The sequence below is a fragment of the Microcaecilia unicolor genome, chromosome 4, assembly GCF_901765095.1.
Source record: "Microcaecilia unicolor chromosome 4, aMicUni1.1, whole genome shotgun sequence".
Classification (NCBI taxonomy): Eukaryota; Metazoa; Chordata; class Amphibia; order Gymnophiona; family Siphonopidae; genus Microcaecilia; species Microcaecilia unicolor.
The window spans coordinates 72,370,899-72,659,256 of record NC_044034.1 but is presented as its reverse complement, the minus strand read 5'-3'; the positions used below and the strand labels follow the sequence as shown (position 1 = coordinate 72,659,256).

Genomic DNA, 288,358 nt, shown 5'->3' with positions numbered 1-288,358 from the left:
GGCGGGGTTGATGACGGCGGGGGCGGGCGTGATGACGCGGGGGTGGGGGTGTCAGGGGCGGGGTTTGTGTTTGGGCGGGTTTTGGGCTGTTTTTTGGGCTCGATCGGGCTGGAAAAAAATTTTCCACCTGGCAACCTTGGTTGCTGACTGTTGCTTCAGTTTCAGCCTGAGAGAAGAGAGAGAGAGCACTTTGCTGAAGCCCTGTGGAAAAACAGTTATATTTGATAACTAGTGAACAGCTATATATGTCCTGATCTCCCCAGGTATTTTTAAGGAAGTAACCAAATGTTTAGTTAGTATTATAATTGATCCATATTTCATTTACCTGTTATTGTTTGCTGATTGCACTTTTTTTTGTTCATTATTCAAGTGTGACAATAAATTTGTTTAGTTTGTTGACTCTGCCTGTCTGAACTGATAAAGAATCCTGGTGGTTTGTGTGTTGGGTCTGTGAGTGCTTTCTGGGAACACTGGGAGTGTGGACCAGTAATCTAGAAATCACTGGGGGATAATTTGAGAGTGGAAGACTCGCCCAGAGGCGGTTGTGACCTAGTCAGTGGGAGGAAGGTGTTAGTGTAGAGCACAAGTGGTAGATGCAGGCAGACCTGAAGTATGCTGGGGATAGACCCTCTAAGTGGCCATGGGGTAACCCCAGGGGGGTGGCTAGGTGTTTCATGACAACAAATATTATTGTGCATCTAATGCTCAAGAGGTTTTGTTGCTGCTTTTACCATTCACAAAAAGAAGTGGCAGAAAACTAGATACAAATGTATTAAAATGAGCTCATTGGTATTAAATCATGCATTCCGTGCAATGTACAAATGTTTCTATGCACTGCACCAAAGGGAGTACCTAGCTGTAACATTCAAAATTTTCCAGCAGGTCCAAGGTGGCGTTCCATGTGAAAGGCCAGCATTTTTTAATAGTATCTGTACTTTTCATGTGCATGTATCATATGCATGTGTGTTCTGCACAACATGGCAAAGCATTTTTTTAAAAACACCCTGAAAGGGTGAAATCATATTTAGATACTTATTGAAAAATAGAAAATAAAGTAAAAAAAAACAACAACAAAAGTCTATGGAGCAAACTTCAAGGAAGTACTGTTGTCTGCATGGACAAAAGAATCCCAGCACACTGGCACAAAAGCTAGCACAGCTGATGTGAACAGGAAAAGAGGCCAGTATAAATAGATGCCTATGAGGCATGCCTTTATGGCAGGGTGCAAAGAGCAGTTGTTGCCATTTTTCAAGTCAGGTTCTTTTTTTATTTTGTCTTGTTTTTTATTTCAGCTTTTTTCCTGTGTAATTTATTTTATTAGATTTTGTTCACACCTTTTTCAGTAGTAGCTCAAGGGGAGTTACACTCACGTACACTGAATATTTCTGTCCCAGGAGGGCTCACAATCTAAGTTTGTACCTGAGGCAATGGAGGGTTAAGTGATTTGCCCAAGATCACAAGGAGCAGCAGTGGGATTTGAGCCGGCCACTTCTGGGTTGCAAGACCGGTGCTCTAACCACTAGGCCACTCCTCCACACCTGGAGCACATCTACTCCATTTCATTTGCTCCCTCGCCTCTGCTTCCCATTCCTGTGTCCTGGGCATGCGCAGAACATCGACGCTTATCACAAGACCATTTTGGGCATGTGCTGGGTGTTTTTCCAACTCCTTTTAGATAGATTGCTATTTCTTGTTCAGTAAGTTCAGCTGTGGCTATAAACACACGCGGCTATTAACATAGCATTGCCCCCTGAGAATCAATGGACGTCAGTGCAGAAAGAGTTCTATAAACATTGCTGAGAGCAGATTTTCTAAATAAAAAAAAAAGTTGCTGCTTGCTTGAACATTTGAAGCACATTAGATAAAACACCTGAGGAATCCAGAAAGCATGGTGAAATGGTGGCCTTTGTTGGCTTTGAAACAAGATAAGTGCCTAGCCAGCTCACAGCTCATTCTTCGGTGATTTTTACAAATTTGAAATTCATTCATTCATTCTTATATCCCACATTATCCAAAAAGTAAGTTTTGGAATGAGATTCCACCATTTGGCTCCTAGACAACTAAATCCAGCTGTGTGAACAGAACTGTAATTAACATTTTTACAACTAGGTAGACGCAGAACTAAGGGGTCCTTTTACAAAGGCGCACTGAAAAATGGCTTGCGGTAGTGTAGGCGCGGGTTTTGGGCATGCGCCGATCCAATTTTTTAGCACGCCTGTAAAAAAGGCCTTTTTTATTTTGCCGGAAATGGACATGTGGCAAAATGAACCGAAATTTGTTTTTGGATAATAGTGGGATACAAAAATGCATACATACGAGGCGCTCTAGGTGTCTGCCTAGGGTGGCAAAATCCTGGGAGTAAAAAATAGGGGAAAAGCAGTACTTCCACAGCAATCAAACAGAGCAATAATGAGTGGAAGACCTAAAAAAAAAAACAGGTTCCAAGAAGACCAAAAGTCCAAATACTTCTAAAAAGTTTATTCTCCACAATTATAAAACAAAGTTCATACACAATCTTGACCCAACACAGGCCGGGTTTCAGCGATAAACCTTCCTCAGGGATCTTGACTGTAAAAAGCACAATCCTGGGCGTGGCACTGGTACTGGTGTGGCATGGCAGAACACCAGTGGCACAAATGCCGGCAGGCAGCATGAGATCTTTGTGCACACGCAAGCGCTCCATCCCGCCACATCCCACCCCTTTCAAAACAGGAAGTTTAGATTGGGCAGGATGGGGCAGGCCTTGGGCATATGCATGTGCTCAAAGGCTCCACACAAAACTGACTGACAATTTGGCCTGGGCAGCAGTAGTATGGCAGCAGCAGCAACACCAACAGTGATGAGGGAAGGGATAGGTCCTGCAAAAGGAAGGCAGGAGGGGGGAGATGCTGGTCATGGAGAGGAGGATTGAAGGGGAGATGTTGGATGGGGACATAGGAAAGGGAAGAGAAGAGAAAGGGAGATGCTGGATATGGGGCGGGGTAGGGAAGGGGAGATGCTGGACTCAGGGGAGGGGCAAATGAAAGGGGCTGCTGAAAACAAATGGGGCCTTGAGCCACCCAAGGGGTTCGTGTGGCTGAAGATTGGCCTAGGACATCAGATACCCTTGGGCCAGCCCTGGAAATAATCATAGAGCACATTTCTCCTTCTACCAGACTGTTAGGTAGAGCAGCATAACAAACCTTGCAATCTTGTAAAGTAGCTCTGTTTTATCAACAAATAACTTAATTTCTGTTTGGTCCCAGTATGCAGTCTTTGTGGTGAAATGAACAACCTTTGTAGCACTATCCACACCTTCCCAGAACAGTGACCACCCTCAAGTATACACCATTCAGGAAGATAGGATGCCCTTAAAATTATAAAAGGATATTCCCTATACCTTCAGGAGGCAGTGGACTAATCCTGTCAAGTTTTGAGGTGGCAAGGTTCTCCTAAGCAAAATATGGAAGAGCAGCAAGCTTTATTCACCAATGCCTGGTGACACCCAGTGGTTGGAAGTGATAATTACAGATAGTATCTTCACTTAGCCACAGTGTCAAATAATCAATATCACTAGAGGAAGACAGGCTTGATAAGAACTTTACAAACCAGAATAAACACTGACCTCTTCCAGGTGTAAAACACACAATACACATTTCAAGACCTGTTCCCCTAGCTCTATCAACATTTTTGTTTCAAAGGAATGCAGTCCTGCCTGAAAATCAGAGATACTTCAGGAGCTGTCAGAAATTAATGCAAGGATAGATTTCATGTCCTTTTAAGAGATAAGCCCTATAAAAAAAAGTCAGTCTGGAAATGACTGAGTTAAAATAAACATGTGTCTGTCCAGGGGACAGCTAAGATGTAGGTTTTCAACAAGTATTCTGTCCTGTAACCTCAGCTGTACTTCTTATTTTTCATCACTTAGGGGCGGGGCTTATCACAAAGGGTGTAAGTGAGGAGGAATGTTTTTGGTATATGTAATGATTCTGATTATAGGTTTTAAATGATAGACACCCTAATTTAATAAAATACAACAGGTATTGAATAAACATTGGAACACCGCTCCACCTAATACTCTTAAATGCCCTCCCCTGGCTTGTCTTGTATCGTCTACGTTTTGCCTCTTCTATGTGGATGATTCCTAAGTAACACAGATATATTTGGTTGATTCCACTGGAAAAAGAACACAGTAATAGCACCTGTTGAGCAAAAACACTGAAAAACACAGTTTTTGCATCATCAAAGACCTCCTCATTTTTCTTGAAAATAAGCACCTAAATTTTCAATTTATAAACACCTAAGGATAGAGGCTCTAAGTATATGAAAAGGCCAGGTATGCTGAGCCCACAGCTGGCTGACTGCTATTTGTGTGACATGCAGGACACTTAAGTCTGTATCCACTGAAGACATCGGAGTTCAGACACACTGTGCAGGTGAAACTCTCCAGCTCTGGCAAAATGGGATCTCAATTTGACCAGCAATATCATCAAGGGAGGTAGCCAGTGGGGTCATGGGAGCAAATTGTGACCAACTCTGCACACACAAAGTCTGCTGGTGCAAAAAAAAAAATGTTCTCCTATATGTTTTATGACACTATATGGATGCATTAGGTATAAGGGATCTTTTTTCTCCTAATCTAGGAGCTAACATGGGATTTGCTGCATGGCAGACAGTAGTGCAGACCCATACAACTGTCTCTGCATTAACAAGGAGGCATATGTTTATTTTTGTTACATTTGTATCCCATGCTTTCCCACTCATAGCAGGTTCAATGCAGCTTGCATATTATATACAGGTACTTATTTGTACCTGGGGCAATGGAGGATTAAGTGACTTGCCCAGAGTCTCAAGGAGCTACCTGTGCCTGCAGTGGGAATCAAACCCAGTTCCCCAGGACCAAAGTCCACCACGCTAACCACTAGGCCACTCCTCCACACCACATAAAGGGAAGGATTACCCCTAGTGGCAGTCCTGCAAGACTACCAGTAGGAGTCAGGCACCATTTTGCACGAGGCACTGACTTGAGCAGTAGCAGAGAGGGACTGCTGCATCCATGGCTACACTTTGGGAGTTGAAGACCTCCCAGGTGGACCCATTAGAGGGGTCAGTGGTGGAAGGGGTAAGGCACGGGGCAGGCCTTCTGTGATAGGCAGAGATGTCAAGGTGGCCCAATTTTTGAGATGGTGATTTTAATACATGCCCCAGCCCTGTCCACTCTGCCTTGACCTCGCACATTCTACCTCATGGATCCATCCCCTACTGTGCTTTATGAGCAGTGCAGAAGTCAGCGACCATGGCTATAGAAACACAACCCAACCTTAGACTGGGAAACAGGAGAAATCACCGCCTGGAGTGATACCTGCCTCCAATGATATTTAGGCCCCGGGACACTTTGGACCCTGGGACACCTGCTGTTACCCTGGCCACTACTGGTATTCCTGATGAATTGCCCCAGGCCAGTGAGATTCAGTCCAAGGTATGCCTCAAGCAACAAGCAGAGACATGTTCTGTGCAAACTTGCACTTTGAAGCAGTCAGTAAACGTCACTACAGAGTTATGCCTTACCCCGTCCCTTGATCGGAAAGAAGTAACCTTAGACCCGGACTTCTGACTTCCCATAACATGGCACTACCATTTAGTCTAACTTTGGCCAAATCTTTGGTTTGAAAATGTCTCCAGCCCTCTATCCTTACCCCATCCTCCTATCCTGCTGACTAGGATTATTTAGCCTGAGCAATGACATCATTTATCCAGAATTTGGGGTATTCTGGGGACACAGGGTATCAGCACTATAAAAGCAACTAGGCACCTGCATTTATGCACTGCTTCCATGTGTAAGTGAACAGAATGCCAGCACTTTCATGGGAAAGTGTTCACTTATACACCAGGGGCGTAGCTGCTATGGGGCCACCGGGGCCTGGGCCCCCATAGATTTGGCCCTGGACCCCGCTGCCAATGACCCTGTCAACCCCCCCCCCTCCCGCCGCCAACCCGCCGTTGTCGTCTGCTACCTTTGCTGGTGGGGGACCCCAACCCCCACCACCTGAAGTCTTCTTTCTTTGTTTTGTTTCTGAGTCTGACGTCCTGCACGAAGAAAGAAAACTTCGGGTGGTGGGGGTTGGGGTCCCCCACCAGCAAAGATAGCAGACGGCAACGGCGGGTTGGCGGTGGGAGGGGGGGTTGAGAGGGTCGTCTGCAGGGGGGGTTGGCAATGGCGGGGCAGGGCGGGGTGGGGGTGTCGGCAGTGGCGGTGGGGGGGTCGGCGGCTCTGGGGGGGGCTAAAATGTGCCCCCTCACCTCGGCTCTGGACCCCCCTCCCGCCCGAATCTGGCTACGCCCCTGTTATACACATAAGCGGAGCAAAGTGACTAAGTGCTATTCTACAAGGCCATGCAAAAGTGGCATAGCACATACATGCACGGAGACATTCTCACAGGTGGAACAAGTGACGAACATGGATGTGGCTGCATCTTGCACACTCAACTTATAGAATACTATTAGTTATGAATGTTATTGCTGCATTTATGCGGCCACAGTTATGCAACATCTTTGCCTGGTGTAAGTGTGGGCACATAAATGTTAGGTGATGGTTACGCTAGTATTCTATAACAGAATCTGGGCACCCAGAAGTCATTTTAGAATAGGCTTTCACTACACAATGCAACAAGGTGGTGGACATGGCCAGGAGGATGCTAGGCTACATAGAAAGGGGTATAACCATCAGAAGAAAGGAGGTGTTGATGCCCCTGTGCAAGTGGTTGGTGAGGCCCCACCTGCAGTATTGTGTTCAGTTTTGGAGGCTGTATCTTCCTAAGAACATAAAAAGACTTGAAGTGGTTCATAGAAAGGCAACCAAAATGGTATGAGGTTTGCGTAGTAAGACATATGAGGAGAGACTTGAGGGCCTGAACATGTATACATGTTTCTTGTAAAACATCCAAAATCTGACTTAGATGGGTTTTTTTTAAATGCTCTCCCACATCTCTTCAGCACTTTCCTCACTGTCCTTTCCACTTCTTCATTCAAGTCGAACAGATCCCCCAAAGGCATTCCTTCAATTGTTCTTTCAAAGTTTTCAGTGTAACATTTTGAGAGATCCTCCAGATGTCCTTTATGAGTTTATTTCTTGTGTGAGACTTGTCCGTTGCTATCACAGATCATCCATTTAATTTTTGATCCCACAAATCAGCCCTTCCCGGTCCATAATCTGTGCATTTTTTGGCCCTATGATGCACAGTACTCACATCAACACAGTCATCACCTTAAACAGCCTGCATGCAATGGTTAATATCAATTGGAGGGACTCCAGAAATTGTATCACAGCACATTGCTTAAATTGCAGTATGTGCTTACTGTATGCTTCCATTTCACAAGCAATAGCAATACAGCCTCTTCACACGTCACAGAACAAGTGTATTACATCAGTGCTGCCATCTGTTGATGAATTATGGAGGTATTACTTTTCATTTAACCTTAGTATTAATTATATTGTGAGCATTGTAATACTTACAGCATAAACCCAACAAATTTTGTCTCCTAGATTTCTTGTACTTCTAATAAAATGGAAAAGTATAATTTAAAAATGTGTTACACTTTGATTACATTCCTCTTAGTGCTCATGTCAATCTTTCCTTCATCCAATAACTGATTAAAAATATTTGGAGAAATTAGGAAGCTATTTTGGTTTTAACATTTAACATGTAAACTGTGGATTCCAAGAATACAACAAACTCCTAGAGTAGATTTCTAGATTAACAATACTTTATCAACTACATTTCCAATCTAGACAGTATTTTACTGCTATAAAATAGGCATTTATTATTTTTTTTAATTGTGCTATCTTTGATGATCCTTCACATCTAAAAAGTGGCTTACAGCCCATTTACTTTGAATGGGCTGTGTTGGCATTACCGCACTGGCAGCTGCTAGCACAGCTTTGTAAAAGGGGGGGGGGGGGATAAGAGTGGTGTGTCTCAAAGGTCATAAATATACTGTTTAATCTATTCCTGTGTCCCTTGGATAGGATGTTATGTCATTAGAGATTTATGAGATTTGTATATTCAGATGACATATATGATCTTGGTTCCTCTTCCTGAAGCAGTGTCAAATGAAACAAGACCCTTGATGAGGATGAGGATTACAAAACTGTGGAGTATATATTTGATCCCCAATGAGATCCTATAGAGATACATATAAAAACAGTAGGTTTTGAGCAACTGAGGAATTTGCAGCAGTGGTTGTGCTATATCGATGCAACTTTTGGAGGTGCATGGAAATCATTCTGAGATAAGTACTCCTGTTATTGTTTTCCTGCTGAGCTAAAGGAAAGTGGATCTTGCTTATAGGAGTCTTCACAGTTTTTTGTTAGTATTTATAAATTTGTTTTTGGGTAATCTTTGGTTTAAATGTTTGACTGTGCAGTACTTATATTTGAACTGAAATTAATAAATCTTTAAGCACCGAGAGGTTTTTTTGAGTCAGTGAGTTTTTCCTCGTAATATATTTTGAGGTTTTGTCCCCACTTTCTGGGTTTCCTTCTGGTAAGAGTAATAGTGTTTAACTTGCTTTGCTTCCTCTAATAATAAAATATGCTAATTTACGTGCATGTTTTATTAAAGGTGTGGACATTTATACCTACTCCAGGACAGGTGTAAATATCCGCATTTTTAATGTAGGCATACTTACTGCCACTTATGCTAGTACTGGATAAAGACAAGAGGTGCCTACTTGTCCTTATAAAAGAGCACCTACTTATCAGTCCTTTTACTACAGTGAGCTAATGGATTTAGCGCACACTAACCCCCTAATTCTATAAAAGTCACCAAAAATTGCTCATGCAAATTTGGGTGCACACTCAATTTGCATGTGCAATTTAATTGAATAACGAGCTTTTTAATAAGCTTTTAATAAGCAATTATTGGCACTAATTAGATTTAATTGACATTTGGGTGCATAAATTTAGGTATGGGATCCAAGTTTAAAATTTACCCATGATCTGAAAAAGGGGGCATGGAAATAGGAGGGTCATAAGCATAATGGGGGCATTCTTAAAATTAATGAACATTGTTATAGAATAATAGGGATACACACCTATTGTAGGTAAATACATTTGCAGCACATTTCAGTTAGTACAAATGGCTGTGCCTAAAGTTAGGTGTGATTCCCAGGTATAAGAACTATTTTATAAACCGTGCCTAACTTTAAGCATGGCTTGTAGAATAGCACATTTTTCAGTGCTAGTTTTTTTTTTGTGCAATATATAGAATCTAGCCCTAAATGCTGTGCAGCCCATTGTATGCCTATGAGCTGCATGGCACTTAATGCACACTAATTGATTAGTGCACGCTAAATCCAATAGCACACCTTAGTAAAAGGACATGTCTCACATTTAAAGAACACCTAGCACTGTAGATGAGGTCATGTCAATGAATAACATATGGATACTGTGAAGAAACTGAACAAGACAAGATACTCAAAATTCAACGATGTTGACGTGTCTTTATGTAATGTCTTCATAAAAGGAATAGTTTTCAAAAAAACAGTTCTTTCAAACAAAATCACTTGATTTCAACTACATCAACCTTATTGGGCCAATACCTGTAACATTTCTGAATAGCACACACTTTATTTTCACCCCAGTGGGTGGCTACACATACAAGGTTTTCACTTGTCTCCTGCAGCAACTCAAGAATTTCACTGAAAGATCAGAACTGAGTAAAAACTAAAGGACGTTCAAAATAACAGCAATTTCTACAAATGGAAGTAAACATATTGCTAGGGATGTGTATTTGTTAGAATCCATTAATTTTATTAGCATCTAGCATCTCCTAAATATATACTGCACTCTAGCTCAGTTTAATGCACATAACCAATGAATTAATAAGCATTGTCGCTTGACAAATTATAAAGTTCTAATGTATGTTAATTTTTTTTTATTAAAACAAATGTGTGAAATGAATGGTAAAAAAAAAACATTGGGCAAAAGCCCCAAATAAAACAAAAATGTTTGCCCTGTGCACATCCCTAGAAATTGCCAAAGCAAACTTCTTTAAACATCACTTATATCAGTGAAAAGTGCAAACAAGCAAGCTTGAGAACTCCTTTGATACTTAGACCTCAAAAGGAACTTACAAATATAAGATGCATAGAAGCCAACTCTGGGAGTGCAGTGGGTGATGATACATTGATGTGTCAGAGGCGTTAGGGAGCTCATGGGGGGATCAATGGTGAGTGCCGCAGCACCAGTAGCGCAGATGCCCTTACTTCCTCCTCTTGAGGTGGCGGTAAACTTAGCTGCGCTATCAACACTTGTGGTAGGTAGTGCATGGTACCAACCCATACATTGGCTGTCACAGCCGGTCACACCTCCACCCACCCATGTCACGCCCAGATCCTACCCACTCCTGTGTTAGGCAGCTAACGTGAGATTTTTTATCACAAGTAGAGTGGGCCTGTGCTACTGTCTACTGCACTGAAAATCCCACATTAGCTGATTAATACACAGGGCCAGCTTAACCTTTGACCAGGTGAGGCTCTGGCCCAGGTCGCCAGCAATTAAGGATGCCAAAATACCCAGCCTCTGACCTCAACTGGTCTACAGGTTAAACCTTTTCTTCTGCCCCCCCCCCCCCCCAGTCCATTGTCTTCCTTTCTCTCTCCCCCCATCCCCACTCCCAGCCCCTCAAGTGTCTGGCACTGCTCCCTCATCTCTTTCACTCCCCTGTGGTCCTGTTCGGTTGCTGGTGGGAGTGGCAGCAGTAATAGCATGACAGGCTGCCTTTGGCCAGCCCCTGGGTCTTTCCTCTGCTGCCTCCTGCCTCCTCTGATGCAATTTCCTGTGGTCAGGAGGTGGCAAAGGGAAGATTTTGGGGCTGGCCAATGGTTGCCTGTCATGCTGCCGCTGCTGCCGCTGCTGGCAGCCACAATAAATTTTCCAGCACTGCAGGGGAGAAAGAGAGATGAGGGGGTAGTGGTGGACCTACAGGGAGGGGGACAGAGGAGGGGGAAAGAGAGACTGGATGGGGGTGGAAGATGCCAGCTCAAGCAAGGGAGAGATGTTGAGCCTGCGGGGAGGGAGGGGGTGCTGGAAGCGATGCGATGAAAGGGCACCTCCAAAGCAAGTTGACTCAAGCAAGGTGCCACTACCACTTGAGCCGGCCCTGTTAATGCAGCGTAGTAGAAGGACCCTTAAATAATTACAGTAGTATAAACTGAATTAAATACATTTTTTAAAAATGAGTGATTTTATTGTCAGAGCTCATGTTCTGTGCAGTTCCTTCACCTCCTTTCATCTGTTTTCTTTAAACAGTATTTTTTTTAAAGTATGCTATTTAGATAAAATTGCCCTATTATTTACAGAGATACAAAGACTAAAGATTTTTACTTAGCTCTTCGGTCAAACATCTCTTTTGAGCCCTGTGTCCGCTCAACTGACACTTTTGGCTAGCTGAGAGTTGCTGCTCAGCCATACCAGTGATAAAAATGTCTGTGCAGTTACCCTTTCAGCTGTGAGGAGCTGCAGACAGAGGGGCTTTGCATAGAATTCTTCCCATTAACCATTTAACATAAACAACAAATCTTTCTTTGAAAGAACTATTTGCAGTTGGTTTTTTTTTTTTTTTACCTCTTCTTTGGTAGCTGCTGCTTCTCAGTTTTGTAACTTTGGAAATCAAAGAACAGACTTTTTCCATGTTAGGAAGACTCTAACCAAAACAAGATTTCTCCCATTGTTTTGATTCCTGTGTTATTTATGAGATTAAAACTTTTTTTTTCTTATCCGAACAGTTCAATAAAGTAAAAAAGGCAGGGTCATTATAAAAAACAGAGCAATATCTATTGGCAGCTTCCTCTGAACTTCGCGCGCACAAAAGTACCTCATAGTCCATAAGGGATTTTGTTCAGTTTGGCTTTTCAGTGTATCGTTTCCACTAAATTTGCTGCTAGAAGGCTCATAGGATATTGAGCCGTTTGATCCACAAGGGATTAGTTCATAGATATGGACCACCTAATCTTAAACCATTTTTTCCTAATCTGGTGTCTTATGTGCTATTGATACTGGGTTTCCCATCAGTTCTTGCATGCTTTCCTACATTTAAGAATTACCACTTGCAGATAACATGAAAACGTAACTTACTTTATTATCCTTCAGCATGTCTAAAAAGTGCTGCTTTAATGTGAAACCTTAAGTTTCTTGACAGAAGTGCCCACAGCTACATAGCATGCGAAAAAAAATATGTTTTGTAAAATAATTTCACTTTTCTTGCTCTAGATCTTACCTTCTTTCAAAATTTTTGTCAAGCTGTTGTTTAGTTTGCTCATAATGTTCAGAAACGTACAAAAATGTAAATCCGGTAGTAAATTCCCCCCCTCCCCCCAGCATTGATATAGTGAAGCAGTCCTCCGCTGGTCCAATATCGTTTTTGGAAGCAGGAGAAAAATCCAGTTATTCATCCATTTGCACAGCTTGTGAATTTTAAAGAACTGAGGTCTAAAGATTACTGTAATTGTATCTTGTCACATGTGTTAAGAGAAACGTAAATGAGTTCAAGTTTTTTTTACTGCTTATGTGATAGGAAATTCCTATCGAAATCATATTCAAGCAACATAATCTTTAGAATGAAAGCCCTTATTTTAACAATAATGTTCAATGTTTTATCAAAGGAAAAATAAAAAAGGTGGGAAAAAAAGGTCAGGCTATCCAAAGGATGGAACCAAATGTTTTTTATAAAAAAACAAAGTTTATTAATCCTTAAACGAATGAATGATATAATAATAGCACATTAAAATTGACTCACTGTATGTGGATTCTCTTTAGTCTATAGCAATGTTTTATCAAATCAGGCAATTTAAGGTACAGCAGGGAATATTAGGAATTTAATCTTAAATTACACACATAGGATTTTTATGGAACTATCTAACTTAAAAAAAAAAAATCCTGGAAATGAAAGATATCTATTTTTTTATTCTAAATAATTCCCTGGGAATCTGTGCATATAATTAAATTGATAAACCATAGAATTAATGTCAGCATTATATATGAAATCGTGGACTGTGCGCTGGAGTCATCATTAACCCTTTTAGCACAATATTTTATTCCTCTTTTTCTGCATTTGATACAAATCTATGCTGCACTTATTCTCTAAGGTGAAACATTTCTTCCTTTAAGGCTGATCACAAAAACAGGCTGATCTGCTTCAACAGCCATTTCTCAAGGTTTCCAATGGCCCTGCGATGTCCTTTTTTTTTTTTCCTGCTATCTAGTTCAAGGAGGCAGAAAATACGAAGGAGAAGATCCCGTATGGGAACTTTAACTTCCCATTTCATTCGACTTTTGGTCTTTAAAATACAGGTCAAATCAATGAATTTAATGAAGGCAGTTAAACACAATAGCCTTGCTTTGCATTTTGACCTAGATAAAGGGGAGTCAGTCCAGGTCACAAAGCTTCAGTGGAACTTTAAGTGGTTAGTACACAAATGTGACAGAACGCTTAGAATCTTAGAGTCTTGCAAGACCTATTGACAAGCAGTTAAAAGTATTTGAAATAGATGCATGAGCGAACTTTGATAAGGTAGCACTATTGTCTTCTTATGTCTCTTTCTCTTCATACTAAAACTCCCTCGAAAGGACAAGAGTTAATGAATGTGAAATGTAGTGTCAGTTTTGCTGGACTGTGGTCTTCTTTCAACGCTGGACTTTTTGTGGACCATTCATTGCCATTGAATGTTTCTTACCCTCTGATCAAATTATACTTTTCAGGACATCACAAGGAAGGTAGTAAATTCTTTCCAAGCCTCACTACACCTTCAATAAGTGTGACCACTACCTTTAATCATTATGACAATCGGGCAAGAAGGTGGGCACATCTTTGATTTATGGAAAAGCTAAGACCGGCGTCATTACTTTTCATCTTAATAATTTTTCCTATTCTCACAATGTCATAAGTACATAAGTATTGCCATACTGGGAAAGACCAAAGGTCCATTGAGCCCAGCATCCTGTTTCCAACAGTGGCCAGCCAATCCAAGTCACAAATACCCGGCAAGATCCCAAAAATGTACAAAACATTTTATACTGCTTATCCCAGAAATAGTGGATTTTCCCCAAGTCCATTTAATAACAGTCTATGGACTTTTCCTTTAGGAAGCCATCCAAACCTTTTTTAAACTCCGCTAAGCTAACCGCCTTTACCACATTCTCTGGCAACGAATTCCAGAGTTTAATTACACGTTGAGTGAAGAAACATTTTCTCCGATCGTTTTAAATTTACTACATGTCCTTGTCATCTTTTCTAGTTAAGCGTTCTCCTCCCACCTTGTTCACTTCTTCAGGTACCACAACACCTTAGGATCTCCCTCTGAGAATAATATCGCTGTTTATAAGTAGAGTATCCCATATGTTGAGCAATGGAGGTATGGAAATATAGTCTACCTACATTTTGGAATCTCCATTTGTACCCTAACGTAGTAAATGACAACTGATAAAGATTAAAAAAAAAAAAAAGATCCATCCAGTCTGCCCAGTAAAATGGTTTTAACTGCCAGTTCATACAGTCTATGGTTTATTAATTTATATTCCTCTTAAACCTAAGCAGATCGCATACATAATCATATAATACAGTTTATAAAAACAGAGCTAGGTTAAAAAATCACAGCATAACATAAAATCAATAAATTAAAATAAAAACAAACTACCTGAACGTTATTTCATGTGCCTCTGCTCATGGTATTTACATCCGCCACTATATTATTCGCTCAAACACTTTTCTGAATAAGTATTCCTTCAAAGGTTTATGAAATCTGGTAGGACCTACTGTCAATCTGAAGGAAGTTGGTTCCAAGCTATAGAAGCTGCAATAGAAAAAGCACTTTTCCTAGTTTCATCAAAATGTATTTTCCTTAAAGCTGGAATATGCAACAATTGTGTACCTTCATTCTAAGTGTGTGATTTAGAGTAAATATTTTAAACACCATTAAAAGATAATGATCGGAGCCCTGTTTTAAAGCTTTATATATCATCGATAAAAAGTTTAAAGGTAATTCAGTCCTTGACCAGTGTAATTGTTTTAAGACTGGCGTGATGGACTGGAAACTTAGGCATCCAGATATAAGCCTAGGTGCAGCATTTTGTATAATCTGCAGCGCTTTTAACCCTATTGTAGGCAATCCTAAATATAATGCATTACAATAACCTTAGCCACAAACTATAAGACTGTATTACTGATCTAAAATCATCAGAAGGAATAGAGCTTTTCACTTTACCCAATATTCGCAACTTGAAAAAAAAATCTTCACTATATTATAAATATGTAATTTAAAGGAAAGTTGAGTCTAAAATGACACCCAAATTAGGAACCTGTTGTGCAACCTTAGGGCTCCTTTTACTAAGGGGCAGTAATGGATTTAGCACATACTAATAATTAACGTGTTAAATGCTAAGAAGCCCATAGGGATAAAATGGGCTTCTTAGCATTTAGCGTGCACTAAATTTGTTAACACACCTTAGTAAAAGGGCCCCTTAATTTATTTCCAATTTTATTGGAATGCTTTCTTCATATATCTCTCTTACTAGCATCACTTCTCTCTTATCAACATTTAAGTTCAGTTTTATATCTTGTCATCCAAACTGCAACAACCATGATCGTTGATTGAAGATGTCACACATCACAATTGATAAAATTGTCAAATGACAAGAAAAATTGTATATTTGTTTGTGTACACTCTATAGTGCATGTTCAGAGATTTCAATTTCTGACACAATAGAATCAGAGAGATGTTGAACAATGTAGCCAATAGGGAAGAGCCCTGAGGTAACCTTATTACTAAACGGTCCTTTTACTAACCTGTGGCAAAAAGGGGCCTGTGCTGGTGTCAGCACCAGGGGCATAGCCAGACCTCGAGGTGAGAGGGGCCAGAGCCCAAGGTGGGGGACACATTTTGGTCTGCCGCCCCACCACCACCTCCTCCATCACCTCGCTGCCCCCCCTGCCACCTCACCACCCTGCCACTCCCCACCCACTGCCGCTGCTGTACATCTTGGCTGATGGGTGTCCTCAACACCCACCAGTTCAAGCACCATCGCCGCTGTACATCTCTGCTGGTGGGGGTCTTAAACCCCCTTCAGCTGAAGCACCGCCACCCCAAGTACCTTGGCTGGCAGGGGTCCCCAACCCCCACCAGCTAAAGCCTTCATCCAGCGCTGGTCTCTGGCGCCGCGCCGCCACTGCATTGCCTGCCCTGGTCTTCTCATGTCCAGCACGCTCCTTTTAGTGAAACTTTCAAGTTCACTAAAAGAAGCGTGCCGGATATGAGGGGAAGAGTGAGCAGGGCAGGCAATGTGGTGAGTGCTGGACAAATGCTTCAGCTGACAGGGGTTGGGGTTCCCCGCCAGCTAAACCAGAGACCCAGAACAAATTTGGTCAGTACATGTTTCTGATACGCACTGAGTCCCCCTTTTACCACTTGCAGCGTGGCCATTTCGGAGGAGCACTTACTGCCACCCATTGAGGTGACGGTAAGGGCTCCCATGGCACTGCCCGATTAGCACCAGAAATGGCGTGCACTGGAGGTGGGAACTAGCACCAGGCTGCTACAGTAGCCCGGTGGTACTTCTTGTTTAGCAAGTGGTAAGCCCACATTGGACTTACCGCCACTTAGTAAAAGACCCCCCTAGATCTCTCACACCTGATATATGGAGGGGCATAATCGAACGGGGGCGCCCATCTCTAAGGACGGCACCACGAAGGGGTGGGGAAACCCGTATTATCGAAACAAGATGGGCGTCCATCTTTCATTTCGATAATACGGTCGGGGACGCCCAAATCTCAACATTTGGACCGACCTTAGAGATGGCCGCCCTTAGAGATGGCCGGCCTTGGTTTTTGCCGATAATGGAATCCAAAGACGCCCATCTCAAAAACAGCCAAATCCAAGCCATTTGGTCATGGGAGGAGCCAGCATTTGTAGTGCACTGGTCCCCCTCACATGCCAGGCCACCAACCGGGCACCCTAGGGGGCACTGCAGTGGACTTCAGAAATTGCTCCCAGGTACATAGCTCCCTTACCTTGGGTGCTGAACCCCCCCAACCCCCCAACCCCAGGTCTGCCTGACTGAAGTACACTGCACCCACTACAACTGCTCCAGGGACCTGTATACTGCTGCGATGGACCTGAGTATGGTATTTGAGGCTGGCATAGAGGCTGGCAAAAAAGTATTTTTAACCTGTTATTTATGGTTAGTGACAACTGGGGGAGTAAGGGGAGGTCATCCCCGATTCCCTCCGGTGGTCCTCTGCTCAGTTCGGGCATCTTTTCACGGCTTTGTCATGAAAAAAAATGGACCAAGTAAAGTCGGCCAAGTGCTCGTCAGGGCCGCCCTTCTTTTCTCCATTATCGGCCAAGGACGCCCATCTCCTAATCAAGCCTCAGTCCCACCCCAGTCCCGCCTTCGCTACCCTGCCAACACACTCCCGTGAACTTTGGTCGTCCCCTTGACAGAAAGCCGTCGAGGATGTCAAAAAATCGGCTTTCAATTATGCCGATTTGGGCGGCCTTGCAAGAAGGGCGCCCATCTCCCGATTTGTGTCGAAAGATGGGCACCCTTCTCTTTCGAAAATAAGCTGGATGGTCACCTACATGTGCTTCTTCTTTTCTCCCCTTTAGAATGAAAACCAATCCAGTAGAACTCCAGAAAAAAAAACACAGGATCTTAAATGACCTAACAGTACTGTATCAAATGGAGCTTGAAAATACCCCCCCCCCCCCCCCCCACACACACACACACCATGATTTTGTTTGGTATTGCTTTCTATGATCCCTGCTTCATTTCCTTGACATAAACTCCAAGATCACAACTGCTTTATGAATGTAGGAAACAGCTTTAATACCATTCTTAAACTAACCAGCTCTGTCAGAAAGTTTCTTCCCAGGTCCTACAGGTAGGAGCTCCCAGCCCCAGCTGACCCTACCCTGGAAACAGGAGCAGAAAGGGGAAAAGGAATGGGTCTTATATACAGCCTTTCTGTGGGTTTTGCAACTACATTCAAGGCAGTTTATGTAGTATATACAAGTACTTACCTGTACCTGGGGCAATGGTTACAAGTAGCTACGGTGAGAATCATACCCAGCTCCCCAGGGTCAAAGTGCACTGCACTAACCACTATGTTACTCCTCCACTCCAAAGCCAAGTGTAGGTTGTAAACCAGCAACTTTTAAAGCTCTCACTGAACATTTAGAGTGTCCCCTGTTTTACCCATCGTTTTGCTGGAATGTAAGGAAACTGAGGGGTGTAGAAGGGAATAGGAAGAAAACTTTGCATGTGAAATTCCTGACAGCACAAGAAATTACAGGAATTTGGATTTAGTTTTGGAAAAATCAGTGAGGGAAACAATCTGAATATGTGCTTAAGAAGCAGCCCAATGACTCAAAAAAAGTGCTCTGTGCCAGAAGCGGAGCCAGGGGGGAGCAGAGAGCGGACTTCTGCCAGCACCGGAGTGCATTTTCAATGCAACACATTGTGTAAAAAATAGGCACCGGCAGAAGTCTGTTTGGGGGAGCAGCCACTCCCCTAGTGCCCCCTCCTTGCTATACCTCTGCTCTGTGCTGTCTTCTAGGTTCAATTCACAAGCTTGCTGTGTCTGGGGATGATGCAGAGGCAGTGCTCACAGCCCCAGGGCTACAGGCAAAGGAAGCTTAGCCATTTCACCATTGAGACACCTAGAAGCAAAATTCTGGATATACATGGGAGCTGCAGCCTAGAATTCTCTCGCTTAAGCGTATATGGGCATCAGCTGAATATCACCAGCACACGCATAAGCCGCAGCTCCTCCTCATCACGCCCCCTGGCCTACCCCTGACCAGTCTACTTTTTTTGGGGGGGGGGGGGCTGGTCAGAGGTTATATTCAGTGTCACTGCCTGGTTTAGTGCTGCTGAATATCGGCAGGGACAGATGATTTAAGAGGGCCAGAGCTTCTCCAGCCCGCTTAAATCGCTCTGAATATCGGCCTCATAAATTTTAGGAGCGTAAATTTAGGAGCATAACCTTTATAGAATAAGGCCCATAACACCAATTGCTATCAATTAAGTGCTTGTTAACACTAATAATTAATTGTTATCACCTAATTAGATAATTAGTTTGTACACCCAACTTTGGGTGACTTATACTGAATCCAGCGGTGACGGTTCTATACGGAACTGCCATTATCAAATACCAGCGTAAATCCACATTTACACACCTAACTCTAGGCACAAGCACTTATGCCAGATCCAAGGCCAGTGTAAGCGCTTGTAGCTAACTGTAGGCAGTTAGGCATTTAATTGCATGTATTCTATAACATTTGTGCACCTGCCCATGCCCCTCCCTAATCCACACCCCCTTGCAGTTGTGCACTGTTGATCTTGCACACACATTTTATAGAATACCAGCTAAGGTCGGTTGCATGCATAACTGTTATTTACTGCTAGTTAATTCCAAGTAACACTAATTAGAGCCAATTATTGCTAGTTAACATCAATTATCAGTTCATTATTATATTAAGTTATTCTACAAATTGTGCATGCAACTTTGTATGCTAAGTGTAAAGTTAGGCACTTGACTTTACAGAATTCGGCGACGTATGCACATTATCAGCTGATATGGTATATCTATTTTAAAAAAGAAGCAAGCTGAAAGAGAGAGAAATGCTAAAGGCTAAAGTGGCTGGGGATCTTCAGCTTGGAGAAAAGACGGCTGAGGGGAGATATGATAGAGGTCTATAAAATAATGAGTGGAGTGGAATGGGTAGACTCTTGCCAAAAATACTAGGACTAGGGGGCATGCATTGAAGCTACAAAGCAATAAATTTAAAATGAATCGTAGAAAATATTTCTTCACTCAACGTGTAATTAAACTCTGGAATTCGTTGCCAGTGAATGTGGTAAAGGTGCTTAGCTTAGCAGAGTTTTAAAAAGGTTTGGATGGCTTCCTAAAGGAAAAGTCCATAGACCATTATTAAATTGGACTTGGGGAAATCCACTATTTCAAGGATAAGCAACATGAAATGTTTTGCACTTTTTTGGGATCTTGCCGGGTATTTGTGACCTGAATTGGCCACTGTTGTAAACAGGATGCTGGGCTTGATAGACCTTTGGTCTGTCCCAGTATAGCAATACTTATGTACTTATGCTACCCCCAGGGCAACTGTGGTGTTTGCTTACTTTTGTCTTTGTACCAACAATTAAGAAAGGGATGGTAAATAAGACCAAGAATATTACAATGCTTCTGTGTTGCTCCATGGTGCGACCTCACCTTGAGAATTGTGTTCAGTTCTGGTCTCCGTATCTCAAAAATGATATAACGGAATTAGAAAAGATTCAAAGAAGAGTAACCAAAATGATAAAGAGGATGAAACTCCTCTCTTATAAGGAAAGGCTAAAGAGGTTAGGGCTCTTCAGCTTCGAAAAAAGAAAGCTGAGAGGGGATATGATTGAGGTCTACAAAATCCTGAATGGTGTGGGACAAGTAGAAGTGAAACAATTTTTTACTCTTTCAAAAACGTGCAAAACGTTTCACTCCTGTAATCTTGCTCTTCTGTCCGCAGTGAAACAGTGGCACGGACCACGGACCCTGAAGCAGGACCCGAAACCTTGGACATTGTCGGCCGTGGAAAGAAAAAGCAGCTGTGCCACCGCAAAGATAAGTTTTTATTTATTAAGATATTAAAAAAACTCTAAAAAATATTTTCAAGAAGTGTAAAGCATCACGATAAAAGAGACTGTATGAATCTATGGAGGTTTTTATGCCAATGATGAGACTGAGTACTGTGTACAATTGAAGTCTGTAAAGCTTTGCATAACAGAACAAACCAAAGCCACTTGAGGCTTTTCCTCCATTTTTTAAGACAGTTTCATGTAGTAAGCAACACCACGCTAGGAGGTAATAAAAGAATAAAAGGATTTTTGTATTTGATAGACTTTAGGAGTATTTATATCCTTTTTTGGCTCTAGTATTGGATCATATGAGCTGCTATTGAGATAGACATGGGGAAGCCACTGCTTGCCCCGGGGTCAGTAGCATGGAATGTTACAACTATTTGGGTTTCTGCCAGATACTTGTGACCTGGATTGGCCACTGTTGGAAGCAGGATACTGAACTAGATGGACCATCGGTCTGACCCAGTATGGCTATTCTTATGTTCTTATGTAAATCCAGCTCCTGTGGAGAACTAGCCAGTTCTGATGGGGCTGGAAGTATAAAGGAGCAGGAGGAAATTGCCAAGTCAAAAGAGAAGTCATCAAGTTTAACAGACCATATATCAAAACATAATACATGATACCAGTTCTAGAACATGGATACACCATCCTTTTTATGCAAGTAGCTGTTTCAAACTGAATACACTGGTTTTAAATAATTCCTGATTAGGTAACCTAAATGGACCTCAGTGGTGATGTTGCTCAGCTATCACTCTTCTACATCATGGTCTAATATAGCACAATTATAATTGGTCCCACTGAATTTAATTATACATTGCTATGTCTCTTTTAAGATATTCTTTTTATTCATAATGCAATTTATCTTATCAAGTACTCATCTTTAGAGTCTTATGAATGAATCAGCTAGGGGATCAGTTTCCAACATAGACTATGCTTTGCTATCATTGTATCAAGGAATTTCCCTTAGTCAGCCATCCCCATCATTTTGTCTTCACCCCTAAGGATACTGGTGGTGGTGGGATGACCAGAGAGGGGGCTAAAGGTGCCACATGGGGATGGGGGTGGGGGTGGAGGGGAGAAGGATGTCAGAATGTATTGACAGACAAGGCAACGACAGTTGTGGAGGTTGTTGTGATTTAAATGTATCTGTCTTACTGAGGGTTGAGATTGGTCATCAGGGCTAGAGGTTTACAGGAGTGACCAGTAGGATTAAAGATGGTGGTTTTCATAATAGCCAGCTGTTGTTTCTTGGCTGTGGGGGTGGTTTGTGCCACTTTCATGGTGTGATTGAGTTTTGGGGGATTCTGGATTGCATGCCTCATAGGGTTGCCGGAGCCAATTGATTGTTGGTGTAGTGACGGAAGAAGTTACTGCTGTTTCAAGGGGCAGTCAATGGGGTAATACAAAATGTGGGTTATTCCCACATATACTTTCTGGGGAACTGCAGGATATCAAGCCCTGTAGTTGCAGTCTTCAGCTAATAATATGGCGGGAACTATGGCTGCAGATCCGGAGCTCTATACAGCCAGGCCAAGTGTGTATATCAGACTACCTAACTAGTAATATGGTGTTTGGCTGGTCTGTTCAGTATATTAACTGTTTTTATTTCTATGCTATCCATTAGCTCATGCTGAAGGTAGAAGTTGCTCTGTTTCATACCTAATAAAGCTGTGGTGAACTATTTTACCAATGTGAGCTTGTCTGTGCAGTTATTGTCTCAGAGGTAAAAAGAAATGATGAGGTTAGTGGGTAAGAGTCATACAGTGGTTTATTAAGGGAGGGCACAGTGGATGCCCAATGCCAGTTACCACTTAAGTATGGAAGATAACAGCAGTTACGTGGAGGGGCATATTCAAACAGGGGTGCCCATCTATAAGGGCAACCATCTCTAGGGACGACCCCGGAAAGCGCTGTACCCGACTGTATTATCGAAACAAGATGGCCAGCCATCTTTCCTTTCGATAATACGGTTGGGGCCGGCCAAATCTCAACATTTGAGCTGCCCTTGGTTTTCGCTGATAATGGAAACTAATGGCGGCCATCTCAAACCCAGCCAAATCCAAGCCATTTGGTCGTGGGAGGAGCCAGCATTTGTAGTGCACTGGTTGCCCTCACATGCCAGGACACCAACCGGGCACCCTAGGGGGCACTGCAGTGGACTTCACAAATTGATCCCAGGTGCATAGCTCCCTTACCTTGGGTGCTGAGCCCCCCAAAACCCACTACCCACAACTGTACAACACTACCATAGCCCTTAAAAGGTAATGGGGGGCACCTAGATGTCGGTACAGTGGGTTTTGGGTGGGTTTTGGAGGGCTCCCATTTACCACCACAAGTGTAACAGGTGGGGGGGGGGGTGGGCCTGGGTCCGCCTGCCTGAAGTGCACTGCAGTACCCACTAAAAACTGCTCCAGGGACCTGCATAGTGCTGTGATGGAGCTGGGTATGACATTTGAGGCTGGCATAGAGGCTGGCAAAAAATGTGTTTTAATTTATTTTGGGTGGGAAGGGGTTGGTGACCACTGGGGGAGTAAGGGGAGGTGAGCCCGATTCCCTCCGGTGGTCATCTGGTCAGTTCGGGCACCTTTTCAAGGCTTGGTCATGAACAAAAAGGGACCAAGTAAAGTCGGCCAAATGTTCGTCAGGGTCGGCCTCTTTTTTCCATTATCGGCCAAGGACGGCCATCTCTTAACCATGCCCCCGTCCCACCTTCGGTACACTGCCGACACACCCCCTTGAACTTTAGCCGGCCCTGCGACGGAAAGCAGTTGAAGCCGGCCAAAATCGGCTTTCGATTATACCGATTTGGCTGGCCGTAGGAGAAGGTCGGCCATCTCCTGATTTGTGTCGGAAGATGACCGGCCTTCTCTTTTGAAAATAAGCAGGATAGTAACATAGTAGATGACAGCAGAGAAAGACCTGTACAGTCCATCCAGTCTGCCCAACAAGATAAACTCATATGTGCTGCTTTATGTGTATACCTGACTTTGATTTGTATCTGCCATTTTCAGGGCACAGACCGTAGAAGTCTGCCCAGCACTAGCCTCACCTCCCAACCACTAGCCCCACCTCCCCCACCGGCTCTGAAGTTAACACACCTGAAAAGGTGTAACTAACTTCATAACGTTATCTGCCATTCATTAAGAATTTTTTTCTCCATTAGCTGAACAGCAAAATGTTGAGAACAGGGGCGTAGCCACGGGTGGGCCTGGGTGGGCCAGGGCCCACCCATTTTGGGCTCAGGCCCACCCAGCAATGGTGCACCTCATAGACGCCAAACCAAAACTTCTGCTTTCCCTCCTCCATCCTCCCAGCCGCCCGCCGGTGCTCCGCAGGCTTTGTTCCCTCCCTGCTCCCTCCGCTGTCATCTCCGTCAAGCAGTGCGGCGCCGGGGCCGTCCGCATGCTGAGTGCTTGCGCTGGCCCCACCTCTTCAGGAAGATTATCGGAGGTGAGGCTGGCCGGAAGGAAGCGTGCTGACAGACATGCAGAGCTGGACTGTGGCGCCGCCCGGCGGGGATGGAAGTGGGGGAGGGCCTGCGCTGGCGTGTGGCTGGGAGGTGGGAGAGAGCAAAAACCACAGCGGGCGGGCGGGTAGCTGGCGGAGGGGGGGAAGGTACAGCATGTCAGCGGGTGGCGGGGAAGGTGCAGCATGTCAGCGCGGGGGGGGGGGGAGACAGGAGCACTGTTGGGATCAGGGAGTGAGGGTAGTGCTAGGTGGGGTGGAGGAATAATTGTTCGATGTGGGGGGAGGGATGGACAGATGCTGGTCAAGGGGAAAGAGAGGGAGAATTGTTGGATATGGGTGGAGTTGGATGGGGAGAGGGAGGGAAAGGCTGCATGGATGGTAGAGAAGAGAAAGGGGAAAATGCTGAACAATGGGGGAGGGGAGAGAGATGGGACAGGAATATGCTGGTGGTAGGCAGTAAAAGGGATAGGGAGATAGGTTAGAGGGTGAGGATGGGAGAAAGAGGGAACAGATGCTGGGCTGGAAGGGGGGAGGGAGGGAGACAGACACTGGGAATGGTGGAAAGCATGGGGGAGAGGCCCAGGGAGTGGAGATGGCAAGGAAATAAATGAGAGAACAGTGATTACAGGCGTAGAAATATGGTAATGGTGCGTAGATTGAAGATGGAAAGGAATGATAGGCTGGGAAGGAGAGAGATGGGGAATGGGAGAGCTAGTGGGTGAAAGGAAATGGAAATGTGATAGATATCTGAAAAGTAAAAACAAGGAAAAGATTTAGAAAGAGGATGAAATTTGAATGTACAGAGGCAAAAAAGAAAAAAGAAAGAAAGGAAAGAGCTAAAATGGAAAGATCAATATTTCAGAGGCAGGTGTAATGAGGAAATGAAATGGCAGGAGAAAAAAGAAAAATGGACAGCCGCTTGAAGAATTAGCAGAAGACAGACAGGAAAGCGGGAAAGAGAAATTGGAACCAACATGATGGAAAAATAAAATGTCCAAAGGTAGAAAAATCATTTTATTTTGAATGTTTTAAATGGAATATGTTAGCTTTGGGAAATGTGCATAGTGGATGTCTTTTTATTGTGTTAAGTAGAAAAGGAAATGCACTTTTGTTTTTCTCCAGTGTTGCAGTGCATGCTGAGGTTCCCAGTTCAATTTTGTCTACATATTTTTATTTCTAATTTGTGATCCCTTGTTCTGTAATTTGGGAGGGTCTGTCTGTGTGACTGTAATGGCAGATGAAGAGAGTGGAGGGGAGGGGCTTCTTTATTTTCTGCCCTGGTCACCAGCATGGTTAACAGCAGCCCTGACCCTTGCTGTGGCTAGTGGGGATCCCCAAGCCCTGCTAGCTGGGGATCTGTTCCGGGGCTGGCCGGAGCTGCCTTCCACCGAGTTTGGCAGATGGGGGCAGTATCCTGGAGCCTCTGGTGGAGGTCCCCAGATGACGGAGATTGGGGATCCTCATCAGCTAAAGTATTTATATTTTGAGTTGGGAAGTGCTAGGGGGGAGAGAGAAAATTTTGTGCCCACCCACCTTGTGCTCAGGCCCACCCAAAATTGGTTGTCTGGCTACGCCACTGGTTGAGAACACTCTCAACAGTTAATGTCGGCCATTAACCCTCAAGTAATGCAAAATCTTTTTGCACTTTAGTAGAGTCATACATAAATATATACAACTATGTAAGTTGTAGTGAATAGTATAGAGATCTCTTTAAAATGGCCTCAAATTCAAATTCAAAGACCATTTTTTCATTGATATAAAGGAGTTCATTATTCTGTTTGGTTGAAAAATGGTGCAGGTCAATCAAGTTCGACTTTCAAACTTGCTATGACTGAACAAGTTTTTGAAAAAAGAAACCCAGCCCTATTGAAAGACTGTATCAACACATTGCTAGAAATGCTCCATAATAATATTTATTCCTTTGTTATTTGGAACAAATTACTGCACAGTAGAATAATATTTCCAAGAAAAGAATCTCAGGGACCTTTTACCAAGCTGTGGCAAAAGGGTGCCTGTGCTGGCATCGGCGTGTGTTTTTCACATGCACCGAGGCCCTCTTTTACCACAGTGGGTAAAAGGGAAGTCTCTCTTTCCTGCAGGAAATGGCCATGTGGCAAGTAAAGCACTTTCCATGCAGTCATTTCAGGGGGGAGCCCTTACCTCCACCCATTGAGGTGGCAGTAAGGGCTCCTGTGTGGCACTGCCCGATTACCACTGGGCACACGCCAGCGCTACAAAAATAAATATAAATATATTTTTGTAGCACGCTAGGGGTGGGACGTACCGCCAGGCTGCTGCGGTAGGTCAGTGATACTTCCTGTTTAGCGAACGGTAAGCCCACTTTGGGCTTACCACTGCTTAGTAAAAGGGACCCTCAGTGACTAAGGGACCTTTTTACAAAACGGCACTAAGGGGTCCTTTTGCTAAGATGAGCTGAAAAATGGCTTGTGGTAGTGTAGGTGCAGGTTTTGGATGCATGCCAATCCATTTTTCAGCACACCCATAAAAAAGCCCTTTTTTTTAATTTTTGCCGAAAATGGACGTACAGCAAAATGAAAATTGCTGCGCGCCCATTTTGGGTCTGAGACCTTACCGCCAGCCATTGACCTAGCGGTAAAGTCTCATGCGGTAACCAGGTGGTAATGACCTACGCTCACCAAATGCCACTTGGCACACATAGCTAATGTATGCCAGTAAATAAAAAATATTTTTCGGGTGCACGTAGCAGACAGACGCCAAAAAGGAAATTACCACAAGGGCCATGCAGTAGCCATGTGGTAACTCCATTTTGGCGTGCGTTGGGTGCATGTAGATGCTTATGCGGCTTAGTAAAGGGTCCCTAAGGCCTTAACATGGCATTCGCACAGGAAAACAGGCTAGTGCGAAAAACGTTAAAGTGTTTTGTGTTATTTTGCCTGTTTTTGTTCATTAAATATGCATTAACTATTTTTTTTTTATATATTTTTTAGGGGGGCGTGTCATGGGTGGAGTCTGGGTATTCCTGCACTATCTGGCTAGCTCGTTCTGGATAGCAGACGCTAACCAGATAACACAGACAACGCAGGAGCACTTAGCATCTCCAAAATAGAAGGCAGTTAAGTGCTCCTGTGATAATGTTTTGCAGATTTCGTATGTTCAAAGCAACATGGTCTGCAAATTAAAAAAAAAAAATCAAAAAAGCCGTAAAAAATGCCACATTAAATCTGGCCTTAGTGCGCAAGAAAGTCCTGCGTTTGAACATGTTAAGCCCAGATTTTACCACACTAAAAAGGGCCCTAAATTAAAGAAGGGCTTTCTTGGTATTCTCATGGTGTTTCCAGAGGATATTAAAGGCAGACATTCATCTTTTTGTCTAGAATATTTTCACAGACAAGTGCATTAATGTGTAACTGACAACGCCAAAGAGCTGCTTGTTGACTTCCTGTGGCTTGATAGTTATAAGATTTTGATAAATATGCTTTAATTTTTTTCTTCCTAATTCTATTGATTTTATTGTATTTTTGATCTATTGTGTGGGGGGGTTTTTTCTTTTTTTTTTGGTGCTGAAAATCTTCCCCTTGTTCATTGACCAGTAGTTCTCTGTCACCCATCTTTGACTTTTCTGCTTACATCTGCATTAAAGCTGTCATTTGCTGCTGCTTTTTCCCCTCTTCTCAATATTTGACAGCAAAAGCCTCCATCCGCTTTTATCCCTTTTTGTTCACATTATGACATAACCTGGGCAAAGTGGCACAGCTCCCCAATTCTTGCATGTAAAATTTGCAACATTTTTTTGAGACGGGTCAGTGCTCATTTTTCGGATCCCTTTCTTTATCTGAGTACCGTGTTAAAACTTTTTTTTTGTTTTTTTGCAGATGCAGGCTATTGAGGAGCAGCCTGAGGCTGCATGCAGAGATGGGGAAAGAAGAAAAGACCTTCCTATTTTGTGATTGCCATAGTAACTCAAACATTGCCAATGTGTTTGTCAGATTGGTAGGCCACAGCCAGCGATTTTGGTTTCCTGTGCAATCAAGCCCTCTACTGGAGATCCCGGCTTGTATGACACAGGGTTACAGAGAGGACAGTGTGCTTGTGAGGCCTGAAATTAAGCATTTCACTTTAAAATAATACCCATTTGTATCCATTTTGTTCAACATAACAACAGCTGCTGTCCCATGGATGACAGGCTTGTCTCTTTAACCAAAGCTTCATATGACATTTATGAATGAGGCAGACTCCATTCAAAGTCCCTATTTTTGCAGTCTGATTTCAGTTAGCATGTGTGTGATATTCCTTATTTGTCATATAATTATAAGCACAGTTGAAACTAAACAGAAAGGACAGTCTTGGTAAGAACATCAGATGATCTTTTCAGTTTGTTTTAGGTAGCAAAAAAGGGGAAATAGCTTTTGTGAATTTATTAATTAATATAAGTTGACAATGGAATGCAAAACTCTGCAAGACTGATAGTGACTGCCAATTTTCTATCTGGTTATTGTAAAACAAAAACAGCTGTATTATTATTATTATTAATTATCATACATGGCACATAGCACAAACAAGATTTATCTAGTATCTGTGGAGAATTCGAGCTTCATCCAGAAGATTAAGAATTATTCACGTCTGTTCGAAAAATGTACCTTGAACTCAGCAACACTGTTTTCTGTTAAGCCCACTGTTGTCCAATATGAAATTTCAATGTTTTGTAGACATTTGTCCAGCTTTGGTGTAATGTTGCCTAAAGCTCCTACAACAATAGTGAAAACCCAACATGGCTTATTTCAGAGTTTTCAAATGTGTAAATAATCAAAACCACTGAAAATGAGGAGGTTATAGGGCTCATTTTCAAAACACTTAGACTTACACAGTTATGTGGAGGGGCATTTTTGATATGACATCTAAGTCCAATGTGGGACGTTTTGCACAAAACATCCAAAATCTGAATAGGAAAGAAGATCATTTTTGAAAAATAAAAATGTCTATCTTTTTTTTTTTTTTTCAAAAATACTGTTCTGAACAAAGTTTTGTAATTTGGACGTTTTGTTTTTTGGTCCATTTTTGAGAAACAAAAAACCAGAATAAGTGCAAAATGTAGAGATTCATGCCATTGGGATGCAGGAGGAGCCAGCATTTTTAATAGACTGATCCCTCAGACATCCCAGGAGAGCAATGGGGCACCCTAGAGGGCACTTCTGTGCACTTCATAAAAATGATCCCAGGTACACATCTCACCTTTGCTCCCTTGTCTTGTCCACTGAGCCCTCCAAAACCCACCCAAAATCCACTATCCCCACTGTACACCACTACAATAGCCCATAGAGGTGAAGAGGGTACCTATATTTATTTGCTGCATTTGTATCCCACATTTTCCCACCTCTTTGCAGGCCCAATGTGGCTTACATTATGCCGCAATGGCAATCGCCATTAACGGAATGAGAAGTACAGAGTATTATTACAACTAAGGTACATAAAATATCAAGTAAATTAGAGGTAAATATCAGGTATATGAGATCAAGGATAAGATATAACGTTCAATAATAATAATGTGATTAAAGTAACCAAATTAAAAGAGATCATTGTTGGCATGTTCTGGTACAGTTTTGATGTCAAGTCTTTTATGAAGGATTCTTTAATATTAATAATAATATTGTTCACAAATAAATCCATATATTAATGTAAAACATTCACCTCTTTCTCCACCAGGTGTTGGTAACATGACATTCCTCCAGTTTCCATCAAAGGAAAACTGTCGAGGCGTTAATTCTTCAGGAATCTTACTAATTGGATATCTATGGCAAGGCGGCAGTCCGGACACTTTCTGCTCTCCTCTCAAAGCCAGTGATGACAATGAGTATCTATTTATGAAGCATGAATTACCAATGCACCTGGAGTCTTTCTCCTGTAATTTTTGGTGAAAACTCCAAGAACTATTTAGCCTCCTCACGTCAGAACCGCCACCGCCAGACGTGCACAGTTCAGGGAGCAGCCTCAGAGCCGTCACGCTGCCCGCCCCGGAGCTCGTCATAGCTTGTTAGTACCGGCAGCAGCCATGGGGCGACTCCCATCCCTGCCGCCGCTGCCACATTGGTCACTGCGACTGCCCTCCGGCTCCCATGCCAGCCTGCTGCAGACCAAGCGGCGCGCAAGCGCACTAGCCACCAGCCCTACTGTGGGTACAGTAGGGTTTTGGTGACTTTGGGAGGGGTCACAGTTTCCACCACAAATGTGACAGGTAGAGGGAGATAGGGACCTGAGTCCCCCACTCCGTAGTGCACTACATTGACCACTACAATACTCCAGGGACCTTTATGCTGCTGTAATAGACCTGACTTTAACATCTGAGGCTGTTGTAGAGGCCGGTAAGTCATATTTTTATTTACATTTTTTGGAGGGGTGGGACGGAGTCAGTATTTGATGATCCATCACAGTTGAAGAGTTTCTTACAGGGTAAATGAGATTGATTATTATTTATAATTTCTTTTACTTTTTTTCTAGGGAATAAATCTACCACATGAGTAGCATCTGCCAAATCGGCCCTACCACTGGGGTAGCGTGAGAGCCTCATGGTAGTGCTGAAGTTGGTGTCTGCAGTTTCCCGTGGTAGAAAATTATTTTATATTTTCTACCATGGAGGGGGGGGGGGGGGGGCGTTCCTGGCAGTAATTGGCAGCACAGCCATATTGTCACGCACTGTCCGATTACCACAAGGTTAGTGTATGAGCCCTTACTGCCTTCTAAATAGGTGACAGTAAGGGCTCAGGCAGTAAATAGCCTTGTACTAATTTTAATATTAGTGTATGGCCATTTAGTGCCCTGTTTTTAAAAAAAGGCCCTTTTCCCACCTTGGTAAAACGTAGCCCAGCAAGTGCCAGTTTCATATGCCAAAACTAGCACAGGCCACTTTTTACCATGGCTTAGTAAAAGGGCCCCTTAAATATTTGGGCAATTAGTAAGAGAATTTTTGGGCTCAGTAATCGTTTAAGATTGTTTATTGTTTTGATAGTCTTTCTCTCTCTGTTCTTGATGTGAACTAAGTTATATTTTCTTCTTATGTTTCTTATATTTTTTTATTTTTGAAATTAAAGAATTTGAATTACTTTGAGGGGCATAATCGAACGCGAATGCCTATCTCCATGGGCGTCTATGTCCGAAAATGGGTACGTGAAGAGGTGGGACAGACTGTATTTTCGAAAAAAATGGACATTTTTCAGCTGGGCGTTTGTTTGTTTTAGTGATAATGGAAACTAAAAACGCCCAGCTCAAAAACGCCCTAATCCGAGCCATTTGGTTATGGGAGGGGCCAGGATTCATAGTACACTCACCCCCCTGACATGCCAGGACACCAACTGGGCACCCTAGAGGTCAGTGCGGTGGACTTCAGACAACGCTTCCACATGCATAGCTCCCTTACCATGGGTGCTGAGCACCCAACCCCCCTCCCCCAAAACCCAGTACCCACAAATGTACAACACTACCATAGCTCTTAGGGGTGAAGGGGGCACCTACATGTGGGTACAGTGGGTTTTGGAGACCTCCCATTTACCAGCACAAGTGTTACAGGTAGGGGGGATGGGCCTGGGTCCACCTGGCTGAAGTGCACTGTGGTACCCACTAAAAGTGCTCCAGGGACCTGCATACACGCAGGCCTCTAGGACTTGTTGCTGCTATATAACATTGGCACACCAGTTGACACCTGAAGACTAATCTCTCCGAAAACGTCCTTTATTGGAATGAGCACGTTTACTCACAGTTAACTGCAGATCAGAGGTTGTGCCCCACTGGCAACGAGTCTCCCTGGTACTGAGATGAGCAGTAGGTCAGAGCTGGCAGAATGGTGTACAATGCCCTCTTTCAGCCACATTGAAGGTAAGAACTAAGTTCTGTAACGTGGCTAACACGTGAAAGGGATCTAAAACTGGCTTAAAAAAATGGCCACTACCTCATGGACTACCGGAAACAAAACAGGGCACACTCTGACCCAGTAAGCATGGGGAAAAGCACCATGGGAGTAGAGCCTACCACCTACCAATATCGTGAGCATTTGCCACAAGCTAGTGGAATCACGAAGCCCAATACCCTACACCCACCACAATGCATTGCTGATGTGACTCTGCAGTGCGCATAACAGAAAAGGTGTCACACTCACCCGAGAGCCACATCAGAACCAGGGAAAGGCTGTCACAGGATAGAACACATTCTGCTGTCATGGAGGTAGGTACGGCATTTGAGGCTGGCATAGAGGCTGGGATAAAAGTTTGTAAAGTGTTTTTTTTTTTTTGTGAGAGGGGGTTAGTGACCACTGGGGAAGTCCGGGGAGGTCATCCCCGATTCCCTCCAGTGGTCATCTGGTCAGTTGGGGCACTTTTTTGGGACTTCGTGAAAAAAAGGGTCCACAAAAAGTGACCCAAAATCGTGGTAAAAACACCTTTTTTTCGATTATCAGCTAAAGATGCCCATCTCTCCTCGGCCGATAACCACGCCCCAGTTCCGCCTTCACCACGCCCTGACATGCCCCCTGTCAACTTTACCCGTTTCTGCGATGGATTGCAGTTTGAAACGCCCAAAATCAGCTTTCGATTATACCGATTTGGGCGCCCACGGGAGAAAGACGCCCATCTCCCGATTTGGGTCACAATATAGGAGTTTTTCTCTTTCGATTATAAGCAGGTTTGTAATTGTAATTATAATAAGTATGAAATTTAAAAAAATGACTTTAAAGGGCAATTGTATAATAGAGGGAGCCCATTCTATAAAGGAACATAAGTACCTACTTTCCCTTATAGAATACTAGTTTAAAGGTGAAATAGATACCTCAAATTTCAGCAGGGAACACTTATGCCAGTCACAGAGAAGGTGCAAGTGTGTACTGCTACATGTCAGAGAAACATGCATAACTTACAGTATTCTATAAGTTACACACATACGTGGGATTTCAACCCAGGTTCCACCCATGTAGATGCTCCCTTCCAAATATGCACTACCTAAAATACAGAACTTAAATAGAATTTAAGTGTATGTGCACATATATATAAATAAATGCAATAGATATGCCTATATTATACAGTTGCTCCTTTACTACACATGTACTAGTTAACACAAATTAAGCTCATCTGTAAAAAATTTAAGGTCCCCTTTTTACCAAGCTACAGTAAATGAGGCCCTGCAGTAGCATATGCGCGTGGATTCGCCGCACGCTGAAGACCCCTTTTACGGCAGCAGGTATAAGGCTTTATCTAAAAGTAAGTAAGTGAACACCCACAGAAGGTGATCTCTCCACAGGAGAAATGAAAGCCAAAACACACAAACTGTGGATCCAAAAGAGTCCTCTCACAAATGGTGTTTTCTTAAACAAGGTCTTTATTTCAAATCAATAAAAGCAACCCGACACAAATCGTGTTTCGGACGTATTTTGGCATACCCGGTTGGACAGAGAAGGTTGTGCAGCAGCACTCTGTATGTGATTTCTCAGTTAGCACAAAGTTAACTGTTTGTCAGTTTGATCTGCAAGTTTATTTTCTGTATTGGAAATCAATAGACCCCTGACGCAGGCCTTTACGGCCGAAACACGATTCGTGTCGGGTTGCTTTTATTGATTTGAAATAAAGACCTTGTTTAAGAAAACACCACTTGTGAGAGGACCCTTCAGTAAGTGAACCACTTGCCACATGGCCATTTTCTGGGGGACTCCTTACCGTCACCCATTGAGGAGGCGGTAAAGGCTCCTGCACTAACCTGGCGGTAATCAGGCAGTGCGTGAGGCTGCCTGATTACCACCGGGTAAGCCTCCAGTGGTACTTTCTAGCACTGGAGTTGGTGCATGGTAGAGGCCAGAACTGCAGTAGCCCGGCGGTAGGCCCGATTTGCCACATGCCAATGCGGCAGAAGCCCTACCGCCATTTAGTGTAAAGGTGTCCTGTTCTGTTTCTGTTGGTGAGCTCTCAGGTTCCCTAAGGCCCCGCAAGGCCCCAGAGGACAGCCGAGCACCCCGAATCTTCACCCGTGGCGACCGCCGTTCACCGAGGGTTGAGCCCTCAGCTGCAGGCGGCCAGCAGGACTGCTGGAACCGCGGGGTGACGGCTGACCTGGATGGTAGTCAGATCGCAGTCTTTACGGGAGGACTAGCAGAGGGGGCTAGCTCTCCGAGAGGGAACAGTCACTGGAGGATAGCTGGCAAGGAGGCCAGCACGTAGCACAGACTATGGAAGAGGGCTAGCCGGACGGCTAGCAAAAGTCGCAGTCTCTGAGGGTGGCTAGCAGGGACAGCTAGCTGACGAAGACGCAGTCTCTGAAGGGAGCTAGCAGGACGGCTAGCAGGAGATACAACACTGTCTCTGGAGGTGGCTAGCAGGACGGCTAGCAGAAGTCACTGTCTCCGCAGGAGGGCTAGCAGGACGGCTAGCAGAAGTCACTGTCTCCGCAGGAGGGCTAGCAGGACGGCTAGCAGGAGATACAACACTGTCTCTGGAGGTGGCTAGCAGGACGGCTAGCAGAAGTCACTGTCTCCGCAGGAGGGCTAGCAGGACGACTAGCAGGAGATACTGTCTCCGCAGGAGGGCTAGCAGGACGGCTAGCAGGAGATACAACACTGAAGAAAAGGCTAGCAGGACGGCTAGCAGACGAGGAACACAGTCTCTGGAAGTGGCAACACTCCGGGATCACTGTGTCGGCTTCTGACGAACGAAACGGAAGCACTGGACCTCTTCCGTTTCGTTGTTTAAATCCCCCGCCCGTCCTTCCCCTCACAACAGCTGGAGCCAATCCCCTTGGCCCAGGCAGGCAGAGGAGGCCTGGATTGGCCCACCTGCCCGGCGGGCGGGGTCTCCTGGGTGATGCGCCAATCCGGCGCGAGTAGGCGGGGCTGGTTCGCTGGTCCTCTCCAACGAGGAAGACGACGATGCCGGCGCCGCCATCTTGGCCGGCGTATCTCCTTCTCCGAGGCCGGCGCTTGCTCCCACGGATCGCCGGCCTCGGAGCGGCCCGCGGCAGCGCCGGCCCTGTCGGCGGCTCCTCCTCGCTGCCCCGGATCCTGCGGCCTCCGCGGGTCCTCACCCCCTAGTGCGGGCCGCCAGGTAAGAGCCCGGGACGGGACAAAAGGTCCCTAAATGAGCTGATAAGCATGTGTTAATATCTACTTAGCTGACTTACAACACTTTTGACCATGGTCTATATTAAGTCCATGTAACTTAAAGTGCATTAACATTCACATGCATGAGCGTCCAGTCGATATTCAGTTCTATGTAATCAGCCAGGAATGGCTCCTGGGCATTTAAATAGCACTTGACTGGCTAAGCACTAATATTTAGCCCAAGATAGCCAGTGATCTCCAGTGAATATTAGAACATAGCGAATAACCAGCTATATCGCATGATATATCCAACTAGCTGTGAATATTCAGCACTTCACCGGCTAAGTTTAGCGGCCAAATCAGAATGCCTAAATAGCAGTCCTATATTTGGGAGCTATAAACTTAATGGGTCAGTGCTGAATATTAACTTTGCCAGTTAAGTTTAAGTCAGCCCCCCAAAAATCCCGGATATTCAATGCCGGTCACTGGAAATGGCCTGGCATTGAATATCCGGGCTAAGCGCCACAGGCTGAATATATCTGGCAGGAGCTTAGCCAGACTTCGGTGGGAGGGAGGTCCAGAGCCCGAGGTGAGGGGGCACATTTTAGCCCCCCCAGGCGCCGCCGACCCCCCCTGCCATTGCCAACCCACCACCACTTTTCACAACCTCCCGCCCTCTCGACCCCCCCGCGACCCCTCCCCCACCATCGCCTACCTTCGGTTTTGCTGGCGGGGGACCCCGCCAGCCGACGTCCTCTTTGTCCTGCAGTCAAAAAAGTCTTCGTTCTGTTGCATGCTGACGGACGTCAGACTCAGAGAACAGACGTTCTGTTCTCTGAGTCTGACGTCCTGCACGTACAACATGCAGGACGTCAGCATGCAACAGAACGAAGATTTTTTTGACTGCAGGACGAAGAGGACGTCAGCTGGCAAGGATTGGGGTCCCCCGCCAGCAAAATCGAAGGTAGGCGACGGCGGGGGAGGGTTTGCGGGGGGGGGGGTAGAGAGGGTCGTTGGGAGGGGGGTCCAGGAGGAAATCTACAGGGGCCCAGGCCCCCTCAGGCCTCACGTAGCTACGCCACTGATATCCGGGCTAAGCGCCACAGGCTGAATATTGTCTAGTGTATCTTTAACATGTGTTGAAGCTAATACACTTTAGCACAATGATCTCTTAATCATGAAAGTGGACTTGATGGGCTCCTCTTAATCCATCCAGCAAACGTAGATGCAGTACATTTTTTTAAGTTCCTATACACACTGCCTTGGGTAAATTTCTTCATAAAGGTGGATAATAAATCCCAATAAATAAATAAATTTATACTTACCACTTTGAAACAATTATAATTTAAAGTTGTATGAAAGCCCTGCAGTGTATCCTAAATTAAAAAGTAATCCACCAGCGTACAACAGTAGTAGTACACATGCAATTGAATTTCTAATAAAACTTACAATGATTTGTAACCCGCACTAGGTTACTAACAGTTCTAGGCAGTTAACAATAAAAACATACAGAGTACATATACAAACTCTTCATAAAATAAAATAAGACAAAATAGATAAGAAGCACATTTAACTCAGATGTTTACATGTTTTTTAAAAAGACTTAGGGACCCTTTTACTAAGCAGCGGTTACCGTGTGGGAAGTGCACGCCAAATTGACCCTACTGCCAGGGTAGTGCAGGTGCCCAGTGGTAGTTCTGAAGTTGGCACATGCAGTTTCCTGTGGTAGAAAATAATTTTCTATTTTCTACTGCGGAGGGTGTTCCCGGTGGTAATCAGCAACACATCCACACTGCCTGCCCCATTTTTAAAAAATGATAAAAAAATGGCCCAGCGCATGCCAATTTCATGCGCCAAAACTAACACAGGCCACTTTTTACCATGGCTTAGGAAAAGGGCCCCTTATTGCAGTATCTTAATCACTGAATTTTTATTTATTCTTAATCACTGAATTTTTATTTATTTGTTTATTGGGATTTATTAACCATCTTTATGAAGAAATTCACCCAAGGCAGTGTGCAGCAGGTTCAGTTTAACATAAAACTTATAATTTTGTTAACAACATAACAACACTAAAATGACCAAGTATAACCATAAATGCAATAAGGAGTCCTTTTACAGTAGTGTAGGCGTGGGTTTTTGGCGCGCGCCAATTCATTTTTCAGCGCGCCTGTAAAAAAGGCCTTTTTAAAAAAATTTTACCGAAAATGGATGTGCGGCAAAATCAAAATTGCCACACTTCCATTTTGGGTCTGCGACCTTACCACCAGCCATTGACCTAGCAATAACGTCTCACATGATAACTGGGCATTAATGACCTACGTGCGCCAAATGCCACTTGGCGCACGGCCAATATGTGAGGCCAAAAATAAAAATTATTTTTCAGCCGCTTGTATCAGACGTGCGCCAAAAATGAAATTACCACAAGAGCCACTCGGTAGCATGCGGCAACTCTATTTTGGCATGCATTGGGTGCGCGTAGACGTTTACGTAGCTTAGTAAAAGGGCCCCTCAATGAAGTAAAGTTCAAAACATAAGAATAGCCATACTGGTCAGACCAATGGTCCATCTAGCTTCCAACAGTGGCCAATTCAGGCAACTAGTACCTGGCAGAAACCCAGCAAATTGAAACCTAATAATAGACTGTTGTGATGACAACTGAAATGAAAATGTTATAGACAGTGAAAGAAGTTCACAGTAGTACAAACAGAATTAAAAGCCTGGACAAATAGGAGCACTTTCAGTTGTTTTCTGAACTGAGCTTTAGAGACAGTTTTACCTAATTCAGTGGGCCTTTTACAAAGGTGTGCTAGCATTTTTAGCATGCGCTAAACACTAGCGATGCCCATATATTCCTGTGGGCATCTCTAGTATTTAACGTGCACTAAAAATGCTACCGCACATTTGTAAAAGACCCCCTCAGTTGGTAGTGCCGTCCACAACATAGTGCTCTCAATGTAGAATACAGAAGAACGATATTCATTTAGGGGTCCTTTTAACTAAGCTGCAGTAAAAGAGGCCCTGCAGTACTGGCAATGCCCAGATTTGCCACACACTGAGTCCTCTTTTACCACAGCGGGTAAAAGTGAAGAAAAATGAAATGGCTGTGTGGTATGTATGCACGTGCCACATGCCGATTTCAGGGGGATCCCTTACCGCCACCCACTGAGGGTAAAAGTAATCAAAATTACCAGTCGTGCCAGAAATGGTGTATGCTGGGATGGAACTACCGCCAGCGGCTGCATTAAGCCAACGGTAGTTCCGATTTATTGTATGACAACCCTTTACTAAAAGGGCCCCTTAATCTTATAGGATGGAAAAAGGGCTTATCAAACAGGAATTGATCTGTGGAGCATTTTGTGTGGGATATAAAGTCAGCTTTATTTCAGTTTTCCTCATTCATTCTTTTTAAAGTGTGTGTCCTAAGCTTGTTATATAAAGTGCTCTATAACAGGGGCGTAGCCAGACAACAGATTTTGGGTGGGCCTAGGCAAGAATTGGGTGGGCACCAAGTGTTCTCCCCCCCCCCCCCCCCCCAAAAAAAAAAAAAAATCTCAGCTGGTGGGAAAACGCTTCTTTCCACCTTGGCAGCAGGAATGCACTGAAAACTGAGCATGCGCAGGTGCTGATGTCATGGAGAGTAGCGTTTTCATTACCGTCAGGGGGAAATCTTCAGCTGGCAGAGCTTGGGATTCCCACCAGTTACCACTAAACATGTGCACTGTTGGGTGGGCCTGAGCCATAAATGGGTGGGCCCTGGCCCACCCAAGCCCACCTGTGGTTACGCCACTGCTCTATAAGCTGCACAAATTTTATTTTGGAGAACCATGAATACCCCTGAGCCACCACATTCCTCAGTGGCTAGAGATTGAGAAATGAATGCATTTCAAAGCATAACTAAAAACTTACATTCATTCAGTGCACACGCTGCTGGCTAAAAGTCATAATCTGCACGGCTTTCCAAGTTGTGAATAAGACTTTGTCTATTTCTGGTGGTTTATAACATTTTTCTCCAGCAGAAGACAGTATAGCATCATTATGATTTGTGTAAACTTGGCGATCTATTATACAATCCAAAATGCTTTCTCCTACTATTTTGTGAATTATTTTTTATCAAAAACAAATACTAATAATACTGTCCACAAACTATTTTTACTTGTGCAAAATGTACATCACAGGGCAGTCTATGTAGATAAGTTAAGTTCTGAATGTCACATCACGTGAAAACAAACATCTAGCCTTTTATTTAACACTACTTGTTTCAAAGGCCGTAAGCTAGGGGCAAGTGATTTACAAAAGGTCATCAACTGTCTGTGATTGCTGGATTTTGTGAAGGGAAGACAAGTACTAAGAAGGATCATCCTCTAGGGAGCTATCAGGATCATGGTGAAGGCAGGCTAGAGAACAGTGTAAGTGTCTCACTCAGGTGTCAAAGTACAAAGGCCAGAGGTCAGTGAAGGAGTAAGGGGGCCTGCTGAGTCCACACACAGAGAACCCCAATGTACTGTTATTTCCATTAGGTACAGTAGCAGCTACTTTTGTCCATGGGAAAAAATCATAGTGATTCCTTTCTGTAACAACTCATACTTTATGAATTTGATGCTGTTTAACACGATTCCTGCTGGCAGGCTGTTCTGTCCAGTGAGTAAATACATGTAAAAGAACCTATGAAGTATATTGTTCTTTAATTAAGCAGCCACTTAGGCATGTGCGAGCAATAACCGTGCATTAATTTTTTCCTAATGTTTTTTAGATCCCTTTCAGTTAATAACCATTTTAAACAAAATATGCACAATATAGTATCTTTTTTTCTATACAACAAACCCCCTATAAAATTACTAGCTTCAAATACTAAGTGCTGGGCTAAATACTTACTACAAATACAGCTTAGATTTCCCCCATTTCTGATAAGCAATTAATAACATTGCCTACTATATTTGTGTGCAACCAATCAAAAAACAAAAGGTTTACAACAGTCATCAGTATTCAATGAGTGTATTCGTCTTGTTCATACTATTTTCAAATATCCACTGTAGACTCAAATGTCAAATAGTTCACCGAAACCGTACTCAATGCTGAGGCTGCATGAGATTTTCCAGTGCAACGGAAATGTTTTTCAATTAAACATGGAATCCAAGATATATTCTTCTCGATTCATTAATTATAACTTTTTTTTAGGAGGCGTATCAGGGCAGAGAGTGGGTGTTCCTGCGCTAACCAGTTATTCCATCTACATTAGCGCATCATAAATAGGCAGTGGTATGTGCTTATGTGGTAATTGTTTTTACTACTACTACTAATAGCATTTATATAGCGCTACCAGACGCACGCAGCGCTGAACACCTGACACAGAGAGACAGTCCCTGCTCAAAGAGCTTACAATCTAGGTAAAACAGACAGACAAGACATTACGGGCAAGGGAATTACAGGGTAAAGAGGAACAGGGGAGGAGGAGGGCAAATGAGTAGCAGTTAGGAACCAAAGGCAGAAGTGAAAAGGTGAGCTTTCAGCATAGATTTAAAAACAGGTAGAGATGGAGCCAGATGTAATTTTTTTAATGGTCTCGCATTAATGGTAACTTTAGCACATGGTCATTAATGAAAATAATAGAAAAAAAATGTTATGACTGTGGCAAAAATGGCCTTAGCATACTGGAAAGACTAGAATAAGAGCAAAAGCCATTTTTTTACTGCAGCTAAACTAAAAGGACTCCTAAGTTACTGAGCGGAAAGTAAAGCAAGAGAAGAAACGTACCTACAATTAAGAGCTTTATTTGAATGAGCTTTGCAGCATTCCCAAATGTATACCTATATGTTATTTTAGAAGAATATCAAGTGCTGTAAACTTGCAAAACTGTGACATCCAGTGTTTTTGTTTTCATACGTAAACCCACGTCAATAAGGCACTGAGGGCTCCTTTTACTAAGATGTGCTGAAAAATGGCCTGCAACCCTGCTGCTGCTTGCAACTGAGTGTGGCCAAAGTGGATATAAAAATACACATAAAAAGGTGTGCAAATAAAACAGCCTTTATTTTAAAAAAAAAACAAATCGGTCTAAAAAGAATTTATTTAAAATTGCGCAGCACTGATCCAGGAAGACCTGGGCCCAGATGCATCAACCATACGTAAAAAAAACTAAAATGTTAAAGTCCTTAACGAATTTTAAAAAACGAAGCATGCACCAAAAAAACAAGTCGCACATGTTCGGTGCGGTATTGAAAAGTACAATGTATCAAAGATTCGTAATCCCCGTTGGTAATCAGCCCCTAAAGCATGCGCAGAGCAGCCAAGCATTATGCTGGCTGCTCTGCGCATGCCACAAACGTCCAAAACAGCAACAACAAAAAAACACAAACACGTGGCTCCCCGCTTCCCCCTGCATCAATACAAAAATAAACATACATCAAAAAAGGATCTGGAGGAGGCAAAGGCGCTCGTCAGAAGCATCCAGTATGGACGGCCTCCCCCCCCCCCCCCCCCGAGGTCGCCGCTGCTCCCCGCTTCCGCTCGTATAAAATAAAAAATTAAAACAAAACTAAAAGGTTTAGCAGCCCCGGTCCCCCTCCCTTCCTGTCTCTCTCTCTGCACTCCTTCTCCCATAGCTCCGCCTCCCGGCATCCTCCGCCCCCGTGCCCCGCCTCCCTGAGCTCGTCGCCGCCACTCCCCCCTCTACCGGACCCCCCTCCGCCTTACCGGCCCGCGCAGCGCCTCTCACCTCTGTTAGAAGGAAGAGGCTGTCCTACCCTGGTTCGGCCCCTAGAGGGCGCTGTTCCCCTAAAATGTCCAGGGAGAAGGGCTGGGTGAGTCACTAAAGGGAGCCAGTAAGGGGTGTACAGCAGGAGGTCGCTAGGACTGAGGAAAGTCCTGGAGGAGGAAACAGGTGCAGCAGGTTGTGGGCTGGGTCCTGGTTGGTCATTAACCACTTAATACCCCACCTGAGTGTGAGGGAGAGAGGAGAGCTAGCAGCTGAAGAAGAGAGCTGGTAACTGAAGCAGGAGGATCCCCATGAGAAGTACTGGCTGAGCCCTTTGGACTGGTGGTGAACTGTGTGCAAAGCAAGGGAGCTGGCTGGGGTAAGAAGGCCCTAGATTGTCAGGTATAAGAACTGTGTGTTACAAGTAAGGACTGTGTGTCCAGGTTACAAGGAAGGACTGGGTGTCCATGTTACAAGGAAGGACTGTGTGTCCAGGTGCTTAAGCTGGAAGATTGAACTGACTAGGAAGAAATGTTTAAGCTGGAAGGACTGTTTAAGCTTGTAAAAGTGTTTTAAGCTGGAAGAAGTGTGCCCCAGGAAGGGGGAATAAAAGATTTGTATGAGAAATATCCTGTTGGTGAGACCTGACTGTGTTTGCCTTTTGAGAAGCAGGTCACCCTGAGCAGAAAGGGGTAGTTGAATAATTTGCATAAAATCTGCATACTGTGAACCAGCTCACCCTGAGTGAAAGAGGGACCTGGGATCCTGAGGTGGGAGCTTAATCTTCACCATAGCCTCATCTTCACAGTAGGTAACTTATGTCAGAGGAGGGCAGGCCCAGGAAGAACAGAGAGACAGCGGAGGAGTGATCGCCGATCAGCTGTTCCATCCTGTGCAGCGCCTTCACACAGAGGTGAGAGGCGCTGTGCGGCCGGTAAAGTGGAAGGGGGTCCGGTAGAGGGGGGTTCCATCCAGTGTTGCCAGGTGGGCGGTTTTCCGCGACCCGCCGAGGGAAATTTTTCCCCGTGGCGGGTTGCGGTTTTTTGGGCTTTTTTTTTTTTATTTTGGGCAGTTTTTTTGGCTGTGGGGGGCGGGGTTAGTGATGTTTTGGGCGGGGTTACTGACGTTCTGGGCGGGGTTGATGACGACGGGGGCGGGGTTGATGACGGCGGGGGCGGGGTGATGATGCGGGGGTGGGGGTGTCAGGGGCGGGGTTTGAGTTTGGGCTGTTTTTAGGCTGGATTGGGTGGGAAAAAAATTTTCCACCTGGCAACCCTGGTTCCATCCCATGCAGCGCCTTCACACAGAGATGAGAGGCGCTGTGCGGGCGGTAAAGTGGAAGGGGGTCCGGTAGAGGGGGGGAGCGGCGGCGACGAGCTCAGGGGAATGGGGGCGGAGGATGCCGGGAGGAAGCGGGGAGCAGCGGCGACCTCGGGGGGGGTCGGGGGCAAGGCCGTCCATACAGGACGCTTCTGACGAGCACCCTTGCCCCCTCCCAGTCCTTTTTTGATTTTGTTTTCATTTCATTTGTATTGTATGCAGAGGGAAGCGGGGAGCCACATATTTGTGTTGTTTATTTTGTTTTTCAACATGCCAGCTTGGAATTTTAGGGGGCAGCGGGGAGATGACAGCTCAGGCCTTTATGACTGCTCTGACCATACGTTTAATATGTTGCGGTAAATGATTCGGTGTAATCATCGGTATTGTTAGTGCATCCCGAATCGCCTACATTACAATGATAGTTACTCTTTTGTATTCCGTTTTCGTTAGCTGCTTGCTTCATCGGAAAAAGGCCTTTAATGCATGCAACGGTTAGGAATTTCCTTCGTTAAAGGGTTGTTAGAGGGTCGTTATGATTTAGTGCATCTGGCCCCTGATCATCAAGAAACAGACATGGCTCTTTCAGAATCCTTAGTCCCCTCGGTATTCTTTTGGTCTGGCAATACTGGAGGATTGCTGAATTGTGACGTTTGTTCCGTACTATGTTTTTCTTAAGATTGACCACATGAGACTACTTGTCCATTAGAGTTTCAGGGTTTGTCTCATCCTCATCAAATGGTGAGGGGTCCTCTAGCAATCGTTGCAAACCGGTCTTCAGTAAAACTGAGGATGTTATCCCAGGGCTGAAAGGCCATGCTGTTATTTCAAAAAGCACTTACATATATATTTTACAAAAGGCTCCACATGCAGAAAAATGAAGAAAAAAAAACTATAAATGAAAAATGAAGGAAACACATGAAAGACAAGGAGAAGGGTTCAAGAGAAAGGTACAAAGGAGCATAAGGAATGAAGAGGCCCTTTTACTAAGCTGTGTTAAAGGTGTTAAGTATTTAAAAATTATCAACTCTTCCTTTACTTATTTAATAGCAAGCTTTTGAAATGGAGTGCCTATGTTATTATATTTTCCGTATTATTATAAATCGTTTTGGACCCTGGTGGGAATCCAGAGGTATAGAAAAACCTGATTAGATTAGATATTTGAATAAGTATTTGACCTTTAGGAAAAATCTGAAAACTTGGTTATTCAAACAATACCTTGGTTAAGCTCTTGGGGGTCCTTTTAGTAAGGTGCCCTGAAAAATGGCCTGTGGTAGTGCAGGCGCGTGTTGCGGCCACGCTCAGAATCATTTTTCAACACACCTGTAAAAAATGCCTTTCTTTATTTTTTGGCTGAAAATGGACGTGTGGCAAAATGAAAATTGGAACGTGTCCATTTTGGGTCTGAGACCTTACCGCCAGCCATTGACTTAGCAGTAAGGTGTTACGTGTTAACCAGGTGGTGATGGTCAATGTGCATTCAAATGCCGATTACCGCCTGTGCACCAGAAAATAAAAATATTTTCTGACATATGTAGTGGACGCATATAAAAAAAATGAAATTACTGCCCGGACCATGTGGTAGCAGGGCGGTAACTCAGAATTAACGTGCATTGGTCACACATAGGCACTTATCCAGCTTATTTTCGAAGGAGAAGGGCACCCATCTTATGACACAAATCGGGAGGTGGGCGCCCTTCTTCTAATGGCGGCCAAATCGGCATAATGGAAAGCCAATTTTGGCCGGCCTCAACTGCTTTCCGGCGCAGGGCTGGCCAAAGTTTGAGGGGGCATGTCGGCAGTGTAACAAAGGCGGGACGGGGGCGGGGTTAAGAGATGGCCATCCTCGACCGATAATGGAAAAAAGAAGGGCGGCCCTGACGAGCATTTGGTCGACTTTACTTGGTCCCTTTTTGTTCACAACCAAGCCTTGAAAAGGTGCCTAAACTGACCAGATGACCACTGGAGGGAATCGGGGATCACCTCCCCTTACTCCCCCAGTGGTCACCAACCCCCTCCCACCCAAAAAAAAAATTAAAAAACATTTTTTTGCCAGCCTCTATGCCAGCCTCAAATGTCATACCCAGCTCCATCACAGCAGTATGCAGGTCCCTGGAGCAGTTTTTAGTGGGTGCAGTGCACTTCAGGCAGGCGGACCCAGGCTCATCCCCCCCTACCTGTTACACTTGTGGTGGTAAATGTGAGCCCTCCAAAACCCACCCGAAACCCACTGTACCCACATGTAGGTGCCCCCTTTACCCTTTAAGGGCTATGTTGTACAATTGTGGGGAGTGGGTTTTGGGGGGGGTTGGGGGGCTTAGCACACAAGGTAAGGGAGCTGTGCACCTGGGATCAATTTGTGAAGTCCACTGCAGTGCTCCCTAGGGTGCCCGGTTGGTGTCCTGGCATGTGAGGGGGACCAGTGCACTACAAATGCTGGCTCCTCCCACTACCAAATGGCTTGGATTTGGCTGGTTTTGAGATGGCCGTCCTTAGTTTCCATTATCAGCGAAAACCAATGGCGGCCATCTCTAAGGTGGACCCAAATGTTGAGATTTGAGCGTCCCCGACCGTATTATCAAAACGAAAGATGGCCGGCCATCTTGTTTCGATAATATGGTCGGGACGCCGCTTTACAGGGCCGTCCTTAGAGATGGCCACCCTTATAGATGGGCGCCCCTATTTGATTATGCCCCTCCATGTGGCTTAGTAAAAGGGCACCGTGGTGCTTTACTGTTGTTATGCGGGAAACACGTGCTATATTGTAACTCTTAGGGTTATCTACCTAGTATTTTCTCCAATTTTTGGTGTTTCATTGCTGTTAGGCTGCAAGTTTACACTATATTGTAATTCTGGGCTATTCCCAGTTTTCTTTATAATGTAATCCATGCTGAACTTAATAGGTATATGCGGAATATAAGTAATTATATAATTTAATGTAATGAAATGCAACATAAAATGGAGCATCGTAGGGCGCGCTCAGACATCCTGCAGTAATTCAGAAATTTGCACATACTAACCATGTGCTAAATCATTTTTCTAATTTTTTGAGAGGGCGTGTCATAGGCAGAGAGTGGGTGTTCCTGTTCTAACCATTTAGTGCAAATACATTACCATGCGCTAACTGGTTAGTGCACAGATACTGCGTGAATTACCACCTACAAAATGGTAATTTTAAAAAAACAGCCGTGAGCTAACAGCAACATTAGTACATGACCATTAATACACAGTAACGTGAGTAACATAGTAGATGATGGCAGAAAAAGCCTGCACGGTCCATCCAGTCTGCCCAACAAGATAAACTAATATGTGCTACTTTTTGTGCATACCTTACCTTGATTTGTATCTGCCATTTTTAGGGCACAGACCGTAGAAGCCTGCCCAGCACTAGCCCCGCCTCCCAACCACCAGCCCTACCTCCCACAACCAGCTCTGCCACCCAATCTCAGCTAAGCTTCTGAGGATCCATTCCTTCTGAACAGGATTCCTTTATGTTTATCCCACGCATGTTTGAATTCCGTTACCGTTTTCATCTCCACCACCTCCCGCGGGAGGGCATTCCAAGTATCCACCACTCTCTCCGTGAAAAAATACTTCCTGGCATTTTTTCTTGAGTCTGACCCCCCTTCAATCTCATTTCATGTCCTCTAGTTCTACCGCCTTCCCATCTCCGGAAAAGGTTCGTTTGCGGATTAAAACCTTTCAAATATTTGAACGTCTGTATCATATCACCCCTATTTCTCCTTTCCTCCAGAGTGTACATGTTCAGGTCCGCAAGTCTCTCCTCACACGTCTTGTAACGCAAATCCCATACGATTCTCGTAGCTTTTCTTTGCTACAAAAAAGTAGAGGTGTGTGGTAGCCGTGTTAGTCCACTCTTAAGGTTATCAATAGAAATCAAACAAAATAAAACATGGAAAAGAAAATAAGATGATACCTTTTTTATTGGACATAACAATACATTTCTTGATTAGCTTTCGAAGGTTGCCCTTCTTCGTCAGATCGGAAATAAGCAAATGTGCTAGCTGACAGTGTATATAAGTGAAAACCTTCAAGCATTACTATGACAGTCTGACAGGGTGGGAGGATGGGGGTGGGTCGGAGGTATGCAAGGGGACATCAAAGCATATCATTGATATTCTAACAGGATGGGTGTGGGTAGGTGAGGGGTGGGGTGGGGTGATCAACAGAGACATACAGCTTTATGGTTTATAATGGGCTAGGAACCCCAGGTCCTTGTTAAGTCCTTTCTGTTGGGTGTTAAAATATTCAATCATTCTGACTTCAAAGGTCTTACGTTCTTGTATGGTTTTAAAGTTACCTTTCAGTATTCTCACTGTGAAATCACTGGTACAGTGTCCTGGTTCTGTGAAGTGCCGATAATGGCTGCAGTAAAAATGGCCTTAGTGCATGGGAAAGACCTGTGCGATGGCACACTAAGACCACTTTTTACTGCATCTTTGTAAAAGGACCCTGAAAATATTTTACTGAAACAGAGAAAGGGGTCCTTTTACCAAGCTATGGTAAAAAAGTGACATGGAATTGCCAAGCGCCAGGCCACTGTTTACCGCGGCGGAAAAAAAGGCTATTTTTAAAATGGAAGTCATTAATGGCTGTGCGCTAATATAAAAATTGGCGAGTGGCCATGTACTGCCTGAGCCCTTGCTGCCTCCTATTTAGTAGGCGATAAGGGCTCACATGCTGCCCAGTTACCACAGGGCATGCTTACTCCCCATCTCCATGCTAGAAAATACAAAATTATTTTCCAGCGCGGGAAACGGCGCACAACAAAACCAAACTACACCAGGCACCTGGGCTGTTTTGCCACATACTACCCACATGGTAACCTTACCGCTCCTTGATAAAAGGGCTTCTAAATTTTCAGGCATACCAGGAGTAGCAAGCATTAGATGGGAGGAAGAATTATCTCACTTTATTGATTCCCTAGTGCAGGGGTAGGCAACTCCGGTCCTCGAGAACCGCAGGCAGGTCAGGTTTTCAGGATATCCACAATGAATATGCAGGAGATAGAGTTGCAAGCACTGCCTCCATGGTATGCAAATCTATCTCCTGCATATTCATTGTGGATATCCTGAAAACCTGACCTGCCAGCGGTTCTCGAGGACCGGAGTTGCCTACCCCTGCCCTAGTGTGTATTTTTTATTCCTATTTCCTAACTTTTCTAATATATCACACATGATCTGTAGTAAACTGGAATTTCATCGTTAGAGGAATAGCACTAGGTTCTAGTAGCCACGTTGGTCCTGGAGAAAACTGGAGTTTTTGTGCACTGTGTTAGATCCTTTTGTGAGATCTTTCAAAGGTATTTCAGCCTACAAAATGTCTCTTGGAACAGTGAGGGAGTTTTAATTAAAGTGGATTTTGCAATGCAGAAAATTACACCTATTTGTCATGTTTCCTTATTTTTTGCAGGGTTGATAGCCCCTATCTTTTGTTATCAAACAAAAATCTTGTGCATGAATATGAGTATTCATGTGCATCTCAAATGTTAATACTGTAAGGGGTAGGATAATTATTTAATAAGGATGGGCTGTTGTTTGCAACAACATGGGATATGTCCAAGTTGTTGCATGTTGTTACATGAAAATAAGCAGAAAAACACACATTTCCTATTTTTCATTTGCTAATAATATTGCACATTCTTTCAAAAAGAGTGTCCACTATTTAAAAGAGGATCCCCCTCTGCTCTCACCCATCTAGCTGAACCTTTCAAAATGGCCACCATGACCTCTAGCAACAGTCTCAAAGTACTAGCCCTAGGGGTCAATTTCCTTATATGGAAGGCTAAACCCTAGCAGTAGTACCATAAGACTACTGCTAGAATTCACGATGACCATTTTGAAAGGCACAACTGGACAGGCGGAAGCAGAGGGGAACCACTCCTACCCCAGCCCACTTTACCAACAACAGTTACCTCCAGGTAAGACCTGGCCATTAATGGGGGGTCCAGGGGAGCCAGGAAGGGTAGGGGTGGAATCTCATGGACACATGTGGGCAAGGATTTGGGTTGAGGGAGAAGCCTATCGAGGCCTGTTCCTGTTTAATAAATCCTTGGAGACGGGAGAGGTTCCGAGGGATTGGAGAACGGTGGAGGTGGTCCCTCTTCACAAAAGTGGTGATAGGGAAGAAGCTGGAAACTACAGGCCAGTAAGCCTCACTTCGGTTATTGGAAAAGCAATGGAAGCCATGCTGAAGGAAAGGATAGTGAATTTCCTGGAAGCCAATAAGTTGCAAGATCCGAGACAACATGGTTTCACCAAAGGGAAATCGTGCCAAACGAATCTCATTGAATTCTTTGACTGGGTGACAGGAGAATTAAATCAAGGACGTGCTATGGACGTCATCTACTTAGATTTCAGCAAGGCTTTCGTCACAGTTCCACACAGGAGGCTCTTAAATAAACTAGACGGCCTGAAGATAGGACCCGAAGTGGTGAACTGGATTAGGAACTGGTTGACGGACAGACGCCAGAGGGTGGTGGTGAATGGAGTTCGCTCGGAGGAGGGAAAGGTGAGTAGTGGAGTGCCTCAGGGATCGGTGCTGGGGCCGATTCTGTTCAATATATCTGTGAGTGACATTGCCGAAGGGTTACAAGGTAAAGTTTGCCTTTTTGCGGATGACACCAAGATTTCCAACAGAGTGGACACCCCGGAGGGTGTGGAAAACATGAAAAAAGATCTGAAGAAGCTAGAAGAATGGTCTAACGTTTGGCAATTAAAATTCAATGCAAAGAAATGCAAAGTGATGCACTTGGGGAGTAGAAATCCAAGGGAGACGTATGTGTTAGGTGGGGAGAGTCTGATAGGCACGGACGGGGAGAGGGATCTTGGGGTGATAGTATCTGAGGACCTGAAGGCGACGAAACAGTGCGACAAGGCGGTGGCAGTAGCTAGAAGATTGCTAGGCTGTATAGAGAGAGGAGTGACCAGCAGAAGAAAGGAGGTTTTAATGCCCCTGTATAAGACGTTGGTGAGGCCCCACCTGGAGTATTGTGTTCAGTTTTGGAGGCCGTATCTTGCGAAGGATGTTAAAAAAATGGAAGCGGTGCAAAGAAAAGCTACGAGGATGGTATGGGATTTACGTTCCAAGACGTATGAAAAGAGACTTGCTGACCTGAACATGTACACCCTGGAGGAAAGGAGGAACAGGGGTGATATGATACAGACGTTCAAATATTTGAAAGGTATTAATCCGCAAACGAATCTTTTCCGGAGATGGGAAGGCGGTAGAACGAGAGGACATAAAATGAGATTGAAGGGGGGCAGACTCAGGAAAGATATCAGGAAGTATTTTTTCACGGAGAGGGTGGTGGACGCTTGGAATGCCCTCCCGCGGGAGGTGGTGGAGATGAAAACGGTAACGGAGTTCAAACATGCGTGGGATATGCATAGAGGAATCCTGTGCAGAAGGAATGGATCCTCAGAAGCTTAGCTGAAATTGGGTGGCGGAGCAGTTGGGGGGGAAGAGGGAGTGGTGGTTGGGAGGCGAGGATAGGGGAGGGCAGACTTATACGGTCTGTACCAGAGCCGGTGATGGGAGGCGGGACTGGTGGTTGGGAGGCGGGAAATACTGCTGGGCAGACTTATATGGTCTGTGCCCTGAAAAGGACAGGTACAAATTCAAGGTAAGGTATACACATATGAGTTTGTCTTGGGCAGACTGGATGGGCCATGCAGGTCTTTTTCTGCCGTCATCTACTATGTTACTATGTAAGTCCCGTGTGCACCTATGTGTCTTTATAAAATAACCTCAAAATAGGTACCTACATGGCCTTCTGATCGTTAGTAAAAAAAAAAAAAAAAACTACTTTTCATGACTGTTTGTTTGGCTATACTTAAATGCAGCTTGAAAAAAACTTATGGTGTTCTGTTTGACAAGCTTATTTTTCAAGTAAGTTTAATTTCAGTTTGATGTACAAGCATAGGAAGAGGAAAATGAAAAAAAAAAAAGCACACAATTCTCCATGTATCTTGTATGCTGATTCTTTAGCTCACTAGGGATCATAAAGAGTTAATGCTTTGTGTTTAGATGAAATAAACTTTACTTAAACTCATTTCTGTGGACAGCTGATTGTTTTGACACCTGCGCTATGTGAGGGATAGCATGGCCTCTTTGTGGATTATAATGGTACATCTTCATTATTGTTCTAATACTCTCAAAAAAAAATCTAATCTTCCTCTGGTGCCAATGGCAGCTACAATGCTGGGGATGTTTTATTTTTTTCCCCCCTTAACAACTAAATGCTATTGTTGCCATAGCCACGAGGGTGCAATACTGCTGGTTTAGTGCAGTTTTCTGTACTGTACCACCCTGAGCTTGTTGTTTAAATCTGTATTATTCAACAGTTCTGAAGATTTACATTTTTAATGGCTCATTTATGTAATCCTATAAATAAAGTAATAGAAAAGCACCCCACACAAATGAGTGAATCACAGTTTCAAAAAAAAAAAAAAAAGCTGCTGAAACAGGTCAGTCAGGGTCTCAGCTGTGGGGCCTTGATTGGTATCGATGATGTAGTCACTGGGAATGGACTTAAGACCACCCAGTCAGCCCTAAACTGGTGTATTACTAAGCAATAGTGGGATGGTGCTATAGTTCAATCTCTCCTATTATCAGGCCACAGAATTCTGCCGCAGACAAACGATTTAGTCTCTAAGACTCATTTACCTTCTGGCTTCGGCAGGTGCACTTCTTCTGCAGAAGGTTTAAATGATTAACTTTCTTCCACAAGTAACTGATATTTTTTGTTTCTTAGCCAATATATTTCTGGGACTACAAAATTCCTTCTAAAGAGTGTGTGAATTCAAGCACCCGCCTGAACAAAATGAACAGTAGGAATGAGATATAGTTTAACAATATAATTCTATACTTGTGTTTTTATTCTCCCTATGCATTCCTTCTCCCAGCCTCTGTTGGCTCCCCTTCCAACCTTCCACAAACACACTAAAAACAAAATGCCTTTTAGAAACAGTGAAGTTAATATTGCAAAGATAAAAACCCAGGTTAAATCACAAAGTTTGATTAGCTTATTCACATGTTTGCAATAAATGTAACATTATTATGATATCTCATAGGATTCATCTTATTTAGCAAGAGGAGTGTAGCAAAGTGATTAGAGCCGTAAGGCAAGAGTGTGACTCATCTGCCTTGCTGTTTGCCAACACCATGCCATTGTGCACAAGTCCAGGTTGTAAGCTCTCTGGAGCAGGCACAGAGTAACTGTGTGAACTGTATTGCATGGCCTTATGTACACTCATGATGCTTAGTATTACAGACTGCCTTTAGATCCACCCAAGTTGATCCAGTCCTGGTTTTACTCAGTGGCATCCATGAACCTTCTAGTCTTGTTTCTCTTACAGTTGGGGAATCAAATCTACAAGTCCCTGCATAAATCTAAGACTGAACTGACCCTATTGGGTGAACCTGACAATTCAAATAAAATTACTTAAGAAAACACTATTAATATTTTTAAACTAGTGCCAAATAGCAGGGAGTTATGTGAGAATGATCCATGTAAAGTAGTGTTGTCAACTCATCCAAGTCAAACATGTGTGATCTGGCCCTGGTTTTGCCCCATTACATGCATGGAGGTGTAGTTCTGATTATCTAATAGAATAGAATAATCAGAGCTACAGCTCCATTCACGCAGCAGGCAAAATCAGGACCGGATCAGCTTATTTGGTCAGGTTGCTGAACCCATAATGTAAAGAGAGGCTGTGTATGTGACCCCTCTGAAAAGTGCCTCTGCTACTGGCAGAAGGTGGGAGGAGTTTCTGGGGATCACTATGACAACAGGGGATGGAGCCACTGTCCCTTTGGGTTGAGATGGAGAGTCCCAGCCCTAGATTGCAGGGTGAGGAGGAAATAAAAGGGGTTGTATTTATAGAAGTGAGGTCTTTGGTTGCCCACCTCTGCCGAGACCCTGAGCACTAAAGGGGAAGTCCTGGAGCAAAGCAGGTAAAAACCTGTAGTGGCTTGTGGATGAGATCCATTCCTTACCCAAGGATAAAGGGTGCCTTCAGCTGGTTTCCCCAGTGTGGGGAGTCTTAAGGAAAGGAGTGCCTAATGGGAGAAGACACCACAGGCTTGAGAGGAATGAAAGCGGAGGAGCCTCATTCCTGGTAGGACACTGCCAATGCTCAGAAATAACCCTGAACCGGGATGGGCTAGAAATGAATGGGCCTCTATATGCACCTGGACTGTACATATTAGACTCTGTTTTATTTTTTTCATAAACTTGTTCCGAGTTGGTTGTTCAATAAAGAAAGTTGAAGTTACTTACAAAGACTGCTGGTCATTTTTTCTGAAAGCAAACTTCTGAGTATATCAGGGGAAAAGAGCCCTTCAGCCTACTGGGATTTAGTCCTGGCCTGGCCTGCACCCAGCTCAACTGAACAGCAGTCTGTTTTGTGCACCCTGGTCCTGAGTACCTGACCCGGGGAGTTCAGTTGGCAGCCCTGCCTGGGGAGTAAGCCTTTATTACACGTATAATAGAAACCTCAAACAGGGAATGCAAGGGCAGCCCTAAAGTCCACGTTACAAGGTTTAGTGCAATCGAATCAAGGTTAAATGGTTAAATGAGGAGCCTGATGACATTCCAACTGAAAGAAAAAGGTTTGCCTTATGTGAGGGAGTCGACAGAAAGCTGCTATTCCACCTTAATGATACTCCTTCATAGTTGCAGAATCACCTTAACCCTCAGACTCCCACCCATGGGGAGGTAACACAGGAAAGGCAGAATTTGGAAGACATAGCCCAAGAAATGTAAAAGCTCAAGGCAGAGAAAGGTGGAGGAGGCCCAGAGGAAATAATCAGAGCCCTACCGCCTAAGCTTCCACCACCTACCTGTGACCTACAGACTCTTACAGATGCTACATTCGGGTAGACAAAGTTCATCTTGGAGCCTTTCAGAGTGTGAAAACCCAATCAGCATCTAGCCGATGATGACTTTATCTCTGGGTCTCACGCCCTAGACAAGCTGACTATACTGTTTGTTGAGAGAAAATAGTGCACATCCTGGTCCTGCCAAAGCAGGATACAGGAGGATGTAGTAACAGCAGTTAATGTATCTGGGTTTAAAAAAAGGTTTGAACAAGTTCCTGGAGGAAAAGTACATAGTCTGCTGTTGAGACAGACATGGAGAAGTCACTGCTTGCCCTGAGATTGGTAGCATGGAATGTTGTTACTATTTGGATTTCTGCCAGGTACTTGTGACCCTGATTGGCCACTCTTGGAAACAGGATACTGGTCTAGGGACCATTGGTCTGACCCATTATGGTTATTCTTATGTTCTTAGAAGGACAATTTGCGAGTCCAAGAACTGGCTGTTTGTGTTTATTTTCTTCATACCTGTGAAGTGAACAACCCCAGCACATCCATAGTTTATGTTCACCCAGGGGTTCTCAATCCAGTCCTCAGGACACACCTAGCCAGACAGGTTCTCAGGATACCCACAATGAATATCCTTGAAATAAGTTTGCATTCCCTACCTCCATGGTATGCAAATTTATCACATACATATTCATTGTGGGTATCCTGAAAACCTGATTAGCTAGGTGTGTCCCGAGGATTAGGTTGAGAACTCTTGCACTTTTAACCTGCATGTGGCTCCATTTATTAGGGTTCTGGACCAGGCCTCATTCATATTCCTGCACCATAGTAAAGTTTGATGCCCTAGATGTAGTATTTATAAAGAAATCAGTGGAAACAAAGTTTTTTAGCATCATTCATAACAATAGAGGATTTTTGCCATATTCCCGCACTGAAGTCACTTCAGATTAGAAGATAAATTTGAAGAACTGGCTCAACCTGTAACCCTAGTAGCGCTTTAGAAATGCTAAGTAGTAGTAGTAGTAGTAGTAGTAATAGTCAAGATAGCTTTGAGCAAATTGGTAACAAAAGTCATTAGAAATGGAATGCATATATCCAGGATTCCTAAAGAAATTTTAATATGAAATTGCTGAACTATTCCATAGCAAAGAACTGGAGGGCTGACAATGTAATAGCAATCTTTAGAAACAGTTCCAAATGTAACCAGCTACTAACCTAACTGCTATTCGTGACAAATTCAGAATCATTTATCACATAGGTAAAAGAACATGTTAAAAGAGTCAAGAAGGAAAATAATTTTCACTGATCTGTTGGTATTCTTCAATGGTATCAACAATCATGTGTGTAAGGGGGATTTTAGCTGATAAACTTGGATTATCAGAACACTTTTGATATCTTTCCTCATCAAAGATGCTTAGTAAAAGTATATTATAATGGTATCAGTTCTGTCATGGATTCAACATTGAACTGGATCGGAGGAGTAGTCTAATAGTTAAAATAGAGAGCTACAAATTAGGGGAGGAAGGATTCAAATCCCACTGAGGATCTTTGTGCTACTGAGCAAGTCAATTAACCCTCTATTGTCTCACGAACAAAATTAGATTGTAAGCTCTCTGGAGATAGGGAACTATATACTGTACCTGAATGTAACTTACCTTGTGCTAAATCAATTTAAAATATGATTGAGGGATCCTTCCCATGGCAATGCTATGCTTTGACCCCCAGTTTGATACCCAGATCAGATCTTCTACTCTTTTGGTTGGTTGAGGCAGGGATACTCCAAAGGCAGGGTTACAAGCCCTGAGGAGAGAGGGATTCATAGTCCTTACTTAAGGGTGACACCTGGTAGTGGGATTCAGGGCCCATGACTACAGTGTTCCAGAAGAAGCACTGATGTTTGGCACCCATCCTCTGAGATTTCCCATTTTAATGACTAAACTATGGTGATGAGGATATTAAATAAGGGAAATTCTTTGGGTAGTTGCAAATAGAGGCTTATAGCACTACGATCCCAGCCTGGTTCTGATACATAGTAACATAGATGACGACAGAAAAAGACCTGCACGGTCCATCCAGTCTGCCCAAGAAGATAAATTCATATGTGCTACTTTTTTATTTCTACTGTCCTCTTCAGGGCAAAGACCGTATAAGTCTGGTCAGCACTATCCTCGCCTCCCAACTACCAGTCCCGCCTCCCACCACCAGCTCTGGCACAGACCGTATAAGTCTGCCCAGCACTATCCCCGCCGCCCAACCACCAGCCCCGGCACAGACCATATAAGTCTGCCCAGCACTAGTCCCGCCTCCCAACCACCAGCCCCGGCATAGACCGTATAAGTCTGCCCAGCACTAGCCCCGCCTCCCAACCACCAGCTCTGCCACCCATTCTAGGCTAAGCTCCTGAGGATCCCTTCCTTCTGCACAGGATTCCTTTATGTTTATCCCACGCATGTTTGAATTCCATTACCATTTTCATCTCCACCACCTCCCACGGGAGGGCATTCCAAGCATCCACCACCCTGTGCTGGAGACCCACAAGAGCAGCAGAAAACTGCTGGATCACTTATAAAAAGATAGGGCTAAATAAACTATGTTCACAGGAGACACTGGAGAGCAGCATGTCGATCAGTTGTTCAATGTATTCATAAATAATCTGGAAAAGTGTAAATAGTGAGATGCAACAAGCACATATCCAATTTTTTTGGATAGTTAATGTACGGCTGGAGGAGCAATGGTATTACAATTTAAGAAAATGGTTGTTAACAAGTTGAGGCCAGTGTTAATGGTTTCCCAGTAAACTCAACACCATGCAGGGAATTTAACATTAAAATGTATTTGTTATCACACTAATAATGAAAAGTTAAGAAAATATCATTCTAATTCAGTCATACAGTTATCAATTTACATATAGTAACGTGGAGGGGCAAAATCGAACAGGGGCGCCCATCTATAAGTGCACCCATCTCTGGGGACAGCCCTGGGAAGGGGCGGATCCAACCGTATTATCGAACAAGATGGGCGTCCATCTTTCGTTTCAATAATACGGTTGGGACTGGCCAAATCTCAACATTTAGGTCAACCTAGAGATGGTCGACCTAAATGTTGAGATCGCCGGCCTCGGTTTTTCACCGATAATGGAAACTGAGGCCAGCCATCTCAAAACCAGCCAAATCCAAGCCATTTGGTAGTGGGAGGAGCCAGCATTTGTAGTGCACTGGTCCCCCTCACATGCTAGGACACCAACCGGGCACCCTAGGGGGCACTGCAGTAGACTTCATTAATTGCTACCAGGTACATACAGTGGGGGAAATAAGTATTTGATCCCTTGCTGATTTTGTAAGTTTGCCCACTGACAAAGACATGAGCAGCCCATAATTGAAGGGTAGGTTATTGGTAACAGTGAGAGATAGCACATCACAATTAAATCCGGAAAATCACATTGTGGAAAGTATATGAATTTATTTGCATTCTGCAGAGGGAAATAAGTATTTAATCCCTCTGGCAAACAAGACCTAATACTTGGTGGCAAAACCCTTGTTGGCAAGCACAGCGGTCAGACGTCTTCTGTAGTTGATGATGAGGTTTGCACACATGTCAGGAGGAATTTTGGTCCACTCCTCTTTGCAGATCATCTCTAAATCATTAAGAGTTCTGGGCTGTCGCTTGGCAACTCGCAGCTTCAGCTCCCTCCATAAGTTTTCAATGGGATTAAGGTCTGGTGACTGGCTAGGCCACTCCATGACCCTAATGTGCTTCTTCCTGAGCCACTCCTTTGTTGCCTTGGCTGTATGTTTTGGGTCATTGTCGTGCTGGAAGACCCAGCCACGACCCATTTTTAAGGCCCTGGCGGAGGGAAGGAGGTTGTCACTCAGAATTGTACGGTACATGGCCCCATCCATTCTCCCATTGATGCGGTGAAGTAGTCCTGTGCCCTTAGCAGAGAAACACCCCCAAAACATAACATTTCCACCTCCATGCTTGACAGTGGGGACGGTGTTCTTTGGGTCATAGGCAGCATTTCTCTTCCTCCAAACACGGCGAGTTGAGTTCATGCCAAGAGCTCAATTTTTGTCTCATCTGACCACAGCACCTTCTCCCAATCACTCTCGGCATCATCCAGGTGTTCACTGGCAAACTTCAGACGGGCCGTCACATGTGCCTTCCGGAGCAGGGGGACCTTGCGGGCACGCAGGATTGCAATCCGTTATGTCGTAATGTGTTACAATGGTTTTCGTGGTGACAGTGGTCCCAGCTGCCTTGAGATCATTGACAAGTTCCCCCTTGTAGTTGTAGGCTGATTTCTAACCTTCCTCATGATCAAGGATACCCCACGAGGTGAGATTTTGCGTGGAGCCCCAGATCTTTGTCGATTGACAGTCATTTTGTACTTCTTCCATTTTCTTACTATGGCACCAACAGTTGTCTCCTTCTCGCCCAGCGTCTTACTGATGGTTTTGTAGCCCATTCCAGCCTTGTGCAGGTGTATGATCTTGTCCCTGACATCCTTAGACAGCTCCTTGCTCTTGGCCATTTTGTAGAGGTTAGAGTCTGACTGATTCACTGAGTCTGTGGACAGGTGTCTTTCATACAGGTGACCATTGCCGACAGCTGTCTGTCATGCAGGTAACGAGTTGATTTGGAGCATCTACCTGGTCTGTAGGGGCCAGATCTCTTACTGGTTGGTGGGGGATCAAATACTTATTTCCCTCTGCAGAATGCAAATAAATTCATATACTTTCCACAATGTGATTTTCCGGATTTAATTTGTGATGTGCTATCTCTCACTGTTACCAATAACCTACCCTTCAATTATGGGCTGCTCATGTCTTTGTCAGTGGGCAAACTTACAAAATCAGCAAGGGATCAAATACTTATTTCCACCACTGTAGCTGGCACCAGACTGCCACTGACCTGGAATCTGTCAATACTGGGAGGGAGAGGTGCTTCAGAGCAGTGTTTCCCTAATTTCTTCAAGCCAGGGACCCCTTAAATCAAACAAATTTCAATCAAATACCAGCAGAGATTTTGGAATGGACATTTTAATATTAAACAATTAATTAACTTGCCAACATACATAATAAATACCGGTCATTAGAAATGGCATACAAAACAAGACACAGTTGGTATGATGTGTTATATTTTAGTCCCATATAAACTCTCTGGCCCCCTTGACAGGTGGGGTGTCGTTCTTACAAAGTAAGTAAAAATGAGGCTTACAGACAGAACCTATTTATAAAAGAAAGAAGACAAGAAATTCTCAACCAAAGTCAAGAACCTGCTCATAGTGACTATAAGATTCCTTGTTTCATTTTCACAGAGAATAAAAGGTGATATGTGATTGCTCACTATGGTCAGCTTCTCCACTTTTATGAAGAACTTTTTTGCTCTTTTTTTTTTTTTTTGGGGGGGGGGGGGGGGGGGGGGGGTGTTTGTTTAAAAAAATAGGCCCCAGTGAACCAGGCAGCTTTCTATGCATATATCAAATGAAAACTAAAAATAAATAGCATATAATAATGACACAGAAGTGTAAACTATCTTCAGAATATACAAGAAATGCAATCACAGCCACTTAAGTGTGGCCTGTCACCCCTTTTACTAGTCTGTACTTAGAAAATATGGAAATGAGCACAGTTGAGAATGAAATGTAACAAATCATGCTATGTCAAAAACCAGCTCCGTCAGATGTACATTCCAAAAACTGACATATTCTAATTACAGCATAGGAAATAAAATTACTTTTGCTACTGTTATTGACTGGTCATTTTTCTAATCATAAAAGGGGAAGGGACCAAGAGGGATCAGTTTTCTTTCTTCTGCATACTACTACTACTACTACTATTTAACATTTCTAGAGCGCTACAAAGTGTACGCAGCGCTGTACAAACACAGAAGAAAGACAGTCCCTGCTCAAAGAGCTTACAATCTAATAGACAAAAAGTAAAGCATTTAAATTTAAAATATTTAAGCAGTCAAGCACAAGAGAACAGTCACAGAAGGACAGAAGATGTTGAAGGGTGGTCAGTGTGATAGGTGTAACTCTGGTTGGAGTAGTGGGAGAAGGTGATAGAAGAATAGAAATGGGTGAGGTAAAGTAATGAGTGGGTTGATAGGGAGGTTATATGACATGTCACTCTAGGGGTGGGTGGGTAGAGGGGTAAGTCTAAAGCAGATGTCTCACTAAGGAGTGCCCCTCTACATATACTCCATGCAGCTGCTGTACCTGATATAAATTGAACTGCCACTGCTGAAGGACACATGAAAGGGAGAGGAAGCAAGAGGTATCAGTGTTCTTCTTTGCCGGTTGCCAAATATCCCCTGTGGCTGTCTCGTGTATCCCTTGGGGTACATGTACCACGTGTTATGAAACACTGCTTTAGAGGATGGGGGGAGGGGGAAGAGGAGGACCACAGAAGCAGACCTAGTAAGCAGGGATGTGCCCATAAGAGCTAATTCTGTGGGTGCTGAGTGCCCCTAATATTGTGTGTCACGGTGTCCAGGAAGAGGTAATTTGTATTTGGTTTTGGCACGCCAATCATTTTGAAATGTTGGCACATATGGGTGTGCCTAGGTCCATGGAGAGCAAATCAGGAGAACAATCCCATGTGGGATGGCAAATCAGAGGTGACCTGAGCTTGCCTGAGGTGAAAATGGGGGCAGCAATGAAGGTATGAGTGAGCCAAGCTAGCAGAGAGGGGGACCCTGGTTAAAGAGGAAGAACTTGCTGGGAACTGGATGGAAACAGAAGGCTGAATCAAAGGAAATGCAAGAGTAGGACAGACTCAAAGTAGGTGAACAGAATGGAGCACAGAATTATTAAAGAAAAATAAAAGGAGGATGAGGATATTAGAATATGTGAGAATAGAGGGGTTGAAAGACAAATGGTGGGGACAAGCCTGGGGGGAAAGGGGACAGACTAATAGATTGACTGACAGCTAAATGTGGAATAGATGGGCTGAGGAGAGGACAGGTAAGCACTGGCTGAGGAGGAAGTGTGGTGTGGATGGGCTAGAGCAGTGTTTCCCAAACCTAGTCCTCGAGGCACACCAGCCAGTCAGGTTTTCAGGTTATTCACAATGAATATTAATGAGAGATTTGCATGCACTGCCTCCACTGAATGCAAATCTGTGATGAATATTCATTGTGGATATCCTGTAAACCTGACTGGCTGGGGTACCTCCAGGACCAGGTTTGGGAACCACTGGGCTAGAGGATAAAAGGAGAATATGTATGGACAGACTGTATTAGGTAAGTGAAAAGAATGAATAGTGGGACTTTTCTTCCCCGATCTTTCATTTAGTCACATGCGCAGGTAACGTTTGCTAGCATAACGAAGCTGCTCCACTGTTGACATTTATATAGTATTTGTTCAGCCACAGTCATAACCCTCTGCACTTTATATAGATGACTGACTTCAGCACCCTCAATCATTTTCCAAAAGATGGCTCTTGAAGAGTTAGAGCAACAGCCTGAGAATTAGGAAAGCCAAGGTTCAAATCCTGCTGACATATTTTGTAACAATTTTCCCTACTTCCTGCGAATGCTGCCCTCTCACCAGCAATTTAAAGAAGCATAAGACCTATTTTATTTCACAAGGCCTTGAGCTTCTAGACTAAGATTTAGCCTTCATTCTCCTAAATTCTATAGGCAAACAGTGTAATGGAATGCACATCAGTTTGCTGAGCCTGTGGAAGCTACAGCAGAATGTCTCTCTTTCCTGTCAAGCTTTTTGTAATTCCATTTCCTCCTTCTGGCTTCCAAATTCTTTTCTGCCACTATTTGTATTGTGAAGTGCCCAGATGGCATGTCTGCAGGGCGTTATATCAGATAAAAACAAATTGGCATTTGTAACCTTTGGCAAGACACCTTATCATCTGTTGCCTCAGGAGCTAAATCTTCTAACATGAATTAACTTGTTAGCATATGTAAAAGTAATTTAATCTAAGCCTAATTATTTTCAATGGGTCCCAGAACTTGTGTTAATACACATTAGTAAATCTAGCCCTTAGCCAGGGGTTCTCAAGCCACACCATGCCAGTCTGGTTTCAAGTTATCCACACATGCAAATATAAGGTTACCATATGGCTCCAGAAAAAGGAGAACAGATTGAGCCAGTCTGGGTTTTACTTCCATTGTTGTCAATGGAAGCAAAACCCAGACTGGATCAATGTGTCCTCCCTTTTCTGGAGCTATATGGTAACCCTACCACTAACTGACCCTACAGCTTCCAATGTGAGGTTCCCACAAAAATATTTACTGTGGGATGCAGTAATCAATTGGCATGCAAATTATTGCTGCATTAAAATCACAACAGTAATCAGGAGCTCATTGTGAAATGTCACCCTTCCTGTCAGTGCATGTGAAGCGACTGACTCACACAGACCAGGATGGATGGCATTTAAAAAAAAAAAAAAAAACAATCCACAAGCATCTGCATTGGACCCTTTCCTGAACTGAACCCCCAATCCTTGGTGTTTAGTAGCATCCCCCCCTCCAGCCGACTCCCCTTCCTCCCAACTAAAAAAAAAAAAATCCCTGGTGTCTAGTGGTATGCTCCCCCAAACACTTGAATCCCTCCACCTCAGGTCATACCTCAAAAGAGGCACAGAGATGCCCACTTGCTCCTGTCTCCTGCTCTGCCATCTTGGAAAATGGCGATACTTGACACTGCACAGTGCATCCTGAGATGCAATATGCAAGGTCAATCTGCTATATAAGGGAATGTTTCCCTTATTTGGTAGGCTGGATGGAAACTAAGGGGAAAAAATTCTTTATTTGTCAGACTGACCCCACTCAGTGCATCCCAGGATGCACCATGTGGGTCAGGTACTGCCATTCTCCAAAATGGCAGAGCCAGAAGCAGGAGTGAGTGGGCATCACTGTCTCTTTTCAGGCACGTCCAAGTCCTTGAGACACACCATGTCAGTCTGGTTTTCAAGACATACACACAAGCAATTACATCACTAACTTAGGGGCTGATGCAGAAAGCATCATGTTAGAGCCACTGGCCACCCAGCTGGTAATGTGAAGTTCCTGCAAAATATTTTTACTGCGGGAATGAAATGGAGTTATGCTAGCTTCCTAACACAATCTCCACTCCTCCAAGTTCACCACGCTATAAGCAGAACTGATGGATCTTCCAAATAAGTGGCTCGCTCACTATGCCAGCTGGGGAACAGGAGGAAATGAGGTTACACTATAAATTGAAAAACATTTAAATTTGCTATAAAATGTTTACACATTTCTGTATTTATTCTAAGGCTTACTTAAAAGCAAAAGTTTAGAAAGAAAATAACATTCCCTTTAAACAGTTTTGTTCCATTTTATTTTATAAGAACTAAAGAAATCTGAAAATTCAGATATAAAGTCTAAAGTATAAACAGAGGCTAAAATAAAACCACAATCTTAAACTACAAAATGTTAATAAATATATTCACATATCAAACAGAGAAAAAAATTTACACAATGTTTGCTAATTTAGAAATGCATTGACTGCACAATAACTGCAAAACTTTAACATTAAATGAAAACATGAGAAGTCAGACAGTAAGGTTGTTTACTTGATGGGGTGGGTTAATTATTGGGTGGTGGGATTAGGTGCTAGGGCTAGGGCATGGGGCTTTAAAGTCATATTTTAGAGATGGAAGGGAGAGGGATGGGTACGTTACGAGGATATTTATTTGCTTGTGTAAGTCACTTTGGGTTGGCTAATAGATGTGATTAATGGAAACAAAATAAAAGGAGAGGATAAATAAAGCATGTCTCAAGTACCCTGCTGGGGTGCTTCTTCCCAGCAATTATTAGTTCAATTTAGATTGTCTTACAGAAATCTCAGATCACACAGCAATGCTTTATATCCCTTTGATTATTCTTTTTTTTTTTTTTTACCAATAGTTAAACCCTCACCAATCTCTTGGCAATTTTTAAAAACCAAACGAAGACATGCTGTGGGATATGATGGTGCCAACAGACTGTGGTCTGCATCATCTTCAGATTCTCTTTCACCGTTCTGTGCATTAAGATCAGTACTTCCACTAGCTGTGGCAACCATGAAAATAAGAACCTGTACATTCTATTGGTAAACAAAATTACAGGATTAGATGTTAAGCCCTCAACAAGAACAATTATCAAATAAGCATGCATGTTTTAAGTTCATCTATGCTAACTTCACCAAATGAATATCTATTAAAATAGCATCTGTCTCCATTTGCTCAAATTTTGCCTGTTGTCTGGAAATATTAAATATCAACCAAAGGTTAAAAAGACAGTAAGTGAAGATCAGCAGTTTTGAGGATGGCAATTAAGTCATTATTTCCTGATTCACAGTAATTTCTCCTGTTTGCTGAAACCAGTGTTCTCCGGTTGGAAATGGTTCTACACTAATCTAGATATTATACATGGTGACAGATACAGTCTACTCGGCATTAGGGCACTAAGCATTAAAATGTACTGTGTGCCAGAAATGTTCTACTAATCAAATCTCCATAAAGAAGCAGCCACTCACTTGATTAGGAAAGAAGATTTTAAAGTGCAGTTTTATTTTTACATTTTTAAAATATATATGACTAAGCTGCCTGGCTGACAGTTATGATTTATGAACAAGTCAGCTTTTAGAAGCCTCTTGCCTTCTCTATTTTTTTTTTTTAAGTAAAGTGTAATCTGACCCAAAACTTAAAGGAAAATTACAATGTAACCAGCCTGTTTTTTTTCACCAGAAAATCTAATTCAAAATCACTTACCCAAATCAGAAATAGACATTTCTTCAGTCTCTAAGAATAGCATTCCCACAAACGCTAGTGATATACTGAACTGAGACCAAAGCTGCCACTGCCCCACCATTCACTAGCTGATCGGTATTGCAAAAAGCGTGAACAAGGCCCTGCTCTCCAGAGCAGACTGCCAGCTGGTGCATGCTACTGCCCTGCCCCTATCTCCTGGAGATTTCCTTTCATAGCACTATATATATTACTCATTGCTGGCACTCCCGCACTAGCAAGCAGCACCCCACACATCTCTGGCATTGAGTTTTCTTGTGATTCTTGAGGGTTGCAATTCTTTGCTTGTACCCTTTGTGTGATTACACTGCTCATCAGAATCATTTATGTCTGTATTCACTTTATTAATAAGCCAACCTCAAATCAGGAGACATTACCGCAGCATGCATATTTCATTGGTGTTGTATAACTTGCTGTCACAAAACTCCTTTGGTCTAACTGAGGAAGGAAAAATGAAATAATTTTAATTGCTTAATAAAAGGTCTCTTCAAGCTAAAAGGTCTATTTCTGGCAAATACATTCTGTACAAACTTAGGTAGAAAGACTTCAGCATTGGGGATGTTCTCATTCCTCATCGCTTTCTATAGTTTTCTCATGCTTCTCCTTGGACTTCTTACTGCTAGAAGAAGAATGGTGATCCTACTCTCAGACCGGAGCTGTGTTTGTAAGGATGAGGTCTGTGCCTCTGTGGTGGTCATCTTTTTTGCTGTGGCTTGGCTCAGATTCTTTCCGATCCTTCTTGTGCCTTTGCTCTTGTTCCTTTTGTAAAGGTAATGTGTTTTTATAGTATTCATAAGAAATCTTTTATTAGTACCAGCCAGCGGGCACTTGATCCTGCATTAAAAACAAAAAACACAGCAAGATGTAAATGTTAACACCTGTACAGTGCCCAAAAACTATTAAAAGACTACAGTTTTAAGATACGAAGCCTTCAGCTTTCCTTGCATGCCACCTAGTGTAAGTTTAGAGTAAAGAAAAGACATCAAGTTCTTTCTACCATCTTAAAGACTTGTTCTCTTATTGCTTACGATAAGCACCTTTATAGGTGAATAAGCATACAAATCAGATAACAGTATGAAAGAATGATTAACAATGAAAGACATTACTGTACTTAGTAAGACTCAATGGAGCTTCCAAGTAAAACAAAAAATCAAATACAAATATGTATTTTCTACCCCTGTAAAATCACAATATGCAAGGCATCTTTGAAAGCAATACTGAAGGCTTATTTAAAAAAAAAAATCAAAAAATGTTTATAATCCACAGTAATCAAATGTCTCCTGAACTCAAATGAGTTTTTCCATTCAACAAAGTCTGTTGCTGTGACTGCTCAGTGAATTAACAGGAAATGAGAGCATAATATAATCTGAATGAAAAAGTTACAAGCTCAAAGCTAGCACAAACAAAAATTTTTTGACTGTTTTATTTACAACAAAGTATAATATAATTTCGCTCAGAAGTACGTATCCTTAATTAAAACAAGAGTCATGAATATAATATAATCCACATATCTCAATCCAACCTAATAAACTTCTGTAACAGCATCCTTAAATTTGCCTGTTCACCTATATCTTCCCCCTCTTTACATACAGGTAAACCTCTCTATGTTCTAGTTGCAACATTTCATATCCCTCTATAAGAGCAGGAAACGTTTTATACTTTAGTACTTGTCTCTTGTTCTCTCCAGCTAGTGCATATGTCCCTAAACTACATGCTCCAACAAGGTCTTTTCCCGGAGGAATATGGCAACATCCTACTCACCCCAATCCCAAAAGATACCAAGAAAAAAAAACAACCGAACTTACCAACTACCGCCCAGTTGCATCTATCCCACTAGCAGTCAAACTGATGGACAGAATGGTGACCAAACAGATTACTGACTACATGGATACGTTCTCACTACTACATGAATCACAATCGGGATTTCACCCCCTCCATAGTACTGAAACGGTGCTAGTCACTCTCCTGGCCAAATTCAAGAATTGAAATAGCTATAGGCAAAAGCATACTTCTCGTCCAATTCGATATGTCGAGCGCATTCGACATGGTAAACCACAACATACTACAAAGACTCTTAGATCACTTCGGGATCGGTGAAACATACTTAGCTGGATCAAGGGTTTTCTAACCACTAGAACATATCAAGTGAAATCAAACTCAAACATATCACCACCCTGGAAAGCAGACTGTGGAGTACCTCAAGGCTCACCACTATCACCTATACGTTTCAATATAATGATGATCCCACTGGCCAAATCCTTATCAATGCAAGGCCTCAACCTATTACTGGAACAATTTTCTCCTGTTGAATTATGTAATTTTCTTGTAACTTTGTTAGCCACATTGAGCCCGCATAAGCTGGGAAAATGTGGGATACAAGTGGACCAAATAAATAAATAAACCCGTTCATCTACGCAGACGATGTCACAATATATTCCCTTCAGACATGATCTAACAGAAATTACCAACGAAATCAAACTCAGTTTGAACACCATAGACTCGTGGGCAAACTCTTTTCAACTAAAACTGAACACTGAAAAAACATACCGCCTCATCCTCTCATCTCAACATAACAAGTACAAACCCACAACCTTAATCACCACGGATCACACTGTCCCTATCTCAGACAGCCTGAAAAAACTCGGAGTTACAATCGACCGCAACCCCACACTCGAGAGCCAAGTGAACTCCATGACAAAGAAAATGTTCCACTCAATGTGGAAACTCAAACGCGTAAAACCTTTGTTCCCGAGGGAAATATTTTGCAACCTAATACAATCAATGGTACTAAGTCATGCGGATTATTGCAACGGAATATATGTGGGATGCAAAGAACTCACAAAGAAACTCCACACTGCCCAAAACCCAGCAGCCAGGCTGATATTTGGTAAATCGCGATTCGAAAGTGCCAAACCCCCCTACAAGAAAAACTGCACTGGCTTCCAATCAAAGATCGTATCACCTTCAAAATCTGCACCCTGGTCCACAAAATTATCTACGGCCAAGTCCCAGGATGCATGATAAACCTCACAGACCTACCAATCAGAAACATAACCAGATCATCTCGAACATACCTAAACCTCCACTACCCAAACTGTAAAGGCCTTAAATACAAAACAACTATGCATCCAGCTTCTCCTATATAAGCACTCAACTTTGGAATACAATGCCAAAAGATGTGAAAACAACCTACGACCACCTAAACTTCAGGAAATTACTACTACTTAACATTTCTAGAGCGCTACTAGGGTTACGTAGCGCTGTACAGATTAACAAAAAGGACAGTCCCTGCTCAAAGGAGCTTACAATCTAATGGGCGAAATGTCAAGTTGGGGCAGTCTAGATTTCCTGAATAGAGGTATGGTGGTTAGTGCTGAAGGCGACACTGAAGAGGTGGGCTTTGAGCAAGGCTTTGAAGATGGGCAGGGAGGGGGCCTGGCGTATGGGCTCAGGGAGTTTATTCCAGGCATGGGGTGAGGCGAGGCAGAAAGGGCGCAGCCTGGAGCTGGCGGTGGTGGAGAAGGGTACTGAAAGGAGGAATTTGTCTTGAGAACGGAGGTTACGGGTAGGAATGTAAGGGGAGATGAGGGTGGAGAGGTAGGGAGGGGCTGTAGATCGAGTGCATTTGTAGGTTAAAAAGAGAAGCTTAAACTGTATGCGGTACCTGATCGGAAGCCAATGAAGTGACTTGAGGAGAGGGGTGATATGAGTGTAAGAGTCCAGGCGGAAGATAAGACGTGCAGCAGAGTTCTGAACGGACTGAAGGGGGGATAGATGACAAAGTGGGAGGCCAGTGAAGAGTAGGTTGCAGTAGTCAAGGCGAGAGGTAATGAGAGAGTGGATGAGAGTTCGGGTGGTGTGCTCAGAGAGGAAAGGGCGAATTTTGCTGATGTTATAGAAGAAGAAGCGACAGGTCTTGGCTATCTGCTGGATATGCGCAAAGAAGGAGGGAGGAGTCGAAGATGACTCCGAGGTTGCGGGTAGATGAGACAGGAACGATGAGGGTGTTATCAACAGAGATAGAGAATGGAGGGAGAGGAGAGGTGGGTTTGGGAGGGAAGACAATAAGCTCGGTTTTGGCCATGTTCAGTTTCAAGTGGCGGTTGGACATCAAGGCCGCAATGTCGGCTAAGCAGGCCGATACTTTAGCCTGGGTTTCTGAAGTGATGTCTGGTGTGGAGAGATAAAGCTGGGTGTTCAACTTGTTCAAAAAGGCATACCCCAACGACCCAACATAAACACCTACACCTTGCAAACAGCAAAACCAAAGCTCGTAATGGACCCCTCCTCAACCCCTATCGTACTTGAAATACATGTACCTTTATCTGACCTAAATATCACCTTGTATTTGTTTCTCTACCGGACTTGGCGAATGCCTTTTCGGTACTAGGTAAGCCACATTGAACCTGCAAATAGGTGGGAATGTGGGATACGAATGTAACAAATAATAATAATAATATTTTATGCACAAACAAAATTTAATACACAGTCAATGATGAAGCAGCTTAGAACCTCTCTCCTTGCCCCAAAATACAGGGGCTGTTCATCCACGTGGCATTGTTGCCACAGAGGACTTGGCCAGAAAAGTGTATACATATGCATCTCCAGCTAAGAGCATTCTACTTTATCTCTTGCAGGTAAAACAGTAATGCTAATCCACCAGGCCATTAGTCCACAGCATCTTTTACCAGCCTCATGTTAAAAGTAGATGCCTGGACTACGGTGAATTTTGCCCTTATGGTTTCCTTCCAGTGCATGAAGAATAGAGGGATCACAGAAAAGCGTGAGGCACAGAGGAAGCAGCAGATGAAAGCAGCAAGTTAAGAACAAGCCAAAGACGACACTATGTGTGCTGTGAGCATGCAGGAAAGGAATGAATACAAAAAATATAAAGAGCAGCAGTGATATGAAGGAGAAATGAGACTACAAAAAACTTCATTATGGTATGTGAAATATAAGAAGGGAATAAATAAGAATAGCATGAAAGCAGTAAAAAAATTTACCCTGACTCCATGTAAAGTCTTAAAATCACCAAAGGGGGGGGGAAGAAGACAAGCTGGAGGGTTAAGTGACTTGCCTAAGATCACAAGGGTAGCAGTGGGATTTGAACCGGCCAACTCTGGATTGCAAGACCAGTGCTCTAACCACTAGGCCACTCCTCCACTCATGCGGGTAGATGTCACTTGCCAAGGTAAAGGGGAAGGAAACAGAAGACACATCTTGTCTGTGGCCTCTACCTGCACGTAAGGGCACTGCTGTACAAAAGTGAAAACTTCTCATATTCTGGGGATAATTCTCTACAGATCGCCTAAACCTTAGGCACCAGGATGATGTGAGCCAAGTACGAATTCTGTACAATAAAATTACTCATCTGTAGCAGGTGCTCTCTGAGGACAGCAGGCCAAGTATTGTCACAATTGAGTGATGTCATCTGACAGCGCCTGGTGCGGACACCGACTAGCAAGAAGATTGTAGAAGTTTCTAGCAACGTCCCCATCGCACATGTGCTGGTGTCTTCCCACCCAACACACAAGCGAGGGTCCCTCAGTCATGTAATTGAGCTAAACAATTCAACTCCAAAAGGAGGTGGAAGGGTTTGTGAGAATACTTGGCCTGCTGTCCTCGGAGAACACATGCTACAGGTGAGTAACTGTGCTTTCTCTGAGGATAAGCAGGCCAGTTGTATTCTCACAATTGGGAATCTCTAGTTACCAGGCTCACCGAAAACAACAACGCTAGGATAAAAGGGACTCGAAAAGTCAAGGCCATAAAATCAACCAACCTGAAAACTATACACATTCTAGTTGTGGCGGTGCAGCTTGGAACAGAACAAAACTGGACCTAGGGGTATGGAGATGGATTCAAGACACTGAACAAATTCTGCAAAACTGTCTGACCAAACCGCCTGTCACATCGGGTATCCTGCTCAAAGAAGTAATGAAATGTGAATGTGTGGACAGAAGACCATGTTGCAGCTTTGCAGATCTCCTCTATGGAGGCTGACCTCAAGTGGGCTACAGACACTGCCATGGCTCCGACATTATGAGCTTTGATATGACCCTCTAGTCAGTCCAGCCTGGGCATAAGTAAAGGAGATGCAATCTGCTAGCCAATAAGAAATTGTGCATTTCCTGAAGGCTACCTCCATTCAGTTTGGGCCAAAAAAAAAAAAAAGCTGAGTGGACTGTCTGGGCTTTAGTCTGCTCCAGATAGAAGGCTAGGGCTCACTTTCAATCTAAGGTATGCAGTACACTTTCACCAGGATGGGAATGTGGTAGAACGATTGACTAAGATGGAACTCTGACACTACTATAGGAAGGAACTTAGGGTGCTTGAGAAGAACTACTCTATTGTGATGAAATTTAGTGTAAGGTGGATCTGTTACTGGGGCCTGAAGATCACTAACTCTGCGAACTGAAGTAACTGCCACAAAATACACAACTTTCCAGGTCAAATACTTCAGATGACAGGAAACAAGTGGCTCAAAAAGAGCTTTCATCAGCTGGGTGAAGAGAACGTTGAGATCCCATGACATGATGGGAGGCTTTGTCAACAGCAAACCTCTCATGAAGTGAATAATTAGAGGTTGTACAGAGATGGGTTTAGCTCATACATGGTGATAACCACTAGTTGCACCAAGATGAACCCTTTCCGAGTTGGTTTTCAAACTAGACTCAGAGAGGTGCAGGAGGTATTCAAGTAGTTTTTCTGCAGGGCAAGTGAGGGAATCTAAGATCTTGCTCTCACACCAGATGGCAAACCTTCTCCATTTAAAAAAGTAACATCTCTTAGTAAAGTCTTTTCTGGAAGCCAGCAAGACATGAGACACGAGACACACACACAGACAAACCTAAGGATCCAAATTCTATGTTCTCAAAATCCAAGCTGTGAGGCCAGGGATTGGAGGTTGGGATGCAGAAGAGATCCTTCATTCTACATGAGGAGGGTTGGAAAACATTTCAATCTCCTTAGATCTTTGGAGGATAACTCCAGAAGATAAGGACACCAGATCTGCCTCAGCCAATAAGGGGCGATTAGGATTCTAGTTCCTTGGTCTTGTCTGAATTTCAGCAAAGTCTTCTCTATGAGAGATATTGGAGGATATAATAAAGAAGACCCTCCCCCCCCCCCAATGTAGGAGAAAGGCATCAGACACTAGCCTGCTGTGTGATCCGAGCCTGGAACAGAACTGAAGGTCTTTGTTGTTGAGATGAGTGGCAAAAAGATCCACTGTGGGAGTGCCCCACTCTTGGAAGATCTTTCAGACTATGCCTATATTGAGAGACCACTCATGTGGTTGCAAAACCCTGGTCAGTCTGTCTGCAAGGCTGTTCTCTTTGTCTGCTAGGTACGTGGCTCGAAGGACTATTCTGTGAAGGAAGGCCCACTGCCACATCCCCACTGTCTCCTGACATATGGGGTAGGATCCTGTACCCCCCCCCCCCCCCCGCTTGGTCACATAGAACATTGCAATCTGGTTGTCCATTTGAATGAGAATAATTTTGCTTTGTAGCTTATCTCTGAAAACCTTTAGAGTGTTCCAAATGGCCCAGAGCTCGAGGAAGTTGAGATGGTAATTTTTTTTTTCCTGAGCAGACCATGATTCCTGAGTGTGAAGCCCATCTACATGAGCTCCTCACCCCAAGTTGGATGTTTCTATTGTTAACACCTTCTGAGATGGTGGAATTTGGAATGGTAGTCCCACAGTCAAATGTGTCCAAATTGTCCACCAGAGAAGAGCATGAGTCAGCTCTGGAAGAATCTGGATGATATGTACTAGCTTCCCAGCCACCTAAGATCACTGGGAAGCTAGAGTCCACTGGGCCTCTCTCAAATGGCGATGTGTCATGGGAGCAACATGTACTGTTGAGGTCATGTGGCCCATTAATTTCAACATTTGCTGAGCTGTGACCTGCTTGCTGCTTCAGACCTGCAAGGCGAAAGTTATCAACATCTCTGCTCTCAGTTGAGGAAGAAAAGCCTGAGCCTGCAATGTATCTAACAGGACTCCTATGTACTCCAATCGCTGAATTGGGAGTAGGTGAGACTTGAGGTCGTTTATCAGAAACCCCTAGCAGCTCTAAAACCCAAATAGTTAAGCACACTGACTCAGTGGCTCTCTCTTGTGATGTGTTCTTGACCAGTCAATCATCTAGATAAGAAAACACAGACTCCCAGTTGCATAAGTACACTGCTACTACCAGAGACACTTGGTGAACACACTGGGAGCTGACACAAGGCCAAATGGCAGGACGCGGTATTGAAATCCGAGATACTTCCTATGACTGGGAAGTATTGAAACGTGGGTAAAAACATCCTTTAAATCCAGAGAGCATAGCCAATCTTGTTCCTGAATCATGGGGAGAAGGGTGCCCAGGGAAATCATCCTGACCATTTTTTTTTTTACCAGGAATTTGTTTATGGCCCTTACATCTAGAATGGAATGAAATCCTCCTATTTTCTTGAGCACAAGAAGTACCTTGAATAGAATTCTTTCCCTTCTCCTGGTGGCACAGGTTCAACCACATTGGTCTGTACAAGGGCGGCAATTTCCTCTACAAGTACCTGCTTGTGCTGAGAGCTGATGTAAGATGCTCTCAGTGGGCAATTTGGTGGTCTCTCACACCAATGAAGTGAACCAAGATGGACTATTTGAAGGACCTACTGGTTGTAGGTTATATTTAAATCATTTTTATTGAAAGCATAAACACAAATCCAGTACACAAAAATCCAAGAAAGCCATAACAAGCATGCTGGAGCCAGTCAAAAGCTTGCCCCTTGCTTCAACTGGAGAGCTGCAGGCGCCTTAGGTGCACACTGTTGACATGAATGAGCACGCTGGGGTTGAGCTTGTTGAGGCGGACCAATAGAAGTCTGGAGTCCGCCTCTGCGAGAAAACCGAGCCCAATTTGCAACCACGGTGGTAAAAACTGCCCAATGTCCCGTGACCTTCAAAAAAAAAAAAAAAAAACACTTCACAGTGGGTTGCAATTCCGCGGGAAAACCGCAGAATTGGCACCTCTAATTACTGGAGCTACTACTTGATATCAGTACTGCTGTTTCAGTTTCTGTTCTTTGCAAATCTTCCATTCGATGATGTCCTGTCCTGCAAGATTCTGCTCCTGTCTCTCTGTTTTGCAGCTACTGATCCTTCTCTTCACTTTTACTCCTTGCCTTCAGCAAGTGTTATCATGCTGAGTGTGTTGGCACTGACCAATGTCAAAGAGATCATCAAGAGCCCGATGCTCAAAACTAAAATACCACCCAAACAGCGCAACAAAAGAACTCCGCAATGTTCAAAGTTAATAGCATGCAAATTTAATGCAAGCTATTAGCGTTGAGCATTGGTATGTAAGGAGGGGGAACATGTACAGCATATGTATAGTCAAACTAGGGAGCAGGGAGCCCTGCATGGCCAGTGGAGGAGGGGTACCAGAGCGGCAGCAGTCGTGGATTCTTTTAACACGTATTTCATGCATGGGTCTCCTTCCCAGGACATAACATACCGTATAAAAAAAGTTTAGAAAGCTGGGCACCCTAAGACACTTTCTCAATTTATTCTGGATACCCGCCTAGACAATCTATTCACACCGTTTGGTGATTTACTGAGTAGGAAAGAGACCCAAAGAAATGTCAGGGACACTCACGTCTGAATAAATTCAAGCAATACGTGTCACTATCTTGACAACAAAGCTGGACCTGATGAGAACAGAAACCTTATTCCAGCGTATCCCATCTGTGCGACTGACACGATGGTTCCGTTGGGAGATCAAAAGAACAGAAGAATACCTTTCCTGACACCCTAACGCCAGCTCCGAGCTGGAGTAGGGTTTACTGCAGTAAGGGCACCCTTGTGAAGTGCACTGCTGTCGAGCATTGGAGGGAATGTGAAACAACCCCATTTGCATTCTTTCGGCTACATTAGCATGCTACTTGTGATGTCTGGGGCAAGCTCGTTATTCCACGCTGTAGGGGCCTCTGAGCATTGGGTAGGTACCAGCAAACACAGGCGCTACTCCGGCGCTAATGCCCTCTGAGCATCAGGGCCCAACTTTGAAGAAAAAAACAGCCTGTGTTACAGTCTGCCGCCCTTTGTTCTTAAGTAAACACCACTCTTCAAATGTTCATACTAGTTTAATTTGGCTGTTTTATGGATCTCTTAATTGGATTCTTACTTTTTGCCAAAATTTTGTAATCTGTGTTACTGCAGCAGCTGATGACTGTTAGTTTCATTCAATACCAGATGGTAATGTAGAAAGAAACCAAGAACCATGTGCAGTGATGGGAGCTTACCACCCGTTAATTCAGTCACAGTAGAAACCAAGTAGACAGATTTGAGTTTTGGGATTTAGTTTATTTTTATTTTGTTACATTTGTACCCCGTGCTTTCCCACTCATGGCAGGCTCAATGCGGCTTACATATTGTATACAGGCACTTATTTGTACCTGGGGCAATGGAGGGTTAAGTGACTTGCCCAGAGTCACAAGGAGCTGCCTGTGCCTGAAGTGGGAATTGAACTCAGTTCCTCAGTTCCCCAGGACCAAAGTCCACCACCCTAACCACTAGGCCACTCCTCCATATCTCATTCGTGATAAATGATGATATAAGCATATTGGGCGACGTGATGGAGTTACATGTCAAATTTGTTGTGAACAAAATTAGGCTGTCAGTATTTTGTAAACAGTGGAATAACTGCCCATATTCAAGAATGCTGAATACAGTTTGCGAATTATTACTATTTGATGCCTTAAGGACATCGGTGTGGATGAGCTACCAGTAAATGTTCACCAACATAACTGATGTTGTGCTTGAAATGTTTCTTCATATATACAAAATTAATTATGGTGCAAGGTGGTCATTTTACAAACTTCAAAAATAAGCTCTACCTTAGTCACCGTCTCTGGGAAAACATGACTAAAGTCACAGATCCAAAATGTTGTGAATAGGCAATTTTTCATGTCATGGGTCCAAAACGATCTGAAAAAGTTACATGTTTGAACTTCTATAACTTTAGTATCTGTTCACATAAAAGGATGTATTACAAACTGTTTGCTCTAACAGAACAACACAAGAATAGTCCATCTAGCCCAGTATCCTGTTTCCAACAGTGGCCAATCCAGGTCACAAGTACCTGACAGAAACCAAATAAAAACATTCCATGCTACCAATCCCAGGGCAAGCAGTGGCTTCTCCATGTCTATCTCAATAGCAGACTATGGCCTTTTCCTCCAGGAACTTATCCAAACCTTTTTCAAACCCAGATACGCTAACCACTGTTGCCACATATTCCAGCAATGAGTTCCAGAGGTTAACTACTCTTTGAGTGAAAAAATATTTCCTCCTATTTGTTTTAAAAGTACTTCCATATAATTTGAATGTCCCCTGATTTTGTACTTTTTGAAAGAATGAAAATTCGATTCACTTTTACCCATTTTACACCACTCAGGATTTTGTAGACCTTAATCATATCCCCCCTCAGCCATCTCTTGTCCCAAGATGAAAAGGCCTAACCTCTTTAGCCTTTCCTCATATGAGAGGAGTTCCATCTTTATCATCTTTTCTAATTTGGCTATCTTTTTTGAGATCTGGTGACCAGAACTGGATGCAATACTCAAGATGATATCGCACCATGGAAAAATACAGAGGCATTATAATATTCTTGGTCTTATTTACCATCCCTTTCCTAATAATTCCTAGCATCCTGTATGCTTTTTTTGGCTGCTGCCGCACACTGGACAGAAGATTTCAGGAGGAAGATCTTTTTTTGGATGCTGACTCCTAAAACTTCATGTTTTGCTTCTGACAACTTTAGTCATGTTTTCTCAGAGACTGCCACTTTGGTGCTGGACGCTGTCTGTGTCACTTCTGGGTGGGGTGTGCACGAGTACACTGTTCTGGTAATGCTCCCTTGCACTCCTGAGTGCAACTCACTGAAAGAAATCTTGGTGAACATGGAAGATGTACTGAGCCAAACTGACAAATTAACGAGTAGTAAACCATCTGGACCGGATGGCATACATCCAATGGTACTCAAAGAACTAGCATGAAATTGCTGATCTGATGTTAGTAATATGTAACCTGTCATTAAAATCGTCCGTAGTACCTGAAGATTGGAGGGTGGCCAATGTGACGCCAATTTTTAAAAAGGGTTCCAGGGGTGAACCGGGAAATTACAGACCGGTAATCCTGATGTCAGTGCTGGGTAAAATAGTGGAAACCATTATAAAGAATAAAATTATGGAATACATAGAGAAGCATAGTTTAACAGGACAGAGTCAACATGGATTCAGCCAACGGAAGTCTTGCCTCACCAATTTGCTTCACTTCTTTTTAAGGCATGAATAAACATGTGGATAAAGGTAAGCCAGTTCATGTAGTGTACCTAGATTTTCAAAAGCTTTTGATAAAGTTTCTCATGAGAGACTCCTGAGAAATTAAAGTCATGGCATAGAACACAATGTTCTGGTGTTGATTAGGAATTGGTTAATGGACAGAAAAGAGGGTAGGGTTAAATGGTCATTTCTCTCAATGGAGCAGGGTGAACAGTGTAGTGCCACAGGGATCAATACTGAGTCCGGTGCTATTTAACATATAAATGATATGGAAATCGGAATGATGAGTGAGGTGATTAAATTTGCAGATGACACAAAACTATTCAAAGTATTAAAACACATGCGGACTGTGAAATATTGCATGAAGACCTTAGGAAATTAGAAGACTGGGAATCCAAAAGGCAGATGAAATTTAATATAGACAAATGCAAGGTGATGCACATTAGAAAGAATAATCCAAATATAGTTACCTGATGCTAAAGGTCCACCGAGGTGAGCAACCACGAAAAGATCTAGGTTGTTGATAATACGCTGAAATTTTCTGCTCAGTGTGCAGCGGCGGCCAAAAAAGCAAACAGGATGCTAGGAATTATTAGGAATGGAATGGTGAATAAGACCGAAAAGTCTATAATGCCCCTGTATCATTCCATAATGTGACCTCATCTTGAGTATTGTGTTCAGTTCTGGTCACCATATCTCAAAAAGATATAGCAGAATTAGAAAGGTTCAAAGAAGCGACCAAAATGAAACAGGGGATGGAACTCCTCTCATATGAGGAAACGTTAAAGAGGTTAGGGCTCTTCAGATAGGAAAGAGATGGATGAGAGGAGATATGATTGACGTCTACAAAATCCTGAGTGGTGTAGAACGAGTAGTAAATCAATTTTTTACTCTTTCCAAAAGTACAAAGACTAGGGACACTCAAGGAAGTTAAATGGAAATACTTTTAAAACAATAAGGAGGAAATATGTTTTCAATCAACAAATAGTTAAGCGGGACTCTTTTTTTTTTTTAATTTTTATTTTGCAAAATTATAATTTGATTTACAAGTAGATACTTGATAAGCAAACAGACATATATTTTCTGTATTTTAACAGCAATTAAGGAAAAAGGATAATAAAGAAAAATTATTAATCTTCTTTAGACCACAAAAATAAGGGAGGAGTTAACATATTATTCAGGAGAAAAACTTAAGAATAGGTTCATAAGTGGATATTGCTTTGCACATTTTTATTCAGACCTTATAAATCTCAATCTCAAGACGTCAAGTTGTTACTAATTTCTTAGATTCTTCAAAAGTTCTTAGATTCTTCAAAAGTTCTTAGTTGTTCTGGATAGAAAAAGATGTATTTAAGACCTAGATATTTTATTACACATTTACAAGGATAATTAAGATAAATGAAGCACCTAATGCCAAAACATCCTTCCTAATAGCAAGAAAAGCTCTTCTTCTATCCTGAGTTTGTCTGGTTACATCCATATACATCAAAATCTTTTCACCATAGAATAATGATTGAGAATTTATAAAGAATAAGCGTTTAACCGCTTCTAAAACTTGTTCAAATACGAAGAAACAATTAGAGTCATACGCTCAGAAATTTTGTTCAAATACGAGGAACATTAGAGTCATACGCTCAGAAATTCTGACATAGAAGTTCTAACATATCAGTCACATTCAAATTTTCTGGCACTTTGTATATGAGTCCACATCCAAGTCTGCATCCATTTTTTTCTTATTTGGAATATAGTATATTCGATGAATTGGAGGAATAAGTTCAGAAGAATATTTCAGAACTTCAACAAGGTATTTCTTAAATGCATCCAGGGGACTGATCCCCAAAGATTTAGGAAAATTTAAAAAAGACATAGGTTTAGTCTTCGATTATAGTTTTCCAACTGTTCTATTTTCCTATGGATCAGATTTTTTTCTTTATAGTCATAGTGGAAAATACTTGTAGTTTTTTTTACCTCTTCCTTAAGCTCAGTCATTTGGTTATTTGATTCTTTTTTAATTCCATCTAAAGATTTAGAAAATGTGTCAATAGTACTCACTAATGTGGCAATCTCTTCAGTTGAATTAGTCAGCTTGGCGTCTAGTTGTTGGAGAGCAATCCAAATGCTCTCAAGCGTTACCGTCTCCGGTTTTGATAACAAAGCTCTAGTCTGAGTTTGAAGATCAACAGGATCCAAACCTCCGCTGGCTCGATTCTCCTCAGTGCCTTCTTCCTGGGTTCCCCTTGCATCGATTTCCGATAGAGGTATTCTCACCTGAGAGAAAGGCCCAGCGGGCAGAGATGGCGGATTGAGCTCCAGGGGTGATAAAGTGATATTCAGCCCTAGGTCTCGAAGGTCTCCTCCTGACGAAACAGCAGGGCCCCTCCCAGTATTGTAGTCTGGCGTTTTCACGGTAAACCTCTTGATAGATTGTTGCGAGGGAGAGGAGGTCCTGGGGGATGAGGCTACCCCCTGACCAAACCTTTACGTTTTGTATGGGGCATTTTTGTTTTGAGGAATATAGTTTACCAGCAATTTTCCTCGAGATAGGTTAAGAGCGATAACAACGTGCCACCATCTTGAAACTCCTCCCTCAAGCTCTGGAACTCTTTGCTGGAGGATGTAGTAACAGCGGTTAGTGTATCTGGGTAGGTTTGGACAAGTCCCTGGAGGAAAAGTCCATAGTCTGTTATTGAGACAGACATGAGGAAGCAACTGCTTGCCCTGGGATTGGTAGCATGGAATGCTGCCACAATTTGGGTTTCTGGCTTGGTCACTGTTGGAAACAGGATAATGGGTTAGATGGACCATTGGTCTGACCTAATATGGCTAGTCTTATGTTCTTATCCCAATGGGATCCCCACCTCACCAGCAGAAGCAGCTATGGAAGAACCAATACAGGCAAGATGGTGGCAGAGTGAGAGCAGATAACGAGGTTGTAGTGATGAGAGGAAAGGAATGGAATAAGCTAAGAGAAGGGACCGACAATCCATTTCCCCCAGCATTCAGGCAATAGGGGAGAAGGAGGGTCATTGAGACAGTGACTGGTAGGGAGTAGGAGAGGGGTTTAACAAAGAGCATGCTAGGTTTATCAATGGGTTGAGGTAAGCAAGGGAGAAAAATGTCTAGTACAGGGATGAGTCAATCACATTGGACAGATGTGATTTAACATGGGCAAGGGGTTTAAACAGATTCCTCCAGTGAATTTCATTGATTATCAGCTGGTATCTCTTAACTTGATAAATATAAATGCTTTAGCTTTATATTAAAAAAAACAAAACAAAAGAAAAACGTGCTGAGCTATATATACAAAAATGAGCCAAACATGTTACTCCCAATCACTCTAAAATTTTCAGATATGCTATATCTCTATTCTGAATAGAAAACTCCAGTGTCACACTGGTAAGAGCCTTAGGCAGGCAGAAGATGGCATAGCCCACTATTACATAGCAGCTTCTACAGCACCGAAGGGCCTTGTATTTAAGTAATCAATAAAGATCCAGAAATTATTCTCCATTTTGGTGCTTTGTCTTTTTATTTATTTTTCTTAACATATTACTAACATGCAAATCTGCATTTTTTAAAAATAAGTTCATTTTTCCATAATTGAACTACTCACAGTCATGATTATGAACTTGTAGTAGCTATTACCGTTGAAAAGCATTTTTGCAATTCCACATGTGCAAAAGGCAAACCAAGACTGGCTTGAAACCATTCTGACCCCAGGGATCCAAACTATGGCCCACATGGGCTTCTGATGCAGCCCATACAGCAAGCCCTGATGTCCATTTTGTTCCATCCCATTTCCCTGCAACTCATCTAGCTGCTTGTGCCACTCCTTCCCTCCATTGCAGTTCACTGATCATCGCTCTGAACACCACAAGACTCCATATGTATTGAGCACCACTTGGGTTAAACAAGAGATAAGAGAACCACACAGGAAAGTGAGAAATGGCACCAGCAGCTAGATGAGATGTGCTGAAAAGATAACAAGAACATTCCATCCTATTATTGTGGTTATGATTATACTACTTTCCAAATCTGTTAAATCTAATCATAGCTCAGATTATTTTGAACAGAATACATGTAAAATCTCCAACTAATTTGCTCTAAATTGGCTGTGCAACCTAAGATAAGTTTCCTGATGATTAAGTGTGCCATCTTTGCTAAATGGATGAACTAAGAAAGGGTCTTAAATGTATTCTTTGTCCTGTACTATCGATTTTAAATCTCTACCTATAAAACTACCACCAGCAGAAACTTTAACTTACCAGCCCATTGGTCCCATAGTCTCAGCTCTGATTTTTCCACGCTTAGCCTCCTTAAGAAGTTCTTCCACTGCTTTCCTTTGACACAAAAAGAGAATGTTGAAGCATTTAGTATGAAACTCGGTTTGTTTTTTTTAATTCTCTAGAAACATTACTTATGATAAATATGAATGGGGTGAAAGGAGGGAAATTTCTAGAAATTTCAGGGAACAGTCAAAACCTTTTAAGGAAACCAGGAAATTGTTTTCCCCTCTTGGCTATTTTGTGTGGAGCGGATGGATAAACTACTGCTGCAGCAGTAGGCTGAGAACTAAGGAAGCAAGGGTTCAAATCCCACTAATACTCCTTGTGACCCTGTTAGTCTCTTTATCCTCTACCGCCTAAGGAAGTGGTTCCCAAACCTGGTCCTGGAGGCACCCCAGCCAGGTTTTCAGGATATCCACAAGATTTGCATGAACTCTCATGAATTTGATGCAACACAGAGTGTGGTGTGGTGTTTGTTATAGTGGAACCCGGGGATGTTAGTTAATGAGAGTTAGTATTTCAGCGAGCGAGATCTTATATTGGTTCCTGCAATCGCTGTTATCAGATTCAAGCACAAGTGAGAGCTGTAATCGTCTATATGGATACTGAGGGTCCACTTTTAACTACTAATATTAACATTTATATAACAGTTTTTGCTGTGCAGTACCGTCTCTGTGTTTGGAATCAAGCTATTGGAAAAGATATTAAATTGATTTTATCAAACATACACGGCAGCTAGCCAGATTCATGCCAATGACAATTTCAGCTACATCCATATTGGTGGGAATCGTTAAGTAGATGGTGTTTTCAAAATGTGAAACTTCTGCTCATGGATGAAATCAGAAACTAATTCTTGAAAAAAACTGTTACCTTTTCTACATGTCAATTGTATCATCATGATCATCACCCATGGGATCCAATATTCAGCCAGTGGTGCTCAAGTTTTACCCTAATTTCAATGCCAGGCCATGTTCATGTTTTGGCTCTGAAGTTTGAAAATTTTGCAGAGCCAGTGAGGAGTGATATTCAGCCCTTTAACTGCTATGGGGCACTGCATGAAGATAGGACTGACTTTTATGTGGCCTATTAATGCAGTGACCGTGTCCAGTAAAGTGCTAAATATTGGCACTTAATCAGTAAAGTACTGACTTCCTGCCCCGGAACCACCCCCAAAATAGCCAGTTTTGAGTTCAGCACTAACCAGTTCAGTGCCGCTGAAAAATGACCAGTTAGCCCCAAACAAGCGATTAACAAGCCAGTTAATCGCTTTGAATATCAACCCCTATGTTTTTACATAATCTGCCATTACCATTTTGTTGGAGTACATAAGTGTTGCCATACTGAAGGTCCATCAAGCCCAGTATCCTGTTTCCAACAATGGCCACCAGGTCACAATACCTGGAAAGATCCCAAAACAGTACAATACATTTTATGCTGCTTATCCAGAAATAAGAAGTGGATTTTTCCTCCAAGACCATTTTAATAATGGCTTATGGACTTTCTTTTAGGACGATGGGCTAAATATCAAAATAATATGAAATGAAAGGCACACAAGTGGCTGACATTTGACAGTACCAAGTTGAAACAACTCTGCATGCCCGGCCTTATGCCTCTTAAACTCGTTACCAGTGACAACAGCAGTTAGTGTATCTGGGTTTAAAACAGGTTTGGACGAGTTCCTGGAGGAAAGGTCACATAGTCTACTACTGAGACAGAAATAGGTAAAGCCACTACTTATCCCTGGGATCAGTAGCATGGAATCTTGCTACTATTTGGATTCTGCCAGGTACTTGTGACTTGGATTGGCCACTGCAGGAAGCAGGATACTGGGCTAGATGGACCATCAGTCTGCCCCAGGTATGGCTATTCAAAAGCTTCTTGGAAGTCATAACCACACCCTGTGGTGAAGCCACAACCAACGACGACCCCCGAACCAGACTGACCATATCATATAGAATGCTCACCCAAAAAGGCGTCCCGGACTCCAGGCAAGAAATCTCCGGGGAGTCCGGTAACAGCTGGAATCAACACATCAAGGAGCTATTTGTCTGGGGATCGGTGAGGTGGGGGTTGCTGCTAGACACTAGTTTTTACATTTTGGAAGGGATGGAGGGAGGTGTCTGGGGTGGAAGAAGGCTATCAGCTTTTCTGCCCCTGTGCAACTTAAGAATGGTGAGCTAACCCCTTCTATGCCTCTTCAGACCTGGCGTTCAGTTTCCCCTGTTATGCTCACCTTAAAATCTTCTGCAGCAGTTCTCTACATCAGGGTGGGAATAGCTAATAGCCTCATTAGCCCCATTTTAATTCGACAGGCACCGATGTATCGCACGTTTTAATTAATGCTCTAAAACCCCTTTCAGCATTGTGTGGCCAGAAAAACAAGCTCCCTATGGTAGCTTTCTGCATTGGCCAATGAGAGCTGGCAGCAGAAAGAAAAGTGGGGGGAGGGGGAAACCCCAGTGTATGAAAATCCTAAGTTTCAGAAGGAAATTTTTAGGTGCCATAGAGGCATATTCTTAAAGCACTTAGACTTACAAAGTTATGTGGAGGGGCATTTTCGATAGAATGTCTTACAAAAACATCCAAATTCTGAACAGGAAAGAAGGTCATTTTCGAAAAAGATAGACATCTATCTTTATATTCGAAAATACTATGGACGTCTTGAGATTTGTATGTCTTTTTTTTGGGTCCATTTTCAAACAAAAAACATCCAAAACAGAGGAGGAGTGGCTTAATGGTTAGTGCTGTGGGCTTTGATCCTAGCAACATGGGTTCAATTCCCACTGCTGCTCCTTGTGACTTTGGCCAAACCAAATGCACAAGGGGCATTTTTAGATATGACATCTGCGTCTGAATTTGGACTTTTTTTTGTAAAACATCTAAAATCAGAACAGGAAAGGTCATTTTCTACAAAAATAAAAGTCTATCTTTTCCTTTTGAAAATGCTGTTTGGAAAAACGTTTTGTGAGTTGGATGTTTTATTTTTTTGGTTCATTTTCAAACAAAAACATCCAAATGCAAAACGTACAAAATACACAAGAAAATCCACAATAGAGTGAAACCATTCACACGTTCTAAGTGTGGTAAAAGCTTTGGTTGTAATGTAAATCTGAAAGTGCATCAGAAAGTCCACATGGGGGAGAAACCATTTGCATGTATAGAGTCTGGTAAAAGCTTTGGTCAGAAGGTAAACCTCACAATGCACCAGAGACTACTACTACTACTACTTAGCATTTCTATAGCGCTGCCAGGGTTACGCAGCGCTGTACAAGTTTAAACATGGGGAAGGACAGTCCCTGCTCAAAATACACAGAGGAGTGAAACAATTTACATGTCCTGAGTGTGGTAAAAAACTTTGGTTGGAAAGAAAGCATCAGAGAATCCACACAGGGATGAAACCATTTATATGCATTGAGGAGATAAAAGCTTCACTTGCAATGGGACAGGTAATTAGGGAATGTACAACTCTTGCTATGAAGTATGGAAAAATAGCACTCTGGTATTTAGATATATGTAATGAGACCTCCTTTTCATCTACAGATCTGAATTCAAAGCCCAAATCTAATGATAACAAATAGACACAAGGCTCAGATGTTATTGGCATCAGGTAGAATAGTGGAAATGTGACATCCCAGGAAAGTAAGAGGGCATCCTTGGAAGGCACTGCAGTGGACTTTATAAAATGCTCCCAGATACACATCTCACCATTGCTCCCTTACCTTGTCTGCTGAGCCCCCAAAACCCACCCTCAACCCACCACCCCCAACTGTACATCACTACCATAGCCCTTACAGGTGAAGGGAGAACCAATATGTGGGTACAGTGGGTTTCTGGTGGGTTTTGGAGGGCTCACAGTTTCCTCCACAGTGTAGGGGGAGGTAGAAGCCTGGGTTCACCTGTCTGCAGTGCACGGCACAACTACTAGACTACTCCAGGGACCTGCATGCTATTATAATGTACCTGAATATAGCATCGGAGACTGGCAAGTAATGTTTTTAATCTCATTTTTTGGGGGTGGGAGTGGGATAGTGACCACTGGAGAGGTGATCCCGATTCCCTCCAGTGGTCATCTGGTCATTTTGGGGCACATCTTGTGTGGAGTAGAGGAGTAGCCTAGTGGGTTAGTGTAGCAGACTTTGATCCTGGGGAAATGGGTTCAATTCCCACTGCAGCTCTTCGTTATAAAAACAGATCTAACTCAAACATCTAAGTTTTAGTCTTGAACGTTTTGTTTTGTTCCAAGATGGCTGCAAGACGTCTAAGTCTTAGGAATGCTCAAGTCCCCCTTGAAACACGCCCCTGGCACGCCCCCTTGAGATTTAGACATCCTCTGACACACTTTTTTTTGGGGGGGGTGGGGGGTTACCTTTGTACCCTGCGCTTTCCCACTCATGGTAGGCTCAATGCGGCTTACATGGGGCAAATGGAGGGTTAAGTGACTTGCCCAGAGTCACAAGGAGCTGCCTGTGCCTGAAGTGGAATCAAACTCAGTTCCTCAGGGCCAAAGTCCACCACCCTAAACCACTAGGCCACTTAAGAGGAAAAACGTCTAAAAAGAGGTTTCAAAAATACTGATTTGGACGTTTTTGTGAGACAAGCGTCCAAATGCAGACTTTGGACGTTTTCTCTTTTGAAAATGAGCCTGACCTATGAAACTTTGTAAGTCTAAAGCCCAATGATCAATTCCCCATGCTGTTCCAAAACAGCACTCTAAAACTAGCACCAGAACAGCACGGGGAATTAACTCCTCAATGACCAACGTTAATACTTGCTAATTATGCGTGTTATTAGCGTTGAACATCGGGTGAAAACTGTGGGAGAGGCACAATCCTCCTGCACGTTTGACAGGTCCGGACTATCAAACACCTGGACCTGTCAAACACAGGAGATGGAGGTCCGTGGACCCCCCCCCCCCTAAAAGCAAGGCCACTAGTCAATGAAGATGCACTACAGCAGTGATTCCCGGAGGTATCCCAGTCAGTCAGGTTTACAGGATCTCCATTATGAATATTCATGAAATAGATTTGATGCACTGCCTCCACTGCATGCAAATCTATCTCATGCAATCTATCTCATGAATATTCACTGCGGGTATCCTGAAAACCTGACTGGCTGGTGTGCCTCCAGGACCAGGTTTGGGAAGCACTGTGACTGCACTACAGTATTATAACTAGCACTAAACCCATTAATGCGCGTTATTGGCCATTTAGCGTGTTTTAGCAAGCCTTTTAGTAAACCTAGCTATATATTCTCTAGCTGCGTTTTACTGCCATCGATGCACTATCACAACAATTAATATGCTTTATAGCATATAAGCCAATATTATGTATCCAATAGCCAAAACGGAAAAGGATGAAATGGGAGATGAGGGAAAGACATAATGGAGCTAAAAGCTTAAAGGACTCCCCTCATTCCGCGCTATAGCAGCTAAGGTCAAGTCACTATTTAAAAAAATAAATCCTAAACAAACCACCTCCCTTCGAAACCTAAACTTACTTCTCCAGTGCCTCGTCGTCTTCCATTACTCAAACGTTATGGAAAAGACCGACAGTAGATTCACTCCAAATCGGACCAATGGCTACTGGGGCTGCCGGTCGCTGTGGTGTAGACCCCACTGCACTTCCTGTATCAGCTTCAAGCCGTCCACAGAACCGCCTGATTTCCTAACTTAGCTCCAGACAGTGCCAAGTCCCTAGTAGCCATAAGCTCTTTCGTCTCTCCTTGAAAAACAGGGTGCATAAGCCTAGGAAGGAGATAAATCACCTGTGTTCTGACTGGCCCTTGCGATCGTCCGAAAAGCTGATAAACAGATAAAGCACAGCACGGGCACCTATGCTCTAAAGCTGATCTTGTGAAGACTTGCAAATCAGTGTGAGGATACAGTAGCGTTGCCAGTTGAGCTGTTTTGCCCTTTAAATTAGACTTCTTTACATCATTACCGCCGGTTGCCACTGAATCACAGGACAGGCCCCCCCCCCCTTTTTTTTTTAATATATATTTAGCTTCCACCACCACTGGGAAAAGATAATGCGGAGCGAAACGCACCCCTCCTCCACGCATGCGCATCAAACGGAAACGGCGCAGCCTGTAAAAAGCAACCGCCGCTGTTTCTGGTTCTGCAATCGTTGTTATTGTGCGCGCGCTCATTGTTGCTGTCTTTGGAAGAAAAAAAAAAAGGCGGGGAAGGTGTGCTGTGGAGGGGGAGGGGTGGCTTGCGATCTTCCACTCTGAAGAAGACGTGGGGTAGGAGGTAAGCTAAAAAAAAAAAAAAAAAAAAAAAAGGTAGGAGACTTGTTTTTCTTGAAACCGCACTTTCTGTTGTCTCTCTTCATGCCGGTGTAATTTAAACGTCCGTAGGGTGGCTGCGTGTGCACCACAGGTTCCTAAGGTCTCTTTACTTCGCAGAAAGCAAAGAGTGTTAGCCTTCAAAGGGGAGAGGGAGGAAGTAAACAGAAGAGAACGTGTTTCTGAGGGAAGTGGAGGGAACTAGGTAGGTGAGTGATTGTTTTGCACGCCGCTGTGGCTATTCTGCTATTTTCTTTTAATAGGGCCTGGGGACTTGGTGGTCCTGTCTAAGGGCAGGGCAGTTGGCCAAGCATCCCTTCAAATGCTAGTGTCTGTTACAGTACCGGATACAGTTTAATATGTGTGCTGGAGAGTGGCAATGCTGTTGTCTCTTCCCAGGCTCTCTTTGTAAATTTGATCAATCCGTAGGAACCAGCTCTGTGAGTGCTCAAGCCCCCTAATATTGAGCAAACTTTGTGTCCAGGGAGGGGTAAATTCCATCGGGTTTAGCGCCCGCAAACATTTTGAAAAGTTAGCTTCTACGATCAGAACAATGTACTGAAGTAAATTTTTTTTTTCTTTCTAGAAAAATGCCTACGGTGTTTTTTTCCCCCCCCTTATTAAAAGTAGCTGTCTTATTTATGATTAGTTATATATATATTAATTCTGATGACAGGGCTTGAGACTTCAGCTCCATTTTCCTCACTGCAACTCTCCTCTTCATGCTTTCCCTAGTCTCATTCCTTCAGTTCAGGTGTCCTAAGGTAGATCCTAAAGTCCTTGAAGTACATACATCTCAGTAGACACTTAGAATTATTTCATTCATTCTATGGTATATGTTGTACTGGTGGTAGGAATCCAAGACTGAGCTGTACAAGGTGCCTTTTGCAATACCTGTTAATATTTTGTCCTCTGAAAGAAAGGCATGTAGGAGCCTGAGGACTAATCTGATACAGATTTGTTACTAGTTGCAATTGGATATTTGTGCAGTATCTTCATAAGTGAATTTAATAAATGTATAAGAACACACAAATGTTATCTAAGGAATAAGTGTAACCCGTGAATAGTGAAATTTTGGGCTTGGGGGAAAATGAAGATTGCAGGTTTCTAGCACTTATGCTGAAACGTATTGTTTCTGCTGTCGCCATAGAAGTACCTCACATCAACCAGCTGTTCAAAACAGTGACTTAGCCAGCACTAATTTTGTGGAAGGGCCGGAAGCTAACATGGGGCCATGTGCCCAGTGCCTACCCAGCAGTGTTTAGAGAAGCAGAAGATATTTTGCTGTTCTAGTTCTCAGTCTGTGGACAGCTCCAGCAGTGGCATAGCACACCTTTTGCTGTTCACTTCTGTCAGGGTCCAGGGAAAGCATTGGCTCTTTAAAGCATTTTGCTAATATTTAAGTTTTGAACCCTTGACTAGTGGGAAAGAGAATGAAAATTGTAGTGGGTCAGAACTGTGAAATGAAAGAGAGTGGAAGGGAGTGAAGAAGAGTAGAAGGGATATGAGTATGATATATTTTTCAGTACACTCCTAGAGAAATTATGCACAAAAACATTTTAAAAATAAAATATATGGTGCCAAATGTCCCCAGAAGTAAGCATAGAAAAAACTAAGCAGACATTTGGATTCTGTAGCACCAATCTGGAAATTGCCGGTTGGGGCATGCTCATGTCAGATGACTTATGCAGAAAGGCACAATATAGAAACAAAATACTAAGGGCCCTGTTTACTAAGGTGTGCTTAGTGTGCCTATAACGCGTCTTAGTAAACAGGGCCCTAACATCTGTACTTGGAAAACACTGGGATCGTGACTGATGAATTGTGAGCATAAAGAAGTTGTGAACAGCCAGGACAGTCCCATTGACACTAATAAGCTTGAAGCAAGAAAACTGAACTTTGTAGTAAAGGAGAAATACGCAAGAATTGGATTGCTAATAAATGGACACTGTAATGCAGGATTGTACAGCGCACTAAGCCCAGATTCAATTCAGCATCATTTGGGGGTGTTACCTCTATTTTTTTGCAGGTTGTGTTGTGTTGTTTATATATTAAAAATTTATATACCATACCATCACAAAGTTCTAGTTTGTTCACAATGGAACATACATAATATAATCCAAATTCCACAATAAGACATCACAAATTCAGACAGATATCATCAGACATCAACATATATGTTCCAGAACATGTTCAACATCTTTAGATTCAAATACATCAGAATTACATGACTTTCCTACTCATACTAAAAAGGAAAATCTCCTAGACTCCCTCAAAAGCCTCCATAAACAAAAAATGTTTAAGTTCTTTTCTTTTTTTAAAATCAATTAGGCTCTGAAATCTTCTTAATTTCAAAGGCAGTGCATTCCAAAGGATAGGCCCAGCTATATAAAAAAATCATACTCCTATATTCTTCCAACCTAATGTTTTGATAAGAAGGAACATCAAGCAAAAATCATTGTAGGCATCCTGAAGACCCCACTAGCTGGATGTGGCTTGAGGATCAAATTGAAAATTAGTGTTCTTAATAAAAAAAGAGTCTCTGAACATTGTGTGTAATAAAAATAATAAATTTGAAACCACTATTGAAGAGTGGGGTTTGCGTTTCATCAGATCATGCTAATACAGCCAACACTGTGACATGCTCTTCTTGGTTTGAGTGTAAGGACTGTGGATCATTTTGATCTGGATCTCTGACCTTCATTGCCATAATTACTTGCTTGGAAACACTAAAGAAAAGATTTGCCAGCAGTGCCATGGAGAAATAACAAGGTAAAATATTAAATATTGGTAGATTTTTTTTAATAAGCTATACTGATCCCCTGAGTTTCTGCATATAAATATATAGCTGTGTACTTTGTTGCATGAAATATTAACTGTCATATTCGTGCTACATTAAATCTATTTATTTATTTTTTACAGTACTTCTGAAGTATCAACTCCTGAAACATTTGTGTATAGTGAATGGAGGATTTCCTGTTGCCTTCTAGACACAGTCAGAATTAAATGTATAGCATTGTATATTTTGCATACCTTTGTCAAAGTTTTTATCAAAGTTTTAAAAAATGCATATAAATTGCTGTATTCATTGTATTGTCTATTATAGCATTTCACATACATTTGTATTTATTTAGATTTGCTCACACCTTTTTCAGTAGTAGCTCAAGGTGAGTACATTCAGGTACACTGGCTATATATAATATCGACCTGAGAGAGAGCACTACAGTGATATAACAGGTTTTGCAGGATTTTATTTTCCATGATGTGCCTGGTAGGGGAGAGAGTTTGTTGCTGTGACTGAGTTGATACCAAAACTTAAATTATTTTGATATTGTGAGTTGTATGGGGAAATGTCCTAGTTCTGCCCTGCACCCATTGTTAGATGAGAGAAAGGCTTCTGCACCTCCAGTTCTACAAATGGAGCTGCAGAGTTTACATTGTTTTCTTACACATCCATGACAAGAATTAATCTGCCTCTTAAGCCAACTGGTGTGTGTTGAGTGTTCTTAATACTTGTATCGTGCTTAAAAAAACAACCCAAAACTCACCTTTTGTGTAGTGTGCTATAGAAAGGCAATATATTGAGGTGACTGTGGAAGTTCTTATTAAAACAGCTAGTTTGCCTAAACAATTGGTACTGTTTGTGTATTTCTGCCATAGTTTCATGGTCTTCTGTCTTGCCATACCTAATAAAGAATAGCCACTTGGTACTGAACTTTCAACTAGCAATGCTGTTCTTGTGGTTTTTCTCCTTTAGCACTGTCTGGTTGTAAAGCGAGGCAGCTGGAAAGCAAGATTCTCTGTTGGCTTGGCCCTTTCTCCTCTTATCCACAGACAGAGGTGTAACCATTAAAAAGGTGATAACGTCCCCGTACAATCATTGATGAAACCTCCTTTTGAGTACTGTGTTCAGTTTGGAAGCCATATCTTGCCAAAGACATAAAGACTCAAAGCCATTCAGGAAAGTAACCAAAAATGTGTGGAATTTGCACTAGATGTAGGAGAAGAGACTTAGACTTGAATATGTATACCCTAGAGGAGAAACTGACAAAATTAAAAAAGATGGAATACCCACAGAAGGGAGATGCCTATATGGCAAGAGCATGAAATAAAAAGTACAGAGCTTTTATACTCAAAGCAAAACTTAAATGGCTTTCACACTTTAAAAAAAGGTGTGTGGGTTGGGTGGGAACCCACACAGAGCGTCAGGTAAAAGCTTAGCCACATTTTAGGGCAGACCGGATGGGCTGTGCTGGTCCTTTATATTCCACCATTTACTATAGTCTGATATCACAAACAGATGGTCTTTGTGGAACAGGTAGTATGATTGTTTTATTGTCGGAAACTTGTCAGGTACTGGCATATATTTACAAAAACAGACAAGAAAACAGAAAACAAACTAAGCAGTAAATATACAAGAGAAAAGTGCTACATCTGTTTTTTCTTATCCATAGCGATGTGAATTTTTACCTCCTCTTGGTTTCCCCTGTTGCATATTATTTATGACATTTATAGCCTGCCCATCCAACCATCTGGGCAGAATACAGAAAAACTCTAATAAAAATAACATATTAAAAACACCCAGTACCCCATAAAAGCCCTGAGAATCCTCCCATCAGGCAAAAGCTGTACAAAACAACCAAGTTTTCAACTGCCTCTTGAACTAAGAAACAGAAGAAAATTTGAAGCATGGCACAGGGAACAGAATTCCACAAATGAGGACCTGCAACAGTAAAATCTTAGGCCTGAATTTTGCTGTACTGTAGACAGCCAGTGTTCATTACACCTTAGTTGAAGATGTTGCATCTCTCAGCTCAGACCCATAAGAAGCTGTGCTGCAGAGTTCTGTGCTCCCTGCACAGCTGTTAACGTTGAATGGGGAAGGCTGCAGAACAGAGCATTGCAATAATCAAAATGAGGCAGCACATAATTCTGCAGCACAGTGCAAAAATTCTCCAAAGAGAGAAATTCCTAAGCTGGGATGCCAAATGTAATTTTTTAAAAGATAGTCTTATCAAAGTTACCTGTTGTTTAAAGGACAACCTCGTATCCAAGAACACTCCCAAACTTTGAATCTAGGTCACCACTGAAACAAAACAGAATCCAAATGAAACCCAACAACTGGGTATGTCTTACCAGTCAGAGAGAGCCATAAAATTTGCATCTTTTCCACATTTAAAGACCGCCCATTCTCGTGTATCTACAATTGTACCGTCTGGAAATAATTACTACCAATTCAACGCTATCTTCTACCATAGGAGGAACAGCAAAATAAAATTGCAAATCCATCTGCATAAAGACGGTAGCTAACCCCTAGGTGTCCTGTAACCTTACCTTATAGACAGGACACATAAATTAAACAACAATAACAAATGAGCCCTGTGATGCATCTGAGGAAACTGGGGTCCACTGAGAAAAAGAAGCACATTGGACCACTTGGAAAGAACAATTCATCAAAAAAGACCAAAACCAAGCTAAAACATTATCTGTAATTACCAAATGAGTGAAATTGCTCAAGTAATAATTCATGACTAACTGTATTAAATGTTGCCGGTACATCTAATGAGATCAACAAGTACCTCTCTTGCCTTGTCTAAAGCCAAGGCAAATCTCATCAAGCAGCATCAGCAAGGGTCTCTATCGTGTTTAGAATGAAAACCAAATTGATTCAGATCCTACAATGACTGCTGATCAACAAAATCATTCAACTGAAACACCAGCTTCTCAAGTACCTTTGCAAATGAACCTTAAACTAGAAATAAGGTGAAAACTCTCAACCTGTTCCACACCCAACAATGATTTTATTTTATTTTATTTTTTTTAACAAAGGGGTACACAACTGCCCTTTTCAATGACTTAGGAACAACAGCTTCAACTAACAACTGATTGATAAGAAAAGCCGTAGAATCCAAGACTTCAGCTTTCAAGGCCTTCAACACTGCCATAGAGCACAAATTTAAAACACAATTAGGATTGCTAAGTGTCTGAATCACACACATCACTTGCATTGAATCAGCAGGCTGACATTCCGTCCACAACTCTATTCCCTCTGAGGACAAAGCAGGATCCACCATGCTTGACATCATAGCCTCTACACATCTTTGCCTGGAAAAAAATCAGCCAACTCTTGACTAGAGGGAAAAGATCCCTCATCAAGACAAGGAACAACCAAAGATTTTACCACTGCAAAAAGCTCTTTTGCTTGAGAAGAAGCTTTAGCAATTCTGTCATCAAAATAGGCATGTTTTGCACTCACAACATCCTATTTATAGGATTCCAATGATACCAAATACTCTGCCTGTGTGAAAGCATCAGGGTACTGCCTCCAACTATGCTCCTTTCTCCGCAACTCATTCTTCTTTCAATTTGAGAGTATACAAAGGATGACACTTTCCGTACGTAGCCTCACAAACACGAGTAGGAGCAATTTGATCCAAGACACAATCAACCAAATCAGAGAGTATACAAAGGATGACACTTTCCGCATGTAGCCTCACAAACATGAGTAGGAGCAATTTGATCCAAGACACAATCAACCAGATCAGAAGCCAACATACATCCCCTAAAATCACAGTATTTTTAGTCAGCAAACCTGAAGTACTAACAGCTTCAGTGAAAAATCCTGATACAATACCCAAGGAGGACAATAAAGCAAAAGAAAATGAACAGAAGCAGATTTTAGAAACAATGATTCAATAGAAGGACCTACAGTAAAACTATTGCATACTTGAAGTTTTACAAACTCTTTAAAAACCAGCAACACCCCACTACCCTCCTACCCTCTCGAGGGCAAGAAATAGCAATATATATGAGGGTGGAGAGAGATGACTGCTCCAGCAACCAGCATTTTATGCACAGACCAGGCATTAATTAAAACATGTAAACGCTGCACATCCCCACAATGAGCACCAAGAGTATCTACCCTTTCCAACGGTACAGATAGTAACACAGTATCCCTCCAAGCCCACCTCCTCCCAAAAGCCAACTATCCTTAACGGCCATATCCACTAACCACAGGAATAGCAACAACACACATTGCAACCCACAACCACACACACTTACACAACATACCTTTCACTAAATAACCAATCTACCCTTAAAGTTATCAGTAAGTCTCCAGTGGCTCTCCAAGGTGCGCTCATCTCTGCTCGTTCTTTGCATGAGCCACAATTGGGCTGCTTCTGGGACTTAACATCTCTCACAGTGAGGCCAGGGGTGGAGTCTCAAGCCTGAATGAGTTGAAAGGAGATCAGTTGGTGGCACAGTTCTTTGTGGGTCACTACAGCTTCTTCCAGCACACACACAGCAATATGCTACAGTGAATGATTTCTGATCTTTAAACAAAGCATAATATTAGACGTGTTTACTCAAGTTCCCTCTTAACAGTTTTCATATTGTTATGTATTTAAGGAAGCAAGCCACCCAGTACCCATGTGGAAAAAGTAATGCTCCCTTACATAAGAACATGAGTAGCCATACTGGGTCAGACCACTGTTCTGTCTAGCCTAGTATCCTGTTTCGAACAGTGGGTAAGCCAGATCACAAGTACCTGGCAAAAATCCAAATCATGGCAACATTCCATGTTACCAATCCCAGGGCAAGCAGTTGTTTCCCCTGTCTGTCTCAATGGCAGACTATGGATGTTTCTTTCAGAAACGTCCAAACCTTTTTTAAAACCAGATATGCTAACCGCTGTTACTACATCCTCCAGCAAATTTAATTGATAATTAGATTCAGCTAATTGAGCACAGCCAGGTTTGATTTCAACCAGCTCTGTTGAATCTAAACCTAACTATATGTGATCGTCTCTAGGAATACGTGATGAAAGTCTAGTGACTTTAGTCATGTTTTCCCAGAGAGGGTCACATAATTTGAGCCTTATCATGAGAGCATGAGAGAGAAGTAATCATCACAGTTTCAATAAGAACACTATGCCACAGTGAAAGGAAATTCTAGAACAGATGAGAAAAAAAGTTGTTGAAATATTAGTCTGGAAAGAGAAAGCCATTTCTAAAGCTTTAGGATGCCACTGAATCACAAAGAGAGCCATTATTTCCAAATAGAGAAGACTTGGAACAATGGCCAGCCTGCTAAAATTACCCCAAGGGCGCAGCACCATCTCTTCCAGGAGGTCAGACATCCCAGAAGAACATCCAAAGAATTGTAGGCTTCTAGAGCTAAGATCGGTGTTCATGACTCCACAATTTCAAAAATGGGATTCATGGGAGAGTGGCAAAGTGGAAATTGCTGCTATCCAAGAGTAAAGAAAACAGTGGATACAAAATGTCCTCTCTCAAGTGGTGTCTTCTTAAGCAAGTTCTTTATTTCAAAACAATTAAAACAACGACCCGACACGAATCGTGTTTCGGCCGTATAGGCCTGCGTCAGGGGTCTATTCACTTCCAATAAAGAAAGAGAACATGTAGATAAAATTAACAACCAGTCAACTTTCTGCAAATTGAAATACTCGAATCCGGGGTACTGCCGCACAAACTTCCCTGTCGAGTCAGTAATTCACAAGTAGAGAATAGAGTATCCAAGAGTAACATGAATGCTCATCTCACATTTGCCCGTATGATCCCCAAGCCTTTTGGGATAATAGTAAATTACTTAGGTCCCATTATGTCTGGTGTAAAGCAAATATAGCATTCTAAAGAAACAACATCATACCAACAGTCAAACCTGGTGGTGATTGGGGAGCAAGCCCTGGAAAACTTGCCATTATTGAAGGAAAAATGGATTCTGCACTGTACCAGAAAATTCTTAAGGAGAATGTCTGGTTCTCAAGTTGGTGTAATTGTGTTTTTGTGTCATTGTCTAGCTATATAACCCAAAAGCAAGTCTATATCTGCTTTTCCTCAGCTATTCAAAATTAAAGTTTTGGATTGGCCTAGTCAAAGTCATCACTTAAGCCCAATAGCGATGCTGTGACGGACCTGAAATAAGCAGTTCCTGCACGAAAACCTACATATGTGTCAAAATTAAAGCTGCTCTGCAAAAGGTGAACTAAGATTCCTCAAAAGTGAAGTGAACGACTGAAATCCAAATTAAGAAGTATTTGATTTCAATTACTGCTGCTAAAGATGGTGTTCCAGTTAGTTTAGTGGGCAGTTATTTTTTCATATGAGTGATGTGTGTTGGATAACTTTGGGACCCTTTTACTAAAGAGCATTAAGCTCTAATGCAATGTTACTGCACACTAAGAGGCTACTGCAGAACACATTAAAGCATTTTTGTGTTGTCTTACTTGTTTGCACATGATAACCTGTATGTTATTCCCCTTCCTAAAAATATTTGTTTTTAAAAAATAAGGTATTGAGGTCAAAGAGTGGGCGCTCCTATGTTATCTAGTTAGCGCACTATGATTAGCACATCCTAACTGGTTAATACAGGGTTAATGGGGGAGCCCTTAGTGCCTCCAAGATAGGACCTGCATTAAATGAGTCCTTAATGCAGGAGCACTTAATTGAGTTATCTGCAGCAGGGCCCATAGGAATAAAATGGGACCTGCTGCAGATAACTCGAGCTAACCTTTAGTAAAACACTCCTTAAGTTTTTTGTAGGTACCATGTACTAATGGGAACGTTGGAGTACCTCCTGTGTAAAAAAAAAAAAAAAAAAAAGTTTCACAAAAATGTGTTAAATCTGGGCTCAGTGCACTGAAGAGTCCTGTGATAGAATTGTGCAAAGTCCAATTTTACTGCACTTCAGAAAAAGGACACCTTTGTTCTTTAAATAAGTTTTAAAATTATAATTTCATATATGTGATGACTCATGTTTCCTTTGTCTAATATTACATTGTATTTAAAGATCAGAAACCATTCAGTATGACATATGCAATAGGGGAAATCAGTGTGGGGGAACGTTTACATTGCTATATACAGAATCAAATCAAACTTATGCTTCATTATTGTAAGATTCCTTACATAGTAACAAGCTAGCATGTAAGCTACACCCATATAGCCTTTGACATAACTACATTGATATGATATTGGAAACTGGTAGAATCGTCTCATAATTATTCTGTTTATGTTGCTATCAGATGCAAATCTAAAAAAAAAAAAGTATCCCATAAACTTTTGTAACTTTTTTGACCTTGAGCTACGAATCACTTTGCTGATTATCTGTCACTTTTTGCACATTGGATTGCATAGTCCCTTTTGATCTCTTACTCACATAAGGGTCCTTTTACTATGCTGTGTTAAGCAGCTAATATGGGATTTACCTTGCAGTAGACAGTAGCACAGACCTATTCTACTGTCACCTGCATTATAAAGGCTGCCGCTGTGGTAAAATCCTCCAAGTTAGCTGTTTAACACAGGAGAGGTTGGGATCTGGGTATGCCTTGAGCTAAAGGAGGTGTGGCAGGCTGTGACAGTTAGGGCACAGGTCTTTACTATGCGCTAGTTGTCAGACTGTCAGTAGTACAGTTGATTTTACCACCACCTCAAGAGGAGAGAGTAAGTGCAGCTATGATACTGGCAGTTGGGAAAGTGCTGTGCTGCCCTTCTCCCCATCCCATCCCATCCCATCCCTCAGTCCCCTGAGTCACACATGGTACAACCCAACAGCACTACCCTACCCTGCACCCCTATCACCAAATACAGAGGCCCTGCATCTACCAACACAACACTCTGACTCCTCTGCACCCTGATCACCAAGAACAGTGCCCCCTTCCACACCCTGTTCCAAACCATTGTCCCTCCCCCAACAAACCAGGATCTCCAATTTAACTCTGCCCTCTGGCGGCAAATAACACCCCCCCCCCCCCCCCCCCCCAGGGACTCAGGTAGTAGTGATCCTTCCTTTGCTGCTGCCCAGGTTGGTGCTGGGATTCCAAAATAGTACCATGAGATTGCTGCCAGGGGTCGTTGGCATCATTTTTGAATCCAGCACAGACTTCAGAATGGGATTTTGCTCCCCATTGTGCTAGTGCTCATCTGCAAAAGGGATCCAAGCAAGCTAAAGGCTGGATTAAGTAGGTTTGTTTCTCATCTGCTCTAGAAGTAAACTAAGGACTCGTGATCTATGCAGCCGTTGTGAAGTTTAACACAAGCTGCGTTATTTGTTCTGTTTGCCACCTTGCCAGCAGATGGAGACGAGGGCCACAATGTTTTTTGTGACATCACTATTTCCTGCAAATGATGCATCTGCTGGACTGGTGCAGCAGGACTGCTTAGCTCCCAGGATTTTGGGATTAGATTCTTCCCTTGGTAGAACAAGCCTTGACCTTCACTCTCAAGGCAACAGCCTGCAGGTTGTTTTCCCTGGTAGAGCGTAATCCTGGCTCTCTGAGCAGCAATGTGCAGACTGCCCATCTCAACTGATGACGGGTTTCTTTCAGGCCTTGTGGTAGGATAGGGACAATTGTCTGTGCTCCTAGGATCCTTATCAGTGGTGGCCCTTTAGTTAAGTAGGAGTGAAGATCTGCTCTGATTAGAGTCTACCAGACAGGATCTTTTCCCTGAACTGATTTTGCTTATCTGCCATTGGGCACCCCTTCTTTCTCTAATTTGAGACTGGACTGAGAAAGAAGCAGCTTTTGGGGAAATAGCAGCTTCTAATGATGCCACATGGTTAGGACTTTATTGATTGATTGATTGATTTTGAAATGTGTTGGAAATGAGGAAGAGGAAAATTTAAGGCCAGGAGTTTAGCTGCTGGTGTGACTTCAGTACAATGGACAAGCATCTCCAAATTAGCACTACTCCTGGTACAACATCGATTATGCAGACCTCTCTTCTATGAGTTCCCCATTACCTACTCCTGTGAGTTGTGCACTTTCCCCACGGGCTGTATGTCCTCATCAGTAGTTCATGTGTTCTCCAGTATTAGAGGGGATTTCAGATTCTGCAATGAGAAGTCCTAGGGGGAGAAGATCCCTCTTCCATAGATTTTTTTTTCTCCTTTACTGGGCTAATTAGATCAGCTGGTACTAGAGAATGACATGGGGATGGGGACAGAGCTTGTGGAGAGGAGGACACAGCCCACGGGGATGGGGACAGAGCCCACAAGCACGGGGGCAAACTTTTTTCCTATGTCATTTTCTACTTTGAAGCCTGTTAATGAACTGGACTGTTATTTATGTTTCAGTGATGCAGACAACGATATTTTGATGTTTTGGAAAAACAAGCAAACATGCTAGCCACAACTAGCAAAATTTGCATGGGGGATGCTGTGCATTCTGCTACCAGCACATCTTTTAAGAAGACATCTATTGAAGGAAGGATTGTGGAATTCAAGAGAGCTAGACAGTGCTTCATAGGGCATATTTCTCCTCTCTAGGGCATACAGAACGGGTTATATTTTGTACCCCTGGACATTTTAACAGGGTGGATTAGCATTCCTTGGGTAGTAGAAATCAGCTATTGTTGGGGTTGGAAGAGTAGAGGGTGGTGGTGAGGAGGGTTATTATAGCTGCTCACTCTTAATATTGTTTTCTATTTGTAATTTATACACAATAGTTTCACAGCATATTGTTCCTTTTTATACTTTAATAAAAAGATTTAAATATAAAATAATTGTTCGAGGCTTCTGCAGATGACAGAGCCCATGGGGAAGGAGCGGGGACGGACGGAGACAGAACTTGCGGGGATGGGGCGGAGAAGGAGACGGCCTGCGGGGACAGAGACAACCTGCAGGGATGGAGACAACCCACGGGGACAAACTTTGTCTCCATGTCATTCTGTAGCTGGTACTGAAACTACTAAAGTGAAGTTGATGGATGTTTATAAGATACTGTTTAGCACAGATTTGTTTCTTCATGAACTCATGGATAAGGTTTTCTTCTTTTCTCAGAGGACAGTTGCATAGTTGGGAACCATGAGGATAAAATTGAGAATGAGGTCGCCAGGTTGGAGTTGCAGTCTCATTGACAGCAATTGACTGGTACAGCTTGGTGTTACACAGACCGGTTGAGATTTTGGAGAACTCAAGATAAAAAACAAAACCCATGTTTCTTAATTTGCTCAAAATTCATTTATCATCGCCCCTGGAATTGATCAAGAAATATTTCCTTGAAATATTGAATTTTGTGGGTTTTGATGCAATCCTTATTTCTAAGCTATATTATTTACCTTCTGGATAGTGTTTGAAGAATGTGGAGGAGGAGGGCCAGGATATATTGGATACTCTGGATGTTTGTCTTTCTGGATATTCTGATGATATTCCCAAATATGGTCACACTTCTTGTTACGTTTTCTCATGGAGGTAGATAAGAGAGCTTATTTTCAGAAAGATTTACTTTTTGTAAAGAGAAAAACACCCAAAAAGTGGCATAAATCTGCATTTGGACGTTTTTCTCACAAATGTCCAAATTGGTATTTTCAAAACCAATTTTTAGATATTTTTCTATGAGTGGAGGAGTGGCCTAGTGGTTAGGGTGGTGGACTTTGGTCCTGAGGAACTGAGTTCGATTCCCGGCACAGGCAGCTCCTTGTGACTCTGGGCAAGTCACTTAACCATCCATGGCCCGTCGCATTGAGCCTGCCATGAGTGGGAAAGTGCGGGATACAAATGTAACAAAAAATCAAAATCAAGTCAGGCGTGCATTCAAATCAGAAGGGGGGGGCGTGTCAGGGGCAGGATCTGGTCGTTCCTAAAGTTTTTCAGCCATAATGGAACAAAACAAAACCGTCCAGGACTAAAACGAAGATGTTTTGAGCTAGACCCGTTTTTAAAACGAATAAGGCACAAAAAGGTCACAAAAATGACCAGATGACTACTAGAGGTAATCAGGGATAACCTCCCCTTACTCCTCCAGTGGTCACTAACTTGCCAGCCTCTATGCTAACCTCAGATTTTATACTCGGATCCATTAGAACAGTATGCAGGTCCCTGGAGTAGTCTAGTAGTGGGTACAGTGCCTTGCAGACAGGTGGACCCAGGCCCATACATCCCCCTACCTATTACACTAGTAGAGGAAAGTGTGAGCTCTCCACAACTCACCAGAAACCCACTGTACCCACATATAGGTGCCCCCTTTCTCCCATAAGGTACAATGTAAGCCACATTGAGCCTGCAATTAGGTGGGAAAATGTGGGATACAAATGTAACAAATAAATAAGGGCTATTGTAGTGGTGTATAGTTGGAGGTAGTGGGTTTTGGGGGGCTCAGCAGACAAGATAAGGGAGCAATGTACCTGGGTGCATTTTATGAAGTACACTGCAGTGCCCCCCCAAGGGTGCCCTATTGCTTTCCTGGGATGTCTGGGGAACCAGTCTACTAAAAATGCTGTCTCCTCCTACATTCCAATGGCTTGATTTTGTGCGTTTTGCACTTGGATGTTTGTTTTGTTTTCGAAAATGGACCAAAAAAATGTCAAAATCACAAAACCTTATTCAAAACATTTAAAAAAGACATTTTTCTTTTTTTGAAAATGACCTTTCCTAATCCAATTTTGGACATTTTTTGCAAAACATCCAAAGTCAGACTTAGATGTCATATCGAAAATGCCCCTCCACTGTACTTTGTATGTCTAAGTGCTTTGAAAAATGAGCCCCAACATTTACATTGGAGAAATTGTTATATTCAAATTGTTGAGCCTTGTATTTTACAGGGTATGTGATGACAGCATTACGGTGTGATAATGTGTATTATTGTTGCCTTGCTTTCAATACATTTCTGCACATCTCATTTTTGCTCTTCTTTGGGATTATTTGCTCCCACTGGTAGGTCTTTCCCATTTCAGTGGGAGAGCCAGAACTGATTTACACTGCCAGCTCTCCTCCACTTCCTTGGTTCCAGAAAAAGATGATGGATTGCTGTTCATCTTTTGTTCTGCTGGAAAATAAGAGGCCCTTTTATTAAAGGGTTACTGCGTGGCAACCCGGAACTTCTGCTGGCCCAACGCAGGTGCGGGCGGTAGTTCCACCCCCAGTACGCGCCATTTCCGACACTACTGGAAATAATTCAAAAGTATTTCTGCAGAGGGTTACCCGGTGGTAGCAGCCCAGTTACCTCCGGGTTTGTGCGGGAACCCTTACTGCCACCTTAATGTGTTGCGGTAAGTGCTCCCCATGAAATGGCCACCTGGGCATTTTCTTTTTTTGGCCTTTTTACCACAGCTTAGTAAAAGGGAAAGGGAAATGGGACTTGATATACCGCCTTTCTGAGGTTTTTGCAACTACATTCAAAGCGGTTTACATTTATTCAGGTACTTATTTTTTGTACCAGGGGCAATGGGGGGGCCCCTAAGTCCTGGGTAATGGAGAAAAAAGGATTCAAGTAGGCACAAATTTAATAACTTGTGAGTAGAAATGCTGATCACTAAGGCCAAGGTTGAAGCCTTGAAGAATTTTATTGCTGCTTACAAGTTTCAAACTTATGTCAATTCACTTCCTTTTTATGTCTGTCATTTGCCCTATAGTCTCTACTTCAGGCTCATTCCCTTTCCCTTCTTTCCAGGCTACTTGGAAGAGAAGGACTGGAGTAGAATACGGCTGCTCTGGTTCTGGGGTCTGAAAAGAAGTGGTGGAGCTGTGTCTTTAGCGATTTCCTTAGAGATTAAGCACTGTTATAACACTCAGCCTCTTGGTTTGTTTCTGTTAAAAACTTTTTCTGAGAGTTTTCATGGCCTATAACAAATGCATTTTGCTACTGGCTGGAATAATCTGTAGACATGCACATATATCCTGGATGACTAGGTTAGGACAGAAGATAAGATGGGAGAGGGTTCTCCTGCTACCTGTTAGGACAGAAGATAGGCTGGGAGAGGGTTCTCCTATTCCGCTACCTGTTAGGACAGAAGATAGGCTGGGAGAGGGTTCTCCTATTCTGCTACCTGTTAGAACCAAACAAGGCTTTCATTGACTAGAGAAACTAAAAGATACAATAGTCTCTTCGAAACACTGCTAATCCCTTCTTGCCTGACTCACAGGAGACACATGACAGGGGAAGGACAATTAGCTCCCAAATCTTTGGTAGGTAGATTAAAGGGAGTTGTGAAACTCATTAATTCTTAATGGCCATGTCATTCTTAAAACATTAATTGAAACTCTCAAAAGTATTAACAATTTAGTTTTATTTTTACTTAGCTTTGCTGTTCTCCAAACAGCAGCTTGTTAAGAAAACGTAACAAAAAATCACAACTCCTGGTTCAATCTTAAACCAACGCAGGTAAAATATGGTGTATTAGTTTCTTTCCCCCAAAGACATTCTTCTTACACCAGTCATGCTGGGTTTAATTTTCTTTTGCTGTAGTAATGGTGGTTTTCCTAGGTCGGGTTGCTAGCCCAGTGCCCAATTCTCCTTCTTTCTCATCTGAGCTTCTGATTCACAATGGCACAAATAAAATGAGATGGGCAAGGCATATTTCTCCAATATGTACTCTAGAGAAAGTAGGGAGCGCCTGCGGGGATGGGATGGGGACGGAAACAGGGCCTGCAAGGACAGGGCAGGGATGGAGACAGAACCTTTGAGGATGGGGTGGGGATGGAAACAGAACCCACGGGGGCAGGAATGGGGACAAACTTTGTCTCCGTGTCATTCTCTAGCTGGTGGTCAAGACTGTACACTAATAATCATTAACAACCTGTTGAAGGTGAAGTTGTCCACATCCATCTTTGCAGCCTTATATCCACTAACTCCTAGTGTCAATTATAGGCTTGGCAAAGGCATAAGTATTGCAGTGAATATGGGCAACAGAAACCAACACTGAAAATTAAACTCTATAGAGGTATTGATTTGTCAACTACAAATTATGCTTACAAAACATAGAAAATTACTGCAAAGGACACAAAAACTGAATGTATTCCATCAGTAGTACCTGCCAAAAAGTATTTGATTTCACCTATTATGACCATATTAGCAATGAGGAGATCTGAGAAGTGACTCATGGAGTCTACAAGATATTGTAGCTGAGCGAAGAGTCTTGCTGGCTGGACATATTCTAAGGCTGCATAATTATCATCTTCGCAAAACTGCAATGCAATGGACACTGATAAGTAGGGGAGTTGAGGGGGAACAGAGGGATACCATTTTCGAAAGGGACGTCCAAGTTTTGATTTGGACGACCTCGCAAAACATCCCGATCCAGGGGCGGGGAAACCCGTATTTTCGAAACAAGGTGGACATCCATCTTTCGTTTCGAAAATATTGTCAGGGATGTCCAAATCCTTAAATTTGGTTGTCCCTAGATTTGGTCATCCCTAGACAATGGACGTTTCTGATTTTCAGCGATAATCGAAACCAAGGACGTCCATCTCAGAAACGACCAAATGCAAGCCATTTGGTCGGGGGAGGAGACAGCATTTGTAGTGCTCTGGTCCCTCTGACATACCAGGACACCAACCGGGTACCCTAGGGGTCAGTGCAGTGGACTTCATAAATTGCTCCCAGATACATAGCTCCCTTACCTTGTGTGCTGAGCCTCCCAAAACCCACTACCCACAACTGTATACCACTACCATAGCCCTTACGGGTGAAGGGGGGCACCTACATGTGGGTACAGTGGATTTTTGGTGGGTTTTGGAGGGCTCGCTGTTTCCTCCACAAACGTAACGTGGGGGGGGGGGGGGGGGAAGGGGCTGGGTCCGCCTGTCTGAAGTGCACTGCACCCACTAAAACTGCTCCAGGGACCTGCATACTGCTGTAATGGACCTGAGTATGACATCTGAGGCTGGTATAGAGGCTAGCACGACATATTTTAAATACGTTTTTTGAGGGTGGGAGGGGGTTAGTGACCACTGGGGGAGTAGCAGGAGGTCATCCCCGATTCTCTCCGGTGGTCATCTGGTCATTTCGGTCACCTTTTTGTGCCTTAGTCGTAAGAAAAACAGGTCCAGGTGAAAACATACAAGTTCTCATCAGGGACGTCCTTTTTTCCCATTATGGGTCAAGGATGTCCAAGTGTTAGGCACGCCCAAGTCCTGCCTTCACTACGCCTCCGACACGCCCCCTTAAACTTTGCCCCCCCCCCCCAAAAAAAAAAAAAAACATTTCTGCCTACTATTATGTAAATTCTTGCATTTGCTGTCAGTTCTTTTTCTGTGCTTGCAACTGTTCTCTCACACTTCACCCTGTTCTTCTAACATTTCTCCTGCTTTTCAACAACCCCACTCTGCCCCCCCCCCCCAGACAATCACTTGTTCCACTGACTCTCTCCAAGGCCCTTTGCAAGGCTAAGCGTCTGTCGCAGCCCTTGCAGCTCAGTCCCTCTTTCCTGTGACTAGAGAAGCTTTCTCATTTCCTGGATCCTACCACAGTCTCTGCATTGAAAGGAGAGAGGATTGGAGAGTTGTAGAAGGCAAAGCTCTGAAATATATCAGACATTTTAACTATCTCAAAGCCAGAATGATGGCTAATTTATAAATTTTTTAGAATCCTAAAAAAAAATCCAGACATGGCAATCTTAGGTTCCTGACTCCTCAGCGCATCTGACAGGGTCCCCTTAGGCATGTGCCTAGGACCCAAAGGTTTAGTTTGGCTATGCATTAATCCAGTTCTAGTGAATTAATATTGAACCAGCACAGTAATTCATGCATACTCTGATTTTTAAACAATGCTCTTCTCCCAACAGACACCCTTTACTTCCAGCTCCCTGCTTTTCTTCTAGGAGGTCTTATACCAGTTGACAACAGGGGAGCACAGTTCAGAAGGCTAGTCTAATGTGTCTTTAACCTGCTCTTCTTGTTACTGGTGCCTTCCCTGCCTACATGGTTCACAACTCAGATTAGCTGTTTGACATGCCTGGTGTTCTACAGATTTCTGCTGCACACAGGCAGAGATGCAACAGGATGTATGGGATGGAAAAGCACATGGTCTGCCATGCCACAGCCTTCACTCTCCTGCCAACTAAAATTGGACAGCAGGTTGTGAGAAAGGAACTGGAGATAGAAGCAGAGATGATATTCACCTATAAATAGTACTCCAAGGTGCTTAAATAAATCGGAGCCCATTCTCATGGAACCTCCACTCAAGATTTTGTTATATTTATCATGTTCCTCTACCCCTTCCACAAATGTTCCAGTAAGAACTCATAATTGGGCTGAAATTTAATGACACTGTCATTAAAAATCTGCCATTCTTTTTTTTTTTTTAATTTATTTTTTAATATTCTGTCATTTTAAATAATTTACAAGTTCTAATCACACTTGAGTAAGAAAATCAGATTTTAGAAAAACATAATTTCAAAAACATATTCTGGTACAAGAAACATAATTATATATCTTATTTTGACCACTATTTAAGAGTTGTCCGATTTTTAAAGAAAACCCAGAGTTTGGATAGCACTATTTAAGAGGGACAGAAGCCGTTATAAACACGGGAGATATACACAAGGCAAAGCTAAGGAAAAGCTTAGCAGTTTATCCACTTTATAATTCCTCTATCTTCACTTTAGGATCAATGCTGCTATTATCCAACCTGCTTCATGACAGTTTTCTGATCTACAAATTGCTTCAAATGAACAGGATTAAAGAAAACATATTTTACACCCAAATATTTTATATTGCATTTACATGGGTAACTTAAAGGTAGCTCCCAATGCCAAAGTAGCTGGTCTTAATGCTAAAAATTCTTTTCTTCTGGCTTGTGTAGTTTTAGTAACGTCTGGGAATACCCAGATTTTCTCTCCATAAAACAGGAGTTGTAAATTTCTTAAAGCCAGTTTTCTCAACAATTCCAAATCCTGTTGGAATACAAATGAGACCAACAGCGTTTGCCTTTCTGTTATTGAGGATAAAGAGGTCTCCAAAAGTTCTAAAGCATTCAAATCTCTTTGGGGTTGTTGGGGAGTCTGCTTACTTTTTTAGTAGGTAAGTAGTAAATTTTATTCAAAGGGGGAATGTTCTCAGGGGAAAAGTTTAAGTTTTCCATCAAATATCTCTTGAATATATCTATAGGAGAATACACTGCAGTTCGAGGAAAATTTAACAACCGAAGATTTAATCTTCGGTTGTAGTTTTCAAAATATTCCAGTCTGTTATATATCTGTGCATTGTCTTGAATCAATTTCGATGTTATTTCTTTCATTTTAACGGATTCGACATTTAAAAGATTTATCTTCTCATTCGTCTCATTGCATTGTAAATGCAACATTCAAATTCTGTAAATTTCAGAAAGTGTGTCAATCTTGCCTGTTGAAGTCTTCACAGAATTGTCCAAACGCTGGAGCACCTCCCGTATTGCCTCCAGTGTCACCTTTGCAGTTGGGGCTTTAGATGTTTTCAGCCTCTCTTGCTGGGCCACAGTGCCCTTCGACTCCGTTGTCAGGGGAGATCCGGGAGGAGCTTCAACTTGCTGGCCCAGTGGTAGATCTGCTTCCCCGACTTCCGAGGACATCAATCCACCCTCAAATTCAAGCGCTACCAGTTGCAAAGGTGGGAAGAGAGTCGGGGGAGACAACAATGTGTCCCCTGGATCTCGGCGACTCCCTGCGCTGATAGATCAGCAGGGCCTCCTGATGCATGAAAAGTGGATGATCGCGCAAGGAACCGCTCCAGAGTCTGCTGGTCTGGCGTTGAAGTTAGGGAGGGCTGGGCCCCCACCCTAACGGTCCCCTTTCTCTTGGTGTGTGGCATTGAGGCAAAAAAGTTTAAGGTAAAATCCAAATGATAATATACCAAGAGAAATCACAAATTTCCAGCAGCGTGGAGCTACTCACTAGCGCGAGCAGTTGGTGCTGCCGCCATCTTGCTCCGCCCCTCTTAAATTTGTTTATAAGTGCAATGCAAAGGAACAAACAGAAACAGCATATCTAGGTCGCACAACAAAGATGAAACATAACTGCAGCAAGAGCTCTTATTATCTGAAAATGTAATGCTTGTGGGTCACATGGAACAGACCTCTGTGTTCCTGTTCTTATTATTCTTCTGGTTATTTTTTTTAAAAACCTGCCATTCTTATAGTTTATTCTGTCATTTTGGACTAGAAACAATATGAAATGAAAGGGAAATGGAAATTACAGACTTCCATTTCTGAATCAATACTCACATTTTAACTTCCAGTTGAACAGATGAGGATTGGCCCAGGCTTACAACTTACCTTCCAGATCTCTTGCATTGAGATGGCCTTGGGTCTCACTGGCTGCAACTTCCAGGGCTCATTTGGTACTGTACCACAGTAAATTCTGTTATCATCAAAATAGCAAAACTAGACTGCATTCTGTGATCCTCAACAGTACTCACAGCGACTGTTTCTGCTGCAGTTCTCTTTTTAAAACATTTTTTTAACAATAAGTCTTTATTGAAAAACCATAAAGTACAATTCGTAAACATAATACAACATTGATTTCTGTAAAAACTTTAGCATATCTCTGTGTCAGCAATCCATTTCCCAAAATACAAATCCCCTTCCTACCCAGTCCTAACTCCCCCTACCTTTTGCAAAATAGAACTCCTAGAAATGCAAATGGAATGTGCAGAATCCACTCAACTATCATTTGTCTTCTGTATATAATAAACTAACTATAATAGCTCCACTAAAGCAGCCTGCACCCCAAGTCATTCAGGAATAGGATGGTAGAGCCTGTAGCAATTAATCTAGTTGAATCCATTCTTCAGCTTTTGGATCAATCTGTCTTAGATGCTTAGCAGTCATGCATTCCATTTCCCCAATAAGTTGTAATTTTAGTCTCCAATCAAGCAGAGTGGGACCATCCGAGTGCCGCCAATATGCCACAGTGACAGACTTGGCCACAGCTAGGTACATCCGCTTCACACGGCACTGCCGTTTAAGACCTCTCCTGTTTCCGAAGCCCAAAACACAATTTGGCATCCAGAAGAAAAAACTGTCCCAATGCTGTGGAAATTGAGTTAGTAACAAGGCGCCAAAAGTCTCGTATCTGTGGACATTCTCACCAAATATGGAGAAAAGTCCCTTTTTCAATTCCACAGCACCAATATATGTCTGGAACAGTGGGTAACATTTTATGAATGTTCTTGAGTGCCGTACCATTATGTTAAAATCTTATATGCATTTTATTTCAATAGTACAAATGGAGAAGATTTCTTAACTTCCAAGCATATCACTTGCCATTCACTCATACTCAATTCTTCCTACAAATCCCACTCCCATGATTCCATAAAAGCATATTTCTGAAACTGTGTCCCCCTTAGAAAGCGGTAGAGAATCGTAATGATCCCTCTAAACTTCTCTAAGCCCAAGTATTTTCAAATATTCCATTTCATTGGGATTGTCCTGCAACCAACCCTGCTGTGCCATATAATGTTTAACTTGCAAGTAAGAAAAATAATCCTTGGGGGCTGGTGACGTCACCGCATCAAGATGGCTGCCTGAGTGAAGAGCTCCGGCGGTCCCACCATTAAAAGCAAGAAATACAGCATCTAACTCACGATTAAAACATAACGCAGGAGCGGGAACAGCGGCGGAATGACGCGGGGAACAAGCTGAATATGACCGCTTGAACGTCCAAACAATCTTTAGTGGGATTTGCTTACACGGGCCCAAACACGGCGCTAGCACAGACCGCCCCGAAGGGGAACAGCATGGTGGAGGAGCAAACATTCGAGAAGTCGACGCAGAAGACGATGCAAAGCTCGCAGCCGCTCTTCACGCCTGATGAAGCGCTAGTGGAAGAGACAGAGCCGCTGGTTGAGATACGCGAATGGCTGAAAGAAATTACAGGGGAGCTCAAAGCAATGCGAACTGACCTGAACACGCTAGGAGATTACAGCTTTGGGGCAGCGTGTGGCTGAAACGGAAGATCGCCTAGATGAACAAATGGACCTGATTCAAAATATAACGGAGCAGAAAGGGGAGGACAAGAAAACTTTTCAACAACTATGGGACAAGCTGGAAGACATCGAGAATAGGAGCCGACGGCATAACATTAGGTTCCGCGGTATCCCAGAGAGCCCACAGTATTCAAACTGTGAATTAACAGTGCAACAAGTGGCAAGTACGCTCCTGAAAGAATCACAAACTACAATAGACCCAGCAGATATTGCAATAGAACGGGCCCATAGATCCCTGGGAACAACCAGGAATAATCAGCCAAGAGACATAATAGCATGTTTTGTGGATTATAAAATCAAAGAGAAAGTCATGCAAACAGCACGGGAACACCCAGAATTCGCATGGGACACATCGCGTCCAACTCTACCAAGACCTGGCAAGCACCACTCTGCGCCGGAGGGCAGAACTGCATCCAATCACACAATACCTTCGTTCCCAAAACATCAAATATAGATGGAGCAACCCCTTCGCGTTACGGTTCTACAAAGAGGGTAAACTCCACCAGATAAGAGGAACAGAAGAAGCAGCAGCCATCTTCCCCGACCAAGAATGGAGCACCATGAACGAGAGCAGACATAAAGCAGGATCGGGACAAGTGGACAGACCCAGATGGCAAAGAACGTCAGCAGGGAAAGGCAGACTGCAGCGCCAACGATCTGAAACAACATTGAGGCATGGAGAACCGGCAGCAACTTGAGAATGGATGCAAAGACCTAGAGAAAGAGGGCATAACCTATTGGACAGAGCCAAACACTGAACAGTGAGTGAGGGTTCTCGTAACCTCACAGTTATGATTTAATGGTTGGTAAAAAGCACGAGTTCCTACAAGTAAAGTTTAAAATGTTGATTGATATACTAAAATGAATGGTTTTGAGCGATACTAGATGCAATGTTAAATTTAATGTTTGGGTAAAGTACAGAAATGTGTTGGATGATAAAAGATAGGAGGTCAGGGTGGATGCGGGGATGTTGCCAGACTCCTGAAACACCTGACCTAGTAGTTTGGTTAGGGGAAGGGATGTTGGGGGGGAAGGGGAATATATTGCGAACAATAATTTCAACAGAGATAGGATCTCCTGGTAGTCGACATAGTGGAGTGAGTAATCACAGAATGGGAATATTGTCTCTTTTTTCGTGTTTTTTTTATTTGAGAATGATGGGAACAATAGAATTAATGACTATCAATGTGAAAGGCCTTAATTCACCGGCAAAGCGGCAACTCCTCTTTAAAGAAGCATTTAGATTAAAAGCAGATATGATATTTGCCCAAGAGACACACCTATTACCTACACACGAAAACTGTGTGTACACGGAGGGTACCGGGAAATATATTTTGCATCGAACCACATTGAAAAGAAAAAAAAGGGAGTCATGATAGCCTTAGCGGGGAGGTTGCCCTGGCAAGTACAACGGATAGTGAGAGATAAGGGAGGGCGATATATTTTGCTAAACATACGATTGGGAACGGAGACTTTTACTTTGCTGAATATTTACGCTCCAAATGAGAAACAAGGCTCTTTTATGGAGAGCTGACAGAAGTATTGGCAAAATATGTTGACGGGGAACTGATAATAGGAGGAGACTTTAATCTCACTCTGCACCCCGTTATGGATAACTCAAATGTGGGGGTGCATTATGCCCGAAATAATAGAGCAAAACTGCACAAATTTATAAACTATTGGCAGATGACAGACATATGGCGACATTATAACTTGATGTCACGCAGCTATACTTACTATTCGGCGGTGGCATGCATCGTATTCACGAATTGACCTATGACTGGGAGGACAAAGTTTGATACAGAGAGTACAAGGGGTACAAATACAGAGCAGAACTTGGTCTGATCATTCGCCCCTTACACTAACATTAAGGTGCACAACAAATAGAATACCCAAATCACGCTGGCGCATGGATGATAATATGCTAGCAGACCCAAATGTGATCAAGCAATTAGAAACCGACATCCAAAAATATATCACACGTGGAGGGGCATAATTGAACGAAAACGCCTATCTCCATGGGCGTTTATCTCCAAGAACGGGTCCGTGAAGGGGTGGACCGAACCGTATTTTGGGAAAAAATAGATGCCCATGTTTTATTCAACAATGTGTGAGCTGGGTGTTTTTGTTTTTCAGCGATGATGGAAAATGAAAGCGCCCAGCTCAAAAACGAATAAATCCAAGGCATTTGTTCGTGGGAGGGGCCAGGATTCGTAGTGCACTGGTCCCCCTCACATGCCAGGACATCAACCGGGCACCCTAGGGGGCACTTTACAAACCAAAAAAAAAGGTAAAAGAGCTCCCAGGTGCATAGCACCCTTCCCTTGTGTGTTGAGCCCCCCAAATCCCCCTCAAAACCCACTGCCCACACGTCTACACCATTACTATAGCCCTAAGGGGTGAAGGGGGGCACCTACATGTGGGTACAGTGGGTTGGGGGGGTTGGACGACTAATAAGCATTAAGCAGCACAATTGTAACAGGTAGGGGGGATGGGCCTGGGTCCACCTGCCTGAAGTCCACTGCACCCCCTAACAACCTCCTCCAGTGACCTGCATACTGCTGTCAGGGAGCTGAGTATGACATTTGAGGGTGAAAATAAAAAGTTGTGAAACTTCATATTTTGTGGTGGGAGGGGGTTAGTGACCACTGGGGGAGTCAGGGGAGGTCATCCCCGATTCCCTCCAGTGGTCATCTGGTCATTTAGGGCACTTTTTGGGGCCTTCTTCGTGAAAAAAACAGGGTCCAGGAAAAGTGTCCTAAATTCTAGCTAAAAACGCATACCTTTTTCCCATTATCGGTGAAATGCGCCCATCTTTGTTCGGCAGATAACCACGCCCCAGTTCCACCTTCGCCACACCTCTGACACGCCCCCATCAACTTTGTCCGCATCCGCGACGGAGTGCAGTTGAAAATGTCCAAAAATCGGCTTTCGATTATACCGCTTTATTCGTTTTTGTGAGATAAACGTCCATCTCCCGATTTAGGTCGGAACTTGGGCGTTTTTCTCGTTCGATTATAAGGTGGATAATGACACGGGAGACGTGAGCGACGACATACTATGGGAGGACAGATTATATCATTACATACATATAGATTGAGACAAAAAACAACTTAAAACACAACAACTACATGTAGAGCTTGAACACCTACAACATAACATAGCCAACGGGACCCATACAGCAAGGGTAGCTCAACGATGTCAACAAGTACAATTAGAACTTCGTGACTTACAGTTAGCAGAGGTGGCGGAAACACTTCAAAGAACACAACAGCAATATTACGAGTTTGGTAATAAAGCCTCCCGGCTATTAGCATATAAATTAAAAAACAAAAGATGAAAAACCATATACATGCAATAGAAGATAACACAGGACAGCGACTGACTACAACTGAGGATATAAGCGAGCTTTCTATACTTTCTACAAACAATTATACACAGATGATATACATTCAGGACCACAAGCAATTCAAGACTACTTAGAAGGGATAGAGCTCCCTCAAATTGACCCAACTCAAAATGATGAACTTTCTGCACCCATTACATTGGAAGAGGTACAATGGGCAATACATAACCTACCTAACGGTAAGGCTCCAGGACCTGATGGGTTCACGAATAGATTCTATAAATGTTTTGGGAAACTATTGGCGCCTTTATTGGTTCGGGTATTAAATGAGATAGAACATCAAAAGAATTGCCTCACTCGTGGCGGTTAGCTCATATTAGTATTCTCCTAAAACCTGGGAAAAACCCGATGCAATGTGGATCATATCGACCCATATCACTTTTAGATACAGACTATAAAATATTCACGAAAATTCTGGCCAGGCGATTACAGAGGCTTATGCCGGAATTGGTGCAGAATGATCAAACGGGTTTTGTAGAAGGTAGACAAACGTTTGACAATATCAGACGGGCACTGCATTTAATACAAGAGGCAAATAGCACACAACAATCAACAATTTTGCTTTCTCTCGACGCTGAGAAAGCGTTTGATCGAGTGCACTGGCCCTATATGTTTAAGGTTCTACATAAATGGGAATGACGGGCCGATATATAAAATGGCTACAGCGTCTATACGATAAGCCACTAGCAGAATTGATTATAAATGGAGAATGCTCGGCTACTTTTAAATTAGACAGGGGGACACGGCGGGCAGCACTTTCTCCCCTGCTTTTTGCCCTCACAATGGAGCCATTAGCCCAGGTAATTAGAACAAATGAGGCCATTCATGGGATCCAAATTGGTCATAAGATACATAAAATTATGTTGTTTAATGACGATATCCTTTTGACTCTAACAGACCCTCATAGATCATTATATACTATTGAACAAATATTGGGGCGATTGGGCAAATAGCAGGATTTAAAATAAATATGACACAATCAGAGATATTGGGCTTAAATATAAATGCAGAAGATAGGGATAAGTTACAAGAACGCCACCCATTTAGATGGACAAAGCGCTCCATCTGTTATCTGGAAGTTAATTTGACACCTAGTTTAAAACTCTTTTCGAGGCAAACTTCCCAGGTAAATTGCGGGAAATACTACAGGAACTAGAGAGGTGGGAAGGGTTGGAGTTGTCCTGGATAGGCCGGATACAAGCAATAAAAATGATGTTGTTACCCAAAATTTTGTACCTCTTCATAGCATTACCAATCCAAATCCCCAAAAATTCTTTAGACAACTAAAGAAAAAAACCTTTGTGTTCATTTGGAAACATAAGCCGCCCAGAGTACAAGCAGAAATGCTATACCAACCTAAAAAAAAGGGGGGAATGGGAGTGCCGGATTTCTTTAGGTACTTTCAAGCAGCACAGCTAAGAATATTAGCAGCATGGATTACTGAGGATGACAAACCATGGTTACAAATTGAAAAACACTGGATAGCTAACTAACTAACTAACTAACATTTCTAAAGCGCTACTAGGGTTACGCAGCGCTGTACAATTTAAACATAGAAGGACAGTCCCTGCTCAAAGAGCTTACAATCTAAAAGACAAGAGAACAATCTAAAGACAAGTGAACAATCTAGAGGACGAGTGAACAGTTAATCTGATAGGGTGGATAGATTGGGGCATTCTATATTTCTCGAGCGGTTAGGCGCCGAAGGCAGCATTGAAGAGGTGAGTTTTAAGCAGAGATTTGAAGATGGGTAGGGAGAGGGCATGGCGTATGGGTAAAGGAAGATTGTTCCAGGCATAGGGTGAGGCAAGGCAGAATGATCGGAGCCTGGAGTTGGCAGTTGGTGGAGAAGAGTACTGAGAGAAGGGCTTTGTCCTGTGAGTGGAGGTTACGGGCGGGAATATAGGGGGAGATGAGGGTGGAGAGGTAGTGAGGAGCCGCAGACTGAGTGCATTTGTAGGTAAGGAGGAGGAGCTTGAATTGTATGCGATATCTGATCGGAAGCCAATGAAGTGATTTGAGGAGAGGGGTGATATGAGTATATCGGTTTTGGGCGGAATATAAGACGTGCAGCAGCGTTCTGAACGGATTGAAGGGGGGATAGATGACTGAGTGGGAGGGCCGGTGAGGAGTAAGTTGCAGTAATCAAGGCGAGAGGTAATGAGAGCGTGGACGAGAGTTCTGGTGGTGTGCTCAGAGAGGAAAGGGCGAATTTTGCTGATGTTGAAGAGGAAGAAGCGACAGGTCTTGGCAGTCTGTTGGATATGCGCAGAGAAGGAGAGGGAGGAGTCGAAGATGACTCCGAGGTTGCGGGCAGATGGGACAGGGAGGATGAGGGTGTTATCAACTGAGATAGAGAATGGAGGAAGAGGAGAAGTGGGTTTAGGAGGAAAGACGAGGAGCTCGGTCTTGGACATGTTCAGCTTCAGGTGGCGGTTGGACATCCATGCCGCAATGTCGGATAAAACAGGCCGATACCTTGGCCTGGGTCTCCACGGTGAAAATTGAAAAACACTGGATAGGACTTAATCACCCAGCAGCATTACTCTGGCTCCCCAGTAAATGGGTTAGGGCAATGGCAACATTGCTACCCCCAACAGTTGCATACCCATTAATGACATGGAATACATTACGCCAACAATTCTGTCCACAGAGAACATATTTTCGTAAAATGCATATACAAGGGGCACCGGGATTTTCATGGGAAGAGGGAGACAAAATATATAAGCAATGGAGACAGAGAGGGTTGAGACAATTGGACCAAATATGGGAAGAGGGGCAATACGTTCATATAATGAGTTGAAAGACGAATTTAATCTCCCAGCACATCACCTGTTATACTACATTAGAATTAGAGATTATATTCTTTGAAAAGCCAAAGGGGAGCTACAAAAGGAGGAAACAGAATTAGAGCGGGCCATGGGAGGGAATAGTCGTAAAAGATGTGTGTCAAGAATATACGGGGCACTACTCTCATATAAAACCCAATTCAGCAATACATACAGAAATGGGAACAAGATATAGGGGCTACACATGAACTGAAGAGTTGGGAAAAGGCGATAGGCTTTCTATTAAAGGGATCGGTGAGTAGTTCCATGATAGAAAATGGATATAAGATCCTGTACCGATGGTATTATACCCCACATAAAGTAGCGAAAATGTTCCCAGGCTCCTCGAATCAAAGCTGGAGGGGATGTCAAGTTAGGGGGGATATGAAACATATATGGTGGTCATGCCCAAAGATACAACCTTATTGGCAGGAATGTCTTAAGTTATTGCAACAGATACTGGGCAAAGAATATCCACAAACGATGGACTACTGTTTATTGCAATTTCGCCCACCTGGACTTCTGACACCTCTTCACCGTTTGGCTTCCATGTTTTTAGGAGCAGCAAAGATTACACTGGCGGCCGCCTGGAAGCAGTCGATGGCTCCCCCAATTGTCAAAGTTTTACATAAAATGAATATATATGTATCAAATGGCAAAGCTACAGGGATGAAGAACAATCAGCCTGCTCCCAGTTTACCAAAATAGGGACAAATATAAGCTCTGGAGATCCCAAGCGGGAATTGACTTAGATGCTCCGCAATTGATAGTACCAATGAGGTGAAATCATTTGGCAAACTCGGGACTTTTCTAGGCCCGAAGTTTTAATTATAAAGAAGATACACCATAGAGATCCATAGAACTATGAAGAGACTGGGGGGGGGTGGGGAGAGGGGAGGAGGGGAAGGGAAGAGGGGATACTTTTATGATGTATAAAGTGCATGTCGATGTTGTTTATCTAAGGTGTTTATATATAAAATAAAGTTTAAAAAAAAAAAAGAAAATAATCCTTTGCAGGGATAGCATATTATCTTGTAAGGCAGGGAAAGAGAGGAGTTCACCCACATCCAATAAATCTCTAAATCGGAGCAAGCCTAGGTCTGCTCTTTCTGTAAAATAGGATTGCCATGACCAACTGAAAAAACAAGGTTCAGACCCAATATAGACTGAGGAGGAGGAGCGATCTACTCCTGCTCAGCCTTGTCTTAAGAAGAAGCTCTATAAGTGTAATAGATGGGTAACCATGGATTTGTGTGAGGTTTTGGTAAACTGGCAGAGTAGGAAGGGCCTAGGCTTCTCTTAGAACTATCTCAGTGATCCCGTCTGCTCTAGCTGGCAAGCCCAATAATACCAAGTAGGTTAGGAAACTTCCCTCCTCCTCCCAACTCAACAACCTGCCATAGTATTCTGTGAAGCTGGATGGTCGACCCCCACCCCCCAAAAAAGAATGACAATATTTACTCTGTAAAACTAACAGATCAGCCTTTGGAAACATTGACTGGTAAAGTTTGAAAAAGAAACGGGGGGGGGGAGGGGGGGGGGGGGGGGGGGTAGTATATTCATCTTGATCACGCCACTATGTAAATCCCGCTGAATCTGTTGAAATATGGGTGGATAATTCAGCAAAAATATCCATGTATAATCCCAGGAATCAGAATTCCTAGGTATTTGAACGTATTCGCCGCCCAACAAAAGGGAACGCATGTTGTAACTGGGCCTCTCAGTAGGGGAGGTATTAAGACCCATCAGCTCAGATTTATCATAGTTGATCTTAAAACCTAATAGATGTTCTTCTGCTCCTTGGAGCTTACGTCTCATTAAGACAGACTGACCAAAACGTATTACAGACCAAAAAAAAAAAATAGAGACTTAAGAGTTAAAACAGGGAAAGATTGGGAAGAACTAAATCAAGAGTGTTTATAAAATGGTAATTTTCTGCCAGGTTGTTGACCTGAATTTTTTTTTTTTATCTTGCTAACCTCCTTCCCACCATAGTTGGAGTGGAACATGGAAGCCGAAGCCACTATCAGTCTTAACACACTACCTGTTTTTCAGAAAATTGCATTCACATAGTATGGAGTATTGAGAAAGATCAATTTTTCTAGTTGACATGTTATTTTAAAATATATAGCTTATAGTTATGTTGCTTTTCTACTTGTACCAATGTAAAATTTGCCATCAGTAGGAAGACAAGGAATATTTGGGTAAGAAAAAATAAGGATTGGCTTGTTGCCCTTTTTAAAATAACTTTTCTATCTCCCCTTCCTCCCAATGATTCAGCCATTGAAGCATCAAACTTTGGTCAGGGCCATAGATCTTGGTTCCTTTCAGAACTAGATACACATGCATCCTGTGCTGGGGCAGTAGGTTGTGATATTTTTTGATGGCTAGGATTGTTTCTTTCCTGTGTGATATTGCCTCTACTGACTGGCAAGCCTAAACCAGGTAGGGCTATCCAGACTCAAGCTCAGACAGCTTTTAAAGCATCTCTCGATTTAGTGAATAAAGGCTTGGTGTTCTTCAGTACATTAACTGACACCTGGGAAAATTATCTGCAAATCTAAGTTTCCTCCTTTCTCTTTTTTTCTCTCCTCTGCTATCATCTAAACCAGTAATTGAGCACTTTATGACAGAAATTATTGAAAATAGATCTGTGAATGGTGTTTCAGTTCACAGTATCTTCCCACTGGATCCTTTATTAGGAAACACCTGCCCTACATAAGGATTCATACAATCACTGCATAGCTAAATTATCTTTCTCATCCAGCACAGTTTGACAGCTCAGGACAAATGGGAGGCTATGGTTTCCCAGAGCACCTTAACAGACAGCAGCAGATGCCTTTGCATAGTAGTACTACTGCAAGGAAAGGCAGCAGAGACCTCACTTGACATCCTTAACAGGCAACCAGTAATTCTTCTGACTAGTTCCAGCCTGATAGTTTCATTCAATTTGTTCTTAAATTATTCATGTCCCTTAGCAGGTAGAAATAAGTATTTTAGGAGGCTATTAAATAGTGAGCATGAGAGACAGACAGCTTATAAATTGAGATGTATTCTCTGCCATGCTTACACAAATTGATACTGATAGCTGAGTGCAGGAGGATAAAGTCATTTTAGGTTTCTGCATGCAGAAAAGACAGCAGCTGAACACACAACATCAAGTGAAGACTAAACTAGCACAGGTTTCAGAGAGAGATGCAGAGCGATGCCTGCTTGTCCTTTCTCCGAGGACAAGCAGGCATGATATTCTTACCTGTGGGTGACATCATCCACGGAGCCAGGGCCGGTGCTAGGTTTTCTGGCGCCCACCTGCAGCCTATTAGTCGGCGCTCCCTACCCATCCAGCATCTACTCTCTCTCTTTTCTACCAACCCCTCCCTTCCCCCCGTTTAGCACCTCTCTCTCCTTCCCCTCCCCTCGATGAGAGCAACACAAACTCCTCCACTACCACACCTGCCCCAGTGCTTTTTTAGAAGGAAAAAGATACTGGTACTCATTATGGGTAACCTTAGGGGCGGGACCACTATGGCTCCGCCACTACAGTAGCCGCAACCCTTTTACCAGCCATGGCGCATATAAACTGGCATAATTGAAAATATTACACCAGTATAGGAGAAGAAAAATAACTTGTGATTTTTTTTCATTATAATAATTTCTGTAAGCTGTTGCAGCTCCAGTATAACCCAAAATGACACAAACCAAATTAGCACACAGACCAGGAATTAGAACAATCTTGCCAAATCTGAAAACAGTATGTTATCAAACTCTCAAAATCTAACAAATAGATCACTATTCAGACACTTGGCCTTGCAGTTACACATGCAGAACAGAGATAGTCCCTCTTCACATTCTTCAATAAATTAACCTGAAATCCTAAGAAACTAGACTCTGCATACAGCACAATACCAGAAAAAAAAAGAAACGCGTTTCCTCCTATACAGTGCAAAAAAGACAGCAGATATAAATTCTCAAATTGGACATATTCCAAACACTAAAATGAAATAAATGATTTTTTTCTACCTTTGTTATCTGCTGACTTTGTTTTTCTGATCATGCTTAGCTGAAATTGGGTGGCGGAGCAGGTGGCGGGAAGAGGGTGGTGTTGGGAGGCGAGGATAGGGGAGGGCAGACTTATACAGTCTGTACCAGAGCCGGTGATGGGAGGCAGACTGGTGGTTGGGAGGCGGGAAATACTGCTGGGCAGACTTATATGGTCGTGCCCTGAAAAGGACAGGTACAAATTCAAGGTAAGGTATACACATATGAGTTTGTCTTGGGCAGACTGGATGGACCTGCAGGTCTTTTTCTGCCGTCATCTACTATGTTACTATGTTGGTCTCAGTCTCTGATTCTGCTGCTCTCTGTCTGTTTTTCTTAACTCCGTTTCCAGGGCTTCCTTTCCATTTATGTCTTTACTTTCCTTGTTTCTTCATTTCATTTCTTGCCCTACTCATAAGTAAAAGCTGGGTCCCCATGAACTTAACTGGAGGAGATATAGAGTGGGTCCAGCTTTTGCCTATTTTCTCCATCTATGTGCATTTTTTCTCCTCGTTCCCTTTCCCTAATCTTCATCCATGTGCATCTCCTTCCCTCTGTCTTCCCTCCCATCCATCTATGCCCACCATTTCTCCTCTCCCCTTCCCCTCTATCCATGTGCATTTCCTTCCTTCTCTCTCACCTCCCGCTCTATCCTTGTCCAGTATTTCTCTCTCTCCCTTCCCCTCCATCCATGTGCATTTCCTTCCTCAGTCTTTCCTCCCCCTCTCCCATGTCCAGTATTTCTCTTCTCTTTCCTTCCCTCCATCCATGTCAATCTACTTCCTCTGTCTTCCCTCTCCTCCATCCATGTCCAGCAATTCTCCTCTCACCAGTGCCATCCCTTCCATCTGTGTCCAGCAATTCTCCTCTCACGCCGCCTGCCATCCCCTCTATGTGTCCAGCAATTCTCCTGTCATGCCTGCCATCCCTCCATCCGTGTCCAGCAATTCTCCTCTCTCCCCTGCCCTCCATTCATCCATGTCCAGGAATTCTCTCTCTCCTGCCCTTCTCTCTCATCCATCCATGTCCAGCAACTCTCCTCTCTCCCCTGCACTCTCCTCCATCCATCCATGTCCAGCAATTCTCCTCTCACCCCTCCATCCATGTCCATTGCAATTTTCTTCTCTCCCCTGCCCTCCACTCCATTCATCCATGTCCAGGAATTCTCTCTCTTTCTGCCCTCCTCTCCATCCATCCACGTCCAGCAACTCTCCTCTCTCCCCTGCACTTTCCTCCATCCATCCATGTCCAGCAATTCTCTCTCCCTCTCCCCTGCCCTCTCTCCATCCATCCATGTCCAGCAATTCTCCTCTCTCCCCTGGCTTCCCCTCCCATCCATTTTCAGCAATTCTCCTCTGCCCTCTCCTCCCATCCATGTCCAGCAATTCACCCCAGCCTCCACCTGCCCCCCTTTTCAGCCCCGAGTTCCAGCCTTAGCCCCCTTCTCAGCTGCTGCTAGTTCCAGTTCCAACCCCAGTCCCCCACCTGCTCGCCCTCTTCTCCCGCAACAGCCCCCTTTTTGATCCTGCCACCGTGTGTTTAAATCTTTTACCTCAAAGTCAAAGTGGCAGTGGTGGCTACAGACAGTGAAAAGCAGGCTCGCCTCGAGCCTTCCCTTCCCTCACGGTGTCCTGCCCTCGCGGAAACCTCCAAATTGGTATTTTCAAAACCAATTTTAGACATTTTTCTATGAAGTCTGTCAGAAGTGCGTTCAAATCACAAGGGGGTGTGTCAGGGGCTTGTTAAGGGCAGGATCTGGCATTCCTAACACTTGGATGTTTTTCAGCAATAATGGACAAACAAAACCGTCCAAGACTAAAACTAAGATGTTTTGAGCTAGACCTGTTTTTATAATGAATAACGTACAAAAATGTGCCCTAAATAACCAGATGACCATTGGAGGGAATCAGGGATGACCTTCCCTTACTCCCCCAGTGGTTACTAACCCCCTCCCACCTCCAGAAAATGGGATTTAAACATTACTTGCCAGCCTCAGATGTTATACTCAGGTCCATTAGAACAGCATGCAGGTCCCTGGAGTAGTCTAGTGGTGGGTGCAGTGCACTGCAGACAGGTGGACCCAGGCCCATACCTCCCCCTACTTGTTACACTTGTGGAGGAAACTGTGAGCCCTCCAAAACTCACCAAAAACCCACTGTACCCACATATAGGTGCCCCCTTCACCCATAAGGCTATTGTACTGGTGTACATTTGGCGCAGTGGGTTTTGGGTGGGTTTTTGAGGTCTCAGCAGACAAGATAAGGGAGCAATGGTGAGATGTGTACCTGGGTTCATTTATGAAGTCCACTTCAGTGCTCCCTAGGATGCCCTATTGCTTGCCTGGGATGTCTGGAGAACCAGTCTACTAAAAATGCTGGCTCCTCCTACATCCCAATTGCTTGATTTTGTGCATTTTGCATGTGGACATTTATAGACCAAAAAGACAAAACGTCGAAACACAAAACCTTATTCAAACAGTATTTTTTTTTTTTTTTTAAAGGCGTGTTTTTTTTTTGAAAATTATCTTCTTTCCTATTCAGATTTTGGACATTTTTTGCAAAACGTCCAAAGTTAGACTTAGACTTCATATCGAAAATGCCCCTCCACGTCTCATAGTTTAGGCTGTAAAACCCATTCTGATATTTTGGTGTAACCTCAGTAAGGCCAACACACAATCTTTCCACTGCAAAATGTGCAAAAAACACACTCAGAACCTTATCAGACTATAATAGCACTAACTCCTAGGACAAGAAGAGCTACAACACCTTATGTGTGAAAAGGCAGCACTGTAAATATTACACCAGGCCCTAAAACACCAATACGCTACCTAGTGTGAAAAAAAATAAACAAATAGGACTGTAACAAGATGTCTGTGCAAATACTTTATGCTAGCCTTGGTCACACATGAAAACACATGACACAGCAGATATGACACAAGGGACTGGAGTTCAATATAGGTATGAAGGCAAAAAATGAACTGGAAGCCTCAAGAAGTCATTCGGCATACAGTATTACTAGAGAAATTGAAACTGAAATGCAGAATATCACAGATGCACATTTACAAAACTGACATATTCCAATTAATAAATTCTGACTAAAGTACATTTTTCTACCTTTGTTGTCTGACTATTATGTTTTTCTTTTCAGTTTTATGCTGCTGTTTTTTTTTCTTGTCTTTGCAATTCTCTTGTCCGTTTGACATTTTTTCTTTCTCTCTGTCCACCATCCTCCTGTGTCCTTATGTGTCCTGTCCACCATCTCCCCTTTGTGGACCTGTCTCTATATCATCCCTTTTCAGCATCTGCCCTCAAAGTGTCCCGATCCACCCCTTATATTCAGCAGCTTTCCCTCTGTCTTTGTCTGGCCTTGTCCAACATTTCCCCCCTTTGTCCCTACCCCCTCCTGTGATCAGCACTGCCCTTCTGTGTCTCTAGCCCCCCCGTCCAGTGTTGCCCCTCTGCCCTTCCTTTTCTCTCTATACCTAGCTTCTCTTCTTTGTCCTCTCTCTCCTCTCTCTCCCCTTCATCCCCCATCCTGGGGCCAAGATGTCTCCCTCTCTCATCTCAATCCCCTCTCCCACAGTTCAATATGTCTTCCTCTTAGGTCTTCAGAGTCTTCCCCCTTTCTTCCCCTAGTCAGTCTTTCTCTTGCCCCTCCCCCAAGCTGGAACAGCATCTATCCCTCTCCCTCCCCCTATTCCAGTCTCCGTCCCTCATTCTTCCCTCCTGTTCCAGTAGAACAGCACTTAGTGCTCCTTCATCTCACCTTCAAGTCCATCATTTCTCCCCTTTTATCAGCTGCCCTCCCGCGCAGTTCCAACATCTCTCTCTCCCTCTCTCTGTGGTCTGATGGTGCTTGCTAACCTGTCTTAGGGCCAGATGCACTAAGGTCCTCGGAAGAGCCCTTACCGATTCCATAGTGAATCGGTAGGGAACGGCCATGCATCAAGGAATCGGAATGCAAATGAGCTGCTCGTTGTAGCTCACTTGCATTCTCTATTCCCTCGGAAGCCAGTCGGCCGGTCAAGCATGCGCAGAGCAGCCAAGCGTTATGCTGGCTGCTCTGCGCATGCCAAGGATGTCCAAAAAGGACGTCCCTGATGAGCACTGCCAGAGCCGCGGGCCAGAGCGCAAGCTGCAGCCGCCAGTACAGCCTGATCCCTGCTGCCTCACTCTCGGAAGGAAGGGAAGGATTGCGCATCGGGACGTGCGAGGATGTCCAAATCAAAAACTATTTGGACTTCCCTTTCAATTATGCCCCTCCTCCAGGTCTCTCTCAGCCAATCCACAGGGGCATAATCAAAAGGGACGTCCAAATAGTTTTTGATGTGGACGTCCTCGCACGTCCCGATGCCGGCGGTTATTTGGGGCACCTCCCAAAAAGATACAAATATAAATAATTTTTGTCTGTTTTCTTTCTGAAGGAGAGCCAGCAGGAACAATTCCTGGGTGCAATCCCGAACAGGAGGGGAACAGAGAGCAGGCAGAGCCACCGGGGAGGGGTCATTTCTCCGTCGGTGGGCATTTCGGGCACTGAAGGACACCCATAACAAAAAAATCTGGGGGGAAAAAAACGTGCAAGTGCTCGTCAGGGACTTCCTTTTTTTTAAATTTTTGTTTTAGTGAAGGACGGCAATGTTAGACACTTTAGAAGGACGGCCCTGACGAGCACTTGGATGTTTTTTTCCCGATTTTGTTTTTTGTTACATTTATAGAAGTTTTGAAAGCCTGCGCAGCCCCAACGAGAGGTACAGACCTCCCGTTAGATTTTCCACGGTTAGGCAATCGGAAAACGGTAGTGCATCTCATTACAATATGATTTCTACACATTATAATACTATTTTGCTCATCTGCATTCCGTTTTCGTTAGCTGCTACCGTGATCGGAAAATGGCTCGGAGAAGCCTTTTGTGCATGCCACGGTTTACTACTTGATCGTTAATGGCTCGTTAAGTTTAGTGCATCTGGCCCTTAATCACTGCTGGCAGGGCACTGCAGTGATTGAAAAGCACTGCCTGAGTGCTGTGATCTTCCCTGTGACGTGTTCTGCCTCTTCTGATGTAATTTCCTGTTGCGTATGGGCAGGACGCATCACAGGGAAGATTGAGGCACTGAAGTAGCACCCTTCAATCACTGCTGTGTACCCCTGTCGGCAGCGATTAAGACAGGTTAGCAAGCACCGTTGGACTGCCAGGAGCAGGAGGGAGGGAGAAAGGAAAGCTTCTGGCAGCCTGGGATAGTAGGTGGAGGTCATGGTGGAGGCACCTATGTAGAGTTCCATCCCCTTTATCATTTTAGTCACTGAACCTTTTCTAATTCTGCTATGAGATGCGGTGACTAGAATTGAACGCAAAACTCAATGTGAGATCACACCATGGAGTGATTCAGAGGCATTATAGTATTCTTGGTATTATTTACCATCCCTTTCCTAATAATTCCTAGCATCCTGTTTGATTTTTTGGCCGCTGCAGCACAGTGGGCAGAAGATTTCAGCGTGTTGTGTACAATGACACCTAGACCTTTTTCTTGGGTGCTGACCCCCAAGGTGGACCCCAGCATCAGGTTATGATTTGGATTGTTCTTCCCAACGTGCATCATTTTGCATTTGTCCACATTAAATTTCATCTGCCATTTGAATGCCCAGTCTTCCATTTTCCTACGGTCTTCCTGCAATTTTTCACAGTCATCTGCATTTTCACAGTCATCTGCAAATTTAATCATCTCACTTGTTCCGATTTCCAGATCATTTATAAATATGTTCAATAGCACCGGTCCCACTAAAGATCCCTGTAGCACTCCACTATTTGCCCTCCTCCATTGAGAGAATGGCCATTTAACCCTACCCTCTGTTTTCTGTCCAATAACCAATTCCTAATACACAACAGAACATTGCCTCCTATCCCATGACTCTAATTTTCTCAGGAGTCTCTCAGGAGGAACTTTGTCAAAAGCTTTCTGAAAATCTAGATACACTACATCAACTGGCTCACTTTTATCCACGTTTAGTCACACCTTCAAAGAAATGAAACAAATTGGTTAGGTAAGACTTCCCTTGGCTGAAACCATGCTGACTCTGTCCCATTAAACCATGTTTATCTATGTGTTATTATTTATAATAGTTTCCACTATTTTACCCGGTACTAAGGTCTGGCTCACCAGTCTGTAATTTCCCAGATCATCCCTGGAACCCTTTTTAAAAATCAGCGTTAAACTGGCCACCTGCCAATATATGGACAATTTTAACAGTAGGTTACAGATCACTAACAGCAGATCAGCAATTTCATGTTTGAGTTTTTTCAGTACCCTTTGATGCATGCCATCCAGTTCAGGTGATTTACTACTCTTTAATTTGTTGATTTGGCTCAGTACATCTTCCATGTTCACTGAGATTTCTTTCAGTTGCTCTGCATCATCATCCTTGAAAACCAGATGGTACAGGTAGATCTCTTACATCTTCGTCAGTAAAGACCAAAGCAAAGGATTCATTCAGTCTCTCTGCTATGGCCTTATCCTCCCTGAGTGCCCCTTTTGCCCCTTAATGATCTAACAGTCCCAAGGATTCCCTCACAGGCTTTCAGCTTCTTAAGTACCTGAAAAAGTTGCTACTGTGAGTTTTTGCCTCTGCTGCAAGTTTCTGTTTGTCACGGCTGTGGCTGTGTCCCCAGGTCCCAACTCACCTTTCCTTCTGGGGTTCGGCTTACACGGCTGCTCCAGACCACCTCCTTGGTACTACATCACTCTTGCATTGATACCTGTATTGCCTGCTTCCCTGTCTTCTAAGCTTCCTTCCAGAGATTATCCAAGCCTCACTCAGATGCTTCAGCATTCTAGCCTCCTTCCAGAGGCTACCAAGTTTCAGTCTGATGACCCAGTATTCTAGCTTCTCCCTGGTGTCCCTGATGTGCTGTGCTCTGCAGTGCATTCCAATCCTCATTCCAGGGCACCAAAAGATGTGACATCATTAGTGAGGGCCTTTTAAGGAACCGTGGGACTCTCATGCAATTCTTCTTGCAACAAAGTTTTCTGCCTAGTTGTGCATGCCTGGTCTTGTGTTATCTCCTATTCGCATTTGACCTGCTTTTCCTGACCTCAGCTCCAGTCCCAGCCCTGCTTGTCTTCAGCTCCAGTCTCAGCCCTACTTATCTTCAGCTCTAGTCCCAGCCCTGCTTGTCTTGAGCTCTAGTCCCAGCCCTGCTTGTCTTGAGTTCTAGTTCCAGCCTTGGTTGTCGCCAGCTCCAGTTTCAGCCTTGTTTGTTGTCAGCTCCAGTTCCATTCCAGCCTTGCTTGTCGTCAGCTCCAGTTCCGTTCTAGCCTTGCTTTCAGCTCCAGACCCAGCTCTGCTTGTCTTCAGCATTCAGTTCCAGCCCTGCTCGTCTTCTACTCCAGACCCAGCCCTGCTTGTTACAGCCCTGTCTTCTGCTCCAGTCCCAGTCCTTCTTCTTCCAGCTCTGCTCGTCTTCAGCTCCAGCTTTGCCCTTCTCCAGCCCCAGTTCTGCTTGTCTCCAGCTCCAGCCCTGACTTGCCTGGTTTTTGCCTTAATGCTTTGTCCTTTCCGGGTGGTTTTTTCCTTCTGCTAGTCTGTATTCTGCGATGGTCCAAGAGCTCAGCTTCCCTGAGATTGTAACAGTTTGCAAAGGCCATTAGCTTGGCTGAATCACCCGTCCTGCGACTCAGTCAGCAACTTCAGCTTCAACACCTATCTGGTTCTGTCCAAGACCTGATTTCATGCATGAACCGGTTCCGGTGACTTGCAGTGTTGTTCAGGATCTTGCTGACCCCCTGGACCACCACCTGATATCGGCAGCACCTCAAGCTCTGGTTCTCTCAAGTTCGGACCCAATACTGGCGATAGCTTCCGTAACTCCAGGCATTCGACTCATGGCACGACCGAGATGTGACGGAAATGCCAAAAATTGTAGAGGATTCCTCAACCAGTACTGGATAATTTTTGAACTTCAAGCCAGAGATTTTTCTTCCAACAGGACCCAGATGGCCTATATAGTCTCCTTGGAATAATGAGAGCCTTGTCACAGTCTTCTGGCAAGGGTTGGCACACCAAGTCAAGGATGAACTGGCTGGTGATTTACCAATTCCATCTGACTCCAATCATTGAACCCTTTGAATTCCATTCAAAACTGATTAACTATGGACCATCCATGTCACCTGTACAGTAGAAGTTCATAGACCAACTTACTAAGATCTTCCAACTCTGTCAGGGGTCTTCCTAGGGATATACACTTCCCCAGGCAGACCCAGAAGGATGTCATTTTATTCTATATCAGATTCTATAAACAAAAAATGGTTTGGAAAACTCAAATCAAAATAGGTGTGTCACCCCTCTCAACTTTTAAATCCCTAATCAGGATCTGTAATTACATATACCAAAAGAACCTCAGACCACCTCATGGACACCCTCGCTAATTTAGCTAGGTTTGCCATTCAAAAGAGGAGTAAAGTACTATCACTGGTTCAAGTGGGGAGAAGTGGAGAAAAAAAGCCAACCGAAAAAACTCAAATATATTTGAGAAAACCGGATGGTCTAAAAACTCCTCACCCCTCCACTTATCAAAAAAAGTTGAGATGGGTATGCCTCCCCTATTAAATACACCCCCACTAATTATCCTTCACAGCCACCTGGACTTTGCAGCCACCTGGACTTTCACTCCCTGCCTGCTATTGTAGTTCGAACCTAAAACGTTTCTCATAACTGAAAAAAAATCCAGTCTCACAACATTGAACTCATTCTCTTGTTCTCTGGTTGATTCAAACAGTTCAAAAGTCACTTATCTGATTGCTGATAGCGCAGGACTCCATGGGAACATTAAATCCAAACTGATGATAATCAAAAAGTGGAGCTGGTGCTCAACTGTTCAGTCAGATACAACACCTTCCGTGTCTTTCTCACAGTAACATTTTTCCAGTTGTTAGAAACACCCTCCGTGTCTCTCTTGGAAGAGTCACTCTTCAAGAGAGACACGGAGGGTGTTTCTAACAACTGGAAAAGTTACTGTGAGAAAGACACGGAAGGTGTTGTATCTGACTGAACGTTGAGCACCAGCTCCACTTTTTGATTATCATCAGTTTGGATTTAATGTTCCCATGGAGTCCTGCGCTATCAGCAATCAGATAAGTGACTTTGAACTGTTTGAATCAACCAGAGAACAAGAGAATGAGTTCAATGTTGTGAGACTGGATTTTTTTCAGTTATGAGAAACCGTTTTAGGTTCGAAATACAATAGCAGGCAGGGAGTGAAAGTCCAGGTGGCTGCAAAGTCCAGGTGGCTGTGAAAGGATAATTAGTGGGGGTGTATTTAATAGGGGAGGCATACCCATCTCAACTTTTTTGATAAGTGGAGGGGTGAGGAGTTTTTAGACCATCCGGTTTTCTCAATATATTTGAGTTTTTTCGGTTGGCTTTTTTTCTCCACTTCTCCCCACTTGAACCAGTGATAGTACTTTACTCCTCTTTTGGAATGGCAAACCTAGCTAAATTAGCGATGGGTGTCCCATGAGGTGGTCTGAGGTTCTTTTGGTATATGTAATTACAGATCCTGATTAGGGATTTAAAAGTTGAGAGGGGTGACACACCTATTTTGATTTGAGTTTTCCAAACCATTTTTTGTTTATAGAATTTGAATTATACGGGTTTTGGAGTTTCCCAGCATTTACTATAAGTGTATTCTATATCAGATCTCATATATTGTAACAAATTCCCCATAAGTAGAAATAAAGAGAATTAGAGACAGGTTCAATTATAGGATTATTACTTACCCAAGCCAGGTTACATATGAAGCATTGATTTATAAGAATATAATCAAATATTCGTATGGGGAGATCTTTGACAGGTGATGCAGGGCAACCTCTGGTCTCTGACTCTCCCTCCTTACATGTCAGGTGTCAGCCATATTTATATTCTCCTCATTACATTAGATTCTATGGAGTTCTAAAAAAAAAACTACTTTTGCACAGATGGCCGGATGGCATTTTTTTTCTTAACATAACCTCAGATTTTGATATTTTTACCCTTGGAAAAAATCCCCCACCTTTTTCCGGCAGATGGGCAACTATCTTTGACCACAACCTTTGTACTTCTGCTTTTTCAACACCTGGTACACTAAGTTTCTGAGCTATTTCTGTTTCACACTTCTCAACTTGACAAACTATGCCAGCTAGAAACTTTTATTAAAAGCTCTTTTGATTTCAATTAATTCTTGGCCTGTATTTCCCCAGCCCTTGGGCCAGCTCTTCCAGCAGGTCCCAAGCTGGGTAGTAGGCCTCAGGCCTGTACTATATTTATACACCAGGTGAGACCTTCCAACCAAATTAGATGACTTATTGGTCTCCGCAATATGATATTCTATTCCAGGAATGAGCCGGGGAACGGCGCTCCTAGGAGAAGATGACCTTGAAGGCACCTAGCTACCAGTTCCTTCCACATGCTCCCAGTCAGAGGGAGGGTCCAACTTTTGATCATGTGGAACCTATGTAGGTGGATCACTGTTCCCTCTCTCTATAAGAGACACAGAGGCGTCAGACCCTTACTCTGTCTGTATTGTGGTGAGAGTACTTAAGTGCTCAAATAAGTCTGAATCCTCAAACCTAGCTCTGGCTGTAGGTGCAACGCTGGGACCACTCCTGGGGGACTCTTCACACCCAATTCCTAGTTCCAGCAATGCTTGATCTAGATCAAGGAGAGAAGCATACTGAGGGTTTCCTGGATTCAGGGCAGGCAGAAACTTCATAGACGAGGCTCTGATCTGGCATTTTAAGATCCCTACCCAGATTTGTCCAAGACCATTCCATTCTTCTCAGTCTATGGTAACATTCAAGGACACCTGAAAATCCAGTCTGTTTCAGTGTGCCTTTGTATCGGTGACTAAAGGGAGGACATCACTCTATATGTCCTCCAGACATCCATGAAGTCCATTGTCTTGGGTTTACCCTGGCTACACAGACAGAACCCAATGTTAGACTGGGAGAGAGGCAAACTTCTTAGAGTAACGCCTGTGATCAATGTTGGTTGGATTCCAAGGTGTCTGCTGTCACCTTATCCACTTCTAGTTTTCCTGATGTTCCACCCCAGACCGGTAGGGTTCTGGCCAAGGTTTGCCCTCAGCAGCAAGTGGAGATGAGTTTCCCACGTCAAGAAAGAAAGGATGCTGCGGATTTTCTCCTGGGAGGGAGGCTCCTCCAGAGTAAGACCTATTTGCTTTCTGCAATCCAAGATTCAGGCCTTGGCTAGGGACTCCTCAAGCTTCAATCTCATATACTATGCCCAAAGAACTGGACCCTAGATACAGGGTCCTGGACATCCCTGATTCCTGAGGGGCCTACTGTAGTGTTGTTTTACTCCATCCTTGTTTTCAAGCTCTAGTCCTGTCTACAAGCCCCAGCCTTGCCTTCAGTCTCCAGTCCGGTGGTTTATGTTCCTTCCCTGATGCTCATCAGGAGTTCCACCATGTGATTCCTGATATGTACAAAATTGGACTGAAGGGGAGGGGTCTTTGGGGAGGAGGTACTGTCACGGCCGGACCATGTCCCCGGGTCCCATCTCGCCTGCCTTTCCACTACTACTACTACTACTACTTAACATTTCTAGAGCGCTACTAGGGTTATGCAGCGCTGTACAGTTTAACAAAGAAGGACAGTCCCTGCTCAAAGGAGCTTACAATCTAAAGGATGAAATGTCAAGTTGGGGCAGTTTAGATTTCCTGAATAGTGGTATAGTGGTTAGGTGCCGAAGGCGACATTGAAGAGGTGGGCTTTGAGCAAGGATTTGAAGATGGGCAGGGAGGGGGCCTGGCGAATGGGCTCAGGGAGTTTATTCGAAGCATGGGGTGAGGCGAGGCAGAAAGGGCGGAGCCTGGAGTTGGCGGTGGTGGAGAAGGGTACTGAAAGGAGTGATTTGTCTTGAGAGCGGAGGTTACGGGTAGGAACGTAAGGGGAGATGAGGGTAGAGAGGTAAGGAGGGGCTGCAGATTGGGTGCATTTGTAGGTTAGTAGGAGAAGCTTGAACTGTATGCAGTACCTGATCGGAAGCCAGTGAAGTGACTTGAGGAGAGGGGTGCTATGAATATATTGGTCCAGGCGGAAGATAAGACGTGCAGCAGAGTTCTGAACGGATTGAAGGGGGGATAGATGGCTAAGTGGGAGACCATGAGGAGTAGGTTGCAGTAATCAAGGCGAGAGGTAATGAGAGAGTGGATGAGAGTTTGAGTGGTGTGCTCAGAGAGGAAAGGGCGAATTTTGCTGATGTTATAGAGGAGGAAGCGACAAGTCTTGACTATCTGCTGGATATGCGCAGAGATGGAGAGGGAGGAGTCGAAGATGACTCCGAGGTTGCGGGCAGATGAGACGGGGAGGATGAGGGTGTTGTCAACAGAGATAGAGAGTGTCGGGAGAGGAGAAGTGGGTTTGGGTGGGAAGACAAGAAGCTCGTCTTGGCCATTTCAGTTTCAGGTGGCGGTTGGACATCCAGGCAGCAATATCGGATAGGCAGGCCGATACTTTGTCTGGGTTTCTGCAGTGATGTCTGGTGTGGAGAGATAAGCTGGGTGTCGTCAGCATAAAGATGATATTGGAAACCATGGGATGAGATCAGGGAGCCCAGGGAAGAGGTGTAGATTGAAAAAGAAGGGGTCCCAGGACAGATCCCTGAGGAACTCCAACAGAGAGCGGGATGGGGGTGGAGGAAGAACCATGAGAATGTACTCTGAATGTACGGTGGGAGAGATAAGAGAAGAACCAGGAGAGGACAGAGCCCTGGAACCCAAATGAGGACAGTGTGGCAAGAAGTAAATTGTGATTGACAGTGTCAAAAGCGGTGGATAGGTCGAGGAGGATGAGGATGGAATAGTGGCCTTTGGATTTGGCAAGGAAGAGATCATTGCAGACTTTAGGTAACGCCGTTTCTGTAGAGTGTAAGGGGGCGAAAGCCAGATTGAAGCGGATCGAGGATGGCATGAGAGGAGAGAAAATCAAGGCAACGGCTGTGAACGGTGCGTTCAAGTAACTTGGAGAGGAGCGTAGGAGGGAAATGGGGCGGTAGTTGGAGAGACAGGTAGGGTCAAGTGATGGTTTTTTGAGGAGTGGGTGTGACTACAGCATGCTTGAAGGTGTCAGGGACAGTTGCAGTGGAGAGAGAGAGGTTGAGGATATGACAGATGGGGGGGATGACAGTAGGAGAGATGGTGTTAAGTAAGTTGGTGGGAATGGGGTCAGAGGAACAGGTGTGTCTGTTCCAGAGGTCAGCCTCCATGGCTTCTCCAGACCACCTCCCTAGCACTGCATCCCTCTTGCATTGATACCCCTGCTGCCTGTTTCCCTGTCTTTCTAGCCTCTTTCCAGAGATTATCCAAGCTTCACTGTGATGCTCCAGCATTCAACCCTTCTTCCAGAGACTATCCAAGCCTCAGTCTGATGTCCCAATATTCTAGCCTCTTCTTGGTGCCCTTGCTGTGTTCTGCAGTGCATTCCAAGCCTCATTCAAGGGTACCAGATGTGACATCATTAATGAGGGCCTTTATAAGGAACCATGGGACTCTCATGCATTGCTTTCACAACAAAATTTCCTGCCTAGTTGTGAGTGCCTGGTCTTGTGTTATCTCCTATTCTGATTTTTCCTGCTTTTCCTGACCTCATCTCCAGTCCCAGCCCTGCTTGTCTGCCACTCGAGACCCAGCCCTGCCTGCCTCCAGCTCCAGCTTTGCTTGTCTTCAGCTCTAGTTCCAGCCTGCCTCCAGTCCTAGTTCTGCTTGTTTCCTTCTCCAGCCCTGCCTTGCCTGGTTTTTTGCCTTAGTGTCTTGTCCTGCCTAGATGGTTTGCCTGCCATTAGCTGGTATCTGGCTTACCTTCCCAGAGATTGTAACACACGTTAGCCTCCTTTATCATACTTTGCATCTAACTTGCCAGTGTTTTATGCTGCTTTTATTTTCTTCATTTAGGGTCCTTTTTTCATTCTTTGAAGGACGTTCTTTTGGCTCTTTTACTTCACCTTTTAACCATGCTAGCTGTCGTCTAAAAGACTAGGGATTCCCATCACAAAATCTACTATCTCCATTTGGCTGGTTGATTGTGAAGGGCATAATCGAAAGGGACGCCCAAGTTTTCCAGGGGACGTCCTCGCAGGACAGCTCCAGCAAGGGGCGGGGAAACCCGTATTAATCGAAACAAGATGGGCGTCCATCTTTCGTTTGATAATACGGTCAGGGACGCCCAAATCAGCAAATTTAGGTCGACCTTAGAGATGGTCGTCCCCAGGACTTGGTCGTTTCTGATTTTCAGCGATAATGGAAAGCGAGGACGCCCATCTCAGAAACGACCAAATTCAAGCCATTTGGTCGTGGGAGGAGCCAGCATTCGTAGTGCACTGGCCCCCCTGACATGCCAGGACACCAACCGGGCACCCTAGGGGCACTGCAGTGGACTTCACAAATTGCTCCCAGGTACATAGCTCTCCTACCTTCAGCCAGATGCACTAACTGAATGGAAAAAGCCCTTCCCTTACCGATCCCTTATTGATTCAGAAAGGAACGGGCATGCATGAAGGAAATCGCATGCAAATGAAGTGCTCGCTGTTGGCTTATTTGCACACAATTTCCTTCCTAAGGAGGGGAAGCCAGTGCAGAGCAACCACGCATAATGCTTGTTGGAAACGGGCCTCTTTTACTAGTTTTCCATAATTGTGTTAGGGTCATGATTCCAGTGCTTTTCCAGTACAGCAATGTTGTATTTACAAAGTTTCCAATGGATGATTATGTTAAATTTGATGTTGTCATGATCAGTTTTGCCTCTTTTACCATCATATCATGTGTTACACTAAGAATTAGATGTAGATTAGTTCTCCTCTCAGTTCCAGGACCAGCTGTTGCATGAAGTAGTCATTTATGGTTATATAGAAACTTTACCTCTCTAGCATATCCCAATGAGACATTTACCCAATAATACCAGGGTAATTGAAACCTTCCATTATTGTGTTGTTAATTCTGTTTACTTAATTTCTGCTAGTATTTCATTGGTCAAATGCATCATCTGGCCAAGTGAGCCATCATTCACTTCCTCTTGTGCCAGCTGCCTTCCTCATGCATTCACCCCTTCCTTGCCTCGTCTCCTTTCAGCGTCCATCTTATTTTCTGCACAATAAATCACTCACTGCTTGTCTTTCTGCTGTTATGGAGTGGCTCCCTCCTGTCCTCCTCCTCTGTCTCAATGGAGTTTGGAGTTCCAGGAGCAAAGAGGATTGCTGCTATCTACTCCTTCCTCCACCCATGTGCAGGGGACAGGAATGGGGAAGGTTAGAGGCAAACTTTGTTTTTTTTCCGCTCTGTGATATTCACCAGAGGGGAAGGAGGAGGGGGCAGAAAAATCAGCAACCTCCTTCCCTGTCTGTCCAGAAGCAAGCACCAGGTGCAGCAAGAGAGAAGGAGATCTAGGACATGATTTGAATAAGATGCTGCAATGTTCTTGGCTATGAAAAATGCATACAAAGCAGCTTGATAAGCAAATCGACATGGCTTACACTAAGTTTGCAAGCTATATTTCCTTGTCATCTATACCAGACCAGTCCAGACTAATGGGTTATGTCCATCTACCAGCGGAAGGAGACAGAGAAAATAGTCCCAAGTAAACCGCACCCTTAAGGGTAATCGTGCAGCATAGAATGTTCAGTATTTTCTCTGTCTCCTAGCGGGTGGTGGGTGGATCGTGCAGCTGCTCTGGATTGCTGGCTGGTAGCTCCTGTCCCAGATTCTTCTGGTGACAGTGGAGCCAGGGGTGTGCTGGTAGCCTTGTTGGGGCTAGTTTTAGATGATACTCAGTGGTCCTGAGTTCCTCATCTGCCAGCTAGGGTGATATCCAGTGACCCTGGTTTCCTCCCCTCCCCTTCCTCCCCTTGCTGTCTTTCTAGCAGGGTGATGGTTAATTGTGGCATGGAGTAACTTGTCTCCCCTGTGGGGTTCTTCTGTGGGGGTAGGTATATCTGATTCTCCGAGGACAAGCAGGCTGCTTGTTCTCACTGATGGGTTGACGTCCGTCGGCAGCCCCAGGAACGGAATTCTTCCTAGCAACAAAGCTTGCTAGCCCTCACGCACACCGCACATGCGCGACCGTCTTCCCGCCCGCAGCGCGAGCGTGCTCCTCAGTCTCTTTTTTCTGTGGCTCAGGACGGCTGTTTTCGGTTGTTCTGTGCCCCAGAGAGAGCCCTCGCAGTGTTTATTTACAAAAACCGCTTTTTCGGCTTTTTCTGTACGAGTTCGCTCGTGTTTCCTCGTGTTTAAAAAAAAAAAAAGTTTTTGAAAGTTCCTTTATTTCTTAGTTTCTCCCCGTAAGTTTCCTTTCGTTGTCGCGAGTGGCCATTTGGCTGCCCGTACGGGGTTTTTTTTCCTTTTTTGTGCCATTCTTTTGGCACCATCGTGGTTTTTGACTTCGCCGCCGCAGTTTTTTCCGTCCATGACCTCGAAGATCGCCAGCGGCTTCAAGAAGTGCACGCAGTGCAGCTGGGCAATCTCAATCACTGATTCGCACGCTTCTTGTCTTCAGTGTCTTGGGGCTGGTCATCGCCCCGACACAAAGCGGACACAAGCGTCAGGGTTGACTCAGTGGGAGCGCCTGTTCCACGCCGTGCCCACGCCGTCGACGTCGGTAGCGATACCGAGATCGCCGGAGACGGTATCGGCACCGGAGGGTGCATCGTCTTCCGGAGTTCAGGTAATGGCTGTCCAGAGACCATCTCACGCTGGCAGCAGTGAGCCCTCAAGTGGGTCTCCACCTGCCTCGAGGGCTCCTGTGGTACAGGCCCACCGGGACCGACCTCTTTCGGACCCGGCCCCGAGGAAGTGTGTGGATTCCTCGTCGGTACCGGGAGGTACCGGTGACGTGCTTTGAGCGAAGGCGAAGAAGCATCGTCATCGCTCACCTTCCCGCCACGGTACTGAGAGCTCCGGGACGCCGACAGATTCAGCACCCGTGAAGCGTCGATGCAGGGAGGACTGCTCACCCTCCATTCAGGAGGTGTTGATGCGTGTTTCTCAGGACAGCCCGGTACCGCCTCCGCGCCCCAGGCAGATTCTGACTTCGTCGCCTGTACCGGCCCCACAGCCTTGCTCGACAGACACTCTAGACGAGCGCCTCCGAGCCATCCTTCCAGGGATTCTGGAGGGGCTGCTGCGACCATCTGTTCCGGTACCGGAGGTGCTTGAGCCGTCGGTACCGTCCAGAGATGCGGCGGTTGGCTCCCCGCCCGTGGTGCGGACTGCGACACCGGTACCGCTTGCGGCATCGGCTTCGGCTGCCACCCAAGTGGATTCCCTGTCGACGTTGCTGGAGGAAGCTTCGTCGCCGGCGGCGCAGGAGTTCTCTTCTCGGCATCGCCATCATGGACATGGTCCCTTGGCGTCGAGACGGGCCGGGCTTCGGACTGAAGTCAGAGAACTCGTGTCTGATACCGAAGGGGAGGCCTCGTGGGAGACAGAGGAAGACCCAAGATATTTCTCGGATGAGGAGTCTTGTGGTCTCCCTTCTGATACCACTCCTTCACCAGAGAGAAAGCTTTCTCCTCCCGAGAGTTTGTCTTTCTCTTGTCTACGGCCACTCTCTTCCTAGTGGTCACTGAGGATGAGCCCAGGGCTGAGATGTTCGAGGTCCTGGACTATCCTTCGCCACCTAAGGAGTCATCCACGGTTCCCCTGCATAATGTCCTTATACAGACATTGATGGTGAACTGGATGAAACCACTATCTAATTCCACCATCCCTAAAAAAGTTGAGTCCCAGTACCGGATTCATGGGGACCCGGAGTTGATGAAGACCCAGTTGCCTCATGACTCTGGATTTGTGGATTCTGCTTTCAAGAGGGCCAAGAGTTCTAGGGATTACGCCTCGGCGCCCCCGGGGCAGGAGTCTAGAACTCTGGACTCTTTTGGGAGGAAGGCCTACCATTCTGCTGTACTCGTGTCCAAGATTCAGTCGTACCAGCTCTACACGAGCATCCACTTGCGCAACAATGTGCGGCAGCTGGCGGACTTGGTCAATAAGCTCCCGTCAGAGCAGGCCAAGCCTTTTCAGGAGGTGGTCAGGCAGCTGAAGGTGTGTCGCAAATTCCTGTCCAGTTTTGATGTTGCATCCAGGGCCGCTGCTCAAGGTATAGTCATGCGCAGACTCTCATGGCTGGGTGCCTCTGACCTGGAGAATAGAGTCCAGCAGCGGATAGCGGATGCTCCTTGCCAGGGGGATAATATTTTTGGTGAAAAGGTCAACAGCGTGTGCCTCAACAGGCCCCTGCAGCTCCCCAGCAAAAGCAAGGTACGGGCTTTTGACTGGCTCCAGGCGAGCATAGCCGATATAACAGTGTCCGTGCCAGACGATCTAAAAGGCGGGGGGGGGGGGGGGAGGCTAAAGTTTTTTCACCAAAGGTGGCCTTTCATAACCTCCGACAGGTGGGTTCTTCAAATAGTCCGGCTAGGATACTCCCTCAATTTGATCTCCAATCCTCCAAATTGCCCACCGGGAGCTCAGTCCTTCAGCTTCCAGCACAGGCAGGTACTTGCAGAGGAACTCTCCGCCCTTCTCAGCGCCAATGCGGTCGAGCCCGTGCCACCAGGGCAGGAAGGGCTGTGATTCTATTCCAGGTACTTTCTTGTGGAAAAGAAAACGGGGGATGCGTCCCATCCTAGACCTAAGGACCCTGAACAAATATCTGGTCCGAGAAAAGTTCAGGATGCTTTCCCTTGGCACCCCTCTTCCCATGATTCAGAAAAATGATTGGCTATGCTCTCTGGACTTGAAGGATGCTTATACTCACATCCCGATACTGCCAGCTCACAGGCAGTATCTTCGATTCCGTTTGGGAACACAGCATTTTCAGTATTGTGTGCTACCCTTTGGTCTCGCCTCTGCGCCCAGAGTGTTTACAAAATGCCTGTCTGTTGTAGCAGCGGCGCTGCGCAGATTGGGAGTGCATGTGTTCCCTTACCTCGACGATTGGCTGGTGGTGAACACCTCGGAGGCAGGAGCTCTACTGTCCATGCAGATGACTATTCTACTCCTGGAGCTACTAGGGTTTGTGATAAATTATCCAAAGTCCCACCTTCTTCCAGTTCAAAGACTAGAATTCATAGGAACTCTGCTGGACTCCCAGACAGCTCATGCCTATCTCCCCGAGGCGAAGGCAGACAATCTTTTGTCTCTTGGGTCCGAGCGTCTCAGCAGATCACAGCTCGGCAGAAGTTGAGATTGCTCGTCCACATGGCCTCCACAGTTCACATGACTCCCATGGCCCGCCTTCACATGCGATCGGCTCAATGGACCCTAGCTTCCCAGTGGTTTCAAGCTGCTGGGGATCTAGAAGACGTAATCCAGCTGTCCACGGGGTTTCTCAGCTCCCTCCTTTGGTGGACAATTCGACCCAATTTGACCTTGGGACGTCCCTTTCAAATTTGTCAGCCACAGAAAGTGTTGACTACGGATGCGTCTCTCCTGGTGTGGGGGCTTCACACACAAGGATGTTGATCCCTCCAGGAAACTGGTTTTCAGATCAATCTTCTGGAGTTGCGAGCGGTCTGGAACGCACTAAAGGCTTTCAGGGATCAGCTGTCTAATCAAATTATTCACATTCAGACAGACAATCAGGTTGCAATGTACTACATCAACAAGCAGGGGGGCACCGGATCTCGCCCCCTGTGTCAGGAAGCCGTCAGGATGTGGCTTTGGGCTCACAGGCACGGCATGTTTCTACAGGCCACGTACCTGGCAAGCGTAAACAACAGTCTGACCGACAGATTGAGCAGGATTATGCAACCTCACGAGTGGTCTCTCAACTCGAGGGTGGTACGCCAGATCTTCCAAGCGTGGGACACCCCCTTAATCAATCTCTTTGCTACTCAGACCAATCACAAGGTCCCTCAGTTCTGCTCCAGACTTCAGGCCCAAGGCAGGCTAGCGTCAGATGCCTTTCTCCTTTATTGCGGGAGGGGCCTTCTCTATGCGTATCCTCCCATACCCCTGGTGGGGAAGACTTTGCTGAAACTCAAGCAGGATCGCGGAACCATGATTCTGATCACTCCTTTCTAGCCACGTCAGATCTGGTTCCCTCTTCTTCTGGAGTTGTCCTCCGAAGAACCGTGGAGATTGGAGTGTTTTCCAGCCCTCATTACTCAGAACGAGGGGGTGCTTCTGCATCCCAACCTCCAGTCCCTGGCTCTCACGGCCTGGATGTTGAAAGCGTAGACTTTACCTCCTTGGGTCTTTCTGAGGGTGTCTCCCGAGTCTTGCTTGCTTCCAGAAAAGATTCCACGAAGAGGTGTTATTCTTTCAAATGGAAGAGGTTTGCCGTCTGGTGTGACAGCAAGGCCCTAGATCCTCGTTCTTGTCCTACACAGACCCTGCTTGAATACCATTTGCACTTGTCCGAGTCTGGTTTCAAGACCAACTCCGTAAGGGTTCACCTTAGTGCAATCAGTGCTTATCATTACCATGTAGAGGGTAAGCCTATCTCTGGACAGCCTTTAGTTGTTCGTTTCATGAGAGGTTTGCTGTTGTCAAAGCCCCCTATCAAGCCTCCTACTGTGTCATGGGATCTCAATGTCGTTCTCACCCAGCTGATGAAACCTCCTTTTGAGCCACTGAATTCCTGCCATCTGAAGTACTTGACCTGGAAGGTCATTTTCTTGGTGGCTGTTACTTCAGCTCGTAGGGTCAGTGAGCTTCAAGCCTTGGTAGCTCATGCTCCATATACTAAATTTCATCATAACAGAGTAGTCCTCCACACTCACCCTAAGTTTTTGCCAAAGGTGGTGTCGGAGTTCCATCTGAACCAGTCAATTGTCTTGCCAACATTTTTTCCCCGTCCTCATACCCGCCCTGCTGAACGTCAGTTGCACACGTTGGACTGCAAGCGAGCATTGGCCTTTTATGTGGAGCGGACAAGCCCATTCAGACAGTCCGCCCAAATGTTTGTTTCTTTTGATCCCAACAGAAGGGGAGTGGCTGTAGGGAAACGCAGTATTTCCAATTGGCTAGCAGATTGCATTTCCTTCACTTACGCCTAAGCTGGGCTGACTCTTGAGGGTCATGGCACGGCTCACAGTGTTAGAGCCATTGGCAGCGTCAGTAGCCCACTTGAAGTCAGCCACTATTGAAGAAATTTGCAAGGCTACGACGTGGTCTTCAGTCCACACATTCACAACTCATTACTGCCTTCAGCAGGATACCCGAAGCGACAGTTAGTTCGGGCAGTCGGTGCTGCAGAATCTGTTTGGGGTTTAGAATCCAACTTCACCCCCTAGGCCCATTTTTATTCTGTTACAGGCTGCACTCTCAGTTAGTTGTTCTGTTTTAGGTCAATCTCAGTTATGTCCTCGCCGTTGCGAGGCCCAATTGACCAATGTTTGTTGTTTTGAGTGAGCCTGGGGGCTAGGGATACCCCATCAGTGAGAACAGGCAGCCTGCTTGTCCTCAGAGAAAGCGAAGTTACTTACCTGTAGCAGGTATTCTCCGAGGACAGCAGGCTGATTATTCTCACCAACCCGCCCACCGCCCCTTTGGAGTTGTGTATTCCCTTGTCTTTGCTTTCTACTTGACTGAGGAGCACGCTTGCGCTGCGGGCGGGAAGACGGTCGCGCATGCGCTGTGTGCACATGTGCACGCGAGGGCTAGCAAGCTTTGTTGCTAGGAAGAATTCCGTTCCTGGGGCTGCCAACGGACATCAACTCATCAGTGAGAACAATCAGCCTGCTGTCCTTGGAGAATACCTGCTACAGATAAGTAACTTCGCTATTTCTGCCTCTGAGGTAAGCCTTTATTTATTCCTGTCAGAAGGTTGTTTATAAAAGAAAAAAAGGAAACTTTGTTTTTTCCCTCCTTTTCTCCCTCTGAGGTAAACCTTTTTTAATTCCTGTCACTAGTGAAGAAGGTTGTTAAAAAAAAAAGAAGAAGAAACTTTGTTTTTCCTTCTTTCTCTTGCTTGTTACCTGATTTATTTTCTCACCTTTGGCAATGTATTCTAGGGGGCCGCTTGCGAAGTTTCTTTGAATTTCGCTGGCCGGTGTCTGATTCTGATCTTGGACCCTTCTGAGCTGGTACCAGTTGCTTTGATTTTTTTTTTGTGGGGCACGGCTCGTGCCTGGATCATGAAACTCAGTTGTTTTTTTCCAGAGACCTAGACGGTGGCTGGTTCAGAGGGCAGCTCCGTTGCTGGAACTTGTACCTTTGCGGTTCGGAGGTCTTAGTCTGCCATTCCCTCTTTGGCAGCAGGCTCGGTCTTTGTAGTCCAGGGCTATTTTTTCATTCCTGTCAGCCACGGCTGTTGGTCAGTTCTTTTTCAGACTGTCCGGTTTCTGCTGCTTCTGGCATATTGCTTGAGACGCCCCTGCTATTTGATTCTTGTTTTGGCAGCAGTTTTTCCTCCCTTACTTAGGGAGGTTCTGGTTCTCTTGTCCCCGTGGTCCCTCCTGTCTGCTCTGGTTTGTCTGCAGGGTACTTTCCTTCTGGTGGGGGTCCGAGTTGCCCTTGGTGTGCAACTACTAGCTCAAATCCCTCTTCTGAGTACCCTTGGCAGCGCCATTCTTGCCAGTCTTTTGCTTGGACTCAGTTCATTGTCTCTTTACGGGAATGTGCCTTTTTAGGACTAGTTTGCCACAGCTCTTCCTTGCTTCCCTTGCTTTCGGGCAGGAGTTTTAGCCTGGCACAGGCGGATTTTGCCTTTTCTAGTTTCAGGCGCCTCTCTCCTGGCACATTTGGCACTCCTTCCTTTTTCTGTAAGGGACGCAGTTCTTTCCTACTGAGCAGATCTATTGCTGTGCATCTGGATTATCACCTCTTAGCTCAGCGCTTTTCTCTACTTTTCTGCAGCAAAGTGGCTCTGTTCTAGGTCTGGAGTTTGACTCTCCCTTAGCTGGTTTTTCCTCAGTTTGGTGTTAGTGGCAAGCTTCCTCTTTGTTCCTGGCCTGGCGAGAGTTGTTTCTTCCTCACTGCCTTGCGGCTGCATTTTGCTCCCTATGAGGATTCCAGCTCCGTGCTGCTCCGTATCGGTTGCCTAGGAGGGCAGTCATTGTGGCTCAGAGACTACTTGAGGGCCGAGAGTGTCTCTTGGGGCACGGGGAGTGTCTCTTGGGGCACGGGGCTTTCTCTTCTTGTAGTTTTAGTCCCTCTGGGCCAGGGGAGTGCAGCGCCAGGTCTGCATTTCCACAAGTTGTGTTCCTTTCCTGTTGACCTCCTAGCAGCACCTTCTTCTCTGGCTGTTCCCCGGGACTCCATCTATGCATTTTGCTTGTTGAGCACAGCTCCATCGCTACATTTGAGCACAGCTCCCCGGGACTCCATCTATGCATTTTGCTTGTTGAGCACAGCTCCATCCCTGCATGTTGAGCGCGGCTCCATCCCTGCATGTTGAGCGCGGCTCCATCCCTGTATGTTGAGCGTGGCTCCATCCCTGTATGTTAAGTGCAGCTCCATCACTGCATGTTGAGCGCTGCTCCATTGTTCCATGCAGTTCCACCGTTCCATGTTGGGCACGGCTCCATGGCTGCATGCTGGGCACAGTTCCACAGTTCCAGGTTGGCTTTAGTTCCATCGCTTTATGTTGAAGACAGCTCTATCATGGCATGTTTAGTGAAGTTCCTTCGCTGCTTATTCTGCAACCTTTCTTCTCTGCATGTTGAACGCAGCTCCATTGTCACATGTTGAGTGTAGTTCTTGCTCTGCAGGTCTCAGCGTGGGGCACAGTCCTGTCTCTGCCTGTGGAACGCAGCTCCTTGTCTGTGTACGGCATGCAGCTCTCTCTCTTTGCGTATGGAACACAGCTCCCTTTGAGTGTAGCTCCATCTCTGTATGTTTAGCACAACTCTTCTCTGCAAATTGGGTGAAGTGGAGCACAGCTCTGTGACTGCAGGTGCTATACAGCTTCATGTCTGCGTAGGAAGCTTAGCTCCTTGTCGGCGTGTGGAGCGCTGCTCCTTGCTGGCATCTGGAGCGCAGTTCCTTGCCGGTGTCAGGAGCACAGCTCCTTGTCTGCGTTTTATACACAGTTCCATTGCTACCGCAGCTTCAGTTCTGCAGGTACCTCTAACATCCAGCTCTTTCAGTGGGGCACTGCTCATCCTCTGTCTGTTATTCTCAGCTTCGTCTCTGCTTGTTCAGGGCATTTCTATCTTTGCCAGAGGTGTGCAACTCTTTCTCTGCCCATGGTGCTTGGCTCAGTTTGTGTGCTTTGAGTGCAACTCCGTTTGTTCTCGTTGAGCACGGATCCTTCTCTGCCTGCCTGATGAGCGCAGCTTCTTTTCTCCCTTGAGCACAATTCAGTCTCTGACTGTGGAGCATATTTTCACCTTTGCCTGTTGAGCACTGTTTCACCTTGTTGGTCAACCCCAACTTTTTTTCTGCGGGTTGGATACAGTAACTTTTCAGCAGTTGTGGCATACCGCAGTTTAGACTGCTAGACAAGGCTGTCTTGTCTCCTGTTAGCCACCATTCCTGTAGCACCTTTTCTTGCCGTAGCCTCTTGGTGGCTGGCGAGAAGCTTCTCCATTGCTGGAGTTTGAATTAGTCTCTGCTCCTTTTGTGGCTACTTGGCACCTTGGGGGTCTTTTCTTGACTCATTTTGTCTCCTTTTGTTCTCTTGGCTCTGTTCTTTCATCCCTAAGTCCAGAGCGAGCTGGTTGAGGAGTACTCTTTCTACGGTTGTACCCTGGTATGCTGCGGGTTCTTCTGGAGAGACTAGCGCTCCAGTTAGTTGGTTCTCTCGACTCTGGAGTTTCTTCTTCTTATGGAGTTTGATTCTCTCACTAGACACGGGTCTGGGTGGTTCCTGGGCCTTGCTTCCTTTCTTCTATGAAGTGTGGCGCACTGTTTGGGGTTGCTTACTCCTAGTACTTGTTAGGGTCGCTTCATCCGACCATACTGGACTCAAGATAGGGGTACATAATTTTTCTTTTGCTCAGGACGTTTGTTTTACGTCCTACGGCTTCAGTTCCTTTTCTAGTGTCTAACTCTGTCCCATTTTGGTAGCCTGGTGGTTCGGATATTTGAAACCTTTTCTGCTGATCAGGTTTTTGCTGTGTGTATAGCTTTGTTGATTTTTCAACCTTCTGCATTCTTCTTTTCTCCCCCCCCCCCCCCCCCCCCCTCTTTGGGAAACTGCTTTGCTACATCCCATTAGTCTGGACTGGTCTGGTATAGATGACAAGGAAGGAAAAATTATGTTCTTACCTGATAATTTTCTTTCCTTTAATCATACCAGACCAGTCCAGATGCCCTCCCTGGCTAAAGTCTGTCAGTGTTGTTTCCGTTAGGTATCCCTGGCTGTTCGACGCTTCAGTACGCTGGGATGTCTTACAGCACTGCCTACTTCATCTTCTCTATTTAATCTCCTGCCACTTGTTGTTATGCCAGCTCTGTATGACTCCTGTTACTTGGCATCACGGAGTTCTTTCCACGGATTCAGGGGTAGATCTCTATGTGCTTGAGCAAGCTCAGTATGGACCATTCCCTCCCATTTACTTTACTGTGAGGGGAGGTTGCAGTTGCCTTTGGCCAAGCAGGAACAGTGAGGTTCTGCATATTGGCTCCAAGAGTTTGCCTGTTTGGTATTAACTGTGTTTTCTTCTAGACTTCAGAGCACCATTGCTTGGCTATTCGAAATACTGAACATTCCAGGTTGCACGATACCCTTAAGGGGCGGTTTACTTGGAACTATTTTCTCTGTCTCCTTCCGCTGGTAGATGGACATAACCCATTAGTCTGGACTGGTCTGATATGATTAAAGGAAAGAAATTTATCAGGTAAGAACATAATTTTTCCTTGCCCTGCCTGTGCCATTTTCCAAAGCAGTGGAAATTTCCAGTGCATGGCCATCAGCCACACTTAGGGCCTCTTTTATCAAGCTATACTAGTGGCTCCTGGCAATGCAGATGGAGCCCATTCAAAGTGCTTACCATATTACTTTCACCTCCACCTTCCTCTCCACCCTTCCGGTTATTTATCTGTTGTGAGGAGGAAGGAATGCAGGAGTTTCTCGTGAATGCATTTTAGGGATTATGTATTCATCAATACGCCATAAATTAATTTTGCACACACTAATCCCTGAATTCTATAAAAGTCGCTAAAAATTGCATAGACAAGGTAATTGAATAATGAGCCAATTAGCACCAATAATTAAGATTTTAAGAAGCAGTTGGTGTTAATTGGATTTAATTAAAATTTACATGCGTAAATTTAGGCATGGGTCCAAAAAGTGGGCATGGTCAAGGGCGGATCAGGGATATTCTTTAATTTATGCCCATTGTGTTAGAATAAAGGGGATCAGGCGCAGGGATTTACATCAAGGTTTCATGGTGTAAACGATCATGCCTAAATGTAGTTGCAGTTTCCAGCACTAAGCGCTATTCAATAAACGGTGCCTAACTTTAAGCACCATTTATAGAATAGGGCTAAGCGCAATTTTTTCAGTGCTGATTTTCTTTAGGCACCATTTATAGAATTTAGTCCTAAATTTTTTAACATGCATTAAGCTATGAATAAATACATGTAGAATGAATTTGTACACATTAAAAAGTTTTAATTTGTTTTAAAATTTTTGTCATTAATATGTGATACACCAAAAAAAAAACCCCACTTGAATTCTGAAAAATTTGGAAAAACAAAAATAAACTGAAAATGTTTTGCCTGTGCACATACCTAGCACATCCCTGGTGATTACTTCACCCATCACAACATTGCAGTCCTCTTCCCCTTTTCTCTACTTGCTTTCTTTTCTGTCACCTTTTTGCACTTACTATCCTGCACTCTTCTCTACCTTTCCCAATTAACTCCCTCCTCACTCTTCTTCTTTCTCTACTACTCTGTACTTCTCTCTCCTTCTCTATCTACCCCATTTTCTTTGGCTGTGCTCTCTATAATCTCAGACTGATAAGGGCTGAAGATATGGCTGTCTCATGCTAAGCACTGGCTGTCTTTGACCTCCTCCCCCCCCCCCCCCCCCAACACACACACACAGTTGCATTGGGAGGCAGGGTTGTCTAGATAGTGGATTTCAGTTTCCTATGCAGGGGAGGTGTTTTTCTAAGGCTAACAGAATCTAGGAAATGCTGCTTCTAATGCCTTGTCTTTGACTTGGAGATAGGGGGCCTGGGACGTTTCCACCGTTTATGTTATGGAGGTGCCATGGGCATTCGCACCAACTACAGTATATCTGTCCCTGACTCCTCGTGCTGTTGTCTTTGTGCCTTTTTTAAAAACATATGTGTAATCTTATGCTGAAAAATTATAGTTCTTTGCATGTACAGAGAGTTGAAAATTCACAGACAAGTCAAGCACATAAGGTATTCATACAGTACTTACAATGCATAATAATAAAAAAGAGCAATCTTAGATTAAAATAAGATGCCATTCTCTCATATTACACTTTTTCATTGGTAGATGATGAAGGTATTTTCACAGTTGGCATACTGCATATGTTATTTAATTGTAACTCTGTAATTTTAAATTCTATTCACAGAAGCAACTACTAGGTCCTGTTAATTTACTAGAATGAACAAATCGATTCTTGCCGCCTCCTGTAGTGTTTGAGAAAAATAAGGGAGCTGTGTGATAGTTCTCATTTACAGTAATCACCCGAGGGTGTCTTCACTTATAAAAGCATGGTGACAGCCGTTTTCCCTTCCTTTTTGAGTGAGCTGTTTTTTTTGTGTGTGATATGCGCGTTTCCTTCTGGTAACATCAATTTTATCTTCTTTTGCTTAGATTGTGTAGAGCTATTAGGCGTTATCTGAATTTAAACTGAAACGGAGAGACAGAAGAAAGAGACAACAAAGAGCTTGAAAGGTAGGGGAGCTTTCTTTTTGGAAGAGATTAGTGCTGTATGTATATTTTGTGTCTGTGGAAGATAATCTACAAACAGGTTTTCAATTGACACATGAAGTGGTTTATTTGGCAGGCATTTTATTTTTTATAGTCTTTTGTTAATACATTTTAGGCTAATTTTGAAAAACTATCATTTTATGTTAAATACATATTTGCTCAGGTGAGCTTCATTGTATTGCATCAGCTTGTTTGACTCTGTGAAGGGCACAAGTTATTGGTCTGTTTATAGATTACCTCCTGATTTCAATATACTATTCAAAGGACTTGAAAATGTTCATTCAGAATCACATAAAGAATATAGCATTCAGCTATAAGGCCAGCTTTAACAATTGGGTGAAAATCGCTTTATTCACTGTTTTGTCCAGACAAAAAAAATAAAATCATTGTGTGTGTACCTATTTGGTCTGTAAAATAAATTTAAAGTTTGGGCTACATATACCAATTCTTAAAATTGCACAAATAAAATATAGCTTTTGGGTGAACACTTTAGGCAAACTTGATGTTGTATAATTATTTTAAGGTAAATCTCTATGGTAAATGGGATTTAAATTTTACAAATGAATTATTTCCCAATTTTGCAGGAAAAGGTATTTCACTAAAATTCACCATGACATGGACTGCTGATCAAACTATGGGTTCTGCTTACTAAGCCGTGCTAGCATTTTTAACGCACGCGAATGCTAGAGACATCCATATGAATATATGGGTGTCTCTAGCATTAGTACGCACTAAAAACACTAGCACGCCTTAGTAAACAGGGCCCTAGGTGTTGCTCTCTGTATTTGCAATTTCCAGATTTGCAGTATGCTCTAGATATGCAAAGTGATTGTTCATTTTGACATGCATTAAAATCTTTTTGGTGCCTCTGAAGATAGGAGATCGATACTGTTCCTTCATTATTGTAGCAGTAAAATCTAATATTACCATAGTCATACTGAGCTAAAAAATACATATATTTTCTAATTACGTCAGAATTATACTTTTGACATTGCAGAAATAAATCATTTTAAAATGCAGTCACATTTACAATGAAGCTTAATTTTAAAAAAAATCGGTAACTAGCATTAATGAAGATATAAAACTGCCAGCCATAAATGAAGGATGGGGTCACTTCAAATTCAGGCTATCCTAATCAAAAAGTTAATTTTTCATTTCCTACATTTCCTGGTGTATGACGACCTTTGCCTAGGACCAGTAGCAGCAGCTCAGTGAAGGAGGGAGTCTACCACAGAAGATATAGGAGCAGTTTTTAAGTGGGGCCCCTCTCTTCCTGGGCCCTTATGTAGTAAAGGTGCTGCCTGAGTGGAATTTGTTGCTGATAGGTACAGTTTAAGTTTGTAGGAAATCAAAGATGGTAAATATTTTTTTCAGATTTTAATTCCATAGATCTAAACCTGGCGCTCTTAAGCATCTTGTAAAGAGCTTTCAGAATCCTGACAACGTATTGCATTTCTCACAGTTACCATCACAGCCTCAAAGTGCTTCATTTAAATACATATGCCAGATTTTTTTTTCAATAGAACTGCTGGATTTCTTTTCACAATGCTTACATTTTATCTGTGCAAAAAATCAGTGTTCTATTAATTGCTAGCATCGTTATATCTTTTTCTTGCTCTAAGACCTTCTTTGAGAAATGCATCTCTTATAAATAAGGAGAAACAGTTTACTCACTGGGACGGGTGGGCAGGAGTTTATATATTTAGACTGCTACAAGCTAGCTAGCATTGTGAATATTAAATGGTATATTTAGTTAATGCTTCTTGTAGCAAACCACTGGCTGGTATATACACTATATACTACATTAATATATATATTTTTTTCTTTTATTCAGGCAACTGGTTATATCTATAAACCTGTGGTTTCCATTAGAGAGGAGGCGGAGGGGATGTTAAGGAGTGCCTTGTAGTGGCTGTTCCATTGTCTTCTGTCGCCTAGGTTACATGCTGTCGTTATACTACCCTCCATAAGCTTTTTTGATAGATGTTATAACAGACTGCTTCAGTATTTGCTCTTATGCCCAATTGTAATTTTTATTCCAAGTATATGGTCAAAGCCTACCATTTGATTTCTGTTATGCAGCATAGTACTAAACAAAAATTGTGTAGTTTTTAAGTATGTGAGCCTAGTTTGAAGGCATTCAAATGTAATAACTGTTGCATTTACATTAACAAAAAAAAATCCCTTACAGATTTAAGAGACGTGTTTACTAAACCATGTTAAAACCACTCATTAACATCATTGTTAATGTGAGCTAGCTACAACAGTATTCACTAAATTGATGGTAATTGAGTACTACAATTTAGCAAATGCTTCAGTAGGGGTGTTTCTCATGATTGGAACATGTGGACATTGCCAGTGGCAGTAACAGCTGTATTGCTGCTCACAGGGATATGCATTTCCAGTCTTCCTAAATAAAGGTCAAAGGGGCTTGTCGCTCAGAATTACAAGCCTGTTCTCAACCAAAAATATATCCCTACCTCCTCCCCCTACCAAGTGCAAAGAGGAGCTTTAAGTTAACTGGAACCATTTGGGATGATGGTACCATTGGAGAAAAGAGCCACTGGGAATTGTTCCTGCCATTTTTTTAGGGCCCTATGAGGTCGGTAGAAAGTCTCAGTAGGGAGAAGGATAGGGAACTAGAAGTCTGGGGTGAGGGGACGAGGTGGGGCTTCACGTTTGACACTTGGGGTAGGGGCAGAAAGGTGAAGTCAACAGGGTTTTTCTTATTATAAAGAAGCTAAAGAAGTTACATGGAGGATTTCTGTGACTGGGATGGTGAAATTGTAACTTAGGACTTCAAGCCCCTACAGGCTTTACTACAGAAAAGTGGGATAGAACCTGAGGGCATTGGCAGGCATGTTAACCAACTGATGCCATTTGAGTTCATTAACTACACTTCAAAAAGTATAACTAACTGGTGTTTAATGTAGATCACAACATTTATCCCGTCTTTTACATATTAAGCTGATTTGCATGCTACACATTAACAATAACCTGTTTTTTTTAAATTTTATAATTTATTAATTTTCAAAAAGAGGTTTCGATAATACTGATTGGACGTTTCTGTGAGATAAACGTCCAAATGCTGATTTATGTCACTTTTTGGACGTCTATCTCTTTTGAAAATGAGCCTGATAGGGTCTTAGAAAAAAATTAAAAAAATCTGATAGTAAGAGGTGTGAAGGGGAGGGCAGCAGAAGGGGGGTGAGGAAGGTCTGCCACATACCCCCCTACTGAGGTCTCGCCTACTCTTTGGGGTACATGTAGTTCATATTGAGAGCTGCTGTTCCTCTGACACTTTTAAGATTAACCTGTCAAAGGGAGTATTTAACAGTTCTGAATATATTTTATTCTGCCAATTTCTATTTGAAAACTGGTGTTTACTGGAATTTTTAATTATGTTTAGAAATGCTTCTCTAATAAAATGCATTGATCATGCATTTGGGCTACAAAAACTGAGGAAGTGGTACAGTTTAGGAACAAAAGAGGAGCAGGACTTGGGGGTGATTGTATTTGAAGATCTTAAGGTGACCAAACTGGTAGAAAAGGAAGCAGTAAAAGCCAGAAGGATATTTGAGTGCATAGAGAGAGGAATGGCCAGAAGGAAAAAGGAGATGATAATGCCTTTGTATAAGTCACCGCTGAGACCTTATTTAGAGTACTGTCTATAATTCTGGAGACCGCACCTTTAAGAAGATATAAACAGGATGGAGTCAATCCACAGGATGGCTACTAAAATGGTCAGTGGTCTTTGTCATAAGGAGTAGGGGGGACAGACTTAAACATCTCAATATGTATACTTCAGAAGAAAGGTGGGTGAGGAGAGATATGATAGAGACATTTAAATACATTCATGGCATAAATGCACAGAAGGCAAGTTTCAGTTGTAATGAGGGAGCATAAGATGAGGGGACAGACTCAGGAGTACCCTAAGGACATTTTCACGGAACGGTGGTGAATATGGGGAACAGCCTCTTGGTGGAGGTAGTGAAAAAGACAGATGAAATCAAGGAAGCTTGGGTCAATTACATAGGACCTCTAAGGGAGAGGAAGGAATAGTAGATGTTATGGATGGGCAGACTGGATAGGCCATATGACCTTTATCTGCCTTCATTTTATGTGTTTCTATGTAAGTTGATAAGCCACAGTAATTTGAATATTTTATATGAATGAATGCACATTTTCAAATTTATGAAAAATTCTAAAATTGCTGCTGTTATAAATTAACTACTTAATAACTGCAGCAAGGTTTTGCCCTTGATGTGTGTTAATGGCAAAATTTTATGCTGTTTTTAATGACAAAAACCTCCACATTAATGTTTCCTAGCTTTGGACGTATTCCTTGGCATGTGGAGAAAGCAGCTGTAATGTTAACTCAGTGACTGTTACTGCAGAAGCAGCTAATTACTTTTCTTGGAGGTGTAGTTAGATTTTCATGTTAACAGCCTACATTGACATTAACACACATTAATATCTGTGCCACCTCCCCCCTCCACACCCCTTAGCCCCCTTTCCTGGTGCCTGAGGCCACATGGTAGAACCAATTCTATAGTGGAACCTGGGAGCCCAGGTTTTGTTATGGGGTACTAGCTTAACTCAGTATCAGTGCACCTAACACTGCAGTTCACCACCAATAGAGCTTGTATAAATGAGAGCACCTCAATGCAGTAGGGGTGCACGTAACTTACAACAGAGTATAACCCCCCTTGCAAATACATTCAATCTAAGTTAAGCAGATATTTAGAAATAGTACTTAGGCAGACTGCCAGTACTTAATGCAGATGAATTCATACATATCTGCACAAGTGCTAGTATTGTAGACATTGATGCGCACAATTGGCATGTAATTGCAGGCACCTAAATTTTTGAAATGCTCTTTAGGGGGTCCTTTTACAAAGCCGCAGTAAAATATGGCCTACAGTAGTGTGGATGTGTCTTTTAGGCACGCGCTGGGTCATTTTGTACTGCGGCTGGGACAAAGTCTTTTTTTAATAGGCTGGGAAATGGGCCTGCACTAATATTAAAACTAGTGCGCGTCTATTTACAGCCTGAGCCCTTACTGCCACCCATTGACCTAGCAGTAAGGGCTCATGCGGTAATCATGCAGTGCGTGCTAACGTGGGCTTACCGCCAGGAACGCCCCCCACAGTAGAAAATTATTTTCTACCGTGAGATTCGGCACATACCAAACTCAGTAGTGCTGATTGGGTTGCGCGCTACCCGTGTGTTACCCTCCTGCACCTTTGTGAAAGGGCTCCTAGGTGTTTAATGGTGGATTTAGTGGACATTTATGGTATTTGCTACGTTAGTTTTTTTTAACCGGCATGAACCACTTAAGTCATGTTTAAAACCTGCATTAAACTCCTCATGTGCTTTAATCATAATGTTCAATTTCATTTTTTACTATGAATAACGCTTTTTTTCCCTCTTCAGAGCACTTGCTTAAAAGAGAATCATCATATCTTTCAGAAGTGAAACAAATGAATACATCATTAATGCAAGTCTGATTGATGAAGATCAACTAACACTGAACCATATGCTTTACTATGGGTAGCACAAATGAAGATATAGTTTCAGTAGAACAGGATTCTTCATTAAATCCTCTGTGCTTTGAGTGTGGCCAGCAACACTGGACTAGGGAAAATCACTTGTACAATTATCAGAATGAAGTGGATGATGATCTGGTCTGCCATATTTGCCTTCAGCCCTTGTTGCAGCCATTGGACACCCCATGTGGACACACATTTTGCTACAAGTGCCTGAAGAATTTCTTACAAGAGAAAGATTTCTGTCCTTTGGATAGAAAAAGACTTCAATTTAAACTCTGCAAAAAATCTAGTATTCTTGTTCATAAACTCTTAGATAAACTATTTGTTTTGTGCCCTTTTTCCACAGTATGTCATGAAATAATGCAACGATGTGACTTGGAAGCACATCTTAAAAATAGGTAAGTAATGTTAATTTTTAATATATATTTGCTGTGTCATATCACATAGATAGCTTTGTACAAATTCAGTACAAAGTTTTCTATTGAGAAGCAGCTGATCTGAGCCACACAAATGAATCATATGACCTGCATTGCACGTCAAGTACTTAAGTCATTGCAGTATGTTAATGAAGGGTTAGGAGTGCATGTATGTTTCCTTGATGGATCAAGAGTTACTGCACAGGACAGGGTAGAAAAATCTGTGCTAATAGCTAACTAGGTGTTCCAGTTAAAAGGGTTTGAGGTAAATTTAGGCAGATTGCATATCTGGGTGTTCTCTGAGGACAAGCAGACTGCATCATACTCACAAGTGGGTTGATGATCCGCATCAGCCTGGGAACCGGCATTTTCCATAGCAAAGTAAACAAATGTTTGATAGAGCCTTCTGGTGCACGTGGTGCGTCGCACTGCGCATGCAAGGAGTGCCTTCCTGCCTGTCGCATGACCTCGCTCAGTTATTCTTTTTCCGCATGAGGAGCGGCAGATGGTTCTGTGGATCCTTTTTTCGCCTTGGGAAAAAGCCTTCAGAGCCGATTTCCTTGTTTTTGTACAGTATTTTTTGTCTTTGTTCTTTTATTTTTTAGTTTTGTTTTTTTTTTAAATCCGTTTACTTTCCTAGTTGATTCGACCCACGTTCAAGTTTCCTTTCATTTTAGTCGCGTCTGTCCTTAGGTCTGCTCAGCCGGGTTTTTCTCCTTTTTGTGCTTTTCTCCCAGCACAATCACATTTTTTGATTTGGCTAGGGCACTCTTCCCTTCCATGTCATCGAAGACTCCCAGTGGCTTCAAACGCTGTACTCAATGCAACCGGACCATCTCAGGTAATGATACCCATTTGTGTTGTATTCAGTGCCTTGGGCCAAATCATAGCCCAGCTCGTTGTGCCCTTTGTCTTCGTTTGAAGAGAAGGACTCAACTTGCTCGAGAAGTCCAATGTGAGAAACTTTTTGGGGCTCGGTCTGATCCTTTGACATCGGTATTGAGGTCGGCGGCATCAACATCAGCATCGAGTGAAGCATTGACATCGGGAGTGGAGGTAGGGATAGCTGCTGAGAGACCGAGATACACTGGGAGCAGCGAGGCATCGAGTGGGTCTCCACCTGCCTTGAGGCCTCCTGCTATGCAGGCCCCCCCGGGACCATCCATCATCAAATTTGACCCCGAGGCGACGTGGGGATTCAACATCATCCTCGGCACCTAGGAGCCTCGGTGAGGTGCATCGAGCGACGGCTAAGAAGCACCGCCACCGTTCTCCATCAACTCATGGTGCTGGGAACTCCGGGGCGCTGAGAGATTCGGCACCCGAGAAGCGCCAACACCGGGAGGACCACTCTCCCTCCATTCAGAAGGTGCCGACGCATTTGTCTTTCAGCAGTCAAGTTCCTGCTTCCGAGCCCCAGACAGTTGTGCAACCTGCTGTTCCACCGGCGCCACAGCCTTTACCAGTGGCAGCTCTCGGCGAGTGGATCCGGGCCTTGCTCATAGGGTCAGTGAGCTTCGGGCCTTAGTAGTAGATGCACCTTTATACTAAGTTTCATCACAACAGAGAAGTCCTCCACGTGCACCCTAAGTTCCTGCTAAAGGTGGTGTTGGAGTTCCACATTTTTTCCCCATCCTCATGCCCACCCTGGCGAAAGCAGCTTGCACACCTTGGACTGCAAGAGACCGTTGGACTTTTACATGGAGCGGATGAAGCCCTTCAGACAAGTCCGCCCAGTTTGTCTCCTTTGATCCCAACAGGAGGGGAGTCACCATCGGTAAACACCATTTCCAATTGGCTAGCAGTTTGCATTTCCTTCGCTTATGCCCAAGCTGAGCTGACTTTAGAGGGTCATGTCATGGCTCATAATGTCAGAGCCATGGCTGCGTCGGTGGCTTACTTAAAGTCAGCCTCCATTGAAGAGATTTGCAAAGTTGTAATGTGGTCTTCAGTCCACATATTCACATCTCACTACTGCCTTGAGCAGGATATGTGACGTGATAGTCGGTTTGGGCAGTCAGTGTTGCAGAATCAGTTTGGGGTTTAGAATCCAACTCCACCCTCCTAGGCCCATTTTGTTCTGTTCCAGGCTGCACTCTCAGCTAGTTTGTTTATAGTTTTCAGGTTAATCTATGTTACGTCCTCGCCGTTGCAAGGCCCAATTGACCACTGTTTGTTGTTTTGGATGAGTCTGGATGCTAGGGATTCTCCACTTGTAAATATGCTTGTCCTTGGAGAAAGCGAAGATACTTACCTGTAGCGGGTATTCTTCGAGGACAGCAGGCTGATCATTCTCACAATCCCATCCACCTCCCCTTGGAGTTGTTTCTTTTCTTTTGTTTATGCTTTTGGATTGAACTGAGGAGCGCGGTCGTGCGACGGACGGGAAGACACTTCATGCATGCGTAGTGCAATGCAGCACATATGCCAGAAGGCTCTAGCAAAGATTTGTTTACTTTGCTATGAAAAATGCCAGTTCCTGGGCCGACGCGGATCGTCGACCCACTTGTGAGGATGATCAGCCTGCTGTCCTCGGAGAATACGTGCTACAGATAAGTATCTTCGCTTTCTAGTTAAACAGGTTTAAGGTAAATTTAGGCAGATTGCATCTCTATCAATCTTCTCATTTGGAGTTCACTTGGACTTTGCTGGACATGATTCTGGCAAGAGCCTCACTTTCTAATAAACTTGCCCAAGGCACCATATTTTTTTCTACAACAGAAATAATTGAGAGCCACCAGTGTGATTCATTTTGAGGATGCTGGATCTCATAGTCACAACCATAAATGTCGTGTATGACATACCTCATCATGAACCCTAAACCCTTTGTGGTCTGAGGCCAGTTTGAATATTCTAAAATGACATCTTTCTTAGCATCCACAGCAGATTAGTCCAGAACTTGCAGGTTGTGCCTATCTACAAGCAGATGGAGATAAGGAGTACCAAATTGAGCTCTGCCATATAGGGGGCACTGTGCAATTTCTCCAAATTAGTATTTCTCTGTCCAGTAAGTGGTAAATGGTTCTTTATGCAACGTCTGGACTCTTCTGGTAACAAAGTTGTTCCTGGTTTAATTTTATTGGATTCAGTTGAACTGGAGATAACGTTTAGCTCTTGGGCTTTTTCAGGGGGTAAACTTGGTGGTGCCAGGTTCGTTCCCCTTTCCTGCTAATTCTCTCTTGCCTCCTTAAAAAAAATAGTTTAAATGACTGTGGCTCTTTAAGGCGAAGATTTACTTATTAGAGGTTGTGGCAGTCATTTTGTAACAGCAGTCACAATGAGCAGAAGTGAGTAGGTATCATTCCTGCCATTAGGATCCCACTGAACCACCAGGTGTGTACAAGGTTGGCCCGGAAGGGTCTATGGATATGGGCAGTGGTGTGCTGGAGCCGGCTCTGTCCGGCTCGCAAGAGCCGCTTGTTAAAGTTTGACAGCTCTTGCGAGCCGGTTGTTGTTGGGGGCGAGCCGGCTCCATTAGGGGAGGTAAGCATGGCAGGAGGGCGCCATCACAGGCCATGCTTACCTCCCCTGCCGCTCCGAAACATGGTAAACGATGTCCTTCGCCCCCACCCTCCCGCTGCCGCTCCCATCTGACTTTTTAAATTACCTCCGCCGAAACCACTATTTAAAGCCCTGCTGCGTGCAGGCCGTCTCTCCAGGCTTCCCCTGCTTGCTTTGGTGACGTTCGCGCCCTTAGTCCCGCCTTCTGACGTCATTTCCTTTTTCTGCGAAGGCGGGACTAAGGGCACGAACATCACAGAAGCAAGCAGGGGAAGCCTGGAGAGACGGCCTGCACGCAGCAGGGCTTTAAATAGCGCGGGCTCTTCGACGGAGGTAATTAAAAAGACAGATGGGAGCGGGAGGGGAGGGTGGGGGCGAAGGATATTGTTCATTGGGAGCGGGAGGGAAGGGCAGGGGAGGGAGGAGAATCACTGGGTATGGATGGGGAGAGGGGTGCAGGGGAGAGATTTGCTGGGCATGGATGGGGAGAGGGGGGCAGGGGAGAGACTTGCTGGGCATGGATGGGGAGAGGGGGGCAAGGAAGAGATTTGCTGGGCATGGATGGGGAGGGGGGCAGGGGAGAGACTTGCTGGGCATGGATGGGGAGAGGGGGCAGGGGAGAGACCTGCTGGGCATGGATGGGGAGGGGGGGGCAGGGGAGAGACTTGCTGGGCATGGATGGGGAGAGGGGGCAGGGGAGAGACCTGCTGGGCATGGATGGGGAGGGGGGGCAGGGGAGAGACTTGCTGGGCATGGATGGGGAGAGGGGGCAGGGGAGAGACCTGCTGGGCATGGATGGGGAGAGGGGGGCAGGGGAGAGACTTGCTGGGCATGGATGGGGAGAGGGGGGCAGGGGAGAGAGGAGAGTTTCAGGACATGGATGGAGGGAGAGCAAGAGAAATTCTGGACATGGATGGAGGGAAGGGAGAGAGAAGAAATGCTGGACATGGAGGGAAGATAGAGGAAGGAGATTAGATGAGGGAAAAGGAATTGAGAAGAGAAACTGCACATGGATGGAGAAAATAGGAAGACGCTAGATCCACTGGACAGTCAAGTCTGCGGAGGACCAGAAATGAAGAAGAAAGGAGGAAATAAATGGAAAGGAAGGCCTGGAAACGGAGTCAAGGGAACAGATAGAGAGCAGCAGAATCAGATACTGGACCAGCATGATCAGAGAAACAAAGTCACCAGACAACAAAGGTAGAAAAAAATAATTTTATTTTCATTATAGTGTTTGGAATATGTCCACTTTGAGAATCAGGTGCTGAACGTTAAAAGTTTATATTTATTTACTTATTTATGGCATTTTATCCCATATTAAACATGAATTAGATTGGAACCTGGGATCATTTAATATTTTTCCTGGAGAGAGTAATGCATTGCCCCCTCCCCTGGCTATGGCCAGCTCTGCAATTTATTTTTTGGGGGGGGGGCGCAGAGGTGGGGGGGGGGGCGCAGCGGTGGATGGGGGGGCGCCGAGGTGGACCGTGGAGAGAGCCTGTTGTAAAAATTTACCAGCACACCACTGGATATGGGGACTCAATCGGACCTTCTTAACGCCGGGAATGAGAGGGAGGGGGAATTGGAGAAACAGAGGGCACCGACCTGATCCCTTTGTGAGTCCCAGCTGATATTCAGCTTGGACCCACATAAGATCCTACAGCCAGCTCAACTTTAATTAGCTCCAGATATTCAATACCAGTGCCCATGCCCGAACATGGCCCACATTGAATATCTGGGACTAATTCTGCCTGCGGCTGTTAGTGTTTTTAAAAAGCGCTGACTGCCACTGGTTGAATATTGACCAGATTGAGTTTAACACTAGGTGAGATCAAACTTAGGGGTTATACATAAATAAACTCTCAAAAATATGGCCCAGTAGATATCTATGGGAGAAGTTCACACACAAGCAGAGGGGTTGAAAAGCATTCCATGATCTCTGTTGTACGTATTTTCTCCACTTGTTTCAAGTTATAAGTATTTTTTCTTTTTTTCTTAGTTCTACATGTGAAAAGTATATAACTGATGTGATTTTAAGTAAGCTAAAGTAAAATGCTAATATGTATTTGTGTTGTATGATGGACTGGTGAAGTAAGCAATCTCTCTTTTTTCCCCCCTGAATTCCCAATAACCCGCAATCAGTAGTGTGCTGGGAAATGTTTTACAACGAGCTCTCTCTCCAGGCATAGCCAGCCCTGCAAAAACAGGGGGGGGGGGGTTCTACGGTGGACTTGGGGGGCAGCACATTCCTCTCTCTCCCCACCCCCCTGTGTGGGGACACTAGACATACCTTTGCTGGTAGAGATGTCGACCACCAGCCAAGTAAATAGACTACCAGCACTCCCTGCTGCTTGTTTCTGGGTCTGAGCAGCATACCAGGAATTCTCACATATACTTGTCCTGGCATGCTGCTCAGATTCAGAAACAAGCAGTGGAGAGCAGTGGCACTCCATTTATTTGGCTGGTGGGGCTCGATATCCTGCCAGCAAAGGTAAAGGAGTTCAGAAATGCCAAGGGAGGCCCTTCTCAAAGCTGGAGATTTACCACTACTATGCTGGAGATCGAAGGCCAGTGAGTGAGGTTTTTCTCATGGGCCTCAGGCAGCCATGTCTAAAACCAGTTGTGGCAGATGCATATTCCAAAAACTGACATATTCTAATAAATAAATAGTAAATAAAATTCTTTTTTCTATCTTTGTTGTCTGGTCATTTTATTTTTTCTTATTGTATGGTCCCAGTCTCTGGTTTCTGCTTTCCTCTTTCTTCTCTTAACTATTTTGCCAGAGTCTTCTTGTCCATTTGTCACTTCCTTTGTCTTCATATCCACAGTCCATCTTATCTCTGCATCCCTGTCTATCTGATCCAGCATCACCCCTGTCTTCCTGACATGTTGAGCATCTCCCATCTCTGTGTCCCTATTCTTGCCCTGTCCAACTTAACTCTTTTGTGTTCCTATGCCCCCTGCAATATGCCAGCATCTCTCCCTCTCTCTTCCCTCCCCCTACCCCCCACCCAGGGGTCCAGCAAGTGTTCCTGTCTCTTCCCTTGCTCCTGTTATGTCTCCCCTTTGCAGGGTAAGGATCTCTTTCTCCCTTCTTTCCCTTCAGGTCCTGGCACCTCTCTCCTTTCTTGTCCTTTCAATCACCACCCCCCCCCCCCCCCCCCCACAAGTCCAGCATCTCTTTCCCTCTCCTGCCCTCTCTCTCCCCCATTCCCCTTATTGAATCTCATTCTTCCCTACCTAACCTCCTTGTCCAGCACCTCTCTTCCTCCTTGCTCCCACCCTCAATACAGTTCCTCTCTCCCTCCCTGCCCTTCCTGATGCAGCACCTCTGTCCCTCCTTGCCCCCACCCCTGATGCAGCACCTCTACCCCTCCTGATACACCTCCTCTCTTCCTCCTTGCCCCCCATGCAGTACCTGTCTCCCACGTGTCATTGCCCACTCCCCCAGTGCAGCACCTCTTTCCTCCTTTTTCCCCCCATGCAGCACCTCTCTCCCTCCCTGCCTCTCTTGATGCAGCACATTTGTCCCTCCCTCCCACCTCTTCCTCCCCCCTGCAGTACCTGAATGGATGTCTGTCTCCCTTGTTGCCCCCCCCCCCCCACGATGCAGTATCTGTCTCCCTTATTGCCCCTCCCCAAAGCAGCTCCTGTCTACTCTCTCCCTCTTTGCCCCCCCCCCCCCACACCTTGCCTCTTCTATGTTCTGCTGCCACTGCAATTCATTTTTTTTAAGCAGTGTTATCACACCACAACAAGAGCAAGCTACTTCAGCCAATCCCAGAAGCCTTCCTTTAGCTTGTCCTGCCCCTGAGGTTTGAAGGAAGGCCCCTGGGATTGGCTGAAGCAGCTTGCTATTGATGACGTGTGCCAGCACTGCTTAAAAAAAATTAATTGTGGCAGCAGCAGAACTTAAAGAGGCAAGAAGATGTGGGGGAGGACAAAGGGAGAGAGACAGCGTGCAGAGGGATGCTGCATGGGAGGGTGGGGGAGCCACAGTGGGGAGAGAAGATGATGTCCACCAGGAGGGGACCCGAGTCACCTGAACAAAAATTTGGGAGCCAGTTGTTGAAGTAGCTACTTTTAACTGCTTCTAAAATTCTTAAAAAAAACAAACAAATGGCTCTTGCGAGCCAGCTCCAGCACCACTGCCTGCAGCCAGGTAATATGTATATACCGTTGTGTGCACTGTAGCAGCATTGTTCTTAGCTCAACATTTCAATGAAGCATTAGCCTTATTATTGCCTGTTTTTATGCCTGTATTTTACTATTAAATAATCTAGATGACACACTTCAAAACATGAAAACACAGCTTCCATCTAGCATCAAAGATTGAAGGATTTTACTGATCTAATAGGGTAAAGAGAGAGGTGAAACATAAATTATGATTATTTTATGAACACTCACCACTCCATTACTTTAATTGTTTACTCGTGATCTTCTTGAATTAATGGTTCAAAGGAGCCTTTAAGCTTTCCATAGTTGTTGTTGCAGGTAAAAGTCTAATAACCAGTGCTAGGTTTTAAATTATCCTAAATTATTTAGTAGAAACAAAAAAACTAAATTGCTGAGGAATATAATCAGTTTATTTATAATGGTCTTTTTCTTTCTTATACCATTATTTTTCCATAATTGATTATTTTTTGAACATGGAAAGCAAATTTGAAACCTGATAGCTAATGATATAGCTAAATGTTAATAATAAAAGGTAAGAGAGACTGAACAGCAAGCACAGTTATTTTCCCAAGCATAGACCAAGGACAAATATTGAAGGCCAGTGATGCCTTTTTAGAACTATAGGTTCCCTCCAAGTATCTGGAAATATTCTCAAATATTCCCACATTCATGTACTGTCCTCTGTGCCCTGTTACCTGAAACACATATTGGGTCTCACTGCCAATAATTTGCAATTTCTCAGTAAGGCTGAACTTACTGGTCTGTGTTCCTTGGTGCATTTTTCTGTACCCTCTAAATATCTGATCTAGTACTAAGTACGTTTCTCTTTTGTTGTTGTTGTTGTTGTTGTTGTTGTTATCTGGTCAGTAGGCCTGTCATTCTCTGAGGCTCTAACATGACCTCCAGCCATACTATCATTTGTTCTGTGAAGTTGCCTTTTCCTTTATTTTCTATTGATTTCACAGTGTTTGAAAAGAAGACAGGTGGCTTCAGGTTTCTGGGATTGCAAACAAAAAAACAATTCAGGATTGACTTTTATAATGTTTGCTATAAATATCCTAGAGAATCTCATGATGTAGGTCCCTGCTGATGTGCTTTAATACAGAGGCATAACTTATCATGGTTCACAGGATGTGACTATTGATCCACCTGGACAAGCTAAAGAAAAGCCTATGAAGATTTTGGACAAGAGAACTGTATCAATCAATGGAGGCTTATTGAAAAAAGTGTCAAGTTCTTCAGTGCTAAGATCTGATGACACGCCTAATGAATCGGGTCTCTCACACTGCATTGTGGAAACTATGCTTTTGAGCAAGGAGACAGGAGATAGTGTGTCAGAGTTTACCTAAGGAAAAGATTCATTAAGACAGGTGTCCATTGATACATGTCTGAGAAGAGGGGCATCCTTGAATGTGCTGTCAAATTCCCTAAATGACGGCACATGGAGGAAACTTCTGCTCTCTAGTCAATCTCCTGAGGTTCAACTTCCTATCTTCAATCCCCACCCCACCTCAGATTTCAATGGTGGAATGTCCACCTGCTGAACCATACCATAGTTTTAAAAGTTCAACATTTTTTAGGAGGCATATAGCAGACTATATACCATATATCTCTCAAAGGGACTGAGGGTATGGTATTAACACTATGCACATATGGAAGTACTGTGTCACCCTCCTACTTTTACCTTCTCTGAAGTGCCTTGTATTCCATGTCCATCATTGAGCTTCAGTGGACACCATGTGCTCAGAGTCAAAGCACAAAGATCCCTTAGAGGAAAGTCTTTCCAGAACAGCTTTGACGCTTTTGTTACATGGTTAAAATGTCAAATCTTCTGTGATAGACACAAGCCAATGCCTCTAAATCTGTGATAATTAATACATATCTTCCTTGTAATAAAATTTCTCCTTCTGTTCTTTGTGGTTGTTAGCTCTCCTATTGTGATTGTAGTTCTTTTTTTTTCTTTAATTTTGTTTATATTGAAAAGTGCTTTGATTGGTGCATTAGCAAAACCAGTATATCAAATACCAATAAACAAAACTAAAAGGTGCAGCTTCAGGAGCCCTCTTCCAAGTTTTCTCTGAGTCACTCTTAAAACACAGGAGTTCTCTTTTAGATATGAGAGTTAGTATCTGAAAAAGACATTGATTTCCCACTGGACTCCTCTCTCTTGAATAGAATAGGTCGACTTCAGAAGATATTTCCTTTTCCAGTTTTATAAATGATGTAGATAAGATTATTCCCTTTAATTCAGATTTTGAAGGAGAATTGGGAAGAGTTGTTTGGCCTATTCAAAGTTTCTCCATGCTCCTAAGAGTTGGTGGCAATATCTATCCACCCTCAGTACCAGGAGGCACATAAAAGGATGTGGGAGACCCTACACTCATTTATTCCAGTTGGAAAGAAAGCAGTACAGGCAACTGATTTGTTCAACCTCAGTTACCATTTCAGGTAGTAGTAGTAGTCAAATCTGTCCTATAATGAGCAAAGAAAACTAGTAAACATGCCTCTATAATAGCATGGCATGTTAAATGGGCTCTTGACTATTTTGGGAGACAATTTGAGCAGACTTATACCACAGTACTGCATAACTTCTTACCTTACCTTCATGGTCCATTTACATTTTGGAAAAGGCAAAGGAATTGTGCTTGACAACCTTCCTCCAAAGAAGCAAGGTAGATTCAGTTTATCTTTAGTATAAGGTGAGTTTCCTTCAAAACATTTTTTTTTTAAATTAGCATCCCAATAGAATCGTCCCCATTGGCACTTCTAGGAATGCATCTGCTTGTACTGCACAAAAGAGCTTAAGGACCATCTGTCATGGTTGATTATTCCATTCCACTTCATTCAATGACCCTAACCAGTGATACATCCAAGCTGGAGTCATATACTAAGAGGGGGCTAATAACATCCTTAGTTTTCTGAGTGTGGTTCTGCTTAGTGTTTACTTTTCTCTAATGAAACACTGCAGTGGTTTTGTGGATTTTTCTATAGGTGAGTTTGGCAGCACAAACCGCTGTGACATGATTAGCCCCTCTTAGTATATGACATCTAAGCAAGACCATTTAAAGATAGGAGATATTTAATCTATTTATATATTGATATAGAAATGTATAATACTGTATACATCTTTTAATGCATAGAATTTTGTTTTGTCTGTTTTTTACCCAGATGCAGACATTAAGCTGAAACATGGCCATATTGGGTTTTACATATTTGGTGTGATCACGTTTGTTTGTTTTAATCTGTTTGCATTTATTTGGATAAATTGTTTTCAGGTTATACCATATTCTATATTTGTGTTTGGTCTTTTTATTTGTTTTACAGTGCACACTTTTTTTCCCATTTTTGTTTTTACTTGTTTCACCTGTGCCACTTTTCTTTCAATACTTTTAATGCAGAATCTTTCACTAGCCAAAGAAGCCCTGCTGGACAAGGATCTAAAGCTGAAGTAAACAACAAAATTGACCTTTAAAGGGAACCAGTTTCTTCTAACCCAACCTTATTAAGTTCCATTAAAGAAATCATTTTTGTTTGAGCCTCTGAAATCAAATCCCAATCTACATTTTTCAGCTAAGCCTTCTTGAATGGCCAAAATCTTTTCATATAAAAGCAATGCCAAAACATCAGAAACTGGTTGAATATTAGATACTTTGCCAGTTTCATGAAGCAATTAACAGGCTTCTAGAGGACGTAAAGATTTTTTGTGAGTCCAATAATTTGTCTGCAAAAAGAATTTTACTTAAAAAAAAAAACTCTCCTGCTTTATACTCCTTTCTCCAAGGACAAGCAGGCTGCTTGTTCTCACTGATGGGTGACGTCCGCGGCGGCCCCTCCAATCGGAGATCTTCCCTAGCAAAGACGTTTGCTAGGCCGCGCGCACGCACACCGCGCATTCGCGACCGTCTTCCCGCCCGAACTCGCTCGTGTTCGTCAGTCTTCTGTTTTCCGCGCTCGGGACGGCTGTGTTTACCGTCGTTCTATGCCCTGAGGAGACCCTCGCGCTTTTCTTGTGTCCTTCCGTTTCGGAAGTCTTCTTTTTTTTTGTACTACTTCGCTTTCTATAGCGGCCCTGTTGGCCGCCTGTATGGGTTTTTCTCCCTTTTTATTTTTGGTGCCTTTGCCATCATCGCAAATTTTGATTTCGCCAGCGTGATTTTTCCGCCCATGTCATCGAAGCCTCGCAGCGGCTTCAAGAAGTGCACGCAGTGCAACCGGGCTATCTCGCTCACTGATAGGCACGCTTCGTGCCTTCAGTGTCTGGGGGCTGGGCACCGTCCTCAGGCCTGTACTCTCTGTTGTTTGTTAAAAAAGAGAACTCAGGCGGCGAGATTGGCCCAGTGGAACGTTCTGTTCGGGGCCTCGCCCGGTGCTTCGACGGTCTCAGTATCGAGGTCATCGGCCGTTGCGTCGGCGGTACCGAGGTCATCAACCAGTGCTCCAGCATCTACAGTACTGAGATCATCGGTACTGATGTCGTCGGAGGGTGCTTCTTCGTCCGGAGTGCAGGTGAGGGCTGTCCATTTCCCTGCTGGTGGCAGTGAGCCCTCGAGTAGGTCTCCCCCTGCCTCGAGGGCTCCTGCGGTACAGCCCCCCCCCCCTGGGATCGACCTTCTTCGGACCCGGCCCTGAGGAAGAGGCGCTTGGATTCGATGTCCTCGTCGGTACCGGGAGGTTCCGGTGACATGCTTCGTGTGAAGGCAAAGAAGCATAGGCACCGGTCGCCTTCTTGTCGTGGTACCGAGAGCTCTGGGTCGCCGAGGGAGTCGGCACCCACTAGGCATCGACGCCGGGAGGACCGCTCACCCTCTATTCAGGAGGTGTCGATGCGCTCTACCCTGGACAGCCCGGTACCGCCTCCGCACCCCGAGCAGATTCTCAGTTCGTCGCCAGCACCGGACTCCCAGCCTTCCTCGACAGCTGCTCTAAGCGAGAGCCTCAGGGTCATCCTTTCAGGGATCCTGGAGGAGCTGTTGTGCCCTTCTCTGGTACCGGGGGTGCTTGCGCCTCCAGTGCCGTCGAGTGAGGCGACGGCTGGCTCCTTGCCCGTTGTGAGGTCTCCGGTGCCGGTACTGCTTGCGGTGCCTGCGTCGGCTGCCTCCCAAGCAGACTCTCCGACGACGTCGATGGAGGGAGCTTCATTGCCGCCGATGCGGGAGTCTACGTCTCGACGTTCCCACCGTGGCCATGTGTCTACGGAGTCGAGGCGGGCACAGCTTCGGACAGAGGTTCATGAACTAGTGTCCGACACTGATGGTGAGGCCTCGTGGGAAGCAGAGGAAGACGTCAGATATTTCTCAGATGAGGAGTCTGACAGTCTTCCTTCTGATCCCACTTCCTCCCCTGAAAGACAGCTTTCTCCTCCTGAGAGTCTATCTTTCGCGGCCTTTGTCCGGGAAATGTTTACGGCTATTCCCTTCCCTGTGGTTACGGAGGATGAGCCAAGGGCGGAAATGTTTGAGCTTTTGGACTATCTGCCACCTAAGGAATCGTCCACAGTACCTATGCATCATGTCTTCAAGAAGACATTGCTGGAGAACTGGGCGAAGCCACTAACTAATCCCCACATCCCCAAGAAGATCGAGTCCCAGTATCGGATCCATGGGGACCCTGAGTTGATGCGGACTCAGTTGCCTCACGACTCTGGGGTTGTGGATCTGGCCCTTAAGAAGGTCAAGAGTTCTAGAGGGTATGCTTCGGCGCCCCCGTGCAGAGACTCTAAAACCTTGGATTTTTTTGGGAGGAAGGCCTACCATTCCTCAATGCTGTTAGCCAAAATCCAGTCTTACCAGCTCTATACGAGCATTCATATGCGGAACAATGTGCGGCAGTTGGCGGACTTGGTGGATAAGCTCCCTTCTGAGCAAGCCAAGCCTTTTCAGCAGGTGGTCAGGCAGCTGAAGGCGTGTCGTAAATTCCTAGCCAGGGGTGTTTACGATACTTTTGATGTCGCGTCCAGGGCCGCTGCTCAAGGTGTGGTGATGCGCAGACTCTCATGGCTGCGTGCCTCCAACCTGGAAAATAGGATTCAGCAGCGGATTGCGAATTCTCCTTGCTGGGGGGATAATATTTTTGGTGAAACGGTCGAACAGGTGGTAGACCAGCTCCACCAGCGGGACACCGCTTTCGACAAATTCTCTCGCTGGGCGCCTTCAGCATCTACCTCAACTGGTAGACGTTTTTATGGCAGAAGAAGGACTGTTACCTATCCTTCTAATAGGCATAGGTACAATCCTCCCTCTCGCCAGCCTGCTGCCCAGGCCAAGCCCCAGCGCGCTCATTCTCGTCAACAGCGTGCGACTCAGCAAGTCCCTGCGGCTCCCCAGCAAAAGCAAGGGATGGGCTTTTGACTGGCTCCAGCAGAGCATAGCCGAAGTCAAAGTGTCTGTGCCGGACGATCTGCCGGTCGGAGGGAGGTTAAAATATTTTCACCAAAGGTGGCCTCTCATAACCTCCAATCAGTGGGTTCTCCAAATAGTCCGGCTAGGATACTCCCTCAGTTGGGAGTGGAGGAGTGGCCTAGTGGTTAGGGTGGTGGACTTTGGTCCTGGGGAACTGAGGAACTGAGTTCGATTCCCACTTGAGACTCTGGGCAAGTCACTTAACCCTCCATTGCCCCATGTAAGCCATGAGTGGGAAAGCGCGGGGGGAAAAAAATGTAGCAAAAATAAAATAAATAAATTTGCTTTCAAAGCCTCCAAATTGCCCACCGGGAGCTCAATCCTTCAGCTTCCAGCACAAGCAGGTACTTGCAGAGGAACTCTCCACCCTTCTCAGCGCCAATGCGGTCGAGCCCGTGCCACCCGGGCAAGAAGGGCTGGGATTCTATTCCAGGTACTTCCTTGTGGAAAAGAAAACAGGGGGGATGCGTCCCATCCTAGACCTAAGGGCCCTGAACAAATATCTGGTACGAGAAAAATTCAGGATGCTTTCCCTGGGCACCCTTCTTCCCATGATTCAGGAAAACGATTGGCTATGCTCTCTGGACTTAAAGGATGCTTACACTCATATCCCGATACTGCCAGCCCACAGACAGTATCTCCGATTTCGTCTGGGAACACAGCACTTTCAGTATTGTGTGCTACCCTTTGGTCTCGCATCCGCGCCCAGGGAGTTCACAAAGTGCCTGGCTGTGGTAGCAGCATCTCTACGCAGACTGGGAGTGCACGTGTTCCCTTACCTCGACGATTGGCTGGTGAAGAACACCTCCGAAGCAGGAGCTCTACAGTCCATGCAGATAACTATTCGACTCCTGGAGCTACTAGGGTTTGTGATAAATTATCCAAAGTCCCACCTTCTTCCTGTTCAGAAACTCGAATTCATAGGGGCTCTGCTGGATTCTCAGACAGCTCATGTCTACCTTCCGGAAGCGAGGGCCGACAATCTTCTGTCCCTTGTTTCCTGGGTACGAGCGTCCCAGCAGATCACAGCTCGGCAGATGTTGAGATTGCTCGGCCACACGGCCTCCACAGTGCATATGACTCCCATGGCCCGCCTCCACATGAGATCAGCTCAATGGACCCTAGCGTCTCAGTGGTACCAAGCTGCTGGGGACCTAGAGGACGTAATCCTGCTGTCCACGAGTTTTCTTCAGTCCCTCCATTGGTGGACAATTGTGTCCAATTTAACTCTGGGACGTCCTTTCCAAATTCCTCAGCCACAAAAGGTGCTGACGACGGATGCATCTCTCCTGGGATGGAGAGCTCATGTCGATGGGCTTCACACCCAAGGGAGTTGGTCCCTCCAGGAACAAGGTCTACAGATCAACCTCCTGGAGTTACGAGCGGTCTGGAACGCTCTAAAGGCCTTCAGAGATCGGCTGTCCCATCAAATTATTCAAATTCAGACGGACAATCAGGTTGCCATGTACTACATCAACAAGCAGGGGGGCACCGGATCTCGCCTCCTGTGTCAGGAGGCCGTCAGAATGTGACTTTGGGCTCGCCGGAACGGCATGTTTCTTCAAGCCGCGTATCTGGCAGGTGTAAACAACAGTCTGGCCGACAGATTGAGCAGGATCATGCAACCTCACGAGTGGTCACTCAATTCCCGAGTGGTACACAAGATCTTTCAAGTGTGGGGCACCCCCTTGGTGGATCTCTTCGCCACTCAAGTCAATCACAAGGTCCCTCAATTCTGTTCCATACTTCAGGCCCACGGCAGACTAGCGTTGGATGCCTTCCTCCTGCATTGGGAGGAGGGCCTCCTGTATGCCTATCCTCCCATACCTTTGGTGGGGAAGACTATGCTGAAACTCAAGCAAGATCGAGGCACCATGATCCTGATTGCTCCCTTTTGGCCGCGTCAGATATGGTTCCCTCTTCTTCTGGAATTGTCTTCCGAAGAACCGTGGAGATTGGAGTGTTTTCCGACCCTCATTACTCAGAACGAGGGGGCGCTTCTGCATCCCAACCTTCGGTCCCTGGCTCTCACGGCCTGGATGTTGAGAGCGTAGATTTTGCCTCATTGGGTCTCTCAGAGGGTGTCTCCAGAGTCTTGCTTGCTTCCAGGAAAGGTTCCACTAAAAAGAGTTACTTCTTTCTATGGCGGAGGTTTGCCGTCTGGTGTGACAGCAAGGCCCTAGATCCTCGCTTTTGTCCTACACAGACCCTGCTTGAATACCTTCTGCACTTGTCCAAGTCTGGTCTTAAGACCAACTCTGTAAGAGTTCATCTTAGTGCGATTAGTGCATACCATTACCGTGTGGAAGGTAAGCTGATCTCGGGACAGCCTTTAGTTGTTCGATTCATGAGAGGTTTGCTTTTGTCAAAGCCCCCCGTCAAACCTCCTACAGTGTCATGGGATCTCAATGTCGTTCTCACCCAGCTGATGAAACCCCCTTTCGAGCCACTGGATTCCTGCCATCTGAAGTACTTGACCTGGAAGGTCATTTTCTTGGTGGCAGTCACTTCAGCTCGTAGAGTCAGTGAGCGTCAAGCCCTAGTAGCTCATGCTCCTTATACCAAATTTCATCATAATAGAGTAGTCCTCCGCACTCACCATAAGTTCTTGCCAAAGGTGGTGTCGGAGTTCCATCTGAACCAGTCAGTTGTCTTGCCAACATTCTTCCCCCGTCCGCATACCCACCCTGCTGAACGTCAACTGCACACGTTGGACTGCAAGAGAGCATTGGCCTTCTATCTGGAGCAGACACAGCCCCACCAGACAGTCCACCCAATTGTTTGTTTCTTTTGATCCCAACAGGAGGGGAGTGGCTGTCGGGAAACGCACCATTTCTAATTGGCTAGCAGATTGCATGTCCTTCGCTTATGCCCAGTCTCGGCTGACTCTTGAGGGTCATGTCACGGCTCATAGTGTTAGAGCCATGGCAGCGTAAGTGGCCCGCTTGAAGTCAGCCACTATCGAAGAGATTTGCAAGGCTGCGACGTGGTCTTCAGTCCACACATTCACATCTCATTACTGCCTTCAGCAGGATACCCGAAGCGACAGTCAGTTCGGGCAGTCGGTGCTGCAGAATCTGTTTGGGGTTTAGAATCCAACTTCACCCTCCTAGGCCCATTTTTATTCTGTTCCAGGCTGCACTCTCAGTTAGTTGAATAAGTTTAGGTCAACCTCAGTTATGTCCTCGCCGTTGCGAGGCCCAATTGACCATGTTTGTTGTTTTGAGTGAGCCTGGGGGCTAGGGATACCCCATCAGTGAGAACAAGCAGCCTGCGTGTCCTCGGAGAAAGCGAAAGCTACATACCTGTAGAAGGTATTCTCCGAGGACAGCAGGCTGATTGTTCTCACAAACCCGCCCGCCTCCCCTTTGGAGTTGTGTCTTCCCTTGTCTTTGTTTTTGCTATTTACTGGACTGACCAACATGAGCGAGTTCAGGCGGGAAGACGGTCGCGCATGCGCTGTGTGCGTGCGCGAGGCCTAGCAAACGTCTTTGCTAGGGAAGATCTCCGATTGGAGGGGCTGCCGCGGACGTCACCCATCAGTGAGAACAATCAGCCTGCTGTCCTTGGTGAATACCTTCTACAGGTATGTAGCTTTCACTTTACTGGCATAGAAACAGAGAAAAATAAAAGCAGATAAAGAACGTGTGGTCTATCTAATGTGGCCATCCATTCCATCTACCATCCTTCCTCCCTCTCCCTCTCTCTCTCTCTCATCCTATGTACTCATCCCAAGCTTTCTTGAATTCAGATATAGTTTTTCTCTCTACCACCTCCACCAAGAGGCCGATCCACGAATTCACCATCCCTCCTGTGAAGAAGTATTTCCTCAGGTTACTTCTGAGTTTGTCCCCTTTTTATCTTATGCCCCCTCATTACAGAGTTTTCTTTCAGTTGAAAGAGACTTGCTTCCTGTGCACTTATGCTATGAAATTATTTAAACATCTATCATATCTCCTGTCTCTTGCCTTTCTTTCAAAGTATGCATATTGAGATCTTTAAGTCTATCCCTATGCACTTTATGATGCGGACCACTGATCATTTTAGTAGCTGTCACCTGGATCGACTCCATCCTGTTTGTATCTTTTTGATGGTGTGGTCTCCAGAATTGTACACAATATTCTAAATGAGATCTCACCAGAATCTTATACTAGGGCATCATCACCTCCTTTTTCCTTCTGGCCATAACTCTCCCCATGCACCGAAGCATCCTAGCTTTCACCATCACCTTTCTACTTATTTGGCCACCTTAAAATCATCACATACGATCACAACCAAGTCCTGCTCCTCTTTTGTACACAAAAGTTCTTCACCCCCTAAACTGTACCATTCCCGCAGGTTTTTGCAGCCCAAATGCATGGTCCTGCATTTTTTTTAAAGCATTAAATCCTGGCAGCCAAATTCTGAACCATTCGTCAAGCTTCACTAGGTCATTCCTAATGTTGTCCACATCATCAGTGGTGTCTACCCTATTGCAGGTTTCCAGGATATCTATCTTCTGGGTCCCATGTTCTGTAGCAAAATCTCTCAGCATGACATATTGCCTTTTTGGTCCCATGTAGCTCCAGGATAAACTATGGAGCCTAGGAATGTTGTCTAAAAAGTTTTAGAATTGTCTAAAAATGGCCGCTGCCTAGAGATCACGAGAGCAGCTAGCTCCGGTGACCAGGGCTGTAAACCAGCCAAAAATGGGGGTCGTGACGGACTCACCTCAAGGGCAGAGAGGGTCAGTGAGCTTCAGGCCCTGGTAGCCCAGGCTCCTTACACCAGATTTCATCATAACAGAGTAGTCCTCCGCACTCACCCTAAGTTCTTGCCGAAGGTTGTGTTGGAGTTCCATCTGAAGCAGTCAATTGTCTTGCCAACATTCTTTCCCCGTCCTCATTCCTGCCCTGCTGAACGTCAGCTGCACACATTGGACTGCAAGAGAGCATTGGCCTTCTATCTGGAGCGGACACAGCCCAACAGACAGTCCGCCCAATTGTTTGTTTCTTTTGATCCCAACAGGAGGGGAGTGGCTGTGGGGAAACGCACCATATCCAATTGGCTAGCAGATTGCATTTCCTTCACTTACGCCCAGGCTGGGCTGGCTCTTGAGGGTCATGTCACGGCTCATAATGTTAGAGCCATGGCAGCGTCGGTAGCCCACTTGAAGTCAGCCACTATTGAAGAGATTTGCAAAGCTGCGACGTGGTCATCTGTCCACACATTCACATCTCATTACTGCCTGCAGCAGGATACCCGACGCGACAGTCGGTTCGGGCAGTCAGTGCTTCAGAATCTGTTCGGGGTTTAGAATCCAACTCCACCCCACTAGGCCCATGTTTATTCTGTTCCAGGCTGCACTCTCAGTTAGTTGGATAAATTGTTAGGTCAATCTCAGTTATGTCCTCGCCGTTGCAAGGCCCAATTGACCTTGGTTGTTGTTTTGAGTGAGCCTGGGGGCTAGGGATACCCCATCAGTGAGAACAAACAGCCTGCTTGTCCTCGGAGAAAGCGAATGCTACATACCTGTAGAAGGTATTCTCCGAGGACAGCAGGCTGATTGTTCTCACAAACCCGCCCGCCTCCCCTTTGGAGTTGTGTCTTCCCTTGTCTTTATTTTGCTACATACGGGACTGACGAACACGAGCCGGTTCGGGCGGGAAGACGGCCGCGCATGCGCGGTGCGCATGGGCGCGCGAGGACTAGCAAAGGCCTTTGCTAGTGAAGTTTCCGATTGGAGGGGCTGCCGTGGACGTCACCCATCAGTGAGAACAATCAGCCTGCTGTCCTCGGAGAATACCTTCTACAGGTATGTAGCATTCGCTGTACCGCAAGGATCACCACTATCACCGATCCTTTTCAACCTCATGATGGCACCACTAGCCAAGGCCTTATCCACCCAAGGCCTTAACCCATTTATCTACGCTGATGACATTACATTATATATCCCCTACAAACATGATTTGGCAGAAATTACCGACGACATCAAGCTCAGCTTAAACATTATGAACTCATAGGCTAATGCATTCCAACTAAAACTCAATACAGAAAAAACACACTGCCTCATCATCTCATCCCAATACAACACAACACAACACATACAAACCCACAAACATTAACACCCCAGGATACACCCTCCCTATCTCAGACAGCCTGAAAATTCTCGGAGTAACAGTCGACCATAACCTCTCACTAGAGACCCAAGCGAAATCCACCATAAAGAAAATGTTTTTCTCAATGTGGAAACTCAAACGCGTGAAACCATTCTTCCCGAGGGAAATATTTCATAACCTGATACAATCAATATAAGCACATAAGTAATGCCACACTGGGAAAAGACCAGAGGTCCATCGAGCCCAGCATCCTGTCCACGACAGCGGCCAATCCAGGCCAAGGGCACCTGGCGAGCTTCCCAAACGTACAAACATTCTATAAATTTCATTCCTGGAATTGTGGATTTTTCCCAAGTCCATTTAGTAGTGGTTTATGGACTTGTCCTTTAGGAAACCGTCTAGCCCCTTTTTAAACTCTGCTAAGCTAACCACCTTCACCACATTCTCCGGCAACAAATTCCAGAGTTTAATTATGCGTTGGGTGAAGAAAAATTTTCTCCGATTTGTTTTAAATTTACTACACTGTAGTTTCATCGCATGCCCCCTAGTCCTAGTATTTTTGGAAAGCATGAACAGACACTTCACATCCACCTGTTCCACTCCACTCAATATTTTATATACCTCTATCATGTCTCCCCTCAGCCATCTCTTCTCCAAGCTGAAAAGCCCTAGCCTCCTTAGTCTTTCTTCATAGGGAAGTCGTCCCATCCTCGCTATCATTTTAGTCACCCTTCGCTGCACCTTTTCCAATTCTACTATATCTTTCTTGAGATGCGGCGACCAGAATTGAACACAGTACTCAAGGTGCGGCCGCACCATGGAGCGATACAACGGCATTATAACATCCTCATACCTGTTTTCCATACCTTTCCTAATGATACCCAACATTCTATTCGCTTTCCTAGCCGCAGCAGCACATTGAGTAGAAGGTTTCAGTGTATTATCGACGACGACACCCAGATCCCTTTCTTGGTCCGTAACTCCTAACGTGGAACCCTGCATGACATAGCTATAATTCGGGTTCTTTTTTCCCACATGCATCACCTTGCACTTGCTCACATTAAACGTCATCTGCCATTTAGCCGCCGACTACTGTAATGGAATCTATGTGGGATGCAAATATCAAATCATAAAAAAAACTTCAGACCGCCCAAAACACAGCAGCCAGGCTTATATTTGGAAAAATGCGTTTTGACAGCGCCAAACCACTCCCAGAAAAATTGCATTGCCTACCAATCAAAGAATGTATCACCTTCAAAATCTGCATGACTGTTCATAAAATTATTTACGGTGAGGCACCTGGATACATGACAGACCTTATTGACCTGCCAACCAGAAACACCACAAAATCTGCACGATCATACCTAAACCTCCACTACCCAAGCAACAAAGGACTCAAATACAAATCCACCTATGCATCCAGCTTTTCCTACTTAAGCGCACAACTATGGAACACACTGCCAAAAATAGTAAAAACTATGCCAAACCACCTTAATTTCCGGAAAGCACTAAAAACAGACCTGTTCAAAAGAGCATACCCCAGCGACCCAAAATAAAAATACATGGACACCTGCGAAACAATCCAGCTTATTTTCGAACGAGAAGGCTGGCCATCTTCTGACACAAATCGGGAGATGGCCGGCCATCTCCTGAAGCCGGCGAAATTGGTATAATCGAAAGCCGATTTTCGCCGGCTTCAACTGCTTTCCGTCACAGGGCCAGCCAAAGTTCAAGGGGGCGTTTTGGCAGGGTATGGAAGGCGGGACGGGGGCGTGGTTACGAAATGGCCAGCTTCAGCCGATAATGGAAAAAAGAAGGCCGGTTCTAAGGAGCATTTGGCCGGCTTCATTTGGTCCATTTATTTTTAGGACCAAGTCTCAAAAAGTGCCCCAACTGAGCAGATGGTCACCGGAGGGAATCGGGGATGACCTACCCTTACTCCCCCAGTGGTCACCAGCCCCCTCCCACCCCCCAAAAAAATTGAAAATAATTTTTTTGCCAGCCTCTATGCCAGCCTGAAATGTCCTACCCAGCTCCATGACAGCAGTATGCAGGTCCCTGGAGCAGTTTTTAGTGGGTGCAGTGCACTTCAGGCAGGTGGACCCAGGTCCATCCCTCCCTACCTGTTACACTTGTGGTGGTACGAGTTGAGCCCTCCAAAACCCACTGTACCCACATGTAGGTGCCCCCCTTCACCCCTAAGGGCTATGGTAGTGGTGTACAGTTGTGGGGAGTGGGTTTTGGGGGGCTCAGCACCCAAGGTTAGGGAGCTATGCACCTGGGAGCAATTTTAGTCCACTGCAGTGCCCCCTAAGGTGCCTGGTTGGTGTCCTGGCATGTCAGGGGGACCATTGCACTACAAATGCTGGCCCCTCCCACGACCAAATGCCTTGGATTTGGCCGGGTTTGAGATGGCCGGCCTCGGTTTCCATTATCGGCGAAAACCGATGGCGGCCATCTCAAACCCGGCCATCTCTGACATTTGACCAGTCCGAACCGTATTATCAAAACGAAAGATGGCCAGCCATCTTTTTCGATAATACGGTTCGGGACCGCCGTTCGATTATGCCCCTCAATGTAACCGAAGAACGTAATGGACATTACCTGACTCCTCCTCCCTCCCCCCCTCCCTAAGTTCTCCCCAATTGTACCTACCATACATGTACCTTATCTACCACAATATCACCTTGTATTCATTCATACCATGTATTTGTTCAGACTGGAATCGGCGAACGCCGCTAACAGTAATATGTAAGCCGCATTGAGCCTGCAAAAAGGTGGGAAAATGTGGGATACAAATGCAACAAATAATAATAATAAACACTGTTTCTCAGATGATAAGCAGGATATCATTTCTCACATATGGGTGGCGTCATCCAACGAAGCCCTGGTGTAGATGCTACCCAGGTTTCTATAACTTTAAGAAGCCTTTGACAGAATCCCACCGTACATGCATGAGTGCCTTCCTACCCAGCATGAGCACATGAGACCAGCAGCCATCGTTTTTCCACAGAGCAGAGAGTTCATGATTTTGTGGACCCTCTTCAGCGTGTCTTTGTTTTCGAGGTTTGAGTGCCTTCCTTGTGTACGAGTACCATATATTCCTTCATTTTTCTTTTTTATTTTCCTTTGCCTATCCGGGTTAATTTTTTTCTGAGAGTTGTGTGGTACATGTAAGTTTCCTTTATTTTCACAGCTCACTTAGGCCTGAGCACTGACTGGGAGTTTTTTCTGAGGCAACTATTTTCCCTCATCATTGACCCGTTTGATTTTGCCGTGATTATTTTTTCCGCAATGGCCCAGGAGACTCCCATTGTCTTCAAGAAATGTGCCAAGTGTAACAAGATTGTTTCTAGCACAAACTCCCTCAATTGGTGATTGGGGTGCTTAGGCCCTGATCATCATCAAGGCCTGGACCTGATTCTGTTAGGTTGCAGCAGGTATAGACTCCGACACCCTATGATGACTGTTTTTGATAAGTCTTACAAGAACCACTCCTGGGCTTCTGAGGAGGAGCCTGATAATTACTCAGAGGAGAGGTCCTCAGATCCCTCCCCTGCACAGGAGAGAAGAAATTCCCTTCCAGACAAGTTCTCCTATTTTGGCTTTCTCAGGGAAATGGTGGATGTCATTCCATTTCAGTTGGGCATGGAGGATGAGCCCAGGGCTGATTTGTTAACTGTCCTGCACTATGATTATTGTAATTTGCATTGCTTACTAGTTACAGATTATTGTTTTTTTTTTGTATACCTTCCCTTATGTGTCTTTTGTCCATTTTTTTGTTTGTTTGTTTTAGTGTTTGTTTTTAGACCACATTTGTTATTTATTGTAAACCGCTTTGATTTGTATTTTCTTTGTGAAAGGCTGTATACCAAATTTTATGAAACATTATTTTTTGCGGAAGGCTGTGACGGTGCCTATTCACAATGTCCTGCGGGATGCACATATCGGAACTGGGAGACCCCTCTCTCTGTGCAGGTAGTACCTAAGAAGGCGGACTCCATATACAGAGACTGGAAGGCTTCCGGATTTGAGAAGGATCAGTTTTTCTACCACTCCATGGTAGTCAAATCTGCTCTCCAAAGGGCCAAGAGTTCCCAGATTCATGCCTCGGCTCCTTTGGTAGAGAGATTTGGAATCTAGTCTCCTTTGGGAGGAAGGTTTTCAGGCCTTCATGCTTATTTCCCACATCCAGACTTACCAGCTCTAAATGAGCCTATACTTGAAGTCCTCAACATTCAGTGCACTCCACTCCCACTGGAGCAGGCCGCAGAGCTTCGTCACTTAGCCAATAAGCAGAAGAAGTAAGTTACCTGGCTAACGGCACTTTTGATTTCTTTAATGTGACATCTACACCCAAGGAAGAGAGCTTAGAAATGTGTAGACTTACGGCTGCGTGTTTCTGACCTTGAACCTGTAGTTGAGGAGAGATTAGCAGACGTCCCCTGCCATAGAGACAGTTGTTTTGGGGACAAGGTGGAAGAGGTCACAGACCTCATCAAGAAATATGCTGATACATAGAAATATAGGAAAATGTAGACAGATAAATACCATATGGCCTATCCAGCCTACCCATCCATGCCATCTACACTCCCTATCACTCCCTTAGAAATACCATCAAGTCTTTGTCTCAGCCTTCTCCTTCTGCATCCTCCACATCTCTGAGGTTTTCTGAAGGACATAAAGGTTTCTACTACTCTCCAAAGCGTAGGTTTACCTCCTCTTCTCATCCTCAGCAACAGGCCCAGACCCAGTGTTCCTATCCTTTGCAGCAGTGGCCCAGAAACCTCAGCAGGCTCTCCTGTCGAAGCCAGAGACAGTTTTTTGACTGGCTCCAAGACAGCATAGCTGCAATAAAAGTGCCTGTCCATACGACCTTCTGGTGGGAGGGAGGTTGAATTTTTTCCAGGAGATGTGGCCCCTTGTAACCTCAGACCGGTGGGTTCTGAGAATAGGCTATACCACTTACACTCTCAGTTGTCAACACAAACCTCCAAATTGCTCTCCGATAGCAACATTCCTTAGCTCTCAGCACAGGGAAGTGCTCATAGAGGAACTCTCCTCTGTTCTCAAGGCCCACATGGTTAAGCCCGTTCCACCAGGGGAAGAAGGGAATGGATTCTATTCCAAGAACTTCCTTGTACCCAAGAAGACGGGATTTCATCTCCCTAAGGGCCCTGAACAAATTTTGCTCAAAGAAAAGTTCAGGATGACTTTTCTGGACACTCTTCTTCTCATGATTCAGAAAAATGATTGGCTATGCTCTCTGTATTTAAAGGATGCTTACACCTATATCCAGGTACATCCCAGTCACAGGATGTATTTCAGATTTCAAGTAAGAAAGCACCACTACCAGTATTGCATTCTGCCATTTGGACTCTCATCCGCCCATAGAGTTTCTATAAAGTGTCTTGTTGTAGTTGCATCATCGCTATGCAGACTGGGGGGGGGGGGGGGTGTATGTGTTTCCCTAGCTGGATAATTGATTGTTCAGGAGCACGTCATTTGGGTGTTGGAGCTGCTAGGGTTCATTATCAATGATCCCAAGTCCAATTGTATTCTCCTGGTACAACAATGGGAATATATAGGAGCCCTGCTAGACATGGAAGCTCAAGCCTATCTACCCCAGGCATGGGCAGATGCCCTTTTTGCAATCGCCACTCCGGTTCAGGTCAACCAGCAGGTCACAGCTAGGCAGATGCTGAGGTTGTTAGGCCACGTGGCTTCCACTGTACATGTCACTCCCATGATTCGCCTCCATTTGAGGAACATCTAGTGCACCCTTGCTTCCCAGGGATGTCAAGCCATGGGGAACCTAATGGATATCATCTCAATTACTCCAGGGTTGACCCAATCTGGCCCTGGGTCTCCCCTTTCAAATTCCATCCTCTCAATGAGTGGTGACCACGGATGTATCCAACCTGGGGTGGGGAACTCATGTAGATGAGCTTCACACTCAGGGACTTTGGTCCACTCAGGAGACCAAACTTCACATCAACCTCCTAGAGCTCCAGGCAATATGGAACACACTAAGGGCTTTCAGAGATCGGCTGCTGAACCAAATTATTCTATTTCAAATAGGCAACAAACAAGCAAGGGGCTACGGGATCCTACCCCTTGTGCCAGGAAGTGGTCAAGATGTGGCAGTGAGCCATCAGTCATGGCATGGTGCTCCAAGTTGTAGGTGCAATACAGATAATACAGCTTTGGGGTGTTATTGGGGTACCTGACACTGAGTATAGATTCTGAAAGAAATGGGTCCCAAACAGAACTAACATTAGTGAGTGAAGTGTCAGGTGTAAATGTGTTCCCTTTTATCCTTAGATCCAAGCCCACTATGCCTAAATAATATAAAGAACTAACTGCACACAAAGGGTATTATGAAAATAAAGAATATCAGGGAAATGCAAGTGTTATGAAACAGCAGTGATTCTATCATGAGAACAACATAAGGTGAACGCACATCCCCCTAAGGCTCTTAAGGCAACCTATTTCTATAAACCCCTCACGCTACACAAAGCTCCAAGGCAAAACATACGACCTTAGATGATGCGGATGTCCAGGAGATAACAGGATGTACCTCAGTCAGGTCAGCAGATGTAGGCCACACTTCAGATGAAATCCAACAGCAACCAAACCCTATCTTCCTCTCCAGCCATTTACAGTCCAAAAAAACCCAACTGCAGCTGAGTGATGACGTATACCTGCCCTTGCTGTCAATGCATAACAACATGTTTGGCTCACATGTTGTGGCTGTAAGGGCCACAATATTGTCCCACTGGCACCACACTGAAGAGCACTTTAACTACAAGGTCAGTGCTTCAGGGAAACAAAACATTACATCACATTAAAAACAGAGCCATTCTGAGCAGAGAGTGCACTATTCATAGCCATAACATCTTGTTGCACTCTACTTTTCCAGCCATTATTTATTTATTTATTTGCTGCACTTGTATCCCACATTTTCCCACCTATTTGCAGGCTCAATGTGGCTTACAAAATGTTATAGCAACATGTAACATGTACACATTATAGGATAAGAATTTCAGAATACAGATACAGATGGGTACATAGAATATCATAGCAATCATATTAATGGAATAATAATTTTACAGTTATTACAAATAAGAGTGCATATGTCTGCTCAGTTACCGAGGGACTACCAGCAGTCTTGGACATTTAATACTGCAAGGCCCTGAGCAACAGGCTTCAGCAAGGATGGAATTGGACAAACTCTGCAGTTTTAAAGTTAAGGTTTAAAAGCTGAACAGTACCATATAGTACTTCACATACTACTTCCATGTAGAGTAGTTTTCATCCTTACAAAGTCACGTACTTGGTGGGGAAACAGAATAGCCTGGCAGTCAGACTGAGCAGGGTAATGCAACCATTCAAATGGTCTCAGTATGGGCATTGCCTGCAAGATCTTCTGAGAGTGGGGCACCCCCTCAGTGGATCTTTTTCCTACTTATCTCAACAACAAGGTCCCTCAGTTCTGCTCCAGACTCTGATCACATGACAGACTAGTGGCAGATGCCTTCCACCTCAATTTGGGGAGGATAATCTTTTCCTCCAATCCCTCTAATAGGGAAGACTCTGCTGAATCTCAAGTAGTTCCGGGAAATTATGATCCTCATTGAACTTTACTGATCAAGAAAGATCTGGTTCCCTCTTCTTCTGGAGTATGGGTACTTTTTCCTTAGGTATTTCTGAAAGGGAAAGTTTTGAGAACTAGTACAAAGTCCTACAGACTTTGGAGTTATTCATGTTCAGAACATTGTTTGCTATAAATAACACAAACTATATGGACAAATATGCTGAATATGGATCTAATATTTTCTTCACTGGTGCTACTGTTTACAAAAACTTTTTTAAGGACAATTCTGTAAATCAAGCACTCACAATTACACATGCCTTATAAATGTAGATATACAGATTGACACACTTATGCATGTGTGTGTGCACATACATACACAAATGTCAATGCTATTCTGTAAATAGCTGCTTAACTTGCATAATGGATATTTGCAAGAGGACATACACAGGGGAGGAGCATGGATGGGACATAGGTGGGGCTCCCACTTATGCAGGTAACTTACAGAATATGATATGCATATCCCTGCCATACTTAGGTGCCTGAACTTACCCCAGCTCTATGGCTGTCGCAAGTGCAGGTGCCTGTATATTGGGTATGCTGATACCAGGTTATGCTTGTATTCTATAACAGAACTGAGGCGCCTAGATTTCGTTATGGAATAGGCTCCTATCATGCAGCCTCAGGGTGCCTAAATGGAGGTGCCCATTTATAGAATTCCTCCCCTTTGTGTTGAACATACACAAAAATGTTATTTTGATTCTCCATGGACAAGCAGGATGAACAACAGCCACACTTGTGGGGTGACATCACAGATGACGGCACCGACCGGCCCTTGTCAAAGAGCTCAGAAGACATTTAAATAAGACTTCTGAGCATATGCAGTAGTTCCTGCCTCGCACTCCAGATTTGAGTTCCATCAGTTATTTTTTAACCACCACAGTGGTCGGCAGCTACAACTCCCTTGTCCACATCAATTTTTTCTTCACAATTGAGTTGGATTTTGCAACCACAATTGCTTTTGGTGCGTTTTTTGTTTGTTTGTTTGTTTTCTTTGCTCTTGCTATGAGGTTTTTTTCCTCTGTTAGCACACAGAATAAGTATTACTTAGTCATCTTCATGGTGATTTTTTAAAATATATTACTGATAGTTTTATTTCCTTTTTTAGTTCTTTCTCTGTCACCACACAGAATTAATGTTACTAGGGCCCTCTTTACTAAGCCGCACTATAGGTGCGCTAACTTTTTAGGGTGTGCTAAAAATTAGCACGTGAGAATGCTAGAGACACACACACAAACCCTCCACCCTCTCCCCACTACAGTCCTGAGTCTGACCACTGCCGCCGTGCATCACCCCCTCCCCCCTCGAGGTCGCCGCTCGCCTTCCACCGTGCCTCCCACCCAGAATTTAAAAGTCATCCCTCCAAGTTCCACACCCCCCTCCCTCCGTATTCCAGACACCCCTCCCTCCGACACAGTTCCAGCCCTCCTCCCTCCCTCCTTCCTTCCGACTCATTTCCAGCCACCCCCCTCCCTCCGACTCAGTTCCAGCCAGACCTCTTCTCCCACAACAGTCCTTTGCGTGCCCCTCGGAAACGAACAGCTGTTGCTTGCTGTAGCCCTTCACATCTCTCTATAAGAACCCAGCAACAATTACCACAGTCAATGCCCCTCGCCACTCCCTCCCATTTTGCAAGCCCGGAAACTCACCAACTCCCCCCCCCCCCCCCCCCCATTTACCAAAAAAAAACAAAACAAGGGACAGCTGTTACAGATGAAGAGGAAGGAGGGGGTACCCTGGAACAGAGGGGGACGATCCTGGAACTTCGAGGGAGGGAGTACCCTCGAACTGAGAGGGGAACCCTGGAACTGGGAGGGAGAGGGGGGACGAACCTGGGAGAGAGAGAAGGGGAACCCTGGAGCTGGTAGGGCACTGGGAGGGAGGGAGGGGGACCCTGGAACTGGTAGGGCACTGGAACTGGGAGGGAGGACCCTGAAACTGGGAGGGAGGGAGGGGGCACCCTGGCACACGCTCTCATTCTCACACTCACAGACACACTCGCACACAGTCTCACTCTATCTCTGTCACACACACACACACTCGCACATTCACTCTCTCACACAGTCACTCATACACACTCTCTCAAGCATACACAATCCAAGGACAAACCTTGCTAGCGCCCGTTTCATTGATTTCAGAAACGGGCCTTCTATCTGTCTCACACACTCTCTCACAGACACACTCGCACCTACACTCTCTCTGTCACACACAGACACTCGCACATTCACTCTCTCTCTCACAGTCACTCTCACATACACTCTCAAACATACACACTCAGAGGAAAACCTTGCTAGTGCCCGTTTCATTTGTGTCAGAAACGGGCCTTTTATACTAGTATATATATATATATATATATAGATAGATAGATATTCTCTTCTCACACATATTTTCTGTATATATTTTTTCCACTTGTTTATCCATCACTTGCATACATTAAGCAGGCAGTGCACCAAGCAATCCTGTGTAGATACATCAACATTTCTTTTATTGTAATACACGTTTTTTTTTTCTAGATTGCTGCACTACACACCATTTTATACCATTGAGCTGAAGCATATACAGTTTTCTTCTTTTCAAACAAACAGGATATCTTTCTCCTGCCACAAGCACCATGACATTATACACATTACCATATTCATACATCACACACTCTTCATCAATATTCATTATTTAGACGTCATGTCCACGCTGACTTTATTATTTAACCGATACGCCTCCAGCATAACAACTTTCTGCACACTGGCATCGCTGACTTTTGCCTGTTGTACGGCCACTGCAACTCAGCACTCCCATCAAATTGTGGGTAAGCACTTGATTGGTTTCAGCCTTTATTTTTTATCCTGAGCATACTGCCCCTCTTTTTATTTAGAGCATACCCCCCCCCCCCCTTTTTAATGCCGTTATTACAGATTCAGTTTTTCATAGTGTTTTTTAATCTCCTTCTGTTATATTTGTAATACATCAATTTTTTTCAATATTTTTTAATCATTATTCGGATTTTATTACCCGCAATCATAGGTCCTTTATATGCACTTTGACATAGTTTCTTCTATACTTTTTCCATTTTCAACAATTATATTTCTTGTGCACCGTCAACACACCGGTTTGCTTTCTACACTATGCCTCCAAGCACGCCTTTATTTATAATTGCTATACTTTATGCCTCCTAGTATTCCTTTTATTATAATTGCCGTACATCGTTTTTCAGCCATACGTTATACTTTTCCTATCAGTTCATTTAAGCTATACTGTGTTTCTGATTAATATGCCTCTACATATGTTTTCACTAGGTGCTCGATATATCTGATATTACAACTGATCTGTATCTACAAGTTTTTTTAGCGCCATTTTTTCAAACAGTATGATGTAAGCACACAACACATTATCCTACCACCATACAACATCCCCCCACTTTTACTAATCACATTATGATATCACCCTTTCTTATGTGCATACATTTTCAGTTTACTTTCATTCACTCACCGGCTTTTCAGTCTTATCACATTTTCACAGTTCCCTTTGCCCGTCTGAACATGAGGCCTCTGAAATGGGACCCAGACACAAGGTGGAACCAGTATCATGATCATCTTTTGAAAAACCTTCAAATCACAGAGGTCACACATTAGGCACTTCAATGGTGGACTCATCCAAACAATCTTCTAAGAGGAAAACATTTTCATCGTCCTCACATTCTGACCACTCTTAACATTTACACCTCCCAGACCAGATTGGGAGCTCATACAACTCACCAACAAACTCAAGGTGTATGGTTGACTGTAGAACAAACATTCCTCATAAATTCTCTAGAAATGAAAGCAGTCTACAATGCACACCTAGTATTTGCATTACAGTTGGCCAATCACATTGTCCAGATCCAAACGGACAATCAAGTTATGATGTATTATCTCAACAAGCACGGAGGAACCGGATCAGCTACCCTTTGCCGAGGCGCTTTGAATCTGGCACTCTGCACAGTCTCACAACATCTTTCTAAAGACTATTTACCTCCCTTGGAAGTCAGAATATTGTAGCAGACTCTCTCAGCCAACATCGTCATCTTCACAAGTGGTCTTTGGATCCGAATATATTCGGCAAATCATGCTCAAGTTGACTTCAGCCAAAACAAAATGCAAAAAGTTCTGCTCTCATCACTCTATCAACCTCAGGAGAGCAGAAGATGCTTTTCTTCTCTCCTGGATGATGGGCCTACTTTACACTTTTCCTCCAATAATGTTGATTTCAAGAACTCTACACAAGACTTCCCAGGATAGAGCTCAGTTTATAATAATAGCCCCATATTGGCCACATCAGCCTTGGTTCTCACTACTACTACTACTACAGATCATACAGCAACCTCTGTTTCATCTACCTTTAGTTCAGCATCTCATCACTCAAGACAAAGAATCCATCTATCATTCCAGTCTCTGCTTTCTAATCTCACTAGCTCTTACTGCATGGAGGCTGAGCGGAGTTCCATTCTTTAAATCTGACACCGGACGTTGAATCAGTCCTTCAGTATAGAAAACCAGCCACTAGGAAGGCTTATGCTTTTGAATAGAGAAGTTTTTCACATTGTTGCGTTTCTTACTCCCATGATCCTTTCATATGCACTAAAGAGGTCTTTAAACTAAATTTGCTGGGGATGGGAGAGAAAACCCCAAAGTCATTAATAACTCTCAGGAAGGTAAGACATCAAATACCCTTATGGAAAGTGGAAAAAAGAATAACATCTGGAGAGCCTTGTATGCCAATGCTTGTAGTATGGGAAATAAATTTCTTGATCTAGAGGCTGCAGTGGTAGAAGCCGACTTGGATTTAGTGGCAGTCACGGAGACATGGTTCACGGAGAACCATGACTGGGATATAGTTATACCTAGCTATAATCTATGCAGGAAGGACAGGGTAGGAAAAAAGGGTGGAGGTGTGGCATTGTATGTTAAGAATAATATTAAAGTGACAGATCTGCAGGACATATGGGGTAAGGAGGAAGCACTGTGGGTCAAACTGGTAAGAGGGAAAGGAAAATGTATTTACATTGGTGTAATGTACAGGTTACCTTTGCAGTCAGAAAAAATGGACAGAGACTTAATTGAAGACATCCACAAGATAGCTAAGAAAGGGAAAGTACTACTGATAGGTGATTTTAATATGCCAGACATTGACTGGGATGTCCCTGCTATGGGGTCATCTAGAAGCAAAGGGATCTTGGATTCTCTACAGGAAGAATTGTTTCAGCAGTGGGTAACGGAACCGATGCAGGATGGAGCTATTCTAGATCAGGTGCTTACAAACGGGGAAAATGTTTCTGATATTACGATGGGAGATCATTTGGCATCTAATGATCACCAAATGGTGTGGTTCAGTATTAAAACAGAGGAGAGGGCTTACTCAAGATCCCAGATTTCAAATAAACCAACTTTGCCAAGATGGGGTAATTGCTCAAAGAAAAGTTGCTTGGATTGGAGCAGCTGAAGGAAGTAGAACAGCAGTGGGCAAAACTGAAAGGAACTATTTTAAAGACAACGAACCTTTATGTTAGAAAGTTACATAAAAGTAAGAGGGAAAAAAGGCCGCTCTGGTTCTCAAAAGTAGTAGCTGAAAAGGTAAGGGAGAGAAGGTTAGCCTTCTCACATTACAAGATGACTCAGAAAGAGGGAAACAAGCAAAAGTACCTGGAAAAGTTAAGGGTAGCTGGAAAAGTTGTTAGGAAAGTGAAGAGTCAAATGGAAGAAAAGATAGTCAATACAGTAAAATTGGGGGACAAGACCTTTTTCAGATAAGTGACAGGAGGAAGTGATACAATAGCATTATGAGTCTCAAAGCTGAGGGGGAGGAATATGTAGAAGCTGATACGGATAAAGCTGAACTTCTTAACAATTATTTCTGTTCTGTTTTCACGAATGAAAGGCCTGGGGAAGGACCGCAGAAAACAAATGCAAAAAATGCAAATGAGGATGGATGTATGGTAGATCAGGACCGATTCTCAGAAGACTGTGTTCATGATGAGCTAGCTAGACTAAAAGTAGACAAAGCAATGGGGCCTGGTGGGAAACATCTGAGGGTACTCAAGGAATTCTGAGAAATCCTGGCAGCTCCACTGTCTGACCTCTTCAGTGCTTCCTTAGAGGCTGGAGTGGTCCCAGAGGATTAGAGAAAGGCCTATGTGGTCCCTCTGCACAAGAATGGAAGTAAGCAGGAGGTTGGGAATTACAGGCCTGTCAGTCTAACCTCGTTGGTGAGTAAACTAATGGAAATGTTTCTAAACCGGAGGATTTTGAGGTTTCTCGAATCAAATGGACTGCAGGACCCGAGGCAGCATGGCTTCCAGTGGCGTAGTGAAGGGTGGGCCCAGGTGGGCCCAGGCCCACCCACTTTGGGCTCAGGCCCACCCAGTAGCAGCACACCTATGAAGTGTCTGGCAGGGATCCCCAAGCCCCACCAGCCAAAAATTCCCAACAACTGTCCTTCCTGCATACCAACCTTCCCTCTAATGTATTCCCATCTATGCGGAAACAGGAAGTTGCATCAGAGGGAAGGCTGTGGGGCCAACATGAGCAGTGTGTATTAGTTGCTGCTAGCTGCCAGTGAAAATCTGCTATTTAAAAGGTATGGGGGGAAGGGGATGTTTGAGAGACCATATGGCATGCAGGCCGAGAGAGGGAGAGGCCAAATCACTTGTGGGACAGGGCGGAGTTCTTTTGCCCACCCATCTTGGGCCCAGGCCCACCCAAAATTGGGTGTCTGGCTACGCCCCTGATGGCTTCACTAGAGGCAGGTCGTGTCAGACAAATTTGATTGATTTCTTTGATTGGGTGACCAAACAGTTGAACATGGGAGGGGCACTAGATGTGGTATACTTGGATTTTAGCAAATCCTTTGACACGATTCCGCACAGGTGGCTGATAAATAAATTGAGTGCCCTCGATATGGGACCTAAAATAACTAACTGGGTGAAAAACTGGTTAAGTAAGAGAAGACAGAGGGTAGTGATAAATGGGGCTTGCTCTGAGGAAAGGGATGTTATCAGTGGTGTGCCACAGGGATTGGTTCCTGGGCCAGCTGTCTTTAACATCTTTGTGGGTGATATTGCAGAAGGACCGTCTAGTAAGGTCCATCTCTTTGCAGATGATACCAAACTCTGTAATAGGGTGGACATCCCGGAGGGTGTGGATGGCATGAGGAAGGATCTTGCAAAGCTTGAAGAATGGTCCAAAAATTGGAAATAAAGATTTAATGCTAAGAAATGCAGGGTCATGCACTTGGGTTACAAGAATCCAAAGGAATGGTACAATATAAGGGGTGAAGCACTTAGACTGTGAGCTCTCCTGGGACAGAGAAATATCCAATGTACCTGAATGTAACTCACCTTGAGCTACTACTGAAAAAGGTGTGAGCAAAATCTAAATAAAAAATAAATAAAATATGTACGGAAGAAGAACGAGACTTGGGGGTGACTGTGTCTGACGACTTTAAAGTGGCCAAACAGGTAGAAAAAACAACCGTAAAAGCCAGAAGGATGCTTGGGTGCATAAGGAGAGTGATGACCAGCAGGAAAACGGAGGTGATAGTGCCTTTGTATAAGTCTCTGGTGAGGCCCCATTTGGAGTACTGCATGCAATTCTGGAGACCACACCTACAGAAAGATATAAACAGGATGGAGTCGGTCCAGAGGGCAGCTACTAAATTGTTAAGGGGTCTCCATCATAAAACATGTAAGGACAGTCTTACGAACCTCAACATGTATACGCTGGAAGAGAAGCGGGAGAAAGGGGATATGATAAGAGATGTTTAAATACCTTAGTGGCATTAATGTAAGGAGTAGAGCCTTTTTCAAATGAAGGAAAACTCCCGGTGAAGGTTGTGGAGACAAAGAATGTGTTAGAATTTTAAAAAGCATGGGACAGGCACATGGGATCCCTTAGGTAAAGAAGGAGTTAGTGGTTATTGAGGATGGGTAGTCTCTGCCATCATGTTTCTATTTCTGTATTATTACAATACCTGCTGCACCTTTCGAACTCTGGTCTTTCCTTTCTGTACCATCAGTGCATCAGTACCATCAGTGCATGCCATGAAGGCACTCCGGCTCCTATATTACAGCATCCAGGTTTTTTTAAAAGGATTCTTACACACCAAACCACCTATCCAACAACCTCTTCCACATTGGGACCTCAATCTTGTACTGGAAGCTCTTGCATTCCTTTTGAAAATTTTGAAATGTCAGACCTAAAATTCCTTACTTGGAAAACCTTATTCTTAATTGCTATATAATCTGTTAGTCAAATCATGGAGTTTCAAGCTCTAGTGTATTACCATCCTTATCTCCAGATTCTCCCTGACAGAGGTGTCTTATGAACTCATCCCAAATTCTTGCCAAAAGTAGTATCCCACTTTCACCTAAACCAACCTATTACTTTACCAACCTTATCTCCTCCTCCCCATTTCACAGTGGAACAGTCCACTCTACATTCTGAGTACTGTGGAAGAGCTATTTGCATCTATCTAAAGAGAACAGCAAAACCAGATTGACCACCCCTACTGTTTATCTCGATTAATCCAAATAACCCAGTTTTTTTTCCTGTTTCAAAATGAACTCTTCCAAATTGGCTAGCAAACTGCATTGTTTGTTACCAGTTGAGTTCTGTTTAAAACCCACCAAGGGTAACTGCTCATAAGCTTAGGGCAATGTCTACATTAGTGCATTTACATTCTCTTTCAATCACAGACATTTGTCAAGCAGCAACCTGATTTTCTCCTCCTACATTTGCTAAGCATTACTGTATAGACCAGCCTTCACCTTCTGATTGTTCATTCGCTAATGCTGTAATAAATTCTGTTAATGTTTGGAACTTCAACTCGCCTCATCCTCCTCTTATTGAGTTTCATTTATCTACACTACCTGCTGCAACTCTCCACTCGTGAGTCTCCATATGTGTGCTGCTGTTCATCCTGCTTGTCAATGGAGAAAGCGGTGTTCTCCATGGACAGCAGGGTACAACAGCCAGACAATCCCACCCTACCCCTAAGTTGAAGTCAGCGTAGTACCATAATTGAAGACATTCGAATGTGGAGCACAAGGCAGGAACTACTGCGTGTGCTCAGAAGCCTTATTTAAAGGTCTTCTGAGCTCTTTGATAAGGGCCAAGTGGTGCAATCAGCTGTGACATCACCCCACATGTGTGGTAGTTGTTTCCTGCTGTCTACGGAGAACACCTGTTAACAGTTGTGCAGCATCACTTTTTAGAACTGATATTGGTGAGATATAGTTCTTGTTTTGTATATGACAATAATAGAATGTGATATTTCCAGGTGTTCTGGAGCATCTCATCGGCGATTTGTACTGGACCATAGGAGATGTAGCAAACAGGCAGAGGGCGAGAGTGAAACCATATCCAATATAATAGATCATCCTGGTACTCTGTCATTGGACATAGATCAAGGTAGACCTGGAATAGTAGCATTAGAGCACAATATATCCTCCATATCTTTTCCATTGTGGACAGATGAGAATGGTCTTGACAATTCGGTTCTGGAGGAGACAACAGTAGCAAACAGTAAGACCTTTCTACCTTCCTATTTCATATTTATTGTGTTGTCAACTGTAAGTTCTCTTTTTCAGCAAGGTTTCAGTACAAAAAACCAATAGATAAAATGCTGTGAGCATCTACAGAATTTCTCTAAGTAGGATTAATTTTCTCGGTGGTCACCACTGCTTGCTGATCTGCAAAAGAGCACATGTTTGGGTAGTTCTATAACTGGGTACTCCATTGTACATACATGCATAGTGGTGATCCTGAAAACAGCAGAACAGGCCTAAAGCAATATTCAAGTCAGTGGCTAAGTTGATGTGCCAATATTACACATAGTGGTTCATGTGCTTAAATAGTATGCATTAGTGCAGTAATATAGACACACAGCTACCTGTGTAAATTTTGACATTTGCATGTAAGCCTTCTCTTTGAAGTGCCTTCTGTCCATAAGGTTGATTGTATATTCAGTGTAACTTTCCACCAATTATTTCAAAGTCATGTGACAGTTTTTTTTAAATCTTTAAGAGGTCCTTTTACTAAACTGAGATAAGCACTAATGTGTGCTTACCACAACAACAAATGACTTACTGCAGCATCCTGTAGTAAAATGTTTGGGAGAGTGGGCATGTTCTGTGCTGATTGGTTAGCACAGCTACATTGGTGTGTGCTGATTAGCTCGTTCTTGGCATGTGAGCCCTTACTGCCTACATGGTAGGGGCTCACGCATTAATGGCCACTCGCTACTGGGAAAATTAGCACATGGCCATTAATAGGGAAATAAACTCAGCCATTTTACCCTGGTGGGGAAAATGGCCTTAGCATGCAGGAATGACCCGTGTAAGGACGCGCTAAGGCAACTTTTTACCGCAGTTTGGTAAAACGATCCCTCAGATTACGGGAGAATGTGTTGGTATACTGTAGTAGAACCTAAGTAAAGGAAACAATGAGTGAAGTCTGAAAACTGTTTGGAGAATCACTGACATGCAAACCTAGTACATTAAATTATATAGGAGCCCTTTTACTAAGCAGTGGTAGGGCTAATGCGTGGGTAATGTGCCAAATCGACATTACCGCTCTGGTAGCGTGGGCACCCACCAGTAATTTTGAAGTTGGCACGCGCTGTTTCCTGCGGTAGAAAATATTTTTCTATTTTCTACTACAGGGGGCGTTCCCAACTGTAATCGACAGCACGGCCACATTGGCGCATGCTGCATGATTACCATGCAAGTAGCATGTGAGCCCTTACTGCTAGATCAATGGGTGGCAGTAAGGGCTTAGGCAGTAAATAGCCGCGCACTACTCTTAATTTTAGCACATGGCCATTTACTGCTCTATTTTGAAAAAGCCTTTTTTCCCAGCCGTGGTAAAAAAGTGGCCCAGCGTACATCAATTTCAGGCGTCCAAACTACCACAGGCCACTTTTTACCGCAGCTTAGTAAAAGGGCCCCATTGAGAGAGATTCTTACAAGAATATCAACTTTGAATAGTTTTATTTTGACTAACGAGTAAAGGTGAATCCCAGTCTGAATAACTGTTACTGTAAACAGAATCTTATTACAACAAGGATTCTATGGGGCTCATTTTCATAGTAACATAGTAGATGACAGCAGAGAAAGACCTGCACGGTCCATCCAGTCTGCCCAACAAGATAAATTCATATGTGCTACTTTTTGTGTATACCTGACTTTGATTTGTATCTGCCATTTTCAGGGCACAGACTGTAGAAGTCTGCCCAGCACTAGCCCTGCCTCCCAATCACTAGCCCCGCCTCCCACCACCCACTGGAGGGATTAAAGCATGACACTTCATTAAGCCCCCAGTGGTTGCTGTCTCTCTCCCTCTCCCCTGAAAATGAAACTGAAAAGGAATACCAGACCATATGACAGCATCAGGTATTATGGGCATTTTTTTTGTTACATTTGTACCCCATGCTTTCCCACTCATGGCAGGTTCAATGCAGCTTACATGGGGCAATGGAGGGTTAAGTGACTTGCCCAGAGTCACAAGGAGCTGCCTGTGCTGGGAATCGAACTCAGTTCCTCAGTGCCCCAGGACCAAAGTCCACCACCCTAACCACTAGGCCACTTCTCCACTCTGAACAAAGCAGAAAGCAGGTCTGAGGAGTAGCCAAGTGGTTAGTACAGTGGACTGTAAATCAGTGAACCCAGGTTCAAGTCCCACTTCAGCTCTATTTTTTCCCCTTTTAAATTGTGTGCCCTCCAGAGACATATTTACCTACTGTACCTAAATATTTATGACACATGCAAGCCTGAAGGCATTGAAGTGGTGTACACTAAGTCTAGAGGGCTTAGAATTTAAAGTAAGAGTTGTAGGGGGATATGCACCTGGGTGTCCTGGTGTACAGTCCACTGCATTAGGCTGTTCCTCTGCTCTGCAAGGATGGATGTCTGTGTGACCACTTCTATAAAAATGCTGCTGGACAGACCATCCTTGTCCCTAGATTTTTGGGGTTCATAATTTGGACGTTTCAGTTTGTAAAATGGCTGTTCATTTTGGATATTCTCACATATGGGAACCCCAGCATATTTCGTGTTCGAAAATGGCTGTGAGATGGATGTTTTTTTAGATGTTATGAGCAGGGCATCCCAATTCTGACTTGGACGTCCTTTTGAAAATGCCCTCCACATGTCGATGCCCTCTGTATCATTTGTAATTCATTTAGGGGGTCTTTTACTAAGACGTACTAGCTAGAGATGCCCATAGGAATATATCGGCACCTCTAGCGTTTAGCAAGCGCCTATTTTTAGCACACACTAAAAACGCTAGTGCACCTTAATAAAAGATCTTCTTAAAGAATATTAAGAACCTTTTTTAGTTTCAATGGTATTTACAGAAAATGTTTCATGCTTTTTAGAAGCAGAAAAAGTGAATTGGTTTTATTGTATTTATCTATGTCCCATTTCTTATACTGTGAACCTCTTTTACTAAGCCATGCTAGTGATTCTCAGAGTGACAAATGTGCTGCAGCTGAATGGGCTGCGTAGTATTTGCCACATGGGCTAGCGCAGTTTAGTAAAAGAGGCCCTGTATGTTTATTGCAAGTAAGCTCCTTTAACTGAATTGGCTATCATAATAAAGTAAGGTTTTATGTGCATTTTATTTGTTCATACAACTGGCAGATATGTTTCTAAGATAAAACTTTCCCCCCTTTGAGCAACAGGCTTCCCGTCTATGGAATTCTGTGCAGCCTGTACTAAACGACAACTGAGCAATACCTGCATTCATCTACAGCGAACTAACAGTACCACCTCCTGCAGCTTGGATATTAGACAGGAAACACCAAGCCTCCCCACAGAGAAAGGTATCCTTCCTTATCCCTTTCCTTTTTGTAACCTGGCAATACACTATTAGCATCCTTTTAATTGTTTTAGAGGTTTGTGTATGGCAGTTTGTTTGCACTTGGCATGGTGGAGGCAATCCATTCCAGTTGTTTGTAATTGTTCTATGTATCACTTTCAGCTTTTCTTTAGTATACATCCTTAAAAAAAAGAAAGAAAAACAGCATTGTCAGAGATGCCAAGTTACCCATTACAAGGATGGAGATTTGGGGGCAGTTCCAGGGTTGTTGTCCCCCTCCCTTCCTCCCTCCCTCCGAGTTTCAGGGTCCCCTCCCTCCCCTGCATTATGCTCTCTCCCCTGCATTCATCCATATGCAGGCAATGTCCTCTATGCCCTGCCCCCTCCATCCATCCATGTGCAGCATCTCTCCCCTGCCCCCTCCACCTCTCTCCGAGTTCCAGTGTCCCCCTCCCTCCCAGTTTCAGGATCCCATGGAACTGGGAGGGTGGGGGATGGAGAACGTTGGAGGAGTGACGTCAGCAGGTGGTTACAATCTCAGTGACACACATTGGAATGTTGGAGGAGAACGTTGAAGGAGTGATGTCAGCAGGTGGTTACGATCCCAGTGAGACACATTGGAATATTGGTGGAGCAAATTATTATATTAGATAAGCATTTTAAGAACATCTCCCTAGAAGCTGAATCCACTCCATTACAGTAATGTGTAATATTTCTATGTATATGTACATTTTATAGCTCAATAACTTCAGATGTTTACTTCAACTAAGCACTCCAGATATCGGATATCCTGTTAATTTATTGTTGTTGTCCTGAATGCTGCAAGTAGCATAGATTTGATCTTTGTTAGTTTAATACACTGAAATGGCATTGTGATGGAAAACAAATTGACATATTTTTTGCTTGGCAGCCACACAGCAACCACCTAGCTTACCTGAAGGAGAGATCACTGTGATTGAAATTCACCGAACTAATCCTTATATTGAGTTGGGAATTAGTGTAGTAGGAGGCAATGAAACTCCTCTGATCAACATTGTCATTCAAGAAGTTTATCGTGATGGCATTATTGCCCGAGATGGAAGACTCCTAGCCGGAGATCAGATTCTTCAAGTATGTAATCTAAGTTTCTGACTTAAGGCAGTGTTTGGTTAGATTGGAGGGGGGGGGGGGGGGGGTTGGTTGGTTTTGCTAGCAAGCCAAAAAAGAAAGAAAGAAAAAGCTGCATAATTGTTAATAGTTTTCTAGTGAAAAATTAGCAAGAGTGCAAGGATAGGCATGATTAACTGAGCATTTTTGCACTGTTTAATTTTGAATGTGCAGTGTTTCCAACAGTGTAATGGTTCTCTAACACCGAATTGTTTTACACTAGCTATTAGCAGAGTGACATTAAGCTTTACAATTCAGGTTCAGGTAGGTGACTAGAGAGAAGCTTTGTTGTGACTTGCAAAAGTTAGTACTGAAAACCTTTATTAAACTAAATACAATCAAGACAATAACATTTTAGGAATAATAACATGACCTCACTTTTTCTATTCCTTTATCAATAGGAGCATAGTATAATTTATTTTTATTACATTTGTACCCCGCACTTTCCCACTCATGGCAGGCTCAATGCGGCAGGCAATGGAGGGTTAAGTGACTTGCTCAGAGTCACAAGGAGCTGCCTGTGCTGGGAATTGAACTCAGTTTTCTCCATTCCCCAGGACTAAAGTCCACCACCCTAACCACTAGGCCACTCCTCCACAGTTGTCACCACAGTAAAGTAATCTTATCCTATATATTTATTTTTATATTATGGCAATAAAACATGATTTGAAGGAAGCATATCAGATTTTTAAACTAATTTTTCCAGCTATTTCTAGAAACTTGGTTTCTTTTTATAAAGGTCAAAATTGTTGAAAACAATCTGATTTAAAGGGAATTATGTGTAATCCTGTCCCTTGCCCCTGAGGAGGGGAAAGCACTTCAGCCCTAGAAGCTGGAATAAGAGAAACTATCAGACTTAGATATAGGTGCAACCAGCAACAATCTTTATTGGTATCTCACTAAGCCAATACAAAATAATTGTTCTCTCTAGAGCAGGTTGTCACCCAGTAGCCAGACGCACAGACCTAATAACAAAGCTGCTTCACAGCAAAACCTGTGATTTCTCCTAAACTAACTTGTGATCATATATGGATCTTCCTGTTTCCTTCCATCACACAATATAGTAATATACAAAAATGGCAATTTCCTGTATTCTACCATCCTCTCCTACTTGTGTTCACATGCACACTTTGTGGCAATTGGCTAATTCCTTATCAGTAAGGTGGGATCACAGTGTGGAAAACCAGCTAACAATTAAGTAGTATGAAACACCTGCCACTGGTGTCCTTCTTTGAACACATATTTCTGTTAGAACATCTTGGAGTCTGCTGGGTCTTCAGTCTCTCATCACCACCAATGTTATATCCATTTGTATATGGGCCACATAGCCTCAGTTTCTCCTAAGTGTCACCTTGACATGTAGCATGTACTTTCCATTTACTGAGAAAGCACTGTAGCTTACATGCAGCTGCAGAAAGAAAACAAAAATATGCTGACAACAGCAAAGCAAGGAATACTTGGGGCCATCAGAGCCATATTGCAGGCCTAGTATAGGAAGGAATATACAATTATCTTTTAGTGGCTTGTGCATTAAGACTTACTAAATTTCAAAGGTAATTACAAGATGGCCTTCCAAAATAGTACACATCTAATCTGCTATGCACTAAGGGGGTCTTTTACAAAGGCGCGGTATGGTTTTAGCTTTCACTAAATGCTAGAGACACCTATAGGAGTATATGGGCATATCTAGCGTTTAGCACATGCTTATTTTTAGCGTGCGCTAAAAATGCTATCAAGCCTTTGTAAAAGGCCCACTTAGCTAATTACACAAAGATTATGCATGTGCTCAAACCAGTTAGCACAACCGCTAAAAAATAAAATGGCTTAATGTTTAGGCATCCAAGGGTTTGATTCATTGAAAAGACAATTCTTTAACTGGATAGACGCAGTTACTGTGCTTTGTCAATGTAAGTGCACAGAAAAGCAACACTTATGCACATAAGTGCACTATGTACTATTCTATAAGATAACACATCAGTGCTATAGTGTGTAACTGCAAGGGGGCATACACATGGGTGAAGAATGGGAGGGTAATGGGTATGTCTGTCCTTTTTTATCCTCACCTCTTTATTCCCTTACCCTTAATTGTTCTGTCTGTCTGCCTGTCTTATCTAGATTGTAAGCTCTTTGAGCAGGGACTGTCTTTTTTGTGTATGGTGTGCAGCACTGCGTATGCCTTGTAGCGCTATGGAAATGATAAGTAGTAGTAGTAGTAGTCTCCAATCTACGAATGCAACTTGTAGAATACTATGTTATTTGTGTTGTATGGTGCTCTTTGGTATGCCCATCTACACTAGCCAGAGACAGAGTAAATGGTCACACCTAGATTTAGGTGTGCCAATATGCATTTAGGCTAGAATTCTATAACAAAGTCGGGGCATCCAGATGCTGTTATAAAATAGGTGCTCCCCATGCTGCATTGGGGCACCTGAATGGAGGCACCCTATAATAAAATTGCCCCTAAGACTTTTTCCCCACTTTGTCTCTACCCGTTTACTTCCAATCACTAGACACTGACTCCTAATGCCAAGTGTAATGTAAGTGTAGTGTAATGTAAGTTTAGCCAGTCCGTTCTTTGGAGTTTCTTTGAGGAATTGAACCCAGATCCATCCACCTTAGTCTAGAAAGTGGCATAAAGCAGCATTTGAATGTTTTTCTCACAAAAATGTCCAAATCAGTATTTTCAAAACCTGTTTTGCAGACGTCATCTGTGCAATCCATTTGCAGTTTGTTCAAATCACAAGGAGGCGTGTCAAGGGTATTCCTAACACTTGGACGTTTTACAACCATAATGGAACAAAACAAAAACATGTAGGGCTGAAACTTCAACATTTTGGTCTAGACCTGTTTTTAGAATGAATAAGTCACAAAAAGGTGCCATAAAAGACCAGATGACCACTGGAGGGAATCAGGGATGATCCCCCTTACTCTCCTAGTGGTCACTGACCTCCCACCCCCCCAAAAATGTGAATGAAAATATTAATTAGCAGCTTCTATGATAACTTCAGATGTAATGGTCAGGTCTATTAGAGCAGCATGCAGATCCCTGGAATAGTGTAGTGGTTGGTGCAGTGCACTGTAGACAGGTGAACCCAGGCCCATATCTCCCATTACACTTGTGTTGGAAACTGTGAGCCCTCCCAAACTCACCAGAAACCTACTGTACCCACATATAGGTGCCCCCTTCACCCATAAGGGCTATTGTAGTGGTGTACAGTTGGGGCCAGTGGATATTTGGTGGGTTTTGGAGGGATCAGCAGACAAGATAAGGGAGCAACAGTGAGAGATGTGTACCTGGGAGCATTTATATGAAGTCCATTGCAGTGCCCCTTAGGGTGCCCCACTGCTCTCCTGGGATGTTTGTGTGGCCAGTCTACTATGAATGCTGGTTCCTCCTATACCCCAATGGCTTGATTTTGTGCGTTCTTCACTTGGATGCTTTTTTTTTTTTTTTTTAAATGGACCAAAAAGATAAACGTTTTGAGCACAAAACATCTAGATAACAGCCATTTAAAAAAAAAGACATTTTTCTATTTCAAAAGTTGGACTTAGATGTCATGTCGAAAATACCCCTCATAATGGCTCCCATCGCTGTCCCTTTAGTTTGTAGGAAAAACCTTTGATTGAACATAAAGTAATTCGTGCTATGGGCCACCTTGGTAATGTTGACCAAAAACTCCACTCGAGCCTATGACAACGATAAAGCCTGAAGATGATGATGTACCACATCTACAGCAGCCTGCTGTGGTTTATTTGTGTATAGAGCCACAATATAGAGGGTGGCTAGACAGGATATCGTTGATGGTCTGAAGAAACACAGTCATACTCGTATCCTTCACGTAGGTGTGACTTTTAGATACGTCTAACTTCAGATGAAAATCTACAAACTCTGACAGCAGTTCCAAAATGGAGCCTATGCCGGATACTATCGGACACCCCGGAGGGTTCAGCACATCTTTATGTACCTTTGGAACAAAGGAATTCTTGGATGTGTTTGCCACAGGAAGTCAAACTCCTTATCCGTAATCACCTTGGACTCCAAAACTTGTAACAACAAATCAGAAATCAAATCTGATAAATCTGATGTAAGGTCCCGAGACAATTCTTCATAATAGGTGACATCTTCCAGTTGCCGAGTGTCCAAAACTACTACTCCCCCCCCCCCCCCCCCCCCTTGTCTGCTAGATGGATAACATTCGAAGGATCTTGAGCTAAAGAACTGATTGCTGCTGATTCAGCTGGTGACAGATTATTTTTTAACCTTTCTAGGGCTAGACTCTAAAGTCATAATTTTATTTATTTATTTATTTATTTATTGCATTTGTATCCCACATTTTCCCACCTATTTGCAGGCTCAATGTGGCTTACAAAGACCTGTTATGGCATCGCCATTCCAGGGTAGCAGATACAATTGGTGTTACAAAAAGATCAAGGATGAGAAATAAGATCTAAGCAGACAGTTATAGAAAGGTGTCTTTCAGAATAAGGGTGGAGTGGTGAAGTGTTACTGTTAAGCTATAGATTTTCGTTGTAGGCCTTGTTGAAGAGAGAGGTTTTCAGAGATTTGCGAAAGTTGGTTATTTCGTTAATTGTTTTCAAGTCAGTTGGTAGTGTATTCCACAGCTGCGTGCTCATATAAGAGAAGCTAGTCGCATGTGTTAGCTTGTATTTTAATTGATTCCATCGATTGTTGAAACACTTCCATCGGGCCAGGAGGATTACAGCTAGATTTTTGCATTTTGCATGGATAGCAGCAAAAACAGTCATACATGCCCACCCTTCTCCTCATAAGAAGTTGACTTGCATTTAGCTATTATATAGGATGATTCCTCAGCAGGAAATAACCATGCATGCCAGGAAAAACTTTATCAGAGCTCTCTTGGAAATGCTCTGCCTTGCCCACCATCAGATGTTACTCACTTGTTTGACTGCTAATCTGCTCTCCACAGACATCGTCTACATTTTCTTTTATCTAATGCAGAAAATGTGAAAAGGGATGTTGTACTGATGACATGAATTAAAAATTAGACGGTTTTGAAGAATGCATCTAGAAAACATAAGATGAAGTTAATTCAAAGGAAGGCCACCAAAGAGCAAAGAAAGGAGAAGACTAAATATATTCACTGAACTACTAAAGGTGCTATCAGGGTTTATGCTAACTAGTGTCTCATTCACTGTTGATGAACTCATATTAAATTGGTAATGTGCTTGTACACTAAAGCATAGCATACATATGGATGCAAAATGTTTATATAGGGTGATAAAACAGTAATGAGCTCATTAGCAGTTATTTTCTAGCAAGTGCTAAATTTAGTCAAGTTGTTATCCATCCCAGGTAAATTTAGCATATCCTCGTGGGTTGGTGTAACATGGTAACATCTCAGCAGGGCTAGCACACTAACATTTAACATGGGGGGGTGGAGGGGATCTTCCGTCCTTAGAAAATGGCCAGTTACTCAGTTACAGCAATCAAAATGGGTTTCAGATCCCATTCCTCTACTCCAACAAACTCTAGATACCTCTTCATCTCTGCTCCAGACAAAAAGAAATTACCTTTAACACCCTGACATCAGAGCAAGCCTCTGTACCCCTTCCAGACACAAACCATGCCACCCCCCCCCCCCCCCAGATATCACCAGTAAATGTATTTCTTCCTGGTCTCTTCCAAACCCTCTCCTTTAACTTTTACCTTAATTGGTGACCCTAAAAAAAAAGCTAGCTTTCCACTATTTCTCAGTTATCTAAACACCCCCCCTGTTTTATTTAAATTATTATTATTATTATTAGGAAGCAGGGTATGGTGGACATTTGAGGCAACTCTTTCACTCCAACTGAAGCCAGAGCTTTCATTAATTCTAGTGTATCCACCTCATGTATTTAAAATAATAAAGTGTATTTGAAAAAAAAAGAGTATAATATCCTTTTTCTTTTCAGTTTACAATAAAGATTATTATTATTATTATTTTATTTATTGCATTTGTATCCCACATTTTCCCACCTATTTGCAGGCTCAATGTGGCTTACAGAGATCTGTTATGGCATTGCCATTCCAGGGTATCAGATACAATTGGTGATGCAAATAGATTAAGGATGGGAAAGAAGTTCTAAGAAAATAGATATTGAAAGATGACTTTCAGACTAGGGAGGATTGGTGAGGTGGTCTAGTTAAGCTATGGGTCCTCTTTGTAGGCCTTGTTGAAGAGATACGTCTTCAGGGATTTACGAAAGTTAGATAATTCATTGATTGTTTTCAGGTCAGCTGGTAGTGCGTTCCACAACTGCGTACTCATGTAAGAGAAGGAAGTCGCATGTATAAGCTTGTATTTTAGTCCTTTACAGCTGGGGAAGTGTAAATTAAGAAATTTTCGGGATGATCATTTGGCATTTATGGGAGCTAGGTCCACAAGGTTTAACATGTAGGTCTAGGCCTGAATTTATAAGATTCTTACGGACAGGGCTCTGTTGTATTGTGCTGACTTGATATGTTGGTATGTCCCTAATAGGGACTTATGGTCCATATAGCAAGCCCGCTTTGCAGTTTCTAGCAGTGTGAGGACGACAGTGACCTTTTTCTTGCAAAGGCCCGATTGTTTGGAAATGATGTTGTCTGAAGTGTTGATTCCTCTTGAAAGCATTGTAAATCCTGAGTGTTGATGGTAGCTTATGAATGTTGATTGTCCATATTGTTAGCTGTTACTTTGATTTGATGCTTTCATAAGCACATATGCACCGCCATACTGGGAAAAGACCAAGGGTCCATCAAGCGCAGCATCCTGTTTCCGACAGCGGCCAATCTAGGCTTCAAGAACCCCCCCCCCCCCCCACACACACACACACACACACACACACACACACACACACAAAATATATATATATTTAATAATATTCAGTGGACTTGGCGAATGTTGCTGCAAACTGTTTTGTAGTCTTATTGGGAGAACTATAGGACAAATAATTAGATACTGCTGTGAATGGCTTACCGGGGTAAAATGACATATGACCATTTGAAAATGCTAAGTACATATGGAGGTGAATTCTCAAAACATTGTTGAAATGAAGGCGTTGGGATGATGTGCACTGAGCTTGAATTCTATAATGGCAGTCGTGCACGCAAATAGAGTTATAGAATACTAGTGTAAGTCTGTATTTACGTACCTAACTTTAGGCCTGATCACTTACACCAGTTCAATGGCTGCTTAACTTTGGGCAGCTAGACACATAAATGCTAGTGTTATATAACCCATGTGTGAAATGGCCTGACACGCCCTCAACCAGCCCAAGCTGCTCTCGGGTCCACGCCCCCTGGAAGTTATGCCCCTGATCTGCTCATACCCCTCCCAGGTCCACACCCTGAACCCACCCATGCCCCTCCCAGGTCCACACCCCTTTGAAGTTACACCCCTGAGCCACCCATGCCCCTCTCAGGTCCACGCACAGGCACTTTCCTGTATATGAGATGAATAACAAATTCCTAAAACATTTGTTGAATAATCATTTTTATTCTTCTTATTCATAGGTTAATAACTTTGATATCAGTAATGTGTCACATAACTATGCCAGAGCTGTTCTTTCCAAACCATGCACTGTGCTGCATCTTACTGTTCTCAGAGAGAGACGTTTTGGTAGTCGAACACATCTGCAGACCGACAGTGGCTCTCTAAGAGATGAAAGCTTTCATATCACCTTGCTTAAAAGGGATTCCAATGAACAGCTTGGCATTAAGTTAGTTCGTAGGACAGATGAGCCTGGGGTTTTTATCTTGGACCTCTTGGAAGGAGGATTGGCTGCTCAAGATGGTAGGCTCTGCAGCAATGATCGCGTCCTTTCTATAAATGGACATGACCTGAAACATGGTACACCAGAGCTTGCTGCGCAGATTATCCAGGTAAGTTGCATCACTTTATTGCAAAAGTTCAATATTAAAAAAATGTCCACATTAAGAGCTAGATTTACTAATGTATTAATGTGCAAATAACATGTTAAAACATTAAGATATGTTAATACTTTACACAGCTCATTAATACTTTCAACACATGAGCTGATATTAACTTCACACTAATACTAATATAGACTAATGCACACATGCAGCAAAGATGACACAGCTTGAATGTACATTAAACCCACCTTAACTTGTTTTTGTTTTCCATTATTTTATTTAGAAACCACCAGAACAATTACAACAATGTGCAAAAATTACAACCGTATGATATGCAACCAATAAAATCAGGAAAAATTGGAACAATATAATGAGTAGTTTCTGTTATGCTTTTGCATATTTTATCACCCCTCCCCCAGAACTCCACTTCTCCCCAACTATCAGTTCAGCACTCAAATCACTATAACACTATCCAAGAACAACAATTGATGTCACACATGATCTTTTCCATGCAACCCCCAAAATATAAACCCGCAGAGTACCGTTACCCAGGGCTGGCAGAATGCAGTAAGCATTTTTTTTAACCCTGTTGACACTTCAGATACCTCTCCTAGAATATTGTTTCCAGTTCTGTGATGACATTAGCCCTTGTATCAGAAGCATGATAGGTGGTAGCCCACATTTGGGGACTGCATTCCGGGGAGGGGAGCCCAGCACGTGGGGCAGGGGGAAGCTTGCAATCAAGTACCTGAAACTACCAACACTGGGATTGGAGCCCTGTCCAGAGAGAGCAGTGGTTTTTTTTTTTCAAAGGCACTACTACCTCTGTGTGTGGTGATGGTGGGGGAGTGGGGTATATGTCTCCACATGCAACTTTCTAAAATCGCTGCTCCTATACATGGTGGGATTTTGCATGCAGTTCTGCATCTCTTTTACAAGAGGCTATACATTGGCAGAGCCTCTTGTAAAATAGTATGGGACTTCCCTACATCATGTGAATTCTCCTGTCCACATACTATCTAGAATTTGTCTGATTTTGTAGGAATATTAGTGTGTGAGTACTTAAAAATAATCTGTCTTAAAGGAAATCTGGTACGTAAGTGCACTGGTGAAGGATAGATATCCAGGTTATATATATATTTTACGCCTAGGTCAGCAGTTAAATCCAGTGAGTCAATAGCAACTGAGTCATGTTTACCTAACAGCCAGTTATTGGCTTTTATGAAATAATAATACTAGGTGGCAGAATAGTGGTCAAGTAGTATAAAACAAACTAAACTATCCACTCTTAATGGTGGACTTCTAGACTAGTGGAAGAATGCAGGTATCTTATAATACTTCTGTCTGCATTGTTTTCAGTTTTGTATGAAAGGCAAGTCTGCCACCTTTCACAAATACTAAAGCTTGGTATCATATAGCAAAAAAAAATGCTTTGGAAAAATATGATTAACATTTAAGTTTCACAAACATATTTTAAAAAAATGTTTTGCTTATTATAGGTCACCTTTTTTTTTTGTAGGCTAGTGGAGAAAGAGTTTCTTTAACAGTCTGCCGACCAGGAAAGCTTCAAACTAACAATATTATGAGAGAAACAGGGACACATATTAGCAGCCAGTACCATTATCATTCACAACAGCTGTATCAAAGTAGACCCAGCTCACATAAGGTAAGTACTTTAGTTTATTCTTTCAGCGTGTAGGAAAAATGAAATAATTGGACTGATGTAGTTAATTATGTTTCCTTGCAGATAAACACTGATTAGTAAAGACTAGTTGTACATTAAGAGATATATTTTCAAAGCACTTAGATGTATAAAGTTCCATAGGTTACTATACTTTGAAATTTTATTTTATTTATTTTGATTCTTATATCCCACAAAATCCGAATACCAATTATTCAGGTGTATGTGGCTTACAACACAGTTAAATAAAAGCAGATAGAAATATTGATGTAAAGATCGATCCGTTAAAGCAACTTAGCTAGACTTCTTAGGATTTTACAGAAATACTAGAATTTTAATGGATAACATACTTATTCCAGGAATTAAGTTTTCAGAAAGTTTTGTAAAAATAGTTAGAAATTTCTTTAATTTCAACTGGTAAATCAGTCCACCATTTAGTGCATAATATAGACTTGAAATTGATGTTTTTATAGTTAGGATAATGAAGTATAAGGTATTTCTGGATTTACAGATGCATTTTGAGCTGGTAAATCAATTAAATCCACTGATTATAACATATCATGAAGGAAATCTCCTCTTATTTCATTCAAACCAACTGTCTAGAATACAAAGGAGATTAAAACAATTCATACTCCATTGACGTCTGTTCAAACTACACAATTAATGTATAGAGGAAACGCCTCAAGAAGCCCCCGGCTGTGTGACTCTATAGCTCTCGGGGGCTGGGCTGCTTCATCATTGGCACAAAACCTCTGAGCTATAGTCCATAAACACAATTTTTTCTAGTCTTTTTTGTCTTCCGTTTTTTTATGTGTTAACTTTTAAGTTGAATGATACTTAGCTTATTTGGACCTGGTCCTTCTCTTGTCAGAACCTTATCAACGCTGATCGCGACCACGACCTACGGTGGCCAGCGTTTCGTCACCTGCTTCAGGGTCGTGTGGTCTGCGTTGAGCTGTAAAAGAAGAATATTTTTAAACGCAGATCCAAACTATTCAATTGACATTACATCAGTTTTCAATCTTTAAATCCTTTTTTACAAGCACCTCCGTAATCAAGGATTCCAACTTCAGTGGACCGACCCAGAAAAATGACCCCTAGGTTACTTATACCCAACTACGTCAGACGCCAAGAGTGGATCTGACCAATCAGCGTGTAGTCTTCTCACTTCTTCAATCTTGATTGAAAAGCGGACTTTTCTCTCTTACAAAAGATCTACATTAGGCTTCCTGTCACGAGACATATTAGAACGACACAAGAGTATGCTTTAAGAGTGAATACTAACTGTAAATCAGATCATGTGGTATACTGCTTGGTTTGCCCCTGTGAGAAGTTGTATGTGGGTCAAACCTCACGTTCCTTATATGTTCGTCTGATCGAACACCGGAGTGTGCTGAATACGAAAAAAGTGGCTACACCACTTGCTCATCATTGTGATACAGCACAACACTCCTTCACAGAGTTAAAATGTTTTGTTTTACAACATATTGAGGCTTCTCTTGTAAGGATTGGAGGCAACAGGAAAAGAACGTTGTTTCAATGTGAGCAGAGATGGATACATCGTTTAAGCTCGTTAATCCCTGAAGGTTTGAATGGGAAAATTGAGTGGGGACATTTCTTCTAATATGTCTCATGACAGGAAACCTAACGTAGATCTTTTGTAAGAGAGAAAAGTCCGCTTTTCAATCAAAATTGTAAAGTGAAAAAACAAACAAACTGTGAGCCAATCCCAGCGCATTAGCAGAGCTAATAGCGCTGTGATTGGTCAAAAGGAAACTGAAAGGCACAATCCATAAACAGAAGCCTCTACAAGCCCCAAGGAGTTCAAAAATATTTCCTAAATAAGCTTTCAAATGTGCCCATGGAAGAGAAATCCAGAGGTAACAAAGAGATGTCTTTGCACGTAAGTTTGGTTTTGTTATTCCACATGTGTAGAAAAGTCGACATGCTTCCTTTTAGCGGATTATACATTTTTTTTCTAGGAATGCATCCCCGTCCTCAGACTGCAAACAAAACACACGTTGCTTAGAAGGAGAAAAAATAAATAAACTAACGACTACTTCACAGATCTTTTTCCAAAACTTGTAGACAGAAAAATGCACCCGTCCGTGTATAGGCAGAAATTAGATGTTTATGTGTAATTTATTGTTCTTTCTGCAGCTGATGTTTTCGGGGACGAATGGCTTGACGAAAACTGCAGCTGACATGCATTTTAAAACAATATGTCTTTTTTTTTTTTTTTCAATCCCTCTTTTCTGGCCTGAATAAGATTTTATTTTCTGCACATAAAGGCTTCATCATCTGTCTCTCGAACAGCCACAGAGAACATAAACTTAAAAGGTGGGCTGGGGCACGAGTTGAATGCCAAGACATTATTGAAGAATTCAGCTCTCCCTGAAAAAAATTGATTTTCAGGTTTTATTTTCATGGCAATCAATCCAGGGGCAGGAGGAAGAAATGGACCCCAGACTTCATGCCACTCTTTGCAAGATCTTTCAACCCTGTTTTCGCACAGCCCCGGCCCCCTCCCTTCCTCACTACTCTGTCTCCCCTCAGCTCCGCCTCCCGACATCCTCCGCCCTGTGCCCCGCCCCCTCTTGGGGTCGTCGCCGCCATTCCCCCCCTCTACTGGGCCCCCCTCCCTCTTACCGGGCCCGTGCAGCACCTCTCTCCTCTGTCCGAAGACGCTGCACGGGCAAGAAGAAAAGCTGATGCCTGTCTTCGCACAGCTTCGGTCGCGCGTCTCTCTCCTCCTGGGCCTTTGCCCCCTCCCGACCCTTTTTTTATTTTTGTTTTGATTTGGGAGCCATGTGCTTGTGTTTTGACTGTTTGTGGCATGTGCAGAGCAGCTAACATAACGCTTGGCTGCTCTGCGCATGGTTTAGGGGCCGATTACCGACGTGTATTGTGATTCTTTGATACATTGTACTTTTCAATACCGATCCGAGCATGTGTGACTTGTTGTTTTGGTGCATTCTTCGTTTTTTGAAAATCGTTAGGGACTTTAACGATTTAGATTTTTTTAACGTTTGCTTGGTGCATCTGCCTCTTAGTTTGTTGGTGTGTATATTATTTAGGTTGTCTAGATGCAAGTTTATATCACCTTGTATGATTGTGTTTGGGGCATTTAGGCATATATTAGATATGAATTCAGTGAAAGTTGATTGAACATCAGCCCAATTTCCAGGGGGTCTATAAAAGATAATAGTGATAAGATGATTGTCTAAAGCATCATCTTTAATTTTGCAGGCCGTATTCTCTAGATTGGGTGATGAATGGTCAGGTATTATCGATAGAGAAAAACGATTTATAGGGGAGAACGATGCCTCCACCTCTTTTGTTTGTTTTGGGAAGGTGAATAATTTTGTATCCATTGGGACAAAGGTTGTTTAAGATTGGATCCTCCTTGGATTTTAGCTATGTTCCATAATGAAAACAAAGTCCAGGCTATCTTGTATAATCCAAACTTTGTCTTATGTAACAACTGATCAGGCCTTTACATATAAAAATGAGGCTCTAAGTCATTTATAACATACCCGTATATAGGAATCTATCTAATGTTATAATGTCTAGAATGGTATAAACCATTATATCTTCTCTTCTCAACATGGGTGGAAAAGTTAGAGGAGGAAACTTGAGGATCTCAGTCAATCATTTTTTGAACATAGCTTATGGTGAAGTAAAAGATGATCTAAGAAAATTCACAAAGTAAAAGTTATACTACCTGTACATAAGTACATAAGCATCGCCGTGCTGGGACAGACCAAGGGTCCATCGAACCCAGCACCCTGTCACCGACAGCGGCCAAAAATACAAGCAATTTGTCCCGCCCATCCTAGAAATACTGTATTATTTCCTCGTCCATTCAATAACATTCTAAGGCTTTTTCCTCCAGGAAGCCGTCCAACCCTTTTTTGAAGTCCGCTAAGTTAACCGCCTTAACCACCTTTTCCAGCAGCGAATTCCAGAGTTTAACTGGATTAATTCTGGATTAATTCTGCAAATTTTGAACCATATTCTATCATCTGATGTCTGTAATGAGAACCCTGTTCACTAATTGTGAGACTGAGATTTTCCCTTCACAGCTGAGTATCTTTATAAAGAACATGAAGTTTACATCAAGGCAAAAGAGTGGTTGAATTTATAATGTAGGTAATTATCACAGCTGCCTTATTTTCCTTGATATATTTTTGATGAGTACTAATATTAAGAGGCCCCTTTACTAAGCTTTGATAAGCATCCAGCTTTTTATCAGTCGGGATAAGAATGTTAGGGTAATGATCCCAATGCTTTTCTGGTACAGAGATGTAATGCTTACAGAGTTTCCAATAAATGAGACATTCCACCTTGTTATTCTTTTCGTTATAAAAAATTTTCACCATCAGCACTTCCCAGCCATCCACAAGATGAATAATCTACTGATGTCTGTTGCACCCGTTTTTCAATGCTTTCTGTAATCCAATGTCCTGGGCTGCAGTTGTCACTCTCATCCTTAGGTTTCAATTCACCTCTCCTTAACCATTCACGTGTCTGATTTTGATCAATGAATGGTTCCTGGAGTAACACTTTGTATTTCCCACTGTACTTATGCATTTGCCACTTGTTGTTTCTCCCCTAGAGATCTAATTCTTTGAAGAGATTTTTTCACTTCCTTTGCAAATTCTGTTGCTTCCTTCCCTTTTGGTACTAATAGGTTTATTTATTTATTTTATTTTATTTGTTGCATTTGTATCCCACATTTTCCCACCTATTTGCAGGCTCAATGTGGCTTACATAGTACCGTGATGGCGAACGCCAATTCCGGTATGAAAAATACAGAGTGGTAGTTGTTTTAAAGTACATGAGTTACTGAATGAATTAAGTGGTTAAAAGGAGAAATTATGTGTCCTGGTTTGGTAACAGGTTAACAGAATTTGCAAAGGAAGAGAGCAGTGAGAGTGGTCCCCACTTCTGCAGCCTGGGACTGTGCTCAGATTCTAAATGGTAGCAGTGATCCCTAGCGGTAGCCCCCCGTCTGCTCCTGCTCAGGCCCACTGGAGCATCATGGAGTCTTCTGGGTAGGTTTCAGGGAGGGGGGGGGGGTCAGGGACAGCTTCTGGAGGCAGCAAATTTTACATCAGGGGGTTTGGACTGAGGGGGTCTTGATGAGGAGGGATCACATTATGGGGGCCTTGGGGAGGGGAACTGGAGATGCAGGGGGTGTGGGGCAAGGTTCCCGCTAAGCTGTACATGTGTATGCACATACACAGGTCAGAAATGGCATGCACATGCCTAGGAACTGTACGCACAAAATTTTTGCAGACTTTCTTTATTATGGACATAGGCTATACCGCACACAGGTTGAGGCTGAATATTTGTGTACAAAATGTTTTTTATGTGCACATGGGCCAGCAAACAAATTAGAAAGAAAACTGATGTGATGTGGAGTTGAAAGTGCAGGGGCATGTCAAGGAGGATCAGGAGTGCAGGACTGTTTCAGGGGGGATTGAATGTGCAGAGGGGGGATGGACTATGACCTATTCTTTGATTTTTGTGAGCCTCCACCATATTAGTGTGAATATGCCCATGCTACCTACCGCTACCTGTAACTTGGTGCCGTGCAGTAAGTTCTGCCTTATGCAGTAAATACAGAACAGATGCTTGGCTTTGCATGCTCCCTGCATTTACTACGCAGGCTTTATATTTACTGCACGCTATTCTTAGCACACTTACTGCTCTTTAGTAAAAGGGCCCCTAAGTAGCACAGAGAGACAAGCCTATAGCTCTATCATCGGGAATTACACCAACATGCACAAATATGTTTCAAATACTATGTTCATCAGCATCTATTTTATGCATTTTATGTCCAGTAAGGCTGAGTCTCAAACTTTGTTGAAATTATTGGCCTTACTATAACCAAGGGTAAATGAAATACAGAAAATAAAAATTTCTTCCATTGGTCAGATCAATACCTTTTAAATGGTGCAAGCATTTTAAACTCATTCTGAAGAGAGCTATACAACTACTTTTATAACACAATAATTCCATTTATGATCAAATGTGTGGCTTTCATAGTAAGCTGTTCTTTTTGTTACAATTGTATTCATGCTTTGACCCACTTCTTTTCTTGTCATAATGTAGGACCTCTGTCAAAGTGTCACATGCCAAGAAAAACAAATTACTGTGAAGAAAGAAGCACATGAGTCCCTTGGAATGACAGTAGCAGGAGGAAGAGGAAGTAAAAGTGGCGAGCTGCCAATCTTTGTTACCAGTGTGCAACCTTACGGTTGCTTAGCAAGGGACAGCAGAATCAAACGAGGCAAGAATTAACTTGAAGAGCAAAGACCAACAAACATATGCTTCATTTCCTTTCTGTTTTTAAGCAGGTTTCACAACAGATGAGAGTACTTGTTGAGGATCAATCCATCTCCTTGTCTGTCTCTTAATCAGTTTGTACCACATTTGTGCATGGAGTAAACAAACATGAATAAGGATTCAGGGAAGGAGGAAAAGAACCATGGGGTAATGGGGAGGCTAGCCCCTCTACCTGTCGATATGGAGGAACAACTGAGTGATTGGTTCGGATCATTCTGATCCTAAGAAATTATATAACTGAATGTTGATGGTCTGATATCTAATAATGAAACCATATTCCCTAGTTCAAGTTAGCTCTATATTTTAAAAATAAAGTGGAAGGTATCTGGTCTCTGTTACTGGCTACAAGTCAGTATCCTACATTTGGAGATTCAGATCCTTTGGCTTGTCCTATTGATAACTTATGGTGTTGGTTTGACTTGTCGTCACCCAATGATATTAAACTACTACTATTCATATATTCCAAATCTAACTTTTTAGATCCTTGTCCAGTTTATCTGATGAAAATTATTTCCCTATCATTTCTTTTTGTTATCTCAGATTGGATAGTCATCTGGCAGCTGCCATTCCCCCCATCACCCCCACCCCCAGTCCAGTTTATATGAGGAAATTGTTTGACACCTATACTGAAGAATAAAAAACGGTGATGTTTCAGATGTTACCAATTATTGTACATTTGCCTCAATTCCCCTTCTGTTAAAAATTATGGAAGGATGGGTTACCAGTCAATTAGACTCTTATGTAGATAAATTTCAACTATTTCATATCTCCCAGTCTGGGTTCCGAAAAGGGTTCAGTACAGAAACAGTGGTGGGCTTGCAGATTGCTCTTGATAATCAGATGTTGAGTCAGGGATGTTGTTCTTTAATACAGTTTGATCTTACTAGTGCCTTTGACTTGGCCAACCACCAATCATTGGTATATATCCAATTGGTTTCGGGGTTTTTTAGAGACAAGATCTTATATGTTTAAAATAAGAGGAGAACTATCTAAGCCCTGGGAGGCTCATTGTAGTGTCCCTCAAGGCTCACCTCTCTCTCCCACCCTATTCAACAATTTGGATGCAGTCTTTAGGGTAGTTCTAAAAAAGAAAAATATTCAATCGTATGTTTATGCTGATGATATTACTGTTTTCCTTCCATTCCCTAAGAGTGAACGTGATACTCAGTTGAAATTATTACATTATCTGGAATTAATAGAGAATTGGGTTACTTCTCATAAATTGAAATTAAAACTAAGATAAAATTTCTTTGGATCGGGAAACCAGATTTGCAGAATATGTACCCAATTTTATGGCTATCAGATTTGAATTATAAATTGGAAAGTTCTTCCTAAATTCTTAGAGTGGAAGTGGACAGTCTTCTCATGTTGAGAAATCAAAGAACTCATTTATACGTCTGAAAAATTGGGACCAGTTAGAAAGTTTTTTGAACTACAAGTATTTAGACTTATTGTTCAATACTTAGTCCTTTCATAGTTGGACTATTGTAATGTTATTTTCTTAAGGCCCTGTTACTAAGACGTGCTTGTAGGCTCCCTAACATTTTAGCGTGTACTAAAAATTAGCGTGCGCTAATGATAGAGATACCCATTATATTCTATTAGGTCACACTAAAAAGTTTGTGCGGCTTAGTAAACAGGGCCCTTAGGTTGTACCAAGTCTCAGAAATCTCATCTTCAGTTAGTTCAAAATTCAGCAGTCAGATTAATTTGTTCTGTGTCTAAATATGATTCAATGAGACAAGATGGCGGCTTGAATGGATGCACGGCGCTCAGCTCCTTAGTTTTGCTCTTGCAGGACCAGCATGGTGAAGCACAAGGGACATTGCAGAACTGGCTGTTTCCTTGGGTTTGACCCAGCAGACATTGAGGAGTTTTCTGCGCCCGTAAATGAAACAGATATCTCAGGAACCAAAGTTGTTGGAGTGGCTGCTCTGAGCATTTTTGATACCATACTAAGCCCCGAGAATCACGCAACTCCACCTCAACCCAGAAGTGGTCTACCGGTACAGCTGTCGGTGGAAACTTTGAATGTCAATGCTGCTGCCATTTCTCCTCCTGAAGCTGGGATGCTGTTGGAAAACCCTCTTCTGTTGAAGGGAAATTGTCAGACTAAGAGCAACCAAGCGTGACTGTAGGTGAGGTGGAAGGTAAACCAAATTGGTCATCGGGGCCTACTGTGAGACTTGGGCCATCTGGTGCTGGCTCTAAAACTCCCTAGGTTGAAGAAGAAACCTGGGAACATAACATTGGAGGAAGTATGGGAAGCATGACTCATTTAGACTCTGTTCTGACTGTTCCTGAGCAGGTACAATCATATATCAAGCAATGTGAGGGTTCTGTTACTGGTTTGGATAAATGGGTTACATAAACTGAGAAATTAGTTGGGGAGTTACATTCTACTCAGGTGGCTTTGGTAAGAGAAAATATGAATATTCATCAAAAATTGTAAGCCTTGGAAAATTATGATCAAAGGCTGAATTTGAGATTTTTAAATGTCCCTAAATCACCAGTTCTCTCTCCTTTGGAGATGATTAAAAAAATATCTGAAAGAGATCTTGCAGATTCCCGCTGATAATTTACCACCAATCGCAAAGGCTTTTTGCATTGATTCAGGATTTCCAGGGATCAAAGATTAAAAAAAAGACTCTAAAAAAGAAGCCAGTTTTGATCTTAAAGGCTTTCTGGAGACTTCTGATCCAGTTGTAGCAAAGGCAATTTTAATAGCTACCTTTGCCCTGGAATATGACCAAAATTGGATTCTTTGTCTGTATTTTCAATTTAAAGGAGTTGAGTTTCTGGGACAAAATGTGTTAATATTTCCTGACCTTCGCCGAGCTACACAGATGCGATGGAGAGCTTTTTTAGCACTCAAGTCTCAACTGGTAACTTTGTGAGGGACTTTTTTCCTTCAATTTCCAAATAATGTGTGGTAAAAGTTTCTGATAAAAATTGTTTTACTGGGCCCAGAACATTTGAAAAATGTTATAACGTCCAGGCAACCTCCAGTTCCGCTGGCAATATCTACTCCTTCCAATGTTACTGTGTAGTTGAGTATTTTGTAACGCGCTATATAGAAGGTTAATCCGTTATATTCTGAATGGGAAATAATTTCTTTTGTATCTTAGGATATATATATCTTTTGATTTTCCCATTTTCAGTGCTCTTCCTCAGGTGCAATTGTATTTCAGTAATCTTGTCCCCTGTTCTATTTTTTCTTTAAAATAGAGGTTAGATTTAGTTATGACTTATGTATTTCCTATAATCTTTTTTTCTCTTTTTTATTTTCTTTGTCAGAACTATTTTTCTTGTCAAGTGTTAAGAGTCATGTTAAGTATAATTGCAATAAATAAATATAAATATGATTCAATAACTCCTCTGTTAATATTACATCGGCTCCCTATTGAAGCTAGGTTATGTTTTAAAGTTTGTGTTTTTGCTTATAAGTTTTTATATGGAGAATTACCTACACATATAGCAGATCATTTCCAACTGTTGTCAGGTTTATCCTCAAGGAATACAAGGGAGAAATGACTGCTAGGATTTCCATTGCCAAAATCCATAGTCTCATAAATTGTTAGGCAATTCATTATCCTATCAGGCAGCGCTAATCTAGAATTCTCTTCCTTTATCTATTAGGGGAACCGTCACCTACTGTGTTACTATCCAGCTTATTTTCGAAAGAGAAGGGTGCCCATCTTCCAACACAAATCGGGAGATGGGCGTCCTTCTCTCAGGGCCGGCCAAATCGACATAATCGAAAGCCGATTTTGGGCGTCCCCAACTGCTTTCCGTCGCGGGGACGACCAAAGTTCAAGGGGGCTTGTCGGCAGTGTACCGAAGGCGGGACGGGGCGTGGTTAAGAGATGGCCATCCTCGGCCGATAATGGAAAAAAGAAGGGCGTCCCTGACGAGCATTTGGCCGACTTTACTTGGTCCCTTTTTGTTCACAACCAAGCCTCGAAAAGGTGGCCAAACTGACCAGATGACCACCGGAGGGAATCAGGAATCACCTCCCCTTACTCCCCCAGTGGTCACCAACCCCCTCCCACCCAAAAAAAACAAATTAAAAAACATTTTTTTCCAGCCTCTATGCCAGCCTCAAATGTCATACCCAGCTCCATCACAGCAGTATGCAGGTTCCTGGAGCAGTTTTTAGTGGGTACTGCAGTGCACTTCAGGCAGGCGGACCCAGGCCCATCCCCCTCTACCTGTTACACTTGTGGTGGTAAATGGGAGCCCTCCAAAACCCACCCGAAACCCACTGTACCCACATCTAGGTGCCTCCCGTTACCCTTTAAGGGCTATGGTAGTGTTGTACAGTTGTGGGTAGTGGGTTTTGTGGAGCTATGCACCTGGGAGCAATTTGTGAAGTCCACTGCAGTGCCCCCTAGGGTGCCCGGTTGGTGTCCTGGCATGTGAGAGGGGACCAGTGCACTACAAATGCTGGCTCCTCCCACAACCAAATGGCGTGGATTTGTCCGTTTTTGAGATGGCCGTCCTCGGTTTCCATTATCGGCGAAAACCGAGGTCGGCCATCTCTAAGATCAGCGATCTCAACATTTAGATGGACCATCTCTTAGGTCGACCTAAATGTTGAGATTTGGGCGTCCCCAACCGTATTATCGAAACGAAAGATGGACGCCCATCTTGTTTCGATAATACGGGATGCCCCGCCCCTTCGACAGGCCGTCCTTAGAGATGGGCGCCCGTAAAGATGGGCGTCCAGTTTGATTATGCCCCTCCACGTTACTATGTTACAGATTATATTTGCTTTAGAAAACTATTGAAAACTTTTTTGTTTAGAAATTATGTATTAGGCCTGTAATGGTCTTAGTGTATTTGATGTCATTTTGCTCGGTGTCTTTTAATTGTTATGCTGATTTTATTATTTATTATTTTGATGTAATTCCTAGTTACTGACTAGTTCTCTTATTGTTAGTCATTTTGAACCTGAATGGTAACTAAGTTATAAGATCTTTTTAATGTAATGTAATATATTGTAACATATTGAAGGCGCAGTGGCCAGAGCAACAAAGACAGGAAAGCTAAGCCCCCCCCCCCCCCCTCAAAGATTGGGAGGTGTGGGAGTCCTTGGTAGCAAGAGCTGTAGGATGATAGGGAAGCTGGGCCCCACAGCCTGAAGAAATGACAGAGCAGCAGTGACTGAAGTCACCCCCTCCCTAAGCATCACTTGGCTCCAACTTCTTGATCCTGCTGAACCTAATGAGAAGGGGGACAGGAGAGAGAGAGAGCAAGGAAGGGAAGGGGATGTGTATCTCCCTACTGATCTCAACATGTTCACATCCACAGACGCCTCCACCCTACACAAAAACAAGAATTTAAACAGATACCCCTGTGATGCTCATATCCACCCCCATGCACATATGCATACACAGGTAATTTTTTGTATTATTTGTTAGATTCTTGATATACTGCCTTTCTGTAGTTCAACTAAAATGGTTTACATATTAGACCCATGTACTTAAGTTTTTGTCCCTAACTATCCTCATTCACCAGACACCCTAAAAACCAATCATCACACATTCCACACAACTCACACACATGCCTGCAACTGCCTACACACACACATACACGCACCCAACTCCACCTCACCCTATCCATACCCACATCGGGAACCACATTGCTAACACCCCTCAACACACATAGCAGTACATACAGTTCCAGAACCCCTGCCATACATAGTTCCTCCAATGTGCATGCATACTCTTACACCCCCCCCCCCCTGACTGTTTCCTAGACACAAGCAGGCACGCACACAAACTCCACCCACATATCTATAGTTACCCTACTGAGACACATATCTTCACATTGGGTTCCACAGTCGGACAAAACTCAGTCCATCAACAGTGAAAGGGGAAATGTGCTCTTTTGTCTTGTGTGCACTTTGTACTTGTTTTCTTTTTACTGTTAACTTGGTATTTCCTTCCATGCTCATTAAACAGTTCACAGAGCAGTAAATAATTGCCTGATACTAATCAAGTCAGTATTCAGAGGCAATTATATGGTTGGCAATGGTGCTGACCACATCATTTTTTTTTTATTTTTAATCATGGCACTTATAACTTTGGCCATTTTAAATTGCTAAATGACCAAAGTTATCCATTTTAAATTTCAATTGTGTTTACTATTTGATATACTGCTAATTGGGGCATGGCTTAGAGTAGGCCGACACAGCTGTGTAAGTTATTAGTTCAGCAGAAAAATTCTGCCACTAAACTGATCAAGTTTCAAGTTTATTAAGGACTTTCTATCCCACCTATCAAACATGTATCTAGGTGGCTTACAATCTGATAGGGGGGTGAGAAAAAATAAAGCTGACATACAATGAACAAACAGGACATTTGGCACAGAAGGAGCAGGGGGAAAAAAAGAGAAAAAAACACCAGGGAAACATAATTGTTGGTGTCCCACACAAACTGATAACATTTGCATCTGATTCCAAAGGCATAAATAGCAGGAATAACTTTAAATGGATTAATTATCTGTTAAAGGTCCAAATTACTTTTCAACAATGTTATTTATTAGCATTTGTTTACTGCCTTTATGAAGAAAGTCACCTGAAACAATATACAGCAAGAATAAACCAGACATAAGCAATAGACAGTTACAGCAGTAAGAATATTCAAATAACAATACATACTATGGCACAGTATGCTACTTACAATATCAACACAATACACATTTTAACAGACCACATAGAGGGGCATAATTGAACGAAAACGTCTATCTCCATGGGCGTTTATCTCCGAGAAAGGGTCCGTGAAGGGGCGGACCGAACCGTATTTTCGAAAAAAATAGACGTCCATGTTTTATTCGACAATTTGTGAGCTGGGCGTTTTTGTTTTTCAGCGATTATGGAAAATGAAAGCGCCCAGCTCAAAAACGAATAAATCCAAGGCATTTGTTCGTGGGAGGGGCCAGGATTCGTAGTGCACTGTCCCCCCTCACATGCCAGGACATCAACCGGGCACCCTAGGGGGCACTTTTACAAAAACAAAAAAAAAGGTAAAACAGCTCCAGGTGCATAGCACCCTTCCCTTGTGTGTTGAGCCCCCCCAAATCCCCCTCAAAACCCACTGCCCACAAGTCTACACCATTACTATAGCCCTAAGGGGTGAAGGGGGGCACCTACATATGGGTACAGTGGGTTTGGGGGGTTGGACGACTAATAAGCATTAAGCAGCACAATTGTAACAGGTAGGGGAGGGATGGGCCTGGGTCCACCTGCCTGAAGTCCACTGCACCCCCTAATAACTGCTCCAGTGACCTGCATACTGCTGCCAGGGAGGTGGGTATGACATTTGAGGGTGAAAATAAACAGTTGTGAAACGGCATATTTTGTGGTGGGAGGGGGTTTGTGACCACTGGGGGAGTCAGGGGAGGTCATCCCTGATTCCCTCCAGTGGTTAGCTGGTCATTTAGGGCACTTTTTGGGGCCTTATTTGTGGAAAAACAGGGTCCAGGAAAAGTGCCCTAAATTCTCGCTAAAAACGCATATTTTTTTTCCATTATCGGCGAAAGGCGCCCATCTCTGATCGGCCGATAACCAAGCCCCAGTTCCGCCTTCGACACGCCCCCGTCAACTTTGAACGCTTCCGCAATGGAGTGCAGTTGAAAACGTCCAAGTTCAGCTTTTGATTATACCGCGTTATTCGTTTTTGGGAGATAAACACCTATCTCCCGATTTAGGTCGCAATATAGGCGTTTTTGTCTTTCGATTATAAGCTGGATAGGGTCTAAAAGGAAGTGGAATATATAGACAGATAAGATAGAGTTGCACTTGAAGTCAGAAACAGTGCATGAAAATGATCTCAGCAACAGTATTTAGGGTCTGAAAATCTGTATAACTTTAAGTGAATATTTTATCCATTTAAAATTTTCATAGCATTGAAATTATGTACATATTTTTTGTTGAGCAGCCTTAATATACCGTTCTTGTAGCACTATATTTTTTTAGATATTACATCATGATAAGTACAGGATTTTATACCATTGATGTATATGAGATCTCTCTAGATACACAGACTATCCAGTACTGTAACAAGGAATTTTCATTTATATTATGTTCAAAAAGTAATTGTTAAGCAGATATTTCTTCATTTTAGAAAGAAAAACAAGAATTTTAAATTTTCAACTAATATTTTTTTTTAAATCTCATTTTCATTTCTTCTGTATCATTGAAATGCAGCAGGATTTGAAATTTTGTGTGTACTGTAAAAAAAGTGTCCACAAAAAACATTTCTTCAGGGTTCCTTAATTATATTTTTGTTTCTGCCTTTTGATTAGGTGATGTGCTGCTCAATATCAATGGCATTGATCTAACCAATCTAAGTCACAGTGAGGCCGTAGCTGTGCTCAAAGCTAGTGCGGCCTCTTCAGTTGTCATACTGAAAGCACTAGAGGTGGAAATCATTGAAGACCAGACTCAAGTTAATGAAGAACTGACTGCAGTTAGTGAAAATGAATATGATGCAAGTTGGTCACCTTCATGGATCATGTGGCTGGGACTGCCAAGGTATGAGTTATTTCAAGATCTTCTCTTTATTCTAGGGGTTCTCAAACCAATCATTAAGACACACCCAGCCAGTCAGATTTTCAGGATAGCCACAATGGATATACATGAGAAAATTTGCATACAATGGAGAGGGGGGAGCAAAAACAACCGTGGAAGGAGGATTGTGGAAGGATTAGGGAGAGCACAGTAGAAGAGAGTAAGAATGTGGAGGAGGAGCCTAATGGTTAGTGCAGCGGGCTTTGATCCTGGCAACCCAGGTTCAATTCCCACTGCAGCTCCTTGTGACCTTGGATAAGTCAATTAACCCTACATTGCCCCAGGTACAAAAAAACTTAGATTGTGAGCCCTCTAGGAACAGAGAAAGTACCTGCAGTACTGTGTACATCTAGTAGTGCTACAGAAATGATTAGTAGTAGTAGAAAAAAGAAGAGGGAGCTTGAGTGAGGAGGACAAGAGGAGATCACATGCAGTCCTGGAATAGCAAGGGATGGAGAAAGAGGAACTGGGATAGGTGAAGGAGAAAAAGAGAAAAGGAACCTAGGGAATTAATATAGAAATAAGGGGATGATGATGGAGAAAATTTTATAGTAGAAAAGGGAAAGATTTGTGAAAGAAGATCAGGCCAAAGAATAGGAAGAAAGAGAAAAAAAGGGAAGAAACAGGGAATAGGATGGGAAAAAAGGAAAAGAAATTAAAATATATGCTGCTGAGGGAAAGACAAAAAAAAAAAATAGAGCTGCAAAAGAGATTGAAAGATAAAAGGAAGAGGAGACAGATGTTAAGCCAGAAAATAAAACCAGAGATGCTAAAGATGTAATTTATGCATGTAGCAGCCTACAAATTTTCAAGTCCTTGCAAATGAGAGGAAGCCCATAGGAATTGAATGGCTCTCAACATACCTGGAACCCTGTCAAAATCCATCCATATCTGTTGTGCTGCAACAGGTGCATTGGCATCAGGAATTCATCAATCACCCTAAACACTAAGCATTGATGGGGCCCATCAGGATCAAACATTGACTAAATCCTGCCTGAAGAAAGGAAAGGTTTCATCCTCCTCTTCATCAATGCGGAGAGCTCATGATGTCAGGCATTAGGTGGAGGCTAGGAAGCATTGATGGCGTACCCTCTCAGGGCATGTGTAAAGAATGTCAACATACCACATTCTTTGGTACTCTCAAAGTGACCCTGCATGGAGCAGTGTTCTCCCTCTTCAGTGCTATTGATGGCCTCCAAGACCAGGCCATAAGTACTCCACAAATGATTCAGGAGGAAGCGGCCACTCCTACTGGACCTCCTGTGCCTTTGGCATCAGAAATCTTTTGAGGAGGAACTCAATATGAATATCATCGAGCACCTGGAAGTGCACCGTCATCATCATATATATCAATGCATAGTGTTTCATCCAATCCATGAGCCTCTTGTGATACCTGGAGGTGATTTATTAATGCTGAAGCTTTGAAGTGTCTCAGAGTTGATGTGTGTCGCACTATTGCTGCTCTCCATTGTGTCATGGGAGGAAACTTCACTGAGACAGTTCAGGTTGACCTCCATTGGATTAAGAGGTCTAGTCAGCCTCAGACCCAGTCTTACCCTGTGGAATTATTTACTTGGTCAGAATCTGGACACTTCTGAGATTATGACTATGAGCCTGATTGACTTTCCAAAGAGGAGGGCTCCACAAGCTTGTCAACAGATCCCGTTCCTTTCTATGAAAGGAAAAAGTGCACAACTGAGGAGTTCTCCTTTATTGATTTTGTTCAGAAAGTGGCAGAAGTCATTCCAGATAAGTTATAAACTAAGGAAGAATCCAGAGCAGAAACCTTGGATATCCTCCAATTCCTTAGCTCTCCTGAGGAATCTGTAGCAGTGCCCATTCACCAAGTTCTTAAGGATGTTCATATTAGAAAGTGGGAGACACACCCACCCCTATGCATACAATCAATAAGAAGGTGGGCTCTTTACTAAGAGTCTAAAAGGGTGACAGAGTTGAGAAGCAACTGCTGCTTCACCATTATATAGTGGTTGAATCTGTTTTCAAAAGGGCCAAGAACTACAAATTTCACTATTTGATGCCTTTGAAGAGGGTTGCTTGGACATTGGACACTTTTGGAAGAAAGACTTTTCAAAATGCGTACCAGTTCTTTATGAGTCAATATATGCAAAACACGTGCAGGACTGAGGAATGTGTAGACACTCTTTCTTTTGATAGAGCTGCACAGCTCTGGTCACTAGTAAGCAAAGGGAAGGTATTTGGAAATCACATGGTCTGAGCTGTTTCCAAAATAGCATTGAGAACTTTTACACTGTAAATTGGGACTTGGAGATTCTCATGGCTCTGCACTTCTAATCTGTGATATGTGCATAAAAAAACATGCTGGCTTGTTTTGCTGTGGAAAAAGATCTCTTTAGAGGAAAGGCTAAGGAGGCAACTTTCCGTATTAGTGAACACAGGTTTTTGGTTGGACAGCAGATTTTGACTTCTGGGTTCCCTGCTGTCTGAGACTAGAGTGAGATCCCTGTTGTGTTTGGCTAGAAAAAATCAAATCTTATATACTGCTAACATCCACTGTTCAGGGTTCAATGAGGTTTACATCTTAAGTGGACATGACATAGACCGATTAGAGTATATAATAACGGTGCATCATGAATAGTCTTGTAGACGGAAAGGATACAACAGTAATGGTTGTTATACAACAGTTTTTGGAAAGAGAGAAGATTTTAACCTTTTTCAGACGCTGAAGTTTTTTGTTTCTTTCTTTTTTTTTTCCAAAACCAATGGCACCTTGTAACTTCTGACTGGGGGGTTCTCAAATGTGTCCATCTATTCAGATACCTCCAATTGGGAAAGGGGATGGGATTTGATATACTACCTTTCTGTGGTTACAATCAAAGCAGTTTACATATTATATGCAGGTACTTATTATGTACCTGGAGCAATGGAAGGTTAAATGACTTGCCCAGAGTCATAAGGAGCTGCAGTGGGAATTGAACTAGATTCCCCTGGTTCTTAGGCAACTGCGCTAACCATTAGGCGGCTACTCCACTCCAATGGGAAATATTTACCAAGGAGCTCTCTTCCCTCTTTGAGGCCAGTGCAGTCGAACCCATTGTACCAAGGGAAGGAGAGCACAGATTTTATTCCAAGTATTTCCTAATCATGAAAAAGATGGGGGGAGGAGTACAATTTTGTCATGATTTTTCTAAATTCAAGTGGTGAGTCGACTGATAATCCTTTTTCTTTCTTTCTTTCTTACAATATAATAATGTTGGAGATGGTGTATAAGTGATTTTAGTGATGCTTTTCTTTCTTTCTTTTTCAATTGATTTTTTATTTTATTTATTTTTTTGTTACATTTGTACCCCACGCTTTCCCACCCATGGCAGGCTCAATGCGGCAGGCAATGGCGGGTTAAGTGACTTGCCCAGTATTGCTGTTCAGTTTGGTCCTCTTTTGCACTGTTTTATAAGTTATATAACCATCCAATCATGTGAAAATCTACTGGAGAGCATTATTATACCTAAAATTCTTTTGAACCATGTAAGACTGTTCCTTTCAAACAGTGCTATATCTACTTCAAGCTATATAAGTTGTCTGTACATATCCCTCCCTTCAGCATACATATGAGAGGTAATTTTATAAGGGAGTCAAGCATGTAAGACAGCTCAAATAAGCTCTTCTAAAATTGCCTGGGGTATATGCATGCAGAAAGTAGTTGAACAAAAATGCTATGCCAATTTTAATGCAATATATGTGGGGCAATGGAGGGTTAAATGACTTGCCTAGAGTCACACGGAGATGCAGTGGGAATCAAGGAGTTATTTGGCCACTGTTGGAAACAGGATACTGAGATTGATGGACCTTCGGTCTGTCCCAATATGGCAACGTTTATGTTCTTATCATATGTGATGAACTTAAAGTGGCCAAACAGGTAGAAAAGGTGACGGTGGAAGCTAGAAGGATGCTTGAGTGCATAGGGAGTAGAGGACTGGCCAGTAGGAAAAAAGAGGAGGTGATGCCCCTGTTTAAGACTCTGGTGAGACCTCATTTAGAATATTATGTACAATTCAAAAAGATATAAACAGGATGGAGTCAGTCCAGAGAGTGGCTACTAAAATGGTCAATGGTCTTCATCATAAAGCATATGGGGACAAACTTAAAGATCTCAATATATGTATACTTTGGAAGAAAGGTGGGAGGGGAGAGATATGATAGAGACATTTAAATACCTACATGGTATAAATGCATAGGAGGCGAGTTTCTTTCAACTGGAAGAAAACTCTGGACCGAGGGGACATAGAATGAAGGTGAAAGGGAATAGGCTCAGAAGTAACCTGAAGAAATACTTCTTAACGGAAAGGGTGGTAAATTAATGGAACTGCCTCCTGGTGAGAGAGAGTACATAGGATTTCTAAGGGAGTGTTAGGGAGCGTAGATGGTATGGATGGGCAGACTGGCTAGGCCATGTGGTCTTTATCTGCCTACATTTTTCTGTGTTTCTTGTAGATACCACCTGGGTAATCCAATCAACATTTTGTGTTTCTAAATGCAAGGGTGGTATTCATATGGGAGGGCATGGGAAGAGTTGTCATTTACACACTCAACGCACAGAATACTGTAGTTCACAAGCGCTCTTACCACTGACCTGGCATAACTGTAGGCTCATATATGTTGGATATGCTGATGCTGGGTTATTTTAGTATTTTATAAAGAAATCTGGGCACCCAGGTGCATTGTAGTACAGGCTCTTATTAGGTGGCAGCAAAGTGCCTAACAGGACACCCAATTATAGAATTGCCCCCTATATGCGCTGATGAAGTGGGACGGAATTGGCACTTACATCTGAGCATTCATTTTTAAATTCTAATCATGATATTGGAAAAATCCATCTATGTCCAGCACTAAATATACATGGACAGCATTCGCCAATTATGATAGTGGTGGATATGTAGCCATTATCTGTATAATAAATAGGCCAGAAACATAGTTGTCCTAACAAGCCAAATTTAACCAGCATAGCAATACAAATGGCTGCTGAATATCACTGCTATCTGTATAGCTGGGTGAAACACCCATGCTCTGCCCTAGATCTACCCCAGCACTGTGAGATCAGTTCTACAACTGGGCGTCTCCATTTAAGCACCCTGAGGATGAGTGGTAAATGCCTATTCTATAACAAAACCTGGGCACACAGATTCCATTTTCCATATTCCACATAATCCATAATACACATATTCCATAGAATAGTGATGTAACTGGCATCAGCTCACCTAATATTTACACACTCACAAGTACACCAATCATAAGTGTGGGTCCCTAAAAGCATCATGGATGCATGCAACTTACAATATTCTATAAGTTAGGTGCATAATTGGGAGCTCTCCCCTTGCAAATACTTGCAATGTAAGTTAAGCAGTTATTTTGCAGGATAGCACAGGTACCCTGCTGGCACTTTCATGAGTAAGTGTTCACTTGTGCATGTAAGTGCTAGTATTCTGGACACTTACGCACACAAGGGGTGTGTAAATGCAGGTGGCTAGATTATAAAACTGCCCTTTACACAGATAGTGTCATTGCAGTTAGAGAAACTTTTCAGTAGCATTATCTGGATAGTGCCTCTGAAAATTAATCAGGAGGGGTTTTATCTGTGTAGCAACAGTCGCTATATGGATAGATACTTTTGAATATCTGGCCCACATGTGTCTTTTCATACCAGTACATACATGCACAGAGAGCAGGTATAAAGGTTTGCCTGCTTTTTCCGGTGTAATTTTATAATGACACGTATGTTTCCTTTATAAAATAAGGATGACACATGCTCCTGTGTGCATTTCCTGCAGTGGCTCCCTGTTAAAATTATGCTCATACTTTAACCCTTTTCGTTTTCTTCCAGAATGTTGTGTTAAATAGATTTTTAATGCATTGTGCAGATTATTTGCATAGTATTTTGTTTCCCTTCTCATACTGTAAACCTCTGTTAGTTCCCTTCATAGCTGCCATGATGTGGTACTAAGAAGAAGCAGTTTAGGAAGCTGGGGCTTTAGCATTGTTGGTGGATATGAGGAGAATCATACAAACCAGCCTTTCTTCATTAAAACTATTGTACTTGGAACTCCAGCATACTATGATGGGCGATTGAAGTAAGACAAATTACTTTTCTATTAATACATGTAATAGTGTGTTTAATAACAAGAGTAAGGAAGAAATTTCATAAAGTGACTAATGGTAATGCCTCTAACTGATGTTAGAGGTTAGTAGTGTACATATACAAGCAGAAAAGGAATCCAAACAATGCATATGTTTAATGGTACCATTCATAATATTTAAAGAAGCAATTACTTTAATAGTGTGATTGATGCTAGAAAGCCAGCCTACAAACCAGCAAATCTATTACTCATACATCTGAAGAATTGTTTTAAGTGCATTTTTTATTCCACTATAAGATCAATCCCAGGCCCTTTTATATTTCACTAGTAAAAAAAAGCCCATTTCTGACTCAAATGAAACGGGCGCTAGCAAGGTTTTTCTCGTAGTGTGTATGTTTGAGAGAGTGTGTATGTGAGAGTGACTGTGTGAGAGAGAGAGAGAGAGTGACTGTGTGTGTGAGAGAGAGAGAGAGAAAGGGTGACTGTGCGAGTGTGTGTGAGAGAGAGAGTGAGACTGGGTGCAAGAGTGTCTGTGAGAGCGTGTGTGTCTGTCAGAATGACAGTGTGTGCGAGTGCATATGTGAGACACAGTGAGTGTGAGAGAGAGAGAGAGAGTGTGTTTCACACAGATACAGTTTGTGTGAGATAGAGCGAGTGTGAGAGTATGTGCGATACACATACTCTTTGTGAGACCGAGAGTGTATGAGACCGAGAGTTTGCAGAACCCCCTTCCCCTTCCCCCTTCCACCCCTGTCTGAGTTCCAGAAACCCCTCCCACTTCTTCCCATCTGAGTTCCAGGACCCCCCTGCCACTTCTTCCCCCTCCCCTTCCCGCTCCACCTCTCCCCCCCTCTCCGAGTTCCAGGACCCCCCTTCTCCATCTTCCCCTCCCCCTTCTTCCCATCCCCCCCACTACCCCCTGATCCAGGACCCCCCTCCCCTTCCAATTCCATGACCCGCCCCTACCCTTCCAGTGGATTTCCAGGAATCCCCTCCCCCCGTGTCGTTTCAGGACCCCCTTCCCCCCTCTGTTGTTTCAGGACCCCCCTCTGTAGTTTCAGGACCCACTTCCCCCCCCCCCCCCCTGTGTTGTTCATGACCCCCTCTTCCCTCCCCTGTCGTTTCAGGACCCCCTTCCCACCTCTCTGTTCCTGTTCCGGGGCAGAGAAGAAGCATGGTACGAACGGAGGACAGGCGCGCGCGGCACCCCCCCCCCCCCCCCAGCGGCGTGCACCCGGGGTGGACCGCACCCACCGCCCCCCCCTAGGAACGCCACTGCCTAATTGCCTGATGTAAGCCTGCCTTTAACATGCAAAGCAGTAAACAATGGAAATGTTAAGAGCAGTAGCACTTAAATTAACTGGGGCTCTTTTCAGCACTGCTTCTCTTCTGAGGTTTCAGGCTGCTGACAAGTTTCCTGCTCGTCAGGGACGTCCTTTTTTTTTGTTTGTTTTTTGCGTGAAGGACGTCCAAAAAGGATGTCCTTGGCATGCGTAGAGCAGCCAGCATAATGCTTGGCTCAGGGGCGTAGCCAGACAACAGATTTTGGGTGGGCCTAGGCAAAAAGAGGGTGGGCACCAAGTGTTCTCCCCTTCACCCACCACCAAACAAAATCTCAGCCAGTGGGAAAACGCTTCTCTCCACCTTAGCAGTCTGCAGCAAGCATGTGCTGAAAACAGCAGGTGCTGGTATCCTGGAGAATAGCGTTTTCATTACCATCAGGGGGAAGTCTTCTGCTGGCGGAGCCTGGGATCCCCACCTACTACCGCTAATACGTGTGCTGCTGTTGGGTGGGCCTGAGCCATAATTGGGTGGGCCCTGGCCCACCCAGGCCCACCTGTGGCTATGCCCTTGGCTGCTCTGTGCATGCTCAACCAGCCGACTGGCTTGCTGGCTGGCTGGCTTCCGAGGGAATAGAGAATGCAAGTAAGCTACAATGAGCAGCTCATTTGCATTCCCTTTCCTTGATGCATGGCCATTCCCTACCGATTCACTATGGAATCAGTAAGGGAAGGGCTCTTCCGAGGACCTTAGTGCATCTGCCCCTAACTGACTTGTCCAAACCGTCCACCTCTGGATTCAAAGACCAGTGCTTTAACCACTAGGCCACTCCTCAACTCCTGTATTATAAACAGATGCTCTTTGTTTTTCTCTCTTAGGTGTGGTGACATGATTGTTGCTGTAAATGGACTTTCAACTGTGGGTATGAGCCATTCAGCGCTTGTTCCTATGCTAAAGGAACAAAGGAGCAAAGTAACCCTTACTGTGATCTCCTGGCCTGGAAGCCTTGCATAGATTTGTGAAATCAATTTGGTTCAAACATCTTTTGTAAGTATCACATAGCTTCCATTTGTTTGCTGGTAATAAGGAGAGCCGAAATACTGCTAAATTTTCTTTTCCTTAAGATCATTGTATTTGTTTACATCACATTTTCACATTCCCTTTTTTCCATTAATGATAAGCAGTTATGGGAATTAGATTTCCCCAAAGCATATTTTACTCTGTTTAAAAAAACTTCTTTAATATCCTACTTTTTCTTTAAGGTTTTCAGTGCTTCCACTGCTTTTTTCTCTTTTTAAAATAAAAAGGGGGATTGAAATTGGGAGGTTCCAGCACTACCACTGTGTTTTTATGTGCAGGTTGGAAGGGAGGGAGTTTCCTGAATAATAATAGGCATTTATAATCTGCTTCTTACCAAGATAGAGAGTACTAATTTAAAAATTCTTGCAGCATAATATAAGATATATCCCTGTAATGCATTATAATTTTCCATCCTTCCAGTATCATTCTGCTACCCACTGTTGAAAACATCAGGTTTTCAACTTCTGCAAGAGACACCTGTAGAAGTTTTCTGACTTCAGAGAAAATGGAAGTTTTTGACAGAGGAGGCTGTCTTCATATGGTCTTAAAGAGGTTGTTGGGAACACAAGGGGATAGCAGATTGCACAGGCAGAATGGTTCCTTACCCCAGAGCAATATTTCCCAAGTCGGTCCTTGAGTACCCCATTGCCAGTCAGGTTTTCAGGAATCCACAATGAATATGTATAAGATTGATTTGCATACAGTGCCTCTATTATATGCAAATCTCTTTCATGCATATTCATTGCAGATATCCTGAAAACCTGACTGAAAAGGGGGTACTCCAAGACTGACTTGGGAAACACTGCCCTCAGAGAATTTTGAAGACAAACATCTGCAGCTTGGATAGAATACCATTAAGGGGTATAGTTATCAACATGGACTACTGTTAAAATGTGCTATTTTAACACAGGTACCAGACCTAGTTACTAATAACTGGGGTTAATAGTAAAATAACACATATTAATAGTAGCCCCTGTTGGTAATTTCCCTCCTAAGCCTGCTAATCTGCCTGCCATAGTTACATGGGTAACTCCAGCCAGTGCAGAATACCAGAACCACCTGAGCAAAGTGGAACCATATCCTTGGAATACCAGCACTTCTTCTTTTTACTTAGGTAAATTTATGGCTGCAACAATTTAACGTGACAAAATGTAGCCAGGGAGTAGAGAGCAAAATTCTGTAACTCAGTTTGTCCAGCTAACTCTAAATTTTAGCTGCCAAAATCCTTTGTATTGACATATAGGGAGGAAATTCAGTAACTGGCACCTAAAGTTAGGTGCTGGGATGATCCATGCTAAACTTGTATTCTGTAAATTGCACTCTGTGCAGAACAACATTTACAGAATACTAGCTTAGCGCGCATTGTGAGCTATATATCGTACCTAAAAAATCAGCACCACAATAAAAAACGCATAAGCGTATTCTATAAAGTATGCCTTAATTTAGGTGTACTTTATAGAATAAGCCTAAATTTCCATGTAGTTTATAGAATACGCCGAGACCCATCCATGCTAAAAACTTTAGTCGCGGGTAGTTGTAAATCACGATGCTTAAATTAGGCATGGACGGGTGTATTCTATAACAATGCACATAGATTTTAGAAACACTCATGACTTGCCCATTCCATGCTCATGGCCATGCTCCTTTTCAGCTATGCGACAGAATTTATGCGCATCATGTTATAGAATATGCTTAGAAAGTTGTGCATGTAAATTCTAATTAATGCCAATTAGTGTCAATAATTGTTAATTGGCAGTTAGTGCTGATTGGCTTGTTAACTAATTAAGTTTCGTGCGCAAATGCAGAATATGACTCGATTTGCATGAGCAAAGTCGCGCTATATAGAATCCAGTCATTTGTGCCTAACTTTGTTCACAAGCATTTAAGTCTGCCAAAGGCTGGTGTAAAATGCTCGCACCCAGCTGATGGCACTTAGGCACACAAATGCAGGTATTCTATAACATCACGCCTAATTTCTGGGAATGCCTTTGACACATTCATTCCCCTCCCATGGCCAGGCCCCCTTTGGAGTTGCATGTTATAGAATTTAGACACATATAGAATAGAGCAGATCCACACATAACTCTTAATTACTGCCAATTAAGTGCTTGTTAATAACAATAATTATCGCCTAATTAATATACACATGGATCTGGGATCCATGCCCAACTTTGGGCAACCTTTACAGAATCCAGCATATAGTGTCTTAGAGCATGTTAATATTTATATTATTTTCTCTATTTTATTTTATTTTATTTTTGTTCTACATTATTGTTTATTCTTGTTTCTTGTATTATTGTAATTTTGTTTTAAATTGGAATTCACTTAGAACAAAGAATTTCAGATCAAAAGAAAAATAAATTATTTTAAATAAATGCTTTTTTTTTTTGGTTCTTTACCACAATCCTGGTTGTCAGTATGACAACCATCATCTCCTGTCTATGCTGAATTAAGAAATTTGAGTTCCCATGTTTTGATTCATTTTATTGTTGTTTTATCCCTCTCTCCTCCCCTGTTTCCTTAGGAAGGAAGGCTGCCTTGCTTATTCACCTGTAGGATAAGCCCTAGAAAGGAAGACTCCTTTTTATATTGATCCCTAAAGTGTTGCTTATTTGTGAACAGGGGCCCTTCTGCAATTAGCAATCATCCTCTTGTCCCAAATTTGAATGTTTGTCCTGTTTGGTAATTTTCTGATGTGCCCAAAAGAACTGTGAAGAAGTCACAGAGGAGATTTAAATATCACCCTGCCTAGTAGCCAAGTAAACCTTTTTCCTTTATGCAATCACTTTTTAGTGTGCCAGGTTTACTTTGCAATAAAAATGTTTGGACACAAGAATCAAAAATTTGTACTGTGACTTTCTGCGAGTTAAAAAGAAGCAATATGTGGATGGTAAGTCATTTTCTGAGACTTCTGTTTTTGTTTGGTGAGTGCAAAATGATTTTCTGATCCCTTCAATATTTTTTTTCTTCTTGACTTGATCAAATTAGAACCTGATTCTGTTTATCTTCTTTTGTTTAGTGTTTCCAGAAAATAGCTCCATCATGGGGAGAAAATACTTTCTTGAGGTCTTTAATGTTGTTATTCTTGATCAAATATTATTTTTTTTTTGTATTCTCTGTTTGTAAACTTAATTTAGTAACCCATATAAAATTTCTATTGTCATTATTTGCAGAACAAAAATTATTTTTAATAGTACCTTTTTCCTTGTTCATAGAAAACTACCATTCTGCTATCTATAGACTTTTCTCTTTTATTTTCTTCTCTTGAATGTATCAATAAACCTATCACTGCTTTACATATTTTTGAAAAGGATAGCCATGTTGCCCCTTGGCACCAAAAACTGAAGACTTATATTGTCTTTAAGGGTTCATGTCAAATTATTCCCATTTGCTTTTAAAATTCTTTATGTACATTTTTTTCCCATCTTAGTTACAATAGCTTTCTATCCCTCAATGTACAGACTTTTGTTAAATGATCTTTGTAATGTAAATAGTTACAAATGGATAAGATGAATTTATGCCATTCAGTTAAAAAAAAATATTGCTTGCCTGGCTCAGAATGGCAGTAACACAATACATTGTTAAGATTCTAAGCAATGTACGTCTCTTGCATTTTGACTGTGCTTCTTGTTAAACTGAGGCTTGAGGGGGTAATTTGATAAGGCATTTTTGTATGGAAGCCATTGTTTTATGTACAGAAATTATCATTTATAAAATTGCCTGGGGTATATGCATGTAAATTTTACACATACACCCTGTATATGTATAAGTTCTTCTGACATGAGTGTGCCCAGGGGAATGGAGTTGAGGCACTGTTTGAACTTAAAATGCATACTTTACAAAACACACATGCATATAAAATAAACATGAAATTTATGCATGTGTTTCCCATGGATTAATTTTATCAGGTCAAGTGTGCCTGTACATTCTCTTTTTAAAATTGCTGCAACTCATGTGCATACCGCCACATGTGTTACACGTCCAGTTATAAAATTATTCTCTGTGCCTGACAGATCTCCAGCTGCATGTCTTTAGCAAATGCATTAAAATCCTTATTTCAAAAATTTACAACACCAAAGGTATGCTTTGGAGGGCATTTATCCAGCCTCTCTCAAAATTGTCTTCCTCTGCATTTCCTTCTATAGGGTGCCTACTTTTAGCCAGGGTGAGATGTTTGCATCAGGGAAGTAAAACCATGCATGAACATGGAATTTCAAGAAGTAAGCATGCTATATAACCCCTTTTCTGATCCCCCCCACCCCTATAGCCACCTGCACAAATAGCAGGTGCATAGCATGTAAGTACTTTAGCACACATTAATTTTTTTCTAAAAAAGTTTATAAACCCTCTCCTTGGCCAAAGCCATTTAAGATGGTGTACAATTAAAACAATACATGCCACACTGTCATGGTACAAAATAATTAAAATATTCCAAGCCTCATCCTTTGCAGAAAGATATACCTTTAAAGCCTACTTACACTTACTAATTTTCAAGGAACAACTACCAAGGTAGTTTCTTGAAAATTAGCAGCAAGTATATATATCCTGGATGCTTTATAACCAATAGGCTATTTGAAAATTGCCCCCGCCCCCTGTATCTTTAAATAGAATGGTTTGACATGATGTGTATATTATAGGCTGGTGATGGAAATTTGTTCATAAAATTCTCTTTTTCCATTATTTCCATTGTCTTGTATTTATTGTTAAAGTACTTTTTTATTGAAAACTCCATAGTTAAGAAACATTACAAACCAACCGTCGAGTATGATGATAAAATTAAAAAAAACTATAAGATACAATACAGATGAAGTAGACCCACCAGAATATATCAAGGCTCATAGAGGGGCATTTTCAATATGACATCTATGTCTGACTTTGGACATTTTGCTCAAAATGTGCAGAATACAAATAGAACAGTAAAACATCTTTTTTTTTTTTTTTTTTTTTTTTAATGGCTGCAAGATGTTTTTGTGTTCTGTGCATTTATCTTTTTGGTCCATTTTCGTGGAAAAAAAGTCCAAGTGCAAAATGTACAAAATCAAGCCATTGGGATGTAGAAGGAGCCAGCGTTCTTAGTAGACTGGTCACACAGATATCCCAGCAGAGCAGTGGACTTCACCTAAACGCTCCCTGGTACACATCTCACCATTGCTCCCTTATAGTGTATAGTGAGCCCTCCAAAACCAACCAAAAACCTACTGTACCCAACTGTACACTACTGCAGGTGTCACCTATATGTGGGTACAGTAGGTTTTTGGTGGGTTTTGGAGGGCTCACACTTTCCACCATCAGTGTATCAGAGTGGATTATTGACCTGGATCCCTTTCTCCATAGCGCACTGCACCACCACTAGGTTAGTCCAGGGGACCTACTTGCTGCTCTAATAGGACTGGCTATAACATCTGAGGCTGTCCATAGAGGCTGGTATGTACTGTTTCTTTTACATCTTTGGGGGGTGGGAGGGGGTCAGTGACCACTGGCGGAGAAAGGGGGGTCATTCCTTTATTCCTCCTGTGGTCATTTACGGCACTTTTTTGTAGCTTAGTCGTTAAGACAGATCTAGCTCAAAACATCTTAGAGCCCTATTTACTAAGCTGCACTATAGGTGTGCTAGAGTTTTTAGTGTGCACTAAAAAAAAAAGCACACACTAACACTAAAGACACCCATAGGTATATATGGGTGCCTTTAGCGTTTAGTGCACTCTAATTTTAGCACGCACTAAAAACAGTAGTGCACCTTAGTAAACAGGGCCCTTAGCTTTTGTTCCATTATGGCTGAAAAATGTCCACGTCTTAGGAACGTCCAAATACCACCCTTAGCACGCCTCCTTGAGATTTGGATGCACTACAGATGAACTGCATAGAAAAACATCTGGAAAATTGGTTTCAAAAATACCAATTTGGACGTTTTGGTGAGAAAAATGTCTAAATGCTGTTTTATGCCACTTTTTATATGTTTTTCTCTTTCGAAAATGAGCACCTTAGTCATGAATCAACTGTGCACATATCATGATCTCCTGTATCTTGTTATAAACTCTCCCCTCCCTTCAATTGCCCAGTGTAATTAGGGCCTCTTCTATCAAACCGCACTAGCAATTCCTGCATGGCAATGCTGATGAAGCCCATTCAAAGTGAATGGATTTTGTCTGCATTGCTATGCTGGGAATCAGTAGCATTGTTTAGTAAAAGAGGCCTTTAGTGAGCAGAGACAAAATAAAATACACCCTCTTTTATGGAAAATTGAGGATTCTACTTCGAGCTACTGGCATTTGAAATCCCTTTGGCTGTGCCGAGGTCCTGAATTTCAATTTGCGCCATATTTAATAAAATGATATCTATGAGCACCACACCTGTATAGTAGGGACATCAGTGGTTAGCCAAGTAAGAAAATAGTCTTTTTAGCCATTAGAATTGCACATTTAAAAATCCTTTAACACCTTTTGGAACAGGAAAGAAAATAGCATAGTCATCAAATAGGAGGTCTGGCAAAGTGTCTTGTATTTATAAAATTTAGTTTGTTCTTCAATCCAAATAATTTCACAATTCTTTATTGCTTCTGTAATTATGTGTTAAAGAAGAAGAATGAAAATAATTTATTTACTTAGCGCAACTACTTTGTTCTAGCTTTTTAAAGAATGCAATTATTTCAGTGTACTTTTATATTTGGCAAATCATTTACAAATAATCACACTGACATTTCTATTTATAAAACATTTTATTGTATTATTTGTTAACTAAAGAGTGCTTTGTAAATTAAATTAAATAAAATACAATTTTCTGAGTTCTCTTCTACCTTCCCTCAGTCTTATTGTTTAGATTTTTGCAAAAATATGTTACTGATGCATGTCAAATGCTGCTCATAACTCAAACGCAATGAAATACTTTATGAAAATTCTGTCCAAATAAGATAAGGGTGAGATTAGGGCTTATGCTACCAGAAGCATAGTTGCTAGTCCTTATGTTTCTGGTGAGTCATGGAATTAAAGAGGTAGCCCACCTCTTTAACATTGCTATTGACTCGTAACCACTCGCCTCCACCTACCCTCCTCTCCTCCTTCCTGTACACATTAATTGATTTGATTTGCTTACTTTATTTTTTGTCTATTAGATTGTAAGCTCTTTGAGCAGGGACTATCTTTCTTCTATGTTTGTGCAGCGCTGTGTATGCCTTGTAGCGCTATAGAAATGCTAAATAGTAGTAGTAGTAGTAGTAGCAGTCGATTCCCATGGCATTTATCCCCTAACTCTATAGTGCACCAAACGTTAGATGCCAATTCAGTGCCTAACTTTTGGCAGTAAAATGAAAGTTAAAGTGCCAAAACAGGGGTAAACAGCGGCTAGGCGCTATTCTATAAGGTAGCGCCTAAGGGCCTCTTTTACTAAACTGTGCTAGTGATTGCCGACGAGGCAAATGCGCCACAGCCTATTCATTGTGAGTGGGCTGCATTGCATTTACTGTGCAGGAATCACTAGTGCGGTTTAGTAAAAGAGGCCCTAAGTGCTTTAGCATGTAACTGTAAGCGGAGTAGGTCACACACTTAACACACATAAGTTACAGAATGCTGTAAGTTGTGCACATAAATGCCAACATTTAGGTGCTGCTAATATTTACATTTGTTTTTGGGTTATTTGGAAAACTGTATACATACACATGCATGAGAACAGGGGGAGGAGAAAAAAGAGATCAGGGAGAAGTGGGAGAGAGGAGGACCTATGCTTAAGGAGATGGTATGTCAGGAGTACAGTGATTATACTATATGATCCAGTATCTCCAAGATATAGTTGAGTGTATTGCCCATCACTTGCAACTGTTGTGCCCTCCCCCCCCCCCCCCCCCAAATCTCTCCCAGGATGATGAGTGATGTGTTGCCAATCACTCCCTTCAGTGCAACTGTGGCTGTAGTCTCTGCTCCTGGGTGCAGCACAGGGGTAGATGTAGCAGTGGTCATCATGGCATCCTAGTGCAGAGCTTTTATTATAAGTAGCACTTGCTTTTCGACCTGGGTGCTGAAACATGGGAGAGTGGGTAGTAGAGGAGAGGTGAGGCAATGGGGAAAAGGAAATGACAGAGGGAGGGGCAGGTAGGGAAAAGGAAATAACAAAGGGTTGAGGCAGTATTGAAGATGTCCACTTGTCTCTGAAAAGAAGAGAAGTGCATGCTAACAACTGAATGCCAAGCATGGGTTGTTTGAAATTCTCCCAGTAAGTAACACAAGGAACATATCACAACTATAAAATATATAAAGCACAACCCTTCCCCCAATAGGTTACACATTATAGGTTGTGTTGCCCTCAGAAATTTCAGACATTTCTAACAGAGAGGATGGCGGATTATGAATTCCATAATGATATTCATAGACAGCAGCCGACCCTTTTTTGGGAAGCAGAGAAAGCTGTCTTGCGAGGGGATATTATTTCTTATTGTGCTAGAACTCGGAGGCTTCGAGATAAGGAGATTTTGCGTTTGGAGTTGCAGGTTCGCAAATATAGGCAGCTATACGGCCGGAATGCTACTGCTGAGAATAAGTCACTGCTTTTGGTCATGCAGAAAAAACTCAACGAATTGCTGCACCAGAGAGCTATCAAGTCCCAGTTTTATTATAAATATAAACTATTCCAATATGGCAACAAGGCAGGGAAATTGTTGGCGAACATGGTGCGGAGTAAAAGTGGAGCCTCCAGAGTTCTACAATTGAAAGCTTTAAATGGGCAGTTATTGAGAACAGATCAGAGTATAGCAGACCATTTTGGCCAGTTTTACGAGGCCCTATATGCTAGACCGGAGGATGAGGGACTGAGTGCGGACATGTTTTTAGATTCGGTAGAGTTACCCAAATTGTCCCCTCGGCAGGTGCAGAGGTTAAATAGCCCAATTGTGGAGGGAGACCTTATGCTAGCATTACAGCAAAGTGCTTCTCATAAAACGCCGGGTCCAGATGGCTATCGTATGGAGTTTTACAAGCAGTTCTATGAAAATCTTAAGAGACCGCTTTTGGCCTTGTTTAATTTCATGGTAGAGGAGTGGACCGTGCCAGACACGAAGGTAGCGCAGATTGTAGTTATCCCAAAGGCTGGTAAGGATATGGCAGACCCTGGATCGTATAGACCAATCTCCCTTCTCAATGTGGATGCTAAATTGTATGCTAAGATATTGGCAAATCGGTTAGCTCGAGTACTCCCGGATTTGGTAGAAGAGGCTCAAGTGGGGTTCGTGAAGGGGAGGACAGCGGTTCAGAACCTCCGTGCTATACTGGCCTCCGTAGAGACAGTGCAACACAAGCGTCTGGCTTCTCTGTTAATCAGTTTTGATGCAGAGAAAGCTTTTGACAGGGTGAGATGGCCCTATTTGTTTGAGACTTTGAAGCATTATGGTATCCAGGGGTTCTTTCTAGATGCGATTCAGGTGTTGTATCTGGAGCCTTTGGCATATGTCTGGGTAAATGGGTTTGCTCCCGCTTCTTTAACATTTTTAGAGGCACCAGACAGGGGTGTCCGCTCTCTCCGCTACTGTTTGTATTGTCCTTAGATCCACTGGTTAGTGCGATACAAACCCATCCAGAGATTAAAGGAGTGCCGATAGGTGTCTCACAGTTCTTGCTGTCAGCCTTTGCGGATGACTTACTGGTGCACTTGACACAACCTTCCCAGTCACTCTCGGCTTTGTTAGAACTTTTTCAAGAATTTGGCGATTATGCAGGGTTTAAGCTGAACTACATGAAATCTTTGGCATTGGCCTCCTCGGAGGAACAGAAGGGGGAGTGGGGACAGACTTTTCTGCTCCGGTGGGCGCAAGGATCGTTTTGTTATCTGGGGGTCTGGCTGTCTATGACCTCGGTTGATTTATACCAATTGATTGTGAATAGACTGCTAAGCGCTACGGAAACACGGCTGAAGAGTTGGGTGACCTTGCCCCTTACACTCTATGGGCGCATTCAGTTGTTTCCGATGGTGGAATTCCCCAGGTGGCTTTACTGTTTAAGGTTATTACCCGTCCTTATAAAGCACAGAGATTTTAAAGTATTATATCGCTTGCTTAGACGGTATTGTTGGGGGGGGGGGGGGGAGGCCAAACTACCGCTGCCTCTGTTAATGGGCCACTGGAAGGAAGGAGGACTGGGCTTACCAGACTTGAAACGGTATAATAGGGCATGTTTATTGAGGCATTTTAGCAACTGATTTTTTGATCGTGAAGACTATACACCCCGAAGAATAGAGAGTCAGTTTTTTGCCCCTTGTCATTTTTATTTTTTATTACAGGCGCCTGGAACCAGCATTCCGGAACACCTGCGGAATAGCTTGCTGCTGACATCTTTGCGGTCTCTTTGGAAAGATCTGATGGGCATTTGGGGCTTACCGAAAAACACGTCGGATGTGTTACCCATTTGTGGAAACTTATTTTTTAAGCCTGGGATGGACAATAGGACATTTCAGGTTTGGGGGCGTTTAGGCATTAGTCGTCTGGAGCATCTTTTAAATAAGCAAGGGATGCTGTTAAATTTGGGAGCTTTAGGTATAGGTTATGATATGAACAACATTTTTGCTTACCATCAAATAACACACTATGTGAGGTCCTTAGATTTGGAGGCTTTGAGATACAGACATTGTCACCGGATGAGACAATTTTTGGAAGGAGAGGATACGGATCGGCTTTCAGTCTCAAAGCTATATAAATTATTAGGGAAACTGCCACTTATGAAGGACAGAGAGTTAATAAGAATGCGTTGGGCTCGAGACTTGGCTAGGCCGGGACTGTCCTTGGATTTTGATATATTGATTTCTTGGATCCCAGGGATAACCGGTAATGCAGGCCTCCGTGAATGTCAATACCGAATTCTTCATAGAGCATACCTCACAAAAACACAGCTTTTTCAGATGGGAGAGGTGGAAGACCCTTTATGTGAAAAGTGTGGGAGATTGCCAGGATCTCTATTCCATTGTTTGTGGGAATGTTTTCAGGTAAAGCATTTTTGGACCGCTGTCTTGCAGTATTTGTCCTTTTTGCTGGGCTCTAAAGTTGTGGGCTCTCCGATGGGTGTACTGCTGGATAAACATGAGATCTTTGTTTTGCAGAGCATATCCAGGAAGCAACTGGTCCATAAGGCCTGTATGGTTGGTAAGAGGTTGTTACTCTGTCAATGGGTGGGCAGTACTCTCCCGGATTTCTGGCACTGGAGAAATAGATCTCATGACCTGATGCTCTGTGAATGCCGGGGAGTAAAAGGCTCCAATAGGAGGAGGAAGACTTTCTTGGACATTTGGGGCCCATATATTCAGTCACTACACATAAGAGGTAGAAGTCTGGTACTAAATTCCCTTTGATTTTAAAGGAGGTGGGCATAGACAATAGGTTGGTTCATTTCTGGAAGATACCTTTGTGAGGGTTGGAAAGGGGGGGGAAGGAAGAGGGGGTAGGTATAGTGTAGGGGGGGAGCTTATGGGATGGGAAAGGGATAGAGACACTATAAAGATGTGATGTGTTTCTCCTGCTTTGTGGGCAATAAATTGTTGACTGCCAGACGTACAGTACAGGGCGGGGAGGAAATGAAAATCAGTACAGCAAAGAAATAATAAATAACAACCACAGAATGTTGGCAGTAGTTTATACTTTATTTTGAATTTGTTGAACAAAACCCAGGTTGTTGCTTGATACATTTTTGAAGTTAATATACAGATCCCTTGACAATAGTTATGTACAGACCTTGTGCATATATATGATAATGTTAATACATATATAAGTAAGAAAGGGGAGAGGGGGGGAGGGAAGGAAAGAAAATGTTGATGAAAGATGTTCAGCTGTATAGTACAGGTTTGAATTGATTATTACCAGAGTTATACTAATTGGCATGGAATGGTTTCATATGTGCATTCATCAATAAAAAAATCATTAACTCTATAGGTTGTGTTGCCCATCCCCAATGAAAATCTGTGCCACACAATGCAATACTTGCCTGGAGGCAAATCCAGCAGTGAGTGCAATCGCTCAAGCAATGATTGGAGAGAGGAAAGAGAAGCCTGGGCCAGTGGTGGAGGTGGCACCTTTGCCTGTTTTGATGGCGGGGACGAGTCACTCTCTACCCTTGTCCACTGATAAAGTCTCCTGAGGCTCTATAAAAAAAAAAAAAGAAAAGTGCACGTAACAACTAAACGCCAAGCATGAGTGTTCTGAAATGCTGGCAGATGAGTTAGATTCACACTTAGTTCTTGAAAGTTGTGATATTTTTCTCCCCTTCCACACAACAAGGTACCCATCACAGTATAATTGCCCATCCACAGTGAAACCTTGAGCCACACAAGGCAATTGCCATCCATTCTTTCTTGTTTTGCCTTAGAACACAGGCTTATCTTTTTCAGGACCTAGATCTGGAAAACATCAGTATTTGAGATTGGGGCTACACGAAAGACAAAAGGGATGTCCCCACTCCTCCCCAGCAGAAGCTTTTTTTGTATTTGCAAGAGTTGACATAAAATAGAAAAGACCCAGAGCTTTCCATTCCCTGTGTCACAGACTCAGGGAAACGTAAACTCTTGGGATATTGCCGACGAATGGCACCAGCAGGCGAACCTTCCAACCAGGACAGGACTAAACAGGCAGGACTGGAACAGACTAGAAGTGCAATAAGCACACAGACAGGAATGGGGAACACAGGACCTGAGCTTGACTAGGCAGGACTGGAACACACTAAGAAGTGCCATGTGCACACAGGCAGGAACAGAGTACACAGGAACTGAGCTTGACTAGACAGGACTAGAACAGACTAGGTGCAAGAAGCACACAGGCAGGAACAGGGTACACAAGAGCAGAGCCAAGTAAAACGAGAGGAAGGGCACTCAGGCCACAAGGCTGAACTGAAACTCGTGCACACCAGAGCCCTCTCATACAGGCCGAACTCTAGACTAGACAGAATTGTAGGCAAGACAGACTAGGCAGAGCACTAGGCAAAGCAGATAAGGCAGAACACAAGGCTGTACCACATGGCCACTCAGATACAAAGAACAGAACAAACAGGCAAAAACCAAGACAGAAGTGCTAACCCTAGCACACAGACAAACAGTCAATAAGAACTAAGGCAGAAGTGCCACACAGGTACACTAGCTAGGAAACAGGGCAGAAGTGCTACACAACCACACTGACTAGGAAACAGGGCAGAAGTGCTACACAAGCACACCAACAAGCCTGGAGACCTTTGGCTATGCAAAGGCCCTGAATGAATGTCCTCAACTTCCTTATGAGGGCCTTCACTGATGATGTCATGACTACAGGAAAGAGGCTTGAAGCACACAGAATACCAAAGTGAGGCTTGAAATACAGAAGTGGTAGCAGAGGCAACAATGCAAGAAAAAAACAGACTGGACTGGAGCCACCTTTGAAGCTGACCACTGGAAGGCAAGGTGAGTCTGAAAGTGTAGTCACAACCACAGTCGTGACACTCTCACTCTCCCCCCTTAACACTCATACTTGTTAGTCCATAGGGGAGAACCCTTTGCTCTTGGCTTTTATCTATTTCCTACTTCAGTCCCTGTCCTCCTGCAGATCTTGGACACTACCAGCCAAGCTACATGGCTGTAAACCTTGCCTTACTCTCTTACCTTCCTTCAGAAAGATGCTTTCTCATTGACTAAGAGATATGGGGTTCTCCAGCCCCTATCCAATCAATGTTTCTTTTTTTCCCTTCCTGGGGGAAAAGCTTCTTCTCATTGAACAAGATCATCTCCTCAAGGAGATCATTGTCTTGTAAGTCATGTATGGCTTCCTGCCATGTAGAGCCTCCCCATCGACAGCCATCTTGTTGCACATGAAGGTACCATGAGCATCGGCATTTGACTGCACACACGCATTGCGCGATGTAATGCAAGCTTTCCCCAAAGCCCCACCTCTGCCTCCCTGCAAGAAAAATTCATGTAGCATCTGCACAAGAAAGGTCTTAAGTGGTGAATATTTAATTGTTTTTATTAGCAACACCGGAAAGGAACAAACAGCTTTCACAACTGTCAATATACAACTACTGTGTACACAAACTCTTTGGGGTTTTTTTTATAATCTTCTCTGATCATGTAAACAAAACTCCAGTGAAGAGATTTGCACTTACAAAATAGGATGCAGTGGGCAATTACAAATCACATAATGTAAAATGAATAATTAAATTACTTTGAACTAGTCTCTATTTTTGTTTTTCTTAGGTTATATAAGCAAAAATCCAGCTGTTTACATTTAAAATAGGACATAAGAACATAAGAATAGCCATACCAGTCAGAAGAATGGTCCATCTAGCCCAGTATCCTGTTTCCAACAGTGACCAATCAAGGTCACAAGTACCTAGCAGAAATCCAAATAGTGGCAACATTCCAGAATCTCAAAGAGAGTAGCAAGATTCTATGCTACCAATCCCAGGGCAAGCAGTAGCTTCCTCATGTCTGTCTCAATAGCAGACTATGGACTTTTCCTCCAGGAACTTGTCCAAACCTTTTTTAAACCAAGATATACAAACCACTGTTACAACATCCTCCAGCAAAGAGTTCCAGAGCTTAACTATTTGTTGAATGAAAACAAATATTTTCTCCTATTTGTTTTAAAAGTACTTCCTTGAGTGTCCCCTAAAAAATCGATTTACTTCTACTCGTTCTATACCACTCAGAATTTTGTAGACCTCAATCATATTTCCCCTCATCTGTCTCTTTTCCAAGACCTTTTCTAATTCCACTATATCTTTTTTGTGATGTGATGACCAGAACAGAATGCAATACTCATAAGTATATGAGTATTGCCATACTGGGACAGACCAAAGGTCCATCAAGCCAAGCATTCCTGTTTCCACAGTGGCCAATCCAGGGTACACGTACCTGGCAAGATCCCAAAACAGTAGGATACATTTTGTGCTGCGTATCCTAGAAATAAGCAGTGGATTTTCCCCAAGTCCATTTTAATAATGGCTTATGGACTTTTCTTTTAGGAAGCTATCCAGATTTATCTACAGTATACACAGTAATGAATAATGTTTTCTATACTATTTTTGTTTGGATGTCCATGAACCATTTTAAGATTAACCCTACTAAAACAAACATTTTATGGATGGGAAACTCAACAAATGATGCCTCAAATAAATAAAAAATTGGCAGGGGTTGCAGTTTTGCTGACATCAGATATTAAATTGTTAGGACCTTACAAGACTGGGAGACTGGGCGGCTAAATGGCAGATGACGTTTAATGTGAGCAAGTGCAAGGTGATGCATGTGGGAAAAAAGAACCTGAATTATAGCTACGTCATGCAAGGTTCCACGTTAGGAGTTACGGACCAAGAAAGGGATCTGAGTGTCATCGTCAATAACACACTGAAACCTTCTGCTCAGTGTGCTGCTGCGGCTAGGAAAGCGAATAGAATGTTGGGTATTATTAGGAAAGGTATGGAAAACAGGTGTGAGGATGTTATAATGCTGTTGTTTCACTCCATGGTGCGACCGCACCTTGAGTATTGTGTTCAATTCTGGTCGCCGCATCTCAAGAAAGATATAGTAGAATTGGAAAAGGTGCAGCGAAGGGCAACTAAAATGATAGCGGGGATGGGATGACTTCCCTATGAAGAAAGACTAAGGAGGCTAGGGCTTTTCAGCTTGGAGAAGAGACAGCTGAGGGGAGACATGATAGAGGTATATAAAATAATGAGTGGAGTGGAACAGGTGGATGTGAAGTGTCTGTTCACGCTTTCCAAAAATACTAGGACTAGGGGGCATGCGATGAAACTACAGTGTAGTAAATTTAATACAAATCGGAGAAAAGTTTTCTTCACCCAACGCATAATTAAACTCTGGAATTGTTGCCGGAGAACGTGGTGAAGGCGGTTAGCTTGGCAGAGTTTTATAAGGGGTTAGATGGTTTCCTAAAGGACAAGTCCATAAACCACTACTAAATGGACTTGGGAAAAATCCACAATTCCAGGAATAACCTATAGAATGTTTGTACATTTGCGAAGCTTGCCAGGTGCCCTTGGCCTGGATTGGCCACTGTCATGGACAGGATGCTGGGCTCGATGAACCCTTGGTCTTTTCCCAGTGTGGCATTACTTATGTACTTATTCTTGATTCTAGATTATCTATGGATCTCTATATTTCTTCTGTTATTCAGAAAATTTTTTTTAATTGAAATTGTTAAGCAGATTGAAGCAGTATTTTGAGGAGTACCAGTTTAAATGGATTGTTCATTCTTTAGTTCTTGCCACGCGTGATTATTGTAATGTGGTTTTATGGGTCTTTCACAAAAACAGATATGTAGACTGCAAGCAATTCAAAATGCTGCAACAAAATTAGAAGTGAGTAGTAGATCTGATCATGTGACCCTTATTTGATTTGGTTACATTGGCTACCTGTAACAGCTAGAACTGAGTTAAAGGTGCTTCTTTTTGTTTTTAAAATCCTTTATGGTTTTAGCCCTCCTTATTTGACTGATTTTGTTCAACTCTGTACTCCCATATGAAGTCTGCATTCATTGGCAGAAATAAAATTGGTTAATCAATCTAATGCCCTTTGCAAATTAAAAACTACAGAGCAATGAACATTGGTAGCCAAAGGACACAAACTTTGGAATTTGCTTCTATCCATTATTCATTATATTAACAACTATGGAGGTCTTTTACTAAGCCACAGTAGCATTTTTAGCTGGCGGTAAATGCCAATATGCCTATTATATTCCTATGGGCATCTCGGCGTTTACCGTCAGTTGATTTCTACCATGAGCTAAAAATGCTACCACGGCTTAGTAACAGACCCCTAATATGAAATTTCAATGCAGTTTAAAAACCTGGTTGTTCAAGAAATATCTGGTCAGGCCTACTTAATTGATAATTCCGCACTATGAGAATACCATGATTTTTAATTGCGTGTTGTATTTTTATTATTTTCTTAATATGTTTTATTATGACTATTCTGTTTTTATTTGGATTTATATTGTATTTTATATGGATTAATCCTGTGTTGATTTTTTTTCTTTTTGTAATCCGCTCTGAATTGGCTCATTGGGCGGAATATAAAAAATTTGAATTAAAATAAATTAAATGTAAAGAAGCATTTGAAATAGTGACTGACTGCATATCCCATCATAAGAAGATGGCTGAAATTTGTCATACTTCAAGCATACAAATGTTAGGGCAGACATCAACCAGGATGGCGGGTGGAGGAGTAGCCCAGTAGTTAATGCAGTGGGCCTTGATCCTGGTGACCTGGGCTCAATTCCCACTGCAGCTTCCCATGACCCCAGGCAAGCCACCCAACCCCCCACCACCCCAGGCACAAAAACCTAGAACATGAGCCCTCCAGGGACAGAGAAAGTACCTGCATATAATGGGTACAGCACTGCATGTATCTAGTAGCACTATAGAAATAATTAGTAGTAGTAGTATTTATGTTCCCACTATTTTTCCCATTTCAGCATTGAACCATCATCACTCCGCAGCTGATGGGATTGCATGCACAACAAATGCTGCAGGGGGGTGGCATTTTGACCTACAGGCACATTTTCAATGCCATCATCCAACACTGTGGATGCTCATCAAAGGTGTGGAGAAGGACATACACATGCAGAAAGCTAATTTCCTACAAGGCATAGCTGGTGTTCAACCTGCTGTTCGAAAGAATTATAGAGATCTAAAACAAAGTGTTATGAACACTGTAAGCTTGTCTAATGCAAGTGACATTTTAATTTTCTTATGCTATATTGCATTTCTCTCACATTTTATATGAAACCCATCTCTCTCCTCTCCAATCTGTCCAAAATTCTGCAGCATGACTTGTTTTCTGCCAGAATCGTTATACCCACACTAGCCCGCTCCTCAAGTCACTTCACTGGCTCCCTGCCCACTTCCGCATTCAGTTTAAACTTCTTGTACTGACCTTTAAATGCATCCACTCTGCAGCCCCCCATTACCTCTCCACTCTCATCTCTCCCTACATTCCTCCCCGTTCACTGGACAAGTCTCTCTTGTTGTCCTCCTTCTCCTCCACTGCTAACTCTAGGCTTCGCTCCTTTTCTCTCGCGGCACCTTATGCCTGGAATAGACTTCCTGGACCTATACGTCTAGCTCCATCTCTACCTGTTTTCAAATCTATGCTGAAAACCCACCTTTTCACTGCTGCTTTTGGCTCCTAGCCACAATTGCCCTCCCCTTGTCCCTTCCTCCCTTCTCACCCATTACTTCCCTCACCCATAACTGTCTTGTCTGTCTGCATTATTTAGATTGTAAGCTCTTTTGAGCAGGGACTGTCTCTTTGTATCAGGTGTTCAGCGCTGCGTGCGTCTGGTAGCGCTATACAAATGCTAATAATAATAATAATAATTAGTTTGCTTGTATTAACATAGTATAGTAAATGATGGCAGATAAAGACCTGAACAGTCCATCTAGTCTGCTAATTTTGCCTAAGATTTTCTATTGATAAGAAAGGGCACTTATAATATATGTGAGAAAAAATGTCACATTTGAGGCACATAAGTACATAAATATTAGCATACTGGGAAAGACCAAAGGTCCATCAAGCCCAGAATCCTGTTTCCAACAGTGACCAATCCAGGTCACAAATACCTGGCAAGATCCCAAAAAAGTACAAAACATTTTATACTGCTTATCCCAGAAATAGTGGATTTTCCCCAAGTCCATTTAATAATGGTCTATGGACTTTTCCTTTAGGAAGCTGTCCAAACCTTTTTTTAAACTCCGCTAAGCTAACCACCTTTACCACATTCTCTGGCAAAGAATTCCAGAGTTTAATTACATGTTGAGTGAAGAAAAATTTTCTCTGATTCGTTTTAAATTTACTACATTGTAGCTTCAACGCATGCCCCCTAGTCCTAGTATTTTTGGAAAGCGTAAACAGATGCTTCACATCTACCCGTTCAACGCCACTCATTATTTTATAGACCTCTATCATATCTCCCCTCAGCCACCTTTTCTCCAAGCTGAAGAGCCCTAGCTGCTTTAGCCTTTCCTCATAGGAAAGTTGTCACATTCCCTTTATCATTTTCGTCGTCCTTCTCTGCACCTTTTCTAATTCCACTATATCTTTTTTGAGATACGGCGACCAGAATTGAACACAATATTCGAGGTGCGGTCGCACCATGGAGCGATACAAAGGCATTATAACATCCTCATTCTTGTTTTCCATTCCTTTCCTAATAATACCTAACATTCTACTACTACTACTACTTATCATTCTTTTTCTTTCTTAGCCGCAGCAGCACACTGAGCAGAAGGCTTCAGCGTATCATCAACGACGACACCTAGATCCCTTTCTTGGTCCGTGACTCCTAACGTAGAACCTTGCATGACGTAGCTATAATTCGGGTTCGTCTTTCCCACATGCATCACTTTGCACTTGCTCACATTAAACGTCATCTGCCATTTAGACGCCCAGTCTCCCAGTCTCGTAAGGTCCTCTTGTAATTTTTCACAATTCTTCCGCAATTTAACGACTTTGTATAACTTTGTGTCATCAGCAAATTTAATTACCTCACTAGTTACTCCCATCTCTAGGTCATTTATAAATATGTTAAAAAGCAGCAGTCCCAGCACAGACCCCTGGGGAACCCCACTAACTACCCTTCTCCATTGAGAATACTGACCATTTAACCCTACTCGCTGTTTTCTCTCTTTTAACCAGTTTTTAATCCACAATAAAACACTACCTCCTATCCCATGACTCTCCAATTTCCTCTGTAGTCTTTCATGAGGTACTTTGTCAAACACCTTCTGAAAATCCAGATACACAATATCAACTGGCTCACCTTTATCCTTTATCAACTGGCTCACCTTTATCACCTTTATCACCACATGTTTGTTCACCACTTCAAAGAAATGTAGTAGATTGGTGAGGCAAGATTTCCCTTCACTAAATCCATGTTGACTATCGTCTCATTAATCCATGCTTTTGAATATGCTCTGTAATTTTGTTCTTAATAATAGTCTCTACCATTTTGCCCAGCACCGAAGTTAGACTCACCGGTCTATAATTTCCTGGATCTCCTCTGGAATCTTTTTTAAAAATCGTATTTATCATGCAACACTTTGCTGACTCAGAAAAAGCACAAATAACATGCACATGAGACAAAAAAATGCCATGTCTGAGGTTCATATTTATCATGGGACAGGTCATCACCGGTAATCGGCACCTGTCCTTTTGCATGATGAAGTGTCAAAATGACAAAATATAAAATATCTTCTAAATAGAAAGTTGTTGTTCAGCACTGTCTTACATAAAGATTTCTATTCTTAAGAAAAGGCATGCATAACATAGACATGAGAAAAAACGTCATGTCCAAGGTAATGAACTGGCTCAGTGAGGAAGTGATGCACTAATGAAGTGTCATGTGATAAACTGGCTTGGTGACAAACTGTCACATTGTAAAATGTCTGTATACCATATTCACTAATGAATCATATTTTGCCTGCAGTTCTCTAAATAAAAGTCCCTGTCCGTCAGAAGATGTTGTAGCTCCTAAATACCATTTTTCTGCCATTGTGGCCAAGTCACTTTTCCCCTATTCTGAACATTCATTTAAGGGGTAGCGTGATACTAGTCCTCCATGAAACATAACTCATTAATTAATAGACGTTAGTGTCAATATGGTAGAGTGGAGAGTGGCATACTGTTTTCTTGTCTTTGGGACATCATTAAAAAGTAGAGGGGAAAAGGTGATGGTGATACCATAGCTTGTTCTGCTAATAACCGAGCAGGAGAGTCAAAACCTCTACATTTGTATCTGCAACAACCCAAGCTACCCCAATTTGTAACAGAAAGACTTGATGGTATAGATAAAAATCTGGAATACTTACTCCAACCTTACTTGTGGACACTTTCAGCTTAGCCAAAGAAATTCCAGGGGGTCTTTTACACCATAAACATTGAAGTAACATCCTATCTTAAAATAGAATTACTTAATGCAAAGCCCTAGTAACATTAATATATAATTGGCATATGGGGCCTGAAGTAATGTGAGTGAAGACAGGTCTGGCACCACACAATGAATGCAGGTAAAAAAATACAATTTATTATCAGTATTGGGCAGGCATCCTCTTCCATTCACAGTTGACAGAGAGAAAATAAACATAAAAATGTTTCTTAGACATAACAAGGTTCTGCAGTGGCCTGCTCTTGCAGGGCCACAGCATACATTACTGTCTCTCAGCACAGCAGTACACTTTACTTTGTCAATGGCCTGGTTCCCCAGAGTTACCAATGTAGTCTCTAGCAGATATGTAGGTCAAAAGTTCAAAGTTGCAAGGTTCCAAGCTGAACTTGGCCTATTTTGACTGTAGCAGTCTCAGTTCACATGGGGTGGTGGAGGCAAATGCAGTTGGCCATTGCAGCTTCCCTCTGAGCTGCCTCAACCTAGATGTGTCCCAGGCTTTTCTACTTCCTGGACCATGCCCTCCTGGCTCCACCCCTCCCATGTAACTTCCCCCTTGGGTGGGACTATAGGTTTTAAGTTGGATCTAAACAATCTATAAAAGTGAGTCAGGATAAATTACAGCAAAAGTACTGTGATATCACTAGGAATAGAGGGGAAAGACCTCAGACACTCAAACACATCTGAATGTGTCTTCCTGGGGTATTCATTTATTTTATCGGTCAAAAAAAACCTATGCATTCTTTTAATTTATAACTTTTCCTCTGCTGTACGTGGAGGGGCATAATTGAACGGAAATGCCTATCTCCATGGGCGTTTATCTCCGAGAACGGGTCCGTGAAGGGGCGGGCCGAACTGTATTTTCGAAAAAATGGACCTTTTTGAGCTGGGCGTTTGTTTTTTTTAGTGATAATGGAAACTAAAAATGCCCAGCTCAAAAACGTCCTAATCCGAGCCATTTGGTCGTGGGAGGGGCCACGATTTGTAGTACACTGGCCCCCCTGATATGCCAGGACACCAACTGGGCACCCTAGGTCAGTGCGGTGGACTTCAGAAAAAGCTCCCACATGCATAGTTCCCTTACCACGGGTGCTGAGCTCCCAACCCCCTCCCCCAAAACCCACTACCCACAAATGTACAACACTAGGGGTGAAGGGGGCACCTACATGTGGGCACAGTGGGTTTTATAGGCCTCCCATTTACCAGCACAAGTGTTGCAGGTGGGGGTGGGGGGGTGGGCCTGGGTCCACCTGGCTGAAGTGCACTGCGGTACCCACTAAAAGTGCTCCAGGGACCTGCATACATGCAGGCCTCTAGGACTGGTTGCTGCTATATAACATTGGCACACCAGTTGACACCTGAAGACTAATCTCTCCGAAAACGTCCTTTATTGGAATAACCGCCTTTACTCACAGTTAACTGCAGATCAGAGGTTGTGCCCCACTGGCAACGAGTTTCCCTGGTACTGAGATGAGCAGTAGGTCAGAGCTGGCAGAATGCTGTACAATGCCCTCTTTCAGCCACATTCAAGGAAAGAACTAAGTTGTCTAACGTGGCTAACACAAGAAAGGGAACTAAAACTGGCTTACAAAAATGGCCACTACCGCATGGACTACAACAGGAAACACAACGGGGCACACTCTGACCCAGTAGGCAGGGGGAAAAGCACCATGGGAGAAGAGCCTACCAACTACCAACATCGTGAGACTGTAACACAAGCTAATGAAATCACGGAACCCAATACCCTACACCCACCACAATGCAATGCTGATGTGACCCTGTACTGCACCCGAGAGCCACATCTGACCCAGGGAAAGACTGTCACAGGATAGAACACATTCTGCTGTCATGGAGGTGGATACAGCATTTGAGGCTGGCATAGAGGCTGGAAAAAAAGTTTTTTAAGTGGGGCTTTTTTTGTGGGAGGGGGTTAGTGACCACTGGGGGAGTCCGGGGAGGTCATCCCCGATTCCCTCCAGTGGTCATCTGGGCAGTTGGAGCACTTTTTGGGACTTGTTCGTGAAAAGAAAGGTCCAAAAAAAGTGACCCAAAATCGCGGTAAAAACACCTTTTTTTTCGATTATCAGCTAAAGACGCCCATCTCTCCTCAGCTGATAACCATGGCCCAGTTCCGCCTCTGACACGCCCCTGTCAACTTTATTTGTTTCCGCGACGGAGTGCAGTTGGAAACGCCCAAAATCAGCTTTTGATTATACCGATTTGGGCGCCTTTGAGAGACAAACGTCTATCTCCCGATTTAGGTCGCACTATAGGCGTTTTTCTCTTTCGAAAATAAGCTGGTTAGTGTATTAGTGCTTTAAAATCAATGAAACTGCAACTGGTAGCAATAATTAAAAAAAAATCTAACAACCCTAAGGTAGACCTGCTGTTTCACTCAGCAGGCTTCTTCAGGAGTTGTGTTTTTATAAAGAAATGTTGCAGCACTTTCACCTTCCAGCATTCCACTTTTCAGGCTGGAAGATATTACTTAAATCTGTCCCAGCTCTTTACCAGGATATAGCCCCAAGTCTTTACAGGGTCACCTTAAAAATAATAATCACAGTTATTGTCAAGTTCTATTATGGCTTGGTTGCTAACTCACTCAACTACACACTCAGGTTCACAAACACTGTGCTGAAATTTTCAAAATGGCGCCTGATTTTGACAAAAAATTGCCAACATTTACTCAACCAATTGGTCAATGAAAACAGTAATCAAACTATTCACCAGGGAGCTTCAGTCAATAGTTTATTCCCTCCTTCAGAGTAGCTGATATATTATTCTTACCCTGATAGCTCATCAAATTGGAGGCATTCATTCACTATAAAAAAAAAAAAAAAGCCCTCCATTCAATACAGGCATTGAGACCATTAGACTGTGACATCATCAGTGTAAAAATCCATCACTTTTCTAACTCCCAGAGCTGCTTCTCGCGATTACCACCCCTGTCATTTTCCCACATGATGTCAATAATAAAACATTTTAAACTGTGCAATACCATACCAGGAGTGCCTCTAGCCTGCCTGTACTGAGGCTTGACCTGTACTGATTCTGAAATTCCTCATGGTTTTGCTCACATACAATTGATCACTTGGACACTTTACGCAATAAACCACGCTTGCTGTTAGTGAAATGTTTTAAAACATAAGTCCTGCCATCAGCTGGATTAACAAATTGCTTTAATTGTAATGTGATGTCATAAGTCTTTTACAATCCCCACATTTGTCTTCCTCTGCATCGGCCATGAAGTATCAAAACTATGTAGAGAGGAAAAGTGCCAGGTAACCTTTCTGAGAAATTCTGAGAAAAGAGGACATTCAGAATGCTGTAGCATTACTTATATAAGGTTTTAAGCAATGTGACTACATCACAACAATTCTGCAAAAACTTCACTGGCTACCAGTACAATACGTGGCTAAATTATTTATCACATTTATATCCTGTGTTATCTATAAAATGTAAATGGATTACAATAAAACATTCATAAAATCAAATAGAAACATTCAAAACAAATACAAGTACATTCAGTTAGTTTCATATTCATTATAGGTTAAACTAACCACGGCACCTAAACCTTCTTTGAATCTATAGTCTACATTATCATCATTTTTAAAGGTTTGACAAAATAAATATGCAGTGCATTTTTTTTCTAGCGAGAAAGGTGCCGGTACTCAAATGCCAGACCACCCTTCAGGGGTGGGGTTATCACTGAGGAACCCACCCCACAATAGCTAGGCCCCCTGCAACCCGTCACAGAATCTATGACAAGGCAGAATTTGAATGTAGAATCTGAGCTCTTTCATTAAAATATGAGGACAATGGGTCAACTTTTGCAGACATAGTAACGTCGAGGGGAATTTTCGATAGGGACGTCCAAGTTGTGATTTGGACGTCCTTGCAAAATGTCCAAATCCAGGGGCGGGGAAACCCATATTTTCAAAACAAGATGGACATCCATCTTTCATTTCGAAAATACCGTCAGGGATGTCCAAATCCTTAAATTTCACCGTCCCTAGATTTGGACGTCCCTAGACATGGAAGTTTCTGATTTTCGGCGATTTTCTAAACCAAAGACGTCCATGTCAAAAACAACCAAATGCAAGCCATTTGGTTGTAGGAGGAGCCAGCATTTGTAGTGCACTGGTCCCCCTGACATTCCAGGACACCAACCAGACACCCTAGGGGGCACTGCAGTGGACTTCATAAATTGCTCCCAGGAACATAGCTCCCTTACCTTGTGTGCTGAGCCCCCCAAAACCCACTACCCCCAACTGTACACCACTACCATAGCCCTTACGGGTGAAGGGGAGCACCTAGATGTAGGTACAGTGGGTTTGCGGTGGGTTTTGGAGGGCTCACTGTTTCCTCCAGAAACATAACAGGTAGGGGGGATCGGGCTGGGTCTGCCTGCCTGAAGTGCACTGCACCCACTAAAACTGCTCCAGGGACCTGCATACTGCTGTCATGGACCTGAGTATGACATCTGAGGCTGGCACAAAATATTTTGAAAGATGTTTTTTGAGGGTGGGAGGGAATTGGTGACCACTGGGGGAGTAAGGGGAGGTCATCCCTGATTCCCTCCGATGTTCATCTGGTCATTTCAGGCACCTTTTTGTGCCTTAGTCGTAAGAAAAACAGGTCCGGGTGAAAACGTCCAAGTGCTCATCAGGGACGTCCTTGTTTTTTTCGATTATAGGTCAAGGACATCCAAGTGTTAGGCACGCCCAAGTCCTGCCTTCGCTACGCCTCCGACACGCCCCTTGAACTTTGGCTGTCCTTGCAACGGAGTCCAGTTGAAGACATCCTAAATCGAGCTTCGATTATACCAATGTGGACGTCCCTGGGAGAAGGACGTCCATCTTCCGATTTATGTCGAAAGATGGACGTCTTTCTCTTTTGAAAATGAGCCCAATAGTAACATAGTAAATGACGGCAGATAAAGACCTGAATGGTCCATCCAGTCTGCCCAACAAGATAAACTTATTTTACATGGTATATAATACTTGATATGTATACCCGAGTTTGATTTATCCCTGCCTTTCTCAGAGCACAGACCGTAAAAGTCTGCCCAGCACTGTTCCTGCACTGGTTTTACTCTCCAAATACCGATGTCGACACCCAATCTCCACTAAGATTCCGTAGATCCATTCCTTCTAAGCAGGATTCCTTTGTGTTTATCCCATGCATGTTTGAATTCCATTACTGTTTTCATCTCCACCACCTCCCGTCGGAGGGCATTCCACGTATCTACCACCCTCTCCGTGAAAAAATACTTCCTGACATTACTCCTGAGTCTGCCCCCCTCCATCCTCAATTCATGTCCTACCACCTTCCCATCTCCGGAAAAGGTTTGTTTGCGGATTCATACCTTTCAAATATTTGAGCGTCTGTATCATGTCATCCCTGTTTCTTCTTTCCTCCATGGTATACCTGTTCAGGTCAGCAAGTATGTCCTCGGTTTGCAACGCAAATCCCATACCATTTTCATAGCTTTTCTTTGCATCGCTTTCAGTCTTTTTACGTCTTTAGCAAGATACGGCCTCCAAAACGGAACACAATACTCCAAGTGGGGCCTCACCAAGGACTTGTAGAGGCGCATCAACACCTCCTTCCTTCTGCTGGTTATACCCCTCTCTATGCAGCCTAGCATCCTTCTGGCCACAGCTGTCGTCTTGTCACATTGTTTCTTCACCTTCATATCCTCCAACACCAACACCTCAAGGTCTCTCTCCTGAGTCGAGCTTACTAATCTCTCCCCTCCTATGCGATATCTATCTTTCGGGTTTCTACACCCCAAATGCATCACTCTGCACTTCAGACAATGGAAAAGGTGCCGGTACTCAGTATCCCCAAGTACCCCCTCAAAAAGCCCTGTAAATATGTCTTTAGCTGTTTCCTGAAGGACGGCAAGGAGGTTATCTTTCTTAGTTCTAATGGGAGATCTTTCTAGACAGTTGGGTCCAGTGGCGTAGCAAGGGCGGGACGGTGGGGGCGGTCCACCCCGGGTGTCAGCGGGTGGGGGGGTGCTCCGTTGAGAGCCGACAGCTCCCGTCTCCTGCCACCACCCTGCCTTTTTTTTTTTTTTTAATCCATGCAGCGACGCAGGCAGCGCCTTGCGTCTGCCCTGCATGAGCTGTTAAAGGAGAAAATTGCCTTGTTGGCATCAGGCCTTCCCTCGCTGTGTCTCGCCCAGGGGCGTAGCCGGACAACAGATTTTGGGTGGGCCTAGGCAAGAAGTGGGTGGGCACCAAGTGTTCTCTCCCATCCCAACCACCACCAAAAAAAATACCTCAGCTGTCGGGGAAATGCTTCTTTTCACCTTGGCAGTCTGCAGCAGGCATGTACTGAAAACAGAGCATGCGCAGGTGCCAGTATCGTGGAGAGTAGCGTTTTCGTTACCATCAGGGGGGAAGTTTCAGCTGGTTGAGCTTGGGATCCCCACCAGCTACCTCTAAACGTGTGCTACTGTTGGGTGGGCCTGAGCCCTAAAAGGGTGGGCCCCGGCCCACCCAGGCCCACCTGTGGCTACGCCACTGGTCTCGCCCTCTTCTGAGGTAACTTCCTATTTCCTCGAGGGTGGGATATAGCGAGGGAAGGCCCGATGCCAGCGAGGCGATTTTCTCCTTTCACAGCACACACAGGGCAGATGCGAGGCGCTGCCTGCGCCGCTGCATGGATTTTTTTAAAAAGGCAGGGTGGTGGCAGGAGAAGAGGGCTCTGTAGCCTCTCGACGGAGGGGGGACGGGACCGGGTCGGGGGCTCAGATGGGAGGGGGGAGTTCAGAGGGGAGAAGGGGATTGGGGAGGGTGGGGGAGCTCAGAGGGGAGAAGGGGATTGGGGAGGGGAGAAGGGGATTGGGGAGGGGTGGGGGAGCTCAGAGGGGTGCTCAGAGGGGAGAAGGGGATTGGGGAGGGGTGGGGGAGCTCAGAGGGGTGCTCAGAGGGGAGAAGGGGTCTGAAGCTGGAACTGGGGTCTGACAAGGGGGCAGGAGGGAAAATGGGTCCATGCCTGGGACAGGTGGGAGAATGGGTCTGGGGCTGAAAAGGGGGGATGCAAGGCATGTGATGGATGAAGGGGGCTGGAACTGGGGGCTGAAAAGGAGGGTAGTTGGGATAAGGGGGCTAGTACTGGAACTGGGGGCTGAAAAGGGGCAGGGCTGAAACTGTGTGGACTGGGGGCTTTAAAGGGGACAAGGAGAACTGGCTGGGGCTGAAGCTCGGGACTGGTGAGAGAAAAGGGCTGGGGTTGAAACTAGGGACTGAAAAGGGGACAGGGAGAAGTGGCTGGGGGCTGAAGCTCAGGACTGATGGGAGAAAAGGGCTGGGGACTGGTGGGATAGTGGGGTTGAAAAGGGGGGCTGGAACTGGGGGCTGAAAAGAGGGGGCAGAGAGAGAGAGGGGACAGACCCTGGATGGAAGGGGGGAGCGTGAGTGAGGGCAGACCTTGGATGGATGGGAGAGGGAGGGCAGACCCTGGATGCATGGGAGAGGGAGGTCAGATGGATTGAAGGGGTAGAGAGAAAGGGCAGGTGGTGGGTGGAAGGGGGAGAGAGAAAGATGGCAGACTGGGGCAAATGGTGGATGGAAGGGGCAGAGATAGAGGGCAGATGTGGATGGAAGGGAGAGAGAGGGCAGATGTTGATGGAAGGGGGAGAGAGAGATGGCAGACTGGGGCAGATGGTGGATGGAAGGGGCAGAAATAGAGGGCAGATGTGGATGGAAGGAACAGAGAGAGAGGGCAGACAGTGGATGGAAGGGACATTAGAGAGGGCAGACACTGGATGGCAGAGAGAGAGCGAAGACAGATGCTGGATGGAAGGAAGACAGTGAAAAGAAGATGAGGAAAGCGGAAACCAGAGACAACAAACTGTAAATAAAATATATATTTTTATTTTTTTGCTTTAGGATATAGTATTGTAGCTGTGTTAATAAATGTTTATAAATAGAACATGTAAATAAGGTAATCTTTTTATTGGACTAATTTTAATACATTTTGACTTAACTTTCAGAGAACAAAACCCCCTTCCTCAGTTCAGGATAGGATACTGTAACAGCACTATACTGTATTGACCTGAGGAAGGAGACTTTGGCCTCTGGAAGCTAAATGTATTAGTCCAATAAAATGGTATTATTTTATTTTGTGTATTTATTAATTTGTAAAGTGGTGATTGGTATTTGTTAGTTTTTTCAAATTTACATCTGCTGTCTTTATATTTTGCACTGTACTAGGGGACATTTTCTGTTTCTGTGGTGTTGCATTGTAAGCAGAGTCTGGAATCGGGGGTTCAGTTTAATTTTTGTCTAAATAGAAAGTTTATGATTACTTATTCTATAGTGGATTAGGGTGTATCTGTGTTTGTGAAAAAGACATGGCTTTCAGTTGGCATTGACTGTGCAGGATCGACGATCTGTACTAATCTGTTTTCGTTTTACAATAGGTGAATTGATGTTCTAGTGCTCACTGTAGTGTTTAAGATGCTTTTCTTTTCCTTGTGTGACCCGTAGAAATGACTGCTTATGGTATGGTAGAATTGCTCTATAGGTCCTGAGTGTTTTGTATTCTCAGTATGCCTAGTACTGGATTTGGGGGGGGGGGGTTAAAAAATTACCAACTACCCTAGCTACGCCACTGGTTGGGCCCACTATTAAATAAAACATGCTTCAATGGTCTTCCTCAAGTAGAAACCGGAGAAATGAAGAGACATCCAGGCAGTGCTTTTTTTGTAGGAATAAAGGTACCGGTACTCATTATGGGTGGAGTCATCATCTATGACTTCACCCTATGGTAGCCACACTCCTTATGCCAGCCATGGTGCATATAAGCAATATCATTGAAAATACTATACCAGTATAGGAGAAAAAAAAACTTGTGATTTTTTTCAACATAAATAATTTCTGTAAGCTCTTACAGCTCCAGTATACCCAGTGCAAAATAAGGCAGCAGATATAGATTCTCAAATTGGACAACTTCCAAACATTAAAATGAAAATAAAATGATTTTTTCTACCTTTGTTGTCTGGTGTTTTTCTAATCATGTTGGTCCCAGTCTCTGATTCTGCTGCTCTCTATCTGTTCACTTAACTCTGTTTCCAGGGCTTCCTTTCCATTTATTTCTTTACTTTCCTCCTTTCTTCTTCATTTCTTGCCCTACATGCATAGGTAAAAGCTGGGTCCTCTGCGGACTTGACTAGAGGAGGTATAGTGTGGATCCAGCTTTTGCCTATTTTCTCCATCCATGTGCCATTTTTCTCCTCTTTTCCCTTTCCCTCATCTTGTCAGTATACATCTCCTTCCTCTTTCCATCCATGTCCAGCATTTTCCTCTCTCCCTCTATCTATGTCCAGTATTTCAACTCTCTCCCCTCCCCTCCATCCATGTCCAGAATTTCTCCTCTCTCCCCTAAATCCATGTGCATCTCCTCCTCTGTCTTCCCTCCCCTCCATCTGTGTCCTGCATTTCTCCCCTCCACTCCATCCATGTGCATCTACTTCCTCTGTCTTCCCTCTCCTCCATCCATATCCAGTATTTCTCCTCTTTCCCTTCCCCTCCAACCGTGTGCATATCCTTCCTGTCTTCCCTCTCCTCCATCCATGACCAGCATTTCTCCTGCCCTCCTCTCCATCCATCCATGTCCAGCAACTCTGCTCTCTCCCCTGCCCTCCCTTCCCAATCATGTCCAGCAATTAACCTCTCTCCCCTGCCCTCCCCTCCATGTCCAGCGATTCTCCTCTGCCCTCTCCTCCATGTCCAGCGATTCTCCTCTGCCCTCCCCTCCATGTCCAGCGATTCTCCTTTGTCCCCTAACCTCCCCTCCCATCCATGTCCAGTGACTCGCCCCAGCCTCCACTGTAGATAATGAGCACGAGTGTGCACCTTGAAACATAGTGAAAGGGCACCCTGAAACAGGACAGAGCAAAAAGGCAAAAGCTGATAAGCATGTGAGCTAGAGGCTCATGATCTGATAAGACATTCTTGCGTGCAAGCAAACATGGGAAAGGAGCAATTATGAAGAGAAAGAAAAATGTGGTTTAGCACTAGAGGAGAAACAGATGGTGTTGAAAGAAAACAGAATGATCTCTGAGGAAGGTAACTGCTGAAGTAATGTGAAGCATTGTTTTAATATAAAGGTATATAAACAGCTGAACCAAAGCATTATGTTGGAGAGACAGTGGTAGAAAACACCCATGTGTAGCAGCGCTGTTCTCCCATGAGAAACAATAAATTGTATCTGTATTTTGGTAAGTAAATAAAGAATTGCTTTTCTCATACGTAGCCTTCTTAGTCTTTTATCACTTCAATTGTGAGTGGCTGGTACATGATACTTTGGAGTGGTGATAAAAAGACTGGATTGTAACACCACCTGCCCCTGAGTTCATTCCAACCCCAGTCCCACCTGCCCACCCTCAGCTCCCCGACAGCCCTGCTTTCTGTTCCTGTTGCCCCACATTTAAATCTTCTATTTTTTTACCTGAAGTCGCAGCACCGCCGACGGCATTAGTGAAAGCAGCAGGCTCGCCTTCTCCAGCCTTCCCTTCCTTCTCAGAGTTCCGCCTTTCTCTGATGTAGTTTCCTATTTTTACAAGGGCACACTACTGTGCGCTAACCAATTAACATGTGAATCTATACCACCTACAAAATAGGTGGAGGTGGAGGCTCATATGCTAATGGGAAAGTTAGCATGTGGCCATTAATTCAAAAAATGGAAAAAGCGGCCATTTTACTTATGCGGAAAATGGCCTTAGTGCACGGGAAGGACCGGCGTAAAGACACGCTAAGGCCACCTTTTACCTCAGTTTGATATTAGGATCCATAAATGGATATTAGGATCCATAAATGTCTGAAGATAACACATTTTTTAATCTCATCACAAACCTAATTTTTAAAAAAAACACAGTTTTTATAATAGTAGAAATCTGAGCTTTGGAGGATAAAGAGTCCAAAACCACTCCCAAAATTTTAACAGATTTCAAGACAGGAATAGATATGCCTTCAAAAACAAAAAATGATGGTAACTGAGTAGACTCAAAGCATGATAACCAATGAGTCCAAAATGCAGCTGGCTAGACTTTTAGCATTTGAGGGCATATTACTCCTATTTTTTTCTGCATTGCATTGGTTATCTGTTTGCAAATGCTGCATCTTTAAAACATTGGTGTTAGCATTCAGGGTTTTTCATGGTATGGCTCCCAAATATGTTTATGATAAGCTGCCAAGCTATGGAGCCCTTGTATTAAGCTGCAGTAAAAAATGGCCTGTGGTAGTTTGAAAGAATGAAATTGGCACGTGCTAGGGTATTTTTTACCACATTGGGGGAAAAAGGCTTTTTTTTAATGGGGCAGTAAATGACCCTTGTGAAGATAAGGCTTCAGCTCCCACTTTCCAGCACACCTGTGGCCTCTGAACAGGACTCCAAACTGTCTTCTCCCAGCATCCTGTGCAATCCAACCTCAAGCTCCTGGGCACCTTTCTCACTCAGGGTGAGCTGGTTCTCAGTATGCAAATTGTATGCAGATTAGCAGGTTATCCTTTCACGCTCAGAGTGACCTGGTTCCCAGCCTGTTTTTCTTCCTTGAGCACACAGTCCACCACAAGTCCATAGGATTTAGCCAGTTCTTTCCAGGGGGATTCTCTTTCTTCAGCTACCAGCTCTCTTCTTTTTCCTTTCACAACTCAGGTGGGGTATAAAGTGGTTAATAGCTAAACAGGACCCAACCCATAACCGCCTGCACCTGTAGCTATCCCAGGACTCTCCCCGGTCCTAGCGACCTCCACCTATTCTCCTAGCGCCCTCTAGTGGCCTACCCCAGACATCCTGGACATTTTTAGGGGAACAGCACCATCTAGTGGCCTGCCCCGGCTAGGACAGCCTCTTATTTATCACACCGTGCACTTACATTAAAAGTAGCACATGGCCACCCATTGGCCTAGAGGTAAGGGCTCATGCACTACTCTCATCGTAACCATGCAGCGAATGCCAATGTGGCTGCACTCCTGATTACTGCCGGTTCGCCACGACTTCGGGTAAATTAAAGATTTCAAGGAAAGTCGGGGAGCTGAGGGAGGGCAGGGGGGGCTGGGGTTTAAATGAATCGCTGGATATGGAGGGGACAAAGGGCAGGGGAGAGAGGAGAATTGCTGGGCATGGAGGGGCGTGGAGGGCAGGGGAGAAAGGAGAATCGCTGGACATGGATGAGAGGGGAGGGCAGGGGAGAGAGGAGACATGCTGGACATGGATGGGAGGGGAGGGTAGGGAAGAAAGAATTGCTGGACATGGATGGGAGGGGAGGGCAGGGCAGAGGATAATCACTGGACATGGATGGGAGGAGAGGGGAGGGCAGGGCAGGGGAGAGGAGAATCACTGGACATGGATGGCAGGGGAGGACGGGGCAGAGGAGAATTGCTGCACATGTATGAGAGGGGAGGGCAGGGGAGAGAGGAGACATACTGGACATGGATGGGAGGGGAGGTCAGCGAAGAGAGATTTGCTGGACATGGATGGAAGGGGACAGCAGGGGAGAGAGGAGACTCACTGGACATGGGAGGGGAGGGCAGGGGAGAGAGGAGACATGCTGGACATGGAGGGGAGGGAAGACAGGAAGTAGACTCACATAGATGGGTGGGCAGGGGAGAGAGGAGAAATGCTGGAAATGGATGGAGAGGAGAGCAGGAGATAGAGGAGAATTGCTGGACATGGATGGATGGAGGAGTTGGCGGAGAGAGAGGAGAAATGCAGGACTTGGATGGAGGAGATGGGAGAGAGAATTATTGCTTTATATGGATACAGGGGAGGGAAGAGAGAGGAGAAATGCTGGACATGGATAGAGGGAAGGAGAGAGGAGAAGTGCTGGACAGGGATGGAGGGGAGGAAAGAAAAAAAGAAGAAGATGCACATGAATGGAGATGAGGGAAAGGGAAGAGAGAAGAAAAACTGCACGTGGATGGAGAAAATAGGCAAAAGCTGGATCCACGTTATACCTCCTCCGGTCAATTCCACGGAGGAGGACCCAGCTTTTACTTATGGATGTAGAGCAAGAAATGAAGAAGAAAGGAGGAAAGTAAAGAAATATATGGAAAGGAAGCCATGGAAACGGAATTAAGAGAACAGATAGCAGCAGATAGAAAAAATCATTTTATTTTCATTTTAGTGTTTGGAATATGTCCAATTTGAGAATTTACATCTGCTGTCTTATTTTGCACTGGGTATACTGGAGCTGTAACAGCTTACAGAAATTATTTATAATGAAAAAAAATCATGTTATTTTTTTCTCCTAGTATAATATTTTCAATGATGTCTGTTTATATGCACCATGGCTGGTATAAGGGGTGTGGCTAATGTGGGTATGGCTATAATAGGGGCTGGTCATATGTGGTGACCCCACCCATAATGAGTACTGGCACCTTTTTTCCTACAAAAAAAGCACTGAGTATTTTACTAATGCAAACCTTGTCATGCAAACAGTGGATCATCTCTCTTAAATTTTGATGTTCATGGAATACAGCTATGAGAAAAATGGAGTTGCCTGTGTTTGTTGAACTGGTTACTGGTCTCCTCTTTGAAGTAGAGATGAAGCTGAGGTTGGTTGCAGTTCTTGGTGAACAGACATATGTCTCTACCACAAAAGACTGCTGGTCATCCCATAGAAAATTTTACATTGATGTGGCTGAGGAAGTGTTCTTGTGTCATCTTAAAAAGATTAAGGGGTTCACATTCATTTGACGTTCTTGCCTCAGTTTTCAGATGTTCATACGGAATTTGCCATCAGACAAAAAACTGTTAGAACAATAACAGACAATGATTCCAACTTTGTGAAAGCCTTATCTGTAATTGAACAGCATGATGATGTTAACGAAGATGAGATGCAAGTGATGAATTAGACAGCACTGTTTCTAAAGTAGATGATAATGACAATGATTATAATAAAGCATTCTTTGCTATAAGAAGGTCAAGTATTTCAAACAGAGATTCTCTTGATCAGTACCTGCAAATATTGCAGACCTGAAATAAAGAAACTTGTGATCAGATTGAACACTCCACTTCCTGACAGTGCCTTTTAAGCTAACATAGAAAATAGTAAACAGAGAAAAATGAAGGAAGATAAAGAGCATATGGCTTATCCAATCTACCCATTCATGCAATCTACAATCCCTTCCTCTCCCTTAGAGTTCCTATGTACTTGTCCCAAGCTTTCTTGAATTCAGATGCAGTTTTCATCTTTACCATCTCCATTGGGGAGGTCATTCTATGAATTCACCACCCTTTTCCATGAAGAATTTCCTCAGGTGATTCCTGGGTCTGTCCCCTTTTACCTTCATCTTATGCCCAGAGCTTCCTTTCAATTAAACATAAGAATATAAGAATAGCCATTCTGGGTCAGACCAATGGTCCATCTAACCCAATATCCTGCTTCCAACAGTGGCCAATCCAGGTCACAAGTACCTGACAGAAACCCAAATAGTAGTAACATTCCATGCTACCAATCCCAGGGCAAGCAGTGGATTCTCCCATGTCTATCTCAATAGCAGACTATGGATTTTTCCTCTAGGAACTTGTCCAAACCTTTTATAAACCCAGATTCGCTAACCGCTGTTACCACATCCTATTTGTTGAGTAAAAAAAAATATTTCATTGAGTGTCACCTGGTCTTTCTACTTCATGAAAGAGTGAAAAATTGATTCACTTTTATCCGTTCTACACCACTCAGGATTTTATAGACCTCAATCATATCCCCCCTCAGCCATCTCTTTTCCAAGCTGAAGAGCCCTAAACTCTTTAGCCTTTCCTCATATAAGATGAGTTCCATCCCTTTATCATTTTGATTGCTGTTCTTTGAACCTTTTCTAATTTAGCTATATCTTTTTTTAGATACGGTGACCAGAATTGAATGCAATACTCAAGGTGAGGTTGCACCATGGAGCAATACAGAGGCATTATAATAGTCTTATTTACCATCCTTTCTTAATAATTCCTACCATCCTGTTTGCTTTATTGGCTGCCACCACACACTGGGCAGAAGATTTCAGTGAATTGTCTATAATGATACCCAGATCTTTTTCTTGGGTACTGACTCCTAAGGAACTCACCTCCTATGAATTTATGCTATGGAGGTATTTAAACGCCTCTATCATACCTTCCTTCTCCCACCTTTCTTCCAAAGTACACATATTGAGATCTTTAAGTCTGACCCCCATACACTTTATGATCAAGTGCTGTGCTGGTTTAATGAGTCACAAACACACCCTCATGAGTGTCAGTCATTTTAAAAATTTAGTTTCACTAAAAGCAAAGTGGATTGAAATGTAGAACAATAAAGTTGTTGAATAAAAATGTTAACAATAGTGGCATTTGTTGTAGTCATAGTACTTTTACTTTTACTCGTTAGGCCAGTCATTCCCAACCCAGTCCTTGTGGCACACCTAGTCCCATCAGTTTTTCAGGATATCCACAAAGAATATTCATGAGTTCGATTTGCATGCAATTGAGGCGGTGCATACAAATCTATCTTATGCATATTTATTGTGGATATCCTGAAAACCCAAAGGGTCTAGGTGTGCCCTGAGGACTGAGTTCAGAATGGCTGCATTAGGCAATAATGTTTTTACTTTCACTTAAGTAATAAAATATGCATTTATTTTTACTTTTACTTAAGTACTTTGACCTTGAAGTTGGAAAACACTGGGTGGAAGGCATAGAGACTAAAATCAGCCCACTCACTTCCTTCCCAAATAAGTGCATGTTCCCCCCTTCCCCTGGAATTTATTCAACATACCTAAGATCCTACACAAGAGCTTATTCATGTTCTGCCTGCAAGACGTATTTTTTTTCAACTCAGGATGCAGTCATTTTTGTTCACCAAAAGAACCAGCAAATACATTTTTGATAAGAAGTTTAGTCTTAAGTAGGGGGTGAATTGACCTTGAGGTTTGCTGTATTTTTATATAATTAAAGTAGTTATAGTGTTGCAGCTGTGAAAGTTTAAGCTCCAGCAAGCAACATGTCTTTAAATCTCTATGTTTTTGAGACTTTCATAATTATGCACCTTTAGGAGATGTTAAACATATTTCTGATCATACTCCTCTAAAAATGCCTCAGATTAAAAGCTTTGGTTGGCTCTTTAGATAGTAGGCTCGCAATTATAGAAAATGAACTACATTTTAGCTTACCATTGAAATTAATAACAGCAGTTCCCTGGTTGACTCCGTGGGTAGTTAATGGAACAAAACAGAATACTTCACTATAATATGGGTTTTAAAGCACTCTGTGAGATATTCTGTGTTTCAAATAGGAATGTAATTCCCCTGACTGCAACATTTTAATATGCAAAGTATAAAACATACATTTCCAAGTTTTACTTGTTAAATATGTTACTAACCTACTTAATCATATCTTTATCTTACATTATCTTGTATCAGTGGGTTAATGGGGTGACTGTGTTAAAATGCACTAAACCCGAAAAGAGACACAGTGGGGCCTGTTTACTGTGCAAATTAGTGCATGACAACAGTTACCGCACGGCTGCAATACCACGTGCTGATTTGCATAATGACTGCTGCTGCAGCATAGGATGGGAATGAGCAGGTTATGGGCATGGACAGTGACTGCAGTTAACACACAGTGAGTTGTCATGCACTGTCACTTCTGCAGAAAGCACAGACTACAGCTTGGGGGGGGGGGGGGGGTCACAGCTGCCATTTTGAACTGGGGAAGCAAAGGGGCAGGAGCATACAAGGATGGCTTCTGCCCTGTCACTATCCCACCATTGACAATGCCAATAAGTGCCAGAGGAGATTGGAGGAGGGAGGGTTATGCTGATGCTGATTGGGGAGATCAAAGAAGGTTACACTGATAGTGATCTTGTGGGGCTTATATAGGAGAGTCTAGAGGAGTTATGCTGATGTTGATCATGGGAAGCTTATACTGATGGTGATCCTAGGAGGGTCTGGGGAAGTTATGCAGATGTTCATTAGAGGGGTGTAGGGGGTTATGCTTATAGTGATTGTGGGGGAGGGGGGGCTTATGCTGATGGTGATCATAGGAGGGTCTAGGGGAGTTATGCTTATGGGGTGATCCAGATAGAGTGGGAGTAGTGTACTGATGCTGATCAGGGGGATTTGAGAGGGTGGGGAGATGCATATGCTGATCAAGGGTAGGATCTGTGAGAGGTTGCTGATGCTGATCAGGGGGAGGATCATGGGCGTAGTTTGGGGGGCAAGAGGGGCAGTGCCCCCCCCCCCCATACAAGCCGCTCCTACCTGGCAGCCTGGAGGAACCGCGAACTTACATGCTCTTCCTTTTCCTTCTCTGCCTCTCGCGTGCTCACTCACTCCCTCCCCTCCCTGGCAAAGCATAATGCAAACATGCGCGGGGCCGTACTCCTGTGCGCGCCGCTGCCAGCCTCCCTCCTCCTCCCTCACTCACCTCATAATATAAGTTCCTTCCTATTTCTGGAGAAAGGAGGGAAGCCAGCAGCAGCACGTGCAGCAGGAGTACGGCCCTGCGCACATTTGCATTATGCTTTGCCAGGGAGGGGGAGGGAGGGAGTGAGCGACCAAGAGGCAGGAAAGGAAAGGGAAGAGCATGTAAGTTCACGGTTCCTCCTGGCTGCCATAGCAGCAGCCGGGAGGAGTAGCTAGTAATTTGGCACAATGGCGCCTATGTCCCTAACCTTGCTGAGGGGGTAGAGAGAGTGAGTGAGAGGTCAGGTGAGGCAAGGAAGGGGAGTGAGGGAGGACATCGATGGAGGGGTGAGGCAGAGACGTTCGATGGAGGGATGAAAGGGAGATGTTGGATGGAAAGGAATGAGAGAGATGGAAGATCCTGCAAAGGGGAGAGTGAGGGGGTGGAGATGCTGAATGGAAGAGGGAAGAGAACAGAATGGAAAGGAATGAGAAAGAGAGAGATGGGAAATGCTGCAAAGGGGGAGAGAGAGGGAGGAGATGCTGGATAGAAGGGGGAAGGGGATGGAAAGTAACAGGATGGGCAGGGGAGAGAGGAGAATTGCTGGACAACAGGGATTGATGGAGGGAACAGGGGAGAGGAAATTTGCTGGAGATGGATGGAGGAGAGGGTAGGGGAGAATGGAGAGTTGCTGGACATGGATGGATGGAGGGGAGGGCAGGGGAGAGCATAAAAATCGCTGGACATGGAGCGGAGGGAAGGGGAGAGAGGAAAATTGCTGGACATGGATGGATGGAGGGGAAAGGGGAGAGAGGAAATTTGCTAGATATGGATGGATGGAAGAGAGGGCAGGGGAGAATGGAGAGTTGCTGGGCATGGATGGATGGAGGGGAGGGCAGGGGAGAGAGGAGAATTGCTGGACATGGATGGAGGGGAGGGAAGACAGGAAGTAGATGCACATGGATGGAGAGGAGGGGAGTGAGGAGAAATGCTCGATATGGAGGGGAAACTGCTGAATTTAAGGGCTGGATTGGAACACTTTGAAACAGATGCTGAAACTGGAGGAAGGATAGGGATAGGGCTACAGATGGTAGACATGATGCATAAGGACACAGGGGGATGGTGGACATGGTGAGAGAAAAAATATCAAATGGAAAGAAGACACTGCATAAAACAGAAGACACTGGGACCAAAGCGAATAGAAAAGCTAAATGATCAGACAACAAAGGTAGAAAAAAGTATTTTATTCAGAATTTATTAATTGGAATATGTCAGCTTTTGGAAATGTACATCTGAGATATTTTGCATTTAAGTTTCAATTTCTCTAGTATTGCTGCATGCCGATTTCTTGAGGTAACAGAATAAATATTTTTTGTAGTTCCAGATATGATGGTGCACTGGGAGTGGGAAGTACCATCGAGCTGCTGTGGTAGCCCAGCAATACTTCCTTTTTAGCGAGTGGTAAGCCCACATTGGGCTTACCGCCACTTTGTAAAAGGGGCTGTCAGTGACAGGTAGCCACTCGTAATGCTGAAAGCTTTTGTGTTTTAACAGATAGGAGCTGCTGTGTCCCCCAGATGGCAAGTGTGAAAGAGCAGTATCAAAAAATACAATTTTTTCTATCACGTTTTCTAAATATATTCTAAGCAATCTGTGGAAAACTGAGAGCTTTTTTTTTTTTTTTTAACTATTAGTGTTATTGTTATGATACTGTGGCATGAAAAATTGTTTTGCTTTTGAGTTAATATTGCTGGTACTGTGTGAAAAATCTATTTGCTGTAAATAGTTATTAAACATCCATTTGTATATAAAATGGCAGTGTGATTGTGGAAAAAATCTTGTCAGATTAAACTGTTCTCAGCTACACAGCATTTTGGGCCTTCTGGATCGGCAATAGTGCTTCAATTTAGGAGATGGAGATTCAACTTTCTGGGCCCAGCAGAACGCTCAGAGAAGGTGGTTGCAACACAGGATTCTTCTTAAAGATCTCCCCTCCACCCCTCAGCTGGGACTTGTGCAGCCCCCATACACCACTGAGGGAGCAATAAACCTCCCCATTCCCTGATGAAACACGCAGTCCTCCCTGATGTACTTTGCTCCTTCTTCCTTGCCCAGGGGCTAGCTCTGCCTTTTGACATTTAGTGATCTTTTTAGCTTCATACAAGTGGGCAGCCAACATTTTAAAAAAAGCTGCCCTGGAAAGGATAGGAATGTGTGTCTGCTTTCTTAGCAGTGTCTGGTGGCATGGTGGTGTAAGAACAAGTTTTCTGAGGGGGGAGTAAATTGCAAGATGTCTGCAGCAGCCAAAGAGTGCAAAGATACTCCCATCTCCGAATAAAATTTTGTTGAGACGGAGAAAACTTCAACTTCCTTCTACACAATGATACTGAATGGTTTTGGCATCAAAGCGAGTGCTTTTCTTGTTAAGGTGTCTCTTTTTAGTGCCATCAGCTAATTGGGAAAGATGCCTTCAAATCTTCCTAAAATATGGACAGTTTGCTGGTGTATAATCAGTTGTGCCTGCCATAACAAATCTGCAGGTGCAACCTCCTTATGTTATTTGACTCCTAACCACTACTCACTTGCCCTGTCCTTCAACCTCACCTAATATTCCCTTACCCTTAATTGTTCTGTCTGTTTACCTGTCTTATCTAGATTGTAAGCTCTTTGAGCAGGGACTGTCTTTGTTGTGTATGGTGTACAGTGCTGCGTATGCCTTGTAGCGCTATAGAAATGATAAATAGTAGTAGTAACTTTCCAGTTCAGTATTTTGCCTTCATATTTTTTGATTTCTAATTCCTTGTGTCATGTCTGTTATGTCATGTGTTTTTCATGTGTGATCAAGGTGCAGTATTCAGCATGTAGTATTTGCAGCCCTTTTTGTTTTTGTTTTGTCACTAGGTAATGTACTGGTGTTTTAGAGCCTGGTGTAATTACAGTTCTGCCTTTTCTCGCATAAGGTTGTAGCTCGTCCTGTCCTTTGAATTAGTGCTGTTATGGTTTCGTAAGGTTATGAGTGTGTTTTTGCACAAGTTTGTGTATAGCGTTTTACAGCGGAGAGATTGTGTGTTGGCCTTACTGAGGTGGCACCAAAACATCAGAAAGGGTTTTAGAGCCTAAATCATGACATACTACCTCTTGAATGATCTACATAAAGAGCCTATGCATTTCTATGGTCAACACTGGCATGGTATGGGAAAGGGGGAGGGGGGAAATACTACTGGAGAGGAAGAGGGAATGCTGGGTAAGGAGGAAAGAAGGAAGGAAGGAAGGGAGAAAGAGCTAGCTTGATATCTCATACATATTCATTATGGTTATTCCCAAATAAAGCCAGCTCTTTCTCCCTCCCTTCCTTCCTTACTCCATATTAGCATATTCATTTGTGTGTGTGTGTGTGTGTGTATATATATATATTGTGATAAGGAAGAGGCTATCCTACCCTGGTTAGGCCCCTAGAGGGCGCTGTTCCCCTAAAATGTCCAGGGAGAAGGGCTGGATGAGTCATAAAAGGGAGCCAGTAAGGGGTGTATAGCAGGAGGTCGCTAGGACCGAGGAGAGTCCTGGGGATAGAAACAGGTGCAGCAGGTTATGGGCTGGGTCCTGTTTGGCTATTAACCACTTATACTCCACCTGAGTTGTGAGGGAGAAAGGAGAGCTATGCAGAGGAGAGCTGGTAGCTGAAGCAGGAGGTCCCCATGTGAAGTACTGGCTGAGCCCTTTGGACTGGTGGTGAACTGTGTGCAAAGCAAGGAAGCTGGCTGGGGTAAGAAGGCCCTAGAGTGCCAGGTATAAGAACTGTGTGTTCCCAGGCAGGAAGCTGGCTGGGGTAAGAAGGCCCTAGAGTGCCAGGTATAAGAACTGTGTGTTCCCAGGAAGGAAGCTGGCTGGGGTAAGAAGGCCCTAGAGTACCAAGTATAAGAACTGTGTGTTCAAAGAGGGACTGTGTGTCCAAGATGAAAAGACTGTGTGTCTAGAGCTGGGTGCTACAAGGAGGGACTGTGTGTCCAGGACTGAGTTAGTACTGAGCCCAAATGCCTGTGTGAGAGGGCTCAGGGGGAAGAAATCTGTTGGGTTTGAACTGTGCAAGAAGAAGAGTTTTAAGCTAAAAGAAGTGTGCGGGAATAAAAGATTTGTATGAGAAAAATCCTGTTGATAAGACCTGACTCTGTTTGCCTTTTTGAGAACCAGGTCACCCCGAGTAGAAAGGGGTAGGATACTAATTTGCATAAAATCTGCATACTGAGAACCAGCTCACCCTGAGTGAAAGAGGGACCTGGGAACCTGAGGTGGGAGCTTCATCATCACAATAGCCTCATCATTGTCACAATCAGTGTTGCCAGGTGGGCGGTTTTCCGCGACCCGCCGCGGGAAATTTTTGCCCGCGGCGGGTTGCGATTTTTTGGGCTGTTTTTTGGGATTCCGGGCGGTTTTTTGTGCGGCTTTTTCGGCTGTGGGGGGCGGGGTTAGTGACATAGGAGGCGGGGCCGATGATGTGGGAGGTGGGCGGTGACGGCGGGGGTGGGGGTGTCAGGGGCGGGGTTTGTGTTTGGGCGGGTTTTGGGCTGTTTTTTGGGCTGGATTGGGCTGGAAAAAAAATTTCCACCTGGCAACCCTGGTCACAATATATATATATATATATATGCTAATATGCTCTGCCCCATCCGCTGCCCCTCCAAATGAAATATTCAAACTACGGATTGTTGTGTAGCCCCTGAAGCAGCCCTGCTGGGCGAAACACGGCCTGTGTCGGGCTATTTATGTGTGTTTATACATATTATTAATTGATTTTTTGTCAAATTATTTTTATCTTAACGATCTGATCAGGGATAAGGATTTTTTGAACTATAAGTACATAAGTAATGCCATACTGGGAAAAGACCAAGGGTCCATCGAGCCCAGCATCTTGTCCACGACAGCAGCCAATCCAGGCCAAGGGCACCTGGCAAGCTTCCCAAACGTACAAACATTCTATACATGTTATTCCTGGGATTTTGGATTTTTCCAAGTCCGTTTAGTAGCGGTTTATGGACTTGTCCTTTAGGAAACCGTCCAACCCCTTTTTAAACTCTGCTAAGCTAACCGCCTTCACCACATTTTCCGGCAATGAATTCCAGAGTTTAATTACACGTTGGGTGAAGAAAAATTTTCTCCGATTTGTTTTAAATTTACTACACTGTAGTTTAATCGCATGCCCCCTAGTCCTAGTATTTTTGGAACGCGTGAACAGACGCTTCACATCCACCTGTTCCACTCCACTCATTATTTTATATACCTCTATCATGTCTCCCCTCAGCCGTCTCTTCTCCAAGCTGAATAGCCCTAGCCTCCTTAGTCTTTCTTCATAGGGAAGTCATCCCATCCCCACTATCATTTTAGTCGCCCTTCGCTGCACCTTTTCCAATTCTACTATATCTTTCTTGAGATGCGGCGACCAGAATTGAACACAATACTCAAGGTGCGGTCGCACCATGGAGCGATACAACGGCATTATAACATCCTCACACCTGTTTTCCATACCTTTCCTAATAATACCCAACATTCTATTCGCTTTCCTAGCCGCAGCAGCACACTGAGCAGAAGGTTTCAGTGTGTTATCGACAACGACACTCAGATCCCTTTCTTGGTCTGTAACTCCTAACGTGGAACCTTGCATGACGTAGCTATAATTCGGGTTCTTTTTTCCCACATGCATCACCTTGCACTTGCTCACATTAAACGTCATCTGCCATTTAGCCGCCCAGTCTCCCAGTCTCGTAAGGTCCTCTTGTAAATTTTCAGAATCCTGTCGCGAGTTAACGACTTTGAATAACTTGTGTCATCAGCAAATTTAATTACCTCGCTAGTTACTCCCATCTCTAAATCATTTATAAATATATTAAAAAGCAGCGGTCCTAGCACAGACCCCTGAGGAACCCCACTAACTACCCTTCTCCATTGTGAATACTGCCCATTTAACCCCACTCTCTGTTTCCTATCCTTCAACCAGTTTTTAATCCACAATATGACATTTCCTCCTATCCCATGACCCTCCAATTTCCTCTGTAGCCTTTCATGAGGTACCTTGTCAAACGCCTTTTGAAAATCCAGATACACAATATCAACCGACTCCCCTTTGTCCACATGTTTGTTTACTCCTTCAAAAAATTGAAGTAAATTGGTCAGGCAAGATTTCCCCACACAAAAGCCGTGCTGACTCGGTCTCAGTAATCCATGTCCTCGGATGTGCTCTGTAATTTTGTTTTTAATAATAGCCTCTATCATTTTCCCCGGCACCGACGTCAGACTCACCGGTCTATAATTTACCGGATCTCCCCTGGAGCCTTTTTTAAAAATGGGCGTTACATTGGCCACCCTCCAATCTTCCGGTACCACGCTCGATTTTAAGGATAAGTTGCATATCACTAGCAGTAGCTCCGCAAGCTCATTTTTCAGTTCTATCAGTACTCTAGGATGAATACCATCCGGTCCAGGAGATTTGCTACTCTTCAGTTTGCCGAACTGCCCCATTACGTCCTCCAGGTTTACCATGAAGTCAGTAAGTTTCTCCGACTCGTCCGCTTGAAATACCATTTCCAACACCGGTATCCCACCCAAATCTTCCTCGGTGAAGACCGAAGCAAAGAATTCATTCAGTCTCTCCACTACGTCTTTGTCTTCCTTGATCGCCCCTTTTACCCCTCGGTCATCCAGCGGCCCAACCGATTCTTTTGCCGGCTTCCTGCTTTTAATATACTGAAAAAAAGTTTACTATGTTTTTTTGCCTCTAATGCTATCTTTTTTTCGTAATCCCTCTTGGCCTTCTTTATCTGCGCCTTGCATTTGCTTTGACACTCCTTATGCTGCTTCTTGTTATTTTCAGACGGTTCCTTCTTCCATTTTCTGAAGGCGTTTCTTATAATGGGCTGTGGTAAATAATTTATCAAGCCCCTGCTGATCAGAACCATTAATGATTGCTCTGGTAGAGTAAAAGCTTAAGTACTATGGGGTTCCCACAATTTAGTTGTGTTGAAGGATATTCTTATAATGGGCTGTGGTAAATAAATCACCAAATAGTATTAGAAAAAGAGGAAAAAAGACCAAATGTCAGCTGGCGTGGCTAAACGGTAAGGTAAAGGAAGCTATTAGAGCCAAAAAACAATCCTTCAGAAAATGGAGAGGGGAACCGACTAAAGACAATAAGATAAAACATAAGGAATGTCAAGCCAAATGCAAAAAAGAGATAAGGAGGGCTAAGAAGGACTTTGAAAAAAAGTTAGCGTTAGAAGCAAAAACACATAGCAAAACTTTTTTTAGGTATATTAAAAGCAGGAAGCCGGCTAAAGAATTGGTAGGGCCGCTGGACGACTGTGGTGTTAAAGAGGCGATCAGGGAAGACAAAGCTGTAGCAGAGAAATTGAATGAATTCTTTGCTTCGGTCTTCACTGAGGAGGATTTGGGAGGGATACCAGTGCTGGAAAAGGTATTTGAAGCAGACGAGTCAGAAAGACTAAATGATTTCTCTGTAAACTTGGAGGATGTAATGGGGCAGTTCTGCAAACTGAAAAGTAGTAAATCACCGGGACTGGATGGTATTCATCCCAGAGTATTAATAGAGCTGAAAAATGAACTTGTGGAGCTACTGGTAGTAATATGCAATTTATCCCTAAAAGCAGGTGTGGTACTGGAAGATTGGAGGGTGGCCAATGTAACGCCGATTTTTTAAAAGGGTTCCAGAGGAGATCCGGGAAATTATAGACCAGCGAGTCTGACGTCAGTGCTGGGGAAAATGGTGGAGGCTATTATTAAGAATAAAATTACAGAGCACATACAAAAGCATGGGCTACTGAGACAAAGTCGGCATGGATTTAGTGAAGGGAAGTCTTGCCTCACAAATGTACTGCATTTTTTCGAGGGGGTGAACAAACATGTGGACAAAGGGGAGCCGGTGGATGTTGTGTATCTAGATTTTCAGAAAGCGTTTGACAAAGTGCCTCATGAAAGACTCCAAAGGAAACTGGAGAGTCATGGGATCGGAGGCAGTGTATTATTATGGATTAAGAGCTGGTTAAAAGATAGGAAGCAGAGAGTAGGGTTGAATGGTCATTATTCTCAATGGAGAAGGGTAGTTAGTGGGGTTCCTCAGGGGTCTGTGCTGGGACCACTGCTTTTTAACATATTTATAAATGACCTTGAAATGGGAGTAACTAGTGAGGTAATTAAATTTGCAGATGACACAAAGTTATCCAGGGTCATCTCGTCGCAGGAGGAGTGTGAAAGATTACAAGAAGACCTCATGAGACTAGGGGATTGGGCATCCAAATGGCAGATGAAGTTCATCGTTGACAAGTGCAAAGTGATGCATGTGGGAAGGAGGAACCCGAATTACAGCTATGTTATGCAAGGTTCCGCTTTAGGAGTTACGGACCAAGAAAGGGATCTGGGAGTCATTGTGGATAGGAAGTTGAAATCTTCAGCTCAATGTGCTGCGGCAGCTAAGAAGGCAAACAGAATGTTGAGTATTATTAGAAAAGGGATGGAAAACAAACATGAGGATGTTATAATGCCATTATCTCTCTCCATGGTGCGACCACACCTGGAGTATTGTGTTCAGTTCTGGTCACCTCATCTCAAAAAAGATATAAAGGAATTGGAGAAGGTGCAGAGAAGGGCGACAAAAATGATAAAAGGGATGGGAAGACTACCCTATGAGGAGAGGTTAAGACGGCTAGGACTCTTTAGCCTGGAGAAAAGGCGACTGAGGGATGATATGATAGAGGTTTACAAGATAATGAGTGGGGTAGAGTGGACAGATGTGAAGCGTTTGTTTACACTTTCTAACGATAATAGAACCAGGGAACACGAGATGAAATTAGAATGTGGTAGGTTTAAAACGAATCGGAGAAAGTTTTTCTTTACTCAGCACGTAGTTAGACTCTGAAACTCATTGCCGGAGAAGGTAGTGACGGCAGCTGGCCTTGCTGAGTTTAAAGGGGGTCTGGATAGATTCCTGAAGGAAAAGTCCATTGATCGTTATTAAATTTTGGGTTTTTGCTAGGTTCTTGGGGCCTGGATTGGCCGCTGTCGGAGACAGAGTGCTGGGCTTGATGGACCTTGGGTCTTTTCCCAGCGTGGCGGTGCTTATGTGCTTATGTAGTGCAGATGCACTTTCCATGTAGTAAATGTCTGTCCTGTGTGGTAAATGTAGGGCAAATGCTGGCCACATCCACAACAGTAGCTTTGCACCTACTGCATTTTAATTTGTGCTCCTAATGTGCACAATAAATGAAAAAAATAAGCTCCCAAATTAAAATAAAACCAAACTAAAGTGAAAAAATGACATAAAACTTTATTTTCTTCCCATGCACATTCTGCATGATTTATTTGTTGGTGAACCACTGACCTCATTGTGTATTGTAGAGTCATGGTTCTGGTCTGTAGTAGGAATTCATTTTGCTCAACCGACTCCTCCAGGCTGCTCTATGTTACATCAGCCACTAGAGGACTGACCGTTCATTTGTCTCTTAGATTGTAAGCTCTTTGAGCAGGGACCGTCCCTCTATGTTAAATTGTACAGCGCTGCATAACTCTAGTAGCGCTTTAGAAATGTTAAGTAGTACTAGTAGAGGGTAAGTGTGGAGAGTTTCAGTAGTTAAATCCTTTCCCACTCCTCAAAAGCATGCAGGTCATCGTCAGTAGGTCTGAGGTTCTACTTATTTGCCTACTGAAACTAGACATGCTTTGATTATTCATAATTTATCAAGCCCCTGCTGATCAGAACCATTAATGATTGCTCTGGTAGAGTAAAAGCTTAAGTACTATGGGGTTCCCACAATTTAGTTGTGTTGAAGGATATTAGTTTGTTGGGAGGAGGCCAAGACTAGCTTATGTGGTCAGCTATGACAACAGATAGTAACATGGTAAATGACAGCAGAAAAAGACCCTCATGGTCCATCCAGCTACACTGGGAATTGAACCCCACTCAGCAGGATCAAACCCCACTGCACTAACCACTAGGCTACTCCTCCACTCTGTATGCAGCCTGTGTCACTCCTTGGGGCCCTTTTACCATCCGGCAGTAGGGCTACCACCGGGTAGTGTGCGGTGAATTGGCCTTACCGCAGAGCCCGGCAGTCATTCCAGTTCCATTGCGTGCTGATTCCAGTGTTAGAAAATAACTTTTATTTTCTAGCACCAGTGGGCAGGTGTGCCCAGCGGTAATCGCTTACTGCTGGGTTACCGCTAGAGCCCTCTCTGCCTCCTTGTCAGGTTCTCAGGTTCAGAGCCCGCGGGGCCGGGCTCTGGAGCAAATGTGAGCCCTTGGGCTGCTGCCGAGGAGCGACAGCAGCAGGCAAAACCCACCAACCAACACTGGGTAAGCACACCAGCAGGGACTGCAGGCACTGCCCAGCGAACCGGAACACCTGGACTGGAATCCCCCGGACTGGAGGACACAGGACTGGAACACTGGACTGCAATCCCTCGGACTGGAACACACACCGGACCGGAACACACTGGACTGGAGCACACCAGACTGGAACACACACCGGACCGGAACACACTGGACTGGTCCCCCGGACTGGAGGACACAGGACTGGAACATGGGACTGGAGCACACTGGACTGGTCCACACAGCTTCACCTGCACTTAGCTACTAAGCCCCCCAGAAGTTGAGCTCCTGGGTTCGAGTAGCCGACAGGACTTACTGGATACCGGATGACATAGGGACCAGGACTGGAAACAGAAGTGCTCCTAAACCTAAACTGATCTACTTGCTCCCAAGCCCTAAACCAGCAGGAGTGTTCCTAACAGTAAACTGACAAAAGGACTTCCTAAGCCCTATACTAAACAGGAGCTCCTAAGCCCTGCTCAAGAAAGGGACTTCCTAAGCCCTAAACTAACAGAGCAGGGAACTAAACACAAAGCTAACACAGGTGCTACTAAGCACCAAGCTACAAGCAGAGCTTTACACTAATAAGCTAAACACAGAACTAACCAGCTACCTAAGCACTGCTCTAGCAAGCTAGATACAACTAACAAGGTGCTTCCTAAGCACTACTCTGGCAAGCAACCAGAAGAGCTCCTAGCACTAAAAGGGAAGACAGGGGAGCCACAAGGAAAAAACAGGGAAGCTAACACATAAGCCAAAAGTGCTTCTAAAGCACCAAACACCAACAGCAAAGACTGCAATGCTCCTAATAGCACAAACACCAGAAGTACTTCTAACAGCAAACTCTGCAGTGTTCCTAACAACACCAAACCCTGAAGTACTTCTATCAACAACAGAGCTTCCAAAGCCCTACACACAGCAATGCTACCAAAACCAAGAGGGAACAGAAGGGAACCAAAAGGGAAAAGCAGGAAAGCTAAACACACAGTCACCAGTGCACACTGCACTAACACTAACCTGGCCCTTAGCAAAAGCAAGCAGGGAAACTAGACACAATGTCAGAAGTGCACACTGCACCACCCTACCTAAAGCAAACACAACTGTTGCAAAGGCCCTGAAGGAAACAAGACCACTTCCTTATCAAGGCCCTCCCTGATGATGTCACACTCCCTAGACCTAGGCAAAAGCACACTGACCCAGAGAGGCCCAACCCACACCAATGCAAAACCGTGAAACACTTGAAGCCAGTACACCCAAAGAGAGTTAGAGCAACTCAGGCAACACACACACAGCTGTAGTGAAGTGAGACAATTAACCCCATGCTGCTGGAAGCTGCCAGCACAGAGAGACAGAGCCAGCTCAGAAAGGAAAGAGAAAAGAAACAGAAGCCAGCTAAGAAGCTGACCCCCAGGAAAGAGGTAAGTTTGAGAGGGGTTCAGACCCCAATCATAACAGCACCTCCCCCTCAAGGCTCCCGTGTCCCCACGGGAGCTCCAGGTCTCAAAAGACAATTTAGGTCTCCATGGGTAGCTGTGATGAAATCTCCCAATGGGTTTCACAACATAAATCTGGACGGCTGGGCAGGAAGTTACAAGTACATCTGGAACTTGGAAACCAGAGTGGCTTTGGCCGCCACGAGGCTCTTTAGAACGGCTGCTAGGCAGGATCAGAGTCTTGGATGCAACAAGTGGAGTTCTATTCAACAGGAACCATCTCCTGAAGGAGTCCACAACTTCCTTGACTTCCTGGCACTCCACTGTAGCAGCCAGAACTGGGCTAGAGCCCACACCCATCCTGGAATCTGAAGCTAGACAGGAACTTGAACTGGACTTCAGACTAGACCTTGCCCCTTGGCTGGAGCTGGAACTCAGAAGGAGTTCAACATCTTGGCTGAAATGGGAACTCGGAGTAGACTCAGCATCTTGCCTGAGACTGCAACCTGGTCCGGCCTCAGCATCTTGGCCGGAACTGCCACTCAACTCGGCCTCAGCATCTTGGCCGGAACTGCCACTCAACTCGGACTCAGCATCTTGGCTGGACTTGGTACTCAGCATAGACTCAGCATCTCGGCTGGCACTGGAACTCGCTCCGGACTCAGCATCTTGGCCGGAACTGCAACTTGACCCGGACTCAGCCTCTTGACCGGGACTGCAACTTGACCCAGACTCAGCATCTTGCCTGGGACTGGAACTCCAGCTTGACCCGGACTCAGCATCTTGCCTGGGACTGGAACTCCAACTTGACCCGGACTCAGCATCTTGCCTGGGACTGCAACTTGACCCGGACTCAGCATCTTGCCTGGAACTGGAACTCCAACTCTCACCGGACTCAACATCTTGATCGGAGTTGCAACTTGACCCGGACTCAGCATCTTGCCTGGAACTGGAACTCCAACTTGGCCCGGACTCGGCATCTTGGCCGGGACTGCAACTTGACCCGGACTCAGCATCTTGCCTGGAACTGGAACTCCAATTTGGCCCGGACTCAGCATCTTGCCTGGGACTGGAACTCCAACTTGACCCGGACTCAGCATCTTGGCCGGGACGGCAACTCTCACCGGACTCAACATCTTGGCCGGGACTGTAACTTGACCCGGACTCTGCATCTTGCCCGGGACTGTAACTCAATTCTGATTCGGCATCTCGGCTGAACTCTGCACCCGGTGCAGACTCAGCACTCATCGTGGACTCATCATCTTGGCTGGGCTCTGCACTCGGTGTAGACTCAGCACTCATCATGGACTCATCACTCGGTGTAGACTCAGCATCCCGGCTGGGACTGCAACTCGATCCAGACTCAGCATCTGGACTGGAACTACAACTCGCTCCAGACTCAGCATCTTGACTGGAACTACAACTCGATCCAGACTCAGCATCTTGACTGCCAATGCTGCAACTCACTCCAGACTCAGCATCTTGACTGGAACTACAACTCGATCCAGACTCAGCATCTTGACTGGAACTACAACTCGATCCAGACTCAGCATCTTGACTGGAGCTGCTACTCGATCCAGACTCAGCATCTTGACTGGAACTACCACTCGATCCAGACTCAGCATCTTGACTGGAACTACAACTCTCAGCATCTTGACTGGAACTGCAACTCAATTCTGATTCGGCATCTCGGCTGAACTCTGCACTCGGTGCAGACTCAGCACTCATCGTGAACTCATCATCTCGGCTGGGCTCTGCACTCGGTGCAGACTCAGCACCCATCGTGGACTCATTATCTCGGCTGGGCTCTGCACTCGGTGTAGACTCAGCACTCATCATGGTCTCATCACTCGGTGTAGCCTCAGCATCCCGGCTTGGACTGCAACTCGATCCAGACTCAGCATCTTGACTGGAACTACCACTCAATCCAGACTCAGCATCTTGACTGGAACTACCACTCAATCCAGACTCAGCATCTTGGCTGCCCCTGCTGCAACTCGCTCCGGACTCAGCATCTTGGCTGTCACTGCTGCAACTCGCTCCGGACTCAGCATCTCGGCTGTCACTGCTGCATCTCGCTCCGGACTCAGCATCTGGGCTGAAACTCAAAACAGACTCAGGCACTGGGCTGGAACTCAGTGTGGACTCAGAAGCTTGGCAGACAAAGCCCTTCAGGCTGGACTCAGAAGTTTGGCGGGAAAAATCAGGAAGCCACCTTCTTTCAGCTTGGGCTTCAGGAGTATCCCGCAGGGTTGGCTCCGAGAGGAGTTGGAAGCGGTAAAAGAACAGCTTGGTAGAGGGATCAATAGCAGAAACTGGGTTTTCTTCAAACCCAAGCCAGGAGACACGCTTTCTCTCTGCGGCAGCTTCAGGGGTATCCTTCAAGGCTGGATCAGACAAAAGGGCAACCCGGTACTCCTGGAGCATCAGAAACGGATCCAGATCAAAAATGGGGTTGGAACTGGGATCCAAACTTGTACTAGGAGGCTTGGTTTGAAGCGCCACTTGAACTGGACTCCGAGGCTTGCGTGGAGGCGCCATCTGGACTGGCACCGGAGGCTCGGTGAGAAGCCCCTCTCGGACTGGAATCGGAGGCTCGGCCAGCAGCGTCCCACGGACTGCACTCTGAAGTTTGAGTGGAAGCGCCACTTGAACTGGCATCGGAGGCTCGGTCAGAAGCGTCCCTCGGACTGGACTCTGACGCTTGAGTGGAAGCGCCACCTGAACTGGGATAGGAGGCTCGGTCAGCAGCATCCCTCGGACTGGACTCTGAAGCTTGGCTGAACGCGCTGCTTGGACTGGATTCAGAGGCTTGTCTGGACGCTCTGCTTCAATGGGACTGGACCCCTGCTGGGCCCAGAGCATGGAATTCCCAAGACGTCTTCTCTCAGCGACAGCTTCAGGAGTATCCCACAAAGCTGGATTCAAGATCAGGCTGCGGCGATATTCAGCGAGCGTGATAAAAGGGTCCATATCTGAAACTGGATTTTCAGTGATTCCAAGCCACCGGACACGTTTTCTCTCAGCTGCCGCTTCAGGGGTCTTCTTCAAAACAGGATGAGACAAAAGTTTCCCACGATACTGACGAAGAGTCATAGAAGGATCAAGAACAATGATGGAGCTGGACCCCAGCTGGGTCAGCTGGGCGGGGGTTCTTGCCGGGCTCATGGCCTTTGCAATCTGTCAGGTTCTCAGGTTCAGAGCCCGCAGGGCCGGGCTCTGGAGCAAACGTGAGCCCTTGGGCTGCTGCCGAGGAGCGACAGCAGCAGGCAAAACCCACCAACCAACACTGGGTAAGCACACCAGCAGGGACTGCAGGCACTGCCCAGCGAACCGGAACACCTGGACTGGAATCCCCCGGACTGGAGGACACAGGACTGGAACACTGGACTGCAATCCCTCGGACTGGAACACACACCGGACCGGAACACACTGGACTGGAGCACACCAGACTGGAACACACACCGGACCGGAACACACTGGACTGGTCCCCCGGACTGGAGGACACAGGACTGGAACATGGGACTGGAGCACACTGGACTGGTCCACACAGCTTCACCTGCACTTAGCTACTAAGCCCCCCAGAAGTTGAGCTCCTGGGTTCGAGTAGCCGACAGGACTTACTGGATACCGGATGACATAGGGACCAGGACTGGAAACAGAAGTGCTCCTAAACCTAAACTGATCTACTTGCTCCCAAGCCCTAAACCAGCAGGAGTGTTCCTAACAGTAAACTGACAAAAGGACTTCCTAAGCCCTATACTAAACAGGAGCTCCTAAGCCCTGCTCAAGAAAGGGACTTCCTAAGCCCTAAACTAACAGAGCAGGGAACTAAACACAAAGCTAACACAGGTGCTACTAAGCACCAAGCTACAAGCAGAGCTTTACACTAATAAGCTAAACACAGAACTAACCAGCTACCTAAGCACTGCTCTAGCAAGCTAGATACAACTAACAAGGTGCTTCCTAAGCACTACTCTGGCAAGCAACCAGAAGAGCTCCTAGCACTAAAAGGGAAGACAGGGGAGCCACAAGGAAAAAACAGGGAAGCTAACACATAAGCCAAAAGTGCTTCTAAAGCACCAAACACCAACAGCAAAGACTGCAATGCTCCTAATAGCACAAACACCAGAAGTACTTCTAACAGCAAACTCTGCAGTGTTCCTAACAACACCAAACCCTGAAGTACTTCTATCAACAACAGAGCTTCCAAAGCCCTACACACAGCAATGCTACCAAAACCAAGAGGGAACAGAAGGGAACCAAAAGGGAAAAGCAGGAAAGCTAAACACACAGTCACCAGTGCACACTGCACTAACACTAACCTGGCCCTTAGCAAAAGCAAGCAGGGAAACTAGACACAATGTCAGAAGTGCACACTGCACCACCCTACCTAAAGCAAACACAACTGTTGCAAAGGCCCTGAAGGAAACAAGACCACTTCCTTATCAAGGCCCTCCCTGATGATGTCACACTCCCTAGACCTAGGCAAAAGCACACTGACCCAGAGAGGCCCAACCCACACCAATGCAAAACCGTGAAACACTTGAAGCCAGTACACCCAAAGAGAGTTAGAGCAACTCAGGCAACACACACACAGCTGTAGTGAAGTGAGACAATTAACCCCATGCTGCTGGAAGCTGCCAGCACAGAGAGACAGAGCCAGCTCAGAAAGGAAAGAGAAAAGAAACAGAAGCCAGCTAAGAAGCTGACCCCCAGGAAAGAGGTAAGTTTGAGAGGGGTTCAGACCCCAATCATAACACTCCTAAATATTGGGAAAATGCCCTTTTACCCACTGTGGTAAAAGGTGGCCTTGTGGCAATCCCATAAGCCGACACTACCGCAGGCCACCTTTTACCACTGCTTGGTAAAAGGGCCCCCTTGCATGTATGTGTGACTAGAAAGATAATTGCTTCTTTCATTAAAGGTCTGATTGAACAGCCGAGCTTTCAGCTGCTTCCTGAAGTAGAGATAGTCTTGTGTTAAGCGAAGCTTTTCAGGGAGTGCATTCCAGAGTGCATGGGGCTACTCCAGACAAGGCTCGCTGGTGGGTATCACATTGTGTGATGTCTTTTGGAGAGGGTATGGGTAGGGATACTCCTTAGCAGGGGCGTAGCTACGGGTGGGCCTGGGTGGGCCCAGGCCCACCCAATCTCAGCTCAGGCCCACCCAGGCAGCCGGCAGCTGTCCGGTCCTCCTCTGCCTAATTTTGTTTTTAGTGCAGCGGCTGCAGCCATTGTATTGTTAGACGCTGGCGCCGCTACTCTGTCGCTCACCTCACTCCCTGAGCTCTGCTCCTCCCCTCCCTCATGCGCAACGGCACCGCAGTGCTGCATGGGAGGGGAGTCTGTGCTGGCTATCGTCGCGGTCGCGGTTGCGGTTCCTGTTCCTCCACTCTGCCGGTCTGCCCTGCCTCAGCAGCACTCCCCCGTGGCCCCACAACAAAACACATGGAGCAACAGCACAATTATTGCGCTCTGAGTCTGCTCCACTATCTTCCACCACCACCAAAGCCCAGCTGCCCAGGCCAGGTAAAACAAATATATTTTTTTTAATTTTAACATCCTGTACAATGTAATGGTGGGTGGGGGTGTGCTCTTCACTGCCTAGGTAAAAAAAAAAAGGCATATTTAATAATTTTCATATACCTTTTTTCACTAGGCAGAGAAGAGCCCACCCCCACCCCCACCCAGAAGCCCACCAACAATAAATTTGTTATAATGCTCAGGTTACAATCTAAAAAAGGTTGTATATTTTTAATGTTGATGAGTTTGGGGGGTTGTTCTCTGCAGGGCCCAGGTTACAAATTTTAAAAAAAAATGTTTTAAATTTAATATAGGCAGGTTTCTGGGTGGAGGTGGGCTCTGCAGTGCCCAGGACATAAAAAAAAAGTCTTATATTTAATGCTGGTGTCCTTCATGGTTGGGGGAAGAGATCCCAGACCATGGGAGGATGGGTAGGGGGTAGGACAAGGCTGATGCTAGGCTAAAGGGCGGGGTGGGGGGTTATGGTAGGGCTTATCTATGGGATGAATGATTGGGAAGGGCTGATACAGTGCTACGGGGAAAAATGGGGAAGAGGGTAAGGTAGGAAGGGCTGATGCTGGGTTATGGAGATGGATGGTGGGGTGGGGTAGGGAAGGGAAGGGAAAAGCCAATGCCAGGCTGAAGGGCAGGGATGGACTGATGCCAGTCTACAGGACAATTGCTAATGTTTGGTCCTCTATTCTGTAATTGATGAGAGTTGGTATGTGCTCTGCATGTGACCAAGGTGAGAGATTCTGCTGGCATGTAGGTTGTGTCGGGTTGTATGAGTCTGACTTGTCTGACTTTTCCAATGGGAAGTGTATTGCTGTTATGTATATGCACTGCTGCATTTATAAAAGTACTGTTATTGGTATTCGTGTTCAGAATTGGTGTTGAGATTTGCAACATAGGCTCTAAGAAGTTTCTTTGCAGGATTTAGTGTTACTTCACAAAGTACCTGACAGTTAAGGGATTTTGTATTGCTATTATTGAGGTGCTACCAGAATTTGAATACATCTTTCCTGTGTATTTATATTGCAAGATCCTGTTGTGTGTTGAGAGGTTTGCCACTGTAGTAGACTTATGTCTGGTGAATTTTAAGATATGGGAAAATGTAATTATATTTTAAAAAATTGTTTTTTCTGTTATGTATGTGGTTTACGCTGATGCAGCTGTTAGGGGGAGACTACTTAGAAATCCATCATCAAGTGCATTCTAAGGCCTTATTTTGTAGTATCCCAAGAAACACTACTCATACCTATATACATAGTGCCCACCCATATTAACTCTGGGCCCACCCAAAATGTCAAGTCTGGCTACGCCACTGCTCCTTAGGAGGACCTTAGTGACCTTGAAGATGTGTAGAGGGAGATCCTGTTCTTCAAGTACTCTGGGCCATTTCCTTTAAGGGCCTTAAAGAGGAGACATAGAGTTTTAGGTTTAAACAATTTTATTGGTGAGGAAACAACAAAAGGAACAATGCAGTATGCACAATCAAACTGTCTAATCAGTAGTTAAACAATACTATCCCTAACATTAAAGTTGACCAATGTATAAGAAGCCTCACCAGTTTTGTTGTTTTACACCCCACCTCGAGTATTTTCTTTATTTATAATCTCTTCATTAAATGAGAAAAACAAATGTCCTAAAAACAATTGAGACTTTAACTAATTCTTGTAGCTCTCTTAATTCATGCTCAACATCTGTTCTGAAAGCTCTGAAATCAGATATAGCTCCATCTATTATGACTAAATCTTTCACAGATATTAACAAGCTGGAAAATTATCAGTTAGTTTCTACCTTAATGAAATCCATTTAGGCTTTGCAGGGGAGAAAAATGATTTTGGATATCATTAGATATAGCAGCTGCCTTGATACTGTTAACCATACCATATTGATTAATCATTTAAAATCTTTTAGAATTTCAGGAAAAGTTTTATCATGGTTTGAGTGTTTTCTAAGTGGACATCAATTTCAGGTCATTTGAGGTGATTTTAGGTCAGATTGGATGATGATGAGCTCAGGAGTTTCACAAGGCTCATTATTATCTGCCCTGCTATTCAATTTATTTATGTTTCCAGTACGCAAACTTTTTATAAGAATAAGTTAAGAGTAAGTTATAGGAGTCTCCAGTTCTTTTCCCCGATATTTGACAAGTTTGAGGCTGGACTTCAACTTACGGAGCTCTAAATAAAGGCAGCACATGCTTGGATGACAGCAAATTGTCTGTCTTTAAATGTTGCTAAAACACAGATTCTTCCTATTTTATATTTATTTATTTGTTACATTTGTATCCCACATTTTCCCACATATTTGCAGGCTCAATGTGGCTTACATGATATCGTGAAGGCATTCACCAATTCCGGTACGGGATAAGTACAAAATGTTGTATTAGGATAGGGAAGATAAGATTCAATCAAATAGGGTTGAGGTAAACATAGGTCTATAAAATGAGTGGAGTGGAACAGGTAGATACTTATTTACTCAGCTTTTTACCTGTTTTCTCAACATTGCCCAGAATGGGTTACAAAAATTACATTCATAATAATAAAACATAAAATGGCACAACCCCCTGTTTACTAAGCCATGGTAGCAGCTGCCTCGTACCAGTGCAGACACAGTCCATTCAAAGTGAATTGTTGTGTCGGCATTAGCGTTTGGCAGCCACTAAAGCGGCTTAGTAAACAGGGTAACACTCCATACTACAAATCCCAGGGCAAGCAGTTGCTTCCTATGTCTGTCTCAACAGCAGTCTATGGACTTTTCCTCCAGGAATATGTCCAAACCTTTTTAAAACCCAGATACACTAACTGCTGTTACTACATCCTCTGGCAGAGTTCCAGAGCTTAATTATTCATTGAGTAAAAAAATATTTCCTCCTATTTGTTATAAAAGTATTTCCATGTAACTTCATTGAGTGTCCCCTAGTCTTTTACTTTTGGAACAAGTAAAAAATCGATTTACTTCTACTTGTTCTACACCACTCAGAATTTTGTAGACCTCAATCATATCTTCCCCTCATCCATCTCTTTTCCAAGCTGAAGAGCCATTACCTCTTCAGCCTTTCCTCATATAAGAGGAGTTCCATCCCCTTTATCATTTTGGTCGCTCTTCTTTGAACCTTTTCTAATTCCGCTATATCTTTTTTGAGATACAGCGATCAGAACTGAACGCAATACTCAAGGTGCGGATGCACCATGGAGCGTTACAAAGGCATTATAGTATTTTTGGTCTTATCCACCATCCCTTTCCTCCGTTTGAAGTTTCGGTAGCCATTTTCAAGAAGCAGTGATAGTGGGGAGGTCAAAATTAGCAGACAGGAAAGAGTGTAGCTCTTTCCTGCCCTGAAGAGATCACTAGACACCAGGGTGCACTATGGGAGGGAGGAGGCATGCCCATCTGTCCATCTGCCTGCCTGCCAACCAACCTGCCAGGGCCGTGCCTAGGGTCTCTGGCACCCCCCTGCAGACTATCAGTTGGCGCCC

General features: G+C 43.7%; 2 protein-coding genes across 2 annotated transcripts; one reads left to right on the top strand and one right to left on the bottom strand.

Moving 5' to 3' along the window:
- Nucleotides 1–63,910: 63,910 nt before the first annotated feature.
- Nucleotides 63,911–87,387, bottom strand: POLR1D (RNA polymerase I and III subunit D). The gene is given in 6 exon segments (XM_030200336.1): nucleotides 63,911–65,453; nucleotides 65,455–65,501; nucleotides 65,504–65,599; nucleotides 65,602–65,648; nucleotides 81,413–81,487; nucleotides 86,930–87,387. Coding segments are annotated over 6 exon segments (366 nt in total). The 5' UTR covers nucleotides 86,956–87,387; the 3' UTR covers nucleotides 63,911–65,378.
- On the top strand, nucleotides 87,215–234,168 carry LNX2 (ligand of numb-protein X 2). The gene is made up of 14 exons (XM_030200335.1): nucleotides 87,215–87,304; nucleotides 87,436–87,683; nucleotides 148,412–148,492; nucleotides 153,965–154,478; nucleotides 191,630–191,874; nucleotides 195,032–195,172; nucleotides 196,079–196,278; nucleotides 203,831–204,199; nucleotides 205,710–205,856; nucleotides 211,992–212,169; nucleotides 220,536–220,764; nucleotides 226,746–226,904; nucleotides 229,070–229,238; nucleotides 231,796–234,168. Exons 4-13 carry the CDS (start codon nucleotides 154,078–154,080, stop codon nucleotides 229,203–229,205), a joined length of 2,205 nt encoding a protein of 734 aa, XP_030056195.1. The 5' UTR covers nucleotides 87,215–87,304; nucleotides 87,436–87,683; nucleotides 148,412–148,492; nucleotides 153,965–154,077; the 3' UTR covers nucleotides 229,206–229,238; nucleotides 231,796–234,168.
- The last annotated feature ends 54,190 nt before the right edge of the window (nucleotides 234,169–288,358 follow it).

Bases quoted from the DNA above. Each gene is read 5' to 3' on its own strand.
- LNX2 (XM_030200335.1), top strand. From the start codon at position 154,078: ATGGGTAGCACAAATGAAGATATAGTTTCAGTAGAACAGGATTCTTCA. The intron at 196,279-203,830 runs GTATGTAATCTA...TCTTATTCATAG, and splicing joins CCGGAGATCAGATTCTTCAA to GTTAATAACTTTGATATCAG. The intron at 226,905-229,069 runs GTAAGACAAATT...TTTCTCTCTTAG, and splicing joins TACTATGATGGGCGATTGAA to GTGTGGTGACATGATTGTTG.